General features: G+C 38.9%; 16 protein-coding genes, 2 long non-coding RNA genes and 1 other non-coding gene across 23 annotated transcripts; 11 read left to right on the forward strand and 8 right to left on the reverse strand.

The window, feature by feature from the left end:
- Nucleotides 1-9,722: 9,722 nt before the first annotated feature.
- Nucleotides 9,723-11,372, forward strand: LOC145774119 (tubulin epsilon chain-like). Its single transcript, XM_082585272.1, has one exon. The coding sequence runs from the start codon at nucleotides 9,761-9,763 to the stop codon at nucleotides 11,165-11,167; it is 1,407 nt and encodes a 468-aa protein (XP_082441398.1). The 5' UTR covers nucleotides 9,723-9,760; the 3' UTR covers nucleotides 11,168-11,372.
- Nucleotides 11,373-11,378: 6 nt separating this feature from the next.
- LOC145774120 (uncharacterized) lies at nucleotides 11,379-15,878 on the forward strand. Its single transcript, XM_082585273.1, has 5 exons — nucleotides 11,379-11,807; nucleotides 11,957-12,142; nucleotides 12,411-12,511; nucleotides 14,020-14,154; nucleotides 14,847-15,878. The coding sequence occupies exons 1-5, from the start codon at nucleotides 11,522-11,524 to the stop codon at nucleotides 15,096-15,098; spliced, it is 960 nt and encodes a 319-aa protein (XP_082441399.1). The 5' UTR covers nucleotides 11,379-11,521; the 3' UTR covers nucleotides 15,099-15,878.
- Nucleotides 15,879-17,619: 1,741 nt separating this feature from the next.
- LOC145774546 (uncharacterized) lies at nucleotides 17,620-29,823 on the forward strand. Its single transcript, XM_082585810.1, has 10 exons — nucleotides 17,620-17,804; nucleotides 22,097-22,175; nucleotides 24,913-25,017; nucleotides 25,401-25,547; nucleotides 25,832-25,999; nucleotides 26,288-26,364; nucleotides 26,567-26,768; nucleotides 27,539-27,634; nucleotides 28,341-28,478; nucleotides 29,664-29,823. The coding sequence occupies exons 1-10, from the start codon at nucleotides 17,725-17,727 to the stop codon at nucleotides 29,772-29,774; spliced, it is 1,203 nt and encodes a 400-aa protein (XP_082441936.1). The 5' UTR covers nucleotides 17,620-17,724; the 3' UTR covers nucleotides 29,775-29,823.
- A 141-nt stretch (nucleotides 29,824-29,964) lies between these two features.
- On the reverse strand, nucleotides 29,965-36,169 carry LOC145774548 (mitochondrial import receptor subunit TOM20 homolog). Its single transcript, XM_082585812.1, has 4 exons — nucleotides 36,025-36,169; nucleotides 34,978-35,024; nucleotides 34,476-34,700; nucleotides 29,965-30,247 (listed from the first exon to the last, which is right to left on the reverse strand). The coding sequence occupies exons 1-4, from the start codon at nucleotides 36,167-36,169 to the stop codon at nucleotides 30,155-30,157; spliced, it is 510 nt and encodes a 169-aa protein (XP_082441938.1). The 3' UTR covers nucleotides 29,965-30,154.
- A 27,295-nt stretch (nucleotides 36,170-63,464) lies between these two features.
- On the forward strand, nucleotides 63,465-65,848 carry LOC145774810 (CD209 antigen-like). Its single transcript, XM_082586124.1, has 3 exons — nucleotides 63,465-63,740; nucleotides 64,207-64,363; nucleotides 65,178-65,848. Exons 1-3 carry the CDS (start codon nucleotides 63,479-63,481, stop codon nucleotides 65,473-65,475), a joined length of 717 nt encoding a protein of 238 aa, XP_082442250.1. The 5' UTR covers nucleotides 63,465-63,478; the 3' UTR covers nucleotides 65,476-65,848.
- Nucleotides 65,849-77,896: 12,048 nt separating this feature from the next.
- LOC145773917 (C-type lectin mannose-binding isoform-like) lies at nucleotides 77,897-80,639 on the reverse strand. Its single transcript, XM_082585041.1, has 3 exons — nucleotides 80,378-80,639; nucleotides 79,056-79,212; nucleotides 77,897-78,146 (listed from the first exon to the last, which is right to left on the reverse strand). Exons 1-3 carry the CDS (start codon nucleotides 80,637-80,639, stop codon nucleotides 77,897-77,899), a joined length of 669 nt encoding a protein of 222 aa, XP_082441167.1.
- A 9,316-nt stretch (nucleotides 80,640-89,955) lies between these two features.
- On the forward strand, nucleotides 89,956-107,422 carry LOC145774547 (perlucin-like protein). The gene is made up of 3 exons (XM_082585811.1): nucleotides 89,956-90,145; nucleotides 90,873-91,041; nucleotides 106,764-107,422. Exons 1-3 carry the CDS (start codon nucleotides 89,956-89,958, stop codon nucleotides 107,020-107,022), a joined length of 618 nt encoding a protein of 205 aa, XP_082441937.1. The 3' UTR covers nucleotides 107,023-107,422.
- A 736-nt stretch (nucleotides 107,423-108,158) lies between these two features.
- Nucleotides 108,159-108,265, forward strand: LOC145774932 (U6 spliceosomal RNA). Its single transcript, XR_014290104.1, has one exon. It is a non-coding gene; the product is annotated as a U6 spliceosomal RNA (small nuclear RNA).
- A 6,449-nt stretch (nucleotides 108,266-114,714) lies between these two features.
- On the reverse strand, nucleotides 114,715-115,224 carry LOC145773918 (protein FAM200C-like). The gene has a single exon (XM_082585042.1). It carries the CDS (start codon nucleotides 115,222-115,224, stop codon nucleotides 114,715-114,717), a length of 510 nt encoding a protein of 169 aa, XP_082441168.1.
- Nucleotides 115,225-117,865: 2,641 nt separating this feature from the next.
- LOC145774549 (CD209 antigen-like protein D) lies at nucleotides 117,866-124,280 on the forward strand. 2 transcript variants are annotated; one of them, XM_082585814.1, is made up of 3 exons: nucleotides 117,866-118,049; nucleotides 118,770-118,938; nucleotides 123,527-124,280. In XM_082585814.1, exons 1-3 carry the CDS (start codon nucleotides 118,016-118,018, stop codon nucleotides 123,783-123,785), a joined length of 462 nt encoding a protein of 153 aa, XP_082441940.1. In that variant the 5' UTR covers nucleotides 117,866-118,015; the 3' UTR covers nucleotides 123,786-124,280. The 2 variants fall into 2 exon arrangements, with proteins under 2 accessions (XP_082441940.1, XP_082441941.1); XM_082585815.1 differs by having other exon boundaries at nucleotides 118,782-118,938.
- A 20,759-nt stretch (nucleotides 124,281-145,039) lies between these two features.
- On the reverse strand, nucleotides 145,040-145,985 carry LOC145774771 (uncharacterized). Of its 2 annotated transcripts, XR_014290053.1 has the most exons (3): nucleotides 145,480-145,985; nucleotides 145,226-145,299; nucleotides 145,040-145,125 (listed from the first exon to the last, which is right to left on the reverse strand). It is a non-coding gene; the product is annotated as an uncharacterized LOC145774771 (long non-coding RNA). The 2 variants fall into 2 exon arrangements; XR_014290052.1 differs by having other exon boundaries at nucleotides 145,040-145,299.
- Nucleotides 145,986-146,077: 92 nt separating this feature from the next.
- On the reverse strand, nucleotides 146,078-151,211 carry LOC145773919 (uncharacterized). Its single transcript, XM_082585044.1, has 2 exons — nucleotides 147,023-151,211; nucleotides 146,078-146,976 (listed from the first exon to the last, which is right to left on the reverse strand). The coding sequence occupies exons 1-2, from the start codon at nucleotides 151,209-151,211 to the stop codon at nucleotides 146,186-146,188; spliced, it is 4,980 nt and encodes a 1,659-aa protein (XP_082441170.1). The 3' UTR covers nucleotides 146,078-146,185.
- A 121-nt stretch (nucleotides 151,212-151,332) lies between these two features.
- LOC145774693 (uncharacterized) lies at nucleotides 151,333-152,162 on the reverse strand. 2 transcript variants are annotated; one of them, XR_014290042.1, is made up of 3 exons: nucleotides 151,773-152,162; nucleotides 151,519-151,592; nucleotides 151,333-151,418 (listed from the first exon to the last, which is right to left on the reverse strand). It is a non-coding gene; the product is annotated as an uncharacterized LOC145774693 (long non-coding RNA). The 2 variants fall into 2 exon arrangements; XR_014290041.1 differs by having other exon boundaries at nucleotides 151,333-151,592.
- Nucleotides 152,163-152,176: 14 nt separating this feature from the next.
- LOC145773920 (low affinity immunoglobulin epsilon Fc receptor-like) lies at nucleotides 152,177-153,855 on the forward strand. Its single transcript, XM_082585045.1, has 2 exons — nucleotides 152,177-152,226; nucleotides 153,221-153,855. Exons 1-2 carry the CDS (start codon nucleotides 152,177-152,179, stop codon nucleotides 153,471-153,473), a joined length of 303 nt encoding a protein of 100 aa, XP_082441171.1. The 3' UTR covers nucleotides 153,474-153,855.
- A 1,285-nt stretch (nucleotides 153,856-155,140) lies between these two features.
- Nucleotides 155,141-160,185, reverse strand: LOC145774865 (C-type lectin domain family 4 member M-like). Its single transcript, XM_082586196.1, has 4 exons — nucleotides 160,121-160,185; nucleotides 158,397-158,553; nucleotides 157,312-157,487; nucleotides 155,141-156,093 (listed from the first exon to the last, which is right to left on the reverse strand). Exons 1-4 carry the CDS (start codon nucleotides 160,152-160,154, stop codon nucleotides 156,071-156,073), a joined length of 390 nt encoding a protein of 129 aa, XP_082442322.1. The 5' UTR covers nucleotides 160,155-160,185; the 3' UTR covers nucleotides 155,141-156,070.
- Nucleotides 160,186-162,692: 2,507 nt separating this feature from the next.
- LOC145773921 (uncharacterized) lies at nucleotides 162,693-167,432 on the forward strand. The gene is made up of 4 exons (XM_082585046.1): nucleotides 162,693-163,027; nucleotides 163,109-163,610; nucleotides 166,447-166,670; nucleotides 167,362-167,432. Exons 1-4 carry the CDS (start codon nucleotides 162,796-162,798, stop codon nucleotides 167,430-167,432), a joined length of 1,029 nt encoding a protein of 342 aa, XP_082441172.1. The 5' UTR covers nucleotides 162,693-162,795.
- A 4,100-nt stretch (nucleotides 167,433-171,532) lies between these two features.
- On the forward strand, nucleotides 171,533-186,386 carry LOC145773922 (C-type lectin mannose-binding isoform-like). Its single transcript, XM_082585047.1, has 3 exons — nucleotides 171,533-171,794; nucleotides 184,985-185,141; nucleotides 186,063-186,386. Exons 1-3 carry the CDS (start codon nucleotides 171,533-171,535, stop codon nucleotides 186,310-186,312), a joined length of 669 nt encoding a protein of 222 aa, XP_082441173.1. The 3' UTR covers nucleotides 186,313-186,386.
- A 24,968-nt stretch (nucleotides 186,387-211,354) lies between these two features.
- Nucleotides 211,355-226,776, forward strand: LOC145774542 (WD repeat-containing protein 43-like). 2 transcript variants are annotated; one of them, XM_082585807.1, is made up of 15 exons: nucleotides 211,355-211,559; nucleotides 215,774-215,911; nucleotides 217,597-217,715; nucleotides 218,362-218,482; nucleotides 219,918-220,063; nucleotides 220,987-221,154; nucleotides 221,872-222,037; nucleotides 222,374-222,463; nucleotides 223,013-223,126; nucleotides 223,874-224,002; nucleotides 224,307-224,425; nucleotides 224,860-224,923; nucleotides 225,538-225,718; nucleotides 226,222-226,289; nucleotides 226,637-226,776. In XM_082585807.1, exons 1-15 carry the CDS (start codon nucleotides 211,374-211,376, stop codon nucleotides 226,709-226,711), a joined length of 1,884 nt encoding a protein of 627 aa, XP_082441933.1. In that variant the 5' UTR covers nucleotides 211,355-211,373; the 3' UTR covers nucleotides 226,712-226,776. The 2 variants fall into 2 exon arrangements, with proteins under 2 accessions (XP_082441933.1, XP_082441932.1); XM_082585806.1 differs by lacking the exon at nucleotides 226,637-226,776 and having other exon boundaries at nucleotides 226,222-226,462.
- A 210-nt stretch (nucleotides 226,777-226,986) lies between these two features.
- LOC145774543 (clathrin heavy chain linker domain-containing protein 1-like) lies at nucleotides 226,987-239,272 on the reverse strand. Its single transcript, XM_082585808.1, has 12 exons — nucleotides 239,008-239,272; nucleotides 237,246-237,449; nucleotides 236,374-236,516; nucleotides 235,855-235,982; nucleotides 235,054-235,207; nucleotides 234,348-234,430; nucleotides 233,673-233,839; nucleotides 232,657-232,785; nucleotides 231,933-232,034; nucleotides 230,906-231,063; nucleotides 230,019-230,142; nucleotides 226,987-228,349 (listed from the first exon to the last, which is right to left on the reverse strand). Exons 1-12 carry the CDS (start codon nucleotides 239,220-239,222, stop codon nucleotides 228,031-228,033), a joined length of 1,926 nt encoding a protein of 641 aa, XP_082441934.1. The 5' UTR covers nucleotides 239,223-239,272; the 3' UTR covers nucleotides 226,987-228,030.
- Nucleotides 239,273-253,839: the final 14,567 nt, after the last annotated feature.

Raw genomic sequence — 253,839 nt, forward strand, 5'->3', positions numbered from 1 at the left:
GGTACAGTGAGCTACACAAGACAGTTAGCAAATGTTTCGCAGAGTACATTTAAAGAATACGTGTTTGCAAAGTCAATTGAAAAGTTACCAATAAGCTGTTTTTCTTAACAAAACCGTTGCGGTAGGCTAGATGTAAAGCAAGTAGGCTATACGGGTAGTTGAATTAACAAGTAGCCATGAGCATGCAGTGAGTATCCAGGCCTGATACTAATAGCGCAATGCAGGTTATCACAACAAGATTTATTAAACTACTATTGGTGCCAATTGTCATTTTACTGTAAACAAAGATTATTTACGATAAACAGAAGCCCTTCTATTGTCAGATAGGGTGTGGCTGGTGCCCCGGACCTTTCCTGTTTCACCTTGACCTTTGCGTGGTATTGTCTTTTGGTATGCACAAGGCATTTACAAAGTTTTATCCATTTTCAACTACGTTTACCTCCACTGCCGAGGCCATTTTCAGGCTCACTTTTTGAAATTTTTCATGTTTTTTGCCACTAGAGGGCAGTGTATAAATTTTGCAATATGGGGGGTATATTCAAAAGATGCCCTATAATGTTCTAAATTATTAAAAAAAAAAAATTGGAGAAATGGGATAAGGATGTCCAAAAATATTCAAGTTTTGTCACTAGTTTTTTGCACAATACTGCCCCTAGTGGTGAAAAGAAAAATTAAAATATCTTAAAAACTACTCATCATATTGTTATGGAACTTGCATGCACCCCTCCATTTTCATGGGTCAGGAATTTGATTTTAGCAATATTTTTAAAAATATTACCACTAGAGGGCGGTAATTTTAATTTTGAACTATTTTTCTGTAAAAAGGCGATATTGTTGCATTTTTTGAGCTGTGCTATCTGAAGAATACAATTTCATGGCTTATGCATAACAAAATTTATTCAATTGTAAAGAAACTGCATGCATGCATGGTGGCTGGCCAGGGATATCTAAAGTAGGGGATACGAAGGCTTTTAATACGTCTGACAATAGAAGGGCTATTGTTCATCGTAAATAATCTGTGTTTATCGTAAAATGACAATTAGCACCGATAGTAGTTTAATAAATCTTGTTATGATAACTTGCATTGCGCTATTAACATCAGGCCTGGATATTCACAGCATGCTCGTGGTTGCTTGTTAATTCAACCACCCATATACTTGCTTTACATCTAGCCTCCTGCAAAGGCTTTGTTATAAAAAACAGCTTACTGGTAACTTTTCAACTGTCTTTGTAAACAAGTAGCCTATTCTTTAAATATACTCTACGTAACATTTGCTAACTGTCTGTAGCTCATTGTACCAGCTGCACTACAAAACTTTCTACGATTTTAAAAAGAACCACATGTTTAAAGCACTACAAACAACCGCCCTGGTAGTGTCATGAGAATAAGGCAATCGCTGCAAGCCTTCATATCCCTTTCTCTAGATATCCCTGTGGCTGGCGCCCCGACCTTTCTTGTTTCACCTTAACCTTTGCGCCGTGATATTGTCTTTTGGTATGCACAATGTATTCACAAAGTTTTATCCATTTTCAACTACGTTTACCTGCCCCACCCACTGGCTGAATATTTCAAAATCATCCTTAATTTATAGAAAATATGTATTTTTTGCTCATACTGCCCCATACCTAATCACTTTGTTAAACTTTGATCACATCAAATGCAATTCAAGAACAGTCAGGATTAATGAACTAAATAAGAATGGTAACCCAAGTAAACAATTAAGAAGTTATATATCAGTTAACTCATGGTTGCTGTTGTTGAAAAACGAATACCAGTAACAAAGTTTTATTATAAGCACTCTTCATATCGAAAATGCCTCATCTCTGCATAGGCAATTTAATTGTGTTTGCATTCATCCTTTTGCTCACTATATCCCCGAGGTAAACGTAGTTGAAAATGGATAAAACTTTGTAAATGCCTTGTGCATACCAAAAGACAATACCACGCAAAGGTCAAGGTGAAACAGGAAAGGTCCGGGGCACCAGAAACACCCTATTGTCAGTCTTAATAACAGCTTTCGTATCCCCTTCTTTAGATATCCCTGACCCGGCCGTACCATAGCCTAATTCTTTCAGAAAAAGTAAATATGTTATGAAGTATGGTAGGCCTAAATCAAAAGATCTGCAATAAAATTACAGTAATTCATGAAGATGTCACTTTATGGAATTTCACGAGGTTAACCAGGAACAGAACAAGCAATTTCAACTATAAATCCACTCATTTAAATTAGTCTCAAACTAGCAAAATTATATTGTCCAAAATTATTTCAAGGATCATAAAAACAAACTTTACAGTTTTATTTGTTTTTATTGCACTTAATTTTGGGGTTATTTATTTAAATGTTTAGGTGGTAGCTGACTTCGGTGACCTAGTGGTCTTTTGTGCAAACTATTATCCAGTTATGTTTGGTTTGTTATTACAATCTTTCTGGCTAATGAAAATGTGGCGCCCGAGAGCTAATTTTCTCTGACTCAACGCGCGTCAACGTGACGTCATGTCGAATTCCAGTATCTTCCTTTCCAATCAACAAATACCGCGTACTTTCGGAATGCAGTCTTGTAATCAATCTTTGCATTGTGCCTGAATCGCAGTACCACTGTATTTCATCGACTAGTGAATCCACCGTTGTATTGATGATCTCATGTAGAATTGGCAATGCCTGTGGATGCGCCTCTCCAATTTAAACTAGAGTTCTTTTTAAGAAACTGCAACTATGATCCCTATAACTACTACGACTACTACTATTCGAGACGATTCGAGGATTATTCAACTCAGACTCGCTATTTATTCCTTTTTGCAATCAAGTTGGTTGTTTGATTTCTGCGGCTTCTAGAATGTAAAAATGGTAAAATGTAATAGGCCTATGCAGAATTCTGTTCTCTGGAAGATATAGTCGTAGACGCCGTTTCCTTTACCCAAAGTTGAAGTTCTTTTTGTTATGATGGAGTTTCTAATGTAGTACGCCAGCATGCTAGTATTGTGGTAGTGGGATTGTCAATAGTTTGGTGTCCTCGTTTTGTTATGTTTGGATTTCTGTTCTTCTAAAACTAGCAACCAAGTTAATAAACAATTAATGCAGTCTTAAAGAATTCTATCTCGTGGTCAAATTCTGTTCCGTCAAGTCAGTCGATAGATAAGACAGTGAAGAAGACTATCGTGTCCTGGTCATTCCTCGCCAGTTCTGATCTCGGTTCTGCCCAGGAGTGTCGCCGTCAGCACGGACGGCTGTATATGAGCGCGCGAGCTAAACTACCGCGTCCGCTACAAAAACAAATAAACTAAACTGAATTTTTATTTATTTTATTTATTTTATTTTAGTGAGATTTTGTGCATTTGCAGTTTGTGTATTTTTTCGTTGTTGTTGTTCGTTGTTTGCAGTTTGTATATTATTTCGTTGTTTTGGATATGGACAGCTTTGTCTGAGGCAAATAAATATTATTATTTACTTTTGCCTATTTATTTTTTAAATTAAATATTTAACTTCAACAGCTACATTTAACAACACCAGTCTTTATTGGCATTAAAAAAGTTGTGTTCAAAAGTTTTGTTTTCTTGCATAGTCATATTTTGGCCATTCTATAGAACAGGGCTACTCAACTAATGTTAGCAAAGGTCCATTTTGACAAGTTGAATATTTTTGTGGTCCGGTGAATATTCCATATGCAACCACGAAAATTAAACAACCAGTAGCCTACGAGCACCGAAACACTTTTCAGGTAGTACCAGTATGTAACATGACTTGGATTTTTGTCTGACACAAACAGAGAAATAAAAAAGGAAAAAAATGTATTATGTTTCTTTGTAGTGTAACTGGGTGGATCGCACATCAGAGAAGACGGCAAAGCGTTGGGGGTCTGGAGGCGAAGCCCCCAGCTCATTGGATAATCACAAAAAATTGCTTTTACCTCGAAATCTGTTTAAAGAGGCCCTAAAATGTGGCAATGAGGATATTCTTCCAGAAGCCCGAGGTCAGGGTTGTCGGAATTTTACCTGACCCAAAAAAACCCACTTAAAAAACCCATAAAAAAACCCAGAGCATCATATTTGTCCAGTTTTTATTAGAAAATTGAAAAAATGAACAAAAACAGTACAAGGCACTTAAAACAAACTTTAAATTGGGACTTAAGGATGTGATTGTGAAGTAAATTTCCAAGAATCAACTGAAAACGCTGTGGATATTGTACAGCACACAAAAATCAAGTAATGCCCCTTTGTGTATAATATACTACACTAAAACTCATTTATGCAAGAAGGCCTTATAGTTAAACTGGTGAAAGTACTACATACGGTAGTCTGTATACAGATTCTGCGAAGCAGGACAGTAAGGCGCGAGACAAAACGGCGCAGACATAATGGCGCCAAAGTCAACGCATCAAGTTCAATTTATAGAACGATAATACTCTGCAACCATAACGAAAGTTTATGTGTGAATAAGGATTTTTGGAGCTGGTATACAAGTCCCCCGGCACCACCCTTGGCAACTCATAACAAAGAGGAATTGACCAAAACATAAAAAATTGGGCTGTAGGCTTCTGAAATTAAAAAATGCAGCAGCCTAACAATTGAGTCACTTCGGGTAAAAAGTTAGTTAAAAATAAAAAAAAAACGTTTGCGCGTAGTATCGAACTCATTCCCTCTGGAACACCAACCCGAGACGTATCCTACGCGCCACCCAATCAGTTGAATATAATTGTCGAATTTACAACTTATATAGGCACTCTTCTCGTCTTTTGCTTTGAAAGAGAAAAAGAAAGAAGTGCCTATATAGTGACGTCATGACCGGTCTTCGTGTGAGCAGCTGGGGCCGTGGGTCTATCCTTTAACACCCCGGATTCACGATGTTCCCGAACTCCACTGGAAGGCTACTAGAGAGCAGCCAGTCTTTGGTTTCATCATCCATGACATGCAGACCTTCTACTCCGTTAGGTGGCTTGAAGATGGAGCAGTCATTGATGATGTGGTCTGCGGTCTGTTCCTCGGCACCACATTCACAGGAGGAGGAAGAGGCCATTTCCCATTGGTGCATGGTTGAGCGGAAAAGCCCGACGTCCGTACGGAGACGGTTGAGGCGCACCCATGCCTGTCTTGGTAGTGTTAGACCGATGGGGTGTGTGTCGGCATCGGGGATGAACGAATAGAGTCTGGTGGCGGTTGACTTTTATTCAGAACTCCATTTATGGTCCGCCCAAACAGCCGCAGAGATGTCTTGTACATCAGCTTCGTTGATAAGAAGTTGAGCGGCTGGCACGAATGGGTGTCTTGATTTCAGTCGACGGGGGTGCTCGTTTGGGAGAGCAGAGATCTTGTGGTGGAGAAGGTGGTTAGGCTCCAGTGCCCGTCGACCGAGGGACAGAGTGGCTTCTTCGCGACGAATCTCAGCGGCATGACCGGTCAAATAGTGTTTCAGATTCAAAGACCGGCGCCGGTCAAATAGCCACTGCCTTATTTTATTGAGTTATGCAAGCATGTACTGTGAGTGAAAGGCACTTCATTCGTAAAAAGTAGTTTTGATGTGAAATAAGCATGAATCTACCCTTTTTTGCATCTTTTTTAAAAAAACCCAATAAAACCAGGTTTTTTAAAAAAAACCCGGGCGGGTTGGGCTTTTTTAAAAAAACCCGGGTTTTTCTCAACCCTGCCCGAGGTCCACCTTCAATACCCAGAAGGTCCGGATTCGGACTGCTGTCCGCCAGTTGAGTAGCCCTGCTATAGAACAGTGGTTCATAACTAGGATTCGTTTGAACCCCTGGGGTTCGACAAAGGTGTTTCAGGGGTTCGGCGCGAACGTCCTCTGAAACATTGACACACGGCCTACTGAATGGTATATCAGAGAATATTTTTGGAAAATATTGTCTAGCCGAAACTTGATTGCGGCTTACATGATGGTAAATAAACATCTGTGTGATTGACACGTGATGTAATGATGCCATCTGCATGTAACGCAGAATGTAAAAAACTATATTTTTACCTAACATTGTAAAAACAATCGGTAAGAGGGCAACACTAGAAGGCGGAAATGCGGAAATAAGCCTAAATAACTTTAAAATTAAAACAGTCATAGTATTTAATGATCTCACAATTGCTTCTAAATAATATCTTTCAATGATATTTTAACATAAAAGTAGGTTCGGTGGTGAGTTGTTAAAAATCGCATTTCCGCCTTTTTCCATGTTGCAACATTTCATTCTTTCATGATGAAGTTATCGCTATGTTAAACAATATGGACGCCAAGTTCGTATTTCCGCGTTTTCTACATTGGCATTAAATCGCTACTTCTGCGGACAATACACCATTTCACGCCTGGCTTATTTCCGCGTTCCGCCTTTTAGTGTTGCCCTCGGTAAGAAAAACTTCATTTTCTCAAAGCATGAAATTCCTCACGTTTGCTATTTGCATGGAACTGCAAAAGTAGGGCTCTCACTTTCAAGGAAACTTCTTTCAGGAAATTTAGTTCTATTTTCAATTTTTTTCAACAACAGCAGATATAAACAGTCCGTAGGCTACTTGGATTACATTATCGAGCTTCAAGAAAGCAAGATACAAAAAAAACTCAATACAACAAATTTTCAAACGTTTTGGTGCCAACAGATGGAAAGTTATCTTCTTATTACAAAAGTTGCCCTTGAAGTTCTCATGCCATTCATAATTACTTATTTATGCGAGCATGCATTTTATATTCTGGTGAATGTTAAAGCAAAAATAAACGAAACCGGCTTGCATGCGAAAATGACATGAGAATTGCTGTTTCAGAGACAAAGCTTCGAATCTTACTATTGGTCCCAGAAAAAATCAACAGAAGTCTCATTGATACAGTAATGTATTGCTATTAAATGTGGTAGATTTTGTTTTTGTGTTTCGGCGAAAATTTGGGGTTCAACGAAAGGGAGCTGGTATACAAGTCCCCCCCCATGGTAACTCATGACAAAGACAGGACTCGACCAAACATATTATAGGGTGAAACTACTTTACCTTTGCTTTACTGTTCACACACTTCAATCCTCATGTTTTGGTCAATTCCTCTTTGTCATGAGTTGCCAAGGGAGGGTGGGGGACTTGTATACCAGCTCCAACGAAAGCTTGCAGATTAGTGTAAGGGTTCGTCAGGTTAGTAAAGGTTTAGAACCACTGCTCTAGAAGATGTAGCTTAGCAACTTTAGCCATACTAAATTCAGTAGTAGTTATACTGTAATTCATACTGTATATATACTCAGTACTCAGTAGGCTACTCACTCAATAAAGCCCAATATTTACTTTTGGATTTTATATGCGCTTAAAATGTGTCTTAATGAAATTGCTACTGTAACATTAGTTATATAGTCAATCTGGGTAATGCGCAGCGCAGGAGAAATAGCGATAATGCGCAGCGGTGCGCTTTATAAGAAACAAACAAAGAAATTTAACATTTAAAAGTTGGTTATTTACTGCTAAACTACCCAGCTGTTCAGTGGAAACCAAGTCAAAAGAAGAATTGGACGGCATCCAGGCTAAAATCTTTCTTTTCCTACGTCACCTATTTTCTCTTCATTTTAGCTTTGAAACTCGGATTTCTAACTTCGCTGCTGCAAAGAGAAGAGCGCTTGTATCCAAATGGCTCCAACGTGTAGCGATCATGCACACACAAGCCTTTATTTAAACTAAAAGATGATAGAGAAGTATTTTTGTTTCTTTAAGAAAATGGAAAAATACGCATTTGGCCGCAACAACAGTCACGCGGTGAATGCGTGGCAACCACGTGAGGCTTTGAAATTAAGAACCAGACAGTGATACAAAATGGCGGCTCGGTCTGTTGTGTTTCTCCAGGCAGCAAATAAGTCATTTTTGACGTTGCTTCAACGTTCGCTGGCGTTGAATCAATATAAAAAACGAATGATTTGCTGTCCGGTGCAGTAAAAGCGTGCTTAGCTGAGCATCTCGGCTTGGACAGTTACAGCACAGAATTAAAAATTTACCGGTGTTATTAAAATGTTGAAGTTTTAGACAACAACAACTACAGCAAAAATTAGTCGTAAATCAACCGGAAACAGTGATCCCAGCGGCTCCACGGGGGTGCAGCTTAATGCAAAGTATAGCGATACAATTCGGTTTCCCACTCCAGAGGACAAAAATGTTAAAGAAAACAAAAAACAGTTTAGTATGGTATTCAGCATTAAGATGAACTACGGAAGGTATAACTTCATATTTTCCAGGCTATCTAAATCTTCCTACAATATCACATTGTTTGTGTTACGTTCACTGTTCGAGTCATAGCAAGGAAAACAAATTATTTCCTGTTTCGAGCATTTAAAGAGAATGTCACCACTGATTGATAACTGTTACTGCCAAATTTCTTAGTTAATCCCTCTGCATTCATTTGTGACTCGTTTGTTAATTATTAGGCTTTTTTCTCCTTTGCAAGTCTACTGTACTAAAAAAGCCACCTGTTTTTGTTTTCTTTTATAATGTTTTGGCCTCTGTCGCATTTGTGTTTGCACCTGTGGTTCGTTGTCGTTAAATCAATAACTTATTAGTAAACGATATAACGTCAGTTTACATCGAATTATACAACCATTATGACCTATTCGTTTTTCAATAATTGCCAATCCTTGAGAAAGGGAATTCGTAATTGTACTGTAAATCGTTTTGTTTCATTCGACAAAATTGCTTTTCTCTTGACGGTCGCAAATTTAAGAAATCTCAAAGTTACCTGTGTTTAAAAGATTGTCTAAAAACGCATAATAAGAACACGTGAAACTCAATTAAAACTCATGTGTTGTGTTGTTGTAAGCAATCCAGACAGTTCAAATAGAGCAAAGGTCAACAACGATAAACAAAATACGTCACTGTAACGTTGCAATAAAATAGACAAAGCGGACGTTACAATAACCCCTGTTGATAATTTGTGCCATAAACAGCCATAATTTTTATCTGCTATTTGATAATGATAATTTGTGCCATAAACTCGTTTAGTCGTTTATTTTATGCGTCAGCAAAATCTTACATTTTGTCGACTCTGTGTTTCTTGACATTGAATCAACGTAGTTACAAGCTTGCGCCGGCAAAAGCAGCTTGTACCTTTGTGTGTATGAGGAATCATTTCTCTTTTCGTACTATAAATGAGGTCTGTGCTTGTCATGTAAAGCTTGTACTGTAGTGTACTAAACACTGATAAATTTCCCTTTCCCGATTTTGCCTGGTGGTACACTGCAAGGGCACAAAGCTGTTATAATGCAGGCTAACTGCGCATTCGACTGCGCAGTGCGCTTTAGCCCAACGCGCACTCCGCATTCGTAATTAAGCGATTATTGCGCAAGCGATGCCGAAAATTTGCTCGAAAACAAACAAAAGGCGCACTTGACCTACTTCTTAGTACAATTGATCTACAAGTAGCAAGGTACTTAAAAAGTTAAAACTGGCTTGTCTAAGGTGTAATTTGACCAAATGAGAGCAAAGTTTGTTAAAATTGGCTGCGCATTACCCCAATTGACTATATATATAATATATTGCAATTGACTAAGTGACAAGAGGGCCTGCCTGACATTTGCGTTGTTATTAACCAACACTCACTGAGAGCATTCAACCCTGTCTTGGCAAATCATTCAACAGCTGTGTGTATTGAGTTAAGTGATTTTTAATTAAATCTGAGGCAGCTTGATGTATATATAAAAATTAGTTACTTTTTAGTACTGTATAATACCATACAAAGCAATATTGTAGAGCATTAAAACTTTTATTTTCCAGATATTGAATATTATATAAATTGTCCAATAGTGTTATGTTATTATGACGCAATCCATCATTATTCAAGTCGGTCAGTGTGGAAATCAAATTGGTTGTCGTTTCTGGGACTTATGTTTGCATGAACACGCTTTTTACAATGAAAAGGGCGTTTATGATGATGCAGTTTCCAGTTTTTTCAGGAATACTGATTATTCTGAAAGTTCAGTAAAAAGTGCTACCAATAAAATAAAGAATTTAAAAGCTCGAGCTATTTTAGTCGACATGGAAGAAGGTGTAATAAATGAACTTTTAGATGGACACTTAGGACAACTGTTTGACAACAAGCAACTCATAACTGATGTGTCAGGGTCTGGAAATAATTGGGCAACAGGCAACAAAGAGTATGGTACGAGATACAAAGAAACTATTTTAGAACTGGTTCGAAAAGCTGCTGAACTGTGTGACTGCTTGCAGTGTTTTTTTATTATTCACTCAATGGGAGGTGGGACAGGTTCCGGGTTGGGCACTGCTATTTTGTCAATACTTGCTGATGAATTTCCAGAAGTTTATCGCTTTGTTATCCCTGTATTTCCATCTGGAGATGATGATGTAATCACATCACCATATAATACTGTACTTGCCATGAATGAACTGACACAGCATGCGGACTGTGTGTTACCCATTAATAACCAGTCCCTTATTGACATGTGTGCAAAAGTTCAGCAAGCTGAACACTCTAAAATGAAAGCGGGAACTGTGTGTAGCAGTTCGGCAAGAGCAGGCTTATCCACCAGCAAACCGTTTGATCAAATGAATAATATTATTGCAAATCTCATGTTGAACATGACAAGTTCTGCAAGATTTGAAGGTTCATTAAATGTTGATTTAAATGAAATTGCAATGAATCTTGTCCCTTACCCTAGGATACATTATATAGTCTCCAGTATTTCCCCTTTGTATGTGTCAAAAGATGTTGGAGTATATGCTCGCAGGCTAGACCAGGCATTCAATGAGTTGTTTTCTAAAGATCACCAGTTAATGGTGTCTGATCCCCAACATTCTCTTTATCTTGCTTGTGCACTTCTGGGACGTGGAAAAAATGTTCAACTGTCTGACATGCGAAAAAATATTTCTCGCCTGTCGTCGAACCTGTGCTTTGCTAATTGGAATCATGAAGGGTGGAAAACGGGATTGTGTAACATTCCCCCAGTTGGTCAGCAATATTCATTACTGGCTCTTGCCAACAACACATGCATTCGTCATTCTTTTGTGGACATCAAGACAGGCTTTTTAAAATTGTATAATCGCAAAGCACATTTGCACCATTATGACAAAGTAGATGGCTTTGATAAGTCAATGTTCAATGAAAGCCTTGCTTCTTTAGTAAATATTGTAAAAGAATACGAACAATTAGAACTGAACTCTGGTTCTGGGTCCACAAAACGTATACCCAGAATCAAGGTAATTTGAAGTGATTGCATTGTTTGATGTTTTTATGCAATAGACTGCACAACTTTTTTTCTTGCATTTTGCCTGTGTGTTTTCCAAAATAGAAACTTGACCTCATTGTTATTGTATTTGATTAATTATTACAATATTGTAATTGTTCTGTGGTACTTCCACATTAGCTCACTTCCAGTATGCCCTATATTTTCATATGTTCTTTATGTTTTGTAGAGAATCCTTAAATGTAGAACTGTGTAGAAATGATCGCTATAAAAATAATATAAAAAGATTTCAAAGTTTTGTCCAAAACTATGTAAAACATTGCTGCCTAGCTGCTCACATTGATGGCTACAAGTCAAAATACCAACAACTTGGATTATGTTTAGCTCAATTTGTTCTCTGGCCATTGGTAGATGCAGGGCCTCATTTTGCAATGGTCAATGGTTTGGCTGTTGGTCAGCCATTTCTTTAAGAAAGTCGTCCAATCATAAAGCAGGCCAAAAAGATAGTAAAGATATTGGTGAAAACGGTGACATTTTAAAGCTTGCCAAACAGTCCCAACATGTTTCATATATCAAAGCAATCAGACAGCTGGAAGAGATTAAAAAGTATTCATTGAGCAGAAAGTTAATTCTGGCAGCTGCTTTTGTCATGCTTGTCACAGGTTAGTTTATTCCAATGCTTTATGAATTTGTTTGTCACATGATTTTACTTTAATAGGTAAAGATATTTTATTGCAGCCAGGTTGTTTCACTGTCAAATATGCAATTTTTTTTAACAATGTATTTTCATTAATTAAACTTATTTATTTAGGTGTGTATTTGTATGTTTTTACTGATGTTCTACATGACCTTGTGGCAACTGAGGTGTCGATCGTTGCAACTAAATCTCTAGAAGATGATGCGTTGCTAAATAAAGCTGGCCAACTATCAAAAGAAGTTTTGCACAATGTCCTGCATGATGAAGAAATGCGAGAACAGACAGCTACATTTGTTACAGGTATAATCTTGTGATTTTTTTGTAATGTTCATACATTGTGGTCACTCGGTTGTGCAAACAAGTTGATGGTTTATCAAGATGTTCAGAACATCCGAAATGATTTTCAAAATCTATAGTAAAAATTTGTAAATTTTTTAAACAGGGCTTTCATTGGTAACGCCAAGTACAGTTACTACAGTTACAGTATTTGCATTCCTTGCAATTATTAGGATGTTACCTTATGTTTGTTCAACTGATAAAATGAATAATGTATGCAGTAATCACGTAGCTATTTTAACGACAAGTGAAACGAAGAACGCCACCACCAGTCTACTTGTATCTGTGCTCCAAGATCCCCACGTCATCGATGTTCTCTCAGATAAACTAAAGGTAAGTTTACATTCCGGCACGCATTTAAGCACTATATATATTGTTAGGTAACTAGATCGAAGTAAGGTTGTTGATGGAACAGGAAGCTTTTGTCCAGAATTTTGTCTGCGATGTCTTAAAATGAGGCGAGGATATGCGTTTGCTGGGCCCCGAACCTCCAACCTTTCATACGTTGGTCAGACTCGACGACAAATCCTGTTGCATTGCGTTGAAACTTTGGAGCCGGAGCTCTACGTGAAATTCAAATGGAGCCGGAGCCAGTTTGAAAAATAGCTCCGCCTCCGATGTATTTCATAAGATGCTATGCTACTACTATTGGCTGAATTCACATAAGTTAACAGCTACCTTTCAGAAAATTGAGAATTGTTGTCTCTTTGGCACCATCTTTACTAACTAACCACGTTGCTGGGGATTTGACAGCAGAGCAGTCACATGTTCATAGCTGCAATCGATAGTACTGACCACTGACTGACGTTCATCCTTAAACCTTAGTTTTTGACGTTTACGTCAAAAATGGAGCCGGAGCTAGAGCATGAGTGGTATCAATACCGGAGCTAGAGTGGTATCAATGAGCTTCGGAGCTAGAGCTAATTTATAAAAGAGAGCTCCGGAGCTAGAGCAGTTTAACATTTACACCTGCTCCAAGGGTCTGCTACTATTCGGTGAGTCCAATTCGGTGAGTTCCTAACCTCTAACCCCTAACCCTAAAACGGCAATGATAATTAGGCTACGGTACCCGATAATTTAAAAAAAAATGAAAAAATCCCCCATTAAGGGATCGGACTCACCGAATCGGACTCACCGAAATGAACCATTCCGTGCTCCAAAGCCCTGATTGAAACCACGTGATTTAAGCACAGTGTCTGCTCTGCTGTCAAAACCTTAAATTCGTTTTTTTCACATCGACTGAACGTGTTAGAGCTGTTTTCTGCTAAGTATTAGAAGTATTCTGAGTTTCATGAGAAAGAATAAATAGCCTAATTGTTTAGAGTTGTTTGTGGACTAAATTTTTTTTTGTTTATGGAAAAGTTTACACTCCAAATCACAACCAGCCACCGGCGAGTCTCAATGACCACCGATTAACATCAATGACTTGGCTTTTGTCAGAGACAGAGATAAAACTTTTATTTCGTCTGTTCTGAGAATAGTACGTCACAAGTATTGACAATGCGAATAAAATAGCACCATAACAATCTAAATTCCTCAACAGACAGGAAGCAGCGAAATACTATATCGGTCACCGAGTCTGCTGCCTCCCTTGTCCATCACGTGGTAAATGTCATATACTACTGTAAATATGTCAACATGTAAGTTGTCAAAGGCATTTGTAAATCTGTAAAATTGCCCCAGGGTGAAGCTTGAGAAAAGGCATTTTCATTCCGAGAGGTGAACAGTGGTCTTTCAGGATTTCAAGCCCGGTCATTCGAGCTTGTAGGCTATGAGTTGAATAACTAACATGTTGCAACAGATACCCTATCAGGTTTGTCATGTGTTGGTTTTTAATGCAGACCATATTTCTTCAAATATTAAACTCTGACGACACAAGACAGATTGTTCTTTCACAAACCACAAAACTATTGAATGAAGATCCAATGAAATCGGCAGTGCAAGAATTACTGTATGATGTCACCACTCGACCAGAGGTAAGCCTGTTACATTTTTTTAAATGGTTGGAACGTCTGGTCAATCTGATCAAAAAGTAGAGACCAAAATGTGGATACTAATGTTCAGCAAACGTTTCGAAAACTAAATTGTTTTCATCTTTATTGCTATTAAATATGGGCCAGCCTGACGCTACATTTCATTTCCACAACAAAATAATAAATGTTGGTTATAATTGCATCTAATTTTCGAAACATTTGCCGAACATTTCAGTATCTAGCCGACATTTTAGCACTTATTTCCACACATTTACTTTTATGACCAAAGTATTCTCACCATTTCTATTTAACATGAAGCTCTAAGTTTCTTTATTCAATCTTCTTCTTTGTTTGAACCTTCTTCGCCACTCCAGGGGTCGAGGGGCTTCTCCTTTTACCACTCTTGGACAGTGGCGGCGACGCGGTCTAGATGTTTGGGCAGGTGTCGAGCAGATATTGAATTGATTCGTCATCCAGTTCACGAAGACCGTTTTCTCAATCATTCGCATTTATCAATCAATATTAAATTTTTTCCTCTCCGGTTTTAAGATTCATTTTATTTTTAAATGTTTCACTTCCTTTACGTTAGCTACCAATTCTGGCGTTACAGCCATATTTATCAAATAATTATTATCTAGAATTTCAAGCTATAATGTTGTCCAAATGTTATTTAACTGATATCTTATGACTTTCAGGTTCAAGAAACTTTTGCTTTATTCTTCAAGAAGGTTCTATCGTCAGAAGCAGTAACTGCGCAGGGGAATGAATTAGGAAAAGCGATTACAGAAAGTGTGCTATCAGATGAAACCATGCAAAAACAGGCCGGACAAGCGATTTGGTCCGCCGTCAAGTACTCTGTCACTCCAAGAATGTTACTAACACCCAGTGAAGAAGATTTGACTGACGATGCTATTAAACAAGTGGAACAAGTCACTGCGCCCGAATAGTTTAAGTTGCGTTTTGATGAGTTAGTTTGAAGTTACTCTAGTACTGCCGTAATCGTATTTTTTGTTTTCTGTCTATAGCTTGTTAGTGACAACCAAGCTAAAAATATGCATAACCTCATCATCATCCAAATTTGGTTTTGTCCCCACTAGGGGAACGTTCAAATATTATGTAACGCTTTTTTTTCCGAATTTTTGACCCCCCCTCCCTCATGTAACGCCAACGTAACGTTTTTTTCAACCCTTCCCCCCTCCCCCATGTAACGCTTTTTCACTACGAATTCAGCACAAAAAACTACCATTCCGTACTCGAAAGCGTTACGTAACGTTTTGCTTGAACCCCATCCCCCCCGATGTGACGCTAACGTAACGCTTTGCATGAACCCCCCCTCCCCCTCGAAGGAGTTACGTAATATTTGAACGTTCCCTAGTGGGGGTGGCCGATTCTTTCTTTCCAGCGATTATCTGTGGTGTTTATTTACTGTAACTTATTTGTTGTGCCATGAAAGTAGGCTATGTGGACTGTTTTTTTTTATGTGAAAAATAGTAGGCTACAGTATAATTTTTGGCCTATCCAAAGTTTGCGATATTTTCGATTGATGACACTGTGTGTAGACTTGCGGTGTTTGCTATGTTTTGTTTTTACTTTGTTCGTTTAGTTTACAGTTGCTGTGACTGTTGCTGCTGTGTAACGTAGAATAATTCAAAGCTGTTCTAATATGACATATGATGCCATGTTCTTGCATTTTTCAACCAATATGACGCCTTTGGCAACCCTCTCAATTGGCGTCATAGAACATGACAACAGAGTTGGCTAGGAAGGCAATAAAGCAATGAGCTGTAAGAAAAAAGTGTGTGTTTCGAAAACGAGAAATTAAAATTTCTTGTCGATTCTAATGTCATGTTCTACTGTTCTAGTGTATACCGTTTGATTAGCTCCCAGTGAAAGTTTTTACAGTTGAAGTAAAATCATACGGCAATATCAAAGCTAGTGATACCAACCTGTCAGCAAATTCATCAGAGTGATCATGAGCTTTAATAGAACTATTAGACAAAATGCGAATGTTAATTACTTAGTACTTACCGTAGCCTACTTAAAATCAGAATAAAATAGGTTGCGGAGTAAATAATATCTGCCCCGAAAGCTCTGTTTGTTAAGCGCCCGAGAACAAAAGGCACGTCGAAGCAGCACTGGTTTGTTTTAGGGGTGTGCGCTTGAGCAACTCGTTTCAAAACTACTCTCTCTATTCAGCGATAGCCTACCCAATAGACGGAATAATTGCACAATAAGGTGGAGAATAGAAGTGAAGGCAGTCGTTGAATCGGTTGAATGAAATAAATCGGCCACCTCCATGAGAGGGGACAAAACCGAATTCGGACGATGATGTATGAACAGAAAACGTCATTCTGTCAAACTTGCGGCCACCGGCTTGCATCAGTGGTTCAACGCTTCTATAACAAAACAAGTAGGTCTGGCCTATGCAATAGCCTAGCCTACTGCCAAGATTTGGCCTTGTTCTCAATTTTTTTTTCTCAGTCTGAGAATAAAGATTCTCACAACTAATAACTTACATTTGCAGACCGTGACATCTTTGACAAATTTTGATGTAGCCTACAGTTGTATCAGAACCACTACTCACAACTGGTTGCTTGGTTTTGAATCTTTATCCTCGGACTGACTAAGCCTTGCTAAGTTATTCCTGGTAGTTTCGCATAACTTAGGACTTGTAGGAGTAGGCTAGAGGCTCTTGATGCAGGGCCAGTTACCGAAATTGGTAGAGTGAAGTTTTCAATTGTTGAAGAGGAATTATTCCATTCACTAGGTGCCGTCGAACGGACAGCAATCCTGAAATGCTCAAGCGCTAACCCGAGAGGCGAACCAGCGGCGCGTGATCTTGAGCCTGGCGTGTAACCACTGAGCTAATGGGGCGGACAACTGAAATATATCGTAGCATAATCTTAAGTTCCACGGCCTCCATGAATGGCAACACAGTCCATGTTAAATCAGAACACGATACATAAAAAATAAACTTATATTTTTAGCTGAACTAATATAGTGATAGGCTGTTGAGAATCTCAGGCTAAGTTTTGACAACAAGGCGGTGGCCTTAACTCACTAAATCCTCGGTTTCGAAGCATTTTTTTTTGTATGGAATTGAAATTCTTTGTAGTATTATGAATTTTGTTTCGTTTCAAAACTCAAACAAATGTGAACAAAAAAGAATCTTGGAACAAAGATAAACCTTTCCTTGACGCGACGGAATTTGATTTCTATTATGTGTTACCTAAATTTCTGTTTCCTATCGTGGTTAGGGTTTCTTACTTTCTTTGCAAAGCATTTATTTTTGTTTTTTTACGGCTTTTTGTGGAGTAAAAATTTGCAATTTTTATACAAATATTTATTATACAGTCGTGATCACCATTTCAAACTGGAGAAAAAATTTCGCTAAAATTTTTTGTTATCTCAATTTGGAACTTGGAAACACTAATTGTTATGATGCTTTTTTGCCAAGTCTCATGTGGTTCTCTCTGGCTTGAAGACGAAGTCAGAGGTGCTTCAGGTTTAACTGTGGTATGAAATATCAGTAACAATCTATATTTGTAATTTGTTGCTGCTGTTTCTTCAATAATGGATAACAAGACACCTGACAGAATGAAGCTTGCATATGCTCAAGCTGTATCCGAAGTGGAAGCTCAGATAAATCACTGGTAGGTTAAGTTTCGATGCAAATTTTAGGGTTATGCGTCTATTCAAAGCCGATAATTCAAAGTGGTAAATTCAAAGATAACAATTCAAAGCGGTCGATTGAAAGCCGATAATTCAAAGACGACAATTCCAAGCGGTCAATTGAAAGCCGGCAGTTCAAAGTTGACGATAATTAATCCGTTTGATTGGAAAAGTGAATAATTGAAATTGATTAATCTTATTGTGATGTGAGAGAGAGATATTGTTTATTTGCCTTTCTAATACGACTCGATATAAAGAAACACAATTACCGTACATACAAATCAAAATATGGCAATAGAAAGGTCTGGCAGCACCGAACAACTTGCGGTTAACAAGTCAAGGTGCTGCCTGTCATCAGTCATCTTACATTGCAGCATCAGACATTATAACTGTTTCAATAAAACATAATGATGGATGGAACAGTAGCTTCGAAATCGAATTGAACATATAAGGTTTTGTAGAATATTGAATCAAGACCAGCTGGGAAAACATGAGCATATAATGAATCATATCGGTTAAGAACACAAATACGAGATTACATGAGATAAAATAATTTAACTGAACAATTTTAACGATTTAATAAGAACTTAACAAGGTAATTTTATAAAGTTTTTTAAACAAAGCAAGGTGTTTGATTTTAATACATTCATCCAATTCACTCCACAATTTAGTACCCCGATGTGTCAGAAGATTGTGTGCTACGGATTTGTTTATTTGTGGAAGAAAATACTTCATTTTATTTAGTTGTCGAGTGTTGTGCGAGTGAATATTATCAAGTTTTATAAAACGATCTTGCAATACAGGCGGTAGATTATTATTGGAAACTTTATGCATAAATTTGGCAATTTCGAGTTTGTAAATATCTTCACGTTGTAAAATATTCAAAGATTTGTATAAGCTAGTGACGTGACTGAATTTTGTACTTCTAGTGATTGCGCGAATAATATTATTGTGTCTTACGTCAGCTTCCTTGATTAGTGTTTTACCTGCAGTACCCCATATAGTAATACCGTATTGAACACGACTATATACTAGACTATAATATAACATAAGCAATGTTTCCTCTAACACATAGTTACGAAGGCGATAAAAAATTCCAGAATATCGAGCCAACTGCAGCGACAAATGTTTAATGTGTGACGACCAGGTTAGATTTTCATCAACATGGATTCCCAGGTACTTAACTGTTTTCACTCTTTCAATCACTGTTTGGTTTATACACAACCTGAAATTAGTTTCAACAGTACGCTTAGGTACTTTGTTTATTAAAATGTAGCTTGTTTTAGAGTAGTTTAAGGAGAGTTTGTTTCTTCGTAGCCAAGCATCAATTTTTTGTAGTTCAGTGTGTGATAAGAGTGCGAGCTCGTACTGTACTCAAAAGTCCATCGTTTTGCAATGCTGAAGTTAGTCAGAAGTCGAACAAGGAGTAGTATGGATGTTTCTTTCACGAAAACGGAAAGAGGAAGGAATAAAGCATGCCATGGCGGCTACTGCTATAATCACGACAGGGATAGTAAGCTTGGTGAGGGGTTAAGCTTCTGGTTGTGTGAAGAGTATTGGAAGGAAAATAAGTGCAAAGCAAGAATGCATGTCTGCAATGAAAAGGCAGTGAAATTTGTTGGAGAACATAACCAGTAACCACGCTCCAAATGGTCAGCGTAAGCAGGTTTTGGACGTTTGTGCCCAGGTTAAGTTGCAAGTAGCAACGTCTTACGCTACAACTCAGCAAATCATTACGGCGGCAACAGCAGATTGGCATCCAATGCAGCAGCTCAAATTCCTGAGGAACGTGTTTTGAAACGCAGCATTCAGCGAGCCAGAAGGCAAGTACAAAATATTCCTGTGGAGCCGTCAAATGCTGAAGAACTGGTAATTCCATTAGAATTCAAGAAATTGGATGATGGTACTGTGTTTCTGCTTTATGATTCTGGGCCTGGAAATGATCGCATATGCATCTTCAGTACCAAGCGTAACCTTGAACTTCTCTCTCAGAGTCAAAGCTATTTCTCTGATGGAACGTTTAGCACAGCTCCAAGCCATCTCTTTCAACAGCTATATACCATCCATGCTATTGAATTAGGCACAATTGTACCTCTTGTCTATGCTCTTCTTCCGAACAAAGCTGCTCAAACCTATTGTCAACTTTTGCAGGCTATTAAAAACCTTCGACCTCAAATAAATCCAATGTCCTGGATGACAGACTTTGAGAAGGCTGCAATCAATGCCATTCAAGACAATTTTCCCGCAACTTCACTGACGGGCTGCTTTTTCCATTTACAGCAATGTGTTTGGCGTAAAATACAGCAATTTGGATTGGTAGCAGCGTATAAAGAAGATGATGGAAAGTTTGCAATGAGTGCGCGGAGCCTGGCAGCACAAGCTTTTGTACCAGAACAAGACGTTGAGAACGCATTACAAGCCCTAGTGATAGATAAAGAATTTGATCACCAAATTCAACCTGTAGCTGATTACTTTGAGGACACTTGGATTGGTCGACCAACTCGCCACGGGCATCGAAGACCTGCTGTGTTCCCAAATGAACTTTGGAATGTTTATCAGCGCACTTTGCGTGGAGAGCATCGTACCAACAATAGCATTGAAGGGTGGCATAGACGTTTTCAATCAACTGTCGGTTGCTTTCGTCCGTCCATCTTTCGCTGCATCAACGCTCTTACGAAAGAGCAAAACCATAACAAAGTCCTAATGGAACGTCTTGTGGCAGGCCACAATCCTCCATCTCGAAAAAGGAAATATGAACAACTAAATGAACGGATCCTTCGCATTGTGCAACAGTATGATGCTCGAACAACGGCTCAGTATCTGCGTGGAATTGCTCACAACTTTGGCATACGTAGTTTTCTTGCGAACTATTTTCTGTTAGAATTGTCGGCTTTTGGTATGTAATTAAATTGAAACTGTTTTCTTATGAACTATTTTAGGTTTGAATTGTCGGCTTTTCTCTGTTTTGTTTTTTGTCGTTAATCTCAGCTTTGAATTATCGGCTTTTAATTGACGGCTTTGAATTTTCGTCTTTGAATCGTTGTCTTTGAATCAACCGCTTTGAATTTTCGTCTTTGAATCATCAGCTTTGAATAAACGGCTTTGAATTTTCGGCTTTGAATTGTCTGCTTTAAATTGTCGTGCTACCAAATTCTAGAAATGTTAGTTAGAAGTGAATGGATCATTCCAGTGGGGCAGCTCATGATTATTTGTAATGGAGGGTTACAATCTTAATTTGATAACCCTAACCCGAAAGTGAGGGTTTGATTTATCAAAATAATCCTAACCCGAAATTTCCAAGGTTTATCAACTACAGTACAATTGCTGTGAAAGGTGAATATTTTCTGAGAGTATTTTTCCTCTGGGGCTATTTTATTTGGCAATTATTTTCTAAAACAATTTTTTCTTTGAGGAGTGATTTTTTTAAAGATAATTATTACCAATTACCCCTTGAATATGGCTGGATATTTCAAAAGCAAATGCTGAAAGTTCAAGTTTTACTTGGAAAAACCCTCTCAGAAAATATCTACCCTGATAGTATCATCATCATTCAATCAATCAAGCATTTTATTTTTTGTCATTAACGCGTTCGGGACGAAAAAGATACTAACTACAAAAATCGATATAGACCTACTATAGGGACAGTAGAATATCGGGATGTGCAACTACATCCGCTTTTGGCTTATCCGCAACACTAGAAGGGTTACGATTTTTTCTGATTTACAAAATAATGTACATTCTATAGGTTATATAAGAAGAATGAAGTTGGTTTTAAAGTAATTTAAGGTTTTTAGTTGAAAACAAGCGAGCAACAAAACGTGAAAAAAATGTCAAATTGGCAATTGACCCTTCTAATGTTGGCGGAACAACGGAGTTGCACGTCCCGTAATCTACCGTCCTTAACCTACCAGCACGTTAATGAACGGAAAAAGGTGGCAAAACCTTGAAAGGTAGGTTTAAAACGTGCCTGAATGAAAAATTATGTAGTAGGCTATATAGTTAGCACGGCCACAAAACCCAAAAAACAAATAGCAAAAAATAAAACAAAAACAGAGAAAAGCGCACATGTAGTAATGAATGACAGCCTAATGAAAAGTGTTGTGGATTGAATTTGCCAGTTCCAATATTGATGTGGATGAGCAGTCATAATACTGTAATAATAATAGGATGGAGAAAGAAAAACTGAAAACCGGACATTCGGAGAGTTATTTTAGTAACCCTGATTAAAAATATGTATGTCTTACAAAACCATGACTGTTTTTGTTTCTTGCAGGAAAGATGTCAAGGAAGACTACAACAGTGTTGCGCAACAACTTAAAATTCTCCCTAATAAGACAACTCAGAACGTTATGGTATGTACGACATTGTACGTCCGTTTTTATATTTTAATGTAAAACAAACCTTCAAACACATTTTCAATAAAAAATAGTTTTAGCACCATTGCATGTAAGTTATGTAATACAGTATTGGTCAGTTACTAGAGTAATACAGTACGTAGTACTACGTATGTTATGTAGCTATCAACTGTTCCTCTTATTGAGTTCTCAATCTTCAGATACAAACCAAAATTATTATCATTCCTTTGATAGCCTATGTATGTTAATTACATAAAAATCTAGCATCTAAGCATCATATATTTGCAACGGTTTAAAAGGGAAAAGTTTTATGTTTTATCTGTGATGTTGCACAATGAAAATGTGGAAAAATTGAATAACTGAAACAACGTGGACGTATGATTATGAGTAAAACTAATAACTGTTTGTTGGTGTCATTTATTAAAAGATTTTCTAAGTAGCTCATGTAGTTCAAATAAAAACAATTTAGAATAACTGAGCAGCTAACTAGCTACCCAATCTGTTTCAAACTTGAAGCTTGGTTTTCAGCTAATTACATTTCAAATTTACTCTGTGTCTTGAAAAATAAGTGTTATGTATACAGTCGACTCCGCTTAATTCAGACACTTTGGTTCCGCTCACTTTTGGCTGAATTAAGCAGAAAATCAATTGTTAGTTTCATGGTCATGCGTAAAGGCAGGCAACGCATTAAAAATACTGTACTGTTGCATAATAAATGAATTGCAGCTGCGCTATACTGCAGTAATTGGCACTGATCGTATAAAACGCACAAGAAGTATGCCTTCAGGTTAGTTGTATTGTACAGTATTTCGATACTAAGCGATTCAACAAATAGCCGATATTATTGTGTAACACACATATATAATATAGGGTTAAAATAGTACAGTAATTCTTCCAATACAGTACTAAGCCATGAACCTGTGTCCGAATTAAACGGAGGAATTGTCCGAATTAACGGGAGTTTTTTACCTGCAAATTTTACTTTTGTTCCGTTCCCGAGCATTTTGGCCGAATAAAGCGGTTGTCCGGGTTATCCGGTGTCCGAATTAAGCGGAGTCGACTGTAGTTAAAAATTTGTTTATTGTTTTGAAAATTAACAGATTAACCAACTGACCATATATGGTTAATTTGGTTATCTCCCATTTAGGCTTTCAACAAGAAGAAATTGTGTCCCAACAAAAAGCTAAATGTTTCTCTTCAAATATATCAAAATTAGCTACTAGTTTTCTAAAAACCTTAACAGCCTGTTTTACCTTAATAGAATCACCAGAAGGAACTTACTCAAATAGAATCTTCAAATAGATCTTTTCATGGTAGGCCTATATAATTAGTTTAATTACTATACAATGACATGTGCTTGTAAGTTTAAACTGATTTTATTAACTGTTTGAAAATGATAAATCTCATGTTTACTTTTACAACATATTTCTTAGCAAGAAAGATAAGCAAGTTCATTGATTAATCAAGACTACATGCAGAGATGGGCAAGATCACCAGTATTGGTGATCTTGAAGATCAAGATCAAGATCACCAAGAATAGGTGATCTTGAAGATCAAGATCGTGATCTTGAAGATCAAGATCACTTTCAAGATCACTTTTTGTGTACTTGAAAAAAAAATGAAGTTTTTGATCAGTGATGTTGCAAAAAATAATTACTATAAGCAACCTGGGTAAAGGTATATAGTTGGTATTGCTAACTTTTACTTTTAACTACTCGATCGCTGGCCTAAGAATTGTGATAAGTTAGTGACTGTTGCTATTAGGCCTATCAATTGTTGATGTAGTTTGCGTAGAATCGCAACGTCACACCCAAGGCCGAGGTTAATTACAGTTGTTCTGAAAAAGTCGCAAAATTTGCAATTAGTTTTATACGTTTTATTTATAATAAATAAATAAAAATAAACTTTGAACTGCATCATTTTTTACCAAATTTTTGTCTGGTTCGTGGGAGTTTTTATTCGTGTTACTAAGCAGTTTTAACTTTCACTGTATTATGTCAATGTTTATTGCACCATTTACCTATCTGGCAACCTTGATGCTGTTGTCTGCTATCAAAAAAGTTCAGAGGCCTGAGGTCAGACAAACCGCTCCATACTCAGACCTTAAACAAGTCTTGGTCTGGTTGATTTGCTGCAATACACCACTTTACATGACCAAAGTCGGCGTCCTAGAGTCAAGATTTTTTAACACCGCCATTCTAGACTTTTGAAACATCTAAAATTGAGTCAAAGAAAGAAAACATTTCTTTAAACTTCACACATGGAAATTGTGAACAAAATTAAATCACTTTTTATTATGCGTCAACATAAAGTACACGGAAGTTGACTTCTTTATTATGACCAACACAGAAAACTTTTTCAATTTTGAAATGGCAACACTGACCAGATTAGACGGAGACTATCGTCTTTTGTTGGACACATATTATATTAACAGTGGCTTAATGTTAGTAGTTGCCACTAACTGCTTTGTACAGTATCATACGAGTTATAAAAAAATGCCTTTATTTAGGAAGTAAAATTCAATTTTAAAGTGATCTTGATCTTATTGTTCTTCAAGATCAAGATCACACAAAAAAAAGTGATCTTAGATCAAGATCAAGATCACCAAAAAAAAAGTGATCTTGAAGATCAAGATCACGCCCATCTCTGACTACATGTTCATTGGCAGAGCACTGAACACAGAATTGTTCTGTTACTTGTTTCCTTTCTGTAGCTAATATCACCTTCTGTGTAGGTTCCATTTGGTCCTCTTGCATTCATGCCTGGAAAACTGATCCACACAAATGAGCTTATGGTGCATTTAGGGGATTGCTGGTTTGCTGATGTGACTTGTAAACAGGTAAAAAGATCGCAAATTACCACGTCTTACTCTTATCATTCGTTTTTTTACCTTGGAGAATTCTTGTGCAATGATATTAGGAAGTGCTATGTAATGTATGGCACTTTTGGGAGGGTGATCGACAGATTCATTATACACTATATGATACAGCATTATAATATGTTGTATCTTGAAAAACGCCGTGTCTGACCGTCTATAACAAAAACGTGCCATATGATAATTCAATAACCCTTTACAATTTTTCAATTTGCTTGGGTTACACTGCATGTTGAACAACTATTGATAGTCATGAAAGGTTGCTTGAATATGAAAAGCTAATAAATCATATTGTTATTGTAGCCACTTCGACTATTGAAGGTGACAAGTTGACTTATTTCCTGCAGGGTTTAAAGATCATTGATCATCGATTAAAGACCGTGAACCAAAATCTTGAAGATCTGGATAAAACTCTTCAAAATTTTGTAAAGAAGTCTGAGTTTACAGAAGAGCTTGGCAACACTGGAGAAGATAAGGCTATCGAAATTAAAGAGGTTATTGGTTGAAAGTTTTCATCGTGCATATGTTTGCAAAACATCAATCGTTAAAAAACTCCCAGCATACCCCCTATACGTTAAGCGGTGAACTAAGAAGTGATTAGACTTATAAACCCAAGTTTGTGTTGACAGGCACTTAAAATAATACTTTTTTATAACACTTCATTTCTTCAACACACTTGTCCCATCTTCGTATTAGCCTACTACTCTGTACATCTTCGTATTATTCGGAATTTCATGCTGAGGTTAACGTTGAATATAGGCCACTATCGTGTTTACAGGAAGTTTCCAAAACTTATGTCCATCCGAGCAGAAGAAAACGAATGAGTAGAGTCAAAAAGGATCCTCCTCCTGCAGCTGCTCCTCCTCCAACTCTTGCTCCTTCTGCGGCTGCTTTTCCTCCCGCTGCTCCAGAGCCACCAGATTCAAGATCTGATCCCAGTAGTGGAGTATGTATTTTTATTATGTGTCACAATGTAATATTTTTATTACGGTATGTGTCACAATGTAATTTTTTTTATGTTTATTCCAATTGATGCATTGAAGACCCTAATACTGGGTTTAATAATTTTAAATCGTCAATATCTTATAATCTTGGCAAAGAATTTCTGTTAAAAGCTTAACGGACTTAACTGAATCAAAGTGCAGATCATTGGATTTATACCCTGGAGCTATCATTACAACGTGCCTTTAGCTCACTTACAAAACACCGTAAAGTAATTACAATTCCTTCGCAGCCCTTCCATGATGAAGAACTTATGAAGAGACTGGATGAGCTGGAGAGATTGGAAGAAGAGGAAGACCAAATGCTTTTGTGAGTTTGTGATCTTGTCGGACACTAAGAGGGGCTTTTGTGGTATTGTTGGTCAACACGACTTTTGCGGAATTTACTTTGAAAACTGATTTGAAACAATTTTGGTGTCATACTTCAAAGATTTGATGCGGCCGAAAAAAATTCCGAGCTCAGATTAGGATTCAGGAAAGTTATCTTAAAAGTCGATGGTTTCTACGTGTAGAGAGTCAGGAAATTCTTCCACTGTTGAGGAACCTCCAATCCCAGAGCAAGAGTTGTCTCCGCCGTCAACGAAATCCAATTGTAACAAGAAGAAGCGTGTTTCTTGGAGACATGACGTCATAGAAGGACAAGACGCCTCCAGTGACGATTCGGATGACACGATCTCGCCCGTGATTCGTTTCAAGCACACACCAGAAGGAATGGTAGGCTTCTTGATCCAATTTTTGTTTCAGTTTATTTTCTACCGCCTTTACCTTGACAGTCGTCCATACGCGTTTTGAAGTACCAGTGTGTTAAAATGTTACATCTGACCTGTGTTGCTATTGGGAAACTATAAACATTGTCATATTCAGAAAGAATCTAAACGCAGCAGAGGTGTGCGTCTTTAAAAGAACGTAAAAGATGTTTTATTTGGCTAAAAAAAATGAAAATATTTTAAAACAAATACAACAAAATCGTTTACTCTTAAACACAAAAAAAACAACGATTGGAAATTTTATAGACATTATCAAGTCTAAACAACTAGAACGATTAGTAATTTGTGGCAAGATTGTAAGCAAAAGAAGACAACGATAAAGAAAAACATACTTGGAGCAATTAAAAGCTGTACTAGTAATTAAAACCTAATGTAATTTAAACTAATGAGGAACATAATGCTTCAACCTCCGCTCCAGTGAGCATCTAGGTGAGTTCGCAGGTTGGCTTTACAAATTGCCTACCAATGTAAAAATGATTTGTTTTCATTGGTGTTTGTCAAAAATTTTTTTTGAATGATAGATCAGTTGCAGGTGTTTCATGCAATATTAAGACAAAAGCACCGGAGATCCAAAGTATGATTCTTCCACTCTCAAAACAAAGATCAACACACACTTTGATTTAGTACTCACCTTAACAGTTTTACTGCATTCCTCAGCCTACCAGAGATCGGTATTTATTAATCTTTCCAATTTAAAATTGTAAGCTTTTGTTTTAGGAAATGAATGAAAAGGTGGAACAACAAAAGCCTGATACCAGCTTTCGAAACCCTGGTGATATTGGGAAGGTTGTCAGAAGACCTCACAAACAAGAAGTAAGTTACAAACGAAGTGTTGATTTTGTAGTCTTAGTGCTGCTTACCAGTTACTGGTTGCCAGAAGTGGGCATCCGCTCCTTTAAAAGTAGCGCGCCACTCGCGACCGCTACTCGCGCTAAAGTAGCGCTCGCTACTTTTCTTAAACAGACACAGCACTTTGTGACGTCAAAATGACCTTGAAAACGAATTCTATCATTCGTTTACATGCCATTTAAACGTTATTATAGAAAACACGTAAGTGAAATTTATTGTTACGCCTTAATTCGGTCTCAAGCACGTTTTAACGTTTTGTCGCTTCTATCCTTTTCTCGACCTTTGCTATGCTGACGTGTATTGTTTTGATATGGTGGTCAGAAATAAAAACAACCGAACTGAGTTTTTCATGCATTGTTGCCATAAAAATTTCCAAAAACGGGTAGTTTTTTTAAAGTTTAAATTGGAAAGTAGCGGGAGTGCGACTGAAAGAAATGTAGTGCCTATCCGCTACATTGGAAAAAATTAGCGCCACTACTCCAACAAAAATATAGCACCGCTAAAATTACTAAAAATGTAGCGCGCTACTGCCCACCTCTGCTGTTTGCACAGCAGTTCCTTCACATTGTAAAAAGGGATTAACTTCCTGGCTAATTGATGCAGCTATTCGAACACAGCATGACTTTTTGTCCTTTCATTCGAAATGAAATAGTGGTTTCAATTGTTTCAGGACAGCAAAGCTGACGGCGACAAACCCTTACCATCAAGTGAGAACAATAACCCTCCTTCCATGTTGAAATCCAGTGCCTCTGTGACCTCACAACCTGACACAAGTGAAGCATCTCATCCACGCCCTCCATTTTCTCAAGTAAAGGATTTGTTTTATTTAAATGAATTGTTCTTTATCTGTTTTTTTTTAAAAGTTGTTTGACCTTTTCTACTGTTTTACAGGATACACCTGAGTTTTAGGTATTTTTTTATTGTTATTCACAGATTTAGTGGTTTTTCATCTTTTGTCATAAACTTCTATCCAGTCTTCTAAATTTGGTTGATACACCACAGATCGACACATTCGTGTGCGACAGAGTTGTATATTGAAAGGTGCACGTGCTTGTACTGGGTGGTAAACTGGAGGCACACAAGAAGATGGTCCGCTGTTTGGGGCTTGGTGCCACAAATAGCCAACATGGAACTGGGCCCGTGTTGGTCCCACTTTACCATTAACTGCCCCCTTTGAAAAAGAAAAAGGGGCACGTTTGGACGCGGGATGACTTTAAGGGCCTACCCCTCTAAAAGTGTTGAAGAAACCACCGCGTGTTCTTTGTATTGTGTTTTGCAAGAAGTGTCTTGGTTGGGAGCCCGATGATTTCCATGGTACCGGGACCAGATCATTCTCTCAGCGGCCCTGGGCTTTGCTACATTTTCTTGGCTATCCCGTGACGGCAGTTTGGACAGTTCCGGCTCATTCACCACGATACCAATGCAATACGGCGGTGAAGTGCTGAGAATGCGGTATCTTGGTTTCAAAGGTTGGTGTCACGGCACTGGGGGGTGGATAGACATAGTTGTCAACCATCCTCTTGGATGCACGACTTTATATCGCAGTCCGAGTGGCGCGAAAAACTGTTTTTGCACATAACAAAATAAAGATGATTATTTTTAAGGGAACGTTCAAATATTATGTAACGCTTTTTTTCCGAATTTTTGACCCCCCCTCCCCCATGTAACGCTTTTTCACTACGAACTCAGCACAAAACTACCATCCCGTACTCGAAAGCGTTACGTAACGTTTTGCTTGAACCCCCTCCTCCCGATGTGACGCTAACGTAACGCTTTGCATAAACCCCCCCCTCCCCCTCGAAGGCGTTACGTAATATTTGAACGTTCCCTAACCGAAACCTTTTTTTAAATGCGGTAACAATTTTATTTGCCACGTAGCAATTTCACTCTTTCACACATCGCATCGGGTCATTCGTATCTTGCGGCCTAAGAATCGCGGCATTAAGTCGCGTGCCGCAGCCTGATATTCACTGTACTGTGTGTGTTTTTTCAGGTACCGATATCGGACACTGTAGTTGAACATGCAGCTCAGCCAGCTAAGAAACAAGATACTGCTTCACGACAAAAACCCGTTTCCCGTTTTAAAGCCTCGAGGAAGAGATAGCGGTTCGCCTTCTGACGGACACCATAAGCTTTCCTTCAACTTCTCCGGAGGCGCGGGCGACAACTTTTGAACGACATGTCGTATCCCAGACAGCAAAAATGACAGATTTTGATGTCGGTTTCGCCGAGCTGCGTTTCATTGCTAAGAAACGAAAAATTACAATATACTTTCTACTGAAATTGCAAGTCAATATTATTGTGGTTCATTTATTCGTGGTCAGTCTTGTTTCAAGCATAGGTCAGAGAAAGAAAAAAATGGGTTACAAGACAAATGCATTTCAAGTGCGCATCTCAGGCCCGATGCAAGGGCGACGACGGCACAGACAAAGCAGGTTTTTGTGAAGAGACGGAACTAGACAACATTGAAACAATGAGGCTGCATCACTCCAGATCGTCAACATCGGTGATTGTTGCTGTAGCTGCTGCAGGTTCGGGTTTCTTCTCGCTCATCATCGTTGGTGAGGTTTGCAAGCGCTAAAAGTAGAATAGTTTGACCAAATTGTGATTTATTCGTTTGGGCGTATTCGTTCATTCAGAAAAACCTTCCTACTCTGTAACTCTGATTATGGATGACTAGGTTTTAAAACAGCCCACATACTTGAAATTCGGTACTCTGGAAGTAGGCTAATGGTTCTCGATGAGGTCATGCAATTTGTTTGTTGTGATTACTTCCTTATATTTTTACTGGTGCTTATAAAATTAAAACCGACCATACTTCTATGTAGAACTAAATTGCAAACGATACATTGGCGATAAACTCTTGACCAACAGAATTTTGTCAACAAGGCTTAAAAAGAACAGATATATTAAATCATTAAAATAATTGATGAACCATAGACAGACAAAACAAACTTCAACGGGTCTAACATTTTTATAACGCAGAGAAACATACGGTAACTAAAATAAACTCAAACGTTTTCGACACATACTTGTGTTGAAAATGTTTGATTTTATCTTAACTAAGTTATATTTCTCTGTAATAAAATATGTTAAACCCGTTAAAGTTAGTTTGTTTTGTCTGTCTATGGTTCAACAAAGCGAACTCTCTACTAAACCTTTATAATAGATAAAGGTAGAACAATAATTCTTGATATTGGAGGACGAATAAAGCCAAGAAAACTGCGTCACTGTATAGCAGCTACTTGGATGACGCTGTTAAGGTGCGGAATGGCCCGTTTCGGCGAGTCCGATTCGGCGAGTTCCCTATTCGGCGAGTTTTTGAAATTTTTAAAAGGAAATTATCGGGTACCGTAGCCTAATTACAATTGCCGTTTTTACATCGTTTTAACGTCGCTAAACGTTGAAATCGTGCAGAAAGGAATAAAAATAAAATGTTTGAACTATTAAATTAAAATTCGTCATGTCAGTTCAGTTATTTTTATTTTTGACCATCATATCAAAAACAATACACGTCAACATAGCAAAGGCAGAAGCGACAAAACGCGAACGTTAAAACGTGCTTGAATTCGTCATGTCAGTTCAGTTATTTTTATTTTTGACCATCATATCAAAAACAATACACGTCAACATAGCAAAGGTAGAAGCGACAAAACGCGAACGTTAAAACGTGCTTGAATTCGTCATGTCAGTTCAGTTATTTTTATTTCTGATCATGATATCAAAAACAATTCACGTCAACATAGCAAAGGTGTAGAAAAAGGTAGAAGCGACAAAACGCGAACGTTAAAACGTGCTTGTGACCGAAGTAAGTTATTGAGTTGAAAGAAATTTGGCAAGGTTGCATCACCTTCAGAAAAATTTAAGATATGAAGGAAAAATAAAACAAAGAAAATGTTAGAAAAAAAATAATGTTTATGTCTATAAGTTAGTACTTTTGAATAGTTAAAATCATAGGCGCCTAACTATTTTTTGGCCGTGGGGGCGAAAGCGTGTTTCATCAGCAGCAACGTAAATTCAGCGAAATGTCACGCAGATGGATGACGTAATTATGTCGTCACACTAGGATTGCTTTTATTGCCACACTCGGAGTTATCGCTACGTTCGACCTGCCGTTAATTATTATAAACAAAGCTCGACCAAAACACATGCTATGCGTTGGCTAGCGGTTGATGGACTGCGACTCTTTAAGCTAAGCACAACATAAAGTTTAGCAACGAACTAGATTTATTAGCATGAAACAAGAGACGAAAAGGTTTACTAAAAGGTATACTGTAAATGGAATGAAAATACTAACTTGATCATATGCTTGAAAATATACCTGTTGAAAGCAAAATCATTCATGTTTACATCAATTCAACAGCACGCCACCTTTAATAAATTTAAAAGTTGCTGACATCCGTAAACAGCCCTTGAAAAATAGTTACAGAGAGACGTTTGATTAAGTTTTCGACTTGACATTGCTCCCTTTTCACTACAATATCGCAACTTATGGCTGACCAGCTTTCAAGTTTCAACTCGCTGTAATACGCCCGTTTTCGTGTTGCAGATGAAAGAAAAAGATGCGCATATTCCCCGCCTTTGATCGGGTTTCCATGGCAACGGACGTGTGTGCGCCATGCAGTTTGCGCGAGTCCGTTGTTGCGTTGATTATGCCGCTTGTGCGACTGTGGGCAGTGCGGTTTGTACCAGCCCTTGTTACGTTGTTTAGTGGTAACCTCGGGCCGAGACTTCAAGTTCATTTTCACAGCAACCGATTCACTGCCGCGACAATTCTCTGCAGAGGTTTCGACTTTCGAAAGCGACAGGAGGCTGTTTGCAAGCGCATTAAGTTAAACGCACGCTGCGTCAACGTAGCAAATTATGTTGTTTTTGGGTGCATTCAACATCTGATGACATTGAATCGACGCAAAATGGTAGATTTTTGCTATGTCTTAGGCAGCAAAATCTGTCATTTTTACATTGATTCAACGTCTGCAGACGTTAAATCAAAGTAAAAATGACAGATTTTTGTCTGGGGTGGGATTGTAGCATCGCTACTAGTTCTAGTGATTATTTACTGCGAAGCTGTTGCGGTTTGCATTTAAAAATGTTTTCCTGCTGCCGATCGCTAGTTCATCTATTGTTTTATGTATCAATGCCGCATAAAAAGTTGCTCCCACGCGGAAATATGCGTGGAGGCCTGGTCCCCACGGCTTAGGCGCCTATGGTTAAAATGATTAGTTTGGATCATGTGTGACCTACACTCCTACAGCTTAGATTGAAAGGAAATTATCGGGTAGGCTACCGTAGCCTAGTTATCCCGACCAGCAAAAATTTGTTCCAAGAACCCAGTTAGCCTAACAGTTCATTTTTACATTGTAGTAACAGAATGAAAAGGCTAGCCAAGTGTGTACTTAGCCTATCGTTTTAACGTCGCTAAACGTTGAAATCGTGTAGAAAAGGGTGCTTTTGCTGACTAGGATACGTTGAAACTGAGAAACATTCACAGAAGCCCTACGATACGTTGCATTTTTAAGATTCAGACGTTGAATCAATGTACAAATGAAATGTTATGCTAAATGGGTTCTTGGAACAAAGCGTAGGGCTTCTGTGAATGTTTCTCAGTTTCAAAGTATCCTAGTCAGCAAAAGCTCCCTTTTCTACACGATTTCAACGTTTAGCGACGTTATCACGATAGGCCACACATTTGTTTAGCCTTTTCATTCTGTTACTACAATGTAAAAATGAACTGTGTTCTTGGAACAAATTTTTGCTGGTCGGGACAACTAGGCTACGGTACCCGATAACTTCCTTACAATCCAAGCTGTAGACCACACATTTGTTGGTCCAAACAAATCATTTTAACTATTCAAAAGTACTAACTTATAGACATAAACATGATCTATTTTATTTTTGTAACATTTTCTTTGTTTTATTTTCCCTTCATATCTTAAATTTTTCTGAAAGTGTTGCGACCGTGCCAAATTTCTTTCAACTCAATAACTTACTTCGGTCACAAGCACGTTTCAACGTTCGCGTTTTGTCGCTTCTACCTTTTTCTACATCTTTGCTATGTTGACGTGTATTGTTTTTGATATAATGATCAGAAATAAAAACAACTGAACTGACATGACGAATTCAAGCACGTTTAAACGTTCGCGTTTTGTCGCTTCTACCTTTGCTATGTTGACGTGTATTGTTTTTCATATGATGGTCAGAAATAAAAACAACTGAACTGACATGAAAAATTTTAATTTATCAGTTCAAACATTTTCCTTTTATTCCTTTCTGCACGATTTCAACGTTTAGCGACGTTAAAACGATGTAAAAACGGCAATTATAATTAGGCTACGGTAGCCTACCCGATAATTTCCTTTCAAAAATTTCAAAAACTCGCCGAATAGGGCACTCGCCGAAAAGGGCTCTCGCCGAAAAGGGCTCTCGCCGAATAGGGCTCTCGCCGAATAGAACTAGTCGAATCGGACTCGCCGAATAGTAGCAGACCCGTTAAGGTGAGGCTTCCGTTTGCGCCTCTTACTTTTGCAAGAGTCACTGAAAATACTGTATAGGGCTTTGCTGCTGAGAGCACACATTAGGCAAAATATTGCACTTGAACTTTTTAAAAAGGTTATGAAAACCAAACAGTGCTGCTGTAACGTGAAGGCTACCACCATACGCCGCATACCCTGATGCAGTCTGTATAATCTGCAAATGGAACTCGTAATTCAGATTCCTACTCGGCCTAAAACAGTTATCATCGAATTATTATCGATGGATAATAATGCATCGCTGGACCTTTTGCTACAACGAAAGTATCACATACCTGACTTATTGTTGGCAACTTTTCCAACAACATTGCAAAAACTTGTGGGGGTAAGGTTTGTTTCAAAACTTGAAGCAATTGTTGGGGTTGTCCGCAAACCGCTATCGCGTTGGTCAGATGTTCCACCCCCTCTTCAATGCTTCCGGATGCAAGTAATTCCTCCCCTCTCTGAACTTCTTCCAAGAAAAACTTTTGAACAGCTTCAACATTCATTAAATCGGGAAACTGCAAAAAAGCTAAATTTGACCGCAGTGTTGATTTACTTACAGGGCAAGATTTGTGAAATCAAAGACCATGTCTTGCAAATACAAGTACATTTGACTCCAGGCCACGATTTCAATGCAACAAAAGTGTTGTAGAAGATATAAAATATCTTTTCATACCTAATTCACTAAAATTACACGTGTTAAAAATTTAATTAATCATACAATTACATTTCAATGTTAAGGATCATGTGAAATAACTTAAAGTACAAGTAATTTAATGCACACAGCACACTTACGGTTGTTTTTGAACCTTGTGAAGCAGGCTTGGCATTTCTTTTTCTACCTGAAAAGTTGGTTTAAATGTAAGAGTTGCTTCCTGACGGTCCAATTGAATACCCATATTTGAACAATTTTTCAGGAAAAATTAGCTTGGGTCATATTCTGAACGGATCTTCAACGCTGCATTCAAAATGACATTATTTTTCATTACGATGTAATCTTAAGGTGCCATCTAGCAAATGTTTGCAATTTTGGCCGTATTTTGAGAAGGGCTAGTACTTGGTTAATATTTTTAATTACAACCTGGAACAGTAATTCCGCAATAACGAAGGTTTTCTTTCTATTTTTAGGACGGAAACAAACAAAAGAACATTTTTTCTACATAACATAGCGCTTAACAATGTATTGAAAGCAGACAAGAAACCGACCCTTCCAGTTATTTTGGTACAACTACCAGCTCTCTATTCTTTACCACTATCAAAATATATATGGCCAAAATTGTAAACATTGCACCTCAAGATGACGTCATAATGAAAAAATAATGTCCCTTTTGAGTTCAGCATTGAAAATCTGTTCAGAACATGATCCAAGCTTATTTTTCCTGAAAAGTCAGCCAAATATGGGACACCCTACTATATCGGAATGGCCCGTTTCGGTGAGTCCGATCCCTTAAAAGGGGATTTTTTTAATTTTTTTTTAATTATTGGGTACCGTAGCCTAATTATCATTGTCGTTTTAGGGTTTGGGGTTAGAGGTTAGGAACCCACTGAATCGGACTCACCGAATAGTAGCAGACCCCTACTATATAATAGTCAGTCGTTGTATTGTCTTTCAGTCTCAAAGAGAACTTAACTTACCAACAACTTTCACATTGTGTTATCCACTTAATCTCAATCTTTTGTCTGCTGTTGTTGGTGGAAGAGGATTTTTGATTGATCACGGATATGGTAATTGAAAGTAATTTCATATGCAGATTGTTCAAAAAAAGTGTTTCTGAACTTGACTTTCAAGAAAAATTTATAAAATTAGGCTATGTGACTTGTTTAAAAAACAATCAAACTTACGTTCATGCAGTTTCTTTTTAAAATCTGGATCACTTCGCCTTTTTTTGTCAAAATATATGCAATATCCAATGAAAGCTGTACCACAAACTCCAGCAATCGCTAAAGCAGTGTTTTTATTCATATCTAGCATATTTCTATGAAACATGTACAAAGGTTACAATGTATTTTTAGGCAGAGGATATAGTTACAATTGCCTCTGAAGGCAACATAAAAACAGGTTTAAAATGGGGCAGTGTTGCTAGACAAACCCTACTTGAAAAAAAACATCATTAGCATTGAAGACAAGAGCTTGGGAAAATTTGAAGTCTTGGGCAAATATGAAATCTAACACAAAAAACATTGGTGCTTTTCATTTGTTTAGCTCTGGTTAAGAAACAAGTAGTTTAGACATTATAGACAAACAGTTTGTTGGTAAAAGCTAATTACATTCCAGCCAAATTTAGGCCAAATTCATCATCCAGCATTAATTTCCACTTTCATTAAATGCGGTAAAGGAGTGGGCCATTTCAATACATTAGGGTGGCCAAAAAAAATTGAAATTTTTTATTTTTGTTTGCACACCCTCTCATTTGAGGAGGATTCATGAAAAAATGACTATGTGAAAATTTGAAGTGAATCCGACAAGAGGAAGTGGTCTCCCACCGACCTCAAAGTTTGCTTTTATTTGCATAATCCGTCAAAATTCCTTGAATATGTGACGTAATTCTTTTTTGACTTATGTACATTGCAGTTGCAGCATTTTTGTTTTAACCATTGTTTCACTCTGAATTTATGATACAATAAGTGTTTCCACATGCAGAAAAACATAAATAATGCACAAGATAGATCACATTAACAAGCGTTGGGTATGAAATTAAATGCACTAAACTTTAGCGAAAACCGCATAAAAGTACGTTCACCAGTCACGATCGCAACGCTTTAGGTGACAACACATTGCCCAGAAATTGCAAGAGAAATGTTTGTAAAGAGTCAAGCCATTGGTTGACTTTATTGCACTTGTTGGAAGCAGCTTTCTGTGGTGTTCGACCATTTGATAAAGAAGCTGCCAAGCTGACGCTGTTGTTCATTTTTTGTAAGGACTTCATTGAAGTCAGTAGCTAATTTGACTGCCCAGTGCCCGCTCTGCACAATCATTGACGGCTTTGAGATGACACCAAACTTTGCAGGCTTCTTTATAATCATCACGATCACGCCATGTGTCGACAGAAGCAGTGACTCGAAAAGGTTAAGTGAATGCTGTGTTACAAACTGTGCCAAAGAGAGACGTTGAAACTTGACAATTTTGTTTGGGGCAACACGACGAACATCTTCGGGAAATGGGTCTTTCTTAAGAGCATTAACGATTGCTTTCTTTTCATCATCTGTGTTATTATCATTGAATAAAGGTAGTGCAGCAAGATCCTCACTGATGTACCACAAGCGCAACCTCAACTTTTTTCTGCCACTTGAGAAATTGCATTGTCAACCTCTTTATAATCCTCTGTAAGCTGTAACATTGCTAGGTCATTTGTAGGGGCAGATATTGATGAAGGTGCTGCAAACCAAAAAGTGGCATAGATGGTAGTAGTTAATATTACTTCATCTGCAACTGTACTGCACGCAAGTGGCAGTGTAATCTAATTGATCTTCATCTCGTAGTAGAGACGGCGAAGAACCACACCCCATACAGGCAGCTGACATGGCCCCTCAAGACAGTCAACAAATGGACACCCACTCTCTAGTGTTGACTCTCTTGAGGGGCCATGTCAGCTGCCTGTATGGGGTGTGGTTCTTCACCACCTCTACTACGAGATGAAGATCAATAAGGTTACACTGCCACTTGCTTGCAGTACAGTTCTTGTGGGTGAAAGCTAATATCGCTACCACTGCAAAGACTCACGTTGTTACCAAACTAAAACGCATCCATCAAGAGCATATAGGAGAATCAAAGCACAAAGGGAGGCGAAATTCAGCTTCCTAGCTGACCTCAGAAGCTGACTTCACCCAGAGCTTAAGTGCATTATTTGATATTACACATGCTAACTGGGAATGCCGCACAACAATACCAGAATACTGCCAGTTTTTGATAGACCAATGTGGTGCATGACAGATACTGATGACAACAGAGGACCCAATGCATCGCAAAGCTGCTGCAAAGTATAGAAAGCGCAAAGATGATGAACAGAGACGCAATAGAAATCGCATTGATCCAGTACCATCAAGTGCTGCTGCTTTCTCATCTGAAAATGATCAGCAAATTATGAAGATTCTTCTAGTGACCCACTATTTGCACCACAAATCCAAATAACAGCAAAACAAAAGAAAACTCAGTAGGAGCAGCCATCACCAAAACGCTGCATTATCGATAATCCACTGTTTAATGCAGCACTGAACAGAACTATAACATCAAGTTGTCAAGCAATGATGATCATCACTCCTGATCTTGCTGCAGCTGGAATTGATATAAATGAATTGACAATGTCACATTCCTCTGTCATGAATGCTCAAAACACCTCACGTGAAAGCCTTGCAGCTGCAGTGCGGAAAAAATTTAAACCAACAGTTCCACTTGTTGCTTATTTTCATGGTACCATTTGACTAATGCCACTGGCACAAAGTGCGACTCTTTGGCCATTGTAGTTTCTGGTATGCATGTTGAAATACTGCTTGGCATTCCGAAGCTGCCTATTGGAACGGGATCACTAATGGGCCAAAAAGTAGTGGAGTTCATACACGAGTTGTAGCAGAGCATTTAGCTGCACTTTATTTTGACACAACATCAAGCAATATGAGAATCCACACTGGAGCTATCACTGTCGTGCAGCAGGCATTTAATCGAAGGCTGCTATTTCTTGCATGCCGTCGTCTCAAAGCCGTCAATGATTGTGCAGAGCGGGCACTGGGCAGTCAAATTAGCTACTCACTTCAATGAAGTCCTTATGGAAAATAAACAGCAGCGCCAGCTCCTCTATCAGGTGGTCGAGCACCACAGAAAGCTGCTTCCAACAAGTGCAAGTAAAAGCCAACATGCCAACAGCTCCATTAAATAAAATCAATGGCTTGACTCTTTACAAACGTTTCGTTTGCTTTTTCTGGGCAATGTGTTGTCACCTAAAGCGTTGCGATCGTGACTGGTGAACGTACTTTTATGCGGTTTTCGCTAAAGTTTAGTGCATTTAATTTCATACCAAACGCTTGTTAATGTGATCTATTTTGTGCATTATTTATGTTTTTCTGCATGTGGAAACACTTATTGTATCATAAATTCAGAGTAAAACAATGGTTAAAACAAAAATGCTGCAACTGCAATGTACATAAGTCAAAAAAGAATTACGTCACATATTCAAGAAATTTTGACGGATTATGCCAATAAAAGCAAACTTTGAGGTCGGTGGGAGACCACTTCCTCTTGTCGGATTCACTTCAAATTTTCACAGTGTTATTTTTTCATGAATCCTCCTCAAATGAGAGGGTGTGCAAACAAAAATAAAAAATTTTAATATTTTTTGGCCACCCTACAATACATAGTAACATGTTTCAATGGGATCTTGCCAACTCACTCAAGATCTTGTGCACGTGGCTCAAAAGTCAAACTGCACATCACACATATTATAATATCTAGCAATATCCATTGTGAACCTTTCAACTCTAAATAAACACACAATTCACTGCTGTGCCAGGATCAAATAACATCTGTGGCAGCCTCAACCACAGGAATAAGATTTGTAACTCGTAGTTGTGAGAAACACCTGTGGGGGCCTCAAACACAAGAATAAAATTGTAACTCATAGTTGTGAGTTAAAATTTTAATTCATGACCACACGAATATGAAACCACACGTACGAAACTACACAGTACACACTCTAAAACCAAGACTAACTGGAGGTGAGAGTTTGAGTGTCCGACAGGGTTGCAAGACCAAATCTCAAAAAATGCTAGATGCATTTAAAAATTGCCAAATTAAGGAAAAAAATTCCAAATGTTATTTTAAGTGAGTCAATCAATAAAAAATGTGTCATTGTTAGATAATGTTGTTGCATGTTTTTTTTCAATGCAAAATCAACACGTACGGTAGCTTATGTAGAAGGACCAATCTACCTGGTAATATACATGGGTGAGTAGCCTATTGTACGTACTCACTATAAAATTGAGCAACGCGACTTGCTAACTATATCGCTTGCCACATGTTTCGTCCCGACATTTCGACCCTTAAGCGTTGGATTGTTCACCCACCAATATGCAACGTAAGCTGGGTTGAGAACGTCGTGAGACAGGTTAGTTTTACCTTACAGATGAACACTCGTCTCCCGATCGAGGGTCACCGCGACAGCAACTCTGCTCAGTATATGTATTGTATATGTATATATACTGTATATGTATTGGCTAATAATGCTATTGCCTTCTTTTTTATTAAAAGTGGCTATTTTTCCACACCTAATACCATGGTTACAATGAGATGTTGCGAGAGTTAGGATTAAAGTTAGGAAGGGTTAAGGTAAGGGTTAGAGTTAGGATTTAGGAATAAGATTAGGGTTTTATCTTTGCCAAGGACTAAAAAAAATTCAAATATACAAGTTTTTGTTTTCAACAGCTTTAAACTTTTCTCAAATTAGGGCAGAATTCCTTATCTGGCAACACTATTCAGGCCATTATTACACTATATAGCGTAAATATAGCTACAGCCTTTTTTATTTTCCTTTCATCTTAAATTTTTCTGAAGGTGTTGCGACCGTACCTTAACTTATTTTGATCTCAAGCACATTTTAACGTACACGTTGGTCATTTCTACCTTTGCTATGCTGACGTGTATTATTATTGCTGAGATGGCCAGAAATAAAAACAACTGAACTGATTTGTTACCATATGCTTTGGCATGTAGGCTATCGTTGCTATTGTCAGTTACCTTGCTTTATGCCTTAACAACCAACTCCGGCTTATTGCCTTAAGTGCTTAACCAACTCGGGCTGAGGAATAAAATCAGCTAGGCAACCACCAAATGATGGTGTTGAAAAAGATCATCTTAAAAGCAAAATGTACAGTTGTACACTTATAGGATTTAGGAAGAGAAGGCTGCCATTTCAAACTTAATCTTTTATATGCTGCAAATAGTTAAACTTTTATTTAAAAAGCTAAAAAAGAGTTTCCAAAAATGCCAAACCAAATTTTTTCTGTCAAATGCGTTTGAAAACGCCAAATTTCTTGAATTTCGCTTTAAAAACATGGATTGACCCAAGAGACTGACCTCAGGCTCATGAAAGCATGGATCTACGGAATATAAGTCTACGGATAACGTTGTAAACTTGTTGGGCGGAAAAATATCCTACTCTATACTTGACAAATGGCCTACAATTAAGCATGATTTTTTTTTAATCCGACTCTTAATTTAAATCGGATGAAATAAAATGCTGTTCAATTCAATAATTATGATATATTTTCTGACGCTTGTTTTGGTTGGGGATCTAAAAGTACTTTGAAATGTTTTATTTTGATCAACAGCGCACGAGAACAAAATAATTGCCATGACGAGAAGAACACAATAAACGTAGCTAGGTCAGAGACTTTAAAGAACCGGTTTGCCACGCTCCGTGGCCAGGGCCGGATTAAGGGTACTGCAGGCCTAAGGCTGCTTACTAGAGAAGGGCCTAATTTTGCAAACCAAGCTACAAAAAGTGATATTAAGAAAACATAGCCTACATGAAAAATTCAAATTATTTACTGCAAATTTAATAAACATAACAGAAAAATAGGAAATTATGACGCATAATTGGTTCTTTTCAAAATTGTGGAAAGTTTTGTAGTGCAGTTGGCACAGTCAGCTACAGAAGACAGTTATTAAATGCAGGGATATCTAGAGAAGGGGATATGAAGGCTTTTGCTACGTCTGACAATAGAAGGGCTAATATTTATCGTAAATAATCACTGTTTATCGTAATCTGACAGTTGGCACCAATAGTAGTTTAATAAACTTTGTTATGACAACCTGCATTGCACTATTACCACAAGGCATGGATATTCACTGAATGCTCATGATTACTTGTTAATTCAACTACCCGTATAGGCCTACTTGCTTTACACCGAACAAACTGCAAAGGTTTTGTTAACAATAACAGCTAACTGGTACCCTTTCAACTCTCCTTCCAAACAAGTATTTTTTAAATATGCCCTACATAGCACTTGCTAACTGTCTTGTATAGCTGACTGAACCAGTTGCACTACGAAACTTTCTGCAATTTAAAAAAGAACCCCATGTTTAACGCGGTACCAACTACCGCCCTTCTAGTGTCATGAGAATCAGCAATCGCTGTGAGCCTTCGTATCCCCTTCTTTAGATATCCCTGATTAAATGTTTTATGGAGCATATTTTAAGAAGACTTGTTTGGAAAGACAGTTGAAAAGTTACCAGTAAGCTGTTTTTCTTAACAAAACCTTTGCAGTAGGCTAAATGTAAAGCAAATACCGTACAAGGGTAGTTGAATTAACAAGTAGGCTAACCATGAGCATGCAGTGAGTATCCAGGCCTGATGCTTATAGCGCAATGGAGGTTATCATAACAATATTTATTAAATTACTATCGGTGCCAATTGTCATTTTACGGTAAACAGAAATTATTTACGATAAACATAAGCCCTTCTACTGTCAGACGTATTAAAAGCCTTCGTATCCCCTGAGTAGGCCTAATACTCTACCTTATAATCATTCGCTATCTTCGCTTGCAGCAGATTGCGCATCAACATGGGTTACTTGACAGGGTTCCATGTGATTTTATGAGTCGTACTGCTTCCATGTTGGCTCAAGGCAGATTGGAAGAGGGTGATACGTCACCAGATTATTATCCGATTTATTCTCACTGCGTCATGCAAGAAAGAACACAATCGGTTCCCTTTTTAAAGTCTTTAGTATGACCCGACCTGAAATCGAACCCAGGGCTACCAGAGCCGAAGGCGATAACCACTGAGCCACGGGTGCTGGTAGTCTACCTACTCTGCCTAATGACACCTACTACTAGGCTACTACCTACTCTACCTGGTACTCTACTCTACCCAATGACACTCTAAACCAGGGGTTTTCAACCTGTTTTCTCACCTCGACCTCCTCAGAGCAATCAATGTAGTCTCGCGACCCCCCATAAAAGTATTCAACAAAAAGCATAGCCTATTTAATGCAAAATTACCTAAATTTGATTCATGCCGACATCCAGTTATGTTTAGTTTTGCTGTTCCAACGTAAACTTCCGAAAAGAAAAACGATTTTTGCGATGTTATCACGGCTTTTATTACATTTCCTCCGATTGTTATTTCCATTTTCTATCAATCTTAGCTAAATAATAAGAGAAAATAATGAGAATAATCTACGTTTTTGCACTTTCACAGGTTGAATTTATTGCAATTTTTTATGGATTTATTTAAATCAATTTCGGTGAGATGGTTGGTGCTGCATACTTTTAACTACGGTGTTAAGTTTGTCAATGCGTGCACCTGTTGCTGAAAGAACTTTCAAACAAAATAGCCGACAGCCCAACGCTAATTTTTTTCAATATAATTGAAAACAATACTGAGAAATCTATATTTTGCATAGGATTCTACATAATTACTACTGCACAAGGCAACGTACAAGAACTTGGTGAAAAATATTGAATGCTTTCCTATAGTTAAAGCCTTTAGCAACATCTGAAAGCTTAAACGATAAGCTATAATAACCTCAAGTAGAAGAATGGTCGATTGCGAAAAAAAAACACAGTTTTTAATCTTTTCTGGCAAAAAAGAATACACTGGAATTTCACGCGTCTCTCCGAAAAAACGGCTCGCGACCCCCACAGGCTGGAAAACCCCTGTTTTAAACTCAATTTTGCTAAAAGTGGCGCCTACGTGGTTTTGGAAATGGGCTCTTCATATGTATTGACTCAACTCAGTCATTCGTTTTTAAGCAAAAACTGTATACTGCATTTGTATCACTATCAACCGTACAAAAATTTAACCTTAAAAAAAATTGAGGGCCGAATTTTTCCAGGGCCTAAGGCTATAGCCTTGTTAGCCTAATGGTTAAACCGGCCCTGCCCGTGGCGGCGGAGAGCGGCGTGATTATGCGTTAGGGTAAATGAATGAATTTTCCATTCTATCTCATACCCTGGTAATTTGATGTTCAGAGATAGGCCTAGATATTTATTTTTCAAGTTTATATTTGTTGAAGCTTGTGGCAGATTTTAAGGGGTGATTGATAGGCCTATTGTTATGACATTGATTGATTTATTTCAATCTTTCAACTAGCTAACTCTAGCACCGTTAGCTCAGTGGTTAAGCTATTCGCCCGATTCAAGATCAAGCGGCTCGGGTTCGACTCTCGTGATGTGCGCTTGAGCAACACACACAAGGACTGCTGCTCTCCGTTCAGCGACACCTTGTGGATGGAATAATTCCCTGGCAACAAAACTTCAACAATCGGAAACTTCACTCTGTCAATCTCGGTGACCAGGCCGCGAAATTTTTTTCCCACAAACTTTTTGTCTCATTTGCTTATTTCTGTAAGTGTAGCCAATAGCCTATTGGTTACCGCGCGGCGAGCGTAACTGTTTTCACCGATTTTCGTTCTCACAGCAGCCGATTTTCGCCTTCGAGGTCCAAATTTAAACTTTGAACTTGAAATAAAAACGCAGCCTGGAGACACACCTAGTCTAGTCAAGTTTAAAAAAGTTGAGAAAAGAAATTGATTCTGATCACTAACTAAAAGTAAGATTTTCCGAATTGATTAATACTTAACCCTCACTTAACCAAGTTATGCCAAGTAACTAAAAGTTCGTGGGAAAAAAAATTCGCGACCGGGCTTGCGTCAGTGATTCAAAGCCTCTACGGTACAAGTATGCGAAACTGCCAGGATTAGGCTCTAAAAGAAGCTATCTCAGTCCGAGGATAAAGATCAAATCAATTAATCAATACACCACCAATTCCGGCTACCATCCAACCCAGTAAACATTTTTCCTTGGCCCAACGTTTACTGACAGATGTTTGGGTTGGCTGAAGGTAGTGTAATTATTCCAACTATGCCAACTTTTAAAATATTTTAATTAAAGATACCTTTGAAGAATTGTTTAAGTTTGCTTCATGGTATTCCTTTTACAATTGTAATGGGACAATGAAAATGCAAAAAATCTTAGAATTAGGAAGTCGTTCGTCTTGCCAATGTTGGCGTGCAGTTGTACAGAACGTTGGGCCAACGTCATTATTTGCGGGCGAACTACGGTAACCCCTCAATTTTTTATGTTGGCCTAAATATTTTAAAGTAAGTTGGCCCAACTGCGACGAACGGTGCAAGATACGTTGGGTCAACAGAGGAGCACTATTTTGCCAACTGTCACACTAGGCCTACGTTGGGCCGAGGTACAATGTTTGCTGAGAAATTTTCAAGGCACGAAGATATGAAAATGTGAAGTTGGAATCCAAATTACTTTATATCAGATTAGGAGTCATTCGATTATTTTTATCGTTCTGACGCGTGCGGAACCAGCTAATTTCAATTTTTCGAACGCTCATTGTACTTGAATTTGTAACAATAGATGTTCACTGAGCAGGCATGGAGGAACCATTTTAAAAGTAGGTGAGCCCAAAGGCGCAGTAGTCAAAGTCAATCCAACTTCTGGGGGGCTTCGTCCCCAGCCCTCAAAAACATTGTTGCATTCCTAATACTTGAATCGTTTATATATTGTGTTTTCATGATTGCCTTTCGTGCCAACTAGCGAAAATTTTCTATTTTTGGGCCCGATTTGGCCAAAAAACTACAAAATTGTTAGATTGCTTTATAGTGCTGTACAAAATATAGCGAAGTAGCCTACAAACAAATAAAAAGGCAACAATACACACACAGTAATAATAGCCTACCACTTGGAAGCAGCCTAATAGGCCTAATCTGCAGCATTATACAGTAGGGTGGCTCGTTTTTGAACTTTTTTATCAATTCTCTCGGGGTAGTGGGGAAATGGTGCCAATGAGGGAGAAAACAATCATGACAAATTTAAGATTCGTAAAAAATTGTCTTCAGCCTCCTCATGGGGCCCAAAAATCGAAAAATGGGGTCAAAAACGCAATTTTTTTCAAAAATATTTTTAGTTTGGGTAGATACAATATTGTTTAGATATATCTAAATAACCTAAAAAAAAAAATTAAAATCTTTTTTTTATTTTTTTATTTTATTTTTCTTTCGCGCAACGCTCAGAGTTCAAGATGGATACCACTACATCTTGCAGGTTTACAATTTGCCATATAAAATGGATTTGTTTCCTGTCTCATCATTAGTGCGTCCGCTCCGGGAGCCGTCCACACACCCAAACACTCAGCAGGCACACCATACTTACATGGAAGATACCTACCAGGGAGGCGAGGGACTCACTACGACCGAAGGGACCCACCGCGGTAGATGGTAATCTGTGGATGTAAACGTTTGGTTAGTGGCTGCCTCAAGCTGATCTGCCTGTCTTGACTTTCCTCTTGCTGATCTTGGAGCAGACTAGGAGATGGCGGGTCAAGCATGAGAACTAGCGCGTTTTGGTAGATAGCCTAATTCATTTTTTAATTTTATTTGAGTTTGTTTGTGTGTGTGTATCTTCTTGTTGCCCGCTTGAAGAAGGGCACCTGTTTGAAGAAAACGGACCACTGCAGTCTGACATCTCATTTTCCGGACATGCCAGAGAGGAGCGGCCAGAGGGAGGGTAGCGTTTCGCTGACCCCAGAGGCATCTTGGAATGGGCCGCTGCAATCCTGTCATCCCAGGGCGAGTGGGACGACGGAGAGGGACGGTTGAAGATCCTCCGCTGCAATCACTCTTCCGGCATCAGGCCGTTGCAGATGAGTGAGAGGGACGGGTTAAAGGTGGGTTGTTACGCCCTTGGCTGTCTAAACTTCTTCAAAGATGATCTACGACCGTACTCTGCTAGTGAGACCCACCGCTGCAATCAGTCATTCCTACCACCGTGGACGACTGAGAGGGCGGTTGAAGAGAGGGTCTCGACTGGTTCTTCTTTCTTCTGACCGTAGGAGGAGGTTTAGAAGGAGTAGAAATGTCAGATGACAAAGGAATGTTATGCTTTTGTGTTATGTCTTTCGTTTTTGTCATGATGACCCACAGGGCTTGAATGGTGGACCGTTTTGTGTCCTGTATGTATGTGTCGCCTATGTCCAGAGATATCTTCTTTTGGATGATGGTGTGTTTGGCGATATTCATCATGGTCAAAAGAATCGGGTTGTTCTTCTGTCCGTCAGGGATTTGGTTGTAGAGGAAGTCATTTGAATGATTCCTTCAGCTTCCTCACAGCTTATGATAATTTTCATTTTGCTGAAAATTTTGCATTTTTGTTTGTGGTTACATAACTACAAACTTCGTCAGTGACGTAAATTCAAATAAAATACGTCACTTTTTCCTACCAAATTAACCCAATTCCATTAAAAAATGACGCAACAGCTCAGGGCAGATCTATAAAGAGAAATACAATGACGTTTTATAGCTGGCAAAACGTCTAACGCAATTATGTATCATGTACCCACCCACAAAAATGCGAAATTTTCAGCAAAATGGAAATTTTCAGAAGCTGTGAGGAAGCTGAAGGAATAGTTCAAATGACTCCAATTTTTTTTCTTAGGTTAATTAGATATATCTAAAGTCTAAACAATATTTTATTTACACAAACTAAAAATATTTAAAAAAAAAATTGCGTTTTTGACCCCGTTTTTCAGTCTTTGGGCCCCATGAGGAGGCTGAAGACAATTTTTTACAAATCTCAAATTTTGTCATGAGCGTTTTCTCACTCATTGGCACCATTTCCCCACTACCCCGAGAGAATTTAAAAAAAAAGTTCAAAAACGAGCCACCCTATTATACAGTAGCCTACGTAGATAATGATATCATTGTTTTAACAATAGAAACCATAGAGAATAAATATATTGATTGATATATAAGACACATGTCGACAAACTACAAGCATTCCAAAACAAAACAACAAAAATAGTTGCAGGAGGTAGATGGTCGGATCACGTGACTCCATATTTCAAACAACTAGGTAAATGTTCTTAAAATAAAAGATTTGTTCAAACTCGAAACTTCAAAATTAATGCATAAATATGAAAACAATTCACTACCATAGGCTTTAGCCTACTTTTTCTAATTATTTTAAAAAATCAAAAAATGTTCATTCTCGCAATACCAGAAATGCAATTAACAAGGATAATTTTTATGTTCATCAATACTCATCTTCAAAACTTCAACGTAGTTTCAAGTATACAGGTGTGGAAATTTGGTATTCAATCCCATTGAAAATGAGAAAAAACTCACCTACCTCCTTTAAAAATCTGTATTAAAATTTACTACTAACGTATTGCTAACGATAATGGCTTCAGGCCTACATAGATCTCTTATTAGATGATGCATTTTGTTTTTATTCAAGCAACTACATCGTAAACTTATGTTTTAAATTATTTTGCCTCGCTTCTTTGACTGCTTCTTTTATGTTTAATTTGTTACCTTTGTGGTTGCTCCACCAATCACACGCAACCACACTCACACGTGCTGCCGATCAATAGTGGGTTCAACAGAAAGGTTTAAAGATTGGATTTCATCATTGAGCTATCAAAGATAATCAAACTAGTGTGTATCAAATGAGTGAAGACTTTTTTTGGAACTCCCTCTCTGATTTGCCGTTTTAGCTACCTTTCAAAAGCTGGTGGGCCAAGCCCATCCAGAAAATAAAGTAGGTGGGCCCAGGCCCAGACCCACGTGGTTCCTCCATGTTTGTTACTGAGCTCTTAAACTGACGACACCAAAAGTGGTTCTTTGTGATATTTATGCATGATCAGTTTGCTATTTGTAATATTTTGTTGTTTTGGATATGGACAGCTTTATCTGATGCAAATAAATGTAAATAAAGCTTTGGTAGAGAGTTTGCTTTGTTGAACCATAGACAGAAAAAACCAATAACTTCAACGGGTTTAACATATTTTATTACACAAAGAAATATGACATGATTAAAATAAACTCAAACGTTTCCGACACAAGTAGCCTACGTCGTGTCGTTGAAGTAATTCCTGATGAGGACACAAATAGCCTACATGTCGAAAACGTTTGAGTTTATTTTAATTATGTTATATTTCTTTGTGAAATAAAATCTGTTAAACCGTTGAAGTTATTTGTTTGTTTAAATAAAAATTAAATAAATATTCAATATTCATCGTAAACCTAAGCTACCCACCAGTATTGATCATTTTCTAAAATGATGTACGAGCCATAAAATGAGATTCCAGCCTAAGATTTTTGCCTCATTTGTGTTGCTTAGCTTAGTCCACTTTGCAACAGCGATGCGGTTTTGTTGTGGGTTTTACTGTAAAATGTAGCTTTCTTGTCAAGTGTCATAAAACTATTAAATAACGTTGATTTAAAGTTTTAATGCAATGGAACAATGAGTCGTTAGATTTGTTTTCATTAAAGGATATCGAGAACAGCTCCCACCAGGAAACAGCATCCCACGCATTCCATGGAAAACTTTCCTTAATCATGTTTCTGTGTTTTTCCTTTACGTCTTTTATCTTTTGTCACTATTACAAACACTTTTTACACCCACAGCAAAATTGCAAACTGAAGAAAATCAGTTTGGAGTAGCCTACAGCTTTGACGTAAAGGAACATTGCAACAACATAACAAAAAAGTTTTACGATGAGTAACCGCATGACCACCAAATGAAAAACAAATTTTTCCTCCTTTAATCCGTTCCTTGATCACCGGTTTAAATTATAGAACTTAGGCCTACTTCATTTGATGTATTGAAAGGGTGGAAAGCTTGTTGTGCAAAATAGCATAATCAGCAAGACGCAACGATCTAGAATTTAAAATTAAGAGTGGATTGCTTTTAAGCACATTGGGATACATTTACAAAGCAGACTGGTTGGTTGGTTTATTGACTTTATTGGTAAGGAAATGTTTGAAAAAACAATTGCAACTTAGTTTTTTGAATAAGTTTTAACACTTTATTTGATTTACATGTATGTCAAATAAATTGAGAATAGCCTAAAGCAGTGGTTCCCAAACTTTTTTAGGCTTAGCCTACGGTATTCCACTGAAAAGAAAAATATTTGATGGAACCCCAGGCTGACCAACAATCTTTCATCTCGAATGTAACTGTTTGTTGAAACCAGAGCTTTGAAGCCGGAGCCCCGAAGCCGTGCATTTTCAACGGAGCTGGAGCCGGTGCTCTACGTGAAATTGAAGTGGAGCTGGAGCCAGCTGTTTGAAAGATAGCCCCGGCTCCGATGTATTTCCTATAAGGTGCTTCAAGATGTTCAGTAAAAGAAAACTTAATAAAGGCAATATTATTTATTCGTACGAATGGTTTTTGAACACTTAATTCTCTATGCAGAAATAAATGTTTTGAGTTCATTGATTGTGTTGCTTTGTTTGTGACTATTTTGAAACGCTAGATATTCCAAATTGAGCGTTCATGCTTAAACCTCAGTTTTTGACGTAACGGAGCCGGATCAGTGGTATCAAGAGCTCCGGAGCAAGAAATGGAGCTACTTTATGATGAGAGGGCTCCGGAAGTGGAGCTGGAGCAATTTACCATTCACGCTTGCTCCAAAACCCTGGTTGAAACAAATCTTAACCGTTTCATCCCAAAAATTTAAAAAAAATGGTCGTTGTTGTTAGGGTTGCATTCCTGGGGAAAGCTCAGGGAGCTCAGCCTCCCGAAATGAGAAAACGTTTGGTGAAGGGGGCAATGTGGGGGCTCAATTAAGTTTTTATTTTCAGCTTTTCTGGTTGAACAGCAATTTATCAGTTGAGTGAAAAACAGCTTTATTTCAAAAGAACTATAAAAATTACGAAAATAAATTAGTGACAAGCTGTTTTCTATATTTAGCTCAACATCTGGCAACCTAGGCTACATAATTTTATATAATGGGCAGTAAATTAAGATTTTTGCACATAAGGTAGGGTAAAAAGAAATGTTAAAAAGCAACAACACAACAAGAAGGTTTTTTGCTAAAACAAGAAGTTTAGTGATTGCATGACCTCCACAATCCACATAGAAAACAAAATATTTCTTTTTTTATCCATTCTTTGATTGCTGGTTCAATTCTCTTATCACAGCATTAATGTCTTCAGACGCTTTCTACAAAACGACATTTTTTAAGCACTACAATGATATGTTGCACATGTCATCCAAGTGACTCCTTACGTCTTGTCTTTTTGTGTTTTTGGTTTTAATATGGACAACATTGTCTGATACAAATAAATAATAACATTATATAATTTAATTCATTTGAAAATTTAAGACGATGGAACGTTTATTGAGTAAAATAGCATAACCACACCACAACGGTTTAGAACAATTCTTCTCAACACGAACCCGCGGACTCATTGAGTCCGCGAAAGGTTTTAAATGAGTTGGCAAGCACATTAACTTTGGAAATGTTTCTGTTTAATGGTTTTTAACACTTGATGGATTGTGTAACATTTCTCCAACTGGTGCAATAATTTTCACAGGGTAACTTCACAAAGCTTTCAACTGAATAGTGAATTTAAATGATGTTAATCTTATTATTATTTCAATCGATGCCGAAAACTCGGTTAAACCATCATCGGTTTGCCACCTTTCCTTTTGTTGGTTATGTTGCTGTATTTATTTCCACAATATTGTTTCTTCTGCATTGCGACAAAAAAAAAAAAAACGAAAAAAAAAAAGTTTCAATATGTTTGGAATATTATTATTTAAACTTACTAGCGAAGAAAGAAGCGTTCTTCCCGGCTATTAGCACAAGGCTGAGCACTCACTAGTACAGCGAGCAGCAGTTGCGATTCCCTAACCATAATGGTGTAATACAGGGGTTCTCAAACTTTTTTTAACGCAGACTCCTTAAAATTTTTTAGTTTGCGTGGACCCCCTTTGCGGCCTAGTCCTAGAAACTTTTTGATCAGCATGAATTGGACATAACGCAATAAAATTGAAATGAATTGGTAACAAAATTTATGTTTTATTAAATTTAAGAAATAGCGAATGCAGATTATTTTTCAATATCTTCGATTTAACTTCATTAATGTGAACTATGCTGCTGTTTGTCTTCAACAAAGAAATTGTGGCTTCGTCTTTGACAGGGCAACACGCATGTCATCCTTTGCATCCAACCAGTTTCGACTCTTTGTTTTGATAGTTACCAAGGATGAAAATCCTGACTCACATAAATATGTAGTCACGAAAGGGAATATTGCAACCATGGCTCTCTTTCAGTGGTTCTGAAGTTAGTTGAGGATTGGGGGGGATAATTCAACAATTTATCAAATTTTAGACGATTTATAAACATTAGGGGGATGCAAATTTTTGTACACAACTTTACAGTAGTGGTACTGGTATTAAGTTTATTAAACAATCACCGGACCTCGGTAAATTAGCTGCTTCCAGCATAATATACAGATAAGAAATCCTGGAGATAAAAGTGCTACCAGTGCGCTTGTGAATGCTTGCTGCTTATTCTTGCAGCAGTCAAAGAAAAATTGGTACCTCCAGCAAGATTCGAACGTATGACCTTCCAATGAATACTTAGTTTTTCAAAAAAAAACAACAAAAAACAGAAGTTATACATTTCTTCTTGTCCTCTCCTTCACTAGAATCACTACACTTTAGTGCACTATAGGACAAAGTCACTAGTCAGGATACTGAAAACAATCGAAGCTACAGAAGAACATCTGCAAATTTATGACAAAAATAATAACTTTCAAACACATCACAAGAACTTGTTACAACCGAACATATTGCGTCTTACGGTAGTGCCAGTGCGCAATGAAAACTCATTAGCAATGTCATTTATGCTGATGTCATTAAGAATATTTTGGTGAATGTTGCAAATAATATTAGCATTCAACCTCTCCTGTCCCAAAGTATTTCTCAGAAAGGTTTTCAATCTACGAAGATTGGAAAATGACCTCTTGCAAGCAGCAGAGCTTACCGGGAAAACTAAGAGGATCTTAATCAGCTGAAGTATTTGAGAATAGAGAGGTTTTTCCAACTCGGACAATGCCTGGTAAGCTCTTTTAGATTAGAACAACAAACGCTAGCCTATAGTTAGGAGCTGCGATTAAACGCAGGAGAATAATCCATTGCATACCAGAGACACAAGGCCTGCACAAGAGATTAAAACAATGAATGCCCTCATAAGCATTACTGCAGTGCCGTGGCCGGTGGCCTGGTCCAACTCGTCCTTAATACCTTCAATGAAGGTCCTTCGTTGCCTAGCGTCAAATCCAAGACAATTTAGAACTGTGATAAAACATCAATAAAAGAAAAACAACAGCAATCCAAGATGCTTGCAAACAACTAAATCGAAGTACAACTTCATAGCAAATATTTTTTTCTAAATTATTGTGGAGGATGCTGCCAAAATATTGAGGGGGATATATCCTCCCCATCCCCCCCTACTTCGGCACCACTGCTCTCTTTACCAAAAGAGGATATGCTTGTGTCAACGAGCTCCAAAAATCGCCAATATTTTTCGAATTGAATGACATTCTTAATGATTCCATTGCCCTTAGCTCAATGAACTCATCTTTTGCAAGGTCCTCGATGTTCATATAGCGGCAAAAAACAACAATGTGGAAAGTGGCGTAATAAACGTACATAACAAAAATCAGTACAACGCGATAACAATTATCTGGAAACGCCAAACTAGAAATCATCAGCGTTGTTTGAACTTAATCTTTTTTTTGTTTTGAAATATTTATTCAATTTTTGAAATTATACACTAATATTTCCATTGAACTTTCATGGACCTCCTAAAACTAGTCCGCGTACCCCTTGGGGGTCCACGGACCCCAGTTTAAAAACCCTTGGTGTAATAGCTTCCACGCTAGCCATTTAGACCATCCAATCAACTATATGTTTCTTGGCAGCCGATTGTAGCAAGAATTGACAGCGATAGGCACCGTCCGTTGTTGTAAATCATCCCTGTAAGCACTAGATTGAGTTTCACTTTTAGCAGCACGATATTATTTATAAAAGTATTCACCAGATTTATATAAATTCATATTTTGTAGTTGCCCAAATCAAGATGATGCATTTTTTATGGATATTATGAAAAAAATTAAAGACTTTGTAAATTTTGATGCCGAGACAACTGCAACGTGCCAATTTGGGCAGTTTTATAAATAGAATATGATCAGATAATTTCATATTTTTCTGTTTCCCAAATCTAAACGATGCAGTTATGTAAATGGGAAAAAATTAATGAATTTGTTCATTTTGGGGAAACTGCCTCACGCTAATTTGGGCAGTTGCATAGACAGACTAATCAGTTTCATCAGATAATTTCATGTTTTCAGCTGCCCAAATCAACACGATGCATTTTTGAAAATTAATAAAATTAGTTACATAGCTGCCCGCCCTCCGCCTAGTGAAACCACACAAGTCTCCAGGGCCGGATAAGATCTGCCCTGAGCTTGTGCTCCATGCTGGCCCTGCCCTCAAGTCCTGGTTACGTAGATTCCTCTCTTCCTGTCTGCACCACCTCACAATTCCAAAAATCTGGAGAAGGGCTCTAGTAGTTGCAATCCCTAAGCCTCACAAGCCACCAGAGGACCCAAGGAGTTATCGTCCGATATCCCTCCTCTGCGTTCCTTTCAAAATCCTCGAAAGGCTGATCTATGCCCGCGTCAACCCAATCATCGACACGCTCCTTCCAAAAGAGCAAGCTGGGTTTCGGCGCGGAAAATCCACTGTAGATCAGGTCACACTGTTGACCCAAGACATCGAGGACTGCTTTGAGGCAAAAAAGAAGGCCGGCGCTGTCTTTCTAGATCTCACAGCTGCCTACGATACTGTAGGGAATCGCGGCCTTACTTACAAGCTGCTTCGCCTGCTTCCTGACCGACATATGGTCCATATGATAATGGAACTTGTCAGGAATCGAAGCTTCACCCTCACTACCGGCAATCCACGGCGAAGCAGACTGAGACGCCTGAAAAACGGCGTCCCGCAGGGATCGGTCCTGGCTCCACTTCTTTTCAACATCTACACCCACGACCTGCCAACCACGGTCTCCGCAAAATACGCTTATGCGGACGATCTGGTAATTCTCCACTCCACAAAGTCGTGGGAAAATCTAGAAGACACCTTGAGCCAGGACATGCAAACCATCTCAGCTTATCTCCAGAACTGGCGACTGAAACTCAGCGAAACCAAAACTGTGGCAGCAGCTTTCCACCTACACAATCGGGAAGCTGATCGTGAGATACATGTCCACAACAACGGAAAATCTCTGTCCTTCTGCCCCGAGCCAAGGTATCTTTGGGTGACACTAGACAGATCGCTCACATACCGCCACCATTTGGTGTCACTGCGCAAGAAACTGACATCCCGCGCTGCACTACTGAAGCGCCTGGCAGGCTCCAGCTGAGGGGCGAGGGCTGACACTTTGCGAATAGCAGCCTTAGCCCTTGTCTACTCTTCTGCAGAGTACTGTGCACCTGTCTGGTGCCGTAGTGCTCACTGCCACAACATCGACACTGCCATAAACAGCGCCCTGCGCACAGTGACCGGATGCCTGCGTCCCACACCATTTGGACAATCTCCCCATTCTTGCTGGCATCCAACCTGCTGAGGTTCGTCGCGAAGAAGCCACTCTGTCCCTCGGTCGACGGGCACTGGAGCCTAACCATCTTCTCCACCACAACATCTCTACCTTCCCAAACGGACACCTCCGTCGACTAAAATCAAGACACCCATTCGTGCCAGCCGCTCGGCTTCTGATCAACGAAGCTGATGAACAAGACATCTCTGCGGCTACTTGGGCGGACCATAAATGGAGTTCTGAATGGAGGTCAAGCACCACCAGACTCCATTCATTCATCCCCGACGCCGACACACGCCCCATCGGCCTGACTCTACAGAGACAGGCATGGGTGCGCCTCAACCGTCTCCGTACGGGCGTCGGGCTTTTCCGCTCAACCATGCACCAATGGGGAATGGCTTCTTCCTCCTCCTGTGAATGTGGTGCCGAGGAACAGACCGCAGACCACATCATCAATGACTGTACCATCTTCAAGCCACCTAACAGAGTGGAAGGTCTGCGCGTCATGGATGATGAAACTAAAGACTGGCTGCTCTCTAGCAGCCTTCCAGTGTAGTCCGGGAACATCGTGAATCTGGGGTGGTAAAAGGATAGACCCTCGGCCCCAGAAGCTCAGACGACGACGACGACGACGACGAGTTATATAGCAAATTTTGCGTTTTGATTTGGGCAGTTTCACAAAAGTATTAGAGACATATTTTGGTGGCTGCCCAAATTGGCATGATGCAGTTGGTTAAATGCATTTCGTACTGCAGTTTGATCAACATGCAATACAATACATCAATACAGGTGTGCCAAATGAAAATTTTGCGGCACATTTCTTGTGCAAATAAGAGGCTGTACTTAGTTTGATAGGTAAAATATATTAATTTATAGTTTTTCTTAATTCATGCAATTTTGTAGCTTTTCATATAGCAATTTTTGTCCTAATAATTGCAAGATTTTGCCCGAATTCGCGACGTTTTGGAACAACAGGGGGGCGGCTGCCCCCCCTGCCCCTCTGGCTCGTACGGCTATGCTTCAGGGAACTGTGTTCCGAAAACTAGTGACAAACCTCTACTACAAACCCGTCAGACTGACGCAGGTCGCTTGTATTTATTCTACACTTGTGAAATAAACAACGATCATGCTGCTAAAAGCGAAAATCAATTTGTTAGAGGCCTTATATGCACTTATCTACTTTTGCATGTAAATTTTCTAACAAAGGCTGCAATTCTGCCTACAATTTTCACAATGATAGACTATTACGACCGAACTGTACATTGCTTATGTTTTTCATGATTTTGTCCATGGCAATTAAAAATATTTTAGAAGTGTAATTTCCTTTTCCCTTATATATTCCTTTGACAATGTTTTTGTGTTTAAAAACTATGTTTTAGAGTCAATCCCATTTTTGCTCAACAGTACGATAACTTAAATTTTTGTTGAAAAGTCTTTCTTTACAGTACAACTTCCTTGCAATCAAAGACTTCATGTTTTGAGAACCACAACCCTGCAATAGACTACCGTACAGCATATTGCACAAGACACAGTTTACCTTATTTATGTGTTACTACTGGAGTAGGTTAAATTTATGCACCCAGGGATGTGCCAGATCACTAGCTTTGGTAATCTAGATTGAATAATTGGTTAAATCTTTATCCTCGGACTGGGAGAGATTTTTTGAGAGCTTAATCCTGGCAGTTTCGCATACTTGTAGAGGCTTTGAATCACTGGCGTAGGCCCGGCCGCAAAACTTTTTTTCCCACGAACTTTCTGTCTCATTTGCATACAGTATTTCTGTAAGTGTAGCCATTACTGGTTACCGCGCGTCACTGCTTTTACCGATTCATTTTTTTTGCGCGGTTTTCAAAGTCAGCGGCCAATGTTCGCCTTCAGGGCAATCAATCTCTCATGCCGATCACCATGGGCAAGGTTGCACGATTTGAGAGAACGCTGGAGTTGGACACAAGACGCTTCAATGATGGCAATATGTTCGTTTTTCCGGAGTTGACGGAGTTACTGGAAGCAGTGGCGTAGCAGCCACCTGGCGGTTCTGGCTCTGCGCCAGGGGCGGCAGGCTGCAAGAGGGCGGCAAAATGAGGCTGCACAGTGCACACAGCACGTGAAATGAAGTAATGCAAAAATAAATAAAAAGTAAAACAAGAAAATGATTTACAAAGAGACAGCTAGCACACCTTAAAAAATTTAAGGATAGAACAACAGCTAAAAAGCTCGAGTTGCTTCTTGTGTGATGTTGGATAGCTGTAGCCTGTACTCCGTCTGTTGTTCAATTCTTAGTAACATTTATTACGTCATAAATCTAGAGGAGTTTCTCAAAGCTCAAAATGATAAAGTCGTATTTACGTTCTACCATGAATGATGATCGGCTATCAGCTCTATCGATTCTTTCTATAGAAAGAGACTACGTTCAAAAACTTGATTTTGAAGATATTATCGCTGATTTTGCTTCGGCAAAAGCTCGAAAAGTTCAATTTTGAGGCAGCTATTGATCTTTTATTTGCCTAATGCATTTGTTGTCCATTTTTTGTCTTTTATTTTTGGCCTTAAAGCTGAGACAGTGAGGCTTCTTTCTCAAGCCAGTGCCGATCTTTGGGGTGTGCAAACCGTGCGATCGCACAGGGCCCGCAAATTAGGGGGCCCGCAATTTACTCAGGAAATGCAGTAATTTTTGTCATTTCCAATGGAAAAAATTCAATTCGATTCACAAGCAAGTACCGTTATCCTTGAAGTCAGTTGCGGCTTTAGGAATTAGCAACAAGAAAACACGGAGACTCAGCTTTATTTCCGAAAAATGCCAGAGAAAACATGATCTTATCCTTTTGCTATGCCACCGGACAGCACCATTTTATAGTTAATATTCATACCCAAATTTTTGTTAAACATGCGCTCAGAATGTACCAAATTCAAAGTAATTTTTCAACATTTTCTGGGAGAGGCCCCCCAGACCCCACATCGCTGGGTGTCGCCTTTGGAGAACACGCCGTCAGGCTTTGCCCGCCGGTCGTCAACCCATCCTCCCCTTTCAAAATACTTAGCTACGCAACTGAATTGGATCATTGTCATTGGGGCCCGCAAAGCACATTCCGCACAGGACCCGAAACACCCTAAGACCGGCACTGCTCAAGCAATATAGAACTTCTGAGACGCGGCACATTATTTGTAATTATTTTCATTGAAAAGATTGCTTGAACATGAAACTATTTCAAAATTTGCTGCAGTCTACTTAGGGCGGCATTTTCAACGAAAGCCAGGAGCGGCAGCATATGCTCTTACGCCACTGACTGGAAGCTGTTTCGGACAACCATTCTTCCTTTCGTTATGAGATCTCAGCATACCTTGTTGCTGTGACACAAGAGATCTTCTTCTTCTTGCGTTTGAGACCGCCGCAGATCACCTTGCTACATCCAGGCGCAGAGGCCAATGGATTGTGTGTTCATCAAGCGTTGTGAGGTCTACATATCTGTGCTGGGGTCGATATACAGGACAATGGTAGATGATGTAGTGTGCAGTCTGAGAATCTGAGCCACATGCACAAGATGGTGAGTCGGCGAGGCCTCATTGGGATATAATGCTGTTGAAACGGCCCACCCCAGTCCGCAGGCGATTGAGCTTCACCCATTCCTTCCGAGGTAGTTCTGCTCCGGGTGGAATGTTGGTATTGGGAAGGACTGTGGATTGGGTTGGCCTCGCAACTTTTCTCCATTCACTGTTCCAAACTTCGGAAATGTTGGAAGTTGGATTGCCACACAAGCGATTAAAGAGTATATTCCAGACTAGGCAAAACGAGAAAATGATGCTTGGATCATGCGATCATCTTCCGTGGCTGAAAACACAATTAATGAAACTCTCGTTCAGATGAAGTTGGAGTTTCTGAGGCTGAGAGACAACAACTGTCTGAGGACAGATTTTCAAGACAGTGAAAGCGTGGTCTTCTGGGAAACCCAAAGAGAGAGGATTACCCTCAGCTGGCGGAAGAAGCCCTTTGACAGTTTTGTCCAGGACGCGTCAACATATTGCTGTGAAACATTCAGGGTTTTCAGTCATGCTTGCCACGAAAACCAAATCTTGAAACAAGCTTTTTATTGATGGGGACTTAAGGTGTTGCCTCAATACTTATGTCCCACGGTTCAACCGCTTGATGATCAGCGAAGCAGTTTCAGGTCTCTTGTTAATTATGTTTCTTGGGATTTGACATACAGTAAACGGCATTGCGTTCTCTGTTGGCTGCTTGTTTATTGGTGACTTAATAAATTCTATTGTTGCTTTATCTTTTCGGACATGGGTGGGGTAGTGGAGATTCCCAAGATACTCAAGTGAAGTAGCAGAACAGAAAAGGCTAAGAACCGCTGTTCTATTTCATTCCAATATTCTTTGGCTATGGCGACAAAAGAGGTAAAGCAGCGCCATCCTGAAAGAACAGATAATCTACTTGCTGATCGCTACAGCGACAACAACTTGGATTAATAGGTTGCTTTTCTCACGTGATATTTTGCCACGTAAACCAGTTAAACTAGTCTATGGAAAAAGAAGATAAAAATCATTGTAGATGTCTCGGAAGACATTGGTTGTTGATGAATTGATAGGTTGCACAACTAATTAGCCTACAATTAAGCATTTAACTGGGTACAAAATGCTTTTGAGGAGTTTGCGCTACAGTTCGGTTGGAAATAGATTACGGAGCAACTGGTTAAATTGCAAAGCAAACAAATGTAGAAACACAAGTTTATGATTCTTTTGCTGACTCAATTTTGGTCAAAGGTACGATCAATGCAACTAAGACTTTATGAACTCAACAATCAAGCGGAAAGGGCCTTTTTGCGGCTACGCACCTCGATATATGAAACTAAACTTTTAGTTCTAGCTACTGTAGGCTATGATAAAACCAAGCATCGCAGCAACAACTTTCAACGCCTTAAGGCAGTAGCAAATATGCATTTCCAGTTATAACTCTCGATTTTAATATACTTGTAAACAACTTTTGACGGCAAGGCTCTCACAGATTTACCGCGTGTGGGAAATAAATAAACTACTTCTGTTGAGTTTACGGTAGTAATTTGAACTACAGAAAACTACTTTATTTCTTGTAACTTACATAGACATTGTATTGCTTCAGTTCGAGAATATTTATGCTGGTGTGACACAAGTCCATGGTTTGATAGGTTGAGAGCCGCTGATTCTAGAATTGATTAATTGATTGATTGAATCTTTATCCTCGGACTGGGAAAGCTTCTTGAACAGCTTAACCCTGGAAGTTTCGCATACTTGTAGAAGCTTTGAACCACTGACGCAGGCCTGGTTACCGAAATTGAAAGAGTGAAGTTTCTGATAGTTGCAGTCAGGGAATTATTCCATCCACTGGCGCTCAGCACCACACCCCGAGAGCCAAACCAGCACCCTTTGATCTTGAGTCAAAAATAAAGAGTGGGTTGCTTTAGCGCTAGAGATGTACGTATACGCCGCATACTTGCGGCGTAGACGTTTTGTTTACGCTAACGCTTGCGCGTAGACTTTTTGTTTACGCTAACGCTTGCGGCCACATTTTTTTTGGATAGTTTGCGCTTGAGGCTACGCCGTAAAGTTTTCGCGGTTTTTTAGCGCATATAGCGTCAACGCATACTTTTTAATGTCTTTTTTTGCTACAACACGCTAATACCTTCCAGCGCTGCAGTTGAAAGAATGTTTTCAGTGCGCAAAGACATATTGAAACTAAAACACAGTAAAATGTCAGATGAACACTTTCAGATGCTTGTGTTTCTTCGTGGAAATTCAAAATAAAACTTGTTTGTTTCGAGTGGTTTATACCATGTGAATGTTTGGCACCTAGCAAACAAAATTAGTTTACGCTAGTGTATGCGCTGACGCCGCCAACTTTTTTTACAAGTTGCGTTGACGCATACGGCGTATGGTTTTTCGAACGTTTGCGTTAACGCTGACGGCGTCAATATTTTTTTGTATGCGCGTACATCACCGTTTAGCGCACATTGGGGTAAGCTAGTTGTGTTAACAATACGGACTTTACTGTAAATTAAAAGTTTAAAATTTTAATTGCATAGCAGTTTTTTAATAAGGCTACGTGTAGAGGTTTTTGAGTTTTAACGCATGGCGGTTACTGAGATTGGCAGAGGAAAGTTACCGATTTTTAAATTTTTGTTGCGAGATAATTCCTCATCGGCTGAATTAGAGCAGAAGGTCAGGGCGATAGAAGTCATTTTCGTTGACGAGGGTTCGGAAATCCCACCACTGCCATTGCTCTTTTTTCTTCTGTAACTGTCAAACAAAGTTCAAATTAAAAATCAACATTCTGGCTAGTGCTATAAGGATCACAATTGGACGGTAGCCAGTTTGGCCGCTGGTGAGTTGTAGAAACGGGAGCTCTAGAAACTGGGGCGTGTTAGAAACAGCGGAGGAGTTTGGGGGGCCTCTCCTATAAATTTTTGAAAAGCGACATTTGATTGGGTGCATTTTGCGAGTATTTTCAGCTCTAAATTGTGATAAAAGTTTAAGATAAAATTTGACTTATTTAAGAATTTTGCAAATGTAAGTATTTTGAAGGGAACGATCAACAAACAAATGTGAATAACATGTTCCAAATGGTAAAATGGAAGACGCTTATTTTTTTAACTTAAAAGCAGATGATAGAAATTAAGTGAACGATTCACCGTAGGCAGTGTGGCCTAGCGGGGTGGGGTTTAGGAAAGTAGTTGTTTTGATGAAGTTAGTTCGATACCCACCCTTGCCATAACTTTTTTTTCTTTTGTAATTATCAAACAAAGTTCATACCAAGAATCAATTTTCTGGCTGAGTGTTAGAAGGATCACAATGACGGTAGCCGTTTTCACGCCACGGACAACGTAGTTTCTGATGGTGATTAGTTCGAAGTTTCAGTGCTGGCTGTTAAAGTGGCTGCCTGTTCAAACAGCTTGTTAAGGTTGACTTAAGCGTGACATCTCTGATAATTTCTAATATTTACTGTTACTAACACTTTTTAAGAGTACCGTAGTTGATTGTTTTTTGAACAAAGCAAAGTGGTGCGGAAAAAAAAGGACAAATTTGTTTTGTTTTGCTTGTTGTCAATATCAACATTCTTCGGTGGCCTTTCCTTATTCTATTTATCGATAGAATTAGATCTTTGCATGCACGTGTTACTGTTAAACCATTACCGGTTTGCCAGGTTTCCTTTTGTTAGTTATGTTACTGTATTTATTTCCACAATATTGTTTCTTCTGCATTGCGACAAAGAAAATCGAAAAAAAAAGTTTCAATATTTTTGGAATGTTGTTATTTAAACTTACTAGCGAAGAAAGGAGCGTTCTTCCCGGCTATTAGCACAAGGCTGAGCACTCACTAGTACAGCGAGCCGTTGCGATTCGCTAACCATAATGGTGTAGCTTCCACGCTAGCCATTTAGACCATCCAATCAACTATGTGTATCTCGGCAGCCGATTGTAGCAAGAATTGACAGCGATAGACACCGTCCGTTGCTGTAAATCATCTCTGTAAGCAATAGATTGAGTTTCACTTTTAGCAGCACAATATTATTTCACAAGTGCACGTTGAACATTCTTTATCAGCCTAACGCTGCAGGTTTGCTGTGTTAAAAGCGGCTTTTCACGAGCTTTTGGAATACAGTTCTTTAGCCATTTACACATGACTGGGTATAGGCTATTGAGTTCCGAAAGCTCCTGAAAGACGCTATTTCCATAGCAAACCTGTAGCGTTAGACGAAAAAACAACGTTCAATGTACACTTGCGAAATAACACCCCATGGTTTTATGCAGCCTATAGTCTACAAAGTGTACAAAAATGGACCAAGCGCAATATTACCTGTACCACTTCACCTTCTACAAACTTCACTATTGTTATGTCTACAGCTCTAAGTGTTGATAAACATGAAAGTTGGTATTTTCTTTGCAGTTTTTTTCATTTCAATCATTGCTTGCGCATCTTCCATTGGAGAATCAGATGAAGTTTATTTGGCTGTGAAACGTGTCCCTAATGACGCAGTAATCACCCAAGGACGTCCTGGGAAGCAGGGAGTGGCCGGACCTATCGGACCTGCTGGAGCAAAAGGAGAGAAAGGAGATGTTGGAAGATGCACTTGCGATCTATCTGAAGTAATGGAGCTGAAACAACAAATTCAAGCACTCAGAGGTATGGAAGGTTCATTTTTTGCCTTGGGATGTTTGACTTCCTTCTTTATGGCTAGCTCTTTTGCTGTGTTATGGAAACACAAACAAATGTAGTACCAGCATCATTTCAAAATTCTTTGTTCGGATCATCTTGTGAAAACAGTCCAACATAGTTTGCTTGCTTTTTAACTTATCCGATATTGACCATTCTTGTGTTTTATTTCTATAGACGTTTGTTTAAATAAATACTAAAATTTAGCGCAATTTAAATCAAGCTAGCCTATGTATTCGCATGCACACACCACTCGCTTTTAACAAATGAAATTATTACCAAAGTTTTTATCTAAAGCACACAATAGATGTGCCAAAGTCTTATTATCATGGAGGTAGCCTATACTACAGTAGTTTCTTAGCATTATCACATTCAAACAATTCCGTTTATTAGATCATTTGTAAATTCATTAATTTATTCTTGAACAAATTCCTAGATCAAATTTTACCAGATGAAGGTTGGTTTGCACCAGGAAATGGTCACCAATATATTGTAACGTCATCCAAGCAGAACTGGCGAGACAGTCGAGCATTGTGTCAAAGAATGGGAGGAGATCTAGCGACAGTTGGAATGCGTAACCACCATACGCGATTGTAAGTTTGAAAAAAGTGTTTTTGAAACCAAAACTTGTGAGTTTGGATTGGTGGGTGGTTGTCGACGTGGTGATTGCTAGGAAAAGTTTCATCAAAATGGACACCAGACAACGCACCAACAATCCGCCCCGTCAGCTCATTGGTTACGCGCCCGACTCAAGACCACGCAGCGCTGGTTCGACTCTTGGGGTGTGCGCTCGAGCAACGCACTTTCAGGACTGCTCTCCATTCAGCGGCACCTAGTGAATGAAATAATTCCCCTGCAACAAGACTTCAACAATTGGAAAACTTCACTCTGTCAATCTCGGTAACCGACCCTGCGTCAAGAGCTTCTACAAGTATGCGAAACTACCAGGAATAACCTATCAAGGCTTTGTCAGTCCGTGGATAAAATTTCAAAAACCAAACCAAAACCAACATTCATAACCTCCTCATGAAATGCTGTAACAGTCCATGGTATTACATGCCAGGCAAGAGAAGGTAATGCAACATCAATGAATGAGCTATTCCTTATTAGACCTTATATTTCCTAATTACTTTTGTACGGTAACCCTTAATTTGGAGGTATAACCTTTGGTTTTACGACTTCTGTTTAACTTTGAATTATTGATGATATGCTGCAATATTATTGATGGATTGCTTGGTGATGCTGTCATGCTGATTGATGGTCATTGTCAGATACTTTCTGTAAATCCTAAAAAGTAGGCTATCTCCTGCTTAATGGGTGGAACCAAACTGAAAGGTACAATTTCTATTAGATTGTTATTGGGGATTACCACTTTTTATGTTTAGAAAAACTACAAATTATTTTTAGCATCATCGGTCGTGCCATACAACATGGGCGTGCAACTTGGATTGGCTTAAATGACATCGCGAATGAAGGGACCTTTGTTTGGATTGATGGGGTGACTGCAACATCTGAAAACATCGATTGGGCTCCCGGACAACCAAGCGATGTCACTGAAAGCATCCGATTTTTCCTTAGACAGCCAGAAGATGCCCGGAGAAATGAGGATTGTGGGGAAATATCTGGCTCCTCAAGAAGCTTTCAAGCCAACGATGAGCGTTGTTCAGAATTGTGGAACGCATTATGCGAGAAGAGACTGGGTTAACATTGAGCTTGGAATAGGCTATTTCCAGTTTTGCTTGTTGTGCATGTAGAAACACATTCTGGGGTATTTGTTCACGTTTCTTTAAAAACCAGTAAAATTATTCATTTTTTTTCGTTTTTAATTGGCAGCATGATGCAAACTTGTTTTTCAGCAGTTGAATTTTTTATGAACCTCCTAGCAACTGAAAAAATAATGATCTGGTATTTCGAGGTAAACCCGTTGATCACTCAACTTGGTAGCAATTACAATCAACCTATTCCACTCCTAATAAAGGTAGGCCTTGTCTTTGTCAGAAAAAGACGAGGGTAGGCTATTTCAGAAGGATTTTTGAATATTTTACCCACAGACTGGCAACACTTTAAATAAATTAAACTTTATCAAATTATTGGAAATTTTTGAGGTCATGAAAAGCATGATTTTAAAATAACTTCGCTTGTTAACTAGCCTTATTACTCTAACAGTCTAACGCAAACTGTTATAGATATCTAGACTGAATTTGATGACTTTGATCAAATATAAAATGCGTGCGTTTTGAAAAAAATTATTGGATTAAAATTATGTAAAAAAATAAACTGTAAAAACAAGGCAAGGATTATCAAACACTCTGAATGAAGGAATAACCCTTCAGAAGCCCATCTAAAGAGGGAGATACTAAGACTTACAGCGATTGCCGTATTCTCACGACACTAAATGGGCGGTCGTTTGTATCGCATTAAACATGCGTCATTTTAAGATAAACAGAAGACAACCTTCTATTGTCAGACATAAAAAAAGCTTAACCAAAGAAAAGAACCTTATAAAACTACGATACTCTGACTCCAACACCACTCGTCGTTGCATTGTGTTTCTAAAGCTCGCGACAAACCGCTACCACCACAGCGAACTCGCAACGTCAGGCTAAAACAAGTCGTTTGCATTCAGCCTACACTTGTGAAATTAACAACGATCACGCTGCTAAAGGCAAAACAGAATCTCTTTATATTTTCGCGTTTTACAATAGATTTCCGTGAGAAGGAGTACTACCAACAAATTATGTGGGCTAAAGTTTCCTACGAAGACTGCTACTTTTCATAATGGTAGACTATTGCGACCAAACTGTGCACAAACTTTGGTGTTTTTCATGATTTTCTCATAACAAGAAATTTTAAAAATTCTCTCAAAGTGTCATTCACTTTTCCCTGTAACAATGTTTCTCAACCCATTTTCGCTCAACAGTTAGGCTGCTTAAATGTTTGCTGAAACAACTTTCTAGGACCACATGTAATTTGGCCTTGTCTTTAATTCTCCAACAACTCCCTTGCAATCAAAGGCTTCGAGACGCATGGTTTGAGAACCACAGCCATATGAAGGCGATAATATATCATGCGATTGTACAAAGCATAATTTATCTTATGTATTGGTCACTACTGGAGTATGGTGCGGCACCTAATGGATGGAATAACTCCTGGCAACAACACTTCAACAATCGGAAACTCCACTGAGTCCACTCTGTCAATCTCAGTGACCGGGCCTGCGTCAGTGATTCAAAGCCTCTACAAGTATGCGAAACTGCCAGGATTAAGCTCTGCAAGATGCTTTCCCAGTCCGAAGATAAAGATTCAATCAATCAATAGGTTAACTTAATGTACTGTACATAAAAGAGCAATGTTTTTACTTCGAGACACTGCATTTTTTCAATTGTTAATAAACACATGAGCCACAAACTTGATGATGATTTGAAACACTTGTAGTGTGACCTATGCGCCGGTCAAGTTAACACAATGCAAAATGAACAAGAATTTACAGCAAAATTCCGTAAATTTGATACTTCTTCCCGGTTTTGAGAGGACAAGTAGGCAGGGCTGTGGAGTGTGGAGTAGGAGAAAGCTTTGCTTGTCCGGAGTTGAAGTCATTAAAAACGGCCGACTCTAGCTCGATACAAAGCAATAAAACGTTTGTTTACATTTTTTTCTTCAAAATATTGTTTCTTGCTCTTCGTTTTGTACTTTAAAACTTCACTACAAAATAGAAGTGTTTGTTCTTGCCAGTTTTGATGAAAGTCGCCGATTCAATTTCGATCACAACTTTAGTTAAATTAAATTTTAAACAAATGAAAAAGAATAAAATTTAAAAAAATCTGGCAATCTTCAATAACTCGCCAATACTGAAACCGGAGTTGACCAGTTATAAAACGAGGAGTCGGAATCGTATAATTTTATCCCAAATCCACAGCCCTGCTCTTAACCAAGTATCTCCCTGGATCCACTACTAGTCTTTCTAAAAATACTTGTTCGCTATGCTGCCGGTAATGCTAAAGGTGTGTAATTAAGCGAGCTAGAAGATTTGCCAAAATGGAGACAATTGCATATTTTCTTGGGTTTTTTTCGGGGAGGAAGACACGTGTCCACGGAGTATCAAGTCAAACTGAAGCTTAAAATATGCGTCAACAATGAGTTTAAACAAGCATCGTTCAGCAGCGGACTTTCCAGGAAGTTTATAGCCACGTGCCTTTATACGTAGCCTGATCAGTAGTAGATGGGCAAGGTGCGAAAAAACTAATTTGAAATATACAGAGCAAAAACGACGAGTCGCAAACTGTCTTTTTAAAGGTGGATTGTTGCGTTTTATGTGCAGAGCTTCCAAAATCTTGGTTTGATATTCAGACCTGCCCCTGGACATGATATCAACTTGCTTAATCGAAACGTTGTTTTGACATGTTGCTCATGATAAAATGTGATCTTTAACTGCAATTTTTTGCAAACAATTCAATTTCAGGTGTTCCCCGGTGTAGCAGTCCAAGAGTTACTGCAGGCCAAAAGTTACAAAGGTTGCCAAATATTTTATTTAATTTTTTTTTGAAAAATAATTAAATTTTTAACCTCTTAAAAGGTCAGATCAATAATTATAAGTATTTTGTAATGTTAACTAAAAAGCTTGCATTAGTTTGAGAGCAATGAATTCACTACACTTAGTTAAAAAAAAATTCGCTTTTCTATCGATTGCGAAAACGCCGGGCACCCCTGGTAACTTTTGGACTGACAGTAACTTCCAGACTGCAACGCCGCAGAAGCAGTCCAAAAGTTACTGTTATTGTCAGTGGGTGTGTTTTTTCGAAATTCGTTTGGGAAAACTTGTAAATGGACTGAAAATTTTGCAGCTAAAACTGTTTTTCTGCAGTTTAAACTTCACTTGGTCAATAGATTAAACCCTCTGCTAGTATGCGAAAGATGAATCCCAAGAATAAATATTCTCACCACGAAACCATTATTCTTGACTTTAAGTTTCGTGCCACGTGTTTTCGATGGGAGTCCAACGGAAATTCATTGGAATCTCAAAGTGTTCAACACTTTCGTAAAAGTTAAAGCCTCCCCGCGTGTGAGACTGTGATAGCCTACTCACTGAAGGTTGACGGCGTTTTGACTACTGGTTGGTCTAAATGTAGCCTAAGTTACTTTATACTTCTTCAAAACGGTAGTTATGAAAAACCAGACCAAAAATAGGCTCAGTGCTTCATTCACTAGAAAACTTTGGTTTTAACTTTCATGACATACATAAAATATAGTCAAAGACTAGTACCAGTAGTCAAAACTATGAACCAGTAGTCAAAGACTATGTTCGTCAGCTACAACTCAAGACCAGCGGCTAACAAGTCAGCCTTCAAATTCAAACTTTGCACGATATAAGTTATTAAGGCCTGTAGCTTATTAAATGCCACCGATTCATGTACAGCCACGATTCAAACTTTGAAATGTTTGGAGCGATGATCAATTAAATTACTTGTTTCAACAGCGCCATATAGCCTACAACGAGTCAATAAAACACTCATCATAATACTACATTGTGAATCGTAGGTTGCATCATAGCACAATCAGGATGACAGCAAAAGACTATAGGCTAACTAAGTGGTCATCTAGTCAGTGGCTCCGAGAGGGGGGGGAAGTCGGGCCAGTTTCCCCCCTAGCAAAACATTATAAAGGAAAAACGAGTAGTTTTTTGTTTTTGCACTTTTGAAGGGGGCCCATTTTTAGTACTAAAGTAAAAATGTACCAACTAAATAATCAACAAATTCTTAAATGAAGTGCGTAGTTTCAAGTATTTCTCAATCATTGTAAATGTCACTCTCGATGCTTCTCATCACGCACAAATTATTTTCGTGTTAAGGTGGGCGATGTTGAACAGGTTCAAGACGTAAAATCTGAAGCTGAAATGATTTCTGTATTACTGAACGGTTTCGATTGTATTGATAGTGTCAACTTGAAAACTGGTGCTGTTTTGGCTAAGCGGGAACTATTTTTGCTTGACAACTGAACCTTAACTTCAACATCTGCGTTGGCCAGGCATAGGATGTTGTATCCAATATAAGTTATCTGGGAAAGTTACAGGTATCAGTCCAAGCACGATTAAAGAAAGTAGCCTAAATCCTGTATATTTTTTGTTTATGGATCATCATCAGTCATCATCTCCGCCTACAGCAGATTGCGCACCAACATGAGTTATTTGCTTCCAAGAGTGGCGATTTTGAGCCAGCTCGCCCAGTGTCGCCAAGTTGAGTTCGGTCCATGGTTGGATGTTGTCTTGCCATCGTTTTGGTTGTCTGCTACGTTTTCTTTTTCCTTCTACTTTTCCTTCTGTGCAAACTTTGCTGATTCCGTATTGTAATCTTTTAGTGTGGCCGAACAGTTTTAAAACTTTTGATTTTATTAACTTATTGCTGCAATTGGATGTAATTTTGTCATAGTTAAAAGATCTTCTGTTTTCGTGTGGTCAAGTAGCCTTTTCTTGGTCATGCTTCTCTTGATGTGATTTTGGAAGGTAGTGATTTTTTTCTTTATTTGAGTGTTTTGTTTATGGATGTTGTTGCTTAAATCTAGTTGGAATTCATAATGTTGCCTACAGACAGCGTTGTTCAAATGTCTTATCATTTTTGGAGTAATTGATTATCTGTAAGCTAGTGGCATCTTTAAAGTTATAGCCCAGTCAGACGAAAAATTCTGAAAAATCTAAAGATAGCTGTCCTATCATCTTGCAAAGAAAATTGACTTCGAGAGGACAATCAAGGCGTGGTGCAGTCAAACCCAATGCTTTACATTACCCTTTTGCAATTGAAGCTCTAAAGACGTTTCTTAAATGCATCAAGTTGGAACCAACAACAGCTTGATCGGAGGCTGAGTCAATGCTAAAGTAGCCTACAACTAGCAGTTTTAAATTTGTGACTGCTTTGCATTAAGTGGATTACGGTCCTAAACAAGATTCACTGATTAAGTTAATGAAATTTAAGGAAGATGTAATCTAAGTAAGAGAAAGCTGAGAAGAGTAGGCTACTACTCGCAAGCTAAAGTTGCAGTGGCAATTATAAATTTAAAAGAAAATGATTTTCTTTTCTTGAGAACAGAACGCTTTTATAACTCCACTTAACTGGCTGAATCATTCGAAGGAAATGTATTCTACCGTACATTCCAAAGGATTCGATAGTTGTTGGAATTGACAAATGTATCAACAAACTCAAACATATCGTCCATGAGTTTGAAGTTCCATGAAAATTTCATCGTATGTCTGTTGTGCAGTTGCGGGCATGTGGGACAAATTTAAACCATTTGTAGGCTACAACAATGACATTTTTCAAGACATTTTGGATGAGTTGGTACTTTTGACAGAAAGCCACACAGCAAACTTCAGCTCCAAACCAGATCGAACCACCCCATAATCTCTACACAACGAATCATTGATTTGCAACTTTCGAAAGGTTTTTCCAAATAGTTTTGTTATGATTTTTTTGTGTTCCGATAGCTACCTCCAACGGTTGCGTTTTGACAACGTGGTTTTAGCAATTATTGAAATTTGTAAAGAATTGTTTGCGCTCCAGTAGAGGCCTATGACTCAAAACCGATTGAAAAGCCTAACTATACATGTTGTGCATCAATTCAGAAGTCGCAAAATTTTATCATTTGATGCTGTGATCCGTAACTTTGCATTGCAAAAAGTCCAGAAAGGGTTGAATTAAATCAGGGATGTCCAAAGTCTGGCCCGCGGGCCAACTCCGGCCCACGAGACGTTTTTGTATGGCTCGCGCCTGTTGTTGTACAATGTGCTATTTTTGGCCTGCAGACACACAAAAATCATATAAATTCAACTTGCAGTTTTTAGAAAAATTATTGTGGCTGTTGGCCGCGAAGACGTAGGATCAAATCTGGCTCGCGTGGGAAAAAGTTTGGACACTCCTGAATTAAATGCTTGGTTGAACTATTTTCGTTACTTGTAAGCCTATTGTTTGTTTACAAAGCTTTCTAGACAAAATAGTTAGCCTCAATGGCACTTTTGTGGTATTATGATTTTTACATTGAACGAAGTTCTTTTTATGCTGAGGAAAGTAGGCTAATTTCAGCTTAACACGAACATGCAAGGCAACATTTACTAAAAAATATTATGGGGCCCATTTTTCGTGTTGTTTCCCGACCAGTGCTGACTTCTCTCGGAGGCCCTGGCTAAGCGTGCACTATTTTTGCTAGACCAGCTGCGTTTGCCAGGCATATGATAATGGGTTCAACATATTTGGAAAACTGTCCAAGCAAGATTAAAGAAAGTAAATCTTTCTTGCCTATTTTCTGCTTATGGATGTCATTGCTAAAATGCACTAGAGTTGGAGTACATGGTGTACAGTGTTGTCCAAATATTAGCCCTATAGCATTTTTGAGTAGTGTAATTGATCGACTAAGCTTATGTCATTTTCAATTGCAGCCAAGCCAGATAGGAAATTCTAAAGAAAGCTATCCTACCATTTCCAAGCAGCCTACTTGAACAGTTTCAAACCTGTGCTTCTCTGCATTATGTAGATCAGGGGTCACCAAACGTTTTTCTCTCAGGGCCGGATTGCTGCGAGATTAACAGTTGCGGGCCGGATGAAAATTGAGAAAAGATATACAACTATTTAGAATCTCCATTGACTTGAATTAAGCACAATAAATAACAAAGTCAGCAGTGGAATAGCAGAGTTGTGATGAAAATCGAAAGGTTGCTAGAAAAGTTACCCCTGCTGATACACTACAGGGCATCGTGCTCTTGAAAAAACATTATATCTTTCTAAATTTGGCCTAGGCTGTCCCCATTTATGGTGGCCTAATGATAAAAACGGAACACCAACATGTAGGCTGCTTGGTGGAAAAATGTACAAATTCAACATACAACAACGAACTATAAGAACGAACAATTTTAACAAAGAATTCTCCATTACACAAAAAGGCAAAGCCAAAGACGGTTGCTAATGCTAAGGGAAGCACATCTACAGAATTGCAGTGCAGCTGTAATTTCCGCAGCACGTGTGAGCCGGATGAAGTCAGTTCGCGGGCCGGTTCCAGCCTGTTCCGTTCCTAGTTTGGTGACCCCTGATGTAGATTGTAGATCACAGTCCTAAGCGAGATTCACTCTACTAACCTATTTATGCAGAGATAAAGAACTGTTTAATGCTTTTCGGCCCCAGAGGAGGCTCACACGACGACGACCAATGGTCAATAAGCTGATAAATTTAATGAAGTTAAAGGAAGATGTAATCAAAGTTACAGAAAGCTGGAGCTACTCGCAAGCTTCAGTTGTTATGGGAACTATGAATTAAAAAAAAATATTTTATTTTTCTGGGTACTGAACGCTCCAACAACTCTGCTTCACCAGCTCAATCTTACAAACGAAATTTATTATACTGTACGCTATGTTGCAAAGGATTCGCTAGCTGTGGGTGATTTATTCACAAATGTAGCAACAAACTCAAAGATATCGATAAGTTTGAAGTCCTATGGAAATATCATTGTATGTCTGATGTGTAGTTGTAGGCACGTAGAACAAATTTAAACAAGTTGTACAACAATGACATTTTGGATAACAAGTTGGTAGCCTACTTTTGAAAGAAAGCTACCTAGCAAACTTGAGCTGCAAACCGGAAGGCATCACCCCATGATATCTACTCAAGGAAATCATTGATTGCAAGTTTCAAAACACTTTTCCAAATATTTTTGTTGCTTTGAAAATTTGTTACGTAAACCAGTACTTCCAACGGTTGCGAGTTGAAAACGTGGTTTGAGCACACAGAAATTTGTAAGATTTGTTTACCCACCATTACGACTCAAAACCGAGTGAGCACTTTATGCATGTTGTGCATCAAATTAGACCTTGCAAAATCTTTATCATTCGATGCTGTGATCTGTAACTTTGCATTGCAAAAGGTTCGGAATGGATTGAATGCTTTATTGAGCTATTTTCATTGCCGCATTGTGTGTTTACAATTTTTCCTTTATCTACAGAAGGTTGTAGCCTACTAAAGTTAACACCTATAGCAATTTCGATTCACAACATGACTGCAACCAATTCCAAGTCGGCAACCGTGGCCGAGTGGTTAGCGCGTTGGGCTCGCAGTCGAGAGCCTGCATGTTCGACTCCAGCCACCCGCACTTGCTGTTGTTTCTCTGGGCAAGAAACTTTACAATAATTGCCTCTACCTAGTGATCCATTTCGAGTAATGGGTAGTAGCCTACCAAATTTAAGTCATAAGTAGAGTAGACAACCGGAAACTGACATTGCAGTCGGCTGCAGCGTGGGTCAGGTGTACGTCGGAAGGCGTACACCGATGCATAGCGCTCAAGTCCGCTTTCCCGCAATACAGGATAAAGATAAACAAACAAACAACGCAGACGCAGTGGCGCAGGCTTGTCAAGGGAGGAGACGTTATCACCGACTCAAAAGCGGCTCTTGCTGGATTCCACACAACGAACAGACAAGAATTCATCAGCAAACACGCCCGCACTGCCTTAACACTAGAGAGTTTGAACAAACTATAGCATTTTTTGGATATGATGCATTTTTCTTGGAAGTGTTTTTATTTAAGGCCGAAAAATCGTTTTGGTACGGAACCTAAATTCTCCTCTCAACGGCCGTGGCCAAAGGCACCATGTATGAGGTGTGCATGTGCACATCATATAACTTTACTGCAATTGTTTCAAGAGAATATAGTGAGCAACAATGGCAATTTTGCTGCAAGTGTAGACGGTGTAGTCGAGTGATTTTAGTTAATTTTCATGATATTGAAAGAAGTTTTTTCATATAGATATATCTTCTTCTTCTTTTTCAATTGCCTTGCCTGAACCAGGCATCGACGGCCTCAGATGAATAATTAGACCCAATGTTCCTATTATATGTTGCATGGATGATTGTTTCTGTTTTGTCGTCGTTAAACTGTTCCAGATGTGTTTGTCTTTGTCTGCCAGGTGCCCGCTTTCCAAAAATTTTACCAGTTAAAGAGAGATGCTCCAGTTTTTACTTTCTTATTACATGGCCGAGAAATTTATATTGTCTGATTTTCATACTTTTTAACAGAGTTCTGGTTTGGTTCACTTGGTGTAGAATTTCTTTATTTGTTTTCTTTGCCAGCCATGAAATGCGTTGCATTCTACGGAAGCACCACATTTCAAAAGCATTAATCTTTTCTGCCATTTTTGTTGAAATATTCCAGGTTTCAGAGTTGTAATGAAAAACAGGTTAAATATAGCATTTTAAAACTCTAGATCTTGTTTGGAAAGAGATATTTTTATTGCAAAGAATTGGTTTCATTTGTTGGAAGCTTGCTTTTGCTTGGGCTGTTCTTATGTTGAGCTCTGTTTCGTCTATTGCATCCCAATTCACCATAGTACCGAGGTATTTGAACTTTTGGACCTGTTTAAGAATTGTTCCATTAACTGATAAATTACAAATAGGAGTTTCGGTTGCTTTTTTCTTTGTTATGACCATTGTTTCTGTTTTCTTTTTATTTAATTCCATGCCAAATATCTTGCTTTTTGTACACACAATATCTGATATGTTCTGCAGTTTTACGTCCGAGTCGGCTATCAAAGCGGTGTCGTCAGCATATCGTATGTAGTTAATGTTGTTTCCTCCAATACTAATACCTCTTTCATCTTCAATATGTCTTAAAATTATTTCGCTGTATAATGAGAAAAGGTCAGGTGATAGCACACAACCTTGTCTTACTCCTTTCTGAATGGGCGTGTAGTCACTGCAGTCATCATTTATCCTGATAGCAGCTGATTGTTCCTAATATAAATTTTGAATGATTCTTAGATCTTTGTCGTCTATTCCAATTCTGTCTAGCATGCATAGCATTTCATTGTGTTGAACTCTATCAAAAGCTTTTTTATAGTCGATGAACCACAAGTACAGGTGTTTTTGCATTTCGATTGATCTTTGAGCGAGGTTTTTCAGAATGAAAACCGCATTCCTTGTTCCTTTATCAGGCATAAACCCATATTGGCATTCGTTTATTTCTGGGTGTAATTTGTTTCTAACTCTGTTCATGATGACTCTCAGCAGTAGTTTAATAATATGGGACATCAGACTAATTGTGCGATGTTCTTCGCATTCTCTTGTGCCTGGTTTCTTCGGGATTGTAATGAAAATAGATTTTGTCATATCAGTTGGAATTTCACCGGTGTCATATACTTTGTTGAAGAGTGCGTGGAGTACGTTGATTCCAATGTCATCCAGTGCTTTTATCATTTCGGTGCTTATTTCATCTGGGCCTAATGCTTTGTTTGTTTTTGTTTTACTTAAAGCAAATAGACATATACGTTGTTTAACATCGAAACTTTAAAGGAATTCAATTTCACGATGAGGAAAGTAGCCAAGTTCGGCTTAAGACACATGATGCAACGCATGATACAAATTCGTTACTTGCATTTTTGCTGAAAAATGTTTTTTTGGGGCCCACTTTTAGTATTGTTTCCCGACCAGTCATGATTTCTCTCGGAGGCCCTGCATCTAGTCAATCACCTCCCCATGCAAATTTATTTGCTAACGCACGTAAGACACGGACACAACTTCAAATGGTAACTTATAATACAAACAAATCACTTTAAAATGATAGCCTACGTAAATTGTTAGGTTACAAATTAAAATTTCATTCCAATACAGCAACAATTTCTGGTACAAAACTCATCTTTTAACTTTCATCTTATTTTCGCTTCATTCCCAATTACGTTTCTGCTGTAAACCATGTTGTTAAGATGCAATGGTGGATAAGTCTTCAAGTTCAACATGTTTTCAATGTTGAAATCATTTATACAAATCTGCTGCAAGCGTCAAATCTGACAACCCTGTTTTAGTAACTTCTGGACTGGCAGTAACTTTCAGACCGCGTATACGCGGTCCAGAAGTTACGGTAACTTTCAGACCGTAGTAACTCCTGGACCGTTACACCGGCTCTAGTCGATAAATGTTTTGTTGACATATCGATATATGCCAGGTTTACATCATGCAAACAACTAAATTAAATTTATACACAACATTAGAACATGGAGCAAAGGGAGTAGGCACTTTAGCTGGAAATATCTGCCTATTTTGAACGTTTTATATACTGGACAAATATTACAATCGAATTTCTTTTAGCAATTTTAACTAGATATTTTTGAAAATCATACCGAATCTTTTCCCAAAATGGTATATCAAAAAAGTTGCGAAAATCGTCTTCTTCGGGTATAGCTTTGAATTTAAGATCTAAAAAAGCTTTCAATTTTTTACCCAAAATATATGAAGGGTATGTATTTAAATGTAGCCCACTTTACAACTTATTAGTTTCATTCTAGAGAAGTAAGCCCGTCGAACAAACCAAACGGTCACGAGATAGAAGACATAAAATTAATCCAGATTTCCACTTTTTTGGGAAAGAGCATGGTAATTTAAATGCAAGGCAGTGTTGGTGGATTGTCGCCAGATGTACGTGTCCAACAAATCATATTTTACGTTTACTTCAACATCTAAAAAGGCGATAGTGTTATCAGATTTTTAACAGTAAATGTGATGTTTGAATGTTGATAATTTAGGAGATTTACAAATTGGGAACTAGACTGATCGCTACCAAAATTGCAAAAACATCGTCAACACAAAGTACATATATTGTTTGGATAAAAATCACGAGACACTTTGAATAGTTTCGTTTCAAAATACGCTAAAAAGAAATTGGCTAAAGTTGGACCAAGTGAAGAACGCATGGTGACGCCATCGATCTTTAAACAAGCCATTATTATACATGAATAATGCCTTCAGTGGCCAGGTTTAACAATTTTACGAAATCTTTTTTTTCAATGGGTGGTCGGTTTGGTTGGTTGTCATTAAAAATGTGATCAGAATTAATATTGATGGTTTCTCGTACTAGGTTTAGATGTAGATAAAAGTACAATACGTTATTCTTGAAGAGGATATCATGTGATGTTGAGAACGTTCGAAATTTGTTTTAATGTAGTTTTTTGTTTTCTGTAAATGTTGCTATAATAAACTAAAATATGTTAAATCTGATTGCGTTATTCGGCTGCGTATTGATGCCTATGGTTCAATAAAACAGTTTTTGAATACTTGCAATAAGCATTCAGGTGACAGAACATAGTCAAATGGAACAATTTACATTTCAACTTCATCCAAGTGTCTTCTCACACAGTGCGTGAAGAGAACCTTCACAGGGTCTATCATTAGAACTAAAATCTGTGCCCCGTATATGTGCACAATCTTCATTATCTTTGTAATCGTCCGGCTGTTCAGCATCCCAGTGAATGTTTTCAGGAGTCGCAGCCACTCCATCGATCCACACGAAGGTTCCTTCATTCGTGATGTCATTTAAACCAATCCAAGGTGTTGTGTTACCATGGATAACACGAGCAATGAGGCTAAACATAAGTTATCTTCAGTCGGCATATAAATGTGGCAACAAAATGCAAAGCCACTAGTTTACATTTATGTAGATTTGACGCAAATCTGCAGCTTATGTGGCCACTGCTAGTTATTTTTACATTACTTGCCCAAATATAACATTCGCCACGCAAAGTTTAGTAAAAAGGGGCCCAATTTAAGCAGTAGCTTTCAAAAAGTGGGTTTATCTACTTCTTTCTTGTGAGTTACTGGTGATTTTTACGATTAAATGCAATAAATAAATTTGGCAACAACAAGCTTACGACTTGACAATTAATATTTATCGTTTTGTTTATTAACAAAGTGACAAAGTCATCAAGCAAAACTACTGCGTCACGAACTTTAATGTTAACAAACTATCAGGATATGAAAGTGAATTGTTGAGATCTGTAACAAAATAAAAGCAATAGCTACTTTACAGTCTAACACTACTGAGTAGCTACCCAGTTAGAGCTCTATTACTTTCTACCAAATTTGTAGTACGGTAGGCTATATCTATAAATATAACAGCCTAAAATTGCCGGATGACATGGTTTTTATGAAAACCAGCAATAACAGAATTAGTAGAAGACTATTAACTTAACATTGTCGACCAAACTTAGGCTACTTATCGTAGCCCACATCAAAAATGTATTTTGAAAGTGAGACTGATATTGATCATAAAACACCAGTGTGGAAATTTTGAAGCAAAATTCGTCACTGCAAAAATTTATTCAAATAAATAGGCTACGAGTGTTTTTGTTTCAAAACAATAAATATCTGAAATTTGAAAAATGTTTCTTTTTGAACAGCTCTACGTGTTACTCATCCCTTCACAAAAGCCTTTATATTTAAAACAATTGTGCGCATAAAACTTTTTAGCGTATAAAGTATTTTTCTATTCTTACACTCTTGTATCATAGTTTCGCATTCCAAACGTCGCTAGATCTCCTCCCATGCTTTGACACAAAGTTCGACTGTCGTTCCAGCTCTGTGTGGATGATGTCACAAGATATTGGTGACCATTTCCTGGTGCAAACCAACCTTCCTCCGGTAATACTTGACCTGAGAATAGAAATTTGTCGTGTTACAAATGGCCTGAGAAGAATTTTTGCTTAATTTGGAGCAAAGGTAAAGGATAGGTCAAACTGCTACAAATTATTTTTTGCAGGCAACAATACTTTATTGTGCTATATCTGAATCTTTGTTTTTCTTGTATCCAAGCTTACACTCCATGGTTAAAAAGTTGGATTAAGTGAAGGCAAAAAAGACAACTTCATGTCCACTTTGTTTTTTTGTTTTTCATATATTTATTCTGCATTGCGGGAAAGAGCTACTTGAGCGCTATGAACTTGAGCGCTATGCATCGGTGTATTTTAAGGCATTCCATAAATTTTCTTGCCAAAGTCACAGTCGCAAGCTCATGATCGATGTCGAACCGGCGCCCTTTCGAGTGCCGTGCCTAAGTTTTCACCATTTGGCTATGCAGCGACGTCGGTAATAAAATACAAAACACTAAGTGCCATAAAGAATCTCAATTAATGTGATAACAATTTAGGTAAAATAATCAGTCTTCTTCCTACCCGCGTGACGCTGGGAAACAAAATGCAACTAGGGTACATCATTTAAGACTTCGCCATTTCCACTAAACTTCCACTAAATAGAGTGGAAGGCCCACGTGTCTTGAATAATGGGACTGAAGACTGGTTGTTTGTGAGGAAAAACATCGCAAATATGAGGTAATAAAATGGTCACCTCTTGGCCACGAAAGCTCATACGAAGACAATCAAACGATTCTTCTTCATCTTTTGTATGAGGGGTTGGTTTTTGGACTACATTTTACTGGGGTCAAATGTCCGGGCATTCTTTGAGCAGCCACTTAATTGTGGAGTCCTCCAGCGTTTGACAACAAACCAATCAAATGATTGACAACATGACACCCAACTATAAACTTGCAACTACTGTCATTTTTACAGCACTTTTGATAAAAGATTTGATAACTTTATGCATCTCCTATTTAAAAAAACAATAACATTGCAATAGCTTATTTTGTCATTATTATATGGTTTATACGCGGTATGACTGCAAATATAAGGACATGAAGATTAGCTGAATCTAACGGCATCTTTCGTATTATTTTATCAGCTCAAAAACACAGCTAATTAAAAGACAACAAGTGATTTGAACGGGCAACCTAAGCTTTAAAAAGCAACTACTACATTGTCCATACCTCTGAGTGCTTGAATTTGCTGTTTCAGCTCCATCACTTCAGATAGATCACAAGTGCATCTTCTAACATCTCCTTTCTCTCCCTTTGCTCCAGCAGGTCCGATAGGTCCCGCCACTCCCTGCTTTCCAGGACGTCCTTGGGTGATTACCGCATCATTAGGTATACGTTTCACAGCTAAATATACTTCATCTGTATCTCCAATGGAGGATGCGCAAGCAAAGATCGAAATGGATAAAATTACAAAGAAAACACTAACTGTCATTTTTATCAACATTTAAAGCTGCAGAAATAATAATAATTGAAATAAATGAGGCTTTTGAAAGAGTCCTGATCTCGGTATCAGGAAGTTAGCAGTTTTGTCTTGGAACTTTAACAGTAGGCTACAGACTGCAATGAAAAGCCCAGGCAGCAAAATGACGAGTTTTGCTATCTGGAAAGAAACAAAGAACTATATTTAAGAAGTATTGCGTACTGAGAAAGTTCAAGCGACTACTATTCTTGGCCTCTGTTGATTACAACTCTTTATTCTGTTACAACGTTTCAGAAAGTTAAGATTAAATTGAAAGGGTTTTTATTAATTGGCAGAGTTTTGTATATTTCACTTAGGGTCAGCAGAAATCATATGATGAAGAAAATTCAGCATACAGATACAATGAAACAGAAAGAATGTCTGATGATCAATGTTACCAGATGTCAAATGAACCTCTTACAACCGCTTCAAAATCTCCCAATTAGTTTTCTATTTCACCAACGCTTTTTTATCACAAAGCATGTCTAAACAAAAAAGTCTTCGGTTCGTTTCACCTGTTTTTCGCGGATTTTTAGTTGAATTAAAAAAAAAGATGCTTGCCCTCTTTAAAGCCGTTGTTAGCAGGTTTCCTGTCTTTTCGAGCTTACTTTTCAGAAAATCAAACTTTTTTAGTTACAGTGTTTTGTCCACAACAAGCATAAAATTTTCTCAACTTGGGTGCAAAATTCTTTGTCCGGCAACACTGTTGTAAATGGCCTCTTGGCCTTTACGAATATTTCCGGATTGAAATTGAGGTAACATTGCTGAACAAAGAAACTATTGAAACTCACATTTGTACTAGATTTATAATGTTTAAGCAACGTTATTACACATAGTGTTGACGTTATGATGACGTCAACATCTGCAAGAAACATTTAACAAGCAATTTCAGAGAAAGTAATAGGCTACCAAAACTTTTTTGCTGGTAATAGCTTGCTTACCATAACAAACGTTTTGGTAACGTTTGATTGCAATACTATTTCGAATTATAAAGATTTATATTCCTGGATTTCTTCTTTTGCCAAACTGATGTATGAATTGTCTTCATACTTTAAACTAAACTCTGTGTAATTTATAATGAAAAAGAGGTAGATCTACTATCGATACTTAGAGCTGTTTAACTTTCTACCTGAAAAGTCTTGCAAATATTTATTATAATATTTCCATTAACGTAGTTGACTGATCATATTTGTAAGTTACCCAATTTCAATTTTTTTGTGAGCGAAAAGTAATCCCACAGTTAAATATTATGAATGTATTAATCTGATAAACGCAAAGGTAACTAAATTTTCTTTGACATATAGACTTACAATAAGGAAATAAGAAATCGAAGATCTCTGTCCATTCGGTCGCTTTCTAGGGAGGCGAGCCCGAAGCATACAGCGAATATCGTTTCTATTTCGACATTTTATAGCTTAGGCAGCATCGAAGGTGTTTTTCATTGTTTATCATCATCTGAAATGACTAGTTTGAATCGACGAAACCAGTACATTTATGCTATTTTGTTAGAGATTATAGGGGAAGAAATAATACTACCCTTTCGCTTTACTGAAAAATGTCTTTCCACGCTTGAAAGAATAAGATTTACCCAAAACCAAATGCTCGCAAAACGGCAAAAATATTCGATATTAGCAGCCAGTCGGGTTAACAAAATTGCCTGAAGTATCTCTTGCATTCAAGGTGATATTATTAATTCAAAACCTTTTTTTTGCGAAGTTGTTTGTATTCAGAAGGAACCTTCACATCGCCAGACTTTTAGACGTACAGTACCTTGGTATATGTTGAAGTATTTTGCATTTAGCCCAGCGTCTTATTTTTTCAAGACAAACGCTAGGCTTACATCAACATCATTTTTTGCCCTGTTTTTAGTTTTTGCAATTTTTACTACACTTGACAAACGTAACGAGAAAATCTTCAAGAAATTATAAGAAAATTAAGTCTAATTTACGTACGGTACTTCCTTATTTCCAACTTTAATTCACAATTATGAAAAATCTCATCTTAAGTAGGTCAAAGTTATGTCGAAACAACAAAGAATACACGTAAGTCTGCACAGTGCATTGATCATTAAAAAGATGGAAATAAAAACTCAATTACTTTGCATGTCCAACGTTTTGTTGTAAGCTCGCAGTATAAAAGCTGTTTAGCCGGAAAGGTGTTGGCGTGCTCAAAATAAACGTACAGTAAATCCTTTAGTTTTTTTTAGTTAAACTCCAAAGCCTTTAGCATTGTTATAGAATGCTAAAAATTGTGGAGTCAAAGTTTAATGTTTTTCATTCAAATTTACAACCTTAGTTTGAACAACGTTTGAGGCACTGTCACTAAAATAAAGGGCCAAACAACGGATACGAATTGGGGTAAGATGCTGCTCACATGCCTCTGGCATTGCCAGTTTAGACTATTTTTGCCGTTATTTGGCTAACTTAAAAAATTGTAAGAAATTATGCTAAACCTACTTTAAAAGGAAAAAATTATCGCAGAGCTTTGCAAAAGTATTAATAGCAAACGAAATATCTGTTTTAGTTGAAAAACTTTTTTAACCTGGTTGCTAAAAAACACTTCTCATCTTTACCCAAGGTGTCAACGACTTTGTAGGCTTACAATGAGAACAAGTTTTGGAGCTCCTAGGCCCAAGTTTTAGATGCTTTATGCCTATGTTTTAGATCTCTTATGGCCATGTTTTGTATCTCCGAGGACCATATTATGTACTGTATATCCTATGGCCAATTTTTGGATCTCCTATGAAAGTATTTTAGACTTTTTATGCCCAAGTTCTGGATCTCTTATGCCTATTCATTGTATCTCTTGAGCACATGTTTTGGACCATGTTTTGGATTTTTTATGCCCATGTTTTGGTTCTCCTAGGCCCATACTATATGAATCTTATGTTCATGTTTAAGATCTCCTACGAACATATTTTGGATTTACTATGTCTAAGTTTGAATCTCAAATGCCCATGCTTTGGATCTCTTATATGTGCATGTTTTAGATTTCGTATTTCCTTGTGTTAGGCCTTTTACTGATGCCGTTATTTTTAGATCTTTCTTGCCCACATATTCTATCTCTTATGTTAATGTTTTGAATCTCTAATGGACCCGATACAAATTCTCTGATCCCAAAGCAAGACGCTTTTATGAAACATCCGTTATACCCAAACAATGTGACGTCGCTTCTTCAGGTTCCCGGATCCCTTAAAAAGATTACAGGCCACAAAAATCACTCCGGACCCAGGATCCAAAAGTACCTCCTGGACTCCCTGTAAATGCTACTACCTCCGCACCATGGGGTGACCTGTACAGCAGGTAATTCGTGGTCGTATAGCCTGCCGTCTGTATTTCACCTCACTCACATGCAGCACTCGCAGCCAACACAATATTTCTGCACCATTACACTGTTATCAATAGTCACTATTATTTTATAATGTTAAGAAGATTTGAGTTTAAAGAATTACATCATCGGTTGGGAAAAAATTCAGTAAAATTAATCTATGATCTGAAAAATTACTGTAATCAAACGCTTGCAAAATGTGTATAAATTGTCATATTCTTAACGTGAAACTAGCATTTTTGCAGTGTTTTGTTAAACGTTAGCAAATCCTTTCACACGATAAGCAATATTTCTAACAACATGATATTGGTATTACTTTTACTGCAAGCTGCAAATGCTAGTTGAATTTTTCATATATTGACATAGTAGGTTGGTTTTGAATCTTTATCCTCGGACTGACAAAGCCTTTGATAAGTTATCTCTGGCAGTTTCACATACTTGTAGAGGCTTTGAACCACTGACGCAGGCCCGGTTACCAAGATTGACTGAGTGAAGTTTCAGATTGTTGTAGAAGTGTTGCCACAGAGCAATTATTCCATCTATTAGGAGTTGCTGAATGGACAGCAGTCCTGAAATGCGTGGTTGAAGCGCACGCTGAGCTCCCGAGAGCCGAACCAGCGCCGCTTGACCTTGAGTTACGTACTTCACCACTGAGCAACGGGTCGGACATCAACATAATGTCAACGTAACTAAAGGGACATCACGTTCTTCGCTGTTCTGATGGTAAATCAATTGTAAGTAACAATTGTTTTGCTCAACGATGATAAGTCAGTAGCCTCCTAATAGCAGAAATATAAGCTATATAACCTGAAAGCAGAAATCAAAGCAGCCATTAGTAGTGTTGCTAGATGGGGAGTTTTCAAACAAGTTAAAATGCTTGTTGAAGACACAATAATTTAAAAATTGGCAAAAATCAGCTTGGAATAAGCTGAAATCATCCTATTATTGCTGACATGGAATTGCGACTGGGAAATTTTCGAAGCTGTTTTTCGAAAAGTTCACTTGGCAGCCTTTATCGACACAGTCAATTAGACTTTTCTTCTGCTTCATTATCGTTTCTATTTATACCGCATTTTATGCATGATTTCCATATCTCAAAATGAAAAACACAAAATTATGCCAACTGCAAAAAATCCATTTAAATCACTCTTAACTTTAGCCAACGCTATAACAATGTAAGAGAATTGTGTTGCGTTGGAACAAACAACGCTAGAATTCCTTGATCTCATAAACAAACGGAAATATTTCCACAATTTCATTTATCGGTTCAAGGTTTAAATGACAACGTCATATATCTGTTTGACAATTTTAAAACTTAACCTAAAATTAATTTTATTCTAAAACGTTAAATTCTTGAAGAAATTATTTTGCTTTTGAATAGGAGTATCAAAAGTAATTTGAAAATGGATAGTTTCTTTTTTAAAGTTACATAAGCTTGGAGGTAAATGCATTTAAAAATTAAAAATCAAGATATAGGCTACTCGATGTTGTTCTACCTCTTTAGCATTCGAAATACGTAGATAACCAATTAGAGTTGCTGAATACTCAAAAGCGTTTTAGCAAGTGACAAATTTAGAAATCGCATTGATTTTGTCAGTGCTGCACCAATTCTCGCAACATAAGTGTCAGCATTAAACACGATATCTTGTTTTCTTTTCATTGCTGCCTGTTCTGACAAGTTTCACGTCTTAATCTGATAGAGAGAAGAGTACCTTTGTTACTGATTCTACAGCTGTAAGTGTTGATAAAGATGAAAGTTGCTACTTTCTTTGCAATTTTGTCGATTTCAATCTTTGCTTGCGCATCTTCCATTGCGGAATCAAATGAAGTCAATCTCGCCGTAAAATGTGTCTCTAATGATGGAACCGTTACCCAAGGAAGTCTTGGGAAGCAACAGGGGTGGATCCATGTATTAACGTTAGGGGGGTGATGGCATTGTCATTCAGGCAAAGTGATCAGCCCGACACAAACAACGATGGGGGTCTCCCCTAGAAAATTTAGGTGGAATTTGGTGCGTTCTGAGAGCATTTCGAACACAAATTATGAGAAATTCTATCACTTAAAAAATCCTTAACAATGCTGTTGTGTAACTAAGGGAGGGATGAAGAGCTGATGTGAACCTTGCCATGTCAAGTTGAAGCCTGAACAACCTAGCCGCATTTATAGTTCAGACTGAGGTCAAAACACTGGGTCATCCTCCACCCCCCCGTAGAATCGCCACTACAGGCTATTTTATCGATGGTAAATTTTTCTTTTAGCTCAGCGAAACACTACAATTTGTACATTAAAACTATAGTGTCACAATCAATGTGCAAAGCCTCGCGACGGGCTACTTTTTTGATTGTGGTGTTCACTGAGCGATGTGTTATTATCGGTTATCTACGAAATCGGACCTGTAGTAACCTTTGATTGCGAAATTTTATTATGTAATGTGTTTCTAGAACATTCTGTAACCTGCAAATCTGGAACATTCTGTTGTTTTTCACAATTGCCAGGTGTCGTTTGTCATAACGACATCACGATGTTTAGCAGTAGATCTTTGATTACGAAATCTTTATTGGGTAGCGTGTTTTTAGAACCTTCTACCCTACGTGGCAATCTGGAAACCTCCTTAAACTTGACTTGTTTACGTTTAGTGCAACTTGACAGAACAATGAGTCCTTATGATGTAACATTACGTAGCTTTCTCGAAGTTACTAGACCGAACAACCTTCTATAAATAGTGGTGTAATATGCGTAATCATTATTATTATGATTTTTATTATTATAAGTTTATTATGAGAGATGATCATTATTGCAGTAGTGGTAGTTGGCAATAGACGCAAAGATTATTGTTCGTCGTCAGCGTATGCTCAACTTCTATGAATGGAGACAAAGGACCAGATGAACTTCAATTCGCTTTTAATTCCAATTCATACACAACATGAATTTGTTGTATATCCGGATTTCGAGCATTTAGCTCTCTTCAGTACAACTTTTGAATTGAGAATGAATAACACTACAAATGAACTGGTATTTATAACGAAAAAGGTTCCACGTTGACAGCGATGGCATTGCAAAACCAACGCCAATCACTGCCAACGTGGAGCAAACAATTTGGACAGTGGCGAAACGGTTGAACGAACAATGGATAAAGGCCTACGAATAAAATTAACACGTGGAGAAACTTGCGTTAACAATATCGACGTGGAATTTCATTGCGCTAGTTTAACGTCTTTGCGGACAAGTATAAACTGTAATTATTGTTGATCGAGAGTTGAAGCTATTGAATACGAGTAAAGCAAAGTTGATGCTATTATAATTTCTAATTTGAATAAGTTGTTTGAATTGCTGAACCATTCGTTAAAGTCCTTCAACAATTTTCATTATCATTTCACTAGTAGAACTATTCGACATTAAATTGACTGCTTTTCGGCTATACCCATTAAACTACGTCATTGACTCTTTCCAAGTCTTTTTCCTGATAAGAGATAGAAAGAAATCGTGGCATATAGAATGGTAGTTAAACATAGTGAAATGACGACCAAAGGATATAGTCTTCCTTAAAACATGTCTTGCACGATTGCACGGTTGCTGTACCACACAAAGAAAGAAACTAACAATAACAGAAACAGCTTATTTCTGTGGACTTCACAAATAAAACGGAAATAAAAAGGCTACTTTGTCGGTACGGATAATACTAACAGGTGCCGTACCTTTGACTACAACACAAAGTCAAGTTTGTGGTTTCTACTGTTGGCAAATCGATGTATCACGGAGTCTGTGTCAATTAAAATGTCCCGATGCTGGTATAGTAAGGCCAATCCATTCAGTGTTTTGTCGCCGATGTTGTTCCTCCGCCAGGTTTTCAACGACCGAAGAGATGAAAAGCTTCTTTCGGCTGATGCTAAGCTGACTGGCAAGGTTAATAGTATTATTAGAAGAAAGTGTACGATTGTGTACACATCTTCATCACACTGTTGTAAAGCTTTTTTCGTAGTCATCGGTAAGACTGCAGCAGTCGCCGGAAGAGTTATATTTGCCACTTTTTCTTCCATAGTTAGATCTCTGAACATAGAGCAGATTCCACACTATATATATAATGTGAGAATGTAACAACCGCATATCACCAGCTACAATACACAACTTCATGTAACTGGATTTGGTAAGACTATACATGACTTACAGCATCGAAGCACCTTAGTATTTCATAAACAAAGGGTGGTTTCCTGAAAATAATGTTGATGCCTCGGAAATGCATGCGAAGCGTAGCCCAAAGACTATACACATAGTTTTGTTATTTCCCCCGATCATTTATCGGAGTTTCATGATCGGCGATATCGTGTTTGAGTTGTTGGCTCGTTTTATAAACGTTGGAGCTTTAGTAAACATATCGGACCCATTCATGATTTACTCGGAGGATGTCACGTCAGCGTCGGATTAAATTACTCAATGCAGAGTGATAAATTATATAAACTTTCGTAGTTGCATTTATTTGATTGGTCAATGAAGTGTCTATGTGGACTTATTCGAGTATTTCATTGGCTGGACCAGACATATAAGCAGGTGTTTGCTTGCCAGAAGTTAGTTGGGTTTTCATCTAGACCAGCTCAGATGCGTGGCAAGCATCGGCATATGTACATAAACAAAGCACAATTTTTTTTTTAAATTTATCAATAAGGATAAATGAAAATGTGTGATGGCAAAATAAAGAAGACCACGATGGATTCATAGAAGTTTAAAATTAAAATTAACTTTTTTTATTTCGCCATCACACATTTTCAATGATTGAGAAGTGGAAACACTTTAGACGAAAGGATAATTTCTTTCATTGTGAAATGGTGTATGTTAGAAAGCGTTAGAGCAGTGGTTCTTAACCAGGGTTCGACCGAACCCCTGGGGTTCGACCAAGCTGTTTCATGGGTTTGACGCAAACGTCTTCTGAAACATTAACGCACGTCCTACTGCATGGCATATAGCGATTATTTTTGGAAAAGATTGGCCAGCCGAAATTTGATTGCGGCTTCGTGATGTTAAATAAACATTTGTGTGTTTGACGCGTGATGTAATGATGCCATCTGCATGTAACATAGAATGCAAAAAAAATATTTTTACGTAACATTGTAAAAACAATCGGTAAGAAAAACTTCATTTTCTTAAAACATGAATTTCCTCACGTTTGCTCTTTGCATGGAACGGCAGAAGCCTTTCATTTTTTTTCAACAACTACAGATATAAACAGTCCATACTTTGATGACATTATCGAGCTTCAAGAAAGCGAGGTGCAAAAAAGAAACTTCAACACAACAAATCTTCAAACGTTTTGTTGCCAAGAAATGGAAAGTTATCTTTTCATTACAAAAGTTGCTCCTGAAGTTTTCCTACCAATCGTAACCACTTATTTACGCGAGGATGCGTTTTCTATTCTGGTGAATGTTAAAGCAAAAAAACGAAACTGGCTTGCATGCGAAAATGACATGAGAATTGCTGTTTCCGAGACAAAGCCTCGAATCTCACTATTGGTGTCAGACAAACGACAGCAGAAGTCTCATTGATACAGTATGTATTACTATTAAATATGGTAGATTTTTGTTTTTGTAATTCAGCGAAAATTTTGGGTTCAACGAAAGCTTGCAGATTAGCGTAAGGGTTCGGCAGGTTAGTAAAGGTTAAGAACCACTGCGTTAGAGGAAAGACGATTAAAAGAACATGAATAAAATGTTTCATTAATATCCACCCACTCCAGTTTCATCGGTATGCAGACTTTTAATAAACGATGTCCACGTCCGTGGTCACGTATGGAACGAATGTTTGGTGGAAGGCAGATATCCCATTTTTTTTTACTTCATCAGTGCTGCTCTATTTGTAGCCTATTGGTTGCACTTATAGCTTCCATGTCGAGCTTATAGTAGAGTGCAACTTTTCTACCTTTCTAAAAAGCTCACATATGTTATTTTTGCATTTCTACAGAGTTTCGATAAACATGAAATTTGTTGTTTTTATTGCAACTTTTTTGGTTTTATTTTTTGTTTGCACTTGTTCCTCCAGCGAATCAGATGAAATCTGTTTTCCGATACCAGTTGGTGCCAAGGGAGAGAAAGGAGATACTGGAAGTTGTACTTGCAATCTTAGTAAAATAGTGAAGCTTAAACAAAGAATTAAAGCGCTTGAAGGTATCAATAACCTTGCAGTGATCCTGTAACGAAAAGCGGTTTTCAAATTTTTTTTCTATTACAAATGCATTTAAAAGAATTTGCTGAACTCTCGACGCACCAATGACGATTGATGTTATAGGCCTAGGCCTACATATACGGTAATTTATTTATGTCACTCATAAGCTATATGGGGACACAATTGGCCAAAATCAGTGATCAATATGCTGATTTAGGGATTTTTTTAAATGAAGAAAGAATTTTGCGACCTTTTTATGTACAAAGAATTTCTCACTCTTTTCATTTTTAAACATTATCTCATTCCAATCACAGTCATGGTAAAACTGTAAATGCTACTGGACTGCTGATTGATGTTTGCATTTTCTAAAGTAAGCATTGATCAACAATCAACTGCCTTGAAATTGAAGTTGATCATACATAGGCTATGTAAAGATATTTAGCTTTTATAATTGATTATTTTTGCCAGGAAACCTAATTTTTGTGCAACGCCCTTTGAAAATTCGAACGACGCACCAGGGCGTCGCGGAGCTAACTTTGAGAACCACGACTTTACACAATGCTTGTCCAGCCGACCATCCCTTATCTTGTGCTAATTGATCACTCAACCTTTTTTTACAACTAAGACATTGTTTAGTTTTGTAGAGTTACAATTTGGTTATATTTGGGCATAGCCTACCAGTAATTTGGTTTTCTTACAGCTTATAATAATCTAAGAATTTTATTTTAGAACGACTCGCAGAAAACGTCTCACCAGACAAAGGTTGGTTTGCACCAGGAAATGGATACCAGTATCTGCTAACGTCATCAAAGCAGAATTGGCAACAGAGTCGAACACTGTGTCAAAGTATGGGTGGGGATTTGGCTACTGTTGGAGTGAGGGATTTTTCTACACGACTGTAAGTGCAAACAGAAAAAAACTATAAGCTCTAAAACAGTGCATCCCAACCTTTTTCAGTTCGCGAACCACTTTTGATGCAAGTTTTATTGCGCGACCCATTTTCAATGCAAGTTTTATTGGGCGACCCACATTGAGATATGACATTATTACAGTATTATGGCATCTTTAGTACTGGCCTACTTACTGAAATAATTAATGTGACACACACATCTAATTGTTACGTATTTGCTAAGTTGTTGCATAATTGTTACGTAATGATAATGCAATAATTTCCCGATCTAATAGAAAACAGGGTGCACGGTTCATGAAAAGTCAACAAATGAAGTGAAGATTAGTGATGGCCACGGGCTCTATCCAGTATCCAGTGCCGGTCTTAGAGTATTTCGGGCCCTGTGCAGAATATGCTTTGCGGGCCCCAATGACAATGATCCAATTCAGTAGCGTAGCTAGGTATTTTGAAAGGGGAAAGGGGGGTGGTTTGACGGTCGGTGGGCGAAACCTGGTGGTGTGTTTTCCGAAGCGACACCTAGCGGCGGAGGATCTGGGGGCCTCCCGCAGAAAATTTTGAAAAATTACTTTGAATTTGAGGCATTCTGAGAACATGTTCAACAAAAATTTGGGTATGAAATTACTGTAAAATGGTGCTGTCCGGTGGCATAGCAAAAGGACAAGATCATGTTATCTTTGGCATTTTTCAGAAATAAAGCTATGTCTCTATGTTGAGTCTGGATGCAACCTATTTCGTCCCCTGAACAATTCGCACCCGGTTTCGCACCCTGAAATCGGGGTACGAAATAGGTTGAATCCTTAAACATTTCTAACCTTGACGTGATTGCATAGCACGAACAATTGTTGAGAATATAATTTCCAGCACATTCTAGGGCGCATCTAGAAAATGTTAAAACTGTATACCAGTGGTTCTCAAACTTTTTCAGCTTGTGGCACATTAGACAAAATATGAAACGCACGCGGCACACTTACAAAAGAAGAAAAGTTGCTTTAAAAAAAAATATTTTCACGTGTCAATGCGATGGATGTGCTTGTTTATACCAATATAAGCTTCGACTGAAACGAGGTTGCATTGTTGACAAACATATACCCAAGTTTCATCGTCAATTCCAAGCAGTCTTTCTCGTTGTTTACAGCTTTTAATTTCAGTCAAAACAGAAAAGCCATGTCCGGAATTTAGGGTTAAATTTTGCGTCCGGGAGGAATTTTAAAAAATGCTCAAATATCCGGAATTTTATGATGGGCGTTTTGGGGGAAATAAAATTGCGAGAATAATCCTGTAAATTAGGGGTGTCCTAGAAAATTCGCTCAGCCAGCTCATTTTACAGCATCTGCAATCGTACTGTGCAGTGTGCATACTGCCAATCCAGAACATTGTTATTTCGTACCGTGTGCATCTTTTTTTACTACGAGGTTGTACGGAATTATGATGTAACAGAGCGTTTTCCTTATCAATGATGTTTAGCCTACCACTTAGAAGTCAGTGTTACCTTTTTAGTCTTTTTAAAATCAAATTTGGTTGATTTTGCAACCGTTTGGTTTATTTTTTTTCGATTTGGTTTATTTTTTTTATTTTTTTATTTTTTTTGGTTTATAATTTGTTTTTTTTAACATACTTTACGTCAGGTATTCGGTTCGTTGCAGTGATTATTTCACTCGAACAAAGTTTTTAGTTTATTTCTGCTTCAATTTGGCTTATTCTGGTCTTTTTTGTTTAGCTTCATGTGTCGTAATCTGTTTGTGTTTGCAAAGTTGAAGAAAATGTTAAACCCATCATTGATTGGGGTTGGCTGTTCAGCACACGTTTTGAACAATTGTATCCATCATGGGGCTGAAAAAATAAACATCGATATTGAAAATAATATCAATAAGATATATCAATATTTTTCTATTTACACAATTAGAACTGAACAACTGAAAGAATACTGTAAATTTGCAAACTCCGAATACAAGAGACTTCTCTCTCATAGCAAGACTTGCTGGCTCTCCTTGTTTCCTGGAATTTTAAGACTGTTAGAAATGTTTTCACCCCTGAAGTCCTACTTTTTGTCACAAGAACATCCACCAATAGTTATTAAACGGTTCTTTGAGAATGAAATGAGCGAGTTATACCTTTGGCATATGCACTCACTAATGTCCGTGTTTCATGAACGTATTCAAGTAGTTGAGAGAGAAAACAATTCCGTTGCAGAAGTGCTAGAAAATTTGGAGCTGGTTCATAAGGTGGTTGTGGAAAGGAAGAATGAAAACTTTATGTCCTTGAAAGTTAAAAGGCTTTTAGTTGAAAAAGAGAAGAGGGATATGAAGATGAATGTAACAATTTTCTTTCCAAAGTTGCAAACCTCTATGAGAGATGCTTGGAGTACCTGTGCAAATGGATAAAACCAATGGAAAAGTTTGCTTGTTTCAAATGGACGACCTTGAACGAGACACCAAGTTGGAAAAATGTAGAGCCTTGCCTGGAATATCTGATTGATGGTAAAGGGGTTGATGTGGACGATGCAAAGTGCTTTGACCAAATCTGTAACTTGAAGCAGTTTATGGAAAGTTACCTACAGGACGAAGAATTTATGAAATTGCCAACGCATAAGAAACGGTGCAAATATTTCGATCAGTCTACAAACATCACACGCCACTCAGAAATTTTAAGGATTGTACAGTTTTTCTTTGCTGTTACATCCCACAATGCCAATGTAGAGAGACTCTTTTCACTGATGCAAAGTCAGTGGACTAAAGAAAGAAACAAGTTGAGCGTTGCGACTATGAAAGGCATGTTGACTCTTCAATATAATTTCAAAGATATGTGCTGTAGTGAATTTTTCTCATTTTTGAAACCACACAAGGCCTTATTGAAGAGAATTAGATCTTCAGAAAAATATGCATGGTCAGAAGAGTAAATTTGTAGTGACTTGACTTACAAGCGTGTCTTTAATTTGCTTTAAGCATGTAATTGCTGTTCTTCCTTTTTCGGCACAACCTAATTCTCATTATTATTTTTCACTCTGAAGTTGAGATTTTTTTCAGTGACGGTTCGTAGCTATATTTAGAGAGTGCTTACCCTGCCTGGTGTGAGATTCTGCTCGTGACAGAAGACAATACTTTTAATTTCGGTATAGCTGGCGCTTTAGCATGAGTATCGTAGGCTACAACGTTTGCAGCTTTAGCATTTCGGTAGCGCATATATATGGTCTCATGAAAATAGTTATGCACTGTCCGGAATTTTGCTTTTTCAAATATGGTAACCCTACGAATAGCTAACATAGCAGCCCAATAGTGACGTGGCAATTACCCTGCTCTATCGGCAATGCCATAATTGGTTTCATCGACACATGTGCTTATTTATCATCTATTGAAGGATTTTGAAGCGCTTTTAAGTCGCATGCTTGTCTGAATGGCTTATTTTAAATATTTATACAGTTCTTTTCCAAAATTTAAAAAAGATTCGTAGCACACTTGAGAATCTGTGGCGGCACACTAGCATGCCGCGGCACACAGTTTGAGAATCACTGCTGTATACCTTAGCTTCCATTTAAGCAGAAAAGCTTTGGATTTTTAGGTTGCTTCAATGTTTGATGACATTGAATCAGCATAATAATGGTGAATTCTTCGCTAAGAATGGATGGAAGTACCTACTTCTACACTAATCAGCGCAATTTAGTTCAAGTGTTACATCACAATGTCTGGCTTTGATCTCCAAGTAATAATGATAAGGCAAGGTTGGTTACAAAATTAGATAATACGAGTATAGGATAAGTTTTGGTATTACAGTAAGCAGGGCCGGATTTAGCTGATGGGGAGCTCGGGGCACTTTTAGATCCGGAGGCCCCCTTGCAAAATAAATTTTTGCACCCCCGGCGCGAAAAACCACCTCTGCGTTTACAGTAGCATCAATCCAGCACTGCACAGCATTTTGCAGAAACTTTAAAGGCTGAAAGGAAGAAAAAATAACACAAAATCACATTTTTTCCACGTAGGGTGGCCCTTCAAAAGTCGAGGGGCCCGAGCGCGAATTTTTTTCCCACGACATTTCTGTCTCATTGATTCTAGTCACTCTAAAAGAAAGATTTTCCGAAAGTGTTTTGAGAGATTGGTTGATTCAGATTGCGAAATAACTATTTTCCAATGAAATTCTGCAATGATGATAAAATATAAGCTTTCCCTAACCTTACTTTTTTAAAAAGCTCTTGTGCACCGCAAAATTAATTTAAAGAAATAAAAAAGTTTCACTTCGACGGGCGTCGAACCCTCGTTCTCACGATCACTAGGCAGATGATGAAACCACTGAACCAACCGTGCCAACGAGGAAATGTTGCATTCACACGGTTTCAATACAAACTTTTACCAAAATATGTAAATGAGACAGAAATGTCGTGAGAAAAAAAAAAATTCGCGGCCCGGGGCACCTGCTCCCTATCTATGCCCCCCCTAAATCCGGGCCTGACAGTAAGAAAGAAAAGGCCCAGGAAAAATTTTATAAGTGAGAATGAATACGATGAACCTGCAGTACTTGCTCTCTATCACTTTCGCTCACATGACACGCAAAAATAAACCTAAGGATAATAGCCTAGTGAAACTTTGCACAGCAGAAAACAGTAACGTTATTGCAGAAGTTTTCCGACTCCTGCCCAGAGCATAGTGACGCAAGTAGCCACACGACCTCGTTCGGTGGAAGTTAATCAGTTATGTTGTGTAGGCCTATTGGGCAGCTACAGGGCGCTTTGACTCTTGAATGGTGTGGTCTGATGAAGACTTTTCAGAGTGAAGAGTTATTAACATAAAGTGATTAAGCATGACGATCGAAGTTAAATCTGGTGTGTCCGCGGTGAGACTTAATTTGTCCGCCGAAATAGCTGCTCAGACTGGACACGTTTGTCCGCTGTCAACAAAATCGAATTCGACCTATTTCGTCCCCTGAAAAGATCGAGAGAAATTTTGAAATGTTTGCGACAACTCCTATCAGCGACTTCGGCTAAAGTTGTTTTTTTCTCGATCTTTTCGGGGTACGAAATGATCAAGAGACGAAATAGGTTGTTTTTCTATGTTTTCTTATTGCTAATTCCTTTGTTGAATTCACTTGTTGAATTTTTCTATTGGAACTGACAAAAATTACTGCATTTTCTGAGTAAATTGCGGGCCCCCTAATTTGCAGGCCCTGTGTGATCGCACGGTTCGTACACCCCAAAGACCGGCACTGGCTCTTTCCAAGGGAGGGTGATCACCCCCCACTAATTGGAGTGGGGGGTAATCAATGCAAAATCACCCCCCCCCCCCACTCATTTGGCTTTGAAATGGTTTTGTGATATTTTATTGATCAAATTTTGAAAAAAAAATTTTTCGCTGTTAGCACATTTTGAATTTTTTGTCAATATGAATTTTCAATATGAATATATATTTCATTTCAAAACAATGAAAACTATTAATAACTTACAACAAAAAGTGCTCAATGCTAAGCAAAAAGGCAAAGCAGATCGAATTAAATCAATTCAGGTAGTAATAACAATATTTGATTTATCTCATTTCAATATGATTTTTTGGTTTGGCAACCCTGAACTACGAGCCAGGCGTTTAGGCTACACCAAGACGATCTCTATAACAGGCCTGGACACCGCGCGCCTCCAGTAGAAAACTGGAGGCGGATGGTTCAAGCGAGGTTTTTAGTTATCACACAAAGAGCTTTTGATTATTGCGAGTGCATTGTTATTCAGGGAGCTAAATATGCTTAATAACAATAAATTTAAACTAGGCACTGCAGTTTTTTTAGAGAACTTGAGGTTTTTATGTGTGAACTAGATTAGCCTGGCCTGGCAGTAAAGCTGCAGTAGCCACCAGCCAGCAGGCTAGTGTGTTAGATATGTTTAGTAGCCTACATGAGTTAAAATTGAATCCAAGCTAATTAGTCTAAATTGTGTGCTTTTGAAAGTAACATATATATTTTTTGTAGTTTAGAGACACCGCTAGCCCTAATGTGATAAGTGATAAGTTATTGGGCAGAAAGTGTGTTACTGGATATAGTCTGGTTACGATGGAAATAAACAAATTTTAATGTATCATTTACCCAAGGATAGTGAAGAGAGAGAGAGAGAGCGCGCTCTTACTAGAATTGCATCAAAAGTTAATAATATGCAAGGTTTTAACTTAAAAACTATTTTAGATACATTGCAGAATCGCCAGAAACAAGTACGGTATTTCTTTTGATAAACGAAATATAGGCCTATGTCAAGCTTAGTAGCCTATGTCTTACCACGGAAGAAAGATTTTTTGGAAAGCTCAATATAATTCTAAACAATTAGCAACCACTGTTCTAACTGTTATGGTTAAGTATTTTTTGGCGGTCCCGAATTCTTATTAAATAATGATACCGGTTCATTATTTAACCGCAGACTTTCAATATGATCAATCATCATTATTATCGATAAACTTGAGCAGTGCTGTTCACATATTGGTGATACAATCTGTGATTGAAACCAAGTCAATAGGTATTTTTTCAAACATTATGAAACAATTTCAAACAAACCTTGGTTGACAAAACACAAAAATAAGTTCATAAAAATGTTTCTTCGGTTTTGCAAGATTGTCAATGCGAAAGGGTTTGGAGGCTAGGAGCTAATTTGTGCTTTAAGGATCCAGTCAGAGATGTTGTAAGATCTGGCAATGACATTCAGCTGAGTGATTTTAACACCGTTGGCTAATTCAGTTGAATGTATGGGTAGAGTACAAAGAAAACAAGTACAACAGTTGTCCAGTTTAACAAGCTCAGCTTTTCATCATACCTGCTTAGGTTTAGTTGATCATGTCGAAGCCTTTTATCAGCAGATCATAAGTTTGTTATGTTCAGTGAGTTTTCAACAGATCCTCTTGAGAAATTATTTGATAAGGTTGTGGGGGAACATATTTTATAAATGTTCAACAGGTCTCCGAAAAACTGTCAATAAGCAAGACCAAGCTTGCTTTGCGTCAGGGAATTGACATTTCTTCTGTATGTCCACCAGCGGGGCATGTTTGCAATCTATGCTCATGGGCTAAATCATTTGTTACACTACGAGACAAATAACAATTTTTTTTTTATTTGACTTCATCATTATGATTCTTTATTAATAAATTCTAATGTAAAATCATTTTTGAAATCTGCTGGTGATGAACTTTGCTTTAATAAACGTTTTTCTACAAAAAGATCAATTTTAGTAATTGTTTTAACTAAAATTGTGACGTCACACTTCGGGACACCTGAAACAACCATCAATTTACCCATTTTTCTGCGATCAGCATTTCTTCCTCAACTATAGCCTTTAACATTAATTATTTAATCAGTAGTTTGATGATTTGTTGACGAGAGATAATTTAGAATTGGTTCTTGCTGTTCTAATGTTATTTGATGGGCTTTTCTAATTCCATCCAAGGCAAGTTCTGCATCAACTTTTCCCTTCCACTCCTCTTTCTTTACTATTTCTGTAGTTTCATCTTTAGTAGTTTTTATGATTTTGATTTTAGAATCTTTATTGACCTGGGCAGCAATCACAAAAGAATCTGGATATGACAAGATCATAAACCGCCCGCTTCACACTACCACCAAGTTCTCGTATATTTCTTTTTCTCGGTGATTGCGGAAGTGCTTTTCTCGTTCTTGAAATAGCCATATTTCTTGCAGAATCTGTCTTATATTGCGATGTTGGTGTTATTGGTATTGTCGTGTTTTCTGCATTATGCTCATTTGAATTTTTTGCTTTCCTCTGTTTTGCTTTCCTTATCCTTTCATACTCTCTCCTATGTTCTCTCAGTTTATGCTGTTCATCCATATCAAGTGTTGATTCCTTTATTTTTCTCTTGTTCCTGTATTTCTGGACTTTCAATTTCTAGTCTTTTTTAAACTATTCTAGGTCTGCAGCCTTCTTCTTTTCACAACATTTTTTTATCCTATCTGCCCCTGAAGTCGGCATTGTTGTCTAAAACATGGTTAATATGGTTAATTTACTGATTCTGATTTGAGACATTGAGGTACGAAGTTTTTTGTTGAGGTACGTGTTTGAGGTACGAAGTTTGTTGCATTAATTAATAGGTGCTTGTGTACTTAAAAATTTGGTTGTTCCTGTTCTATGTGGAATGCAATAGGCTAAGTTAAAGTAGTTTCAAGGTTTTGTGTTATTCTCTGTTTTTCTTGTGCTGCCAACAAGCAAGGCACATTCATTTACAAGGTATATATTATATATGCATCAATTAAACAAAATATTATAATCTTCTATTAAATCAAATATAGTTATTACTATCTGAAGCCTTTACAAATTGTTTCACCTAACGGATCATCAGAAGGTCTTATTCAAATAGATTTGAATAAGACCTTCTGATGATCCGTTAGGTGAAACAATTTGTAAAGGCTTTAGATAGTAATAACTATATTTGATTTAATTCGCTCTGCTTTGCCTTTTTGCTTGGCATTGAGCACTTTTTGTAGTATTAATAGTTTTCATTGTTTTAATCTTCTATTATATAATATCATTATGATGTCACAAACAACCTGCATTACCCCAAATTGTTGCTATTGACCCATGCTTAGCAGAAAATATCTTGACTTCAAAAATTTGTAGTCTTAATGAAAAAATGTGTATTTATACCATCCGCCTCAAGTTTTTGACTGGAGGCGCGTGGTGTCCAGGCCTGTTATAGAGATCGCCTTGGGCTACACTGTGTTTTAACTTAGTTTGCTTGGTAGCATCTTTAACAAGAAAAAATTCTGCCACTGAAAATGACTAGAATGACACCGCCAACCAATCAGAACATGTTATAAGAGGCTACCGTCCAATTGTGACCTTTCTCGCACTCAGCCAGAGAGTTAGTCCTTGTTTTGAACTTTATTTGGTAATTAGGCTACAGAAGAAAAAAGAGCAATAAGTTAGCAGTTGTGAGAATCGAACCCACATTAATGAAATGACTACTTTCTAACCTTAACCCCTATGCTAGGGGTGCACAACCTTTTTGCTATTGCGGCCGCATTCAGATTAATTCTATAAAGCACGGCCGCTGGTCAGAGTCATAGTCGCTATGTCCGTCGATCCATCAATAGCCAGTGATAACAAAGTTGCTTCTTTGTTAATCTTTGTCTGCAGGCAGAGGGTCAACTGTTTGGCGATATCATCTTGACGTTGAATTGTATTACGCGAGAGAGCAATTGAAGAGTAGTCAGCAGTTTCCTTACCAGGATGAATGCACTTAACAACGTCTATGAGACGTCGCTTAACGAGTTCTCCATCCGAATAAGGCTTTCCTCTACAGCAGTGGTTCCCAACTCGTTTTTAAGGCGACCCATTTAAAAAAAAAATTCAGTTCGGTAAAATCTTGCGACCCAAGCAAATTGTTGTAGTATTTTAAAAGCCATACAAGATTGCGTTGCAAACAAACAGCATTACAAAGCAGTAACTTTTTCCAAAAATAATATGTTATCTAATATCAAATCACTAATGGGATATCTGTGCTGGCTTGCTGTCAGTGAGTTTTTGAAATCGAGGCGTTATTTTGCTTAGGCATAGCCGCATGTCGGTTTTAACTTCCACCCGGTTTCGCTGTTTAGTTTTCAATACACACATATGGCGCTAAATCCAGTCTCACAAAGCCAAGTTGTTGCAAATAGAATCTGTTTTTGAATCACTAAATTTGAAACTGTGGGATACACTTCTTTGTACATGGAAGCCCAAAAGTGGATGTTTGCAGAATCTTTGGGGTATTTGTCTTTGAAGGACGCAAAAGAAATACGATTTGCTGCTTCTGTCGTATGTCCATAAACTGTTCTGCAACATAGATGGGAAGTTGAGGCAGATCTTTTCCAACAAATGGATCAATTATCCAATCATTTTGGCTATAAAGTGTTAGAGATTCTCCATAGTAGTGCACAAACTTTTTGGCAAACTGTTCCAGGTGTCCAATTATGGTTTGCTTAATATCAACTTCATTGCCACAAATATACTGCGTTAGCTGAGGAAATATATCGTACTGATCTCTGGTGACATAACTTTTTCAGAATATGAGTTTTTTGTAGTAAGCAGAAACTTTTGCTGCGTGATCAATCACCGTAAAACCGTTGCTTTGCATAGATGAATTTGAAAATTCACAGAGTTAAATATATCAGCAAGGTAAGCAACTTTTGCGTTAAAATCTTCTTGCAAAAACTTCTCGGCTAATCTCACAAGTTCTGTTGCCTCAGGAAGATAGCAATCTCCTCCCGCAAATTACAAACTCGCTTCAGGACACGACCTCGTGACAACCATCGCACTTTTGTGTGCAGCAGCAATGCTTGATAATAATCAGAATCCATGTCAGTGCACAAAGACGAAAACAAACGCCGATTTAGTGGACTTGCTTTGATGAAGTTTACACACTTCACAACATCATTCAACACTTCTTGCAGCTCTTGAGACAGCTTTTTTACAGCAAAGGCCCTTCTGTGGGGAAACCAATGAGTCCATACAGCACTTGGGGCTTTTTCTTTGATGCGTTTTACCACATCAGACTATGTGTGGCCCAACGTGTGGAAAAATTTGTCATGGTTTGTCCTACATCGTGTTCGTGACATATAATGCACGTTACAATGTATATCCTGTAATTTTGGCAAGTTAATTTATATTTGTGACTGAAATTTTTGTTCGGTTTACACTTAATAATAATAATAATAACAATAATAAAAACGAAAACTGTTAAAACTTCTTGCACTACGATTATGCTACAAAGCTTTCCGATGTCTCGACATGAAACGCTTCATGACTTGTGTTTATATTTTCCAGTTTTGTGATGGATCAAATCACGTTTTAAATTTTTTTTATTGTTATTTTTTTCGCCCAAGTTACAATATGCCTAAAAAACAAGCGACCCAAAAAAATTATCAGGCGACCCAACTTTGGGTCACGACCCATGAGTTGGGAACCACTGCTCTACAGTACACCAAAATGATATGCGACTCTATAAGAAGCTTCGCAGCGAATATTGGTCGACTGAATGAAACTGGACATGCAAGATGTCTCCTGTCGCACACTATTCTTCAATTTTTTACACAGATTTTTCTTGACTCGCCTTCCAATTTCGCGTAATTGTGTGACATATGACGACGAAAATGCTGCTTTGCATTATCTCCTTTAACGTATGCGCTGCCGTCTCGATCATGAAATAACCCAACTCCCATTTGGAATTGAATACCCTTTTCTCCTCTGCTACTGTTCTTTTTCTTTTTAAGGACATAATGCAATGTAGGCTACCGATACAATGAAATTGGGTTGAGGAAAAAGTTTTGTCTCAAAACGATTTTAACAATAGAGCTTAGCCTACAAAAATTTTTGATGAAAATGTTTTTCAAGCTCTAAAATTTGAAATATTATGTATAACTTAATTACAAGAGTATCCAGTAGTTCTAAATATCCCTGTAGACTACAATATTTAAAATACATTTCATTTTTTTAATGAAATCATTTTTTTATGTCAAGAACAGGGCATGGCCACCAACACATGCTTATTAAATTACGTGTTAGCCTAACAGCCGCATAATAATTCATTGACGGCCGCAGGTTGAACACCGCTGCCCTAAGCCAACCAGCTGATAGAAAATACAGCACTTGATTTGTTTTGTATCATCTTCTTTTCGCCCTTTTTCACGTCACGGAAAACGTAGTTCATGATTGGTTCGAGTTTTCATTTGCAGTGGCAGAATTATTTGTTGTTAAAGGGATACTAAAGGAAAAACCTGACTTGGCGATTTTCCACGTTCTTTGTGATTAACATGCTACCATAAAACGATTTTCAATAAATTTTGCCCCATTGCGGTCTGACCACCATTCCGCGCGTGCTTTTGTCAGAGCTGTCAAAACGAGATTTGGCCTGAGCAGCGAAGCGTGCGACTGTACAGTTACGTCACTAAAGACTACAGCAATCAGCTAATCGCGCAACAATTGTTACTGCGAGGGATTTGACTGTAGGCTATGTATGTATGTACATCAAAATAACACATTTCAACATCAAAACATCAGACAGTTTGCTCAAAACATTAGATGTGGTAACATGGCTTTTGTTATTGCTGTCTTTAGTGACGTATTCTCGAGCAGTGTTTGCACTGTTTGGTCATTTTGAAAAAAATGAAAATAAATGAAACATTGGACTTTGGGCCTTACCAGCGCCATTGAAAACAAATTTTTTTCGGTAATTTTTTTTGAAATGTATTCTTGAATGTTCAGTTTACTCATTTTAATGCTTAATTCCATTTTGAAATTTTCATTTAGTATGCCTTTAAGTGGCTACCAGTTTGCTTACCTAAAAATGCCATTTCCGAAACATACCTTGTGACAGTGGCGGCTTGTGCCATGGGGCTGCAGGGCTGCAGCCCCACCTGAAAGAAAGAGAAGAGGGAAAATATGCTTTTCTCTGTGTTTGTCCGACCCGGTTACTTTTTTCACTTAAGAATTGCAGATCGAAAATTAAAATATTAAACTACAATAAATTTCACTTATTGACAGTGACTACCGTAACTTACTAACTAAACAACTAACTAAAAGCATCGAGAAACACGCAACGATTAAAAGCAATGGAGTGGAAAACATACAGACAGACGAAAAATTACATTAAGAAAAGGCAACTGCATAACTAAGTTACAAATGAATTTGCACCACGGGGTACGTGATACAACTAATAAATATTGAGGAGAATGGAGGCGCCACCGGCAAATAATTGTTTGTTTAAATTTGGGTTGTAGCGTTTGATTAACAGCGCTTCCTGAATTTTTGTGTCAAATTGGGATTTGCCTTTGCGTGAAATTTTAAATGATAAAGCTTTGGTAGAGAGTTTGCTTTGTTGAACCATAGAGAAATAAAACATAGTAACTTTAGCGGGTTTAGCATACTTTATTTCACACAAAATATAACATAATTAAATAAAATAAACTCAAACGTTTTCGACACGTACGTGTGTCCTCATCAGGAATTAAATCTGCAATACATAAAATGAAAAATCGTAAGATAAATTTGACTATGCACTGTAACTGTAACGACACTGGACTGAAAGCACAAACTGAACAAATGATACGAGAATGATTGCGAGTAAATTATACGGTGGGAAACAGATCACGTGAGGTGTAAACTACAGGCATTGGACAAAAACAATTAGAACACACACAAAAGGAACGATGAGCCACAGGCGAATAACTGCCGGTTGAGAGATGGATTGTTACGTTTGATTCTTAAGGCTTCCATGATCTTAGTCTGAAAATCAGATCTGCCTCGAGAAATGATTTTAAATTGGTCGATCGAGACATTGTCAGTGCACGTTTCACAAGAGGCGATGTTTAAATGAGTCAGCAGAGAATTTTTGATCTGTGCAATAAGAACAATCCATGATATGGTCCTTGATGGCACTTTTCTTTAAGTCTCTAAAGTTCAGATGCTCCCGTACTCTCGTGGTCAAATGTCTGGTGGACATACCGATGTACGTCAATGCCGAATCACACGGACATGTAAAACAATATACGACATTTGAGCAGAGAGACGAAGGCGTCTGGGACTTTAGTTGAAAATACGAACTAATTTTAAATGTTTTATAAACAGGAAAAACGTCCACATCAAATTTATTTTTCATAAACTGTCCGATTTGGATTCTTTTCCCACAAACGGAGTGGACAAGCAATGTTTCACGTTTTTAAACAAATTTAAACAAACAATTATTTGCCGGTGGCGCCTCCATTCTCCTCAATATTTATTAGTTGTATCACGTACCCCGTGGTGCAAATTCATTTGTAACTTAGTTATGCAGTTGCCTTTTCTTAATGTAATTTTTCGTCTGTCTGTATGTTTTCCACTCCATTGCTTTTAATCGTTGCATGTTTCTCGATGCTTTTAGTTAGTTGTTTAGTTAGTTAGTTACGGTAGTCACTGTCAAAAAGTGAAATTTATTGTAGTTTATAAATATTTACAGATTCCTGATGAGGACTTAAGTTAAGTCGAAGACGTTTGAATGTTGAACTATTTGTAAATATAGAATATACTGTTGTAATGCTCAACCCAGTGTTATTGTTGTGTCTTGCCTGTCTTTGGTATAAAAAAGCAAACTCTCTCCCGAAACTATATTAAAATATTAAAAGTTTCGTTTGGCAACACCAATTTTGGGCAAACTTCTTTGCAGCCCGAGATTCTGGATTTCAAGCGCTCTGATTGGCTAAAAATTATCCTTGAAGCTCCACCTCTTTTGGTATTTTACAGCAATTTTTGAATTTGTTGGGGCATGGAAAACAGCCCCACTTAACCGAATAACTTTACAGACTTTTTAAAGTTAGTTTTATTTATCAGAGTAGCGATGAGCCATGAATATACAAGTGTTAGCTGTAGAGTTAGCGTATTCAACAGGTTATAGGAATTGCTATAGGGCATTTCAAAATCCCTTGAACCTTGTATGCAACGTCTAGGCTAGTCAAGACTAAGCTCAATACTAGTAATGTTTGTCTCCAAAGCAATATTGTTAGTTTTTTTTAAATAAAGGTTAAGGATACATGAACTTTTCAATAAATTATGAATGCATTTTTTCAAAATTTGGGGTAAAAACATGCTCAGAACGCACCAAATTTAATGCGATTTTTCTGGGGGAAGACCTCCCGCGAAGTCGTTTGCAGCTCCACTGCTCACAAGCAGCACCAGCCGCCACTTGTAACGACTTGGAAACCCTGTGCTTCAATCAGAAAGAAGCTGATGCTGCAATGGGGGGCGCAGCCATCCAGAAGTTGAAATGATTATGACGATTTTAGCCCACTGTCCAAAAATCACCTCCCCGAATTCTAAAAGTGGATAGAGCCCCTGGTGTTGGCGAAGTAGCCTACTGTTCAAAACCAATCTGCGGCTTTTGAGATCCATAGTAACGTCAGAATTTTTTATAAAATTTTAACATTTAGTAACATTTAGAAATGCTTCGCGACCAGTTCGCGATCCACCTGAAATAGCTTCGCGACCCACCAATTTGTCGCGACCTACCATTTGGGAAGCACTGTTCTAAAAGTTTTCTTTGCGCAATTGATTTATTTGTTTTAAATATCTTTTGACAAGACATGCCTTATCAGTTGCCATAACCTTAGTTAGGAAGCAAAGCTGAATAAATTTTTACAAACATGTTTCATCGCCATCAGTTCGCCAAGCCATGGAATTAAAGTCGTACAAAATCAAACTTGGCGCGAATATGACAGACATATTACGAAAAATAAAGTTTAGACAAAAAACGAGTTTGGCGTGCTTTATGTACCTTTGTAATTTGTGTAATAATAATAATATTTTATTTCATACCCATTGAGTGCAAAATAGCGTTATTGTGTAAAATAGTTTATGTGCATAAAATGAGTCAGTTTGCATTTGAAAGCTGATTAATCAATTTGACGTTCAACATTTGCTTCATCATCTCCTTACTTCGTTTAAAGGAAAAAAGAAATAAAATTGGCATGTTTGTTGCCAAATAGTTTTAGTAGAAAGAAAATGGCCAACAAGGCGCAATTGCGCAAACTGAGCACCTTTTCACTGAGTTTTGCATCAAAAATGCTCCATTTGCGAAGTACAGTAGCTGTAATTTCTTTAATAAATTTTTATCATTTATCAAAACTTTCAGTTTTCGTTGTGATTGTGTAGGCTAATTTATATGGTTGATTTCGCTACGATTGCATTGAAAGTATATTATTATTTATTTTTTTCATTTAAGCTTACGATAACCTATGTTTAGCATGATAGCTCGTGCCATCCTGGGTAACACAGAACCTTGGATTGGTTTAAACGACATCGCGAATGAAGGAACCTTCGTGTGGATCGATGAAGTGGCTGCGACTTCTGAAAACATCCATTGGTATGCTGGACAGCCGGACGATTACGCTCGTAATGAAGATTGTGGACATATTATAGAGACTGAGAGAACGGATTTTAGTTCTAATGATTTTCCATGTAGCCGCATCCTCAACGCATTGTGTGAGAAAAGACTTGGATAAAGTTTCAATGTAAATTGCTTCATTTGACCATGTTTTGTCACCTGATTGTTTGTAACAAGTACTCAAAAACTGTTTTCAGAACAAGCATTGTATTTTTAAACATTAAAAACATGTATACTTTACAGGTACTCTTCTGCATCAAAACGTAAGGAATTGTAGTTGTGTTGCTTGTTTGTGATTTCGCACAATTCAAATGCTGCTTCTTAAATTTTGTGATGGTTATGTGTGGTCGTTTCCTAGTCATTAAACTTAATGTCTCACAGTAAGCAAATGATCGATACCACTTTAATTGTGTTGAATAACACCATGTCAACCAATGTTACAATGAAACCAACAGAAGGAATAGTAGAATTTTGTAACACTTCCACATACTCTCATAAGACCAATAAAATGTACAATTGAATAGCAGGCTTAGTTGTTATGACATTGGTTTCATGTATCAGGGGTCACCAACCTTTTTTGCATGCAGGCCACTTTGGCACTAAAGAGAGCTGTGGCGGGCCGCATTAATAAAATTTTAGGTAGGTTGACTCTTATGCTAGAAAAGAACGCATTTCGTACCTAGTATCCAGCGTTAGGCCTACATGTTGTTCATATTTATGTTAGAATACCGCAGCAACAAAATTAATCGAACAACGCTACTGCCAGGCCAAGCTCCTTTTACAATACTTTTGACTTTTTTAAGAATGCTTAATAAACGAAGCCACTTGTTTTGCGCACTTATAGCGAGGCGAGCGGTTTCATCAGAATATTCATCGCCAAGCAAGAGTGGTGTTGTCACTTTGCTTCACAAAAGATATGTTGCAATTAACAATTTCAGTAAACAAGGAAATGTTTGACACATCGCAATACAGGCAATAATAGTGACCTGCAAACATATCAGCGAAAAATAGCCTCCAATAACAAGGAAAAAGAAACCAGGCACCATGAAACAAACGCTTGTGGAAATCACCGAAAAATTGTAATTCTATCGTAGCCTAATTCATAAACAGTCTTCCCTCTAAAAAAGCAATGAGTTGGTTTTTCATCCTTTTTGTGAGAGTCTATAAAACCGTCTTTCTTTTATTATAGACAACTGTCACCACTTGCGATGCTTATCAGCGTGGCAAGAATTTATTGATTAACAACATTTTGCAATACTTGCTTCGGCAGTACATGTACTAAAATTGGAACGATACAGAGAAGATTAGCATGGCCCTTGCGCAAGGATGACACCCAAAATCGTGAAGCGTTCCATATTGCTTTAAAAAAATATATTTTGCAGTACTAAGTTAATATTTTCATAATACAATCAGAAAAATTCTTTAAATTTATATATAATATTTTGCCAATTTATTATAAATTGAGTTGGCACACTGACCTATTTTGCCAACAAAAACTTACACAAAGAGAACACTGCTCGTGAAACACAATAACTGTGAAACGCACAGTAGTGTTTACATGACATTTGCAAACTTAAAGTAAGCAACTCTATGCTCACAGACATTTTCGAAATTCGAAAACAGACGTTTTAATCAACCACTGGGACAGTGTGGCTGGACATCGCATTGGAATAACTTTAAGCAACCCCCACCTATAGAACTATAATCTGCTTGGTCGATCGGTGGAATCGTATGCAAAGCGAAAATACGCTTCCCGGAAAGTATTTTTTGCCTTTGTGCTCTTTAACTCCTCAAGAAAAGTATGTTTGGTTATACTTGTACGCTGATACCTTCCGCGGGCCGCAGCGATACAGCGTGGCGGGCCGCCAGTTGGTGATCCCTGATTTATGAGATTTATGGGATTCTGCTCGAATGGAGAGCGGTTCTTGTCCGTAAAGTGCGTTGGTCAAGCACATGTCTCAAGAGTTGAAATAGCCGCTTGATTTTGCTGTTTCTTTGCTTGCAAAGTTGACAGTTTAACCCGTTGGGTTATCGGGTGAGTTGATTTGAATACTTGCCAATCAGAAGGACAGTCGGTCATAGGACAGCCATAGGCCACTATGACAGTGGTTCCCAACCTTTTTGATATATTTCTCCTTTTGCTAATGTTAGAGCTTTTTATTCTTCTCCAATTACAATAAGCGGACTGCAAAAAAAAATTCTTTCTTCAATAATAATGTAAATCTACATTCTAGATTTATTCATCATCATCATTTTCAGCTTGTAGGCCTAGTAGCCAGCCCTCTAGCCACTGCTGAGCGAAGTCCTTTCCTTTTCTTGCCGATTCAGTGGGTCCGTGCGTTTAGTGTAGCCTATCTAGATTACAATATCTTTTTTATCTCCTCTAAAAAACAAACAAAACAGTCAGCGGAGAAGCGATCCAGTTAAACGGTTCAGTCGCAACTCCGAGAGTAGAGAGCTCCTGTAACACGTTAAAAGAACTAGATGGAGCTTATTTAACAAAATATTTCAAATTCATCTGTAGCCCTGATTTTCGATACAACAAGACATTAAAAAAAATCAGGAGGCTGCTACCCATAGCTGGTTGGGTTGGGCTATGAAAATAGGGTGAAGCTGGCCGATATTTTACAGGTGTATAGGTTAACCAAATGCCAGAGCCAAAGCTCCCCATATTTTGCTTATAGGCCACAAAACAATCGGAGGAATACGGTAGATTTTATAAGAAAAACAAAACAGTTTATTCGTTAATGTTGCCTTTCTTGCCTGAAGTGCAATGTCGTACATTGTGAGGGCATTAAGGAAAGACCTTCTGAAAGTTCATTTCACAGCATTAGCGCATTGTCTAGTGTCCTTTTGATAGAACTTACTCGACATTTCGACAACCACCTCGCGTCGACAACCTTCCATTACAACAACTTGCTGCTGAGAAGCTTCCTTAGCAGTAGTTGTCAGCCTGAAGTTTCCAATTGTTTTTGTAAAATACTAAACAGCTACATAAGAAGAAATTGAACGGAGAATCTCAGAATGAGGGCTTGAATTGAAAATGCAAATACTAAATTTTTGGAGACAGAAGCCAAAGACGTTTCATCAGTTATCACAACAAAACAAGCTAAATACGACTTTAATTTTAAAGATAGGTTTTGATTAATTTACGTCGACTTGAAAGTATAACCATCTTCACACGAACTAGTGTTTGCATTTAGCCTATGTCACGCTTTTGCGCATGCGCGTAGCTATGCGCACAAATCGAAATGATCACTTTATCGTGATTTACGATGAAACCAAGAGCAGAAAAATGTTACCATAAACAAAAAGTAACGTCCATACAATATAAGGCAATTTTAAGCGAAAAGCAATATCTACGCTAGGAGGGGTGTGTTATTAGAAATTTCAAAGTTTTTTACCAGAGGTCTTAGAATGTACTGTTGTATCTTAAAACCAAAGCTAATTTAAATTTGGAAAAAATACGATTAACCCCCCTCCCCCTATAGTTAATAGTGTTCCAAATGTTGAAGTGTATTTTCAGTGTTTCACAAGCAAGTTTCTCGCTTTTATCTGATAGTATAAAGAGGGCCCTTTTGAAAGCCTGCCTCATCCTAATTAAGACCATTTTTACAGCTAGAAATGTTAATAGAAGTGAAAACTATTATGTTCTTTGCAATTTTGTCGATTTCAATCTTTGCTTGCGCATCTTCCATTGAGGAATCAAATGAAGTCAATCTCGCCGTAAAATGTGTCTCTAATGATGGAACCGTTACCCAAGGAAGTCTTGGGAAGCAACAGGGGTGGATCCATGTATTAACGTTAGGGGGGCGATGGCATTGACATTCAAGCAAAGTGATCAGCCCGGCACAAACAACGACGGGGGTCTCCCCTAGAAAATTTAGGTGGAATTTGATGCGTTTCTGAGAGCATTTCGAACACAAATTATGAGAAATTCTATCACTTAAAAAATCCTTAACAATGCTGTTGTGTAACTAAGGGATGGATGAAGAGCTGATGTGAACCTTGTCATCTCAAGTTGAAGCCTGAACAACCTAGCCGCGTTTATAGTTCAGACTGAAATCAAAACACTGGGTCATCCTCTACCCCCCGTAGAATCGCCACTATAGGCTAGGTATCGATTGTAAATTTTTTTTTTAGCTCAGTTAAACACTACAATTTGTACATTAAAACTATAGTGTCACAATCAATGTGCAAAGCCTTGCGACGGGCTGCATTTTTGATTTTGGTGTTCACTGAGCGATGTGTTATTATCGGTTATCTACGAAATCGGATCTGTCGTAACCTCTGATTGCGAAATTTTATTATGTAATGTGTTTCTAGAACCTTCTGTAACCTACAAATCTGGAACATTCTGTTGTTTTTCGCAATTGCCAGGTGTCGTTTGTCATGACGACATCACGATGTTTAGCAGTAGATCTTTGATTACGAAATCTTTATTAGGTAGCGTGTTTCTAAAACCTTCTACCCTACGTGGCAATCTGGAAACTTCCTTAAACTTGACTTGTTTACGTTTAGTGCAACTTGACAAAAAAATGAGTCCTTATGATGTGACATTACGTAGCATTCTCGAAGTTACTAGACCGAACAACCTTCTATAAATAGTGGTGTAATTTGCGTAATCAATATTATCATGATTTTTATGATTATGAGTTTATTATGAGAGATGATCATTATTACAGTAGTGGTATAGTTGGCAATAGACGCAAAGATTATTGTTGATCGAGAGTTGAAGCTATTGAATACGAGTAAAGCAAAGTTGATGCTAATATAATTTCTAATTTGAATAAGTTGCTTGAATTGCTGAACCATTCGTTAAAGTCCTTCAACAATTTTCATTATCATTTCACTAGTAGAACTATTCGACATTAAATTGACTGCTTTTCGATTATAACCCATTAAACTACGTCATTGACCCTTTCCAAGTCTTTTTCCTGGTGATGGTTTTCCTGGTCATCGGTAAGACTGCAGAAGTCGCTGGAAGATTTATATTTGGCCACTTCTTCTTCCATAGTTGGATCTCTGAACATAGAGAAGATTCCACACTATATATATAATGTGAGAATGTAACAACCCCATATCACCAGCTACAGTACACAACTTCATGTAACTGGATTTGGCAAAGACTACACATGACTTATACAGCATCGAAGTACCTTAGTATTTCATAAACAAAGGGTGGTTTCCTGAAAATAATGTTGATGTCTCGGAAATGCATGCGAATCGTGGCCCAAAGACTATACACATAGTTTTGTTATTTCCCCCGATCATTTATCGGAGTTTCACGATCGGCGATATCGTGTTTGAGTTGTTGGCTCGTTTTATAAACGTTGGAGCTTTAGTAAACATATCGGACCCATTCATGATTTACTCGGAGGATGTCACGTCAGCGTCGGATTAAATTACTCAATGCAGAGTGATAAATTATATAAACTTTCGTTGTTGCATTTATTTGATTGGTCAACGAAGTGTCTATGTGGACTTATTCGAGTATTTCATTGGCTGGACCAGTCATATAAGCAGGTGTTTGCTTGCCAGAAGTTAGTTGGGTTTTCATCTAGACCAGCTCAGATGCGTGGCAAACAGTGCCGGTCTTAGAGTATTTCGAGCCCTGTGCGGAATATGCTTTGCGGGCCCCAATGACAATTGATCCAATTCAGTAGCGTAGCTAGGTATTTTGGAAGGGGAAAGGGGGTGGTTCGACGGTCGGCGGGCGAAGCCTGACGGTGTGTTCGCCGAAGACGACACTCAGCGGTGGGGGGTTTGGGGGCCTCCCGCAGAAAATTTTGAAAAATTACTTTGATTTTGGGGCATTCTGAGAGCATGTTCAACAAAATTTTGGGCATGAATATTACTGTAAAATGGTGCCGTCCGGTGGCATAGCAAAAGGATAAGATCATGTTTTCTTTGGCATTTTTCGGAAATAAAGCTATGTCTCTATGTTGAGTCTAGATGCAACCTATTTCGTCCCCTGAAAAATTCGCACCCCGATTTCGTACCCTGAAATCGGGGTACGAAATAGGTTGAATCCTTAAATATTTCTAACCCTGACGTGATTGCATAGCACGAACAATTGTTGAGAGAATATAATTTCCAGCACATTCTAGGGCACATCTAGAAATTGTTAATACTGTATTCCTATTAGCTTCCATGTAAGCAGAAAAGCTTTGGATTTTTAGGTTGCTTCAACGTTTAATGACATTGAATCAGCGTAATAACGGTGAATTCTTTGCTAAGAATGAATGGGAGTACCTACTTCTACACTAATCAGCGCAATTTAGTTCAAGTGTTACATTACAATGTCTGGCTTTGATCTCCGAGTAATATTATTGATAAGGCGCAAGGTTGGTTACAAAATTAAATTATAGCCTACGAATAGGCTAAGTTTTGGTATTACAGTAAGAAAGAAAAGGCCCCAGGAAAAATTCTATACCTAAGTAAGAAAGAAAAGGCCCCAGGAAAAACTCTATACCTAAGTGAGAATGAATACGATGAACCTACAGTACTTGCTCTCCATCACTTTCGCTCACATGACACGCAAAAATAAACCTAAGGATAAAAGCCTATAGTGAAACTTTGCACAGCAGAAAACAGTAACGTTAGTGCAGAAGTTTTCCGACTCCCGCCCAGAACATTGTGATGCAAGAAGCCACACGACCTTGTTCGATGGAAGTTAATCAGTTATGTTGTGTACTGGGCAGCTACAGGGCGCTTTGACTTTTCAATGGTGTGGTCTGATGAAAGCCTTTCAAGGTGAAGAATTATCAACATAAAGTGATTATAAGCATGACGATCGAAGTTAAATCTGGTGTGTCCGCCGTGAAACTTACTTTGTCTGCTCAGACTGGACACGTTTTTCCGCTGTCAACAAAATCGCATGTCGACCTATTTCGTCCCCTGAAAAGATCGAGACAAATTTTGAAATTTTTGCGGCAACTCCGATCGGCGACTTCGGCTCTGTTTTTTTTTCTCGATCTTTTCAGGGGACAAAATAGGTTGGACCCGCTGATTTTTAATTTTTTCTTGTTGCTAATTCCTTTGTTGACTTTACTTGTTGAATTTTTCCATTGGAAATGACAAAAATTACTGCAATTTTGAGTAAATTGCGGGCCCCCTAATTTGCAGGCCCTGTGCAGTCGCACGGTTCGCACACCCCAAAGACTGGCACTGGTGGCAAGCATCGGCATATGTTTATATGGCTGGACCTATTGTGTTAGACCAGTGGTTCCAAACCTTTTTGTCTTGGTGACCCCATGGCCACCTAAAGATACGGCCTGATTTGTCATATTTTGCAAAAATTTTCAGGTTTTCCTAACTTTGGGCGAACGTTTTAATAAATTTTTCTAAAAATTAGATTTTTACGCTTTCTTTATTCTTTTCCTCAGATGACACAATAGGTTTTAACATCCTCACATGTTGAAAAACAAAGAAAATTTGATTACGAAGATTTTAGTCAGACTGTTAATTTTTCAATAACAGTCTGATTTTGCGTTTTTCAACTTACTTTTTCTCATTTGCTACTGCTTCCCCAAGGCAACAAAAAAGTTTTATGTCATTAGGAAACCGCAAAAAGTAAAAACATCTCAAAAAATGTCAGTCAATCACTAGCAGTAGCTGTAATCAAAATCTGCAAAATGTGACAAATCAGGCCGCATCTCCAGGTGGCCATGGTGACCCCCTTTAAAAATTTTCGTAGATACCGCGACCCCCACTTATATTCTTTCCTAAATGCAAGTATATCATACTATTAACAAATAATACAACAAAAGGCAGCTCTAAAAATGTTTTTCTTGCGTTTATTGACAAATCAATGCGATGGTTGACCTTGTAGGTCTGCAGCTAACCGTGAAATTCGAGATTGCATGCTAGACAGAGCCAGTCTCATGTCGTCTTCTACATCCATTCCATTTCTTTCCTTCGTTTTCATATGCAGAAGATCTGAAAAACAACTCTCACTTAGATACGTCGTAGCAAAGGGCAGTAATACTTGAAAAGCCAGCTTAGAAATCTGTGGGTATGAATCATACTTTTCACACCAAAATTGAGAGAGTGACCTTTCATGATAGAGAATGCGAGCAGATGAGTGATTCTTAAGATCAAAATATTGATCTTGTATTTCATAAGGAATGGAACTTGCATCCAGAGAAACGGAAAACGGATTTTGAACAAGTACAGCTTCTTGCTCTTCGAGTTCTGGAAAGTAACGTTGGAACTCGGACTCCATGGTCTGCAGGTGTGCCACAATCAATTTTTTTAAATCTTCGAACTCTTCACCCGTTTCATCGATGCAAGAAACACTGGACAATCTGTCAAACATAGCAATGTTCCCAATATGCACTTTTCGCTGCCAGTTTTTCAATTTTGAGACAAATGCCTTGATATTATCAATGAGTTGCAATATTGTAGGCTATAATGCTTGTGTCTTTCCCTTGAAGTTTCAGATCCATGCATAAACGCGAGAGAGCCAACGAACAGATGTGTGGAAAAGCAACGTTTCGTGTGTTGAGTCATGGCCACCTGGAGATGCGGCCTGGTTTGTCACATTTTGCAGATTTTGATTACAGCTACCGCTAGTGCTTGACTGACATTTTTTGAGATGTTTTTACTTTTTGCGGTTTCCTAATGACATAAAACTATTTTGCTGCCTTGGGGAAGCAGTAGCAAATGAGAAAAAGTAAGTTGAAAAACGCAAAATCAGACTGTTATTGAAAATTAACAGTCTGACTAAAATCTTCGAAATCAAATTTTCTTTGTTTTTCAACATGTGAGGATGTTAAAACCAATTCTTTGTGCAATGTCCTTGGCAATTTCAAACGACGCACCAGTGCATTGCGACTTACAGTTTGAGAATCACTGTAGGCTAATACATAAACAAAGCACAAACAATAATTTTTAAATTTATCAATAATGCTAAATGAAAATGTGTGATGGCAAAATAAAGAAGACCATGATGGATTCATAGAAGTTTAAAATTGAAATTGACTTTCTTTATTTTGCTATCACACATTTTCAATGATTGAAAAGTGGAAACACTTTAGACTAAAGGATAATTTCTTTCATTGTGAAATGGTGTAGGCCTATGTTAGGAAGCGTTAGAGCAGTGGTTCTTAACCAGGGGTTCGACGAAGCTGTTTCAGGGGTTCGGCGCAAACGTCTTTTGAAACATTAACGTACGTCCTACTGAATGGCATATAGCGATTACTTTTGGAAAATATTGGCCAGCCGAAAGTTGATTGCGGCTTCGTGATGTTAAATAAACATATGTGTGTTTGACGCGTGATGTAATGATGCCATCTGCATGTAACACAGAATGCAAAAAAAAAATGTTTTACGAAAGATTGTGAAAACAATCGGTAAGAAAAACTTCATTTTCTCAAAACATGAATTTCCTCACGTTTGCTTTCTGCATAGAACGGCAGAAGCAGGGCTCTCACTTTTGAAGAAATTTCCTTGGTTTAAGGAAATTTAGTTCTATTTTCAATTTTTTTCAACCACTGCAGATGTAAACACTCCATACTTGGATGACATTATCGAGCTTCAAGAAAGCGAGGTGCAAAAAATCAACTTCAACACAACAAATCTTCAAACGTTTTGTTGCCAAGAAATGGAAAGTTATCTTCTCATTACAAATGTTGCCCCTGAAGTTCTCATGCCATTCGTAACCACTTATTTATGCGAGGATGCGTTTTCTATTCTGGTGAATGCTAAAGCAAAAAAACGAAACTGGCTTGCATGCGAAAATGACATGAGAATTGCTGTTTCCGAGACAAAGCCTCGAATCTCACTATTGGTCACAGGAAAACAACAACAGAATTCTCAATGACACAGTAGGCCTAATGTATTACTATTAAATGTGGTAAATCTTTGATTTTGTGATTCAGCGAAAATTTTGGGTTCAACGAAAGCTTGCAGATTAGGGTAAGAGTTCGGCAGGTTAGTAAAGGTTAAGAACCACTGCGTTAGAGGAAAGACGATTAAAAGAACATGAATAAAATGTTTCATTAATATCCACCCACTCCAGTTTCATCGACATGCAGACTTTTAATAAACGATGTCCACCTCCGTGGTCACGTATGGAACGAATGTTTGGTGGAAGGCAGATATCACAGTTTTTTTTACTTCATCAGTGCTGCTCTATTTGTAGCCTATTGGTTGCACTTATAACTTCCATGTCGAGCTTATAGTAGAGTGCAACTTTTCTACCTTTCTAAAAAGCTCACGCAGTGCCGGTCTTTGGGGTGTGCAAACCGTGCGATCGCACAGGGCCCGCAAATTAGGGGGCCCGCAATTTACTCAAAAAATGCAGTAATTTTGTCATTTCCAATGGAAAAATTCAACAAGTGAATTCAACAAAGGAATTAGCAACAAGAAAGACTCAACGAGCGCAACCTATTTCGTCCCCTAAAAAGATCGAGAAAAAAAACAACATAGCCGCAGTTGCTGATCGGAGTTGCCGCAAACATTTCAAATTTCTCTCGATCTTTTTAGGGGACGAAATTTGATTTTGTTACTCCGATTTCAGGGTACGAAATCGAGGTACGAATTTTTCAGGGGACGAATTAGGTTGCATCTAGACTCAACATAGCTTTATTTCCGAAAAATGCCCAAGAATGCATGATCTTATCCTTTTGCCATGCCACCGAAAAGCACCATTTTACAGTAATATTCATACCCAAATTTTGAACATGCTCTTAGAATGCCCCAAATTCAAATGAATTTTTCAAAATTTTCTGGGGGAGGCCCCCCAGACCCCCCGCCGCTGGGTGCCGTCTTCGGCGATCACGCTGTCGACCGTGAAACCACCTTTCAAAATCCCTAGCTACGCTACTGAATTGGATCATTGTCATTGGGGCCCGCAAATCATATTCCGCACAGGGCCCGAAATGCCCTAAGACCGGCACTGGCTCACGTATGTTATTTTTGCATTTCTACAGATTTAAGTTTCGATAAACATGAAATTTGTTGTTTTTATAGCAACTTTTTTGGTTTTATTTTTTGTTTGCTCTTGTTCCTCCAGCGAATCAGATGAAATCTGTTTTCCGAGACCAGTTGGTGCCAAAGGAGAGAAAGGAGATACTGGAAGTTGCACTTGCGATCTCACTGAAGTAATGAAGTTGGAACAAAGAATTAAAGCACTTGAAGGTATCAATAACCTTGCCGCAGTGATCCTGTAACGAAAAGCGGTTTACAATTTTTTTTTCTATTACAAATGCATTTAAAAGAATTTGCTGAACTCTCGACGCACTAATGACGATTGATGTTATATGCCTACATATACGGTAATTTAGTTATGTAACTCATAAGCTATATGGGGACACAATTGGCCAAAATCAGTGATCAATATGCTGATTTAGTGATTTTTTTAAATGAAGAAAGAATTTTGCGACCTTTTTACGTACAAAGAATTTCTCACTCTTTTCATTTTTAAACAATATCTCATTCCAATCACAGTCATAGCACAACTGTAAATGCTACTGGACTGCTGATTGATGTTTGCATTTTCTAAAGTAAGCATTGATCAACAATCAGTTGCTTGAAATTGAAGGTGAACATACATAGCCTATGTAAAGATATTTAGCTTTTATAATTGATTTTCTTTGTCAGGAAACCGAATTTTTGTGCAACGCCCTTTGAAAATTCGAACGACGCACCAGGGCGTCGCGAAGCTAACTTTGAGAACCACGACTCTACAAATTGCTTGTCCAGCCGACCATCCCTTAATCTTGTGCTATTTTATCACTCAACCTTTTTTTACAACTAAGACATTGTTTAGTTTTGTAGAGTTACAATTTGGTTATATTTGGGCATACGAGTAATTTTTGTTTTCTTTCAGCCTATAATAATCTAAGAAATTTATTTTAGAACGACTCGCAGAAAACGTCTCACCAGACAAAGGTTGGGTTGCACCAGGAAATGGATACCAGTATCTGCTAACGTCATCCAAGCAGAATTGGCAAAAGAGTCGAACACTGTGTCAAAGTATGGGTGGGGATTTGGCTACTGTTGGAGTGAGGGAGTTTTCTACACGACTGTAAGTGCAAGCAGAAAAAAACTATAAGCTCTAAAACAGTGCTTCCCAACCTTTTTCAGTTCGCGACCCACTTTTGATGCAAGTTTTATTGCGCGACCCATTTTCAATGCAAGTTTTATTGGGCGACCCACAGTGAGATATGACATTATTACAGTATTATGGCATCTTTAGTACTGGCCTACTTACTGAAATAATTAATGTGACACAACACATCTAATTGTTACGTATTTGCTAAGTTGTTGCATAATTGTTACGTAATGATAATGCAATAATTTCCCGATCTAATAGAAAACAGGGTGCACAATTCATGAAAAGTCAACAAATGAAGTGAAGATTAGTGATGGCCATGGGCTCTATCCAGTATGTTCTATCCAAGGGTGATCAATGCAAAATCACCCCCCCCCCCCCCCCCCCCCACTCATTTGGCTTTGAAAAGGTTTTGTGATATTTTATTGATCAAATGTTGAAAAAAATATTTTTGCTGTTAGCACATTTTGAATTTTTTGTCAATAGGAATTTTCAATATGAATATATATTTCATTTCAAAACAATGAAAACTATTAATAACTTACTACAAAAAATGCTAAGCAAAAAGGCAAAGCAGAGGAATTAAATCAATTCAGATAGGAATAACTATATTTGATTTATTTCATTTCAATATGATTTTTTGGTTTGGCAACCCTGAACTACGAGCCAGGCGTTTAGGCTACACTGTGTTTGGTTATGCGTCTATTCAAAGCCGATAATTCAAAGATAACAATTCAAAGCGGTCGATTGAAAGCCGATAATTCAAAGACGACAATTTCAAGCGGTCAATTGAAAGCCGGCAGTTCAAAGTTAACGATAATTAATCCGCTTGACTGGAAAAGTCAATAATTGAAATTAATTATTCTTATTGTGATGTGATAAGAGTGCGAGCTTGTACTGTACTCAAAAGTCCATCGTTTTGCAATGCTGAAGTTAGTCAGAAGTCGAACAAGGAGTAGTATAGATGTTTCTTTCACGAAAACGGAAAGAGGAAGGAATAAAGCATGCCATGGCGGCTACTGCTATAATCACGACAGAGATAGTAAGCTTGGTGAGGGGTTAAGCTTCTGGTTGTGTGAAGAGTATTGGAAGGAAAATAAGTGCAAAGCAAGAATGCATGTCTGCAATGAAAAGGCAGTGAAATTTGTTGGAGAACATAACCACGCTCCAAATGGTCAGCGTAAGCAGGTTTTGGACGTTTGTGCCCAGGTTAAGTTGCAAGCAGCAACGTCTTACGCTACAACTCAGCAAATCATTACGGCGGCAACAGCAGATTTGCATCCAAATGCAGCAGCTCAAATTCCTGAGGAACGTGTTTTGAAACGCAGCATTCAGCGAGCCAGAAGGCAAGTACAAAATATTCCTGTGGAGCCGTCAAATGCTGAAGAACTGATAATTCCATTAGAATTCAAGAAATTGGATCAGTACACCAAGATGATATGCGACTCTATAAGAAGCTTCGCAGCGAATATTGGTCGATTGAATGAAACTGGACATGCAAGATGTCTCCTGTCGCACATTATTTTTCAATTTTTTACACAGATTTTTCTTGACTCGCCTTCCAATTTCGCGTAATTGTGTGACATATGACGACGAAAATGCTGCTTTGCATTATCTCCTTTAACGTATGCGCTGCCGTCTCAATCATGAAATAACCCAACTCCCATTTGGAATTGAATACCCTTTTCTCCTCTGCTACTGTTCTTTTTCTTTTTAAGGACATAATGCAATGTAGGCTACCGATACAATGAAATTGGGTTGAGGAAAAAGTTTTGTCTCAAAACGATTTTAACAATAGAGCTTAGCCTACAAAAATTTATGATGAAAATGTTTTTCAAGCTTTAAAATTTGAAATATTATATAATAACTTAATTACAAGGGTATCCAGTGGTTCTAGATATCCCTGTAGCCTATAATATTTAAAATACATTTCATTTTTTTAATGAAATCATTTTTTTATGTCAAGGACAGGGCATGGCCACCAACACATGCTTATTAAATTACATGTTAACAGCCGCATAATAATTCATTGACGGCCGCAGGTTGAACACCGCTGCCCTAAGTTGACCAGCTGATAGAAAATTCAGCACTTGATTTGCTTTGTATCATCTTCTTTTCGCCCTTTTTCACGTCACGGAAAACGTAGTTTATGATTGGTTCGAGTTTTCATTTGCAGTGGCAGAATTATTTGTTGTTACGTGACTACCAGTTTGCTTACCTAAAAATGCCTTTTCCGAAACATACCTTGTGACAGTGGCGGCTCGTGCCATGGGGCTGCAGGGCTGCAGCCCCACCTGAAAGAAAGAGAAGAGGGAAAATATGCTTTTCTCTGTGTTTGTCCGACCCGGTTACCTTTTTTCATTTAAGAATTGCAGATCGAAAATTAAAATATTAAAAGTTTCGTTTGGCAGCACCGATTTTGGGCAAACTTCTTTGCAGCCCGAGATTCTGGATTTCAAGCGCTCTGATTGGCTAAAAGTTACCCTTGAAGCTCCACTTCTTTTGGTATTTTACAGCAATTTTTGAATCTGTTGGGGCTGCATGGAAAACAGCCCCACTTAACCGAATAACTTTACAGACTTTTTAAAGTTAGTTTTTATTTCGCCTGGTAGCGATGAGCCATGAATATACAAGTGTTAGCTGTAGAGTTAGGGTATTCAACAGGTTATAGGAAGTGCTATAGGGCATCTTAAAATCCCTTGAATCTTGTATGCAACGTCTAGGCTGGTCAAGATTAAGCTCAATACTAGTAATGTTTGTCTCCAAAGCAATATTGTTAGTTTTTTTTAAATAAAGCTTAGGAATACATGAACTTTTCAACAAAGTATGAATGCATTTTTTCAAAATTAGGGTAAAAACATGCTCAGAACGCACTAAATTTAATGCGATTTTTTTGAGGGGAGACCTCCCGCGAAGTCGTTTGCAGCCCCACTGCTCACAAACAGCACCAGCCGCCACTCGTAACGACTTGGAAACCCTATGCTTCGATCAGAAAGAAGCTGATGCTGTAATGGGGTGTCTGGGGGGCGCAGTCCCCCAGAAGTTGAAATGATTATGACGATTTTAGCCCACTGTCCAAAAATCACCCCCCCCCGAATTCTAAAAGTGGTTAGAGCCCCTGGTGATGGCGAATTAGCCTACTGTTCAAAACCAAACTGCGGCTTGTGAGATCCATAGTAACGTCAGAATTTTTTATAAAATTTTAACATTCAGTAACATTTAGAAATGCTTCGCGATCAGTTCGCGACCCACCTGAAATAGCTTCGCGACCCACCAACTTGTCTCGACCCACCATTTGGGAAGCACTGTTCTAAAAGTTTTCTTTACGCAATTGATTTATTTGTTATAAATATCTTTTGACAAGACATGCCTTATCAGTTGCCACAACCTTAGTTAGGAAGCAAAGCTGAACAAATTTTTACAAACATTTTTCATTGCAATCATTTCGCCAAGCCATGGAATTAAAGTCGTACAAAATCAAACTTGGCGCGAATATGACAGACATATTACGAAAAATAAAGTTTAGACAAAAAACGAGTTTGGCGTGTTTTATGTACCTTTGTAATTTGTGCAATAATAATAATATTTTATTTTATACCCATTGAGTGCGAAATAGCGTTATTGTTGGTCACAGCGGTAAACCATAATCTCTTCGTGGGAAAATTGTAACATAAAGTTCCCGGAACCGTTTGTCTGCATGTAGTGACCGAAAAGAAACACTCCTTGAAACGTCTATTCTTAAAGTGTATTCCTGTAAAATTAGCCCGCGGCTATCGAAATCGAGATGCAAAGCCGTACACCTCTAAAACTGTCACTACGATACAGATTACTTGGATAAAAGACGGAGAATTTGTCCAGCTAGCAAGCACCAAATAAACCAGTTAAATGTGCGACCGACTTCCAACAAACAACTTCGAGAATGAATCCGAAAAATTTGTGATAACTCAAAGGCACGCCAGCAGTTAGCGCGACGCAACATTTCATGTTTAAACAGGTTTCAACAGGTTTGACACAGGTCTTACGAACGATGGTGCAATTTTGGCTCATGTTTTAGGAATTTCCATGACGTAATATTCAGTAGACTTGAACGGTTTTTATATGACGTTTGACCAGGCGAACAACCGTCTGGAACAATTGTGTAAAATAGTTTATGTGCATAAAATGAGTCAGTTTGCATTGAAAGCTGATTAATCGATTTGACGTTCAGCATTTGCTTCACCATCTCCTTACTTCGTTTAAAGGGAAAAAAGAAATAAAATTGGCATGTTTGTTGCCAAATAGTTTTAGTAGAAAGAAAGTGGCCAACAAGGAGCAATTGCGCAAAATGAGCACCTCTTCACTGAGTTTTGCATCAAAAATGCTCCATTTGGGAAGTAGGCTACAGTAGCTGTAATTTCTTTAATAAATTTTTATCATTTATCAAAACTTTCAGTTTTTGTTGTGATTGTGTAAGCTAATTCGTATGGTCGATTTAACCTCATGCCTACACATGTGAATACGATTGCATTGAAAGTTTATTATTATTTATTTTGTATTTAAGCTTACGATGAACTATGTTTAGCGTCATAGTTCGTGCCTTCGGTAATGGTGACTTCCCGAGGGCATGGATTGGACTAAATGACATCGCAAATGAAGGAACCTTCGTGTGGATTGATGGAGTTGCTGCCACTCGCGAAAACATCCATTGGTATGCTGGAGAGCCAAACGGCCAGCGTAGAGAAAATTGTGGGGAAATTTTCAACTCCCTCAAAAAGTTTCAATCCAATGATTTGCCTTGTTCGCATTTGTGGAACGCTTTGTGCGAGAAGAGACTTCGTTAACATTGAATTTGAAAACTTTCCAAGAGTAAAAAAGTTTTTGTGTCCAACAAAAACTAACAAGATAGAGTAATAGGCTATTCGGAAGTAAGCACTGCTCACTCAAATAGCCTACAGTTAATCACCAAATACATTGATAAAATTCAGTGTTGATAGAGATAGGCTATAAAGTGAAATGTGCGTAAAAATACTATAGTTGAAGCGAAGGTGAGGACATCTCGGATAAATTTTCCAGGTTTTGTCCTGCTAAAAGGCTATAAAATACTTATAGGCTATATAAATTTTTAAGAAAGATATTATTGAAGTCTTTCTGTTGTAGCGAAAGTTTTTTTGAAATGGTGGCCTAACTAAAATTTTAAACCAAACCTTCTACCCAAATCCAACTTTAATTTGATGAGTTTGGTTGCATATACTGTACAAAGTGACTTATGCAGTGGTGTAACTAAGGGGGGCAATTGCCTCTGTAAATTTCTTATTCTACCAGCAAAAATGCAACTACAGTAATAAAAAAATATTAATCAGAGAAAAACGTTTTCGATTGGAATGTCGTATAGTACAGTATACCTACAACAGCTCGCCTAATTTACTCAGATTCGCTTTAACAGGTCTGTTTTCCATCCGGCTGAAAACAGTATCGGTAGCCTATATACGTCACAATTGATGATGTGTTATCGTCAGGGCCGTAGCAACAAAGAACGTTGCCCCCTCCGAACATAAGTCCGGGGCGCAAGTTTTGAAAAGGTACCATTAAAAAATCCCCTTCGAAGTTTGTTTGGTAATTACAGAAGAAAAATGAGCATAGCAGTGGTGGGAAACAAACCCACTTCAATGCAATGCAATAACTACCACCGCCCTAACCCTCTGCGCCAAATCAGGCAGTGGCAAACCTATGAGTTAATTTAGCAATTATTCGTCTTTTTCCTTTGTTGCTCAAAGGGGATTTTTTAATGGTACCTTTTAGAAAGTTGCGTCCGGGGCTCCTTACAACGCAGAAACTGGAATGTGGTATTTATTTTACACAACATGCAGGGTTCATATTATGTATATACAGTAGAGGGCACAGTTCCGCTAATTAGCAAAGCTAACGAGTTGGTTAGCGGATTAGCATTTTCGCTAATATTTAGAAATTTTAGCGGACTCGTTCGATAACTGCACTCTGTCAATCTCGGTAACCGGCCCTGGGTCAAGAGCCTCTACAAATGTGCGAAACTACCAGGAATAACCTATTCAAGGCCTTGTCAGTCTAAGGATAAAAGTTCAAAACTAAATTAACAGCACCTACATAGCAAACCTGAGCTGCAAACCGGAACACACCACCCCATGATCTCTACTCAAAGAAATCATTGAATGCAACTTTCGAAACACTTTTCCTAATATTTTTGTCGCTTTGAAAATGTTTGACGTAAACTGGTACTTCCAACAGCTGCGAGTTGAAAACCTAATTTTAGGGCACAGAAATTTGTAAAGAATTGTTTACGATTCACCATGACTCGAAACTGTGGCCACGCTTGAAACCGATTGAACAGCCTATGCATTAGGCTGGCTCAAAATCTCGAAAATATTTTTTTTCTTTTAAATCTTTCGTCAGTTTGTAATATTGTTTCTTTTGGTAAATGTATCTCCTACACGAAATTTCACAAAAAAGTATTAACGTTTGACCCTGGTTCACCTGGTTTGAATTTTTTCAAAATATCGAGTTTCGCTTATCTCTGAAACTGCTCACTCGCTATCTTCTCATGCATTCTAGCATCTTAATGTTCAGTTCAGTTGTTTTTATTTCTGACCATCAAATCAAAAACAATACACGTCAACATAGCAAAGGTCGAGAAAAAGGTAGAAGCGACAAAACGCGAACGTTGAAACGTGCTTGTGACCGAAGTAAGTTATTGAGTTGAAAGAAATTTGGCACGGTCGCAACACGGTGTAATGGACACAATAAGAGGCAGTAACAAAAACTTGTAGCAAGCAAAGTAGTTTAATTAGAAACTATATTGTTGTGGGAGAACGTACCCCATAAACATTGGTCGTGAAAAACACGTGAAAAACACGTGAAATTCTGAGGAAACTCGTGCAATACACGTTTATTTCTAGTGTTTTACGAGCCAATGTTTATGGGGTAATCTTGGCCTCTGAGTTAAGAATGCCACGTTGATCGAGATAAGGAGCCAAGATTCCAGCTACCACTTTTGATAACTAAATCTTTAACTACTAGGCTACAGTAGGTGGAAGAAATGGTTTTGAGAAGAAAGCTTGACCTTGCTCCGTGGTCACAGCGGTAAACCATAATCTCTTTGTGGGAAAATTGTAACATAAGATTCCCGAATCCGTTCGTCTGCATGTAATGACCGAAAAAGAAACACTCCTTCGAAACGTCTATTCAAATTTGTATTTCTGTAAAATTAGCCACCTGGCTGTCGAAATTGGATGCAACGCCGTACACCACTAAAACTTGTCACTACAGAACAGATTACTTAGATAAAGACGGAATTTTTGTCCAGCTAGCAAGCACTAAGCAAACAGTTAAATGTGCGACTAACTCTCAAGCAACCATTTCACGAATAACCAGAATGATTTGCAATATCTCAAACTCACGTACGCAGTACTGTGACGCAATAATGAAAGACAATTATGAAGTCATTCAAACAGGTGTTCAAGCGGCTAATGCAATAATTCATCAGGTCTTACGACCGATGGTGCAATATTTGGACATTTTCTAGCAATTTCCATGACGTAAGATGCCAGCTAGGTTAAGTAGACCATAACGGTTTTATATGACGTTTGATTTGGTGAATAATTGTCGGGAACACTCCGAAACATTACTGAAGGTATTGAGGTTACTCTCAGTCATGCCCGTTTTCCTATTGTTTCAAGCAAATCACCACTTGAAACAAGAAAGGGCAAAGAAAAAACAGAAATGGCAACGTCCACGCAATGGCTGCCTTGCACACTACATGATGTTCCAACTTCTTTCGAACATGCTAACCACACAGAAGTATCAATTTTCATGGTGATTCTACGGCTCTCTTTATGCCATGGCACTCTGAACTGCTTCTTAGCCTTGAGCCCATCAGAAACGGGTTTCAGTGTAATGTTTGCATACTTCAGGAGGAACCTAGGACTTATCTTGATCACCCAGCTTCATGTCAAAGTAATAATAATGCTTGTTTTATATAGTGCTGTATCTATCGCAGAATGCGTTGCTCCGCTGCGTTGCCTCATGTAGTAAAATATATCTGGATTGTTTGTACAGCATCCTACTTGTCAAAGACATATTTTATTAGCCTACATGCCATTTATTAGCCTATAAACCAGAAAAAAAACTTCTTGCAGCAAAGACTTGGCCTTAGCAAAGGCTTAGAATAAAATTTCACTTGTACAACAGTACAATTATCCATAGGCCTACCTTTTCCATATGAGGCTGCATTCATAAACACATGACTTTCGGGCTATTTTTCTTGTGATGTAGGCCTACTGATTTACAACTGTTTTCATTGAGTATTCATGTCTCCCTTACGTTAATCACAGTTGATTTCAACCCTGGCTTTGAGTTTTGAACTTTCGTACCATATCAACCAATTGAACTAGACAAGTGCAATTATGACATCATAATGGTAAACAGGGATGAAAATAAGTAATTTGCTAATTGAAAGCTTTTGAGTAACGATTTCAAAAATATTTTCGTTGTCGAATATCTCGAAAACTAGAGCAAATTCAAAAAAACTAAGTGCATTTTCGGAATCAGGGGCCCTGAAATACTCTAAAATGACTCTCTCCTTTTGTGCCCAAATTGTTTTGTTGGTCTGTGATTATAGATTCACTGACCGCGAAAAGGATGTAAAATCAACTAAAATGACACTAAAAGCATGCACTATTAGTGACTCTCAGACTTGGAACAGGGTGAAGATGTTCCACGTAGTAGTTAACAGGGGAAGTGACGTCAAAATCACGTGGTCAAATTTTGAGAAATCCCCTGTTCAGATACTGCTAAACCACTTCGAAATGTACTAATTTTTTGGAAAAATTCAGAACTTCTCCTTGGGTGAACCAGGGTCAAAGGTCAAAACCCAACAAAAAATTTTGGTTTGCAAATATCAGTGAGCAAAATGGAACATTATTCCAAACTGACAAAAATTTTAAAGAACATCAAGGAATATGAGCCACCTTACTATTGGCGCCCACAACGGCAATGCGCCTCAACACTTCCGGCTCATTCTAAATGTTTCCACTTCTCAAGCGATGAAAATGTGTGATGGCAAAATAAAGAAGGCCACGATGGATTCATAGAAGTTTGAAATTGAAATTGGTTTTCATTATTTCGCCATCACACTTTTTCAACGATTGAGAAGTGGAAACACTTTAGAGGGAACGGGAAGTGTTGAGGCTCATTATCATGATGGTAAGCGACAGAGATGTCATCTGATTAACTCTTTGGAGTTGTGTGCTGATGTAACACTACACATGAAACTGAAACGGATTGTCAAATGTATTTCTTGCAATAATTAATGAAATGTCATCGTAGTGTCAAATAACGTTCTTCCTCCTCCTGTGAATGTGGTGCCGAGGAACAGACCGCAGTCCACATCATCAATAACTGCTCCATCTTCAAGCCACTTAACGAAGTGGAAGGTCTGCGTGTCATGGATGATGAAACCAAAGACTGGCTGCTCTCTAGTAGCCTTCCAGTGTAGTCCGGGAACATCGTGAATCTGGGGTGGTAAAAGAATAGACCCTCGGCCCCAGACGCTCACACGACGACGACGACGACGTTGTTTCAATAATGTTTTAAACCAATAATGTTTTGTTTGTTGGAGGATATGAGATCATCTTCCATCAGGAAGCATTAACATACGTGTCACGATTTCTTTCTATCTTTTACCAGGAAAGAGACTTGGAAAGGTTTAATGACGTAGTTTAATGGTTTATAACCGAGAAGCAGTCAATCAAATGTCGAATAGTTCTACTAGTGAAATGATAATGAAAACTCTTGAAGGACTTTAACGAATGGTTCAGCACTTCCAGCAACTAATCAAAGTAATATTAACAGTGAACAGCAATAGTTTCCAACGATTACAACTAATAATCGAGTTTAACGTAATCCACTCACAGCTTCTCATACGATTCTAATTTCAATCAGAAATTATATTAGCATCAACTTTGCTTTACTCGTATTCAATAACTTCAACTCTCGATCAACAATAATCTTTGCGTCTATTGCCAACTACCACTACTACAATAATGATCTCTCATCAAAATAAAAACGCAAATTACACCACTATTTATAGCAGGTTGTTTGGTCTAGTAACTTCGAGAAGGTTTCGTAGTGTTTCAGAACTCATCGTTCTGTCAAGTTACATTTCACGTAAACATCTTTGTGACGTTATAAACCCTGCACCTGGCAAAACATGAGAAGCAAGAAAAAGAAGCTTCCAGACTTGCACGTAAGGTAAAATGTTCTAGAAATACGTCATGTAATAAAGATTGCGCAATCATAGGTTACTACAAGACAGTAACCGATCTTCTTCTTGCGTTTGAGGCCGCCACAGATCACGTTGTTACATCCAGGCGCAGCAGCCAATGGATTGTGTATTCATCGAGCGTTGTTAGGTCCACATGTCTATCTTGTGGTCGGTATACAGGACATTGATAGATAATGTGGTGTGCAGTTTGAAAATCTGAGCCACACGCACAAAATGGTGAATCGGCGAGGCCCCACTGGAACATGTTGCTGCTAAAACGGCCCACACCAGTCCGCAGGCGATTGAGCTTCACCCATTCCTTCCGGGGTAGTTCTGCTCCTGGTGGGGTGTTGGTATTGGGAAAGACTGTGAATTGGGTTGGTCTCGCAACTTCTCTCCATTCACGGTTCCAAACTTCGGAAATGTGGAAGTTCGATTTGCACATAGCTGCAGCATGTCGGGAGAACGGGCGTCGAGATTTCAAGCGCTGGGGCTTTTGGGAGTGCGAGTTTAGAACAATCTGGTTGAGGAGGTGGTCATCCCTTGACATAGCTTGTAGGACCAGACTACGTACGTGGTTTTCCCTACGAAGTCTACCTGGGGCGATGCCTGATAGTACCGGCAGAAAGTCAGTGGGAGTTGGAAGCAGGCAACCGGTGATTATTCTCATGGTGGTGTTGAGGGCAGTGTCAATTTTAGAAGTGTGTACGCTGCGGCACCAAGTGGGTGTTACAGACGGTTGTTCGCCTGGTCAAACGTCATGTAGAAACCGTTCGGGTCTACTGAATATTACGTCATGGAAATTCCTAAAACATGAGCCAAAATTGCACCATCGTCCGTAAGACTCGTGTCAGACCGGTTTAAACCTGTTTCAGTTTGAGACCTGTTTGGACATGAAATATTGCGTCACGAACTGCTCTCGTGCCTTTGAGTTATCACAAATTTTTCTGATTCATTCTCGAAGTTGTTTGTTGGAAGTCGGTCGCACATTTAACTGGTTTATTTGGTGCTTGCTAGCTGGACAAATTCTCCGTCTTTTATCCAAGTAATCTGTATCGTAGTGACAGTTTTAGAGGTGCAAGGAGTTGCAACCCCATTTCGATAGCCGCGGGCTAATTTTACAGAAATACACTGTTTGAAAAGAAGTTCAAGTGTGTGTTTCTTCGGTCATTATATACAGACGAACGGATTCGGGAACTTTATGTTAAAATTTTCCCACGAAGAGATTATGGTTTACCGCTGTGACCATAAAAAATAAAAGACGAGTTCTTGTCAGTTGGTAGGTCAAGAAGAAATTAAAGCAAGAAAAATAAAAAACGAATTTGTTAGCTGGTAGGCCAAGAAGCACTTGAAGGCATAAAAATAAACGACGTGTTTGTTGTCAGCTAGTGCAGAAGAACTAATTAGAAGTACAAGAAATAATAAAAGAAGATTTGTTGGTTGGTAGTCTACACTCTTACAGAAGCAAAGAAAAGTAAAGACAATTCTTCTCAGTTTGGTACAGAAGAAAAATAACTTTGACATTCATTGGCAAGAAAGAAGATTAAAAGACAATCCATCTGTGCTTGTAGATTCAAGTGGAAGAATCCAAGCAAGTTTTGTGGACTTTAGGACTTCATACCCGTACAGCTACGGTATCGTGCATTTAAATTCTTTTTTGTATTTTTACGGTCTTGGCAGTTAAGTTTTTTATAACTACTGTAGCCTAATAAATTTGTGTGTTTGTGTAACTTAATTTTTTTAATTGTTAAATTTAGCCCCAACATTTAATATGTCTACACTCGGTGGCGACAAGGACTCGAACGCCGTAGACTCGACTGAGTTTAAGCCTGATGATGTTCTTTGCGGTCGGGCAGGCCATTATGGGGAGGGACCCAATAACGATGAGGCTAAGTCAGTCGAGAGGCCCGGCATCTTAGACGGGATATTTTGACTCAAATTGGGGAACTTTCTGTAGCCCTAGGTTCTTTGAGTGATAAGCAGGAACTGTTAATTTTTCGATCTAACTTATCTACTTTAGAAGAGGAATTACGGCATTTCCATGCTCTTTTGACTACAATCTTTAACTCTGCAATCTTGGCAGAACTTCGTGATAGGGTAGATCCCGAATTTAACTCGTTAAAAAATAACTTTGAACAAAAAGAAAGTGAGTTCTCAGATATGTTGGATGCTGACATACATCCTGAGGATAGCGCCTCAAATGTAAGCACTAGGATGTCTAAGAGTTCGTCTCGGATAGTTGCACAAATTAACCTACAGCTAAGACGAGAGGAGCTCCAGATCCAAGCTGAGGCCGAAGCAAGAGCTGCTGAGGCCATCGCGAGAGCTGAGGCCATACGAGCTGAGGCTGCCGTGAGAGCTGCTGAGGCTGCCGCGAGAGCTGAGGCCGAAGCGAGAGCTGCTGAGGCCATTCGAGCTGAGGCTGCCGCGAGAGCTGAGGCCGAAGCGAGAGCAGCTGAGGCCGCCGCGAGAGCCGAAGCTAGAGCTGCTGAGTTCGCACTCAAAGACGCTCAGTTGAGGGCTGAACAACGTAAAGAGGTAGTTTTAGCTGAATATCGATCAGAGGCGGGCTCCCGGCGTAGCTCTAAGAAGAGCTCTTCTAGGCATTCCAGAAATGAACATCAATCGCAGTTTAATTTACATAACCTTTTCCAAACGCCCGTTCAACCTGTGAGTGGACCAGGGCAATCCACACGTTTTCCAGCTGTTTCAGGAGGTCTCGGGGCCGCGGCTAAGGGTCTTCCGAATGCTGTAGAGCCAAGGTCTGCGAGTTACAACCGAACTCCTCCCCCAGAGCGTACAGGTCACGGGGCCGCCATTAGCAGTAATGCTTTGCCCCCTTCACAGTTTTCTGCGCCGCTAGGTTTTGATCGCCCAGCTACACGTAACTTGGGTGGTTGTGAGAGGCGTATCGCGTCTCCTGATTTTAACGTGTGTGAGGATCGTGATCGGGCTGTGCATGTGACTGAGCCCACTCAGCCCCTTAAGGGATATAGCTTGTCTTCTCCCGCTAAATCGAGTTCTCAACAGCAGGATTGCTTTTTTGAATACCAAAATAGTAGGACGTTTTTCGATAAGGCGGCCTTGATTGGTTACGATGGTAATAATATGCCATTTATCTTCTTTAAAAATCGTGTTACGGCCTTAATGGCAGCTTCGCCCTTTAAGGGGACTCGTTTGACTTTGTTACAAGCAGCTTGTGTTAGGACAGCTGCGCAAACGATTGCTAATTTGGTTTCTGACACCCCTGGCTTGTCAGAGGAAGACAGGATAGAAATGTCGTTAGCTCGCTTGTCCCAGCGTTTTGGGGTTCGTGGAGGTCTTTTTGCAGAACCAGAAATTAGAAAGTATCGCTATGGTAGCAAATTGACTTTGACCTCTTCCAGTGATCTGAAAGAGTTTAAAGATGAATTGTCGCAGTGTTTGCTTTATGCGCAAGCTTATGGTCAGCGTGATAAATTAGAAGGACGTTTTGTTTTGGATTTGGCTAAGCGACTCCCGTTTGACGCTAAGCAGCGTTATCTTGACTTTTTAGGTGATCCGTATGGTGGCACTGATGAGCCTACCTTTCAGAGTTTGTTTGAATTTGTAGTACGGGAGGAAACGCGTAAGTCGACTGATTTTAGCATTATGCTAATGGGCGATTCTGGTGAGTCGCAGCAATTTAAAAAGTTTGGCAAAGAAAAATTGCCTTCATGTCCGGTTAGGCAGACGTCCGTAAAACCCCATGATGATGTGATGTCGGGGAGTTCGCAGTACTCGACTGTTGTTGGCGCACCGCGCGGTGGTGAAGCCAGACGTAAAAACCTACCGGCATGCATTTGTTGTTCGTCACGTGGTCAAGTTGAATATCAGTTTTTGTCTAATTGTAAAGAATTTTTGCGCTTGACACCTAAAGATCGGAGAGATGTCATTGTGAAAGCTGGCAAATGCTTGAATTGTTTGCGCCAGCATATGGTTAGGGATTGCGTTCATGCAAATAACTGTCGTAAGTGTGGGCCTAACAACGATAGGAAACACTATTTTCTTCTGCATGATTTTTATGTGACGTCACGTGATTCTCTGGATTCGGTTGGCAAAGATGATACTGGTGCCAGAGTTCCTGTGCGTACTGTTAAGATTGGAAATGTTAAAGCAGCCTTTAACCGCGTTACTGCTGCTCGTGTTTTGAATCCAATGACTGGCAAATCGAAGTTGGTGTATTGTCAGCATGATCCTGGTTCGCAGTTGACGTTTGTTTCGAGTGATTTGGTGTGTGAACTTGATCTTAAACCGTACGATAAAGCGTCGTTTAAAATGGATACCCTGGCTGGTCAGAAAGCTACTTGTGCTGACCTTGTCAAACTCAACATCCAGTCGTTGGAGACAGATGAACTGTTTTGTGATATAACCTCGGTGGTTAACCCAGCTTGGGCTGATGATGTTAAAACTTTACCGCATAAACAAGATTTAAATGGTTTCCGTCATTTTCATGACGTGAATATGTTTCATTTGAATGATTGTAGTACTGTAGATGTACTGATTGGCAACGACAACGCTTATTTGATGTGTGCAAAAAAAGAGCGTGTTGGTGAAAATCGTAGTGAACCACATGCTTTACTCACTCCTCTCGGCTGGTTGGCTTGTGGTGGTAAGTCACCCTTAGATGAAAGCGTTGCTAAAGTGTGCAGAGTGCAGACGTCTTCAGAGTCGGATGTCATCTCTGGCTTTCAGCGTAAAATTGAGTCTCGTGATATGGAAATAGCAGACCTGAATAAAGTCATTCAGGATTTGACGTTGCAAAATGAAACCTGTGAATTGTCTCGCAATGATAAGTTGGCTAGAGAACTTGTTGAACCGAATATTGAGTTGAAAGATGGTCGATTTGAGATACCTGTTCCGTTGAAGGAAGATATTGATCTACCTAACAATTTTGTGTTGGCGTCAGATAGAGCTGCTGCTTTAAGAAAGAAAGCTTTAAAACAACCTGAACTTCGTGATTTCCTTACTGACACCATGAAAGATCTTAAATCAAATGGCTATATTGAGCGTACTGGTGAAGCAGGAAATGTCAAGGGATTTGAATGGTATTTACCATACTTTGTTACGTCACAATTAAAAAAGCGCATTGTTTACGATGGCAAGTCTGAATTTCGAGGAACTTGTGTTAATGATGTAATGTTTTCGGGTCCTGACTTGTTAAACCCTCTGGTAGATGTCTTGGCTAGATTTCGGCTTGGTAGATTTGGTCTCATGGCTGATGTGACTAAATGCTTCTTTCAAATAAAGTTACCCGAGTTGATAGGATCAGCTGAATTTCACAACGCCCTGAGACAGAGAGAGATAAACTGGGAATTTATACCTCCGTATGCTCCGGCGCAAGGTGGCGCCTGGGAGGCAATGGTTAAACAATTTAAAATTGCATTTTTTCACATTTTGGACTCTTCAAGTCGTAAGCCCAATTTTATTGAACTGCTTACGTACACAGGCAGTGCCGTTCGGATCGTGAACGAACGCCCTTTGGTACCTTTGAGTGACGACCCTAGAGATTTTACTGTCATCACCCCTGCCTCACTTTTGACCCCATACTTAGACCCATACTGTGCTGTTGGGCAACCACATGATCGTGACCAATTAAGAAGGGATTATCGGTTCAATTTGTCACTTTCTCATCAGTTTTGGAGTAAATGGATCGATTTTTACTTGCCAGGTCTTCAGGGCCGGAAAAAATGGCTAAAAATGGCCGAGAATTTGGAGCCTGGTCAACTTGTAGTGGTAGGTTCTCTCCAGGACATTGGTAAACGTGGGAAGTATCAACTTGGGAGGGTGCATGAGGTAGTTCCACAAATTAGGAAAGGGAAGCCTGTGGTTCGTAGAGCTAAAGTTGCCGTCTGCAACTATGATGAGAGTACAGGGAAAGTGAAAGTAGACTGTGTGTTGAGGGATATTTCGTGCCTCGCCCCCGTAAAGAACACCTAAGTGTTAGGGTTTGAGCCTGGTTTTGTCTGCGGTGGCCGACACTTGTCTGAGCCCAGAACAGTCGGTTATTATCGCAACCATTGTATATAGCGTCATTTTTTGCGTGTACCTACTACCTATGGTACCAATTTCATGTATCGTCGTGTTTATTCTTATTGCTGTTCATTCTTTGCATGCCCTTTGTATTTGCGTATTAACTTAAACGTGAGTGATTCAAACAATTTGTGTATCATGTGTTTTTATTCATTGGCTCACAATTGTCGTCAATTCTTTTTTAGTTATGCCATGTCAGACTGTCATAACTAGGGGCCGCTATGTTACAGACGGTTGTTCGCCTGGTCAAACGTCATGTAGAAACCGTTCGGGTCTACTGAATATTACGTCATGGAAATTCCTAAAACATGAGCCAAAATTGCACCATCGTCCGTAAGACTCGTGTCAGACCGGTTTAAACCTGTTTCAGTTTGAAACCTGTTTGGACATGAAATATTGCGTCACAAACTGCTCTCGTGCCTTTGAGTTATCACAAATTTTTCTGATTCATTCTCGAAGTTGTTTGTTGGAAGTCGGTCGCACATTTAACTGGTTTATTTGGTGCTTGCTAGCTGGACAAATTCTCCGTCTTTTATCCAAGTAATCTGTATCGTAGTGACAGTTTTAGAGGTGCAAGGAGTTGCAACCCCATTTCGATAGCCGCGGGCTAATTTTACAGAAATACACTGTTTGAAAAGAAGTTCAAGTGTGTGTTTCTTCGGTCATTATATACAGACGAACGGATTCGGGAACTTTATGTTAAAATTTTCCCACGAAGAGATTATGGTTTACCGCTGTGACCAGTGGGGGAAGCATATTCGGAGGTGCTGTAAACAAGTGCAAGAGCACTTGTACGGAGTGTGGATGTACTAGCACCCCAGGATGTTCCAGCTAGGCATCTCAGCAAGTTGTTGCGTGCTGATAGCTTAGCATGGAGGGCTTCAGCATGGTGTTTGTAGGTTAATTGTCGGTCAAGCTTCACTCCTAGGTAGGTGGGACACGGGTTGTGTGGGAGTGGGTTTCCGTTGAGAGAGACTGACAATTGGCGCGTAGATTCCATGTTGCAAAGGTGAAAAGGTGTGACGGTGGTCTTTTCCAGGCTCAGTTTCAGCATCCACAGCTTCAGGTAGTCTGCGATTTGGGCCATGTCATCTGTAAGTGCTTCCTCTACCACATGCCAGGACTTGTCAGAATTGAGTAGTGCCAGATCATCAGCATAACCGTACTGGCGTGACGTAGTCTCTGGCATGTCACTAATGTAGATGTTAAATAGTAGGGGTGATAAGCATGATCCTTGCGGAACACCGTTTTTTAAGCGGCGGGGCCGGCTGCACTGCCCGTCACTCGTCTTAAGCAAAAAGGTCCGATTTGCAAGAATATTTGCGAGAAATCGCACTACCTTTTTGTCTGGGATCATGCGAAGGAGCTTTAGGGTTAGCCCTTGGTGCCACACAATGTCATAAGCAGCAGTGAGGTCCACCAAGATTACTCCTGCTTTTTTGCCCTTCTCGAAACTTTCCTCAATATCCTCGGTCAGCTTGACTGCTTGATGAGTCGTACAGCGTCCGTGCCGAAATCCAGCTTGTTCTTTTGGTAGCTGGGGATCAACAACTGGCTCGAGTCTAGTTAGCAGGAGCCGTTCCAGGACCTTGTATGGGACGCAGAGTAGTGATATTGGGCGATAGCTCTTGGGATCATCAGCTGGCTTGTTTGGTTTAGGTACTGCCACTACAGTTGCTTTTCGCCAGATTTTAGGTATGGCCTGGAGGGTCAGGCAAGCAGAATAGAATCTTTTCAACCATGCCAGACATTTGGAGCCACAGTGCCTCAAGAATTCTAGAGGGATGTTATCGGGCCCTTGTGCCTTCCCGCTTTTAACTTGTTTGATGGCAGACGCAAGTTCTCTGGTGCTGAAGGGGGCTGACAGATGGCCATCTGCGCTTGGGGAGTTCCAGAGCCTGCTGCATTCCTGCTTCACTGCAAGGGCATGCTTCTTGTTTGCCACTTTACATTTGCCATTGGCTAGGAGCTGTTGTGCTGTGGCGTTAGCGGTTACAGGGCATCGTTTAGGATTGGAGGTGCGGCCTGTAAGACGATTGAAGGTTTTCCATGCAGCTCTGCTTGAGTGGGTGAAGTCAATGCCTTGCACTGTGTCTTCCCAACGCTGCTTACGTTTAATGTTGAGGTGTTCTAACAGATCAGTGGCAGTCATGGATGTCTCTTTACTGGTTTTTGAGGCCAGGAACGCATCATAGCGTTTGTTGCACTCTTCGTCCCATGATGGTATAAATTGACGACGGAATCCACGGGGGATGGACTTCATTGCTGCCACAAGTAAGGTTTTGCAGAAGGCTTTATAACACTTCTCCAGTCCGTCAGAAGTTGGTTCTGGGAGGTACCGGGTTGTCTTTTCAACCAGGAGTGTGAACTTGGTCCAGTTTGCCTTGCGAAAATTCCACCTCTTCACAGGTTTGCTTGGGACTGGGTTGAATGGGTTTTCAGGGGTGATGAGCGATGGTCTATGTTGGGACTTAGGAAAGGGGCTAGGGATGGTACGGTTTGGTAAAGGTCCTTTTAGGTTGGCAAAGGCCAGGTCTGGATTGGTTGTTGTTTTCCATCTTCCTGACAAAACACTGTCTGGTTGTTTTGAGTTGAACATTAATTGGATACCAGTGACAGCTGCCCATGATTCAAGCGCTATGCCGTCTGCATTTGAGTGGCGGTAGCCCCAGGTTGTGCTGTGGGAATTGAAGTCTCCGGCATATATGCATGGTGGAGCAAAGGCGGGAATGGAGTTAGCTTGCAGACGTGTATTTGGTGGTTTATACACGTTGATCACAGCTGTGCCTTCGATTTCAGTGGCTGTCCATTCAACTTCACAGTCAGGGTTGGATGAAGCAATCGGTATCCACTTAGCGGAGTTCTTTACATATGTGGCTATTCCATAGCTATTGCTATTGGTGCATGCTGCCAAGGTATATCCACTGATCTTTGACTTCGACACTTTGGTGGTGTGGGTTTCTTGCAAGAGTAATGCAGTCACGTTATGCTCTTGTGTGAGATGTTCCAACATGTCGCATTTGGCTTTGGTAAGGCCTTCAACGTTTAGCTGCAAGATTGTTACTCCAACAGGATGAATTTCTCTCATTGGACGCCGGGGCCGAGGGTTTATCCTTTTACCACCCCAGGTGCCCTGTGAGTTGCGGTCTCTGATTGTTGCCATTCGCTTCATTAATTTGAATTACCAGGACTCACCACGAGGAGGTTGGCAACATGAGTCCCACAGTAACCGATAAACAACACATCACAGTAACCGATAATAACACATCACTCAAAAATTCCACAATCAAAACAGCACGCTCGGTCAAGATACAAAGCAGCCCGTCGCAAGGCCTTGCACATTGATTGTAACACTACGCATTCTATAGAAAGTTTTCCAGGTTTTTCCAATGCTGGGTTTTTAATATTTTTTTGGGTATTTTTTATCATAACCAAACTTAACAAAAACACAAAAGAGTTATCTTGTGCTAAAACAACAAACTCTCTGACAGGCGCGGATCTAGGAGTTTTTTTTGGGGGGGGCCAGAAAATTTGAAAATGAATTAAAAAGTAATAAAGATAAAACAGATATGAACAATCAGTGGCGTAGCCAGGAATTTGGGGAGTTTTGACGGCGTGTTCGCAAAAGGCGACACCCAGCGGCGGGGGGTCTGGGGGGCCTCCCCCAGAAAATTTTGAAAAATTATTTTGAATTTGGTGCATTCTGAGAGCATTTTCAAAAAAATATGGGTATAAATATTCCTGTAAAATGGTGCTGTCCGGTGGCATAGCAAAAGGATAAGATCATGTTTTCTTCGGCATTTTTTCGGTAATAAAGCTAAGTCTCTATGTTTTCTTGTTGCTAATTCCTGGCTGAGATGTTTGGTATTGGCAAAACTTGCTCTTTCAATGCAGTTTCGCTTAAAATTAGGCAAACTTTGTTTTAGAGACATAGAGACTGAAAGCATCATTCTCAATATCGTGACGTCACACGCGTGCCAAAGGGGGTTTGTAAGTCCGCTGTGAGACTAATATCAGCTGTTTAGAAGCATATCAATCCATTCAACAATTTCTCACAAAATTTCGGGGGGGCCCGGGCCCCTTGGGCCCCCCCCATAAATCCGCGCCTGCTCTCTGATGGCATCCAGGCCGGATAGCGACTGTCAAAACAGCGACTGTCATAATGGCGACTTCATAATAGCGACGTAATGAAGTGAGCGACATTCCAAACAGCGATTGTATAAATGCCGACTGCATTAAAACAGCGACTGTTATGATAGCGACTTAACACTTTAAACCGAACCAAACCGAACCCAGCTACTACAAGGCAGAGACCTGACTCAGCAAATGAAAAGATACGTGACAATGAACACACGAATCACTGTTGTACAGCAAAATCGAGGCCAGTATGATCTGCGGCAGTTCCTTCGAGCCCTTGCTCACAAATTAGAAATAAACGTGGCATGATTTTTATTGCAAGACTTTTGGTTGTTTTAAAGTCCCTTTTGGTTTCAATCTTTTTCTAGACCCTGAATTTTATTGCAAGGCTTGACGACTTTCTGTTGTTTGGCTTGACTAGCCTATTTCTTTTTAAATCATGTGACTTCTATGGATAGTCCAAATAAAATGTTGTTTTAAACTCCCTTTTGGTTTCAATCTTTCACTACGCAGTGTTTGCCTATTTGTGCGTGCATACGTGTGTAGAGAGGTGTGGGGGATGGAAGGTATGTGTGGAGGGGGTGAAAGAGTGCGTGTGCGCGTAAGCCTTGGATTTAATAAAAGAAGTGAGGTCGCTGTTGTGGCAGTCGCTGTTTTTGATGAATCGCTGTCGTGTAGTCGCTCTATTGACAGTCGCTGTTTTAAATGAATCGCTGTCGTGTGGTCGCTCTATTGACAGTCGCTGTTCTGACAGTCGCTATTTGGAACCCGAGCCCTCTCTGATCACATGAGCATAGAACATTCTTCCTTTGTTAAACTGAAAAAAAGGGAAATGGTTTAAAAGATAATTGCTTTCTTTGGGAAATGGTGCATGTTAGAAAGCGTTAGAGGAAAAAATTAAATGAACACAAATAAAATGTTTTATTCACTTTCACCCACTCCAGTTTTATCGATATGCAGATGTTTAATAAACGATGTCCACGTCCGTGGTCATTTATGGAACGAATGTTTGGTGGAATTCGTGGTTGGGAATATGGGAATCAAAAACAAACTTCTATGAATCCATCATGACTTTCTCTATTTCGCAATCTCACATTTTCATCGATTGAGAAGTGGAAACATTTAGAATGAGCGGAAAGTGTTGAGGCTCATTGACGTGGTGAGCGCCACAGATGTCACGTAATTAGCCAGCACTTCTCTTCAGAGGTGTATGCTAGGAGCCAACACTAAGCATGAAACTGGAACTGAACAGAACTGAACCTTAGGATCCGCGGACCCCCGGTTGATAACCACTGCTTTAGAGGGAACGGGAAGTGTTGAGGCTCATTGGCGTGGTGAGAGCCACAGATGTCACGTGATTAGCCAGCACTTCTCTTCAGAGGTGTATGCTAGGAGACAACACTAAGCATGAAATTGGAACGGATTGTCACATGTATTTCTTGTATTACTGTAATTAATACAATACCATCGTAGCGTCAAATAAACGTTGTTTCAAAATGGTATTTCAAATCATTACACTTTTGTTTGTTGAAGGATAAAAGGTCAAATTCTATCAGAAAGCAATAGCCTACGCAAACCATAGAAATTTTATGATCAGCGAGTTCTTTTCTAGCACAAGAAAACTCTTTTGTGTAATTAGTAGGTTTCGTTGTGGCAAAAAATATGAAACAAACATAGCCCAGCATTGGAAAAACCGCAAAGCTTCCCATGCGTAGGTTAATGCCTTCTGATGGAAGTTGATCCAATATCCTTCAACAAACAAAAGTGTAATGGTTTGAAATACCATGCAAAAACAACGTTTATTTGACGCTACGATGACATTTTATTAATTATTATCACAAGAAATACATTTTGACGATCTGTTCCAGTTTCATGCCTAGTGTTGGCTCCTAGCATGCACCTCTGAAGAGAAGTGCTTGCTAATCACGTGACATCTGTGGCTCTCACCACGCCAATGAGCCTCAACACTTTCCGCTCATTCTAAATGTTTCCACTTCTCAATCAATGAAAATGTGTGATGTTGAAATGAAGAAGGCCATGATGGATTCATAGAAGTTTAAAATTGAAATTGACTATCTGTATTTTGCCATCACACATTTTTCAATGATTGAGAAGTGGAAACACTTTAGACTTTAAAGGATAATTTCTTTCATTGTGAAATGGTGTATGTTAGAAAGCGTTAGAGGAAAAACGATTAAAAAAACATGAATAAAATATTTCATTAATATTCACCCACTCCGGTGTCACCGATGTGAAGATGTTTAATAAACGATGTCTATGTATGGAACGAATGTTTGGTAGAAGACGGATATTGTAGCTTTTTTACATCATCAGTGCTGCTCTATTTTTGTAGCCTATTGGTTGCACTTATAGCTTCCACGTCGAGCTTATAGTAGAGTGCAACTTTTTTTCCTTTCTAAAAAGCTCACATATGTTATTTTTGCATTTCTACAGATTTAAGTTTCGACAAATATGAAATTTGTTGTGTTTATTGCAACTTTTTTTGTTTTATTTATGTTTGCTCTTGTTCCTCCAGCGAATCAGATGAAATCTGTTTTCCGAGACCAGTTGGTGCCAAGGGAGAGAAAGGAGATACTGGAAGTTGCACTTGCGATCTCACTGAAGTAATGAAGTTGGAACAAAGAATTGAATCACTTGAAGGTATCAACAACCTAATTGCAGTGATCCTGTAACATAAAGCGGTTTCCAAACTTTTTTCTATTACAAATGCACTTATAAGAATTTGCCGAACTTGCGATGCACTAATGACGATTGATGTCGTACATGTACGATACTTGAAGAAGTTATGTCATAAGCAGTGGCGTAGCCAAGGGGTGTGTGTGGGAGGGGGGTGGGGATTTCAACCACCCCCCCCCCCTTTGGCAGGTGTGTGACTTCACGATATTGAGAAGGATGCTTTCAGTCTCTTTATGTCTCTAAAACAAAGTTTGCCTAATCTGAAACAAAACTGCATTAAAAGAGCGAGTTTTGCCAATACCAAACATTCAAACATCTCAGCCAGGAAGAATTTGCAACAAGAAAACATAGAGACTTAGCTCTATTTCCGAAAAATGCCGAAGAAAACATGATCTTATCCTTTTGCTATGCCACCGGACAGCACCATTTTACAGGAATATTCATACCCACATTTTTGTTGAACATGCTCTCAGAATGCACAAAGTTTAAAGTAATTTTTCAAAGTTTATTGGGGGAGGCCCCGCAGACCTCCCTCCGCTGGGTGTCGTCTTAGGCAGACACACCGTCGGGCTTTGCCAGCAGGCCGTCAACCCCCCCCCCCTTTCAAAATTCCTGGCTACGCTACTGCTGGTCATAAGCTATATGTGGACACAATGGGCTAAAACCAGTAGACCATATGCTGATTTAGCTTTTTTTTTCTGTAGATTTCATCAAAAATGAAAAAAGATTTTGCGACTATTCGCAAAAAATTTCTCTTCATTTTTAAACAATATCTCATTGCAATCGCAGTCATGGCAAAACTGTAAATGCTATAGCCTACTGGACTGCAGACTGTCGTTTGCATTTTTCTAAAGTAAGCATTGATCAACAATCTGCTGTCTTGAAATTGAAGTTGAACATACATACATAGTCTATGGACGCTCTTGGCTTACGCCGATTTAGCACTTTACTGTATGCACCTTGCTATGCATTGCGCATTGGCTTAGGCTGGGCAGCATTTGAAAAGAACAAAAAGATTCTAACATCCGATAGACTCCCAATCAGACTGAAAGCAAAAATTTTCAACACCTACGTTTTACCAGTCGTGCTGTACGGTCTAGAATGCGTAAATTGGACATCATCAACAATGAAAAAACTCACTACCTTCCAAAATCACATCATGAGAAGCATGACCAACAAAAGGTTACTTGATCACATAAAAATAGAAGATCTTTTAACTATGACAAAACTACATCCAATTGCAGCAATAATAAAATCAAACGTTTTAAAACTGTTCGGCCACACTAAAAGATCACAATTCGGAATCAGCAAACTTTGCACAGAAGGCAAAGTAGAAGGAAAAAGAAAACGTGGCAGACAACCAAAACGATGGCAAGACAACATTCAATCATGGACCGGACTCCACTTGACGACACTGGGCGAGTTGGCTCAAAATCGCCACTCTTGGAAACAAATAAGCCATGTTGATGCGCAATCTGCCGCAGGCGGAGATAACGACTAATGATGATGCATTGCGCAAAGCTCACTGCTTGCAGTTTGAGCACTTTGGCAAGGTTGGCAGTAGTACTATTGTTGGTGTTTAGGTACCACAAATGGGAAAATATCACATGGAGGTATATATATATCGCCATGGCCATTCCATCAAATATCATTAACGACACTGGATCTGTATTTTCATCTTTCAATATTTTAGAATATCACACACTACCTTCTCCTGATATGCTGTTCTTGCCCGTTCGGATTAACCTCGCGTTGCTCTTAACACATCGATAAACATGATTTCCCGATCAACTCGATGCAACCTCCAAAGTTTCATCCCACTATTATATATTTTTCCTGGTAACGTAGCCTATAGTCATATCTACGCTTCGATCGCTAGTCCCCCCGACCCAGGTGGGTGAACCTGCCCCAACGTCTGGCCAGTGCACATCCGTGCTCGTTAGTTCAACGTCAACACTTTTCCAATAAGTAATGCATACAATATATTCCCACCTAACTTAGTTTTTTTTATACCAATTAATTAAGCCTTTGCTCCAGATTTTATAGAATTTTCGTCTCCCACGAGTATTTAAATTGTCATTGTAGCTCAGCTTCTCTTCCTCGTGGGAGATCCCAAAGTTTATCCTCTCCGCCTACGGGCAGACCGGGTAGGCCTATATGAGTCAAACGTACCTGTGTTTCTGTCACGTGATGGAGACGTGGGCGCTGCCCGGCTTTAAAACATCTGCCGGTACCAGTCGCCCCACACGACGGGCCGCCCGGCCCGTCGTGAGCTGACCTTTTTGCGTTTGCGAAAAGCTAAGCCCATCTCCCTGGCCCGTTCCACCATTCTAAATTTTGCGGACGAGTCGCACAAAATTTTCGATCCACACTTTCCTTCCACAGGTACCTAGACTCCCCAGCCTGGCCTCCGCGACCTAAGCTGGTGGACTTCCCTCCCGGGTGCATCGCCACCCCATAATCACGACGCTCCCCGCTTCCGCGGGGCGTGGCAGGCCGGTTCTTTAAAGTCTCTGACCTGGCTATGTTTATTGTGTTCTTCTCGCCGTGTCAATTATTTTGTACTCGTGCGTTGTTGATCAAAATAAAACAGTTCATCACCACTGGGGAGACCGGAAAGTCGAAACGGTGGGCACTGCCTGCAGTTATAGCCTATGTAGGCTATATATATTCGCTGATCGTATGACCATTTTGGGCATAGGCATATTAGGGCATAGCCCACCAGTAATTTGGTTTTCTTACAGCCTATAATAATGTAAGAATTTTATTTTCGAACGACTCGCAGAAAACGTCTCACCAGACAAAGATTGGTTTGCACCAGGAAATGGATACCAATATCTGCTAACGTCATCCAAACAGAATTGGCAAAAGAGTCGAACACTGTGTCAAAGTATGTGTAACGTACGAACACGCACACAGAGTGACGGTAATGTATTCAACTGTCGACGACAACGACAGCGACGACAACGAACAAGCAGAAGGTCAAACGAAGAAGAAGGTTTCTGTGACAACACAGCAAAACAACGATTAGCAAACAAAACTTACGAATTAGGCCTAATGCGGAATTACAGATGACGAATTATAGGCCTAATGAATTCTTACCGACTATTTTGTGGCGCACGGAACAGCACAGGGAGAAACCCAACAATTGAAAATTCTACCGTTGTAGATCGAAACTGAACATATAAACGGTAAACAGTAAAATATTATGCTATAAATTTCACATCATAGGTGTGTCCCGTACTTGATTTAAACATCGGGAAATAAGACGAGGTACTTATTACACTTAACCATTGACACTAAAATTCACATTGGCCTAGCCTATCACAAAGGTTGCAGTAGGATGTTAAGCTTACCGTGAACTGTGATAATCACTGATTTGGCCACATAGGCCAACGGCAACGACAGATGAAATTGCTGCACAGAGTTCAACTATGCTTCAACCACACAGTACATTAACGCAGTAGGCTAACTCTTATTCAACTAAAAAACAGCAGCACCGTTAAATAGCTAGAATTAACTACCAGTCGCTAACTATAGTTGCTGTAAACGTTAAGCTGATCTTTACATGTAGCCTACTGCCACTTAACAAAACTCAAAGCACAAAGAAACGTAGTAACGAACGCAAAGGCGCAAATGTAATTATGACGTAACGATCACACCTCGAGGTGAGACAGCAGGGGTTGCCAGGTGCTACTTAGGGAATCCGAATTTAGTTTTTAAACATAGAAAAGGAGGCGGACAAATACGACGTAACACCCCCACACAAAAATAGGAACTGAGTGAACATTTTTTACGATCAAACTAAGTCGTGTTTGGAACGATATGTTTCACAATCCAATCAGCCTTCAAGAGGACCCTCATGAACAAAGGGTTGCAAATGCAGTCACTTATCACAATTAAAGGCAAATTTCGAAGCAGGTAGTGTGTTTTTCACTATTCTCAACAAGAAATGTTTGTTTTTGGCTTTATTAGCCAACAGAAATTCGTTCAATAGTTCACAATACACATTGATCAATGCCTTTAACCCGGCGACAGGTAAACAGTCCATTTTGTTCTGCATTAAGCAGTTTCCAAAATCAAGCACAGTTTCGAAATTGGTCTCTTGACCACATTGTATCGAGTTTTCACCGAAACTGTGCGTACAGTCCCTTTATTGTCTGGGTATGTGTCAACCACTCGCCCCAACAGCCACTTCGAACGAGGTTGGGAATCGTCGACGAGGAGGACAACATCATCTTTTTCAAAGTTCTTCTCTCTTTGAAACCACTTCTGTCTCTGAATGATGAATGGGAGGAACTCACGGGTCCAGCGCAACCAAAATTGATTGGCTAGGTATTGCACCTGGGCCCAGCGGCGTCGAACATAACAGTCTCTTCTATCAAACAGTCCAGGGGGCAGGTTTGGTGCTTCTCTCAACAGCAATAGGTGATTGGGAGACAACGGCACATCATCTTGTGGGTCAAAGGTGATAGGAACGATGGGTCGCGAATTTATGATTGACTCCACTTCGACCATCAAAGTAACGAGAGCTTCATCTGAAACGGTTTGCTCCTTCATCAGAGCAGTTAGGATCCTTCGAATGGAACGGATCATGCGCTCCCATGCTCCACCGAAGTGAGAGCCGGTTGGCGGATTCCAATGCCAGGTCACATTTTGTTGGCACAGATACTCATTAATCTTCTGTTGGTTCCACAGTTGTAAGGACTCACGCAATATTCTTTCAGCACCGACAAAATTCGATCCGTTGTCGCTATAAATCGGTTGGGAGACCTCGACGACCGATGAATCGTCGAAGGGCATCAATAAACGAGTCGGTAGACATGGTGTGGGTAATTTCAATGTGGATAGCTCTTATTGACATGCACGTGAATACGCAGCCATAACGTTTGAGTGAACTGCGGCCTTGCTTCACCATAAAGGGTCCAAAATAGTCGACACCGACATGAGAAAACGGAGGCTTATCGGGTTGGAGTCTTCCAGATGGCAAATCAGCCATAAATTGTTTGCCAACTTGTGCATTCCTTTTTTTACAGAGCAAGCACTTCCCGAGGACACGTCTAACGGCGACGCCTCCCTTCAGAATCCAGTATGTTTGTCGAAGAGATGCCCATGTATGGGTCATGCCAGAATGGCCCACTTGAGCATGGTGACTTGTAATCACAAGATCTGTAAGGTGAGAGTCAAAAGGTAACACGATCGGGTGCTTGGCGTCTTCTTCGATTGGTGCTCGCTCCAAACGGCCGCCAACCCGAATGACCCCATCAACCAATATAGGGTTCAATTTAACCATGGATCGTGAGAATGTCCTTTTAGTTAGCATGGCACCTCCAGATAATACGTTTAGCACCTGTCCAAAGCGACTTCTTTGCACATATTTAATCAGTTCCACTTCAGCAAGCTTCAATTCGCGGACTGTGATGGGAGATCGATTAAGTGGAGCTTGGCAAACCGAGGGTCGAGTCTTCATCATGAGGAACTCTTTGTAGCGCATCAACCACGCTGTTGCTTTCTTCAAGCGTATCAGCTTGGAATATCGATGAATCAATCGGTCAGTAGAACAAGAAGATTCTGAAGCGGCACTCACGTAAACTTGTTGTTTCTTGACGGGCGCAAACTCTGCTGGAAGATCAGGTAGTTTTATTGGAGACTCTGGCCATCTTTCTTCGGCTTCCCACAAAAACGTTGGGCCAGACAACCAGAAACTGGAGCTAATCAGCGTACTCGCATTCATCCCACGGGACGCACAATCGGCAGGGTTTAACTTTGAAGGCACATGTCTCCATTTCGAAAGGTCTGTATTTTGTTCAATCGTGGACAATCGATTGGCAACAAATGTAGGGAATCTTTTCCTTGCATTACAAATACTTTGTAAGACAGCGCTCGAGTCTGTCCAAAATCTTGATGTGCAATTGGGTAGGTTCAATTCTTTTCTCACTATTTTATCTAACCTCACGGCCATAACAGCAGCAGTGAGTTCCAGCCTTGGAATGGAAACTGTTTTCAGTGGGGATAAACGGGACTTTCCCATCAGAAATGCACAGTGAATCCTTCCTTCATCATCAACAAGACGGAGGTAGGACACAGCTCCATATGCCACAGACGAGGCGTCGGCAAAATAGTGAAGTTCATGCTCCGTTACCACGCCAAAGTGGGGAGGTTTGAAACAGCGAGGCAGACGTATGTCGTGAAGTTGGTGTAGCTGATTTATCCATTCATTCCAAGTGTCCACTTCAGATGCTGAAATTGGGTCATCCCAACCGAGACCTTGCTTGCATAAATCTTGCAACAACAACTTTGGTTTCAAGGTCACTGGAGCACCAAACCCCAGGGGGTCATATGGCGAGCTCGTCGCAGACAAAATACCTCTGCGGGTCAGGGGTCTCTCAGGTAATGGGAGTTGATACTTTCCATCAATCTGCTTGACTGATTTTGTCATCATGTCATATGCCATTCTATCCTCACGTGAGTTGGGCATGTCAAGTATTGATTTTTCATCACCAAAGTCCGTTTTCCACAAACACTCGATTTGTTGCTCGATGGCAATGTCTCTTGATTGAGCAAAGTTAACTTGATAAGAAGAAGAGGAAGTTGGTGACAGAGATGGGCCCAGCAAGGACCAACCCAACGGGGTTTTTATAGCGATTGGCTGATCGCGTAATCCCTTCCGTGAACGCTGAATGCAAAACACTTCTGGATTGTCGACACCGATCAACAGAGTCACACTTCCACCCTTCACACAGGGAAATTCCAGATCACCTAGATGGGGTAGTCCAGACAGTTCCTCTTGACTCGGAATGGCATTTGGAGTTGTAGGAATTTCATCAATTGACAGGACTCCAGACAGCTCAAACTTTCGTCTGTCATCTAGGGAGGACACAGACAAGCTTACAGATATTCCATCATATATTTTAGACGTGTTAAAAAGAGTCTGTAGTGAGATCTCTCTTTTATCTCCAGTGATATTCAAAATGTCTATCAATTTGTTAGCGCAAAAGGTTGCTGTAGAACCTTGATCGAGGAACGCGTAAGTCAAAACTTCATTGCCATTGTATCTAACCTTTACTGGCACAATGCACAGGTAGGCCTTGCAGACACCCACGTCTTTATCTGGCGGCCGCGGTTCCGTTACTGAACAGGAAAGAACTCCTCTTTGTTCTTCATCACTGCGTGGCTGAGATGAATTAGTTGGATTAGGGTTGTGGAGCAAGGTATGATGGAAACGTCCCTTGCACCCTTCAATGGTACATGTGCTGTCAACTTTACAGTCGCGAGTTTGGTGCTTTGTGCTAGTCAGACACTTATAACATAAGTGTGCATCGTAAACCAGTTGTCTACGCTGTTTGTACATCATGTTTTTAAACTCGTCACAATCAACAAGCTTGTGCGACTTGCGTTTACAACATAGACAAGCATTACTGAAAGATGGTTTTGATACACCCTTGAGCGGAGGAACGTCCGTGTTAAATGCTGAGACTCGATCCTTCCGACTGGGTTTCTTTGCCAGGGTCTGGTGAGTTTCCTTCGCCTTATGAATCCTACTTCCGTAGAGGGAGTTCTGGATCTCTGCTCGCATGCCAACAAATTCTGCAAGATCTCTGAATCCTGCTTCACGGCTTGTGTTGTGCAGAACCATAACCGATCTCTCTGCCCATGCCTCTTGCATACGGAATGGCAACTTCTCAATCATTACCATCATTGTGTCCAGAGAATTCAGTCCAGCAAACTCATTAATGTCATCCAGGGTTGAGAGACACACATCCATGGCATTGGCTAGATCCTTTAAACCTTGAGGATCGTTATGCCCAACCTTTGGCATCCTCTTCAGTTTTTGCTCTGCTGCATTTGCGATGATATGAGGTTGGCCATACTCCAGGTACAACTTCTTCCTTGCCAGCTCATAGCCATCGGATTTCTTCACAAGATGTTCTATTGAACGCTTTACGTCACTATGACAATGTTGTAACAAATAGACCAACTTCCTTTGATCGTTATGTACCAGCGGGACGATCTGTGCGTCAAACGTACGCACAAAATTTTGGTAAGTTAAGGGGTCACCCTTAAATGAAAGTATTTCTGGTCGTGGTAAGAAACGTTCGTCACTATAAGAGAAATGTCTACTTGGTTGTTGGGGCTGCTGATAGGAGCACCCTGGTTGTTCACCGACATGGGACATAGGTTGGTAATCTGGTCCATACGAGTCACGTTTAATTGTTTTCGGTTGCCAAGCCAAACTTGGCGAACTAATATTTACTTGAGGAGTCGAGCGTGCTGCAGGGAACGTAGAATTAGGCGTGTTAGCTTTAGTATCATGAGTAGCATAAGGAGATGAAAGGACAGGAGAAGATGTTTCTTGAAATTGCACAGAGGGTCTCTTTGTCAAACGGGAGGAAACATTCTCCTTGCTGTTTGGCAGACCAGGTGACGTGAATCCAGTTTCATCGACAGTAACGTAAGGTGAATCAGCGTCACTCATCGCCTCTGCCCGAGATTGCAATTCCAATTGTAACATTTCAATTTTGTGTTCAGCTTGCCTGCTCTTCCTCTCAGCTTCTTCTTTCTTCCTCTCTGCTTCTATCCGAGCTTCTTCTTTCTTCCTCTCAGCTTCTTCTTTCTTCCTCTCTGCTTCTATCCGAGCTTCTTCTTGAATATGAAGCTTTTCTCGCTGAGCCAGTTTCAGTTGGATCAGTACTTCACGTTGCTTTGAGCTTGCTCGCGAGCTGGTGCTTCCAGAGCGTAGGCTCACGGAACGATGTGAGGAACTAGGCTTCTTGTAAGACGTAGATGGCACAGGCAAGTTGGCTGTTCTTTCCAGCCACTCCTTGCAACGAGTGTCAAACTCGACCTTATTTTCTTTTATTAGGGAGCGTTCGGTTTCCCTATCATCTCCAATCAGATTGACAACTTCCTGATATTTTCGGTTCACTTCGGAACAGTAGGAGCGGAATACCTCCAACTTAGTACTAGGATGAAGCATTAGCTGCTCTCCATGCAGATAGGACTGCTGCAAAGTTTTTGTGGCCCTATCGAACTCAGCTTGCTTGGCTGCAGACGCATCCTCGAGTGGACTACTGCTTTGGACGCTCATCATAAATAAACAAATGTAGAAACAATTATGCCTACGGCAAACCTTCGGGACTTGAGTGCTGCAACTCCGAGGACTGTCCACAATAGTCGAAACGCTTCTATGTAACGTACGAACACGCACACAGAGTGACGGTAATGTATTCAACTGTCGACGACAACGACAGCGACGACAACGAACAAGCAGAAGGTCAAACGAAGAAGAAGGTTTCTGTGACAACACAGCAAAACAACGATTAGCAAACAAAACTTACGAATTAGGCCTAATGCGGAATTACAGATGACGAATTATAGGCCTAATGAATTCTTACCGACTATTTTGTGGCGCACGGAACAGCACAGGGAGAAACCCAACAATTGAAAATTCTACCGTTGTAGATCGAAACTGAACATATAAACGGTAAACAGTAAAATATTATGCTATAAATTTCACATCATAGGTGTGTCCCGTACTTGATTTAAACATCGGGAAATAAGACGAGGTACTTATTACACTTAACCATTGACACTAAAATTCACATTGGCCTAGCCTATCACAAAGGTTGCAGTAGGATGTTAAGCTTACCGTGAACTGTGATAATCACTGATTTGGCCACATAGGCCAACGGCAACGACAGATGAAATTGCTGCACAGAGTTCAACTATGCTTCAACCACACAGTACATTAACGCAGTAGGCTAACTCTTATTCAACTAAAAAACAGCAGCACCGTTAAATAGCTAGAATTAACTACCAGTCGCTAACTATAGTTGCTGTAAACGTTAAGCTGATCTTTACATGTAGCCTACTGCCACTTAACAAAACTCAAAGCACAAAGAAACGTAGTAACGAACGCAAAGGCGCAAATGTAATTATGACGTAACGATCACACCTCGAGGTGAGACAGCAGGGGTTGCCAGGTGCTACTTAGGGAATCCGAATTTAGTTTTTAAACATAGAAAAGGAGGCGGACAAATACGACGTAACAGTATGGATGGAGATTTAGCTACTGTTGGAATGAGAAATTTTTCTACACGGCTGTAAGTGTAAAGTAATAAAAAATAAAAACATTTAGGCTGGAAAGTTTACTTTGCCCAATTAATTTGTTTGTTACTAATGTCTTTTGACAAGACTTGTGTTATCAGTTGTCATAAACTTAGTTAGAAAACAAAACACATTTCTACAAGGAAAATCAAGAACGTATTGGGAAACAAAACTTATTCAAAAGTGCTGCCAAATTTTCTGCACATTTTCATACAAAAAATCTATTTTTAATCGAGTAGCTCAAAAATTAGAAAACGAAATAAAAACTAATTAGAAAACAAAGCAAAGCAAGATTCTACAATTATCTTTCATTGACGTCAGTTTGCCAAGCCATCGGCTTTGAAATGGAAGAAGATCAAACCTGTTGCGATTATAAATATTACAACAATAAAGTTTATTTAGAACATGGATGTGGCACTGTGTATATACCTTTGCAAATTGTGTAGTACACTGTTGCTAAAATAAATCACTCCGCAGCTGAAAGTTGGTTGATCAGTTTAAATAATGTTCAGCGTTTGCTTAAACATCTTCTTGCTTTGCGTACGAAAAAAACGACGAATAACAAGGTTAGTGGTGATTGCCAAGTATTTAGGCTACAGTAGTTTTACTAGAAGGAGAGTGATCAACAAAGATCAATTGCGCAAACATCTCGATCTTTTAATGCTGATGCTTAAAATATACTACGCACTTTTGCATAAGAAAGACTCCAATTGCGTAATAGCCTATTCTGATTTCTGTGATAGATTTTTATCGTTTATCAAATCTTTCAGCTTTTGTTGTGATTTTGTAATTCATATGGTCGATTTTACTTCATGCTTGCCCAGACAACCACTTTATGTGGTCCATATCTTTACCACATCGGGTACGGATCTGACTTGATCTTTGCCAGATTTGGACCAAATAAAGTAGTTGTCTGTGTTCGTACGCCAAATCATTTGATTGTATTGAGAGTTATGATTTATTTTTTGACTAATGATAAACTGTGTTTAGCATCATTGCTCGTGCCATCCATGGTAACGCAACACCTTGGATTGGTTTAAATGACATCTCGAATGAAGGAACCTTCGTGTGGATCGATGGAGTGGCTGGGACTCCTGAAAACATCCATTGGAACACTGGAGAGCCAAACAACAAGGGGGGTGGTGAAGATTGTGTGGAGCTACACGACAAATCAAGATCTTACAGAAGCAATGATCGGTCCTGTGAGGATCACATGAATGCATTGTGCGAAAAAACACTTTGATAAAATTTAAGCAATGTTATTACACCTCTTGCCCTAATATTCATTGGAAGTAATCGAAATCAAGTGTTCAAGCATTACAAACAGATATGGAAAAAAACACTTCTGCATTGAAGAATATGGAAGTAGGCTATTGGTTGTCCATGTTGTTGATTTTGCCGGAACCAACTGCTATAAAAATAACAATTTCTCAGGTTTGAAGCTTTACAGGCTTTAAATGGTTTTAAGCTCAGCATATGTGACCATTTTTAGCAATTGAAGTTGTTAATACATCATTTATAGATGATCGACAAGTATCTTACCTTCTGCTCTAAATCTAAATCCATTGATATAATCAATCCCAATGATAGCACATCGTCGTTCTAAAAAGATTTAGCATTCTTGGGTTCGCTTTAGCTCATGGCTTTAGCTCAATGTTCATCGTGATTAATTGAAAATGATTCGAATGCTGTGATTAGCTTACCTCGGCTCGCGTGGTTTTTGTTCAAATAAACTTACTCAGAGTGTAATAAATTGTGTGGACGTAGCCCAATTGCTAAATGAGCGACCATGAAAAAGGAACTAGCCATCTTATACTTGCGTTAGTGTCGAATGCGTGGGGTAACAAAAACCTACCAAAATTTCTTTGTTTTGTTTGTCTATGGTAAATTTAGATCTAACGATAAATTTTGACTTTCTGTAAGCAACATTTCAAACCACTCACCGTATCCGCCTGAAATTTAGTTAATGGCCGTTTTGGAAACTTTGAAGAAGGAAGATTGACTTTTTGTACCTCACGTTGGATAGATAAATTAGTAACTTACAATTGATTGATTGATTGATTGAGAAAATGTTCATCTTTGGACTGAAAAAGTTATTTTGAGAGCTTAATCTTTAATCTTAGCAGTTTCAAAAATTTGTAGAGACATTGGACCACTGACGCAAAACCGGTCACCGAGTTTGACAGAGTAAATTTCCACATGTTGAAATGTTGTTGTATGTGAATTATTCCATCCACTAGGTGCTGCTGAATACAGAGTTGTCTTTGATTTTGCGTTGCTCAAGCGCACACTTCAAAATTCGAACCAATGACGCTAGATCTTGCAGTTTCTTCTTGTACTTCAACATCACATCATAAAGTGTGTTATAACTGCGTTCTATATGGAGTAGTAATAGTGAAAAACTAACCTAATTTATATGTACGTGGTGATACAACTCATGCAACTTTTCAACAATTTTAAAGCCCAATTCAAATTTCTTGGATGGTGAGGGGAAATTTTGAAAAAATTGGTTTAAAGATTTTAGGTTATGCAATATCCTGAAGGAAACAAATTATTTACTCAGTTAATCAACAACTAGGCTAAATCAATCTTTGTCTGCCAACATGTTAATAGATATATAAAGTGAAATGTGTCTTGCATACAATGAAGGAAGGGTAGACACCCTAAAGATATTTTCAAAACATTACAAAAGAAAACTGTGCAACTCTAGCCTATCAAGACTGTACAAAAGCTTCGTCAAGAATAGATCATTGAAATCCTTCTCTGCTGATTGAAAAACTGGTTTGGAACTTAACTAACTTTATACCAAACCTTATAACTCCAACTCTTATAAAAATTTAATTTTCAATTTGATGAATTTGATTACATACAGTGTGATTCTTGAACAAACAAACATTTTTGAGACACAAAATATGCAGAAACGAACCAAAACGGCAATTAACTGTTTTCAAAAGTTGTGAGAAAATCCTCTAGACTCCCCATACAACTACATTTCAGTTTCAGTCTCCAAACTTCACATTACTTCTTGTTAAATCTTGTTAGAATTATTTTTCTTCTTCTAAAGCTCTGGTGCACGACAAGCGATTTGTACTTCCATTACTAATCTGAATTGAAGTTTTTAATTTTGGCATTCACCATTAAATTTGTGGTCTTGTTCAAAAAACAGTGTTTGATAGAGCTTTGGTAGAGAATTTGCTTTGTTGAACCATATAGGCATACGAAGCCGAGTAAAGTAATCAGATTTAACACATTTCAGTTTATTATAGTAACATTTACAGAAAACAAAAAACTACATTGAAACAAATTTCAAACGTTCTCGACATCACACGGTGTCCTCTTCAGGAATAATCTACTGTACTTTTATTTACATCTAAACAAAATACAATGGTTAAATATTAAATCTATCAACAGGAAAAAAACAAAAATTACATAGTGGTTCTGACTAGCTCACCACTCGACAACAAACACGAGAATCTAAAAGGTCACTGCATTAACGGAGTTAAACAGATCACAATGATGTGGTATGTACAGATATGCAAAGTGCGAAAAAATAATTTGAAATAAACAGAGCAAACAAAGACGAACCACAAGAATAGGCCTACAATTGTAAATTTAAAGGTGGATTGTTGCGTTTTATGTGCAGGGCTTCCAAAATGTTGGTTTGATACTCGAACGTGCACCTGGACGTGATTTCAAATTGCTTAATAGAAACGTAGTTTTGACATGTTGCTCATGAGAAAATGTGATCTTTAACCGCACCTTTTGTACGATATACCCAATTCCAATTCAGGTGTTCCCCGGCTCTAGTCGATAAATGTTTTGTTGACATACCGATGTATGTCAGGTTTGCATCCCGTCAGCAACTAAATTCAATTTATACACAACATTAGAACATAGAGCAAAGGAAGTAGGCGACTAGCTGGAAATATCTGCCCACTTTGAACGTTTTATACAGGATAAATATTACAATCGAATTTCTTTTTAACAATTTTAGCTAGATATTTTTGAAAATCATACCCAATCTTTTCTCAAAAATGGTATATCAAAAAAGTTGCTAAATCGTCTTCTTACGGTATACCTTTGAATTTAAGATCCAATAAAGCTTTTAATATTTTACCCAAAACATATGAAGGATAAGTATTTAAATGTAGCATACTTTTCAACTTGTTAGTTTCATTCTGGAAAAGCAGGTTCGTCTAGCAAACTAAATGGGCACGAGATAGAAGACAAAAATTAATTCAGATTTATTCTTTTTTGGGCAAAGAGCGTGGTAATTTAAAAGTAGGCCAGTGTTGGTGAGTTGTCGCCAGATCCGTGTGTCAAACAAATCATGTTTACTTCTACTTAAACATCTAACAAGGCAATAGTGCTATTAGATTTTTTAACAGTAAATTTGATGTTTGGATGTTGATAATTTAGGAGATTTAAAAATTGAGAACAAGACTGATCGCTACCAAAGTTGCAAAAACATCGTCAACATAAAGTACATACATTTTTGGATAAAAATCACGAGACACTTTGAATAGTTTTGTTTCAAAATACGCTAAAAAGAAATTGGCTAAAGTTGGACCAAGTGAAGAACGCATAGTGACGCCATTGATCATTAAACAAGCCATTATTATGCATGAACAATACCTTCAGTGGCCAGGTTTAACAATTTTACCGAAATCTTTTTTCTCAATGGGTGGTCGGTTTGGTTGGTTGTCATTAAAAATGTGATCAGAATTAATATTGATGGTATCTCGTAGTAAGTTTAGATGTAGATAAAAGTGCAGTACGTTATTCCTGAAGAGGACATCATGTGATGTTGAGAACGTTCGAAGTTTGTTTTAATGTAGTTTTTTTGTTTACTGTAAATGTTGCTATAATAAACTAAAATATGTTAAATCTGATTGCGTTATTCGGCTGCGTATTGATGCCTATGGTTCAATAAAACAGTTTTTGAATACTTGCAATAAGCATTCAGGTGACAGAACATAGTCAAATGGAACAATTCACATTTCAACTTCATCCAAATGTCTTCTCACACAGTGCGTGAAGAGAACCTTCACAGGGTCTATCATTAGAACTAAAATCTGTACCCCGTATATGTCCACAATCTTCATTATCTTTGTAATCGTCCGGCTGTTCAGCATCCCAGTGAATGTTTTCAGGAGTCGCAGTCACTCCATCGATCCACACGAAGGTTCCTTCATTCGTGATGTCATTTAAACCAATCCAAGGTGTTGTGTTACCATGGATAACACGAGCAATGAGGCTAAACATAAGTTATCTTTAGTCGGCATATAAATGTGGCAACAAAATGAAAAGCCACTAGTTTACATTTATGTAGATTTGACGCAAATCTGCAGCTTATGTGGCCACTGCTAGTTATTTTTACATTACTTGCCCAAATATAACATTCGCCACGCAAAGTTTAGTAAAAAGGGGCCCAATTTAAGCAGTAGCTTTCAAAAAGTGGGTTTATCTACTTCTTTCTTGTAAGTTACTGGTGATTTTTACGATTAAATGCAATAAATAAATTTGGCAACAACAAGCTTACGACTTGACAATTAATATTTATCCTTTTGTTTATGAACAAAGTGACAAAGTCATCAAGCAAAACTACTGCGTCACGAACTTTAATGTTAACAAACTATCAGGATATGAAAGTGAATTGTTGAGATCTGTAATAAAATAAAAGCAATAGCTACTTTACAGTCTAACACTACTGAGTAGCTACCCAGTTAGAGCTCTATTACTTTCTACCAAATTTGTAGTACGGTAGGCTATATCGATAAATATAACAGCCTAAAATTGCCTGATGACATGGCTTTTATAAAAACCAGCAATAACAGAATTAGTAGAAGACTATTAACTTAACATTGTCGACCAAACTTAGGCTACTTATCGTAGCCCACATCAAAAATGTATTTTGAAAGTGAGACTGATATTGATCATAAAACACCAGTGTGGAAATTTTGAAGCAAAATTCGGCACTGCAACAATTTATTCAAACAAATAGGCTACGAGTGTTTTTGTTTCAAAACAATAAATATCTGAAATTTGAAAAACGTTTCTTTCTGAACAGCTCTACTTGTTACTCATCCCTTCACAAAAGCCTTTATATTTAAAACAATTGTGCGCATAAAACTTTTTAGCGTGTAAAGTATTTTTTTACTCTTACACTCGTGTATCATAGTTTCGCATTCCAAACGTCGCCAGATCTCCTCCCATGCTTTGACACAAAGTTCGACTGTCGTTCCAGCTCTGTGTGGATGATGTCACAAGATATTGGTGACCATTTCCTGGTGCAAACCAACCTTCCTTCGGTAATACTTGACCTGAGAATAGAAATTTGTCGTGTTACAAATAGCCTAAGAGGAATCTTTACTTAAGTTGAAGCTAACGTGAAGGATAGGTCAAACTGCTACAAATTATTTTTGCAGGCAACAATACTGTATTGTGCTATTCAGCTGAATCTTCGGTTTTTTCTTTTTTTCTTGTATTCAAGCTTACACTCCATGGTTGAAAAGTTGGATTAAGTGAAGACAAGAAAGCCAACTCCATGTCCACTTTAAGGCATTCCATAGAGTTTCTTGCCAAAGACACAGCCGCATGCTCTTGAACGGTGTCGAACCGGCGCCCTTTCGAGTGCCGTGCCAAGGTTTTCACCATTCGGCCATGCAGCGACGTCGGTGATAAAATACAAAACACCAAGTGCCATAAAGAATCTCAATTAAGGTGATAACAATTTAGGTAAAAATTCAGTCTTCTTCCAACCCGCGTGACGCTATAGGAAACAAAATGCAACTACGGTACATCATTTAAGACTTCGCCATTTCCACTAAACTTCCACTAAATAGAGTGGAAGGCCAACGTGTCTTAAATAATGGCACTGAAGACTGGTTGTTTGTGCGAAAAACATCGCAAATATGAGGTAATAAAATGGTCACCTCTTGGCCACGAAAGCCCATACGAAGACAATCAAACGATTCTTCTTCATCTTTCGTATGAGAGGTTGGTTTTTGGACTACGTTTTATCGGGGTCAAATGTCCGGGCATTTTTTGAGCAGCCACTTAATTGTGGAGTCCTCCAGCGTTTGACAACAAACCAACCAAACGACTGACAGCATGTCACCCAACTATAAACTTGCAACTACTGTCATTTTTACAGCAGTTTTGATAAAAGATTTGTTAACTTTATGCATCTCCTATTTAAAAAACAATAACATTGCAATAACTTATTTTGTCTTTCGCAGACCTTCCACTCCGTTGATGAACAAGACATCTTTGCGGCTACTTGGGCGGACCATAAATGGAATTCTAAATGGAGGTCAAGCACCACCAGACTCCATTCATTCATCCCCGACGCCGACACACGGCCAATCGGCCTGACACTACAGAGACAGGCGTGGGTGCGCCTCAACCGTCTCCGTACGGGCGTCGGCCTTTTCCGCTCAACCATGCACCAATGGGGAATGGCTTCTTCCTCCTCCTGTGAATGTGGTGCCGAGGAACAGACCGCAGACCACATCATCAATGACTGTACCATCTTCAAGCCACCTAACGGAGTGGAAGGTCTGCGCGTCATGGATGATGAAACTAAAGACTGGCTGCTCTCTAGCAGCCTTTCAGTGTAGTCCGGGAACATCGTGAATCTGGGGTGGTAAAAGGATAGACCCTCGGCCCCAGAAGCTCAGACGACGACGACGACGACGAACTTATTTTGTTATTAAATATATCATGGTTTATACGCGGTATGACTGCAAATAAATATACATAAAGATTAGCTGAATCTAACGGCATCTTTCGTATTATTTAATCAGCTCAAAAACACAGCTAATTAAAAGACAAGTGATTTTAACGGGCAACCCAAGCTTTACAAAGCAACTACTAGATTGTCCATACCTCTGAGTGCTTGAATTTGCTGTTTCAGCTCCATCACTTCAGATAGATCGCAAGTGCATCTTCCATCATCTCCTTTCTCTCCTTTTGCTCCAGCAGGTCCGATAGGTCCCGCCACTCCCTGCTTTCCAGGACGTCCTTGGGTGATTACTGCATCATTGGAGATACGTTTCACAGCTAAATATACTTCATCTGTATTTCCAATGGAAGATGCATAAGCAAAGATCGAAATGGATAAAATTACAAAGAAAATACTAACTGTCATTTTTATCAACATTTAAAGCTGCAGAAATAATAATAATTGAAATAAATGAAGCGTTTGAAAGAGTCCTGATCTCGGTACCAAGAAATTAGCAGTTTTGTCTTGGAACTTTAGCAGTACAGGCTGCAACGAAAAGCCCAGGCAGCAAAATGACGAGTCTTACTATCTGGAAAGAAACAAAGAACTATATTTAAGAAGTATTGCGAACTGAGAAAGTTCAAGCGACTACTATTCTTGGCCTCTGTTGATTACAAGTCTTTATTCTGTTATAACGTTTCAGAAAGTTAAGATTAAATTGAAAGGTTTTTGTTAATTGGCAGAGTTTTGTATATTTTATTTAGGGTCAGCAGAAATCATATGATGAAGAAAATTCAGCATACAGGTATCATGAAACAGAAAGAATGTCTGATGATCAATGTTACCAGATGTCAAATGAACCTCTTACAACCGCTTCAAAAATCTCCCAATTAGTTTTCTATTTCCCCAACGCTTTTTTATCACAAAGCATGTTTAAACAAAAAGTCTTCAGTTCGTTTCACCTGTTTTTCGCTGATTTTTAGTTGAATTAAAAAAAAGATGTTTGCCCTCTTTAAAGCCGTTGTTAGCAAGTTTCCTGCCTTTTCGAGCTTACTTTTCAGAAAATCAAACTTTTTTAGTTGCAGTGTTTTGTCCACAACAAGCATAAAATTTTCTCAACTTGGGTGCAAAATTCTTTGTCCGACAACGCTGTTGTTAATGAAAGCCTCTTGGCGTCTACGAATATTTCCGGATTGAAATTGAGGTAATATTGCTGAACAAAGAAACATTTGAAACTTACATTTGTACTAGATTTCTAATGTTTAAGCAACGTTATTACACATAGTGTTGACGTTATGATGACGTCAACATCTGCAAGAAACATTTAACAAGCAATTTCAGATTTCAGAAAAAGTAATTGGCTACCAAAACCGTTTTGCTGGTAATAGCTTGCTTACCATGGGAAACGTTTTGGTAACGTTTGATTGCAATACTATTTCAAACTATAAAGATTTATTTTCCTGGATTTCTTCTTTTGCCAAACTGATGTATGAATTGTCTTCATACTTTAAACTAAACTCTGTGGAATTTATTATGAAAAAGAGATATCCTTACTATCGATACTTGGAGCTGTTCAACTTTCTACTTGAAAGGTCTTGCAAATATTTAAAATAATATTTCCATTACCCTTGTTGACTGATCATATTTGTAAGTTGCCCAATTTCAATTTTTTTGTAAGCAAAAAGTAATCCCACAGTTAAATATTATGAATGTATTAATCAGACAAACGCAAAGGTAACTAATTTTTCTTTGACATATAGACTTACAATAAGGAAATAAGAAATCGAAGATCTCTGTCCATTCGGTCGCTTTCTCGGGAGGCGAGCCCGAGGCATACAGCGAATATCGTTTCTATCTTGACATTTTATAGCTTAGGCAGCATCGAGGGTGTTTTACATTGTTTATCATTATCTGAAATGACTAGTTTGAATCAACGAAACCAGTACATTTATGCTATTTTGTTAGAGATTATAGGGGAAGAAATAATACTACCCTTTCGCTTAACTGAAAAATGTCTTTCCACGCTTGAAAGAATAAGATTTACCCAAAACCAAATGCTCACAAAACGGCAAAAATATTCGATATTGGCAGCCAGTCGGGTTAACAAAATTGCCTGAAGTATCTCTTGCATTCAAGGTGATATTACACTGGTCTACAAATTTCAACTTTTTTTTAAGGGCTTGGGTTTTGACAACTGATTTTGGCTCATTTTGGGGCGCTGAATCCGAAAATGAACTCAGATTTTCTCTATCACATCAAGTTTTCTTTCTATCGTTGCCATTATTTTATGAAATTGACCAATTTTACCCTTTTTAGTGCAGTAAAATGTCAAATATAATTATTTTCTGACAGCTATAAACTTTCAAACATAGAGATATTTTTACACTAAATTCATAAATTGGTTCAGATTTCCTCTAAAATAAAAAAAATTCTTGTTATGATAATCGTAATAGAACATAGTGGAGATTGGTAGCGTTGAGTTTTTCCATGCTGGCTTGAACTCCCTGCCTTGGCTTCTCAGGCGTTATCTGTGAGTCAGCTGCTATCTCTGTGCAGATGGAATATCGTAGGAAGACAGCTGGTGGGAGTAGATTTGACTTAGTAATAAATTCTTGCTTAGTAAGGAAGATTTATTTAGAAGTTTCATAAAGCACATGTACATTGTACAGACCAACATCAGAGTTCAAGCTGAAAAGTGGTTTGTAGAAGGAAAAGGTATTTTCATACTTTATAAGTTTGAGTTCAAGTCGGTTAGAGTTTTTGGTATAGTGGTGTTTCTGTGGAAAAACTTGCTCTTAGAAAACTACTAACAAAGACAGGTTATATTTGATCTCAAGCTATGTCTGCTTCCAGCAAAAGAAGAAAATGTTGTAATGATCCGGATATATTTTGTTACATTTGTGGATGCTTCATGTTGAAGTCTCAACAATGCAATATTACCACGTTTGTAAAAAGGGCATATCTTGCTTACTTTAAAGTCAAGTTGGGAGACCAGGACAAAAGCTGGGCTCCTCATAAAGTGTGCAAGACCTGCGTTGAATGTCTGAGAAGTTGGTCGCAAGGAAAAGATTCACAAATGAAATTTGGAATACCCATGATTTGGCGAGAGCAACGAAATCATGTTGATGATTGTTATTTTTGTCTTGTTAGTGTGAAAGGGTATAACAAAAAGAGTAAACATCGTTTGAAATATCCAAATCTGGATTCGGCATTGCGGCCAGTTCCTCACAGTGATGAAAAGCCACTGCCAGTATTTACATCACTTCCAGAACTACACGAAGAGGTTATTTCTTCTTCAGAAGCATCGTTTAGTGAGGAAGAAAGTGAAATTTTTCAACCAGCACCCGAGGATCTGTCAGACAAGCCTTCCCAGTTTAATCAGATGGAATTAAATAATTTAGTGAGAGATTTGTATTTGCCTAAGCAATCTGCGGAGTTATTGGCATCAAGGTTACAGGAAAGGAAACTTCTCAAAGCTGGTACAAGCGTGACATTTTATCGCAAACGAGAAGAAGAACTGCTTCCATATTTTACTTCCCACAATGATTTCGTTTATTGCAACAATATAGAAGGGCTTCTTCTAGAAATGAGATTACCACAGCATGATGCAGACGAATGGAGACTTTTCATCGATAGCTCCAAACGAAGTTTGAAGTGTGTTCTACTTCACAATGGTAACGTGTACGGTTCTATTCCGATAGGACATTCGGTGACAATGAAAGAAGAGTATCAGAACATCAAAACCGTTCTTGAAAAGTTAAAGTACCATGAGCATGGTTGGCTCATCTGTGTAGATTTAAAAATGGTGAACTTTTTGCTGGGGAAACAAAGCGGCTACACCAAATACCCATGTTTCCTATGCTACTGGGACAGCAGGGCCAAGGATCAGCACTGGAACAAAGAAGAGTGGCCTCCAAGGCTCACCTTGACACCTGGAGACAAAAATATCATACGTGATCAGTTAGTTATAATCAAAAAGATCTTCTTGCCTCCTCTTCACATCAAACTTGGTCTCATGAAACAATATGTAAAAGCTTTGGATCATGAAGGAGAGTGTTTTTAGTATATATGTTATGCTTTTCCTGGTCTCAGTGAAGAGAAAAAAAGAGCTGGGATTTTCAATGGACTACAAATCAGGCAATTGTTAAAGGATGAAAATTTTGTAAAATCAATGTTGCCATTCGAGTCTCGAGCTTGGAATGCTTTCGGTGCTGTTGTGAGAATTTTTTTGGGAAACAGAAAATCAGAAAATTATAAAGATCTCGGGAGCTACTGCTTAGTTTTGAAGATTTGGGATGCAGGATGAGCATCAAAGTTCACTATTTGAAGAGCCATGCGGATGAGTTTCCAGAAAACCTTGGGAAAGTTAGTGAAGAACAGGGTGAACGTTTCCACCAGGATATTAAAATTATGGAGGAACGTTATCAAGGTCGGTGGGATTGTCATATGATGGCCGACTATTGCTGGAGTTTTAAAAGAGAAATTCCAGAAGCTGCTTATAAAAGAAAGTCCCTCAAAAGAGCATTTTTAAGCTTATAAGTGAAGAGTTCATATTTTATGAAAGCTCTTTTTTTGACTGTTTCTGAACTCGCCCTGCCCAAGTCCCTTTGAGTCAATCTTTATTTTGGCACTTTGCTATTTCTGTGTGTGTTTTCAGAATTCCTGCACTCCATTGGAATGTCTATGTGCATATTGTGTGAACTGTGGGCTATAATTCAGATAATACCTTGTCACTGTCTTATCGACATGTTCGTCAGCATAATGTAGCGTTTGATATTATTATGGTTGCACTTTTGCATGCCTATTTTTTTTCCAAGGCATGAAATTTTAATAAATATAACGCAAATTTGTGTGAATATAATATAGAATGCTTGTTTGCTAATTAAAGCTAGATTATTTCAGGTAAATCGGTGTTTATTGCATCAGAATTCCTTGTTTTGACAACACAGGGGGGCAAAAATTGATTTTTTTCAAAAATTAGGGATATTTAATATCTCAAAAACGTGATGTGATAGAGAAAATCTGAGTTCGTTTTCAGATTCAGCGCCCCAAAATTAGCTAAAATGAGTTGTCAAAACCCAAACCTGAAATTTTGTGTAGACCAGTGTTATTAATTCAAAAACTTTTTTTGCGAAGGTGCCTGTATTCAGAAAGAACCTTCACAACGCCAGACTTTTAGATATACAGTACCTTGGTATATGTTGAAGTATTTTGCGTTTAGCCCAGCGTCTTGTTTTTTCAAGACGAACGCTAGGCTTACATCAACATCATTTTTTGCCCTGTTTTTAGTTTTTGCAATTTTTACTATACTTGACAAACGTAACGAGAAAATCTTCAAGAAATGATAAGAAAATTAAGTCTAATTTACGTACGGTACTTCCTTATTTCCAACTTTACTTCACAATTATGAAAAATCTCATCTTAAGTAGGTCAAAGTTATGTCGAAACAACAAAGAATACACGTAAGTCTGCACAGTGCATTGATCATTAAAAAGATGGAAATAAAAACTCAATTACTTTGCATGTCCAACGTTTTGTTGTCAGCTCGCAGTGTAAAAGCTGTTTAGCCGGAAAGGTGTTGGCGTGCTCGAAATAAACGTACAGTAAATCCTTTAGTTTTTTTTAGTTAAACTTCAAAGCCTTTAACATTGTTTTAGAATGCTAAAAAATGTGGAGTCAAAGTTTAATGTTTTTCATCCAAATTTACAACCTTAGTTTGAACAACGTTTGAGGCACTGTCACTAAAATAAAGGGCCAAATAACGGATTCGAATGGGGGTAAAATGCTGCTGACATTCCTCTGGCATTGCCAGTTTAGACTATTTTTGCCGTTAATTGGCTTACTTAAAAATCGTAAGAAGTTATGCTAAACCTACTTTAAAAGGAAAAAATTATCGCAGAGCTTTGCAAAATTATTAATAGCAAACGAAATATCTGTTTTAGTTGAAAAACTTTTTTTAACCTGGTTGTTAAAAAACACCTCTCATCTTTACCCAAGGTGTCAACGACTTTGTAGGCCTACAATGAGAACAAGTTTTGGAGCTCCTAGGCCCAAGTTTTAGATGCTTTATGCCCATGTTTTGGATCTCTTATAGCCATGTTTTGTATCTCCGAGGACCATACTATGTACTGTATACCCTATGGCCAACTTTTGAATCTCCAAGAACGTATTTTAAATTTTTAGGCCCAAGTTCTGGATCTCTTATGCCTATTCATTGTATCTCTTGAGCACATGTTTTGGGCCATGTTTTGAATTTTTTATGCCCATGTTTTGGTTCTCCTAGGCCCATACTATATGAATCTTATGCTCATGTTTAAGGTCTCCTGTGAACATATTTTGGATTTACTATGTCTAAGTTTGAATCTCAGATGCCCATGTTTTGGATCTTTTATGCCCGTGTTTTGGATTTCGTATTCCCTTGTGCTAGGCCTCTTATTTACTCTGTGCCGTTATTTTTCGATCTTTCATGCCTATATATTGTATCTCTTAGGATTATGTTTTGGATCTCTAATGGACCCGATACAAATTTTCTGATCCCAAATCAAGACGCTTCTAAGAAAAACCCAAACAATGTGACGTCGCTTCTTCAAGTTCCCGAATCCTTTAAAAAGATTACAGGCCACGAAAACCACCCCGGACCTAGGATCCAAAAGTACCTCCTGGACCCCCTGTCAATGCTACTACCTCCGCACCGTGGGGTGACCTGTACAGCAGGTAATTCTTGGTCGTATAGCCTGCCGTCTGCAATTCACTTCACTCACAGGCGGCACTCGCATCCAACACAATATTTCTGCACCTTTACTTTGTTATCAATAGTAACTCATATAATGTTGAGAAGATTTGAGTTAAAAGAATTACATCATCGGTTGAAGAAAAAGATCGAGTATAATTAATCTATATGGTCTGAAAAATTACTGTAGGCCTACTCAAACGTTTGCAGCTTATTAGAAAAAGTTTGCAAGTTATGAGCTTTTGTGGCCGAGAGTCAACCATTTCACTACCCCATGTTTATGATGCTTATCGGAATACATAGAGGAGCTATTGAAGAGCAACCAGTCATAAGCATTATATGCATCACAGCATCATCATTATAAGCATTATAAGCATCATAAGCATCTGCGAACTGAAATTCAAGCTGATTAGCATGCGTCAACTTTTGTATATTTAATCTTTCAAGTACCACTGTTTGACACCAAGTATCTGCTTAGCTTATTTCAGCAGTCACTGTCGTGCGTCTGCCACCACCGCCTAAAATTATTCAATTTCAATAGGCTGCAATTAGATGCTAATATGTTTCAACGATTTAATAATTATGTTACCAACGCAATACGCCCTTAATTAGCCGAGCTATGTATAGTGTACTTGTTCAAAGAACCTTTTGACTCTCTGTTACTTTGTTGTGTAGATTTGTTTGTCATCGGCTTGCCATCAAGACCATTTTCATATCTTCTTCACTACATTTTTCATCAGTTATGATCATCACTTTAATATCATGTTCAAACAATAATTAACTTAGTGTATATTCCTGAACACATCAGTTATCGATTCCTGTTTTAAAACTGCATCACTGTCGTTGCTGCGAACACTTCATTTTATTTAAAAACGAAGCACTGTACACTTGTACAGTGTACATATTTTTTTTTTGTATAATAAGCTCACCGTACGTTTATTCTTAAATGCTCGTGTTTTTGATTTTTTTTTTGTATTGGTTGTAAGGTTCAGTTGTCCCCGCAAGGCTTCATCAACTGCCAGACCTCCAGTTGCTTTAGGTATGTAGATGCAACTGATTCTTTCAACTAATTCATCTATTTTAAACTGTTAGGTTTGGTGGCCGTGCTTAAATTTACTTTCATCGACGTATCCTTTAAATTTACATCGCATGCACGTCTTAAACTTCTTTGCTTTTGCCGACGTTTCCTTTTGTTGGTTTTATTTCCGTAAACTGTTGGTAACTTTCTCATTGCTAATAAAATTAATTTGCGTTCTTCTGGTGACTATTTACTAGGTTACCTCGTGATGTTAAAGATGATAACTAGCTTTTTTTCCGACGTTTCGTCAGTCAGCACGACTGACTTTATCAAGGTGGCTAAAACAGGTTAATACAACCTGTTCAGCAACGATGGCACAACACAAAAACATACTGATAAAATGAGTAAAGTAAAGCAGCAAGAATCAGAATTAAAACACGCAACAAGATACCTAGAGGTTAAACTAAATGCAGTGAATGCCTAAAACCAGTAGGCTACTCTAAAAACCATCGTTGCTGAACAGGTTGTATTAACCTGTTTTAGCCACCCTGATAAAGTCAGTCGTGCTGACTGACGAAACGTCGGAAAAAAAGCTAGTTATCATCTTTAACATCACGAGGTAACCTAGTAAATAGTCACCAGAAGAACGCAAATTAATTTTATTACCAAATGCCTGGTGAACAGTCTCTCTCTGTTTTTTTTCTCATTGCTGTTGTTTTCCGTCAAAGAAAAATAAATTGAATTGAATTATCTTTCAAAACACGTAGACCTTCCGGCCTACTTGATGAAAGTTGAATGGTGGAGTCTTAAATGATGTGATCTGTTCCTGCGCGCAAAGCGCGCAGGAGAAGGCTGTAATTATTCTTACCATACTTGAACTGTTATCACGTTGGTTGAGATTTTTTATGTCACTTGCTGTTTTGTTTTGTTTTGTATCACCAAGAATTATGCTAAGCTAAACACAATAAAGTGTTGATGATCTGAGATCGATTCCAGGTCGAGTCACACCGAAGACTTTAAAAACGATACAGATAGTGTTAACAGGAAGTGTGACCTAAATTCCGTGAAAGCAAAATTTAGGTTTTGAATTTGTACAGTTGCAAAGCATTTGTCAAATTGCAATTCTCATAAGTTTCATCTAAATGTTCACATAATTTAATTTGTTAGTTAAGAACACGGTACACGTGACAGCGTAGTTAAAACATGGTACACGTTACAGCGTTAGAGAAACGCAATACTTGTTGTTCTATAGTGAGTAGTCAGCCTTGCGCTGACGTCAGGAAGTTCTCTTCTAAACGAGGGGTCACCAAACTACGGCCCGCGGGCCAGAACCGGCCCGCGAACTGATTTCATCCGGCCCGCCAAGTTCTGCGGAAATAACACCTGCACTACAACTGTTAAGGAAAAAAGTTACCAAACTTTTTGTAAAGGACTGACGTTGCTGTTGAACTACACGCAATCTGCTAATGATTCTTCCATATTGTTTCTTTTTATGACATCACAAACTTTGTTGTTCAAAACACCAATGTTTCATCAGTGCGATATCTCTGTTTAGGCAAATCATACCAGCCAGACTAGACATCATAAGCAGAAGGATTTGGACAATTCAAGTCAATGGAGATTCTAAACAGTTGTATATCTTTTCGCAATTTGCATCCGGCCCGCAGCTGTTAATCTCCCAGCAATCCGGCCCTCAGAGAAAAAAATTTGGTGACCCCTGTTCTAAACAATACTGTGAGTTGCTTTTTTTTAATTAATAAAGGATATTGAATCAACTCCCATCGGAAGCTGCATCCCACGCATTCCATGGAAAGCGTTTCCGGGTGATATATTTTGTTTCTCATCTTACCCTTTTTTCATATATTTCTCCACCACGTATCCTTCCCGGCCTACACTAAAACCAAGCTCCACTTTTTGTTTAACTTTCACATTAACAAACGTTATAACAACGCATCAAAATATATTGTGCCAAAGCAAAGAGCTTTTTTAATTAAATGACTTCAAAATTATAAAAAAATATATCTCTTTCTTGTGGTTGGCTTTGTTCTAAAAATGCTCTGGCTGGATACGTATCCTAGCTGCTGGTTGCATAGTCGAGTGGTGAAAAGTTTGGTTCAACGTTCGAAAGTGCGCCAGATTGACACTGCTCAAAAGCATGTGACTGCGTCTTTGGCAAGACACTTAAAGGCATGCCGTCGATTGCGGAGTGCTGGCGCCTCTTCGACTACAGCTTTTGATTTCTCTCATGAACAGTACGCTTCTGCAAAGAGAAATGTCTAGGGAAGAGATGTCCAACCTGCGGCCCGCAAGCCACACTGCGGCCCGCCTGAGATTTTTGTGCGGCCCGCTAATCATGTTCACTTCAAGTAGTATTTTAAACTTTGGATCTTAGCCTAATTAAAATGTACCAGTCAGTTTTTAGAGGCGTAATAACAGTATAGCATGGGGGCAACAGGATTATATATAAGTCCGATTATATCTAAAGTTCGATGCCTCAGTAGAGCAGCCACCTAAAAAAGATTTCAATTATTGTTACCCGAAATGAAGTAGTTTATGGAGAAAAAGAAACAAAACGCGAACTTAATAGAAAATGAAGAATAGTTGAATGATTTGGCTTTCTTAGTTGACATCACAGAAATGCTAGCTGAGCTCAATTTGCATTTACAAGAGAAAGGTCATTTTGCGTACTTCAATGTTCGAGCGAATAAGTAGCTTTACCATGAAATTAAAACTTTTCATAGCACAACTAAAAGCTGGCGCAATTGTATATTTTTGTAGTCTATCTGAAAGAGCTCAAGACTGTTCTGTAAACTATGAAAAGTACGATAAGTTATGTAAATTACTGGTTTGCTTATAGAATGGAAGATTTGCTTGAAGAGTTTACAGTCAGATTTTCTAACTTCAAAAGATTGAAATTGAATTAAAATTATTCAGTGACCCAGTTTCATTTCAGTGTGATAAAGCGCCACCCAAATTCCAACTTGAACTGATTGAACTGCAAAGTCGAGAAAGTTTGAAAACTTTCCACAGAGAACACACTCTTCCTTTATTTTATGAACAATTACATTTATAAATTAGTTAGTTTGTCCAGAAAATTATTATGCATGTGGGGCAGCACATATTGTTGCGAGCAGTTATTTTCATCCATGAAAAACATAAAAAACTGCAGAAAGAAACACACTGACCGACTAACACTTAGCAAACATCTTAAGAATCAAGACAACGTCTTTTAATGTAAATTGCAAATGTTGATAACATCTTAGCTGGAAAACACTGTCAAAGATATTGTAGAAATAATTTTTTTTTTTTTTGTTAATGTATGTGTTATTTGTTCCCATTTTCAAAAATGAAATTAATGGTTTTTAATTGTTACTTTATGTAGCCATGTTTCTTGAAATGTAATAGATTCTGCGGCCCTTTGAATTATTTCAAGTAACAATGCGGCCCACTATAATAAAAGGTTGGACATCCCTGGTCTAGGGCCTTGGAGCTATGGTCTACTGAACTAAACTGATAATTTTTCTTGGTTTGATAAGAGTCTCGAAATAGTGAAGTTGAGAAACAATCGAATTGTTGTTAGTTTAAATTTGAAAACTTTTTGTAGAAATGCATGATCTTTTTGTGAAGATCAGGATCAAGACAACGATCATTGTTGATAAGATAGTGTCACTGTCAGTGATTACATCATAATTGTCTTTTTTATTCTACTGCTTGTTGTGCCAGTGCATGTTGAGTAAAAGCTATAACGCCGGAGTAGCCTATAAGTTCCTTTTTGACCCTTTTTTTTATCGTAATTATATCTACTTCAATAGATAAGAATTAGTAAAAATGAAGGTTGATGGATTCTTTGCAATTTTATCCATTTCGATATTTGCTTGCGCATCTTCCATTGGGGAATCAGATGAAGTCTATCTCGCTGTGAAACGTGTCTCTAATGATGCAGTAATCACCCAAGGACGTCCTGGGAAGCAGGGAGTGGCGGGACCAATCGGACCTGCTGGAGCAAAGGGAGAGAGAGGGGATGTTGGAAGATGTACTTGCGATCTATCTGAAGTGATGGAGCTGGAACAAAAAATTCAAACACTTAAAGGTAGCCCACCGAGGATCCAATTGTAACCTTGATTTGTTTGCTCATCATGCTTGGTCTTTATGTTACTTGCTGTTTTGTATTGCATTATCAAGACTTCGGCTAATTAAGTGTAATATTGTATAACTAAACCATGCCTAGGTGCTATTGACAAAACTGTGTGGGATTTTTTTCTATCTTTTACACTCGTTTTATTACATCAAATTACAATATTGTGTTTCTAGATCAACTTTCACCAGATGATGGTTGGTTTGCACCAGGAAATGGTCACCAATATATTGTGACGTCATCGAAGCAGAACTGGCAGGACAGTCGAACTTTGTGTCAAAGCATGGGCGGGGATCTAGCGACGTTTGGAATGCGAAACTATGATACACGAGTGTAAGAGTAGAAAAATATTATGTAATGTAGAAAGCTTAAGCTACTTTGTGCATTTGTTCTAATCTAAATGTATATTTTGAGGAGTGAGTAAATGGGTAGGGACTTTCAAAATAATTATTTCTCAAAATTTGAAAATGTTTCGTTGCAAAAGGAAAGCTCCTTGTTTTCGTTTCAAACATGTTCTCCCTTTAAAGAATTTAGTTTCAAAATTCATGCAATCTGATTTTGTTGAACGCAAAAAGTCCAAAATATACAGTTTCTAAATGAATATAACATCAAATATAGTTGCTATTCTCTAAAAACCCTTACAGCCTGTTTCACCATAAAAGCGGATCATCAGAAGGCCTTTATTCAAAGAGAATTCGATTACGCGGAGGCAGGGGGGCGGGTCTGAGACAGAGGAGAGCGAGATATGTCTGACCCCTCGGTTTTTGTTAACATTAGCAACTTTGTCAAAAAATAGAATTCTATCTGAATAAGGACCTTCTGATCATCCCCCTTTTAAGGTGAAACAGGCTGTAAAGGTTTTTAGCAAATAGTAACTAGCCTATGTTTGATGTAATTTGCTCTGCTTGTTTTTTTGCTTGGCATTGAGCACTTTTTGTAGTACTGTATATTAATAGTATTTACTGTTTAAATGAATATAACTGCAGACAAGACGTTACTGTTTCGACCTCAAGGTCTCCTCAGTGCAGTAAATCGTACACTAGACTTGAACGCCTTATTACTTCATAAGTAATGCAGCGTGGTAATTTTTCCAATTTTGGTGCGCAAGGAACCACATTTGGATATTTTCACCCACTTTGCCAGAGTGCACAAATTGCCGGAGCGGTGAGCTATGCGCAATGCAACAGCAAAGTGTCTGCTACCAGAGTGCTCAATTGGCGAACCAAGAGCATTAAATAACTGCAGACAGACGTCACTGTTTCGACTTTAAGGTCTCATTAGTGCAGTAAACGTACACTATAAATGAATATATAGAAAAATGGGGACAACATCTCAGACGCTTTGAAAAAAAAACAAAACAAAAAAAAACATCACAGATTAGGGCAAAAATAAACAGATAGTGGGCAAACCAATTTTATTATTCTTTATGTGTTTTTTGAGAACTGCAATGCATACATAGTGTACATCCATTACACGCAAAAATGCAAGGATGAATAGAGTAAAATCGCTGGACTGGACAGCTGGACTGGCCATGAATAGAGTAAAATCGCAAGCATGAATAGATTACATCGCTGGACGTCATGACATGACTAGTATGATCACATTTAATTCATCTTTGTACAACGACTTCTACGCAGTATTATAAAATTTTGATTTTATATAAACATTAACTTTTAACGATAACTTATGTTTAGCCTCATATCTCGTACCATGCAGCGTATAAAGACGATACCTTGGATTGGTTTAACTGATACAGCTAACGAAGGAACCTTCGTGTGGATCGATGGAATGGTTGCGACTTCTGAAAACATCCACTGGAATGATGGAGAGCCAAACAACTCGGGGGGTGGTGAAGATTGTGGGCATCTGATGGGCGCAAACATGAATTTTCGGTCTAACGATCTACGTTGTGAAATTTCTCTTCACGCATTGTGTGAGAAGAGACTTGGCTAAACTTTAAATGTAAACTCTTTCATTAGGCCATGTTCTGTCACCTGAATGGTTATCACAAGCAGGGGCGCGGGAAGTAGGGGTGCTCAAGGGGCTGCAGCCCCCCCTAGAGCAAATTCAGCCCCCCCTGAAATTTTCAATAATTGCTTTAGCCCCCTTAGAAAATTCTAACAATTCAAGGTAGGCTTCATAACATATTTTCAGAAAATTTTTCGAACAATAATTGCTACGATGAATCGAGTTCATGTTAGTGTTACGGTCGTGTGGTCGCGCACATCATTCGCAATAAAGAGTGGTCAATCACAAGGAACTATAGCCTAACTCGCAGTAGAGGTAGGCTACTAGCCACCCACCTTACTAACACGGCGGTCCATCGTTTATTGTACATCATTTTGCAACATTTACATTTCACGCGTACTTCTGAACATTACAATAATACATGATATTGCTTTGTCTTGTCTTACCGACATGACAGAAGATAGTGCAATGAGAAGAGATGCACGTGCAAACATATTCGGCTTGGCAAAAAAAGCACGCACGATGCGGATTTATTTTGCGATTACCTGCAGCGGTGAAGTTTTTCAGCCTGCAGAAGCCGTCGCAAGATAGCTCCAAAACATGAAGATCTTTGCTTCTTCGGCTTTGGAATCAATCACCATTCTCCGCGAACGGATCAAAAATCTCAGAAAATATGAATCCGTTTCCAAGCTTATGGAAGTAGCAAACGTCTTTGCGTCTGTCAATAACCTAAAGATGCCAAAGGATCCCCGAGTGAGCAAAACTCCAGCAAGATTTCGAAACACAGAGAAATCGGATGCTTTGTCCTCTGCGGGAAAAAGAGCGTGGAAACGGCAATATATTTAAGCCCTTGATTTGGTTCAAGCTGAGCTTGATCGAAGATTCGACCAGGCGGATCTGCTTACAGCAGCCAACAGAGAGAAGGCCCTTCTGAGTTGTGCAAACGGTGAGAAAAGATCTGATATTGAGATCAACTTACCGGTGGCCTACCCGATGCCATCAGAAAAGATCGCCTAAAAACGGACTTACTTTGCCCAGCGATGTTGTAGACTAAGTGGAAAAACCGCAAACTCCGTTCAAAAGGTTGCTGAGATATTATCTCAACTAAACCCTCAAACACAAGATCTTTTCAAAGAAACGCGAAAATTCGTGGAGCTCTGCCTTTGCCTCTCGGTTTCAGCTGCATTATCAAAACGTTCTTTTTCTGCTCTAAGAGGCCCGAAAACGTGGTTGAGAAGCTCAATGACACAAATAAGACTTACTCATCTTGCGTTGATGCATGTCCACCAAAATATTTTGGACACTGTCGATGTCAAAGAAGTCATGACACAGTTGATAGAGAAAACACCTGAGCGAAAATCAATTTTCAGAAGCGTGTGAAAGCTCATTTTCACAAACTGTCGTTTTCATATCACTTTCTAATTTATGCGTTTTCATTTTAATTCCCTGAACCACTGCTTTGTTGTTGCCGTTCTTCATTTGGTACAATTTACAATGTGTGTGTTTTGGGGTAGTTTTTTTTACACAGGAGGAGACCGAATACTCACTACCAGTATTTAAGTGCTCTCCCACATAGGGAGGTCTGGGGGGCTTCGCCCCCCAGAAGCCGACAACACTACGACAGCTTCAGCCCCCCCTAGAGAAAAATAGTTCCCGCGCCACTGATCACAAGTAATCCAAAACTGTTTTCAGAACAAGAAATGTCATTTCAGCATTAGAAACCTAAACACAGATAATCCTGTGCATGAAAGCGTGAGGATGTAGTTGTGTTGCATGCTTTGATTTTGCACAATTCAATCGAAGAGTTAGTAAACAATTTCTTAAATCTATAAATGTTTATGTAGGCCAAATTATGATCTTTTCTTAATAGAACCGCTTATTGTAAATTTAACGTCATACAATAAACAAATGATCGATGTCATTTTAATTGTGTTGAAGTCACTGTTTGTTCGCAGCGAAACTTATAAAAAAGAATGAGCAAATTTAATTAATAAAACAATAATTGCAGTATAGCCTATACAGTATATTAAGGTCTATTCCAAACATACAATTGCAGAAGATATATGACCAAGGCCAATGAGAGGGGAGCACGGAGGGTACGGTGTACCCTTGAGGGCCCAGGCCTGTGATTGTTGGGGGGCCCGAACGTGATTTTATAGTTTACGCGCAAAAATGTTTGGTTAAAACCATTCTAAGCGATTAAATTCAAGCATAAAAGTTGTTGTTCCTTAGTCCTGGAGGGGGCCCGCAATGTAGAAAAAGGGGCTGGAAAGGTAATTGAGTGCATTGCGCTCAAATTAGGGACCCAAAGTGGTGATTTAATGCTTTACGTGAAAAAATGTTCTGTTAAAAGCACCCTTAGAAATTAAATCATAAAAGTTGTTTATTTTCCTGTTGGGGAGTTTTGTTTGTTTGTTTATCTTTATCCTGCATTGCGGGAAAGCGGACTTGAGCGCTATGCATCGATGTACGCCTTCCGACGTACACCTGACCCACGCTGCAGCCGACGGCAATGTCTGTTTCCGGTTGTCTACTCTATTTATGACTTAAATTTGGTACTACCCATTACTCGAGGAGGGGGGCATAGTGTAGCAAAAGCAGGGTTGAGAAAAACCCAGGATTTTTTTAAAAAGCCCAACTCGCTAGCCGGGTATTTTTGAGCTTTCTGTGTTTTTAAAAAACTATTTGAAAAAGGTAGTTTTACGCTTATTTCAATTCAAAATGAATTTTGGAGAAGGAGCCGGAGTGAATACTTGCGGAGCAGGAGCGCAGCCGGAGTAAAAAGAAAGTGACTTCGTTCACCTATGCTATAGGCAAGTGGTGAATGCAAAAGTTAAGGAAAAAAGGTTATTGGTCAGATGATTAATTTGATTATGTTTTAACACGATGTTATGTTTGAGCTTTGGTAGAGAGCTTGACTTGTTGTACCAGATAGGCTACATATGGGCTAACACTCAGTAACGTTAACTGATTTGACATTTTTTATTAAACACAAAACAAAAACAAGAAAAAACTACTAAATCCAACGTTTTCGACACCACATATTGTCCTCATTATTAATAATTATAGGTTAGGCCTACATCTAAAATAAATGAATTTAAAAATTTTACATTAAAGCTGTACAAACAACACCTCTCAACAGCACCATCAACAACTGAAACACGAGTTCAATGCAGTAGCCTTTATGCACAAATTGGCGGGGGACAGATCACATGATAAGCACAACACAAAACATTGAATAGTCTAATAGTTTTATTGCAGCCTGATACTATTATTACGCACAGATGTCCAATTCTGCAGTAAAATGTTGTATGGTGTGCAATACTCCTAAGAAACCATCACGCGTTTTGCCCAAGACAAAGGGGGCCCGGAGTGAGAGGGGGGCCCAGAATGACTCTTCGTAACCCTAGTGAAAATTTCTCTCAGAGGCCATGTATATGACTACTGATGGATGGACTAACTGACTGCTGTTGGTTGGTTTTGAATCTTTATCCTCGGACTGACAAAGCCTTGATTGGTTATTCCAGGTAGTTTCGCATACTTGTAGAGGCTCTTGATGCAGGGCCGGTTACCGAGATTGACAGAGTGAAGTTTTCCGATTGTTAAAGTGTTGTTGCTGGGGAATTATTCCATTCACTAGGTAGGCTACCGCTGAATGAAGAGCAGTCCTGAAATGAGTTGCTCAAGCGCACACCCCGAGAGTCGAACCAGCGTCGCGTGATGTTGAGCCGGGCGCGTAACCACTGCGCTAATGGGGCGGGGCTGATTTTACTGTAGTTGTTACGTTATGAAAATTGGAATTGAATAGTTGTAGAAAACTATCCTCGGACTAAGAAAGCTTCTTCTCTCCAGTTTCGAACTAAAGTTTGTTGATTTTGACATTTCTTCGTTTGCGGGCGGTAAGCGTATTTGTAATTTGCAGGTCGCTGCAGCAGGTGGAGTGTTTTGACCGGTTTACGAAAAAACGAAAAAACTTGGGACACCATTTCAGCTAATTCGCAAAAAGCAGCATCCCATACCAGGTTGACATTTACGAGAACCAGTATCATTGTGACCAAACAGTTTGAAGGAGGCGGAAGGCCTACCTAGGCCTGGCGTCACATGCATTGTCTGTTGATATGTTGAGCAAATTAATCTTATCATAAACTAACAGTTTGACAAACCTTCCAACTTAGCGAAGTCACAAACTAGATTGCACTTCCACTTCGCCGTCCGCCGATCGTTTACCGAGCTATTATTGAGCAGAACGATGGTACATTGTTGAGATCATATAAGAACTTCGCAAGCAATGATCCAGCAGTTTAAAAGTGTTCAGTTCAGATAAATTAAATTTGAACAAACAATTTGAAGGAGATTGTACTTTGCAAATTACAATCTGCGTTTGGAATAGGGATTGTAGATCATAGGGATGCGAAACTTCATCCGCTTTTGGCTTATCCGCAACACTAGAAGGGTTACGTTTTTTTCTAATTTACAAAATATTTTACTTTTTATGGGTAATATAAGAAGAGTCAAGTTGATTTTAAAGTAACTTAAGGTTTTTAGTTGAAAGCAAGCCTGCTGTAAAGCGTAAAAAATGTCAAATTGGCAATTGACCCTTCTAATGTTGAAGGAACAACGGAGTTGCGCGTCCCGTAATGTACCGTCTCTAGTTTGGAAGTGCCGAGGATATAAATTGCCATGCTTGAGCTCAATGATTTTCAGTTGTTTGACTTCCTACACATGGAAACCTAGCAACATTGTCAGTCTTCAGAGGAACGAACTATAAATAATTTCAACCCATTTACAAAAATGAAAATCGTATTTTGTCTGACATTTTGATGATCGGCAGTTGAAGAATTTTGTCTATCGTGTGACGTATTGAGACTGCACCAAAGACAAAACCACAGTTTTTTTTATTCTAATGATAACTCCTGAAGAGAGTCAGACAAAAACCTGCAGCTTCAAGCCACTATGAGCAACATTTTACTCGCAATTTTCAAGTTTTGTACCACCAGTTAACTCTCTTTAACAAATTACATTTTATGAACCCAGAGTCATCATCTACTATGTAACAGTTGATGGGTATTTTCTTTCATCAAAACTGCAGCACTTTATTACGATTGACTGCTGTATTTCTGCTAATTCAGCAAAAAGCAGCATCCCATACCAGGTTGACATTTACGAGAACCAGTGTCATTGTGACCAAACAGTTTGAAGGAGGCGGTAGGCCTACCTAGTCCTGACATCACATGCATTGTCTGTTGATAAGTTGCGCAAATTAATCTTATCATAAACCAACAGTTTGACAATAGGTAAATATTTCTTAAAGAATTGTTCGTAAAATAAAAATTTCGTAAAACAAGTCTTCGTATACAGTACATTAATTCTTCGTATAGGTGAATTGTTTATAAACAGGTGGTAGGTCAATTGTTCGTGAAAATTTTTCGCAACAGCAAGGTTTGTGTTGAAATTTCCGATAAAGGTGCATAATGCAAATTTTCATGAATAACCAAGTTACGACGGTATAAAAAAATAAGAGCAAATGAAAAATCTCTTTTTTTGTTATATATTCGAATACAACAATTGTCTGTGTTCAGCAAATCTTCGCTTGCACTACAAACACTACTTTAAGTAACTTCGTACAAATTGTCCACCAGCCGAGTTTAGTATGAAGTAATGTGTGCAATTCCACGCAAGTAATCACAAATTTCATCATCTTGAAAGTATTGACGCCAAGTTTGGACGACTCTAGTTTCTCTTTCTGCATTGTCCCTAACCCAAACCTGTTTTACGAACAGTTAGTATTACGGTCAATTGCATGCACGAAGAAATGCTTTACAAAGAATTGTGTTACTACGAATTAATTTTACGAAAAATTGTTTTATGAACAACTCTTTACGAAAATACGTTGCACACCATTTCAGCTAATTTAGCAAAAAGCAGCATCCCATACCAGGTTGACATTTACGAGAATCAGTGTCATTGTGATCAAACAGTTTGAAGGAGGCGGAAGGCCTACCTAGTCCTGACGTCACATGCATTGTCTGTTGATAAGTTGTGCAAATTAATCTTATCATGAACCAACAGTTTGACAAACCTTCCACTTAGCGAAGTCACAAATTTAGCGAAGTCACCACTTAGTGAAGTCACGATCGTTTAGGGAGGTATTATTGTGCGTCACAGTGTCTCACGTTTTTTTGTAAACAGTTGTTCGTAAAGTTAATTCTTCGTAACACAATTCTTCGTAAAGCATTTTGCCTATAACCATGCAGCACGATGCTATATTGTTGAGATCATAAGAACTTTATAAGTGTTTAGTTAAGATGAAATAAATTTAAACAAACAATTTGAAGTAGATTGTACTTTGCGAATTACTGTTTGCGTTTGGAAGTGCCAAGGATATAAATTGCCATGCTTGAGCTCAATGATTTGCAGTTGTTTGACTTCCTACACATGGAAGACAGATATCGCAGCCTTTTTTACTTCATCAGTGCTGCTCTGTTTGCAGCCTACTGGTTGCACTTATAGCTTCCATGTCGAGCTTATAGCAGAGTGCAACTTTTATTCCTTTCTAAAAAGATCACATATATCATTTTTGCATTTCTACAGATTTAAGTTTCGATAAACATGAAATTTGCTGTTTTTATTGCAACTTTTTTTGTTTTATTTTTTGTTTGCGCTTCTTACGCTAGTGAATCAAATGAAATCTGTTTTCCGAGACCAGTTGGTTCCAAGGGAGAGAAAGGAGATATTGGAAGTTGTACTTGCAATCTCGCTGAAGTAATGAAGTTGGAACAAAGACTTGAAGCACTTGAAGGTATCAACAACTTGTAGTGATCCTGTAACATAAAGCAGTTTTCAAACTTTTTTCTATTATAAATGCATTTAAAAGGATTTGCTGAACTCTCGACGCACTAATGACGATTGATGTCGTACAGTACATGTACGGTACTTGACAAAGTTATGTCATAAGCTATACGTGAACACAATGGGCTAAAATCAGTAAACAATATGCTGATTTAGTGTTTTTTTCTGTAGCTTTTATCAAAAATGAAAAAATATTTTTGCGACTTTTTGCAAAGAATTTCTCACCACTCTTTCATTTTCAAACAGTATATCATTGCAATCATAGTAATGGTAAAAGTGTAAATGCTACTGGACTGCTGACTAGCATTTGCATTTTCTAAAGTAAGCATTGATCAACAATCAGTCGCCTTGAAATTGAAGCTGAACAATAGCCTATGTAAATATATTTAGCTTTTATAATTCATTTTGTTGTCAGGAAACCGAAGTTTCGTGCGACGCCCTTTGAAAATAGGAACAACGCACCAGGGCGTCGCGACGCTCAGTTTGAGAACCACCACTGCACAAATTACTCGTCCAGCCGACAGTGTTGTACGCGTCAATGAAATATATTTACGGCGTCAGCGTCAGCGCGAATTGCCTAAAAACTTCACGGCATAAAGTAGCCTACTGCGTCAGCTCTTACAAAAATTGACAGCGTCAGCGTCAGCGCTAATTTCTAGCGCTATTTTAGCCAAGGTCTCACAAAACGGAAGTATTTCAACCAAGTTTAGGCTAACAATAGCTATAGGCTAAATAAAGAGCAAGTTTTATGTTTTGAAACTATATTGTAATTAGCTGCTTTAGCTTATTAGTTATTTCTTTGTAGAAACACAAGCATTTCAAAACGTTTGTCTGACAATCTGCTGCGTTTGGGACGCATAATGTCCTTTTCAAGCGAAAAACAATGGGTTCCACAGCAGAGCTGAATGGTATTGGTGTGTTGTATTTCCAAAACAAGTCTTGAAAACGTTTACTGTTTCATGCGTGCCGTTTAGGCCTACTAGGGTTGGGACCCCGGGAAATCCCGATCCCGGAATCCCGGGATGTTAACCCGTTTTTCTGATCCCGATCCGGGGATTAATTTTATTAAAATCCCGGGATTTCTAGAAAACATCTACAAAAGCTGATGTAGCGCCATATCGCTTGACGCTCATATCATTTTGGTTTTAAAGCAGCTTTACAATATCAGCTGGTTGTCTTGAACTCTCCTCATTAGTGTGATAATAATAACAACCATGGCATAACAATGAACTACGCAATCGCTTCAGTCGTAGCATACGTGCAACTGGGTCTGTTGTGCCATTGTGCTGTTCGGACAGTTTCTGTTAATTCTGCCCTATCTTTTTGCGAAGGAGAAGTTAAAATTTAGCTCAGAATGGCGAATTTTGAAGATGTAAGTTCAAAGAGAAAAGCCGAGGTGTGGCAAAACTTTTTGTATTGTAAATCTACAGAAAAAGCAAAATGTAACTTCTATCAAGTCGTTTTAAAAGAAGCTTCAGTGTCCAGTACAAAGGGATTAATAACTAAATTTGGAAATTAGAAAGGACTTGAAGATAAGCTTTAGGTTTCGAATCGACGAGCGTCGGAATGCTGAACTGGTTGGGGAGAACCTTCATCATTGGGACGATTCTACAATGGGACACTTGGTCTCCCACGCTTGGTTGATCAAGCAAGCACAACGTATATGACGAATTTCAATTCGCCATGTAGTCTTTCGCTTGTACCAACAGTGGGATCCTTCAATTTGCATGCATAGCTGGCTTGTTAAAGCAACTGTGTTTTTTGATTACCCAAAGTAAAAAAAGATAGGTCACTTGTCTTGAAGATATTTTTGTACATACTTGGCAAAGCAGGTTGAAAAAGCATGGTAGCATGGTCTATATGTCTGGCAGTTCTTAGGACAAAACGTTGTTGTCAGTGAAGTAGTCTTTAAGAAATTAGCTGATTTTTTTTGCATTTGCGGATGGCATCTTACAATGGGACAGCAGGTCTTGCCCATCAATGGGACAGCAGGTCTTGCCCATCAATGGGACACTGTAAATCAACTCGACTTATTCGTAAAAAGGGAAACACAGATCATTTAACTATGAAAACTGCTGTTGAAAAAGCAATAGGCCTACAAACCGGAAAAAATAGACCTGTAGCAAGAGAATTTGACATACCAAGCCAAACATTGAAAAGCTGGTTTGACACATACAAAAGAGCTCAAGCAAATAATGATCTTAAAAGCAATCTAAGTTTTCAACCTCATTATGGTGTCAAAAAGATTTTGAATGATGAAGTTGAGAAAAATTTAGAAAACTTTAATAATGCACTACAGTAAATATAATCAATAACAAAGTGAATATCAAGTTTATAATGTGCATTAACACAGATAATAAATTGTGTCCCATTGTTAGAAATTTCCTGTCCCAATGGTGGAGCCAGATTCAACAATGGGACGTTTTGAGTAACCTTAAAAAACTGCTCGTTATTTCTAAACCACTGGAGATAATGAAATCAAACCAAGTGTTATTTGAAAAAAAATGCATTGGCATTAGTGTTGTAAAAAAAAGCACTGCATTTCGTTACAAAATTTAAAAAAATTAGCAAAACGCAAAATTTGTCCCATTGATGGAGGTTCTCCCCTTCACGTTCTGGGTACCTCAAGAAACCTTTCTACATTGATCAACCGCAGGACCAGCCTGGTCATAAAATAAAACGTCAGAAACTTGCTGCCCTGGCTACGAACCTTCTTCAAAGATTGTTCCCAATCCCAACTGTTGAATTGATTCGAGGCTCTACTGAACAGCATGAAAATGCCATTACAGAAGATAGTAGGCTATAGCAATGACACTAAATGACTTTAGCTCAAGATGCGCATGCTTTCGTAGCAGAAGATGAAAGTGAAGAAGCACAAAACTGTGATGTCGGCGCTCGAGTAATGTAAAAAGAAATGCTGCTATATGAAGCAAGCAAAAAAAGGCCAGAAAACCTGAACAATGCTGCTATATGAAGCAAGCAAAAAGGGCCAGAAAACCTGAACAATATATATGATGCATTGAAAAGTATTAAGCCAACATCTGTTGAGGCTGAACGCGCATTTTCAGCTATTGGATATTTTGCAAGCAAACTCAGATCGTCTTAACGATGATACTCTCGATGCTTTCATGTTTTTGCGTTAGTATTAGGCCTACCATAAATAAATGTGGTTTGTATAGCTTGCACGTGTATTTTCCTACTTTGCTAATCCCGAAAAATCCCGGGATTAAGGAGTAAAAATCCCGGGAAATCCCGATCCCGGGATTTCCAATTTGATCCCGAAATCCCAACCCTACCGTTTACTGTTCCATGCGTGCAAGCCTATCACTGTTCCAAGCGTGCTGTGAATGTGATGGCTTAGCATTTATAAATCTTATTTTAACGAGGTCATGATAAGGGATGGTGAATTGATCACGATTTCACCATCTCCGAGCCAACATTTAGATCATTTTATTACCTCACGTTTGCGATGTTTTTCGTACAAGCAACCAGCCTTCAATCTCATTATCCAAGACACGTGAGTATTCCACTCTATTTAGTGGAAATGCCAGAGTCTTAAATGATGTAGGTGTAATGGTGTATACTGTTTCCCAGCATCACGCGGGAAACAGTATACACCATTAGGAAGAAGATTGCTTTTTACCTGAATTGTAATCACGTTAATTGAGATTCTTTATGGCACTTGGAGTTTTGTATTGTATCACCGTAGTCGAATGGTGTGAGACTTGACACCGCACTCAAAGGGCGCCAGTGCGATATCGCTTATGAGCATGCGGCTGTGTCTTTGGCAGGAAACTTAATGGAATGCCTTAAATTGGACATAAAGATGGCTTTCTTGCCTTCAATTAATTCAAATTTTCAACCCCGGAGTGTAAGCTTGAATACAAAAAAAAATCAAAACAAAAGAAAACGAAGATTCAGCTAAATACCACAACAAAGTACTGTTGTCTGCAGGGCCGGATTTAGCTGATGAGGAGCCCGGGGCACTTTTAGATCGGGGGGCCCCGGTGCAAAAAATATTTTTGCGCTTTCGTGCGAAAAACAACCTCTACGTCTACAATAGCATTAATCCAGCACTGCACAGCATTTTGCAGAAACTTCAAAGGCTGACAGAAAAAAAATAACACAAAATCACATTTTTTCCACGTTGGGGGCCCTTTCAAAGTCGGGGGGCCCGAGGCACCTGCACCCTCTGCCCCCCCTAAATCCGGGCCAGGTTGTCTGCAAAAATAATTTGTGGCAGTTTGACCTAAATTAATTAGGCTATGCATGGGACTAACAAAATTAAAATACAAAATTCTTATGACATTACAAAATTATATTTGTAGAACAAATCTTACCAGATGATGGTTGGTTTGCACCAGGAAATGGTCACCAATATATTGTGACGTCATCCTCACAGAACTGGCAGGACAGTCGAACTTTGTGTCAAAGCATGGGAGGAGATCTAGCAACGTTTGGAATGCGAAACTATGATACAAGAGTGTAAGAATAAAACTAATACTTTACACGCTACAAAGTTTTATGCGCACAATTGTTTTAAATACAGTATAAAGGCTTTTGTGAAGGAATAAGTAATGGTATTGGGTAGAGCTGTTCAGAAGCAAACGTTTTTCAAAATTTGGAAGTTGAATGTTTTGAAACAAAAACACTCGTAGTATAACTGTTTGAATAAATTTTTGCAGTGAAGAATTTTGCTTCAAAATTTCCACACTGTTGTTTGATTATCAATATCAGTCTCACTTTCAAAATACATTTTTGATGTAGGCTACGATAAGTAAGTTTGGTCGACAATGTTAAGTTAATAGTCTTCTACTAATTCTGTTATTGCCGGTTTTTATAAAAGCCATGTCATCAGGCAATTTTAGGCTCTTACATCTATTGATATACCGTACTGCAAATTTGGGGGAAGGTAATGGAGCTCTAACTGGGTAGCTACTCAGCAGTGTTACACTGTAAAGTGGCTATTGCTTTCATTTTGTTATAGATTTCGAAAATTCAATTTCATATCCTGATAGTTTGTTAACATGAAAGTTCGTGACGCAGTAGTTTTGCTTGATGACTTTGTCACCTTGTTAATAAACAAAACGATAAATGTTAATTATCAAGTCGTAGGCTTGTTGTTGCCAAATTTATTCATTGCATTTCATCATAAAAATCACCAGTAACTCACAAGAAAGAAGTAGATAAACCCACTTTTTGAAAGTTATTGGTTAAATTGGGCCCCTTTATAACAAACGTTGCGTGGCAAAATGTTATATTTGCTTGTAAATCGGCAAGTAATGCAAAATAACTAGCAGTGGCCACAAAAGCGGCAAATTTGCGGCAAATGTACATAAATGTAAACTAGTGGCTTTTCATTTTGTTGCCACATTTATATGCCGACTAAAGATAACTTATGTTTAGCCTCATTGCTCGTGCTATCCATGATAACGCAACACCTTGGATTGGTTTAAATGACATCGAGAATGAGGGAACCTTCGTGTGGATCGATGGAGTGGCTGCGACTCCTGAAAACATTCATTGGAATGCTGGACAGCCGGACGATTACAAAGATAATGAAGATTGTGGACATATAAGGGGCACAGATTTTCGTTGTAATGATAACCCCTGTGAAGAGTCTATTCACGCACTATGCGAGAAGACACTTGGATGAAGTTGAAATGTAAATTGTTTCATTTGACTATGTTCTGTCACTTGAATGCTTATTGCAAGTATTCAAAAATTGTTTTGTTGAACCGTAGTAGGCATACGAAGCCGAATGACATAATCAGATTTAACACATTTCAGATTATTATTGTAACATTTATAGAAAACAAAAAACTAGATTAAAACAAATTTCGAACGTTCTCAACATCACATGATGTTCTCTTCAGGAATAACGTTCTGTACTTTTATCTACATCTAAACCTATTACGAGAAACCATCAATATTAATTCAGATGACATTTTTAATGACAACCAACCACACCGACCACCCATTGAGAAAAAGGATTTCAAAAAATTGTTAAGCCTCGCCACTGAAGGCATGTTCATGTATAATAATGGCTTGATTAAAGATCAATGGCATTATCATGCGTTCTTCACTTGGTCCAACTTTAGCCAATTTCTTTTTAGCGTATTTTGAAACCAAACTATTTAAAGTGTCTCGTGATTTTTATCTAAAAATGTATGTACTTTATGTTGACGATGCTTTTGCAAATATGGCAGCGATCAGTCTAGTTCTCAATTTTTAAATCTCCAAAATTATCAACATCCAAACATCAAATTTACTGTTGAAAAATCTCATTTGTTTGACACACGGATCTGGGATAACTTACCAACACAGGCTTACTTTTAAATCACATCTAGCGACAATCCACCAACACTGACTTGTTTTTAAATCACAACGCTCTTTGCCCAAAAAGTGGACATCTAGATTAATTTTTTGTCTTCTATCTCGTGCCCGTTTGGTTTGTTTGACGGGATTACTTTTCCAGTATGAAAATAACAAGTTGTAAAGTATGCAACATTTAAAAACATACCCTCATATATGTTGGATAAAATGTTAAAAGCTTTATTGGATTTTAAATCCAAAGCTAAACCCGAAAAATACGATTTTAGCAACTTTTTTGATATACCATTTTTGAGAAAAGATTCGGTATGATTTTCAAAAATATCTAGCTAATATTGTTAAAAAGAAATTCGATTGTAATATTTATCCAGCATATAAAACGTTCAAAATAGGCAGATATTTCCAGCTAAAGTCGCCTATTCCCTTTGCTATTTGTTCTGATGTTGTGTATAAGTTCAATTTAGTTGTTATCGTGATGCAAACCTTACATACATCGATATGTCAACAACATATTTATTGACTAGAGCCGGTAAACACCTGAATTTGAATTGTGTACAAAAAAGTGCAGTTAAAGATCACATTTTCTCATGAGCAACATGTCAAAACAACGTTTTTATTAAGCAATTTGAGATCATGTCCAGGATCAGGTCTGAATATCAAACCAAGATTTTGGAAGCTCTGCACACAAAACGCAACAATCCACCTTTTAATTTACAATTGTGTGCTTGTGACTCGTCGTTTTTGCTCTGTATATTTCAAATTATTTTTTTTTGCACCTTGCCTATTTCCACATATCACATTATATGATCTGTTTAACTCCGTTAATGCAGTGACCTTTGAGATTCTCGTGTTCATTGTTGAGGGTTGAGCTAGTCAGAACCACTGTGCAGTTTTTGTTATTCTGTTGATAAATTTAATATTTAACCATTGTATTTTATTTAGATGTAGATAAAAGTACAGTACGTTATCCTGAAGAGGACATCATGTGATGTCGAACACGTTCGAAATTTGTTTCAATGTAGTTTTTTTTTGTACAAATCGTTTGTTGTGCACCAGAGTTTTGAATGAAGAAAAATAATTCTAAAAAGATTTAACAACAAGTAATGTGAAGTTTGGAGACTGAAACTGAAATATAGTTGTACGGGGAGCCTGGATGCTTTTCTCACAAACTTTTGAGAACAGTTAATTGCCGTTGTGGTTCATTTCTGCTTATTTTTTGTCTCAAAATGTATTTCCAGACGTTTAATATAAAATAAGCAATAATAATAGTAGCCAACCAAGTGAGAAAACCATTTACCTCTTGTACTTACTGATTCAGTGTATAAAAGCAACGCAATATATAGTAAGAAAGAAACGCAAAACAATCAACTAAGGAACGTGGTACGGAACGCTTAATTGATTACACGCGTTGTGCGGTGGTAATCAATTCCAACGTCTGTACCAGAAAACGCTGAATGTATTATGTAGTGAAGTAGGTCACAAGTTACATAAAATCAACGTAAATAAAATGACGACTATAACATCTCTCCCGATAATTTTTATACACAAAGAAAAATATGAACAAGACACCGAATTAAACAATCAAACTCAAAGTCCGAAACGGGCCGGAGATCTGCGGCGACGGCTCGACCTTCGTGGGTTGTGTGACCCGAATTCCGGTACAGTCGGTGTGTCGTCCGAATCCGTTCGAGCTGAGGTGGAGACAGCGGAGGTGTCGACTGTTGGTGCAGGAGTTTCTCCCGGCTCCTGGTCCTCCGGTGATGCATAGCGAAGTTGCAGTTGGTCCATATGGCGCCTCCACGTCGGACCATGTGGCAGCAGACGTACCAGGAAGATTCTGCTATCCTGTCGCTTAATCACCTCGGCTGAAACCCAGCGAGGATCCTGGCTCCGTCGTGGAGTGAATGATAGCGCGTAACAGGGATCTCCCGGTTTGAAATGTCTTTTTGTTCCTTCGGAGGCGTCCGTGTTGTGAGGGTTTTGTCTTGGTACCACTTGAGATGTGAGGAGAAGCGTGTCGATCTTGGTTCAAATCTGACGATTGTTGAGTAATTGGCTTGGAGAGTAGCCACTCGGAGTTGGCGTGCGTCGATACTGCTGTAGGAATTCCAAGACGGCCTGCTTCGGGGGTAGGGAAGATTTGCGAAGTGCTTGCTTGAACGTACGTACGAGGCGCTCTGCCGCCCCATTGGTTTGCGGATGGTAAGGGGCACCCGTGATGTGTACCATACCCCTCTCCTTACAGAAAGTTTGAAATTCTGTGGATTTAAAAGTAGTAGCATTATCGATAACTACTGTATAGCATGGGATAGCCGAAATGAGCAAAATCTTCTTCTAGTAGGTTGATAGTAGTTGTTGACGATAAGGAAGTAGTAGCATGAATACATGGGTAATTAGAAAAAACATCAATGCTGAGTAACCAATGGAAACCCATGAATTCTACCGCATGATCTATGTGTAAGCGACTCCACGGTGCTTCTGGAACCGTCCATGATTGGACCTGGGTTTTAGATTGCGGTTGATATTCGCCACAGGTACTGCACTTGTGACAAAGTTCCGCTATGTCTCGGTCAATGTTTGGCCAGTAAACGGATGTTCTTGCCAACTGCTTCATTCTCTCGATGCCAAAATGTCCTTCATGAAGCAATTGAAAGACGGAAGGACGAAGTTTGGACGGGATGACCACTCTGGAACCGTAAAGTAGACATCCGTAACAAGTAGAAAGAGAGTCTGCGTACTTACAAAACGGTTCGACCGGGTCTTGTGGAAAAGACTTGGCCGGCCATCCGTCATGAATGAAATGCATTACCGTGGAAATGGTAGGATCTTTAGAAGATTCTTTGCGTAGTGAGGCAGCATTTGGGGTCTGGACCTGCAAATCCAAAGCATCGATAGCGCAGACGATATCAATGTCATCCGCACTTTCCTCTTCATCGAAGACTTTATCCCCTCCTGCTGGTAAGCGACTCAAAGCATCAGCGTTTTGATGATTCTTCGTCTTCCTGTACTCAATAGTGTATGTAAATTGCGACAAAAAAGAGTGCCCAACGAGCCAAACGATTTGCTGCCAAAGAAGGTGTCGATTTGGTCGGGCCAAAAAGACTAAGCAATGGTTTATGATCTGTGACCAAAATGAATGATCTACCAAAAAGATATTGATAGAACTTCTTTAGCGCAAAAATTATCGACAAAGACTCTTTTTGGATTTGACTATATTTTTTTTTGCAAAGCTGTTAATATCTTTGAAACGTTTGCTATAGGCCGTTCTGTGCCATCTGGGTAACGGTGAAACAAAGTAGCACCGATGCCCACACTAGAAGCATCACATGCGATACCTACCGGAAGTGACGCATTGAAATGTGTAAGAACCTCATCAGTAGAAAGATAATGCTTCAGCTGAACAAAAGAGTTTTCCTCTTGTTTTCCCCATCTCCAAGGAATGTCCTTTTTCGTGAGATGGTATAGTGGTTCTGCTACTGTGGAAGCGTTCAACGGTAGAAACTTCGAATAAAATTGTAAGGAACCTAAAAATGAACGAAGAGAAGATACGTCAGTGGGGCAGACATCTCCAGTATGGTGTTTACCTTAGGACCTTTGGAGATGCCCTGCCTGGACAAAATGTGTCCGAGATACTCTATCTGAGGTTGTGCAAGCTTACACTTGTCCTTTCTACACCTCAGGCCTTTTGAGTGAAGTCGATCGAAGAGCCGTCTAAGATTCTGGAGATGCTCCTCAGCAGTAGTGCCACTGACAAGAATGAAGTCTAGGTAGACTGCGACCCCTGGAAGGTCGGCTGTAAGGTCGTCCATGATCTTCTGAAAATAACCTGGAGCAGAAGATATGCCAAAAGGTAAAACATTTTGTAAAAGTACGCCACGGTGAGTGCTTAATGCGAGTCGCTTTCGACTGTCAGGACCAAGTCGAATCTGATTGTAGGCATCAGCCAAGTCTATCTTGCTGAAACCATACCCACCACCCAACTTTGCATTAAGTCTTCTGATAAGGGTAACGGGTGACGATGAGTCTCCAGGGAAGGGTTCACTGTGACTGAATAATCGCCACATATGCGTAACTTGGCCTTCGCTTCTGAAGAGTTTGAAGGCTTACGGACTGGAACAACCGGTGTGCCCCAATCGCAAAACTGAACTGGTGTCCATACACCACGTGCAATACCCGAATCATAGGCTTGTGCTAAGTCCTCCTTTAGCGCGAAAGGTACAGGCCTAGGTTTGAGAAAAACAGGTTTAGCATCAGATTTAAAATCTATGTCTAGTTCATAATCTCGTAAGCACCCAAGTTCAGGCTTAAAAACATCTTTGAACTCGTCACATAAGAGGGAGCATGCTTTCTCCAGACTCTTATCAGGCTTGTCGCATGACTGGATACTCTGTAAAGTAGAATAGTTAGACAGAAGGAATTTATCGATAGAAATTCCTAAAGACGAGATTGCATCACAACCTAGCAAGTTTAGTCCTTTGACTGTTGTGACTACAAAAGGAATATTATCTGACCTTCCCGTGGAAGGACAAGTTACCTGGGCCGTGAAAGAACCCGTGATTGGTACTAGATGCTTGGTAGCAGATTGGAACTGCGACACTGGTGCTTGCAATTGAGGTGCGCCTATCCGAGTCCAGACGTCGCTGGAAAGGAAATTTCCGTTTGTAGCAGTGTCCAGTTCTAAGTGTGTGGTTACCGAATTAATGGAAATCGGTACTTCCAACTTTGAATTTCGAGGCTTTCTGCAAGAACGAGAGCATGTTAATTTCCTCGATACAATTTACCTTAGAAGGTTTGAACTGTCTAGCTTTCTTTCGACAGACACTCTGTAAGTGTCCCGTAACATGGCAGAAATGGCAAGTGTCTTTCTTAAACCTACAGTCATTGGCGTTGTGGTTGGAATTACCACAGCGATAGCATTCTTTATTTTTAGAAGAAAAGAAAGTACCTGTAAGTTGCCTAGTTTTCGGAGGTTTGCTGATGATGATGGCGTATGAGCGATCTTTCCAGGCTAGATTGGAGGGCAGAAAATCTTCAGCCACTCAGCAGTCTCGTCGTCCAGGACCCTCAGACCATGCGCACCGTGTGGAGGCCGGTGGGTTAGGCAGTTGTGGATGACCTTGTCTGCGGTCTGTTACGTGGCACCACAGTCGCATTCTGATGAAGGAGCCAGGCCCCACTTGTGCATGTCCGAACGAAAGCGGCCGACACCAGTTCGCAGGCGGTTTAGCCTGACCCACGCAAGCCTTGCGAGGGACATCCCTGGTGGACGGGGATCGTCGTCGGGTATGAAGTCACGGAGCGTGGAGGTGTGATTTTGCCACTCCGTGTTCCACATGTGGTTCGTCCAGTGTGCCGCACTTAAACCAAGTTCTTCTGCGTTCTTGAGGAGTTGTTGTGCGGCAGGCACGAATGGGCGTCTTGATTTCAGCCGCTGCTTTACAGGTGGTGGTCTCTTGAATGTTGCATGGAGGAGATGGTCGGGGTCCAAAGCGCGGCGAGCGAGAGAAATCGTGGCTCCTTTACAGCGTAGCTCAGCGGGTTGGATGCCTGCTAGGATGGGTAGGCAGTCCGTTGGAGTGGGACGCAGGCATCCAGTCACAGTACGCAGTGCGTCGTTGATGGCGGTATCAATCTGGTGGGTGTGAGAACTACGACACCAGACCGGCGCGGTACTCAGCGGTGGAATGAACAAGGGCTAGGGTAGCTGTACGAAGAGTTTTAGCACCAGCTCCCCAGCCGGAACCCGCCAATCGCCTCAAAAGTGCGACGCGTGTAGATAGTTTTTTGCGCAGTGGCTTCAGGTTTGCTGATGGTCCTTACTTTCGCAACTGGTGCTGGTGGAGTGCCGTAAACAGTTTCTTTTGCCATCTTGGCTGCCTCTTCGGTTTCTGATGCAACCTCCACCGCACGTTTGAAAGTAAGTTCATCAGCTCTGATTTTGAATAACGCCTTAAGCACCGCCTCGTTACCTATTGAACAAATAAAACGAGTACGTAAAGCTTCGTCCAATGGATTTGAAATAGACGAGAAGTCACATGTGGCAGCTGCCTGGCGTATGGGGATGGCTAGTTCTTGAGCTGTTTCACCGGGCTTGCGCTTTATTTCGCTCCAGAAACGGAATCGCTCCCTCACGATGAAGCGTTTTGGGTCGAATTGTTGAGCCATGTAATTTGTAATTTCCGTCATGGTGAGATCGTTGACTTCCTTTGGGTTTGTTTCCTGCGCAGCCAAATTTGTTAACATTTTGTAGATTGTAGGTGATTGATTGGTGAGAAAAACCTGCGGCATTTTGTCTTGTGCGACTGAATGTGCTGCTACAAAGGTGTTAAACCTCTTCCAATAGTCTGCCCACAGTTCAGTGGTGGCATCGAACGTTACGAACTTAGGTAAGGATACCCGCTGTTGTATTGTTGTTGGTTGTGGTCTTGAACTTTGGGCTCGCATTTCTCGTAGTTGCTCCATGAGTATTTTCGTTTGATCTTGGTGACGTTGTTGTTGTTCTCGGTGACGTTCTTCTTGTCTGGCAATTTGCTCCTTCGTCTGGCGTTCTTGGTTGGCAATTTGTTCCTTCGTCTGGCGTTCTTGGTTGGCAATTTGTTGTTGCCGGACTTCGATCAGTTTCTCCATGTTTCTAAAATCCTGTAGAAATTCTGCAAAGATCCTGCTGGCGACGCCAGTTAAATGTCTGTTGTATTTCCAGACGTTTAATATAAAATAAGCAATAATAATAGTAGCCAACCAAGTGAGAAAACCATTTACCTCTTGTACTTACTAATAATAATAATGTTATGGTTTTATTTATTGTCGCTCTACAACAGCTAAGGTCTTTTAGCGACAGGGCTCATTTTTAATTCATATCAGGTTTACGATGTTATCACATTATTACCCAACTCATTCTCACTGCGATTTGCAGGATAGAACACAATCGGTACCGTTTTTAAAGTCTTCGGTTTGACCCGACCTGGAATCGATCTCAGATCTACCAGCGCCAGAGCCGAAGGCGAAACCACTCGGCCACTTAGCTGGTTCTTGTACTTACTGATTCAGTGTATAAAAGCAACGCAATATATAGTAAGAAAGAAACGCAAAACAATCAACCAAGGAACGTGGTACAGAACGCTTAATTGATTACACGCGTCGTGCGGTGGTAATCAATTCCAACGTCTGTACCAGAAAACGCTGAATGTTATTATGTAGTGAAGCAGGTCACAAGTTACATAAAATCAACGTAAATAAAATGACGACTATAACAGTATGTAATCAAGTTCAACAAATTAAAAATTAAATTTCTATAAGGTTTGGTGTAGGGTTAAGTTTCAAACAAGTTTTTTAATGACCAGAGAAGGATTTGAATTAACTATTCTTGACGAAGCTTTTTAACAGGCTTGAATAGAGTTGCGTAGTTTTTTGATAATGTTTTGAAAATTTCTTTGGGGTGTCTCCCCTTCCTTTATTGTAAGCAAGACACATTTCATTTTATATCTCTATTAACATGTTGGCAGACAAAGATTGATTTAGCTTAATTGTTGATTAATTCAGTGAATAATTTGTTTTCTTCAGAAGATTGCGTAACCTAAAATTATTAAATCAATTTTTTCGAAATTTTTCCTCACCATCCAAGAAATTGGAATTGAGCTTTAAAATTGTTGAAAAGTTGCATGAGTTGTTATAAATTAGGTTAGTTTATCACTATTACTAGCTTACTTCATATCGAACGCAGTTATAACACATTTTATGATGTGATGTTAAGTATAAGAAGAAACTGCAAGATCTTACGTCGTTGTTTCGACTTTTCGAGTGTGCGCTTGAGCAACGCAAAATCAAAGGCAGCTCTGCATTCAGCAGCACCTAGTGGATGGAATAGTTCACATACAATAACATTTCAACATGTGGAAATTTCACTTTGTCAAACTCGGTGACCGGCTCTGCGTCAATGGTCCAAAGTCTCTACAAATTTTTGAAACTGCTAAGAGATCTCAAAAAAACTTTTTCAGTCCGAAGATAAACATTTTCTCAATCAATCAATTGTAAGTTACTAATTTATCTATCGAAAGTAAGGTACAAAAAGTCAATCTTCCTTTTTTAAAGTTTCGAAAACGGCCATTAGGCTAACTAAATTTCAGGAAGATGCGGTGAGGGGTTTCAAATGTTGCTTACAGAAACTCAAAATTTATCCTTAGATCTAAATTTACCATAGACAAACAAAACAAAGTAACTTTAGTGGTTTTTCATTAGGCTACCCCACGCCTTCAACACTAACAAAAGTATAAGATGGCTAGTTCCTTTCTCATGGTCGCTCCTTTAGCAATTGGGTTACGTCCAAACAATTTATTACACTCTGAGTAAGTTCATTTCAACAAAAAGCTATACGCGAGTCGCCGGTAAGCTAATCACCAGTGTTGTACGCGTCATTGAAATAATTTGACGGCGTCAGCGTCAGCACGAATTGCCTAAAAACTTTACGGCGTAAAGGACTGCGTAAGCTCTTAAAGAAATTGACGGCGTCAGCGCTAATTTCTAGCGCTATTTTTTGCCAGCGTCTCATAAAACGGAAATATTTCAACCAAGTTCAGGCTAACAATAGCTATAAATAAAGAGCAGGTATTATGTTTTCAGACTGTATTGTAATTAGCTGCTCAGCCTATTAGTTATTTCCTTGCAGAAAAACAAGCATTTCAAAACGTTTGTCTGACAATCTGGTGCGTTTGGGACGCATATTCAGGGGCGCCGGTGCGATTTTTCACTGGAGGGGCAGGAGTATGAAATAAGGGCACTTTTGTTGCTGAAAGACCAATCTTTTTGTAAGTTTTAAGATAAGATATAGCGATAATGCTCATCTATCAGCAGCTCATTATCGAGTAATGATACAAGTGTCCGCTATACAAAGAACAATGGCACGGAAGGGCATCATGCTATTTTATAATCATGTAGCCTAATAAGAATAACTTACTGTGATGGAGAATTTTGTGTCGTGAATATTATTTTGAGGCAAAAATCGAACATTATAATTAGGCTAAAAGCGAATAGCATAAATTGTTATATTGCAAAGTGTGCAGTAGCTTACATGACCTTAAAAGGGCACCATTGCCCCCTCTTCCATGAGATTTTCCATGAAAACAAAAAATGACGCTTAGCGCTTGACGCTTAAAATCGGCAAAATAGTTGACGGCGCTATCATTTCCGTCAACTGAAAAATAAATTGACGGCGCTAGCCTCAGCGTCAACAAAAAGTTGACGCCGTCAAATGACGCCGTCAAATTGACGGCGTCAACGTACAACACTGCTAATCACAGCATTCGAATCATTTTCAATTAATCACGATGAACATTGAGCCAAAGCGAACCCAGGAAAGATAAATATTTTTTGGGAGAACGCTGTACTATCATCAGGATTGATTATATCACTGGATTTAGATTTTGAGCAGAAGGTAAGATGTTTGTTGATCATCTATAAACGATGCATGAACAACTTCAATTGCTAAAAATGGTCACTTATGCTGAGCTTATAACCATTTAAAGCTTTTAAAGCAGGGGTTCCCAACCATTTTTGCTGTTCGTACCCCTTTGTCAGGTCAGAGCATTCTTCGTACCCCAAAAATTCTGATTAAAGTTTTCAGGTAGGCTATATCTTGCTAAATTAAATTGCTTTTATAGCTCAATTAAACGTTAAACCGATATTTCACACAAAAATGCAAAAAATACCAAAAGAAATTAAATGTCATTTATTTTGTTTGTCACTTCGCAGTGAGATATTTGTTGTTGCTTCATTGCTGGTTCGATTTTACTCAAGCCAACACGTATATTATCTTCCCGTTGCAGACGATTTCTGTACTTATTCTTGATATACATCATGGTCGAAAAGCCACTTTCACAGTAGTAAGTTGTTAAGAAGAGAATTAACACTGTCATGGGGCTTCCATAGCAAGACTTGGGAAGGCTTCATAGTCCCACACCAAAATTTTTCTAACTTTGATTTGTCAAATAGTAGTTTCAATTTCTGGCAGCTTTTCATTTGGATAATGTTCTCCTTCAAATTAACCTCATGCGTCAGTTTTGTTAAATGAAAAAGAAACGGATTTTTAATCCAATGCTTGAAATAATTCAATTCACCATCGTCTTCTTCTTACTTTATTTACGAAAAAACGAGTAACAAGGTTACTGGTAATTGCCAAGTAGGCTCCATTAGTTTTATTAGAAGGAAAGTGATCAACAAAGATCAATTCCGCAAACTTCTCGATCTTTTAATGCTGATGCCTAAAATATACTGTAGGCACTTTTGCATAAAAAAGACTCCACTTACGTAATAGCCTAGTGTTATTTCTGTGATAGATTTTTATCGTTTATTACCTAATTTTCAAAACATTATCAAAAAACTATGTAACTCTATAGGCCTACAAGCCTGTTCAAAGGCTTCGTCAAGAATAGTTCATTAAAATCCTTTTCTGGTCATTAAAAAACTTGTCTGAAACTTAACCCTACACCAAACCTTATAACTTCAACTCTCATAGAAATTTAATTTTTAATTTGTTGAACTTGATTACATACAGTGTGATTCTTAAACAAATAAACATTTTGAGACACAAAATAAGCAGAAACCAACCACAACGACAATTAACTGTTCTCAAAAGTTTGTGAGAAAAGCCTCCAGACTCCCCGTACAACTAGGCCTACATTTTAGTTTCAGTCTTCAAACTTCACATTACTTGTTAAATTTTTTTAGAATTATTTTTCTTCTTTCAAAACTCTGGTGCACGGCAAACGATTTGTACAAAAAGAAAACTACATTGAAACAAATTTCGAACGTGCTCAACATCACATGATGTCCTCTTCAAGAATAACGTACTGTAGCCTACTTTTATCAGCGTTGTACGTTGACGGCGTCAACTTTTTGTTGACGCTGAGACTAGCGCCGTCAATTTATTTTTCAGTTGACGAAAGTGATAGCGCCGTCAACTATTTTGCCGATTTTAAGCGTCAAGCGCTAAGCGTCATTTTTTGTTTTCATGGAAAATCTCGTTTCACAATAAGAGTTTCACAATGTATTCTGGCCAGCGCGACTCATCCGAATTACCAGTTTTTGCGTTGGTTGGAATGGCTCCCTGGAATACATGCGGAAGAAGTTCGCCAAATGGTGATCACCCATGTATTGAGAACGAGGGATCAGAGACAGAAAGCGAAAAATCCATGAAGGCATTGCGGACGTTGAATATACTTTATTTCAAGAGCTCTATGCCCCTGAAAAGAGCGATGTTGGTGCAGTGGACCTCGTTAAAAGATTTATACATGCTAAACTATCACGGCACGCTTGGAACAGTGATACCTTTCCGACTAAACGTTTTCAACTTGTTTTTGAAATACCACACACCAATACCAACCAGCGCTGGTGTTTTCACTTGGAAAGGACAATATGCGCAGGGGTGCCGGAACCGCAGGGGTGGAGCAGGGGGAGCGGATGCCTTCCTGCCCTCAAATTTCTGTGGATGGGGGGGGAGAGGGGGCAACGGTGCCCTTTTAAGGTCATGTAAGCTACTGCACACTTTGCAATATAACAATTTATGCTATTCGCTTTTAGCCTAATTATAATGTTCTATTTTTGCCTCAAAATAGGCTAATATTCACGACAAAAATTCTCCATCACAGTAAGTTATATTACATGATTATAAAATAGCATGATGCCTTTCCGTGCCATTGTTCTTTGTATAGCGGATACTTGTAGCCTATCATTACTCGGTAATGAGCTGATAGATGAGCATTAGGCCTATCGCTATATCTTATCTTAAAACTTAAAAAAAAAAATTGGCCTTTCAGCAACAAAAGTGCCCTTATTTCATACTCCTGCCCCTCCAGTGAAAAATCGCTTCGGCGCCCCTGAATATGCGTCCTAAACGCACCAGATTGTCAGACAAACGTTTTGAAATGTTTGTTTTTCTGCAAGGAAATAACTAATAGGCTGAGCAGCTAATTACAATGCAGTCTCAAAACATAATAGGCTACCTGCTCTTTATTTATAGCTATTGTTAGCCTGAACTTGGTTGATATATTTGCGATTTAAGAGACGCTGGCAAAAAATAGCGCTAGAAATTAGCGCTGACGCCGTCAATTTCTTTAAGAGCTTACGCAGTCCTTTACGCCGTAAAGTTTTTAGGCAATTCGCGCTGACGCTGACGCCGTCAAATTATTTCAATGACGCGTACAACACTGACTTTTATCTACGGCAGCCGTGGCCGAGTGGTTAGCGCGTTGGGCTCGCAGTCGAGAGCCTGCATGTTCGACTCCAGCCACTCGCACTTGCTGTTGTTTCTCTGGGCAAGAAACTTTATGATAATTGCCTCTACCTAGCGATCGATTTCGAGTAATGGGTAGTACCAAATTTAAGTCATAAGTAAAGTAGACAACCGGAAACAGACATTGCCGTCGGCTGCAGCGTGGGTCAGGTGTACGTCGGAAGGCGTACACCGATGCATAGCGCTCAAGTCCGCTTTCCCGCAATGCAGGATAAAGATAAACAAACAAACAAAAATACATATAGGCTACAACCAAGCAACCACACTGCGTTTGGGACGCATATTGTCCTTTCCAAGTGAAAACATGCGTTCCACAGCATCGCTGGATGGTATTGGCGTGTTGTAGCCTACAGTAGCCTATTTCAAAAACAAGTCTTGAAATTGTTTACTTGAAAACGAAAAATTACGCATAGCGCATGACGCTCAAAATCGGCAAAATAGTTGACGGCGCTGTCACTTCCGTCAACTAAAGAATAAACTGACGGAGCTAGCCTGAGCGTCAACGTAGGCTACAACACTGAATACATGTTCTATACTTGTTTAATACTCGTAATGTAAGTCCGCCCCGTTAGCACAGTGGTTACGTACCCAACTCAAGATCACGTTGCGCTGGTTCTCGGGTTGTGCGCTTGAGCAACGCACTTTCAGGACTGCTCTCCATTCAGCGGCACCTATTGAATGGAATAATTCCCCGGCAACAACACTTAAACAATCGGAAAACTTCACTCTGTCAATTTCGGTAACCGACCCTGCATAAGAGCCTCCACAAGTATGCGAAACTACCAGGAATCCCCTATCAAGGCTTTGTCAGTGGTCAGTCCGAGGATAAAGATTCAAAACCAACCAACCATGTGACGCCAGCGCCGAGTCAAGACCACAGAAATCCTAAGAGAGTAGAAGCGTCATAGAGCGCTTTATATGGCACCGTCGCAACTTGCTAGCCGCCATCTTTGTTAGCACATGGTATTCACCGCTGGAGCTTTCTCAAGTTGATATACGTGCTACAAATTGTTTACAAAATGCCTTATTGTGCAGCTATGAACTGCACAAATCGCCTCAAAAAGGGCTCAGGGAAAACTTTTTCAGGGATGGTCGAGCATTTTCAGGGGTTGTCGAACATTTTCAGGGGTTGTCAGGCATTGTAGAGTAGCTACTTTCAGGCATTGTTGGGAATTTCCAGGCATTGTCTAGGATTTCCAGGCATTGTCGATCATTATCAGTGGTTGACAGGTTTGGTACCGTAGTCATTATGGAACATTTTCAGGCATTGTCGAGCATTTTCAGGGACTGTCGAGCATTTTCAGGGGTTGTCAGGCATTGTAGAGTAGCTACTTTCAGGTATTGTCGATAATTTCCAGGCATTGTCTAGGATTTCCAGGCATTGTCGATCATTATCAGTGGTTGGCAGGCTTATCAAGCATTATAGAACATTTTCAGGCATTGTCGAACATTTTCAGGGGATGTCGAGCATTTTCAGGGGTTGTCAGGCATTGTTGGGAATTTCCAGGCATTGTTGATCATTATCAGTGGTTGACGGGTTTGTTAGGCATTATAGAACATTTTCAGGCATTGTCGAACATTTTCAGGGGTTGTCGAGCATTTTCAGGGGTTGTCAGGCATTGTAGAGTACCAGTAGCTACTTTCAGGCATTGTTGGGCATTTCCATGCATTGTCTAGGTCTCTAGGATTTCCAGGCATTGTTGATCATTATTAGTGGTTGAAGGGTTTGTTAGGCATTATAGAACATTTTCAGGCATTGTCGAACATTTTCAGGGGTTGTCGAGCATTTTCAGGGGTTGTCAGGCATTGTAGAGTAGCTACTTTCAGGCATTGTTGGGAATTTCCAGGCATTGTCGATCATTATGAATGGTTGACAGGCTTGTTGTTAGGCATTGTCGGAAATTTTCAAGCATTGTCGAACATTTTTAGGTGTCAGGGGTGCTCAGACATTGTAAAGTACCTTAGATTCTTTCTGGCAGGCATTGTCAGCAGTGGCGTAGGTAGGGAATGTGCCGCCCGGGACGGATTCAGGATTTGCCGCCCCTTCAAGAAAAAGCATGCAAAACCAGCCCGGATTTAGGGGGGCAGAGGGTGCAGGTGCCCCGGACCCCCCGACTTTTAAAGGGCCCCCATACGTGAAAAAAGTGTGATTTTGTGTTATTTTTTTTTTCATTTAGATTTGTAGTTTCTGAAAAATGCTGTGCAGTGGTGGATTAATGCTACTGTAGACGTCGAGGGGGTGTTTCGCGCCGTAGGCACAAAAAAAATTTTTGCACGGGGGACCCCGAAAATGAAATGCGTTTTTTTATCAGATTATAATCAAAATCAAAAATCGTAGTCTGAAAGTGCCGCCCCCAGACGTGCCGCCGGGGCGGTCCGCCCCTCCCCCCTCTCCCTGAAAATGCTCGACCATCCCTGAAAATGTTCGACAATGTCTAAAAATGTTCTATAATGACTAAAAAATCTGTCAACCACTGATAATAATCGACAATGCCTGGAATTTCCCAACAATGTCTGAAAGTAGCTACTCTACAATGCCTGACAACCCCTCAAAATGCTCGACAACCCCTGAAAATGTTCGACAATGCCTGAAAATGTTCTATAATGACTACCAAACCTGCCAACCACTGATATTGAGCGACAATGCCTGGAAAACAATGCCTGGAAACTCCTGTAGCGCTAGAGAGCTCTGTTGTCTCTGACGTCACACGTACACGTCACTAGAATTGTCCAGAAGGCTCCGCATTGAGCGCATAACTGCACGTCTCGGGAATTCAATTCAGTAATCGGGAATTCAACTTCTGTAATCAACTTCACTATGCCGAATTCCTACCTTGGTTCATCGTTATGCAGATTTGCAGTCGTGTTGCGTTGTGTGATCGTATGTAAAACTCGCAATCCCACACTAGTACCTTCTTAAAGAAGTTTAGCTCAAGATTTTAAATCAGTCGTTTGTTAAGTTTTTGCAATATGTAAAATCAGTCTTTTGCTACGTGAAAATTAGTCTTTTGTAGAGTTTTGCAATATGTAAAATCAGTTTGTTGAGTTTTTGTTCAATATGAAAAGTCGGTTCTTTCAATATGGAAATCAGTTGAATGCAATATCAAAAGTCAGAACTTAAAACCAGTATCAAGAAATCAGTCTTGGTAATTCTAAAGCAATATATCGGTTTCGTTGTTGCTACTGTTTTCTATTTTTGGCACTGCCAGGATGACGTTTGGATCAGTTTATTGTTAATGTAGCAGCGACAACATTTCGTATCCAGTTGTTGGTGGTGGAGCTTTAATAATTCCGGTGTTTTCCTTTACTTTCTGTGTTGCTGGATCGAAGATTAAAACCTATAAACAATTACGTTGTGAGCAAGCATTGATCTTCTGAGGTGAGTTAGTAAACAATACAGCAGCGTAATCGACCTCGTGTCCTATCATTCCTTGCCGACTTTGCCCAGGAATGTTGCCGTCCCACTGATGGCTGTGTATGGGTGGATATGCTGAAAGCAGCGTCCGCTACACTCCCAACAATGCCTGAAAGTAGCTACTCTACAATGCCTGACAACCCCTGAAAATGTTCGACAACCCCTGAATATGTTTGATAATGCCTGAAAATGTTCGATAATGCCTCACAAGCCTGTCAATCACTGATAATGATCGACAATGCCTGGAAATCCTAGAGAATGCCTGGAAATTCCCAACAATTCCTGAAAGTATAGTTAGACTACTCTACAATACCTGACAACCCCTGAAAATGCTCGACAACCTCTGAAAATGCTCCACAACCCCCCAAAAAGCTGACAATGCCTGACAGTACCTGACAATGCCCGACAATGCCTACAATGCCTGACAATAGGTATTTAGAGGTAGCGTATGAATAGGCTTTCACAAATGGTTGTGCCAACGAGATATAACACAATGAGTGGAAACTCACTCTTCTCTTAGTGTTTCTCTTTTATCTCTCTCGTTTCTCTACGTCGTTCGTTTCATGGTTCACTGTTTGCACATGGAAGGCTACAGACTGCGACCGTACGGGTGTACGGCGTGCTAAGAATGCACTAAAGCAAGTCTAAAGTGACGGCGAATACCACGAAGCAATTGGACTGTTCCGACCATAGTATTATTGTTAGGTGGTTTAAAAGTTTATTTTCGTTACCGCTTGTCTTTTCAGATTATTGTGTGAAATTTTGAAGTAGGTTAATCAGGATGTTACAGGTCAATAAGCAGGGTAAATACATAGGCTCTTGCTAACAACAATATTAAATTAGTATAGGGTAGCAAAGGTCTACGAAATACGATACAATACAGCTTTAGGAGTTGACTTCTGTGGCAGCTTTAAAGTTGGCAGGGCACCAATCACTAGCTCTTTACGACTTCCCTCTGAAAGAACATAACATAGAGTGAATGCATTCACTTACAAGTTCTAATGTAAAATGTAGAGACTGGTCTTTACCGACCGACAATTGAATATTTGACCAACATTTCAAAAACTTATATTTGAAACAAGAGCAGTCAAGTTCACAAAATTTCTGCTTAGTTTGTTACTGTAGCTCGATAGCTGTTTATGTGCTTATCTCATACCAGTGTCAGACAAATTTACAGGAGAAGTTTGCCTCTTGTTAACTTGTGTCGCTGCAGCACAATGTCCACTTATTAGAAATATATATACATTATAATAGCCTACTATCATACAATGTTCACTTTTCAAATGAAAACAATTTGGCAACCCTACTTCTGCATAACTGTAATATGTGGCACGTTTACTAGTATTTAAATGCATCCTTACTGTAAGATATTTTCTCTTCACTGCATAAGTTTCGAAGTTCACGTGTTTACTAGGGCAGGTCGATTTTATACTTTTTTTAGAATATTAAAGTGAATAATGTACCGGTAGTTAGATTTAGCTGAAAAACTCACTTCTGTAAAATATCAGCCATACCGGATGAGAAACGGCTTGCGGAAATTGATTTGAATTTTTTTCGATTTTTGAAAGAAAATTGCACTACCGCTAGATGGCGCAAAACCAGCTTCGAAAATGGCTGCTTATTTTTCGTACTGCTTTGACTCAATCCTTCGGGAACTCAAAATGAAAACTTTTATGTTCAGGCGTACTCTTCGAAGTAAAAAATTAATAAAAATGAAACAAAAATTCAGTATACGCGAACTACAGTAAGTGAAAGTTGGCTTCTGAAAGCTTCCGAAACCAGTTTACACATCTCTCCACACTTTGCAAATGTAAAGGTACATCAGAAATGTTCAGTTTCCGATCGTTGTCAACGAATGATTGAAGGTCCTAATTTGAAACTTCCTTTGTCAGTGGTGGGTTTGGGCTTTCAAGATCGCTGATATCCACTAACTCTTGCCACTCGTTTGCATTCCAGTTGACTAATGGAATCTTTTTGCTGCCCTGTGCTCGCTAGAAAAATACAAAAATGAGTTGGCGACTGCTAAAATTTTTACTATCGACGCCAAGAAAAAAACAGTTCAGATTTTGCTGCTGTCTGCAATTTTTCTCCTATAACTTTGGTTTTTGCTTTGGCTCGATCCAGTTTGGACTTATTCATAATAATGTGACGGAGACCAACTTCCGGTCTCAAAAGATGTTTTATGTCATGTAATAATGCATTGCCAAGCGATGATATAGTCACTCCTCACAAGCTCTAAACGGAAAAAAGGAAATTTTATGGTGCTGTATTCGCAGGCCGGCACTCTTGCTTGTCCTAAAATAAAACACGATGACATCAACAAAAAAAAGTAACTTACGGTAATAATAAATCTGTGATACAAATCAAATGTTACCGGCCCAAATTATAAACATTCAAACATCAGGGATTTATGGCAAACAAAGGTAAAATAGTTTCGGTATATAAATTTTTATGTTACTTATACTCTTTGTGCACTGAGCTTATTAAATAACATCAATATGATGCACGTGTTGATTTTTTCATTGTGGTACCAATTCATATGTAGCCTATCACTTTCAATCGACTAAATAAATCGTGCTTACCTTGTCTGACGCCGAACTTGACGTGCTTGAGCTACTTATCCATTCGGCCTCGGGTAATTCTGATGGTCCAGGTATGTCGCCTTCCTCCTCGTGGAAGTCATGGGGAAGTTTTTGTAGCCATTTTTCAATATTTTGTGCTTATGAAACTGCTGATCGATCAACCAATAACATTTGAAAGATACCTTTAGGACCAATTTTTAGCGTTTGATGATTGATCCATCAGATAAGCTCTTTCTTCCAATGGAATTTTGGCATTTGCAGAGAATACACAGAGAATGTGCTCTTTCTTGCAATCCAAGAGCTTGCAGTTGACACGAGTAGGCTATCCCTGCATGCCACAACTTCCAGCGAACAAATACATGCCCAGATTAGCTTTTGCTTGGCCTTTTGCGTGTATGCAGTTTATATTCTTAACCAATTTCAATAAATCTTTAATTTTTCTGTTGGTGGCTTTGTCAGAAATCAAACGAAGGCGAGGATTTAGCTTACTGCCTGCCAGATACTAATTAAATCCTCGCTGATGCGCAAAACAATACCCCAAATATTTCTTTTAATTTTAGCATTGTTAAGGTGGTAATAATATTGAATTAGTTGTTTATAAGTGCTAGGTTCCGTTTTGGTAAGCTCGCAAGGGTCTCCTCCATGATGCTGTTCACTTTGTCGTGTTAAACGCGGATTTTCTTTTGGCATGTTTCAATAAGAGTTTGTAAACAAGAATGTTTATCACATAGGCTACTAGCTGAAATTAAATAAGATTTAAAAAAAGCTTTGTTTAGATCAACTGATTAACTGGCTTTTCAAATCATTTCTCAAAACCATTTATTATATTCATAAGAAGCACATCTCCAACGCTGTAATGATAAGCTGATTAGGCTACTCAATCTTAATGAATAGCCTAAGTATCTAGAGACGCGTCAGGCTTATAACAAGCACTAGGCCTACAGTCTATCACTGAATTAAGTGCTTAATTTCAATTCGAGCTAAACAATAACTTTTTCACTGTTCAGGTCTCCTATTCTTATAAAATTCTGCTAACTTACTGTGATTAGGTAGGCCTACATCGTCTACAAAGTATGGAGAAAGTCATCGCGCGTTTGCGGCTGTTATGATGACTTCCGCTAACAGCGCTACATATTAGCTCTTTTCAAAAAAACACGGGGAGCAACTTTTAGGAATTTAATCGCATTTCCGCAAGCGATCGTTGCACTTTACTTATTTTTTTTACTCGCGAAAAATGTTTTTCACTTATTGGCAACTACCGGTACTTTATTCCATATCAAATTTTAAAATCAACCTGCCCTAGTGTTTACGAGTGGCATTATATTGATAAATGCCCTTCTTTGACGGCATAGTAGCTTTCTCCTGGCGATTGATCAACCGCAATTGATGTACTGGAAAGTTGCTTAGCTTAAAACAATATTGAAAAAACACTTTATTTTGGAAAACATTTTGGTGATTTCATATGCCCTTGCAAAACACGGTGGCTCCAAGTTTATTGTGATGTAACAATTTATTGAAATCATCACCCCTTGGGATCTTAGTTTATCGCGTACGGAAGCAACATTCCATGATTCATCGAAAATATTGTGTTCGATTTGTTGCTTCTTTATTATAATTTGGGAATTTCAAAACATGTAAAAATTTATCTTAAATAAACCCACTTGTGCCTGAAATATTATCAGACAGTTTGTAGCCAACGTTGGGCAAAAGTTCTGTTCATCTGTGAACTTGGGTTGTTTTGTCAGCCAGTTCGGATTTATTTAGTAAGTCGAGATTTGTAGAATTCGGACAAGCAGCTGTAAAGAGATTGCTTCGAATGTAAGTAGCCTACAAATTGATTGTTAATTTATAAATTTAGCCTTTGCCATGTGTTAATCGTCTGACGTATCTAAGCTGAACATATCTATCACTATCAGTTTTGTACGCGCTGTGTTCACTTGTAAAAGAGCTTACTTAATGACACAGTTTTATTGCGCATTATCTACGTATCGTAACGCGTTATTTTCATTTGTTATAGCTGAATTGTAACCGCATTGGAATCCTGTGTAAAGAATTTCAGACTGTAGCTGTTGCCGAAATTCACCGGCTTACTTGGCAAAAATTGGTATGGACATTTTAATTATGTGAAATTTATTGCTGATTTAATGTATTGTTATTCACACTATCTGTCAGTAAAGCGCTAAAGGTCGACGCATCTTCACGATGGATGTAGCAATGTAAAAACTCACATTAATCATTATTGCCTTGTAGTTTTAGGCAAATGCGTGATTTGTGTTTTTATGTTATTTCAGAAAACGACTTCTTTGATCACACTCCTGTTCTGATCACTCGGGATTGTGGTTTGAGAGACTGTTGACAAAAACGTCAAGTATCATTGTTATTCGCTCCAATTTATAAAACCATTTCCATCTATATTCGACAACAGTCGGATTGCCCTTGCGGTCGAGCCTAGTGATAGAGGATAATATCACACTTAGGCTACTGTTTAAAATGTACTTTTCTTCGAAGTGCTCTTCACAGATTTTCACTTTGTCTTTTTTAAACAAACTCTTGATGTTGTCATCTTGTCTATATGACAACACTATCTTTTCCAGATTATCAGCCCATTCTTTCTTGTTTTCTTTTCAATAATTCTTGCTAGGCACACTAAACAAGTGATGGCGTGGTGTGCCATTACTACATTGAGACATACAGCATATTATCGGCATTATATCTCTGAGCTTGTGATTCTACATATCAATTATTGCCTTTTCACTGTTTTATTTGTTACCTACTATTCTATACCTAAACATTAAATTGAGAGCCGCTCTGATATCAATCATTCATTAATCTGAGCGGGATATAAATGCTATCATTATTATTATTATTATAATTTCACGATTCAACTAGCAACAGTGCAAGACTATAGCCTAAGGTTTTAAAAGCATTGTAAGACTTACGACGCTAGTCTAGACGGCATATTAGAAATTCAGGTCCTTCAAAATTGATTAAGTTGCTGACAGGCTAACAGTAGCCTGGCTGGGTTAACTTTAGGGCTGCACTAGAGTTTAATTTTAGGCTTCTGACAATAACATAATGTTAAATAATAGGTTGAAAATAGCCTAACATGTGGATAGCACCTTACCCATGGTACAAAACTATATTACTAATTAGCCAAGCACCTTAGGCGGTGAGATAGCTCAGTGGTAGAGCTCAACGCACATAAAATCGAAGGAACATCCCATCTAAAACTCTTGTGATGTCCGTTTAATCTACTGCGCAAGTGTCTGTAGTGAAGCGTGACGGCCGACACGTAAAACGGAGCAAAAAGAGGAGTTTCCACTCATTGTGTTATATCTTGTTGGTTGTGCTAACAAAAATGGCGGCGGGCGCACTCGAGTGGTGCCATCGCGGTGTGTGGAGCGTGAATGGGAATGACGCTTCTATTCTATTCTATTTCTATGGTCAGGACTGCCCTAACCCTCTCAGCCTTCCAGTGGTGCCAGATGTCATCATTGTAGCGGATTAAAACTTATCCGCACACTCGAACAGTTCTTTCATACTTGCTATTTTTCAGGATACTTTTAGAATTATTTTTGCTAAAATTTATTAACATTAGCTACAAGTCATAGAATATTGATAAATGTGAATATTATAGATATAGAAACAGGTGAACATCCATTTGACCTTTTTTAACTATTATTTTCCTTGTTTTGGCCTTTTTGTATTATTTTGGCTGACCTTTTCATTGTCCCTGGCAACCCTGATCGGCATGGCAAAAATCAGAATTGAATTGAAAAAGATCTTGGTGTTGGTGGTTTTGGTTGGTTTTGTTTGGTTGGTTATACAATGTTGCCATGGCTTGTGTTAACTAATAACACAAGATCTTGTGTTATTAGTTTTGATCTTGTGCTTTCCGATCGAATTTTGGCTAAATCTTGTGTTTTTTAATCAAATTAATCATTGTTACAGTACGGTAGGCTGCCAGTTTGAGTTTGGTAGAGAATTATGGACTGGAACTACAGTAAAAGGTTTTGGACTAACTAGGTTTCTGGTACATAGGCATATTGACAAATTTTACACATTTAGTTATCAAACCTGACAAGATTAGGTAAAAACTTGATCTGAAGAGAGTACCGTATATATGTGTTTGTTGTCAGACAAAGCTTGTAGTTTGTGTTAGCTTAGATGGGACCTGAACAAGGATGCAACCTAATTTGTACCCTGAACATTTTTTAGTGGTAATCGGTGCTCAGTTTAACTCCACTTCCGCTCACTGGAGTTGTATTTTTAGCTATTCCAACGCGTAAAAAATGTGAATTCACAGACAACTCGTATAGACAAGCATATTCTTTTAATTCCCTGTACGATAGATAGTCGAACAGGCAAAAGTTTTATGCATATTATTTTGTTGAAACATACAAATTCTGTTGAGAAGAGTGAAAATACCGATAATTCAATATTTACTTAATGGCAAACCTGAAAATTTGAATGGGATTGTGACCCACATAAACGTGCCCCAATTCTACTGATTTTTGGACCAGCAAAGATTCTTGACTAGTGGAACAATTTCACAAATCTACAAGTCAATAAGTACAAAAAAAGTAAAAAACAAGGGGGTTGTGTGCACACTACCCAGGATATGTTCAATGGGATGCTTATTCAGTTCTAAGCCAAATGCAAGTTTTGCCTCTATTAAACATCATATAAAACTCAATTAAGTTAAGTGTGATCAGATATTTACAAACATTGAAACAAACAATATCTAAAGCTGTAATAAATGCAATAGTTAAGTTTACACTATCAAATAAATATATATGCGGCATGCAGCTGCACTATCGTATGCTTCTGTAGTCTATTGGACCTCATATCACCTCACCACCTCATTGGACTAGAGGCCAGTTTGCACACAAATGGTCACACCCTAGTGTGTTTTACCTAGGTTACACTTTTTTTAGTATTTCATCCATAAAACTGCCCAAAATATCTAAAAATGCCATTTCTTTCCCATAAAATGCCTTTTTTAGAGCAAAGATGTCATTATGCAATTTTGGCTGCCCATGCATCATTTTAGACTGCAGAAGTGACTTCCTAAGACTTGATTTAGTGGGGTTAGACACCAAAATCATTAGCCTACACCCACTAGAAAAGGTATTATGGCTAATTTAAGGAATTTTGGCTCAGCGGCCACTAGAGCGCTTTTGGATAGGGGTCAAACGGGGTCAAAAAATGTTTTTTCAAATACCAATGTAAAAGATAGCCCAAACTGCATCTTTTGGCAAATGCACTAAGCTGAACTCAAACATTCGATTTTTTTGATCCACCCTATTTTGCACTCTGTGAGCGATGGCTATTTTTCTTTTTTCCGCGACAAATAAACTGATTTCCGCGACAAATAAAACGCGTGTCTATCACCACTTTGTAGTGCGCAAGAAGTGAAGAACTACTGTAAAAAATCACGCTGTCTAGAGCAGGCGATAAAGTGAACACTTTTTGACATTTCAAAGGCAGCAGCAGCAACTTGTAATAAAATCGCAACCACTTGTAGAGCTCCAACTAAAAGCAGCTTTAATCATTTAACCAAAGAATCGGAATCGGCAAATATTTAAGAATCGGCATCGGCAAAAATTTTGTAATTGGCACATCCCTAATGAAATTTAAAGTACTTTTATTAAAATGTCATGCGGAACTGCGTTTCAAAACATATTTGTTAATTCGACGTCTGATTACGCAAATAATTTCTTAATTTTGTGAAGGGTTGCTGTTAAATTATGTGAATTCAGCCAATAGCAGTAGCATCTTATGAAATATGAATACATCAGAGCCGGAGCTATTTTTCAAACAACTGGCTCCAGCTCCACTTAAATTTCACGTAGAGCTTCAGCTCTGTTGAAAATGCACAGCTCCGGCTCCAAAGCCCTGGTTATAATGTCCGCGTTTTGTCGCTTCTACCTTTTTCTAGACCTCTGTTATGTTTGTCATTTATTGTTTTTTCGTTGTGATGGTCAGAAATAAAAACAAACTGAACTGAATGGTGGCCATTGTCTTACCTCCAATATTTTTAACTGCAAAGATAATTTATGACAGGTGCATAGAGAATATTTTAATTGCCTTGTTATTACGTGATGTCATTTCACGAAAAAAGGTTAACTTCACTGGCTAGTCATAATCGATTAGCAGTATGCTCACCAGATGGTGCCATACATCTATGTGATTTTAAAACTGATGAGCGAAAACATCACCAACTCCAACCTATCGACTTACCTACAGTATGCACTTGTTTAACATGGATGACAGACTACACCTCACCAGTGAGTGATTTTGATTATTTAGTGCATCTTCAAAATGCTTATCAATAATGATTATTATATTTGCACCCTTTATGATAACATGGAGTATGATTATGTTTTTGCAGTGCTGCAACCTGCACCTACAAAGTAGCTTTTATGTGTATATACATTAGGGTGTTTCATTTTTTCACCATTTTTGAAATTCAAAATGCCTGGGGTCCCATCTGGTGGTATTTGGGGAAAAAAGTTTACACCCCAAATTTTTTTCAATTATGACGTCATATTGAGGTGGTCCACGAGGTTTGAAATTTTTGGGCCTCAAAATCTCGAAATTTGGCCGTATCTCCGGAACCACTCATCATAGATCGACAAAATTAGTATCAAAATGCGCAGAAGGGTCGGTTTCCTATACCTGATGTAGAGAATATTAAGGTCTATATGATATGCTTCAGAAAAAAAGTTATTTCAAAAAATCTGATTTTCGGTCTATTTTCACCTGATGAACAGAGATCAGGTGATCAAGATAATAAGTTTTTCTGTATTTTTCCACTCTTGGAAGCTGTTATTGCGTAATAATAGTCCTTGTTCGTTTTGCAAGAGACGAAATGGTAATAATTGAAGGTATTACTATTATAATGATGATGGCTATCCCTCGTCGAGGATACAGTATTATAATGTGACCGTTGAGGAAGAGGTATGCTGCTCAGTGCTCACCTGCTTTAGATTTTGATTAAGTGTCATTATGGCATTAAGGTCAAGTATTAGTAAGTCGATGCAAAACTTCAAGGAATCAGAGAAAAATGTGCTTCCCCTTAATTCAGATATAGTCATCACTATTTTTACTTGAGGAAGAAAGTATGGTAGCCGAAACTAATCCCAAGTTTTTGAAGTAAATACCCCATTTCAAAGATTTGAGAGATGAACTGCTGAAAGATGTAGTTGGCATATGAAACAAAGCTGGTCTTCCAGTGCTTAGCAAACAGAGAATTGAAGCCAAGTTAAAAGACGTGATAGAGAAGTACAATACAGCAAAAAAGAAAGAAATGAAACGCAGAGGTAATGACTCTAATGAGGTTAATCAAGAATGGTTGCAGAACTTGTTCGATATATGTGCATGTAAGTGAAGTGTTCGATCTCCGAAAATCCGGTTATTTTTCAAAAGAAACTCTCTTGCAGCTGTGAACTCGAAAACTGAGTCCAGCAGAAAGAAATCGCTTTCTTGAAAGATCAGCGAAAAGATCGAAAAATGTTTATCGGTGGCATAGATGTCAACCATGTAGAAAAGGCTTTGGAACAGAAAATCATAAAAGGAGGTGGGAAACGAGCAGTGAAGTTGAACAACCCAGCACTTCTGGCATACAATCTGCCAAAGCATCGGCACTACTATGTTCGAAACAGAGAAAAAGAAATGAAGCAGTTAGATGTCTACACAGTAGTGAAAGCGACTCTGATGAGGATATAAATTGGGAAGATGATAGGGAATACGAGCCTCTGAAACCAGCTGTTGGGAGAAAAGTGTACAAGAAAGTACATTCTTTTTCAATAAATGATAGAAGTTGTTTACTTGCTGATTGTAGGATGACTTCGGTACGCCAACAGTCAGATCTTATGAGATCGGTTCTTGGAAAAGACCAAATAGCTGCATCACCTTCGACAGTATACCGCCAACGACAAAAAACAAGAGAAAAATCTTTGATGGAAAGTGAGAACCTTCTCAACTCAGCTTCTACCATGCAATTATGTTATGATGGGCGCGTTGTCGATAAAATAGATCGATACGTTCTCTTGGGTCAACTTGTTGATGATAATGGCATGAAGCACGAAAGTGTGCTTGCTGTTAAATATTTTCCCAAAAGTGTGTCAGTCACTGCAGCACTGATTTTTGACACCATCATCCAGGAGGCTTGCAAAGTTCACCTATCCCAAGTATATTCACTATTCAGTCATGGCTGATACGACTGCTCTCAATACAGGAAAAAAGTCCGGAGTCAATACTCGACTGGTCAATTATTTTAATGATGAAGTTGGTCATGATATTCATACGCTTAAATGCATGTTCCACATAAACGAAATATATCTGTCCCATGTCATGTCTTTTGTGGACGGCGCCAAGAAGGGTCCCGGAGCAATGCAAGATGGGGCTTTGCTTAAGCAGATAGCAAGACTAGACAGGCCCAGTACTGAAACCTTAACACCAACTATTATTACGCAATAACAGCTTCCAAGAGTGGAAAAATACAGAAAAACTTTTTATCTTGATCACCTGATCTCTGTTCATCAGGTGAAAATAGACCGAAAATCAGATTTTTTGAAATAACTTTTTTTCTGAAGCAGATAGACCTTAATATTCTCTACATCAGGTATAGGAAACCGACCCTTCTGCGCATTTTGATACTAATTTTGTCGATCTATGATGAGTGGTTCCGGAGATATGGCCAAATTTCGAGATTTTGAGGCCCAAAAATTTCAAACCTCGTGGACCACCTCAATATGACGTCATAATTGAAAAAAATTTGGGGTGTAAACTTTTTCCCCCAAATACCACCAGATGGGACCCCAGGCATTTTGAATTTCAAAAATGGTGAAAAAATGAAACACCCTAATATACATACTATTTATGGTGAATTTTTTTTCAGATGAATGCTGCTTTCATAAAATTTTCATTTTTTTAATATTTGTCAACTTATTCTATTAATGGAGTCATGTTACACTGTATCAAATAGCCATTATCCAATATCGTTTGAAGTTTTTTTTTTGGTTAAACCCTTACCATCTCTTTTTTATGAAATCAATCAATAGCCTATCACCAGTATAGTCAAGTGGGGTAAAAAAAAATTTTTTTCAAAAAGGTTGTCCTAGATTTTTTAGCTTATCAAGTATGACCACTAAAGTTGGTCACAATATGCAGACCATGTATGTCTATCATCCCCCAATGAAATTTTTTAAATCCATTAACTGGTTTGGAAATTATGCCCAAAATACCTGAATATTTTTTACCCCAGCTTTGGGGTAAAAAAAAATTTTCATGGGGTAAAAAAAACACCTGTTAGTATAGCAGCTTCTTCTTCTTTATTATAATAATATTGCTTTCATATGTTTTGCTATTGATTTCATATGTAATGTAAATGATTCTCCACCAGAGGAAAGAAGCTTTGTGTAACTCATAAATCAAGGACTGTGAGAGATGCTGAACCCATACTCGGAACTGACCGGATGGGTCATGATGATGATGTAAACGATTTTGCCCAAAATTTTTGTATGCACTTTTTATTAAAATACACATTGTGAAATCGCAAAGTCTCATTACTGTAATAAAAACAGCAGCAAGACAAAAAACTGTGTCTAGTATACTTATGCACGCCATCCTGAATTTTATCTGCAGCTCTGGTTTGAACAAGCAAGTGGGCGATTAAATTTCGCGGATTGTGAATCCTAAAAAGTCAACCAGCAGTTTGTGAATGAACATACAACTAAAAAACAGCAGACAGGAAATAAAACAACAGTTTGTGTATGTATGATTGTATGTGTTGTGCACTATCAATCAATGGATCGCTCTGTACTCTCAATCTGCGCTATTGATCGACTAACCTGCAACGCTAACCTTAACCTCGGACCCCCAACTCCAGAAAACATCAATTGATTGTGCATAACACATGCATACATTGGCACTGATGCATCCAGAAGTTTGTTTTTGTATTTTTTGGTGATATACTGCTTGGCAGTTGACATAACACCAATACAAAGCCCAAAAAATCCATAAAATGCACTTTTTTTTTACCCCAAATCAACGAATTTTATTGGGGTAAAAAAAAACACCTCAATAATAATTTACACAAACATTTGGAGGCCCTAGTCTTTTTTGCATCTAGTAGCCCCACAACATAGTACTCACAATATAACATTAAAACATTCATACTACTTATCACTAAAATTTAGCAAAAACCTTTAATAAACTCCTCCGAACCTTATTTTGCACCCTTCGCTGGCAATATTTACTCTATTTAGCATAGCTCTTCTTTGTCAAATCCAATCTTTTTCCTCTACCCCTCAAAGTAATCTCCAAAGACCACTTCAACAGACACTAAAAAAGTTGAGTGAATATCTACTCATTTTAGATGTGAGATGGTAAGTGTTTTTTTTTACCCCAATAACCCCACTATTTTTTTTACCCCACTTGACTATACTTGTAAAAGCAACTTTGTATCATAATTATGTAATTTGTCATAATTCTCAAGGGATCTGTAGCTTGCAAAAAGAAATTTCGCACTTCCAAAAGCCAATATTCAAAGTCAAATGAGTTCATTGCTATTGGCTCAGCAGCTGGTGATATTCTTTTACTCAATGCTTGCAAGAGGGAAATTGTTCAAAGATATGTAAGTACTAAATCATGTAATTGCAAAGTGCAAGGCTTAAAATGGGTTCATTTCACCTCTAAATTTATGAGGTCGTTTCTAGCAAGTTTTCTTTTTCAGCAGATTGCTCATGCTTGATAATCTGTGATCTCCTTCATTAAATGCCTTCATGAGAGGGATCTTGCAGACTATTTTTGGGAAATATGTTGAACCAACGTATAAATGATGAATTTTTCTGTCTGTATGCATGAAAATCTTAACAACATTATATAATATCATAACTGAGATAGCACCTGCATCTCGCAACATTTATATATAAAAAAAAATTCAATAATTTTAAAATGCCTAGTTCACATTGTAGTACAATTGAATCATTGAAAATACCGTACGTGCACAGTTTTGAAATATAAATTCACCTGGGATGAGAAAATTTGATGCTGGTATGTATTGTTAAAACTTTGTCGTTGCTCTACCATGGCCTACTGAAACACGGCTGAGTATGTTGCTACATGAGAAAATTTTTTAGAGTCTGTTACAAGTTATAATTGTTACAAACAAACCTGTCATTGTCTGCCTTTTAGAAATAGGCTTTGCAAAAAAGCAGTACAGTGCTTGCATCTGGATATATTTTAGGCGTGTTTAGCCAGGGATTTAATGTAATATGTTTAATGAATATGTAAGACTTTTCAATTGCAACCTGTAGGTATTCTCTATTATTTGGTATATATTATATATTCCTTTTGGTGCGATTCCATGTTCAATTTGAAATATCAAGGAATTTTGTAGATTTTACTTTATATATAAGCTGTTCATGTCATCGTCATGTGCAAATTTAGATGTTAGTTTGTTCTGTTTTTTGCCAAGTTTAAATTTCCAAGTAAAATATGGCTATTGGCGACATGTCCGGCATGCGAAAAACATAACTTATTATGAGACTACCTTCAGGATGCAGTAGGAAAGTCTTACAAATTTTTCATTATTATTGCGGAAAAAGTGACAGGTTTATCATGGCTGTGATTGTAACAATTAAGACTCTTAGAAATATTCCCAAATAGCAACATATTTGGCTTTGTTCTAGTAGGCTGTGGCTCTACCTTTGCAGTTAAATTTTTTTTGGTAAAATTGTACTGGGTATATGTATTAGTATTAAAGTACCGGTGGGCACAAAAATCTTTCAACTCATATTTAGGCTCAGCTTGGTGTTACAGAGAATTACACCAGGGCTTCCCAAACTATGGGTTGTGACGCCAAACGGGGTCGCCGGGTCGCAATGCATAATTTTAGGGCCGCCAAACAAATTAAACTGGATCAGGACCAACATTGGGTAGTTTGCAATGTGAAATTTCCATTAAGGGCTCGCATAGTCTGAAACGGTGTGGTGCAGTAAAAAAAGTTTGAGAAGCCCTATCGTATAGTTATAGTATATAATGGTATCACGAACCAAGATGCAACCCAACAATTAAACATTTCAAGTACTATATATATCATATTATATGGTAAATAAAATCAGCCAGATAACTTATATGTATAATATACACAGTATAATTTATTGATAAAGTTATATCAATAAAATGTTATACAAGCTACCTGGCTGATTTCATTAACTTATAACTTGAATGTATAGGCATGGCCTATATACAATGCATTCATAGTCTTGGTGAAAAATTGTTCTAAAAATAAATTATTACTTGATCATTTTTTGACAGAACAAAGGTCACAGCAGTCGAGTCAATTGTATTTCTTGGGGAAAAGGAAATACATTCTATAGTTGTTCCAGTGATCGCCATATTGTGGAATGGTCATTAAGTGATCCAGCACACAAATAGTATGTGAAGTTATAAATTTTGAAGTGATGCGGTTGCACCAGCGTACGCATTCTGGAATGGCTGACTTAACGTGGGACAATTGCCCATACCCGACCTGTCACAGGGACGTCTCACCTCGAGACAATTTGGCCAATTACTATTTCATCCAATATCTTACCTTGTGCAAATATTCCTGTTTGCCAGTGTTGAACTATCATCACAGTTTATTTCATTAGACAATTGTTGTGACCCAAAGGTTATCCAATAGATACAATGTCCTAAGCAACGTTGTGCTCATACTTAGCTAGCAGTGCTATGCTGCCGATTCATAAAGGTTTATTTAGATTTTTGAGACCCCCATGAACTACAGTATAAACAGACATAACTCAGCAACAACACTACATTTAACATTATAAAAAAAACATAAGCGAACCTTTTCGGCTAGTCATACAGCCCATGAACTACGGTACTGAAGGAGTGGCAAGATTTTTTTTTGCAATATTTTGCTTTAATTATTTTGTGTTCTCAATTGTGTAACTGGTAGCGCAGTAACTGGTAACTTAACAATTGTTACAAAGTAACAGTAAGTGTAGGTGTATGACATATGCATCCTGTGGTTGACCTTTTTATCTCTTGCAAATTAACAATTATTAATCGCTTTTGCAGCAAATGGAAGGCCGAAAAGGGAGAGATTTACCATATTGCTGCTGGTCCTTATTTAAAAACGATGTTGTCTGCTGGAAAGATGATTAAATTGTGGGATTTGGAAACCAAGCAGCTTTTAAGAGTAATAGCTTCGATTTATTTGTATTTCACCTCATATTTATCTGATTTTATTAAGTATTTTTTTGAAATAATGCTTCAATATTATATAAACAAAGTTACAATTAACGAAACGTCGGTGAAGCAATAAAACAACCCGTAAGTTTTTACTTTTAAACGTTGCGGCTATGCTAGAAAAGATTACAATCGTAATAAACATTCAAACTTTTCAGTATGCAAAGTTGCTTTGCCGCTCATGTCATGTTATTCCGTGAACAAGTTTTCATGATGTCACACAATCCGTCTATAACCCTGTAGATCTGTACCCCTCCACATAGCAAAAACACGATATAATATAGAGTATATTTAGTATATTAATATATTTAGTCGTTGTGTGAAATTCTGTGAAATGTCTTTAAATTAACTTCTCAAGTAACACTATTCAAAGAGTGGTTAGGGCTCTATTGTCTTTTTGTCACCGATTGGTCTGTTCGAAACGAAATCAAGACAAATAGTTTAATCTTTTGCTTCAAAACGAATTTGATTGTTTTTTCTAAAGCAGGAAACATGCACACAAAACCATCGGTAGGGGCAATAATGTACGTGCTCTGCTCACAAATAACATACCATTCTCTGAGGGTAGCAATGTCTTTTAAGGTGCTTTTTACGCTACAATAATTAAATCAGCTCATATTAACGGCGACTTGAGCAAACACCCTAATGTGTGCAGTGTGCAATATATTTCTCAAGAACCATGCAGGCCTCCAGGCTCCTTTAGTTTTTCGGCGACCAAGCATGACTTACCGGAGCTTCTGCCCGGTAGCCAAAATAAAAAAAATCGCGTTTTTAAAAATCCGTTGAATAACATCGTGTTTTTGCGTTGACTCAGGTAGGCAAAGCACTGAAAAATATTGCAGTTGTATTTACATGCACTGCTCGAATTTCCATAGGTTGACAGACGACAGTCATTTTATGAAACTTGTTTCAGCATATTTTTCGTCGCCGTGTGAGAGATTTTGCCTTGCCTGTGAAAATAGGTTGCGAATGTAACTGAAGAAAAACAATTTTGAAATACGAACGCGAGTGGAGAAAAAAGTTGCAAATACCAAAGGAGATAAAAAAATGTTGACTTGTGAAAGCCGGCGACCAAACATGGCCCACTGGAGCGGTAGTTTTGGGGGCCATTTACATCTTGGCGTCCTGGCTTTGAGGCCTGCCATGTGTGCGTGAACATTTTTAAAGTTTGCTGCAGTGTTTGACTTCACTAGAACGGTGAATCACTAGAAGTGTTTGACTTCACTAGAACATAAATAATTTGGCAAAATTGAGAAGTAATTAAATTGGATTTAAGTTTAGGAAGTTAACTTGCAGCTATGTGACGACTTCGTTGCACTGAATACTTCAGCACAGAACAAGATATTGTAACCAGAAGCTAAAAAGCTGCATTTTTATATTTGCAGAAATATGCTGGTCACGGCACACCAGTGTTTTCACTTTCATTTTTAAGCATTTCTTCAATATCTTCGCAAGAAACCAGTGGCCTTGAATTGGTGGATGGGTTGTATTTTCTATCAGCAGCAGCAAAAGATAAAACTCTGTGTGCTTGGTAAGAATTCACGCTTGTTAGGTGAGATAGCAGCATGTTTTTGTCAATGGAATGCAGGTGTTGTCTGCCACGGTGCACTTTACCTGGCTTACAAAAGCTGCCAGGCGTCTCGTCAATGTAAAACAACACTTTTTTGATAGTTGGTGAATGAACTAATTATTAAAAAATAAATACAATATCTACTTTCCCAATTGACTTGTAAAAACAAACACATTCTCACAGCAACAGTGGCTAAAGGTTCTTTACTTTTCTCGCTGTTGATAGCGTTTAAAAATCACCAACCAGTTCACCTACCCTCTTGAAATGTTTGAAATTAGTAGTCACCCACAATCCGAAAGTCCAGTAAACCTGCATAGCTTATAAATGTAATTTCATAACCAACTCTATTGATTCAGCATCCGTGTACCACCTTGGATCAGGTCTTGCATTTTGACTAGGTTTAAAATTGCTCAAAAAAAAGTGGAGGCTACACCTTTATGGCGAATTGTAATTGCTTGCTGGTGCGGTGCGGAATGGCCCGTTTCGGCGAGTCCGATTCGGCGAGTCCAATTCGGCTAGTCCGATTCGGCGAGTTCCCTATTTGGCAATTTTTTTTAAATTAAATTATCGGGTACCGTAGCCTAATTATCATTGCCGTTTTAGGGTTAGGGTCTTTTTTCAACGGTTAGCGATGTATTTCAACGTTAAAACGATGTAAATGCGGCAATGATAATTAGGCTACGGTACCCGATATTTAAAAAAAAAATCAAAAAATCGCTGAATAGGTAACTCGCCGAAAAGGGCTCTCGCCGAATCGGACTAGCCGAATTGGACTTGTCGAATCGGACTCGCCGAATAGTAGCAGACCCGTACTGGTGAGTACTCAGTCATGAAAAACGCTCCTTTTTTAAATTACACACCACATATTTTTGTTATTTTTTCAGGCAAATAAAAAGTCAAAAGCACAAGAAGACAGCTACTTGTGCGTTCTCTCTTCCTTCCAACCCGAGTCTGACTGACGTGTTGCCTGCGCAGACGTCTGATAAACCTTCACAAGTCCTCGCTGTTACCGACGATCAACAAATCCTGTTATTTTCTCACGTACTAAATGGGTAAGTTTGTGCAGTTGTTCAATGTTCTGTTGATACCTCGTTTTTATTCAAAAAGTTTTGTGCATCTATCATATTAAAGAAATAAAACAGAGTAACCTTAGCTGGTTTAACATCCTTTTTTTCACACAAAAATATAACATAATTAAAATAAACTCAAACGTTTTCGACACGTATGTGTGTCCTCATCAGGAATTAAATCTGCAATATACATAAATGAAAAATCGTAAGATGAATTTGACTTAAAATTAAGCTCTATCATATTAATAATAATGCTGTGTGTTTTTGTATAGGGCTATTTCAACCGCAGGCATGCGTTGCTCTTAGCGCTTTACAAAGCAGACTGTGTTATCGCAGCCGAGTACATGATTAATCTGAATCTATTCTTTAGCTGAGTGCAGGAGTAAGATCTAGTTCCACTTTTAAAAAGATCTTGCCATGGCAAGGCATCGAAACCATGCTTTCAGATTCGGACATTTTAACTACGAAACTAAGCCACCTAATGGTGTGCTGGCTGTAAAAGACAATTTCTAAATTTCATCCATGTTCAACATCATCATCATAATCCATCGTCGGTTTGTTCCCCACTAGTGGGGGTGGCCGATTGTTTCCGCGCAGCAATTGTTTTAATCCCTTTTCTCCATTTCACCCTGTCCCTTGCATCTTCCTCCTTCAGTCCGACTTTTTTAAATTCATTCTTGTTGTTTCCACGTTCAACAGACATACGAAAAAACCATTGGTGTCTACGAAGTCAATTCAAATAGTTACTGAAAATTCGAACCCGCTGAATGTGATCTGCGCGTCATTTAAGAAACATCCGACAGACAGTGTTGCCATAGTCAACATCGCATACGGGGACGTTGCTGGAGTTGCGTTTGAACAAGTGGTGAGCTGTTCCTCTCTTCTGTTGCTTTAATTTGTGGAACAAGATGATCAGTTATCATCATCATTTGATCTACAGCGAAGCCAATCGAACGAAACGTTTTCGGCGTGACACTTTACCATCGTTACGATATATAAACTGTCCACTTCCATCTGAGAAACCTATCTGTTATCAACTATCTACTTATGGTGCAGCAAAACTTTTCTCAAACTTATGAGTTGTGGGTTCGTATACATGTGTTGTATATACTGTTGTTTAGGTGTGCATACAAACGGTCACAACAGATTGTTGCAGATCTTCTATTTACATCGCTTCTAAACAAACGTCAAATATTTTTAGAATATCAATGACCACCCTGAGTCCGACATTGTCCTTGTGCGGGAAGACCCAGCAGAGAGGGAAACCTTAATGGACCACGACAAATTAAAGGTGCTTAAATATTTTATCGAAATGGAGGTAGCATTATGTCAAATAAGTGTGTTTCAGTGGTTCTCAACCTTTCAGTAGTCACGGAGCCTTTTTATAGAGTTGTCAAACCTGCGTCCTGCAGGCTTCAAAAACGATTTCAGCGACCTTGAGGAAACATTTTGCAAAATCTGAAATGCGGTATTTTTTCAATACATGTGCATTCATGAGCCCACAAGGGGCACGTGAAATCCAGGTAGAGCAACACTGTCATACGGACAAATGAAGTCAAGCTTGGTGATATATTTCTCTCAAGGACAATATGGTATCGCTGCTTCTAGGCTACCTTTTTCTAGCTGCTTACTATGCTTCACATATATTGTGTTTGCTTTGATGGTCAAAAGTAAAAACAAACTTAACTATTACGGACGGTAGCTAATGTCAGACTACTTTGGTTAATTCACAATGTAGATACTAACAACCTGTTTTAAAATCGTCAAATATCCCACTCTTGCTAATGTGTTGATGAGAAGCCAAAGAACCGCTTTGTTTAACCAAGGCATTGTGACGTAGGGGCACGAGTTGACGAACACAAAAGCAACATCGGCCCAGTCTGTGGAAGTGGAGGCTTCTGGGGATGAAAAGTCACGTCGAAAAAGAAAAAGCAAACTTCCTTTAGAAGCACAGGTACGTGGTAGTGTTTTGCCAGGCCAACTTGTCACTGCGAGGTTTGGTCACAATGTGATGTTGTGGTCATGTGATAAAAGTCTCAGCTGCAAGACCGAAAAAACTCTATTCATAATGTGCTCAAACAATCCCTTTCTATTTTAAATTTATTGTTTTACGTACGTGACGTCACAAAATGGGAATTTGTGCACTGTGCAGTGATGTGTAACAGCTAAGTCACTTGGCACTGCAGATTTTGAGCATTAGAGCACCCAGAATGTTGCTCGTATTGACAGGGTGATGTCAACCGCCCCCCGAGAGGGGCCAACAGCTGTTTGGGGCCCACTTATTTTGGTCTGTTTAATTTTTTTAAACTGTAAAACGAAAAGTGCTGCTACAGAAGCTTGATATAGCAATGCAAATATGAGCTTGATCATGCAAGCTCGTATTTACTGCTTTCCAAACCCCGGCTGGGGACCCACCTCCGTCTAGGGTCCACGCATAAATTTCCCTAAATTGAAAGAGTTTACGGCTCTAACCTTTCTCGTCCTATTCTCAAGAGCCGTCACTAGACATAGGGGCCCACTAGTGAATTTCTGGGGGGCTAAGATAGCGCTCACACGACCCTAGCTATTGATGTCGTTGTCAAAATAATGCAACTGTGAATGTGGAAGACCTTCATTAAAACTTTGGGCTGGTTTGATTTCCGATAGGCTTCTGTTAAAAGGTTGTGTTTTCAATATAAAAAAAACAACTTTACATTTATAGCTGACCATAGAAGAAAGGCTGCAAGCTTTAAATCCGGACAAGGGGACAATTGAGGAACAGCCTTCTGCCCTGGAGTGTGCTGCATTGCTCACACAAGGATTACAGGACAATGATGAAGCGGTTATAAATGTGAGTATTTTGTATGACGCGTCTCCACGAACTTGCACGTCATCTTCTGAATACAATTGTACAATTTTGTGTTTCCTACCTTCTTGAAACCAAATCTATCAATAGCAGAATAAATTGCTTAGCTTTAGTATTGCTTTCTCTCTCTTCAACCCCAGTGCTTCTCAACCCGCAATACTTTTATCTGCCTCTCCACTCTCCAGTAATATAAACGTTACTTATTTGCCGGCCTCCGTATTACAACTCAAGTTTGATGTTTTGGTCTTCTACCCATGACGTAACCTCATTGTTAACTCTTCTATTACAGCAAGTGTTTCAATTCGATGACGCAACGTTGATCGCCGACACGGTTCGCTTGCTTTCCCTCTCTGTCATCATTCCTTTTATCAAAGAATTATCAAGGCGACCACAAAACACCCCTGAAAGGTAACCCCCTCTAGTTACGCTGATTGTGACCAGGGCTGAGCAAATATTTCTTGTGCAGTCGGATTTAGTGCATCCTCAGTTATAGTCTCAAGCTTTTTTGTTATTTTAACGCACGTTTTAATTCAAATACAAACTTACGTAGTGGTGCAGGGAGAAATCATCCTTCGGGGAGTAGGGCGGTGTAGTAGTGCCAACATCTGGAGTCAAAAATCACACTGCAATGACTTGAGAATCGCCTAAAGAAGGAGTCTTCAATAAACGTTAAAATTTATACATGAAACAGCAGCAGTTGGGTTGCACTGTGACATACGAGAGATTTTCTTTGGAGAGCAGGCAACGCCTGGCTTTGTGTGAACAAAAATACGGTTTAAATGGCTTGAAAAATTTTGGAGTATTTCTCTGGTTTCTATAAGTAACTATTTCTGATGTTCCAGATGTCTGATTACCGCTAAATGGATGAACGTTGCTTTGGACTGTCATTCCGCATATATTGGAACCGTAAGTACTACGATAAAATATTTATCGATTTTTGTTCCACGTCGTGGGCTTTGTGCAGTGTACAGACGACACAATGCGTATAGACTAGAGGCTATTATTACGTGACACCCTCAAGCACCAGAAGTGCAGAAATCATAGTATTGTATTATATAGGTTGGTGATAAAGGCCATAATAGAGTACGCAGTCTTCTTTTTATTGTCGCACTTGATTCCAAGCATTGACTGCCTCTTGCATGAAAAGTTTCCACGATTGTCTGTTGTTTGCTTTGTGTATTAGGTGTATGTTGGTGTTGGTTTTGTCGGTTTGTTGATTTAAGCAGGTTAATCTTTGTCTGCCTTGGGCAGTGGGCACACTTCCCTTCAATTTTGCCTGTGAAGAGAGATGTTCTAATTTTCCTTTTCGCAGCGCGTGTCCTAAAAATCGTACTACTCAATAGGGTGATCAAAAAACGAGGAAGTATCGTATGATATTCAGACAGCCTCGCTTCGTATAAAAACTTCATGAACCTTTCTCTACCGTCACGACCATTTTCACGTCATCATTTTTTATTTAATTTTGTAGAAGCAATGCGACCAATGTTGTTACCCACTGACGTCATGGCCTTGATTTTTAGTTTCCTGACGTCATTGAGATGTTAGCTGGGCTTCCGAGCCTAGTCGGCGTACGCTCTGAAGTCCACAGGCGCCTGCTGCTGACGGAAGGGAAGCTAGATCTGATCATGAGCCAAATCACAACCAGACGGACTCAAGCTATGAAGGAAAGCAACAACGAAGCTTTATATGTGTTCGAAGACGGTGAGAGAAAAGCTTGTGACAAATGCTTCCTTTGAAAGAACGTTTCATTAGAGTGTCAAATTATCGTCCATCACATTTGACTATTCTATAACTGTCAAGTAACGACGGTTGAACTTGTGGCGAGAGCAGCTCAACAGCCCTCGCTAGCATAGTTGTTCCTTTCTACATTGATTTCAAGTCTGCTTGTGTTGAATTGATTGAGAGCTACGCCGTTCCCAGCTGGCGAAGTGATCCTTTTATTATAGCTTGAACACCTGTAGGCGTAGAATCAATGAAAAAAGGACCAACTTAGCTCGCTGGGTACGGTCTTCAAGAGCAGCTCTTCGTTGAGCGGCTAGAAGTGAATGGTTTGGTGCATCACACACTCTCAACTTTGGTAGTTCGGTCTCTATAAGTTTATGCTACTGCCAGAGTACCAGGATTGGGCTTAAGATAGTTTCTCAGTCCCCGAGTAGACATTTCCTCCAACCTCATAGCATAAAGTCGATGTGTTTTTGTTGCAGAATCTTCTGATGATGAACAGGAAGATTACATGGAAGGTGTTATGCCAAGCCAATCGGATTCCTTTGAGGTAAGGCTCACTAGAATTCAGTCTTGTCTATGGCAGACCTTGTCTGCCGTGCGTTTGTTAGAGTTGAAATCCACTTGGTGTTGTAGCAAAGTTTCTCCGGATGTTGGTTTAAGGTTTGACAGCGTTAAGGTGATTTCTCCGTCTGCGCTATAATCGATGGGACGCTGGTTCGACACCGCTCAAGAGCATGTGGTTGTGTTTTTGTCAAGACGCTTCATGCATGTGAAGGTATAAGTTGAGATTGGCTTCCTTGCCTTCCCGTCCACTGAACAGAAATAGTACGGTAAGAGATTTGCCTATCTGAGGCTGGCGGCTAACATTTCACAAGCACTCCTCCTACATTGCAGGAGTGGGATGATTTTAGTGACGCGGAAGACAAGAACGTCACCGGTAGCGAAGAACTGATGCTCGACGAAGGATGACGTTGCCGATGACGTCAGACCACGAGGCTCATAAACGAGAACCCGCCCACTGTGAGAGGGCAATCGTCTCTACAGCCAGAAATCCTCCATGTGGTTGGGAATGGGGCGATAAGAAATCTTGTTATTAAATTTCTCTTGTGACTGTATGCAGCATCACAAACGAGCACGATGGCGTAACATAACTGCTTTGTCTGTCATCATTTGTGATCGGGTGCGCCTTGTTAATTGGGCTTATGCAACAGACGGGCAAATGGTTCGCTAATAAATGTTACATTTTTGCAACCAACAGTGTCAACAGTACAAAATCAACTTCACAGTGGTGTTACTGGTATAACGCGTCAGAATACTCCACAATGCTCCAGAAACCGAGGTTAAAGTAATTACACGGTAGCCTACAAAATTAAACCAGATCTTAACGTTTTTTAGACTGAAAGGCTCAGTAAGATCTGCTTTAATTTTGTACCGTGTTATCACTTAAACCTCAAGTTAAGGTGAAAAGTAAAAAATTTCGACTTCAGACGCATCAAGCATACATCCACCTCTGGTGTTGCAAATTCGAAAGAGATTTTAGCTTGCAAACATTCGCATAGAAGCCATGTGCTCGTAAAATACTGAGCTCTGGTTACTCAGCTTGCTAATTCCGACCCTTGCAGCTCAATGTTAAATGAAGGTTTTTTTTTCATTATCTTTATCGTGCATTGCGGGAAAGCGGACTTGAGCGCTATGCATCGGTCTACGCCTTCCGACGTACACCTGACCCACGCTACAGCCGACTGCAATGTCTGTTTCCGGTTGTCTACTCTATTTATGACTTAGATTTGGTACTACCCATTACTCGAAATCGACCACTGGGTAGAGGCAATTATCGTAAAGTTTCTTGCCCAGAGAAACAACAGCAAGTGCGGGTGGCTGGAGTCGTGAATGGAGACGCCAGAGCGCAATAGTTTATGCGCACTTTTCAGTTCAATTGTTTTTATTTCTGACCATCATATCAAAACAATACACGTCAACATAGCAAAGGTCGAGAAAAAGGTAGAAGCGACAAAACGCGAACGTTAAAAACGTGCTTGTGACCGAAGTAAGTTATTAAGTTGAAAAAAAAAAATTTGGCACGGTCGCAACACCTTCAGAAAAATTTAAGATATAAGAAAATAAAAAAAAATAAAATGTTAATAAACAACTTAATGTGTTGAGTGGAGGTGGGCTCATGGAATGTAGACAGACTCTAAATCGGCTCCAGTTATATAACTTATAAGAAATTTATACCGGTACTGGCAATGTTCGCTACACTAACTTCCCTAAGCGCCAGCAATAAAAATTTATGTGTAATAGTCAAATTGTTCTTTCTCGTGCTGTGCAATGGCTGCCAACGCCTTCAGCACCCCTCTCTTCACAACAGCTGCCGATTGAATTTCCAAAGCCACATCGAACATTTCGTTGTCTTCGCAAAATGCCTGGATCTTCATCCAATCAGAAGTGCCATGGTCGAATAGACTCGAATCAGTCTCGTCGTAGACGATCTGGTGCAGTGTAGCGGAACGACGTTTTGGGTTGTTCAGCAAATCGTTCAAGAACCGTGGCACGACAGCCCTTCCTTTTTCTTCGTTTTGCAATATGAAACAGATGGCTTGGTCGAATCTGAAACAAGATTTTTGCTTTCTTTTTTCAACAACTTCCAGTATGGTTAAGCTTATTTCTTCTGGCCATGACAACGAAGTAAGCAGTTCAGAGTGCAACATAGCAGCACTGGGTTACGCGCCGGGCTCAAGATCACGCGGCGCAAGTTCGACTCTCGGGGTGTGCGCTTGAGCAACGCATTTAAGACTGCTGTCCATTCAGCGGCACCTAGTGAATGGAATAAATTCCCGGCAACAACACTTCAACAATCGGAAAACTTCACTGTGCCAATCTCGGTAACCGGCCCTGCGTCAAGAGCCTCTACAAGTATGCGAAACTACCAGGAATAACCTATCAAGGCTTTGTCAGTCCGAGGATAAAGATTAAAAAAACATCCAACACTCGAAACAAGACAGTTTCGAGGCCAACATGAGATACGGTACGGTAGCTACTTGAAAAAATACTTGGATAGTGGCTACACCTTCGCATTTTTAAAAAAGTTTTAACCTATCTAAGTACCAATCCCAGGCTATGGATAAAACCGTCAAAGCAGACGTGGACAACTCGACAATTCTAGTTGTCTAATAATTCAATGAATTAGAGCGAAATAGCAATTCTAATCTAATTTGGCGAAAACTTGTTAACTCTAGTTGTAATCTAATCTTTGGTTTTGCTATAAATTCTACATTGTCCAACAGCTTTTTTCGTCAAACGAAAGGAAATTGCGCGCTTGTCAACCTCATACAAGATACGTGCAATAAAACTTTTATCATAAATTAGCTCCTGCTCTGAAGCTTATTGATACCACTGCTCCAGGCTCCGAAAAGTGCTTTCATTAAAATAATGACGACATATCAATTTAATTTCTGAAGCTTAAAATTGCCTGCAGTCAACTGTTGCTAAAAAATGGCACAACTTTATGAAATTTAAGGTAGGCTACTTTCATCAAAATGTCATGCGGAACTGCGTTTCAAAACATATTCGACGTCTGAATACGCAAATAATTTCTTAATTTTGTGAAGGATTGCTGTTAAATTATGTAAATTCAGCCAATAGTAATAGCATTTTATGTAATACATCGGAGCCGGAGCTATTTTTCAAACAACGGGCTCCAGCACTTGAATTTCACGTAGAGCTCCAAGTCCAGCTCCGTTGAAAATGCACCGCTTGGGCTCCAAAGCCCTGGTGACAACTGCGTCAAACTAATTTTAATCTAGTTCTAAATCTACTCGAATTAGTTAGTTGGAGCTACTCAAGTTTTCACAAATTATAGTCTAATTTGTGAAAACTTGGGTAGCTCTAATTATAATCTAATTTCGAAAACCTAAAAAACTCTAGTTGTCCGAATATGCTTCAGAGGCAATCTCATCACATAAAATCTGGCCCCAATTAATTGAAAGTCAAAAACAACACTAACAACATTTGCATTGTATTTTGCTGACGAGAGTCGGTAAGACGCGTAGGAAAGCCAACCCAGTGTCGGGTTATTGACTACAAAAAGTGTGAAAGTGGCATAATGTAGTTCTGCACCAGGCGGGCAATGTTATATGAAACCACATATTATGATGACACATTTGCAATAAGCTACAGGCCACCAAAGCCAGTCATTTTCTCAAAATACAGTATTAACATTCAACAAATATTTTTTGAAATAACTTTTTACCAACAACAGATTGTCAAGCAATGTCACCTCAATGGTAGCGGTTTCGTCGCGTAGTCGCCACCATCGGCCTCATTCAGCCTTTTCGCCGGTTTGCACAGTCCCCACAAGAGGGTTACATCCGGGCACGTTCTGATGAGTCGGAGAAAGTCGCCTGATGAACAAACGCGCTAAAGCTCAAAAACTTGCTTAATTAAAAAGGGTAACGCTATTTGCTGTTACCATTTTTAATTAAGCGCTGTTACTTACGTTGGTATAAAATATATTTTCCAGAAAACCAAAAATGGTGCCATATCAACATGGAACAACTACAAGCTAGGTAAGCTATAATACACGTTCATCTACAATAAATTCTACATGTTTAAATTTTTTTTTTTTTGTCGTATCCAGGCTTACACCCGGTGGTTGAAAATTTAGATTAAGTGGACGGGAAGGCAAGGAAGCCAATATTCGTGTCCACCTTCAGGCATGCCTTTAAGTGTCCTGCCACAGACACAGCCGCATGCTCGAGCGGTGTCGAACCGGTGGCCTTTCGATTGCCGTTCTAGGGTTCTAAGGCTAAAGGCTAATTCTACATCATGGCTCAGAAACGCTAATTCATAATGATGCAATAATGGTAATAATTTAGATCTAGCCTATTATAAATGACGTCATCATTCGCTTCTCACGATAGTTTTGATGAGCTGTTGAAATACCACGTGACTTTACTTTCCACTTGCTCTCCACCTATAACGTCAAGCCTAACATTTCTTGTCAACATGTAGCCTGTGACAATTCTGACACCCACCCACAAAATAGACGTCTCTGAACGCGCTTTAAAGCTATTCTACAAATATAGTAAACTTTTTCAGATAAAAAATTCCGTCATTTTTACATTCCACCAATGGATTTGCTGCATCAGTCGTCTGTAAACTCACATTTCGAGTATTTTGCAGTGTCCTTGGCATAGTCCAGAAGCGCCTTGTAGTGATGCAACTGGAAGAAAGTATAGCAGGCCTTGTCATGATTTCCAATGTCAGCAAAGATCTTGTTCGCAACCACGAGACACAACGGTCTGTACTCGGGAACCGATTCACTGAGATTGCAAAACAATATAAGCCACAGATTAGTCTTCAACATTAAACTATATAACTTAGTCCGCCCCGTTAGCTCAGTGGTTACGCCACCGGCTCAAAATCACGCGGCGCAAGTTCGACTCTCGGGGTGTGCGCTTGAGCAACGCATTTCAGGACTGCTCTCCATTCAACGGCATTTAGTGAATGGAATAATCCCCCGGCAACAAGACTTCAACGATCGGAAAACTTCACTCTGTCAATCTCCGTAACCGGCCCTGCGTCAAGAGCCTCTACAAGTAGGCTATGCGAAACTACCAGGAATAACCTATCCAGGCTTTGTCAGTCCAAGGATAAAGATTCAAAAACCAAACCTATATCGTTGTAGCCTCACAAGTAAATAAAATCAAGCCAGGTTCTAAAATCGGGGTAATTTATTGAAAAAGCTTTTGCCACTGTAAAGTCGGAAAACCACCAAGTAAATAAAAACATAAAAAATAACCCGTGAAATCAACTTTAGAACTGTAAAAATCAATGAAAAGAAGAGTTTCTCAGCAGTTGCAAAGCTACACAACATTCATTGCGAAAGACTCATAGAACTGCTCAATAATGGCGCGTCATGATGTAGCCTGCTGTGGAAAACTATTTTAATAAAACAAAAAAAACTTGAAGCTGTTTTTAGGCAGATTTATTAAACATTAAACAAGTTTCATTTACTAAAAATATTTTTAATAAGCTATATCGAATAATGTAACCCTCGGGGTGAGGCACAAAACCGGTATAAAAAAGGCAGGCGGTTTCTATTTGTTGATACACCTCCTCTTAAACCTAAATAGTTAAGATTAGATAAACCTTTTGCAAGTTGCTTATCAAAGGAATGACAGCCACTCGCCTGTAGTCCAAAAGGTTTTGCGCTATCTCATTACATGGAGTGACTGTCCCAGTTGAAGTCCAATGTTTCAACAACTCGGGACGATTTTCTTCCAGTGCGCACCTGATATGTGGTAGTACAACAATAGCTTCATTAGAAAAGCTCCAAAATTACTTCGATAGCGTGGGTTCGAATCCCAGCTTCCGCTACTTTACTAAGTATTACTTGATGTCAGATTAAGACTGTAAGATGTTAAATTAATGCAAAACATCCAGTTTTTCTAGCTTGGAATCCCTAACGCACTGGTCCTACCAGCCATTGTTTAGTGTCTCAACCACTGCTTCTGGGAGGTGTGAGTTCGATTCCTGATTGAGTCATACTAAAGAGTTTAAAAGTTGCACTGAGGCGTATGTGTTTCCTAAAGCACAAAGAAAAGATTGAGGTATTTTTGAGGGAACTGTCTGAGAGGCGACAGGAATGATTCAAAACTGAAAAGATGGCTGTCAACTGCTGTGGGACACCCATTCACCATAACATCAAACATACGAACGCACACACACTTATTGAGATTTTCAAAATCAACTTCTCAGCACACTACATGTCCATAGCTGCGCACAAACGTGACAAAGAGAGCAATTCCAGACAGCAAATCAGTTGCTTTTTACATTGATTCAACGTCACCAGACATTGAATCAATGCAAATAAACGACTGATTTGCTGTCTGGGATGAGGTCTGTCTCCTTACCTGGCGCAGACAATGGACATCTGCTGATCCACGACGTGCGACTGAGCAATTGATGAGCTCATTAGAGCGACGGAGTAAAGCAACAGGGGGGTCGGTGTGCCCTCCCAACCAAATGACACTTCTCGGAATCTAAACATGAACATTCTAGATAGTATCTGAGAATAACATTTCCAAAATCGTCCGCCCCGTTAGCTCAGTGGTTACGCGTACGGCTCAAGATCACGCGGCGCTGGTTCGACTCTCGGGGTGAGCGCTTGAGCAACGCATTTCAGGACTGCTCTCTATTTAACGGTATCTAATGAATGGAATACTTTCCCGGCAACAACACTTCAACAATCGGAAAACTTTACTCTGTCAATCTAGGTGACCGGCTTTGCGTCAAAAGCCTCTACAAGTATGCGAAACTACCAGGAATAACCTATCAAGGCTTTGTCAGTCCGAGGATAAAGATTCAAAACCAAACCAAAAACGCTGGCTCTCGAACTGAAATCTTTATTCTGGAGCTCAACTACAGCAAAATATAAATTTGGGAGGGGGTACTATATTATGTGTTATTATTATTATTTAGGCAGAGATAGCAAAAGATCTTCAGTCAACTTTCCCCTCTAACCAAGCAAAAACTAAGTGCACTGGTTTGTAGGAAAGACATATCAGTTTGTTAGCTGATGAGCAAATACTTAACGCTTTACAAGGCGCCAGGTTCGATACTCATCAAAATCATTCAGCTCTCAGCAAGACTCTTCATGACAAACTTGAATACTCAAAGATGAGTTTCCTTGCTCAAACATATTGTTTCACTCAATGCAAATTTTTCAATTACCTAGGTATAAAATTTAGGACAAAATCAAGAAAACTTTGTTTGGAGTCTTCAGAAACATAAACAAGATCACGGATTTTGACAATTTTATAAAGGTTTCCCTAGTCCTAAACTTTTGTTTCTTTTTTCCATAAGCTACATGTTATCGCAAAGGCTCCAGCAGGCCAAGTATAACAACAAAGTATGTTCGCGGCATTACCTGTTAAGGGTTTCCATGACTCTGAGAACGCCCCGAGGGCTGTTAGCCGCGTGCACAGCAGCTTTGTCATATTCCTTTTCATTAAATAACTCATTGAACTTGTCAATGTACTCGAGGATCAACTCAGCTTCTTTTTCTTTGGAAGGGTCGTCGTCTTCATAAGCAAGCTGCCGAGAAATAACGCGGCGTTAAAAACTATTTTGATTCTCTCCGCAACTTGTGAAAGTGTGGTTGGAAAACATAAACAAAAAAATATGCCTCCCAATGGCGGATCTAGAGGGGGCGATCGCCACCTAAAACATAGAAAAGTAACTTTATTCATGCAGGATTTGCACAGTCGGATTAATGTAGATCACCTACACATCATTGTGTTTTGTTTAAATCCCTCTCCCTCCTCTAAAGCTACTTATTGGATTCGCCCCTGCTTCCAAGTGCAAACCTTACCGCATCCCGAGCGGATTACGTGATCTGCATGGGTTAAATGATAAAGTACAAGACAAATCGTTTAACACAGGAAATTAGAGCTGCAGAAGTGCTAATAAAAATAAATTGACTAAACCATTTTATTTAGGACTACCACAACCAGCAAATCAGTAGTTTTTTACATGTATTCAACGTCTGCGGACGTTGAAGCAATGTAAGAAGCTACTGATTAGCTGCTCTGCAATGTCTAACCTCTCCATCGTCGTCCATCCAGGAAATGTTTCTTTCCAATGAGGGCTGACTCATCCATTTCTCCAAAACATATTCACGTGGGGCTGCCAATAACAGTATCTTGCCGTTATGAAAATAACATGATTTGCAATCGTACCCAGGCTTACGCCGAGCAAGATCAAGTGGACAGAAAAGCAAGAAAGCCAATCTTTGTGTTCCACTTCATGCATGCTCAGCAGCTCCTTATTAAATCCACAGCCACACACTCATGGGAAGTGTCGAACCAGCGCCCAGCCGAGCGTCAAATCAGAGCTCTCAACACTCGTCTGTACAGTCGTTGCTATTGTTATTAATAGGTTAAAGCAATTTAATTAACTGTGAAGCAGTGCTTGGTTAAATATACTACAACGTACTTGATTGCAACCTGACCGGTAAAAGATCACTTGTTACTTCATTTCAACATCCGGCAGCTGCATAGTCCAGTGGTGAGAGTCCTGGGTTGAAACTCAAAAGGACGTCAGTTCGACACCGCTTAAAATTAAGTTGCTGTGCCTTTGGAAACACACTTAAAGGTGTGCCTGAAGATGGACGCAAAAATTGGCTTCCTTGCCACTTAATTTAAATCTTCAATCATGGGGTGCAAGCTGGATACGACAACAAAACATCTGGCAACATTACACAAGGGACATCAAAAACAACCTCTGCTACATGAGACTAAAACACTTACTTTTGTCGAAATCTGGATCTTCAATTATGATTCGTCGATATGAACTCATCGCTTCCACAGCTGCTTTCAACTTCAGATTCTTGTAATGCAATTCCTTAACTTCTTTTATCAAGTTGTTGCGTGCCTCTATCCGATGGGCTAAAGTTTCCTCTGTCTGTGAAGAAGCCATTGCAACTGATACGGTTGGGGCTGGGTTAAACTTAAATCAAAGCTTCATTAAACACGATATTTGAGCGAGAGACAAAAAAACACGAAAACCGAACTCCTTTTGTGGTAGTATTGTTTCTTCATTATAGGGCTAGGCGTATCGTTTTTGTGGAAAGTGGTTCCTTGAAAATACCTTTCCTGTTGCACCTACCGTCGACAACTAAAAGTGAAGAGGTGTGGCTAACTGGTAAGTGGGAAAAATAAAAATGTCAATCAAACTTATCACTATCAGGCTTAATTATCATCAGCTAATTACTGGACAGAGCACAGGACTAGAACCAAAAGAAAACAGGTGCTATGGGGTTCAACTGGTGACGAAGGATGCTTACAAAACCTCTTCAATCTGATTACTAAAAATTGTTGAGTCGCTAGCCTTCTTAGAATATAGAGTAAAAGCTATAGAGTATAAGCGATAGTGTTAAAGCTATTAAACGTCGAGGGCCTGTGTAAAGCGAGGTATTTATAGCAAACCTAACCTCATTAGAAACAACCGGGTGTATTCATAGCTTGCAAAAGCCGTCTATTTATATAGATTTAACGTTTGCAGACATTGAATCACTGTAAATAAACGGCTTTTGTTAATAGCTTAAATACCTTTATTTTGGTACTTAAGGGCACGTATGAAGTTTTTTGCTTCTTAACAACAGTTTCGATGGCGGAGTCCAGTTTAGCAACAGCTTGTTTCAAAGTGTCAACATTCGTCCATTCTTCAACGGATAAACCTGTTTTATAAGAGTTTCGTTAAAGAATTAAACTGAAATGGTTCTTATTAGTTGATAATGCTATTCTCAGATATGTTCTCTAAAATAGAATACTGCCAGCCCCGCATACTTGTAGCAATAATGCGTTCTACCACAAATACGGCTGTCAATCAATATTTTTTGCTTTTCAAATGATGGGAAATACATCGTATATATAACATACTTAAAGCTTAAACTTTGCAAGAAGTTTAAAAAATCTTTGTAAGTAAACATTTCATAGTGTTAGTAATAAGAGATACCTGATCCCCTGGTTGCTAATTTGCTACAATATGAGACATTCTTTTGACTTAATGTTTTTGTCTCACAGGAGTAAAATGTTGAAGAGTATTACACATTTTGGAAAGTTCTTCACCTGGAATAGGTCTCCGTTCTTCTCGTTGTTCAGGTGTGATTGGTCTGACTTCTTCTTCCTCTTCCTTAGGATCTTGATCACTTTTCTTCAAAGAGTTTAATTTGCGTAGAAGATCATTGTTGTCAGTCTCCAAAATCTCTAATCTGAATATGCAGTTTGATCAGGAATGACATAATTTAATGTTTCACACATATCAAGTTACAAAAAACAGGTAGCCTACTCCAAGGGAAAAACTTATGAAAACACAAAAATACCAACTACGCACTAAATGCGTAAATACAAGACTGGTAACGGAAAACAACTCAAAAACAAATTGTCCACAAGGTATCTACTAATAACACTTTAAAAGTTATTAGGCTGAAAACTCATGTTATCAACCTTCTTGTGATGAATCCAGATAATTAAAAATCCGGCTAGTGACAACTGAGACTCAATACATTTCTGGAGTGGTGATTTTTCATAAAGAAATATTTTTATACCAAGTTACAGCTTATACCAATTTGTTGCTATCACTCAAAATGTTACAATCATGCTTTGTCTGTAACACATAAAATGTAACACCACTCAAGTTTTAATACACTTAGCTTGAGAACATCGCTAACTGATAGCTTCATAGTTTTCACATAATAAAACTTGGTAAATTGTATTGCTGTAAATAAGTCTTTTACCTCCCAACTAAATCTGTACAATTCCCGTAGAGCTTTAGCTGTTCGGTTCGTTGCACAGCAAACTAAGCAACATCACTAAGGTTGTGTTGAAATTAAAATACATTTGTCCATCCCTTGGATATGTTGGATAATGGATATTACAGGAATGTTTATAATAACCAATAAAATAAAACTTTAAATAGTATGTTGAACAACATTTCTTACTTATCTTCAAGTTCTAGTTTTCTTCTTCCATAGCTCGCAATAGCAGTTGGAAGATTGGCTAGTGTTTTTATTTTCTTTGTCAAAAAGAAGGACTCTCGTTGTCCATTAATGATTGCAGCGATGCAGTCCTCATACTCTCGTTTCGTATCCGCTAATATGTCTTTGTACACAGTGACATTCTCAACTATTTCATTGAATGCTTCACTGAAATACAAAGTTAAGTCATGAGAGTCAAGCCAGCTGTAGAAAAATCTGTGTTATTTGTAATTCAATGGTAACCACAATCTTCAACAAGTCTAGCTGTAAAAAAACAATCTAAACATTCTAGCTAATACAGATCTTGCTCTCAAATAAGCAGTGAGAACAATAATTGTTCTCATTATTTGTGCAGATAGCTGTCCAAGTGTTTATTTATAATAAGTAAATAAAATAGCATCTGGCAACATGCTCTTTCACTTAATTAAGGAATTATCAGTAACCCAAGAACTATCACAAAGCATCATGAAAAATCATGGATTGTTCACATGTTTAAAGGTAGCGCAAAAAGTGTCGTTGTTCATGAGAAACTCTAGCTATGCTGTTAACGATAGCCTACTTAAAAACATTATTATCTGACACTATGCAGTATGCATACGCTTTTATGTTAAAAACTATATACATGCATAAAGTGGTTAGGCTACTGTTTATAATTGGCTATGGCTATTATTACACTATACAGTGTAATAATAGCCTCAATAGTGTTGCCAGATAAGGAATTCTGCCCCAATTTGAGAAAAGTTTGAAGCTGTTGAAAGCAAAAACTTGTATTTTGAAAATATTTTTTAGTCATGGGCAAAGGTCAAAACCCTAATCTTACTTCTAACTCTAACCCTTACCTTAACCTTTCCTAACTTTAATCCTAACTCTGGCAACACCTGATTGTAACCAAGGCTTTACGTGTGGAAAAATAGCCACTTCCTTTATAGTTACTATACATAAACCATGGCTTCTCAGGCTATAGACTTTCATCACTGAAGCATGAAGCTTACAGTTTCCTTGCAAATGCTTTAACAACCAAAAAAGCGGCTCAATAAAATCCTAATTTGTCTTTTTCTGTATCAAGATATGTAACTTGCTGAGCTAGAGTATAGGATCAGGCTTCAGGGATTGACACACTTTTTTTCACATATTCGACGAATATAGCGATATTGACAGGTATCATCTCGGAAAATGCTTAATATAACAAAAACGGTCAGGCTAATGCAAGTAAGAGGTTTATTTTTGAAATCTACACAAAATTTCAGTCTAGAAACACTTGTCAAACCTTACTGATCCAGACAGTCAAATAAATCGACCTGGCTCCCGGTCTAGAGGCACTTTTTTTTCAAACTTGATTCAAATTCAAAGAAGTTTTTTCATTTGATATTATGTTTATTGCTGCTCCAGTTCTCTTTTGTGCCACATTTTCAGTTACGGTACACTTTCAGTTATCGCAATAAGCGTCTGAATGCGAACAAGGCCCATGCAGTAATCCGAACATGTAATCTATTGCCAAGGACATCTGATGAGGACTGATAGAGAGGAAATCTCTTTCTCTGGAAAGCTACACGTAAATATCATCCCCCATTTTGCTTAAATTTAAAACTGTTTGCAAAAAACAACTACCAAATTAAGGCCATTGGACCCATTTTATCTAGGTTTAACACCTGCTGCAATCTCAGCCATGCCACGACATGCAGCCATCCGCAGAAAACTGCATACAATATTGAGTAGCTATACTTACCTGTAGATTGCATGACGTTTTTCATCATAAACATCTTCTTTGCATTGAATCCGAAGTCGTTCTTCATCAATAAAAAGACGCACTTTTTTTAAAAGAGCCTTGTCTTTATCACATAAAATAGGTGGCAACAGTGGTTTACGCAATCTACTGATCTGAGATTGTTTTAAAGCTTCAGAAGTTACCGAAGTAATGTCACTTCTGGTTGTTTGCTGCATGTTAGCGCTAAATATGCAAGCAGTTATTACCACTAGTTTATTCCATCATAGACTTCAGGCAGCAACACAGCAGCAAAGCGCGTACCAAAAGCGCCATGGCGATCTCCCAGAAAGAGCGCCCTCTGTCCAGTTTTCTATTTCAGTTTGGGGAGTGGTCGCAATTTGACAAATTCAATTATATATTTCAAGTCATTACAAAATCGCGTAATCATAAATTAAGGGTTCTCAAATTTTATTTTAGGAGAAAAAACAATGCAGCATTGTTTTTTGTTAACCTTTCAGTTTGACCCAATGGTTAAATTGAAAGAGCTGCTTCATGTCAATTTCAATAGGCTGCTATTAGATGCTAATATGTTACCAACGCAATACGCCTTTAATTAGCCGAACTACGTATAATACACTTGTTCACAGAACCTTATAACTCTCTGTTACTTTGTTGTGTAGATTTGTTTGACAAGAGTACTTCAACAATGAAGCTGTATGACTCTCCAGAAGTTTGGTTGGAAATTCATTTCAAAAAACTCCAAAGAAACTCCACCCCGCTCCGATACCGAAGTCACCCGCATGCCATCTAGACCATTTTCATATCATCTTCACTACATTTTTCATCATTCATGATCATCAGTTTAATATCATGCTCAAATAATAAGTTAATTAATCTAAATTCCTGTACCCATCAGTCAGGCGCGGATTTATGGGGGGCCCAGGGGGCCCGGGCCCCCCCCGAAATTTTGTGAAAAATTGTATGTTTCCGCATCAAATGGTTTGATATGCTTCTAAACAGCTGATATTAGTCCCTCGGCATCACAATTGATGAAAATGGTTGTTTTAATGTCTATTTTCTAGCATATCGTATATGTCGTAGTATCATTGTTCATATCTGTTTAGCTTTTTCTTTCTTTTTAATTGATTTTCAAATTTTCTGGCCCCCCCTAAAAAAATTCTTAGATTCGCGCCTGCCATCAGTTATCAATTCCTATTCAACATCACTCCACTGTCGTTGCTGCGATCACTCCATTTCACTTAAAACGATGCACTGTAGGCCTACATAGTATTTTGTATGTGTAATATGTTTAATACAGGGAGTCGAACCGAACCCGAACCGGATTTTTGTAAACCGGTTTTGGTGCGATTTTGTCTGAACCTTAACCGGAACTGAACCGAAAATTTGAGTTAGCTTAAACCCTAACCGAACCCGAACCGGTTGAAAAAGCGGTTCACTCCGGCATTACGTCATTGTTTGCATTGTGGTAAGTGAAGTTGTACGTAGCATGTTGTTATCTTGGAGGCCACATTGTACGGATGAATTAGCCTATTCCGTAACACACGATCCACTATCATCGATGCTTTGGAGAGGAATTTTTTGAGGTAAACAACTTCTGTTCTGTGACATCATAGACAATATAGTTTGATTGTAACTTGTGCAACAAACAACAAAGGCAAGTTAATTGAGCAAAGCAGTGTTGAGATCAGTGTTGCCAACCTTGCGGTTTTCACGCCCAATTGGGCTAGTTAGAAGTTGGGCAATAGTAGGCCTAGGCCTAATGTTATCGGACCCGAACCGGAACTTATAAAACCGGTTTTAAGTTTCTTCGAACCGGAACTGAACCAAATTTTGAAACAATCTTTGAACCAGAACCGGACCCGAACCGGAAAAATCAAACGGTTCGACTCCCTGGTTTAATATGTAAATAATATGTAATAAAGCTAAAACCTCAATTGCTAAGGTAACAGGGATCAGTAGTCAGTAGATGTTACAGAAAATATATTTCGCACTTATTCAGTGCATCGTCTAATATGTAATATGTTTAATATGTAATAATAAGCCGTATGTTCATTGTTTATTCTTAAATGCTCGTGTTGTTGATTTTTCTTTTTTATATTGGTTGTAAGGTTCAGTCGTCCCCGCATGGTTTCATCAACTGGCACACCTCCAGTTGCTTTAGGTATGTGGAGCCAACTGGTTCTTCCAACTAATTCATCTACTTTAAACTGTTAGGTTTGGTGGCCGTGCTTAATTTACTTTCGTGTACGTAACCTTTAAATTTGCATCGCATGCACGTTTTAAACTTTTGTAGTTTTGCCACCTTTTCCTTTTGTTGGTTTTGTTCCCGTTCACTATTTGTAACTTTATCATTACTGTTGTTTTCCGACAAAGAAAAATAAATTGAATTGAATTGAATTGAATGTCTGTAGTTGTGGAATCTAGTTTGTTAAGGTGCTATGTTATTCGTATTGTTTATAATTGTATCGTAGCCTACTGTTCTCGCAACAGACGAAATAAAAGTTCTCTCTCTCTCTCGAATTTGCAAACGAAAAAGCTGCAAGATCAAGCAAATAAGCAATCCTCTTTGGATTGCTCAATCGTATCACTCTCGGTGTGCGATTGAGCAATGCATTATGACGACAACTCTCCATACAGCTTTACTTTGAAGTTCTCTAGTAGGCCTACTGTAGTAAACTGATGGAGGAGATCAGCCTGACTATCTGAGCGGCTACTATACTGCGACTATCCTTTGTCTATTACTAACTTAGTTGGACTGTCTGCACTGTCTAAGTCAGGGACGTGCAGTCAGGGGAGGCAGGTGAGGCAGTGCCTCACCTGCCAACATCTGGCAAAGCAAAATTTATATCAAAGATATGGTTATCACAGAATAAATATTATTTGTTAAAAAGTAGTAAATATGGCACGTTTTTAGGTGCTTTTATTTGTGTGAATTGCTGTAGTCGTGCCCCCTTTCCCTCAAATTTTACGTTTCTACACCCAAACTGTGCTTTAATTTTTTCTGTTTCTGTGGCGATATTCATATCGAGCGTTCACGTGGTCAAAATCGTTGAAATACGCAAGGAGAGGCAACGCCAAACTGTGCCTCACTTCTGATCAGAAAACTTCCATACACTGCATTATGCGTGCTATTTTCTTTCGCAAAGTCGCCCAGAAATCATCACGAACGATTTAGCTACGATTTGAGGCTTGCCTCAAATGTGACGTCACAGCTATGAAACCTTTTTTGTCAAGCTGGAATGCCCGCATAGTGCGTGGTATGTGACTTCTTGCAGTGTAAAGGATTGTTTCTTATAAAATTTAACTAAAAAATGGAGGAAGATTTAGTATCAAATCTGAGAGATTTTTAAAAAATAAACTTTCAATCCAAAGTTGAAGTCATAAATAAAGGAAGACCGGTTCTAAATTTATAAGGTTTGCATCAGACGACTGAACAAAAAAAATAACTTACAACTTTCAAAGAGATTGCTGCTCAAAAAAGAAGTGGCTGTGTGGCTATGCTTTACAAATTGCCTTTTCTGCTTTCCCTGTCTCTTGTTTTCAATATCTAGTGATAATGTTAGGACTAAAGAAGGGTCTATACAACAAAGTCACAAATGTTTTAGTCCAAAGGGATAGGCGCATGGATTTTATTTTTAATAAATGTGAAAGCATGCTGCTAATTTTTTTGATTAGTATGATACCATTTTTGTTGTTAAAAAATTTTATTGTAAAGGTGACTTGAAAAAATTAGTGCCTCACCATCTAGGAACCTCACCGCACGTCACTGGTCTAAGTTAATAACACAACTTAGACAGTGCAGACAGACCAACTACAGCTTTACTTATTAGTTAGGCCTACCTATTTCATGGAAGAATTTACAAGCAACGAGCGAAAATTCCACTTATTCAACCTCATGGTTTAAAGCCTCTTTCCTACAATTGGGCTATGCGAAAACAGGTGAAAAGACATCTGGTCACAGCGGTAAACCATAATCTCTTCGTGGGAAAATTGTAACATAAGATTCCCGAATCCGTTCGTCTGCGTGTAATGACCGAAAAAGAAACACTCCTTTGAAACGTCTATTCAAAATTGTATTTCTGTAAAATTAGCCACCTGGCTGTCGAAAATGGAATGCAACGCCGTACACCACTAAAACTTGTCACTACAGAACAGATTACTTGGATAAAAGACGGAAATTTTCGTCCAGCTGACAAGCACTAAGCAAAACAGTTAAATGTGCGACTAACTCTCAAGCAACCATTTCACGAATGACCAGAATAGATATCAATATCTCAAACTCACGTACGCAGTACTGTGACGTAATAGTGAAAGACATTGTCACGCAATTCAAACAGGTGTTCAAAGGTGGTGATGCCATGTTTCATGTTTAAACAGGTTTGATACAAGTCTTACGAACGATGGTGCAATTTGAGCTCATTTTTAGGAAAAATTCCATGACGTAATACGCTAAGATTCAGTAGACCTGAACGGTTTTTATATGACGTTTGATTAGGTGAACAATTGTCTGGAACATAGCGACCCCTAGTTATGACAGTCTGACATGGCATAACTAAAAAAGAATTGACGAGAATTGTGAGCCAATGAAGAAAAACACATGATACACAAATTGTTTGAGTCACTCACATTTAATTTAATACGCAAATACAAAGGGCATGCAAAGAATGAACAGCAATACGAATAATACACGACGATACATGAAATTGGTACCATAGGTACACGCTAAAATGACGCTATGTACAATGGTTGCGCTAATAACCGACTGTTCTGGGCTCAGACAAGTATCTGCCACCGCAGACAAAACCAGGTTCAAACCCTAACACTTAGGTGTTCTTTACGGGGGCGAGGCACGAAATATCCCTCAACACGTAGTCTACTTTCACTTTCCCTGTACTCTCATCATAGTTGCAGACGGCAACTTTAGCTCTACGAACCACAGGCTTCCCTTTCCTAATTTGTGGAACTACCTCATGCACCCTCCCAAGTTGATACTTCCCACGTTTACCAATGTCTTGGAGAGAACCGACCACTACAAATTGACCAGGCTCCAAATTCTCGGCCATTTTTAACCATTTTTTTCGGCCCTGAAGCCCTGGCAAGTAAAAATCGATCCACTTACTCCAAAACTGCTGAGAAAGTGACAAATTGAACCGATAATCCCTTCTTAATTGGTCACGATCATGTGGTTTGCCGACAGCACAGTATGGGTCTAAGTATGGGGTTAAAAGTGAGGCAGGGGTGATGACAGTAAAATCCCTAGGGTCGTCACTCAAAGGTACCAAAGGGCGTTCGTTCACGATCCGAACGGCACTGCCTGTGTACGTAAGCAGTTTAATAAAATTGGGCTTACGTATTGAAGAGTCCAAAATGTGAAAAAAGTACTTGGTCATATCGGCCACGAAACCAAATCTGCCAAGCCGCAATCTAGCCAAGGCATCTGCCAGAGGATTTAACAAATCAGGACACGAAAACATTACATCATTGACACAAGTTCCTCGAAATTCAGATTGTTTTAAAGCCTTCTTCCTTAAAGCAGCAGCTCTATCTGACGCCAACACCAAATTGTTAGGTAAATCAATAAATTCCTTCAACGGTACAGGTATCTCAAATCGACCATCTTTCAACTCAATATTCGGTTGAACAAGTTCTCTAGCCAAAATGTCATTGCGAGACAATTCACAGGTTTCATTTTGCAAGGTCACATCCTGAATGACTTTATTCAGGTCTGCTATTTCCATATCACGAGACTCAATTTTACGCTGAAAGCCAGAGATGACATCCGACTCTGAAGACGTCTGCACTCTGCACACATTTGCAACGCTTTCATCTAAGGGTGACTTACCACCACAAGCCAACCAACCGAGAGGAGTGAGTAAAGCATGCGGTTCACTACGATTTTCACCAACACGTTCTTCTTTGGCCCACATCAAATAAGCGTTGTCGTTGCCAATCAGTACATCTACACTCTACAGTACTACAATCATTCAAATGAAACATATTCACGTCATGAAAATGACGGAAACCACTTAAATCCTGCTTGTGCGGTAAAGTTTTAACATCGTCAGCCCAAGCTGGGTTAACCACCGAAGTTATATCACAAAACAGTTCATCCGTCTCTAACGACTGGATGTTGAGTTTAACAAGGTTAGCACAAGTAGGTTTCTGACCAGCCAGAGTATCCATTTTAAACGACGCTTTATCATACGGTTTAAGGCCAAGTTTGCACACCAATTCACTAGAAACAAACGTCAACTGCAAACCAGGATCATGCTGACAATACACCAACTTCGATTTGCCAGTCATTGGATTCAAAACACGAGCAGCAGTAACGCGGTTAAAAGCTGCTTTAACATTTCCAATCTTAACATTACGCACATGAACTCTGGCACCAGCATCACCTTTGCCGATCGAATCCAGAGAATCACGTGACGTCACATAAATATCATGCAGAAGAAAATAGTGTTTCCTATCGTTGTTAGGCCCACACTTACGACAGTTATTTGCATGAACGCAATCCCTAACCATATGCTGGCGCAAACAATTCAAGCATTTGCCAGCTTTCACAATAACATCTCTCCGATCTTTAGGTGTCAAGCGCAAAAATTCTTTACAATTAGACAAAAAATGATATTCAACTTGACCACGTGACGAACAACAAATGCATGCCGGCATGTCTCTACGTCTTGCCACACCACCGCGCGGTGCGCCAACAGCAGTCGAGTACTGCGAACTCCCTGACATCACATCATCATGGGGTTTTACCGACGTCTGCCTAACCGGACATGAAGGCAATTTTCCTTTGCCAAACTTTTTAAAATGCTGCGACTCACCAGAATCGCCCATTAGCATAATGCTAAAATCAGTCGACTTACGCGTTTCCTCTCGTACAACAAAATCGAACAAACTCTGAAAAGTAGGCTCATTAGTGCCACCATACTGATCACCTAAAAGTCAAGATAACGCTGCTTAGCGTCAAACGGGAGTCGCTTAGCTAAATCCAAAACAAAACGTCCTTCCAATTTGTCACGCTGACCATAAGCTTGCGCGTAAAGCAGACACTGCGACAATTCATCTTTAAACTCTTTCAAATCACTGGAAAAGATCGAAGTCAATTTGCTACCATAGCGATACTTTCTAATTTCCGGTTCGGCGAAAAGACCTCCACGAACCCCAAAACGCTGGGACAAGCGAGCTAACGACATTTCTATCCTGTCTTCCTCTGACAAGCCAGGGGTGTCAGAAACCAAATTAGCAATCGTTTGCGCAGCTGTTCTAACACAAGCTGCTTGTAACAAAGTCAAACGAGTTCCTTTAAAGGGCGAAGCTGCCATTAAGGCCGTAACACGATTTTTAAAGAAGATAAATGGCATATTATTACCATCGTAACCAATCAAGGCCGCCTTATCGTAAAACGTCCTACTATTTTGGTATTCAAAAAAGCAATCCTGTTGTTGAGAACTCGATTTAGCGGGAGAAGACAAGCTATATTCCTTAAGGGGCTGATGGGGCTCAGTCACATGCCCAGCCCGATCACGATCCTCACACATGTTAAAATCATTAGACGCGACACGCCTCTCACAACCACCCAAATTACGTGTAGCTGGGCGATCAAAAACTAGCGGCGCAGAAAACTGTGAAGGAGGCAAAGCATTACTGCTAATGGCGGCCCCGTGACCTGTACGCTCTGAGGGAAGAGTTCGGCTATAATTGGCAGGCCTTGGCTCTACAGCCTTCGGAAGACCCTTAGCCGCGGCCCCGAGACCTCCTGAAACAGCTGGAAAACGTGTGGAGTGCACTGGTCCACTCACGAACTGAACAGGCGCCTGGAAAAGGTTATGTAAATTAAACTGAGATTGATGTTCACTTCTGGAATAGCTAGAAGAGCCCTTCTTAGAACTACGCCGGGAGCCCAACTCTGAACGATATTCAGCTAAAACTACCTCTTTACGTTGTTCAGCCCTTAACTGAGCGTCTTTGAGTACGAACTCAGCAGCTCTAGCTTCGGCTTTTGCGGCGGCCTCAGCAACTCTCGCTTCGGCCTCAGCTCTCGCGGCAGCCTCTGCTCGTGCAGCCTCAGCAGCTCTCGCGGCAGCCTCTGCTCGTGCGGCCTCAGCAGCTCTCGCGTCGGCCTCAGCTCTCACGGCAGCCTCAGCTCGTATGGCCTCAGCTCTCGCCATGGCCTCAGCAGCTCTTGCTTCGGCCTCAGCTTGTATCTGGAGCTCCTCTCGTCTTAGCTGTAGGTTAATTTGTGCAACTATCCGAGACGAACTCCTAGACATCCTTGTGCTTACATTTGAGGCGCTATCCTCAGGATGTATGTCAGCATCCAACATATCTGAGAACTCACTTTCTTTTTGTTCAAAGTTATTTTTTAATGAGTTAAATTCGGGATCTACCCTCTCACGAAGTTCTGTCAAGATTGCAGAGTTAAAAATTTTAATCAAAAGAGCATGGAAATGCCGTAAATCCTCTTCCAAAGTAGAGAACTTAGATCTAAAAATTAACAGTTCCTGCTTATCACTCAAAGAACCTAGGGCTACAGAAAGTTCCCCAATTTGAGTCAAAATATCCCTTTTAAGATGCCGGGCCTCTCGAACTGACTTAGCCTCATCGTTACTGGGTCCCTCATCCCCAGAATGGCCTGCCCGACCGCAAAGAACATCATCAGGCTTAAACTCAGTCGAGTCTACGGCGGTCGAGTCCCTGTCGCCACCGAGTGTAGACATATTGATTGTTGGGGCTAAATTTAACAATTAAAAAATTAAGTTGCACAAACACACAAAATTAAGTTATAAAAACTTAACTGCAAAGACCGTAAAAAATACAAAAAAAAAAGAATTTAAATGCACAATACCGTAGTTGTACGGGTATATGAATGAAGTCCAAAAGTTCCACAAAACTTGCTTGGATTCGTTCACTTGAATTTTCAAGCACAGATCGATTGTCTTTAATCTTTTTTCTTCAAATGAATGTCAATGTTGTTTTTTCTTCAGAACCAACAAAGAAACGCCTTTAATTTTTAATTTGAAGTTCTTCAGTACCAACTGAGAAGAAAAGTCTTTAATTTTCTTTTGCTTCTGTAGACTACCAACCAACAAGATCTTCTTTTATTATTTCTTTGCTTCTGTACCAAACTCTAGACAGAGTAACGTCTTTATTCTTTTTGTGCTTCTATAGTGCTTCTTGGCCTACCAGCTAAAAAGTCACGTCTTTTATTTTTTATGTGCTTCTAGTGCTTCTTGGCCTACCAGCTAACAAGTCACGTCTTTTATTTTTTATGGTCACAGCGGTAAACCATAATCTCTTCGTGGGAGAATTGTAACATAAGATTCCCGAATCCGTTTGTCTGCATGTAATGACCGAAAAAGAAACACTCCTTTGAAACGTCTATTTAAAATTGTATTTCTGTAAAATTAGCCACCTGGCTGTCGAAAATGGAATGCAACGCCGTACACCACTAAAACTTGTCACTACAGAACAGATTACTTGGATAAAAGACGGAAATTTTCGTCCAGCTGACAAGCACTAAGCAAAACAGTTAAATGTGCGACTAACTCTCAAGCAACCATTTCACGAATGACCAGAATAGATATCAATATCTCAAACTCACGTACGCAGTACTGTGACGTAATAGTGAAAGACATTGTCACGCAATTCAAACAGGTGTTCAAAGGTGGTGATGCCATGTTTCATGTTTAAGCAGGTTTGATACAAGTCTTACGAACGATGGTGCAATTTGAGCTCATTTTTAGGAAAAATTCCATGACGTAATACGCTAAGATTCAGTAGACCTGAACGGTTTTTATATGACGTTTGATTAGGTGAACAATTGTCTGGAACAACATCTTTGGGCAAAACTTCCAAATTAAAGATTTTTTGGAAGCTTTTTCAGTCAGAGGATAAATGTGAACACCTTTTTTTATTCTTAATCCTCAAGCTGTAGGCCTATCATGCAAAAATCTCTAGAAATTACAAACTCAAGATTTTAAATTCGCTACTGGATCTATTCTATTATAATTTTTAAGTTAACAACATCGCTTCGTTTGCATTCTGACAAAAAAATTAGTTGAAACTTGTGTGATGGTTTGTGCATGCAATAATTTTTCAGCAGCCTCCAGATCAAAGATAACAAGGCCGGTTGAGTGAGGCACCACTGCAGTTACCGCTAAGGCTTAAGCCAATCTATGAGCAATGCGAATGTAGCATATTAACAGTGATGTTACACTTGCAATGGACACGGGCCGGCTTAGTGAAACACTACTTGAAAAGAAATTTTTTTCGGCTTGGTGAGGCACAATTGAAAACAAATTTTTTTCGGTAATTTTTTTTGAAATGTATACTTGAATGTTCAGTTTACGCATTTTAGGGCGGAATTCAGATTTGCGTCTCAAAATAAGTCAGTGTTATGCGTAAGTCAGACTTATATAGGCCAGGCTTATACGAGAAGCTTATTTGCGATGCAGAAACTCGACTTACGCGCGACTTATATAAGACCATATTAAGCCTCTTTGTTTTCGCGCGAAAGAGAAATTGCTATAGCAACTCTTTGGTTGAGGTAATGAAGCGTGAAACTGAAGGCTGTAAAGCTGAGCTACATTCCTGCTGAACCACCAAATAAGGCAATGTTGTGCTTTAAACTCACAACTAGAAAAAAGCACTTTTTTATGATGTTGAAATACGTTATAGTTGCATCAGTAAGTCGTTCGTTAACTAACGTAGATGCCAAGTAATCCATGACGCAACAGATCTAGCACAAAAAGTTCATTCACAAGCAAGGAATACTCATTTAACAATGAAACAACGTAAAACAACGTTATGCCAATATGCAAATGGCTTTCGTTTACAATAATTCATAAATTTGAAAGAATCTGGTTACTCAAGTTATTTTTGATGCCTAAATAGGAAAGTTTTGACTTTGCTTGCACAATCATGGCCAGGATTGACACATGATGCGCGGATTTTTGACAACAGCATCATTCGAGATAAATTTGAGAAAGGAGAAATTGATGGAATCCTATTGGGTGACAATGGGTATGCACCGAGAAATACGCGCTACAATTCTGCAAACAGAACTTTGACTAACCCCGGCCAAGTTGCCATCGCTTCTCTGGAAATGGCCAGTTGCAAAAAATCGAAGGCTTATCAATAGCTGGAGTATGGGCGGTATTGCATGCAATCGGGCTGTCAACGTTTCGTCATTTTTAAACAATTCAAAGAGTTCCATAGTTGCAGTTTTGCTAAGACGGAAACGTTGACATAACTGCTTGTCGTTAAGCTGATTAAAAGGATTTGCATGATTGCGAACAGGCCTTTCAATGTGAATATTTGCATACTCTTCATCGAAGAGTTGCCTAAAAGCAATGGTTTGCAAATTTGTGAGAAAACGAAAATACAATTATATGCAATAATAAAAACAGAGAGAGACTGTTCACCAGGCATTTGGTAACAAAATTAATTTGCGTTCTTCTGGTGACTATTTACTAGGTTACCTCGTGATGTTAAAGATGATAACTAGCTTTTTTTTCCACACATAACGGATGATTCTGAACGTTCACACCACAAGAAAAACATTCACAACACTTTAATGCTCAACGGATTTCCACGAAAACTTGCTTGCATACAGCGACCCAAACCGAAACCTTCGCTTCCTCCTTATAAATCTTTTACTTGTCTTCCTTACATAAGGGGGGTAACCGATAAAATTCAGCGTATCCTCTATGGCATAGGAATCAAGGTTGCGATGAAACCCTATCTGACAATAGGTAAATACCTTCCCTCGGCTAAAGACCCCATGAAAGAAGGTGAAGTTTCTGGATTGATCTACCAAGTTCCGTGTCATGACTGTGATTTAATCTACATTGGACAGACAAAACGTGATCTTAAATCTAGAATCAACGAGCACCAAAGAGCTATTAAATTTCAACGTCCAGAGCATTCCGCTCTTTGCAAACACTCTATAAACTCAGACCATAAAATTACTTGGACCAACGCCACCATTCTTAAAACTGAAAAGGATTATACAAAAAGATTGTTCACAGAAAAATGGTACATAAACCAGAAGGCACAACATGCTCTTAACCAAAAAGATGGTCAGAATTTCCCCTCTGTGTACAACAAATTACTTTAACTTTAGCTTCACCTTTTCCATTCTCAGTGCGTCTTCTCTACCATTGTTATTGCTAATCCCATTGCTTTCTGTCTTGTCTGATGTCTTTTCAACGTTTCTTGACAGTGGCCCAATAGATAGATAAATTTACGCTGCGGGAAGTAGCCTACTGGTTTTAGGCATTCACTGCATTTAGTTTAACCTCTAGGTATCTTGTTGCGTGTTTTAATTCTGATTCTTGCTGCTTTACTTTACTCATTTTATCAGTATGTTTTTGTGTTGTGCCATCGTTGCTGAACAGGTTGTATTAACCTGTTTTAGCCACCTTGATAAAGTCAGTCGTGCTGACTGACGAAACGTCGGAAAAAAAAGCTAGTTATCATCTTTAACATCACGAGGTAACCTAGTAAATAGTCACCAGAAGAACGCAAATTAATTTTGTTATATGCAATAATATACTGTGACCTAAGTATCAAACCAAAACCTGTGTCAATAACGCCATGTTTCAGATGGACTAACTAACCCTAACTTTTTCAGCTGATCTGTGCCCAGACAGCAAGATTCGTCATTTTTACATTGATTCAACGCCTGCAGACGTTGAATCAATGTAAATATAACGAGTTTTGCTCTCTGGGTGGTCCTTTTAGTAGAGCTGTTCGCGTTAAAAACTTTAGTTAAATCATTCCTCGCTTGATTATTTTGGAAAGGCTTTTTTATCTTTTTTTTTATTTATTTTTCACCACTGGAAAGTCTTTGATGAGGTCAATAAGCAGTTGGCGTTCAGAATCGTTGTAGCCTAATTAAATCCTCTTGGTATTTTTATTGAAATAAGAAATGGTAATGCAATTTACATTAAAGGGTTACGGCAATTTGTATAAACTATGTTTATCTAAAAGCGCAGTAAACTCGCTCATCAAGTTGCTCACTGAATTTAGTAGTTCATATCTTAGCGATAGTTAACTGACGGGAAGAAGTGCTTGCGTATAGCTGAGCTATATTCATGCCAATTCAACAAATAATGCAATGTTGTGCTATTTAAACCTACAACTAGAAAAAGGTTGTTTTTTGTGACGTTAAAATAGAAACGTTGTAGTTGCATCAGTAAGTCGTTCGTTAACGTAGATGCCAAGTAATCCATGCCGCAACAGATCTGGCACAAAAATTTCCCTCACAAGCAAGTAATACTCATTACGCACTGAAACAACGTTAAGACAACGTTATGCCAATACGCACATGGTTTTCGTTTGCAATAATTCATCAATTTGAAAGAATCAGATAACTCAGGTTATTTTTGATGCCTTGAAAGTTAAAAATAGTACAATTGTAGGAATACTGTTGCCAGTTTATGACTAAAAGGGCTGGCGCATAGACTCCTTTTGGTCTGAAAACTGTCAAATGTAAGAGAGTTGATAGACTTGTTTTTTCCTGGCATTGCAGACAAAAGAAAAAGTATGACCAATCACAATTGTATGTTTGTAAAAGTGATGTTACAAGCAATATTGCTAAACTGCGTGTCAGCGTCTGGTTATTCAACAACACAAAATAGGCATTTCAAAATTTACACCACCAGCAATAACACTAGTAACCTACTATTGTCAGCGTCTGAAAGAAGTCTAGTTATTCAACAATCAAGCCAACTGTCAGACCAAAACTCTGTCTGCAACCAAGCTAAGATAACAGGCACACCTGCTTCACATTAAAAACTATCAAAAAAGTCTCGTGGCCTTTGCACCAGACGGTCTATCTAAAAAAAAAATGCTGTAACAAACCTCCTACTTTCAATACTTCCAGTATTAGCCAAACACTTTTTCCTTCAACAGAGGCTTAAACCACCTTCGCAGGTGGCTTATATCTTTCGGCTTTTAAGCCGAGTATAAGCCTTGCTAAAGCGTAAGTCTGCTTTCTGAATCGCAAAATCGACGCTTAACGCAGAATTTTGTCCAGACAGACTTAAGCCGCCTTAAGTCTGGTTTCTGAATTCCGCCCTTAATGCTTAATTTCCGTTTGAAAATTTCATTTGGCATGCCTTCAAGAGTTATGTTAGACTTCCCATGAAAGACCGAATATTGAACACAGGTCGGCACCACTTCACTAACCGCTAAGCCAATCTATGCGCAATGCAAATGTAGCGTTTTAAGAGTTATGTTAGACTTCCGTGACAGCACCGAGTATCGAACACGGGTCGGTTGAGTGAGGCACCACTTCAGTAACCGCTAAGCCAATCTATGCGCAATGCGAATGTAGCGTTTTAAGAGTTATGTTAGACTTCCGTGACAGCACCGAGTATCGAACACGGGTCGGTTGAGTGAGGCACGACTTCACTAACCGCTAAGCCAATCTATGCGCAATGCGAATGTAGCGTTTTAAGAGTTATGTTAGACTTCCGTGACAGCACCGAGTATCGAACACGTGTCGGTTGAGTGAGGTACCACTTCACTAACCGCTAAGCCAGTCTATGAGCAATGCGAATGTAGCCTTTTAAGAGTTATGTTAGACTTCCGTGACAGCACCGAGTATCGAACACGGGTCGGTTGAGTGAGGCACCACTTCATTAACCGCTAAGCCAATCTATGCGCAATGCTAATGTAGCCTTTTAAGAGTTATGTTAGACTTCCGTGACAGCACCGAGTATCGAACACGGGTCGGTTGAGTGAGGCACCACTTCATTAACCGCTAAGCCAATCTATGCGCAATGCTAATGTAGCCTTTTAAGAGTTATGTTAGAC

Source organism: Aplidium turbinatum, chromosome 7 (assembly GCF_918807975.1).
Source record: "Aplidium turbinatum chromosome 7, kaAplTurb1.1, whole genome shotgun sequence".
Lineage (NCBI taxonomy): Eukaryota > Metazoa > Chordata > Ascidiacea > Aplousobranchia > Polyclinidae > Aplidium > Aplidium turbinatum.

Excerpts from the sequence above, each read along its gene's own strand:
- LOC145774542 (XM_082585806.1), top strand. The coding sequence starts at position 211,374 with ATGTCATTTCACGAAAAAAGGTTAACTTCACTGGCTAGTCATAATCGA. Across the intron at positions 221,155-221,871 it reads TTTTCTCACGTACTAAATGG|ACATACGAAAAAACCATTGG; the intron begins GTAAGTTTGTGC and ends CACGTTCAACAG. Across the intron at positions 224,426-224,859 it reads CCACAAAACACCCCTGAAAG|ATGTCTGATTACCGCTAAAT; the intron begins GTAACCCCCTCT and ends CTGATGTTCCAG.
- LOC145774547 (XM_082585811.1), top strand. The coding sequence starts at position 89,956 with ATGAAATTTGTTGTTTTTATTGCAACTTTTTTGGTTTTATTTTTTGTT. Across the intron at positions 90,146-90,872 it reads AAGAATTAAAGCGCTTGAAG|AACGACTCGCAGAAAACGTC; the intron begins GTATCAATAACC and ends ATTTTATTTTAG. Across the intron at positions 91,042-106,763 it reads AGGGATTTTTCTACACGACT|CATGATAGCTCGTGCCATCC; the intron begins GTAAGTGCAAAC and ends ACCTATGTTTAG.
- LOC145773920 (XM_082585045.1), top strand. The coding sequence starts at position 152,177 with ATGGATGGAGATTTAGCTACTGTTGGAATGAGAAATTTTTCTACACGG. Across the intron at positions 152,227-153,220 it reads AGAAATTTTTCTACACGGCT|CATCATTGCTCGTGCCATCC; the intron begins GTAAGTGTAAAG and ends AACTGTGTTTAG.
- LOC145774549 (XM_082585814.1), top strand. The coding sequence starts at position 118,016 with ATGAAGTTGGAACAAAGAATTAAAGCACTTGAAG. Across the intron at positions 118,050-118,769 it reads AAGAATTAAAGCACTTGAAG|AACGACTCGCAGAAAACGTC; the intron begins GTATCAATAACC and ends AATTTATTTTAG. Across the intron at positions 118,939-123,526 it reads AGGGAGTTTTCTACACGACT|CGTCATAGTTCGTGCCTTCG; the intron begins GTAAGTGCAAGC and ends AACTATGTTTAG.
- LOC145773921 (XM_082585046.1), top strand. The coding sequence starts at position 162,796 with ATGTCTGCTTCCAGCAAAAGAAGAAAATGTTGTAATGATCCGGATATA. Across the intron at positions 163,028-163,108 it reads TTGGTCGCAAGGAAAAGATT|TGAAAGGGTATAACAAAAAG; the intron begins CACAAATGAAAT and ends GTCTTGTTAGTG. Across the intron at positions 166,671-167,361 it reads TGGGGTGACCTGTACAGCAG|ATTTGTTTGTCATCGGCTTG; the intron begins GTAATTCTTGGT and ends TTTGTTGTGTAG.
- LOC145774810 (XM_082586124.1), top strand. The coding sequence starts at position 63,479 with ATGAAAGTTGGTATTTTCTTTGCAGTTTTTTTCATTTCAATCATTGCT. Across the intron at positions 63,741-64,206 it reads ACAAATTCAAGCACTCAGAG|ATCAAATTTTACCAGATGAA; the intron begins GTATGGAAGGTT and ends ACAAATTCCTAG. Across the intron at positions 64,364-65,177 it reads CGTAACCACCATACGCGATT|CATCATCGGTCGTGCCATAC; the intron begins GTAAGTTTGAAA and ends AATTATTTTTAG.
- LOC145773919 (XM_082585044.1), bottom strand. The coding sequence starts at position 151,211 with ATGAGCGTCCAAAGCAGTAGTCCACTCGAGGATGCGTCTGCAGCCAAG. Across the intron at positions 146,977-147,022 it reads TATGGTGAAGCAAGGCCGCA|AGCTATCCACATTGAAATTA; the intron begins GTTCACTCAAAC and ends CATGTCAATAAG.
- LOC145773917 (XM_082585041.1), bottom strand. The coding sequence starts at position 80,639 with ATGACAGTTAGTGTTTTCTTTGTAATTTTATCCATTTCGATCTTTGCT. Across the intron at positions 79,213-80,377 it reads GCAAATTCAAGCACTCAGAG|GTCAAGTATTACCGGAGGAA; the intron begins GTATGGACAATG and ends TTCTATTCTCAG. Across the intron at positions 78,147-79,055 it reads CGAAACTATGATACAAGAGT|CCTCATTGCTCGTGTTATCC; the intron begins GTAAGAATAGAA and ends ACTTATGTTTAG.
- LOC145773922 (XM_082585047.1), top strand. The coding sequence starts at position 171,533 with ATGAAGGTTGATGGATTCTTTGCAATTTTATCCATTTCGATATTTGCT. Across the intron at positions 171,795-184,984 it reads AAAAATTCAAACACTTAAAG|AACAAATCTTACCAGATGAT; the intron begins GTAGCCCACCGA and ends TTATATTTGTAG. Across the intron at positions 185,142-186,062 it reads CGAAACTATGATACAAGAGT|CCTCATTGCTCGTGCTATCC; the intron begins GTAAGAATAAAA and ends ACTTATGTTTAG.
- LOC145773918 (XM_082585042.1), bottom strand. The coding sequence starts at position 115,224 with ATGTTTGACAGATTGTCCAGTGTTTCTTGCATCGATGAAACGGGTGAA.
- LOC145774543 (XM_082585808.1), bottom strand. The coding sequence starts at position 239,222 with ATGCAGCAAACAACCAGAAGTGACATTACTTCGGTAACTTCTGAAGCT. Across the intron at positions 235,208-235,854 it reads CCTTAAGTACCAAAATAAAG|ACAGAGGAAACTTTAGCCCA; the intron begins GTATTTAAGCTA and ends GCTTCTTCACAG. Across the intron at positions 230,143-230,905 it reads CACTGCAAAATACTCGAAAT|GCGACTTTCTCCGACTCATC; the intron begins GTGAGTTTACAG and ends TTTGTTCATCAG.
- LOC145774119 (XM_082585272.1), top strand. The coding sequence starts at position 9,761 with ATGACGCAATCCATCATTATTCAAGTCGGTCAGTGTGGAAATCAAATT.
- LOC145774546 (XM_082585810.1), top strand. The coding sequence starts at position 17,725 with ATGGATAACAAGACACCTGACAGAATGAAGCTTGCATATGCTCAAGCT. Across the intron at positions 22,176-24,912 it reads AGACAACTCAGAACGTTATG|GTTCCATTTGGTCCTCTTGC; the intron begins GTATGTACGACA and ends CCTTCTGTGTAG. Across the intron at positions 28,479-29,663 it reads CACGCCCTCCATTTTCTCAA|GTACCGATATCGGACACTGT; the intron begins GTAAAGGATTTG and ends GTGTTTTTTCAG.
- LOC145774120 (XM_082585273.1), top strand. The coding sequence starts at position 11,522 with ATGTTTAGCTCAATTTGTTCTCTGGCCATTGGTAGATGCAGGGCCTCA. Across the intron at positions 11,808-11,956 it reads TTTTGTCATGCTTGTCACAG|GTGTGTATTTGTATGTTTTT; the intron begins GTTAGTTTATTC and ends TTATTTATTTAG. Across the intron at positions 12,143-12,410 it reads GACAGCTACATTTGTTACAG|CTATTTTAACGACAAGTGAA; the intron begins GTATAATCTTGT and ends GTAATCACGTAG.
- LOC145774548 (XM_082585812.1), bottom strand. The coding sequence starts at position 36,169 with ATGTTTCATAGAAATATGCTAGATATGAATAAAAACACTGCTTTAGCG. Across the intron at positions 35,025-36,024 it reads TAAAAAGAAACTGCATGAAC|GTAGAAAAAGAAATGCCAAG; the intron begins GTAAGTTTGATT and ends CCAACTTTTCAG. Across the intron at positions 30,248-34,475 it reads AGTTGCCAACAATAAGTCAG|CGCTTGCAAACCTCACCAAC; the intron begins GTATGTGATACT and ends TTCTACTTTTAG.
- LOC145774865 (XM_082586196.1), bottom strand. The coding sequence starts at position 160,154 with ATGGAGCTGAAACAGCAAATTCAAGCACTCAGAG. Across the intron at positions 157,488-158,396 it reads CGAAACTATGATACACGAGT|CCTCATTGCTCGTGTTATCC; the intron begins GTAAGAGTAAAA and ends ACTTATGTTTAG. Across the intron at positions 156,094-157,311 it reads AGATTGTGGACATATACGGG|TTGCTGACGGGATGCAAACC; the intron begins GTACAGATTTTA and ends AATTGAATTTAG.